Source organism: Pantherophis guttatus, chromosome 5 (genome assembly GCF_059756535.1).
Source record: "Pantherophis guttatus breed Tessera chromosome 5, ASM5975653v1, whole genome shotgun sequence".
In the NCBI taxonomy this organism is placed as follows: domain Eukaryota; kingdom Metazoa; phylum Chordata; class Lepidosauria; order Squamata; family Colubridae; genus Pantherophis; species Pantherophis guttatus.
This window is the reverse complement of record NC_142067.1, coordinates 61,396,697-61,685,054: the sequence shown is the minus strand read 5'-3', so window position 1 is coordinate 61,685,054 and position 288,358 is coordinate 61,396,697. Positions and strand designations below refer to the sequence as shown.

Here is a 288,358-nt window from a genome sequence, read left to right as displayed (position 1 = left end):
CATATGTACTATAGTATGTATGCTTGAGTTAATTTACTGATAACAGCTACTATTATCACATCCTAAATCATGATATCTCCATCCCTAACTTTTGCAAAGTGTAATTTTAGTAACAGTAATTTATATTTAAATATTAATTTGAAATGATTTGTAAGCTTTTTTGAAAACCAAAGAATCACGATCTTTGAACTCCTTTTAACCTTCATATGTGTCATGGCAGCCATGTTAGACAAGTATTTTCCCATAGCAGACATTTTGTGAGAATCCTGACAACATGCTGTTAAAAATTCAAATACAGCCACTGACCCCCAAATGTTAGAGATCCCTGGGTTAGGTTGAGACAGATGTGGCAAAGACCATACCACGTGCTTTACGATTGAATGGAAATTTAGAACAAAGGCTCTCCATTCTAAATCCAGTTCCATATCTACTTCATCATCCTACTCAGGTTGTCTTAACTGCAGCTATATCTTAAGAGATCACATCAAGAAGCCAGAAACCCTGAGGTGCCAAGTGTAGGAACCTATACCTCAAGGTCAGTTTCTGGAAATTAACCGTTTAGTGTCATGGGGTTAAACAAATAGCTGGTAAAGAAATAAATCTGTCAAATGAATTGTATTTTGCAGAGGTCCTGAGAAACAGACAGGTCTGCTATTTGTACTGAAAAGAATGACTTACAGATTTGCTCACATTAAAACTCTATAACATTTCAGGATGTTTGTGAAAGAAATAAGAACCCAGGAGCATCAAAGAAGAGAAAGTTGTTTAGTGTAAAAACACAGTGTCCCTTTGTTCAACCAAATGACTTAGGGGGCTTGCTATTCAACCTACTCACAAGTTGAAAGAAACATTAACAAGAAATCTTAATTATATTATTCCCAGACAGACAAATTTGTCCTCATAGTACTTCATATTTAAGCTTTTTTTTTTTTTACATAAATCTAGCTGTACAATTCTTTCAAGAAACCAGCCTAAATGATGTGGGGCAAAAAAAAAGTATACTTGGATGAACCAGACCCAAATCAGATAAACATGCCTGAGAATCAAGGAGGATTTATAAAAGAATTGCTAAAGACTTTTAGTGTAGTAAATTACAAGCAGAAGTAGCTGAACATGGATCATGCTCGACCCTGGCAGTGTATGAATACTGCAACACCATCGAAAGTAAACACAAATATTGATGCAGAGAAAAGAGTTTTGCAAAGGTATTCTTCAACCAGATTGCTTGCACTATCAAATTTATAACTCTATTCGACGGAAAGAACACATTCAAGATCTCGGAATATTAAGTTCCATTTTAGAAATGTAGGTCAACTACCTTCTAGTCTTAGTTTTGTTTCCTCTAAACTAAAATTCTAAGAGTCGTTGGAAATCAATAGAATCACAAATACTTTAAATAGCCTGAAGGCCAGGTGGATATATGAGGAGATGTCTAGAGCACCACTGGCGGAAGACAAGGGATGAATTCGATCAAACACGGGTAAGAGCTGCTATTAAGACAGAATTGCAGAAACATCTGGTAAAAAGAAAGGAGGAGGCTTATGCTTATATATCAACTACAGCTGGTCTCAGGATATAACTATAATATATAAATTCTGTGACAAAAACTTAGAGTCTTTACTTATCAACTGTAAACCATTTTATTCTCCACATGAATTCTCCTCATTTCTACTAATTGCTGTGTATATCCCGCCACAAGCCTGTGTAAACAAGGCATTACGAACTCTAGCTGACCAAATTATGGAGGCTGAAGCCAAATACCCCGATTCACTGGCCATTATTTTGGGAGATCTAAACAAGGCAAACTTAAGGAAAGAGCTACCAAAATACTTTCAGCATGTCAATTGTCCCACTAGAGGCAAGAATACTTTAGTCCATTGCTACCCAACACTAAAAGATGCTTATTGGTCTTTACCATGAGCAGCTGTGGGACACTCTGATCATTGCATGATTCATCTTGTACCTGCTTACAGGCAAAGACTTAAAAGCACAAAACTGACAATTAAATCAGTGAAGACTTGGACTGAGGAGGCAAAGTTAAAGCTACAGGCTTGCTTTGACTGCACTGATTGGAATATTTTTGAAGATACCTCTGCAGATCTGGATGAACTCACAGATACTGTAACATCATATTCAGCTTCTATGAAGACCTATGTGTACCGACAGGAACCTGCAAATATACAGTAACAACAAACCTTGGTTCACAGCTAAACTTAAGCAGCTAGAATAGAATAGAATTTTTATTGGCCAAGTGTGAGTGGACACACAAGGAATTTGTCTTGGTACATATGCTCTCAGTGTACATAAAAGAAAAGATATGTTCATTAAGAATAATAAGGTACAACACTTAATGATAGTCATAGGGTACAAATAAGCAATCCGGAAACAATATCAATATAAATTGTAAGGATACAAGCAACAAAATTACAGTCATATAGTCATAAGTGGAAGGAGATGGGTGGTGGGAACGATGAGAAGATTAATAGTAGTACAGATTTAGTAAATAGTTTGACAGTGTTGAGGGAATTATTTGTTTAGCAGAGTGATGGCATTCAAGAAAAAACTGTTCTTGTGTCTAGTTGTTCTGGTGTGCAGTGCTCTATAGCGTCATTTTGAGGGTAGGAGTTGAAACAGTTTATGTCCAGGATGTGAGGGTTCTGTAAATATTTTCACAGCCCTCTTTTTGACTTGTGCAGTATACAGGTCCTCAATGGAAGGCAGGTTGGTAGCGATTGTTTTTTCTGCAGTTCTAATTATGTGTCTGTCTTGTTGGGTTGCAGAGCCAAACCAGACAGTTATAGAGGTGTAGATGACAGACTCAATAATTCCTCTGTAGGGACTTCCGGGTTTGTCTGCCACCGGCGAAGACGGTCGTTTTTGAAGGACCGCCAGCCCCGCCGCCTGTAGAGCCGCTCCGAGTGAGGGGAGCGGCTTGAAAACTCCTAAATCCTGAGGATTCGAGGAGAAGAGTGAAGCAAGAGGCAGGTCGACCCCCTGTGAACCCCCAGAAGTCTGCTACTGGGGAGGAAACGGGCACGGCTCCCTTTCAACTTGCGGAGACTCCGGACGGCGTGGGACAACTCTGCTTGTCAGAGCAAGACGGCTGCAGCAAACATTTAAATTGATGGAAAAATAACTTTGCTATAAAACAACCTCAACCCCTAAACCAAGAAACTGCAAGTAACTCTTTGTTTTTGAACTTCTGATTTGGGAAAAGGCTAGAGTGAGCGGAAACGGCTTGGAAAAAATGGCGCCGTTCCAGCGTTAACGAGCTGAAAGGGAGAGTGATCTTGCAAAGTTATTTCAATAAGCTACATTGTAGCACTGCTTGTAGCAAGTGAACAGAGAAGAGTGGAAGAAAAAATTCCTTTTAAAATAAACCTGAGCTTGCTTCAGCTTACTCAATTTCTAATTTGATTAAATCTGGGGGACTTTTTCAAAGGACTTTGTGGAGGTGCAAAGGAAAAAAGACTTCCTTTTTTCAGAAAAGTTAATTTACGTGGCAGAATGGCTTCAAAGAAACAGGAAGGAAAGGCTGCAGGGGAGGGATCTCCCACTCATAAACTGGAACAGCAGCCCCCTCCCAGCCAGCAGGGTGAGGGAAAGGACTTTGATGTTCAAAGTTTGAAGGACTTTATTACCCAGGCTCTGGATGATAAATTTCAAAAATCACAACAGGAAATGAAGAAAGAAATTAATGAATTTAAAGAGGCAATGAAAGAGAATTATGACAAGGTGTCTGACAAATTGACAAATGTGGTTTCTGATTTGGCAGAAACCATTAGCAAAGTGGATTCCAAACTGGAAGAATTTAAATCAGAAGTTAATGTTAAAATGAAGGATACTGATTCTAAAATTGTTGATGTGGATAATAAAGTGCAGAGAGTTGAAAATGAAATTACAATGATACAGTTTTGATCCATGGAATTCGCTATTAGGCTTCGAGGAATAAAAGAGAATGATAGGCAAGATTTGAGACAGATTTGTTCTGATGCCTTGGCTGTATTGTTAAAAATTGATCCAGCAGATGTGGTCTATAAAATAGATAAAATTTATAGAATAAATTCATGGGTGGCTAGACAAAGAAAATTACCCAGAGATGTGGTGATATATTTTACTGATAGAAGAATAAGAAATGATATTTTGCAAAGATCCTTTCTTTCCTCTGTGCAAGTGGAGGGAGCTCAAATTGGAGTCTACAAGGAATTACCACCTAAGATGTTAAAAGATCGAAAAGAATATAGGTTTCTAGTGAATGAATTGCAAAAGCAAGAAATACCATTCCGGTGGGATGCCCCAACTGGTATAATTCTGAAATATAATGGAGAAGGACACCGATTGAATACTTTTCAGAAGGCGGAATATTTTTACTATAATATTCTTAAAGAAAGATCATCATCCCCACGTACATCTACAATGTTGGAGATAAAAAGTGATAAGGAAAAGCAATTTCAGCATGAGAGGGAACAACAGTCCAAGCAGACGGAATTAGTGGAAATGCAGGGAGCTGTAGGAGGAGGAGGCCTTATGGAGGAATCCCTGCTAGAATCTTCACCAATTTTGTCAACAAGAGATGCTGCTTTGGATCTAGCTCGGATGCCTGAAGTTAAGGACCAGCGTATAACTCGTGCAGTCTCCAAGCAAATAAAAGAAAAACAACAACAAGAAAGTCAACATAAAGGGGGAGCTAAAAGCACCACACAAAGTGAAGCTATGGGGGGAGCAAGGCCGAAGACCTCAGAAGAAGCGAGGCAAGGCAGCTCATCGCTTCAGAAAGGTCAAGATGACAATTAGGCTCTTATCTTGGAATGTTAACGGATTAAACTCACCACAAAAAAGGAAGAAGTTATTTACGTATCTGAGACAATTTAATAATGATATAATTTGTCTACAAGAAACTCATATTCGAACTCAAGATCACAAATACCTGATAAACTCTAAATTAGGAACACATTTTATAGCTTCAAACTCGGAAAAAAAGAATGGTGTGGTTATTTATGTAAATAAAAGATTGTCTGCTAAAATTATAGAAGCAGATGAAGGTGGTAGGTTTATTGCAATTGAACTGCATACAGCAAATGGCCAAATTCTTCTGATTGGAATTTATGCTCCGAACCAACAACAGGATCATTTTTATAAGACTTTACATAATAAAATATTGCAATGGGATTATAGATCTATTTTAATAATGGGAGATTGGAATGGAGTAATTGATTCTAAACTAGATAAAAAGAGTTTGGCGAAAGTAAGGATCAGACTACCACAGACTTTTTTTGATATGAAAGAAGATTTGGAATTAAAAGATATCTGGAGAATTTATAACCCAAAAGAATTGGACTATACTTTTTTCTCTGATAGACATAGATCTTTTTCCAGGATTGACTTTATCTTGTTATCAGATGATTTACTTGTTAAAACAAAAAGAACAAAGATATTTCCAAGAACTTTAACTGATCATAGTTCTGTATGGATAGAAATTGAGATGGGAAAAACTGAGAGAAGGTCATGGAGATTAAATGAAAATTTGTTTAGATATGAAAAAAATATAACAGAACTTAAAAAACAGATGAAAGAATTTTTTGAGATGAACTTGAATAAGGGCACCCCAATTGAAATCGTATGGGATGCGAGTAAAGCATATATGAGAGGGGTACTCATTTATATGAACTCTAAACACAAACAGAATCGACAAAAGAAAAGACTCGAATTGGAAGTAGAAATAAAGAATAAGGAACAGCTACTCATTAAAAACCCAACAGATGAAAGAATATCTGGTGCTATAAAACTTTTGAAAGATCAATTTCAAATGCTCTTGGCGGAGCAAGCTGCAACAAACTTACAATATGCGAAGCATAATACGTTTTGTAATGCTAATAAACCGGGAAGATGGTTGGCCTACACCTTAAGGAAGAAGCAGAGTATACGAACTATTGAGAGTATTGATATTGGAGGGAAAGAAATTTCTCAACAAAAATTGATTAAAGAAGTCTTTGTAGACTACTACACTAAATTATATGCTAAAGATGATATACAGAATGGACTTATAGAAAAATATCTAGAAGAGAAAAGAGTCTCAAAAATTACTAGTCAACAAAAAGAAAGAATGAACTACCCTATAACAGTTGAGGAAATAATCGCAGCAATTAAACAATTGAAAACAGCTAAAGCTCCTGGAACAGATGGATTGACTGCAGTGTATTATAAAACCTTACAAGCAGAAATGGTGGAACAACTTAGAGACTTATTTTGCAATATACAACAAGGGGGTAAAATACCCCCATCATGGAAATCAGCATATATTACTTTGATACCAAAAGAACAAGTAGGTCCTAAAAAACCGGAAAATTATAGACCAATATCTCTTTTAAATAATGACTATAAAATTTATGCAAAAGTATTAGCCAACAGATTGATGCCAGTAATTCAAGAGGTGATTCATGATGATCAAGCAGGATTTATCGAGGGCAGATATATGAAGGACAATGTAAGGCAAGTAATAAATTTATTGGAATATCTTGAGAAGAATAAACAGATCCCTGCAGTGCTGGTCTTTTTGGATGCAGAGAAGGCCTTTGATAGAGTGGATTGGAATTTTCTATTAAAGACTTTGAAAAAGATGGACTTTGGGGATCAATTTATACAGGCGATTTCGGCAATTTACCAAGAGCAAAAGGCACAGATTATTATTAATGGAAGTTTGACAACAGAGTTTAAAATTGAAAAAGGAACAAGACAGGGATGCCCGTTGTCCCCATTCTTATTTATTTTAACACTAGAAGTCTTGCTAAATACAATACGGGACTCTAATATCTTGAAAGGTATAAAGATTAGGCAAGAGGATTACAGAATAAAGGCATTTGCAGATGATCTGGTTGTTACCCTATCACAACCAATGGAATCAATAATCTTGATGAAGGACATTATACAAGATTATGGTAAAGTTTCAGGTTTCAGATTGAATCCAAAAAAGACTAAAATGATAGTTAAAAACATGACACAAGATCGCAAACATGAGCTTGAAAGGAGGGCAGGTTTTGAGACTGTACCTAAGGTAAAATATCTAGGAGTTCAGGTTGCAGAATCAAACATGAAATTGTTTCAAAATAACTATGAGGTGTTGTGGCGAGAGGTGCAGAAAGATATGGAGACTTGGAAAAAACTGCAGCTGTCTCTACTTGGAAGAATAGCAGCAGTTAAGATGAATATTTTGCCAAGATTTCTTTTTTTGTTTCAAATGATTCCGGTGCTTAAAAGTGATAAACAATTGAAAGTTTGGCAATCTGGAGTGAATAAGTTTGTCTGGAACGAGAAGAAGCCGAGAGTGAAATTGAAAATTATGCAAGATGTTCCAGAAAGAGGAGGTCTTAAACTTCCAAACCTACAGCTATATTATGATGCAGCAGCTTTAACCTTAACAAGTGAATGGTTTGGAAGTAAAAAGGCTGGAATATTGAATGCAGAAAGTTTTGATCTTGAATTTGGATGGCACGCTTACTTATTTTATGATGACAAAGTTGATAAAGTATTTAAAAGTCATATACTTAGAGACTCTTTGATGAGAGTTTGGAAGAAGCACCGACTCAAATGGGATTATAAAATACCGCTATGGCTGGATCTTGGTCATACTTTGTGGAATACAAATATAATGTCACTCGGGGGGTTTTTATACAAAGAGGTTCTTTTTACAGATGCGGGCAGATGGCAGCTGAAGACTTTGCAGACACTATTGGACGAAGGGATTAATTTAACTTGGTTACAATATAATCAATTACAATCGAGATGGAAAGAGGACCAAAAAACTGGTATTATGTTGCATGAGGAAGAATTGGTTAGACATATAAGAGAGAAAGGTCCAATGCATATCAAAAGGCTTTATAATGTTTTGCTAGAAAGGGACTCAGAATCTGAATTAGTTAAAGACTGTATGATTAAGTGGGCACAAAACTTTGAAGAACCAGTGATGTTGGAAACATGGGAAAAAATTTGGGTTCAGAATGTTAAATTTACACAGTCGCAGAATTTGAGGGAAAATTTTTACAAAATGTTTTATAGATGGCATCTAGACCCTAAGAAACTGTCGTGTATGTACCCTAATGTTCAGCCAAAATGTTGGAGGTGTGATTGTACAGATGCTACATATTATCATATTTGGTGGACCTGTAAGAAAGTTAAGGCTTTTTGGATAAAAATTTGGTGGGTCATGCAGAATGTTTTGAAGAAAAAAATTCAATTTTCTCCACAATTGTTTCTATTGGGTATAGCTAAGGGTTTTACAGTGGACGAAACAAAGTTGATTTTGTATATGATTACAGCAGCGAGATTGTTGATAGGTAAATATTGGAAAAATGAAGCTTTGCCTACCGTTCAAGAATGGATTTTGAAGATGGCCAGTTTCGCTGAGATGGCGAAGATTTCAGCATATTTAAAAGACCGCTCACAAGAGACTATGAATGTGAATGGAAAAAATGGATAGATTATGTGCAGAACAAATATCAAACTAGGAAGTATCAAATAGCTTTTTACTGATAGTATTATATTATATTAAGATAGAAATATTTGAACTATGTGAAGATGAAAAATGATATGGGGGTTGGGGGGGTTAAAGCTGACCGTGTGGTTTTCGGCATGAGGGACAGAGGCCTGCAGAAGAAGTTCCTGAGCCAAAAAAAGCTCGTGCTCAAGGATGTGGTGGAGGAAGCTACAGCAGCCGAAATTTCGGAGAAAGCAGCAGCCGCAGTGATCCGGGCCAAAGGAATCCATAAGATTCACAGAGCTGCCCAATCATCATCCGAGGGTTCCACAGCTGGATCGGAATCCGAGGAAGAGTTGGCCATGCACAAGGTCTCCAGGCCTCCCAAGTGAGACACTGCTCGGAGAAGCGATCGGGGAGAGTGCTGCGCCAGCTGCAGAGGGGACCATGCCAGAGCCAGCTGCAAATGGAGAGACGCAACCTGCAGGCGTTGTAACAGAAGGGGGCACATCGCGGAGGCATGCAGAGCCGAGGAACCAGCCCCAGAGCCCTCCAGCCACCGCCCTCGCGAAAACCGGGAGGACAACGCGAGGGCATCCAAACGGTCCTCCTACCAATCCAGACGGGGCAAGAGCAATGGAAACTGGAGGAGAGCAGTACACCAAACTACAATACACCTCTCCGACGACGACAACACCACCACCAAGTGCCACGTGACTGTGCTGCTGGAAGGAACCCCATGCTCCATGGAAGTAGATTCTGGCTCCATCTACTCAATCATGGACTGGAAAAACTTAAAGCGCATCAACCCAGACGTCCGCAAGAAGGACCTGAAACCCCTGCGCTCCAGGCTGGTGGACTTCGGAGGGAACCACATTGGAGTCCTGGGAAGAGGCTCACTCCACGTGTCTTACCGAGAATTCCAAGGTGACCTCCCCATCACCATCATCGAGCACAGCCGCCCAACCCTGCTAGGCATGGAGTGGTTCAAGCCACTAGGGCTTGGAATAGTAGGGGTTAACCAAATTCGTCAGGACGAATTCGACACCCTCCTCGAAGAGTTCAAGGAAGTCTTCGACGGTAAACTGGGGAAATTTGTGGGGAAGCCCATTTCCTTTAATCTTGACAAGACAATTACCCCCATTAGGCTTAAGCCCCGCAGAGTTCCGTTTGCCCTGAGGCCCAAAGTAGATGCTCAGCTAGATAAGCTGATAGCCCAGGGTGTGTTGGAACCGATCGATCATGCAGCATGGGAGACGCCCATTGTGACCCCCATGAAGCATGATGGATCTGTGTGCATCTGCGCCGACTATAAATGTTTGATCAATAAGGCCCTTTCGCAGAGCGTATACCCAGTTCCAGTGGTGCAACACCTGCTGCATTCACTTGGGAGTGGGACAACATTTGCAAAACTGGACCTGGCCCAGGCTTACCAGCAATTGCCAGTGGATGAAAAAACTGCGGAGGCACAAACTATTGTCACCCATAGGGGCGCATTTAAGTGCAACCGCCTCCAATTTGGAGTCAGCGCAGCCCCAGGCATTTTTCAATCGATGATGGAGCGCCTTCTCCAAGGCATTCCAGGGGTGGTGCCATATTTTGATGATGTGTTGATCTCCGGGCATTCTAAAACCCAGCTGCTTGAGCGACTTAAACAAGTTTTGCAGTGCTTCAAGGAAAAGGGTTTGAGAGTTAGGAGGGACAAATGCATCATTGGGGTCCAGGAGGTCGAGTTCCTGGGCTATCTCATAGATGGCACCGGCATCCACCCCACCAAACCTAAAGTCAGGGCAATCCACGAAGCTCCAGCCCCCAAAAACAAAGCCGAGCTTCAAGCATTTTTGGGATTGCTAAATTTTTATGCGGTGTTCCTTAAACAAAAGGCAACAGCCGCTGAGCCACTCCATCGATTGCTGGGGAAAGCGGTTCCATGGAGATGGGGGACAGAAGAGGAAACCGCCTTCAAGACCATCAAGGGGCTCCTATCATCCGACAGCGTGCTGATCCAGTACCATGAGACGCTTCCCCTGCTGCTGACCTGCAACGCCTCACCATATGGGATTGGCGCAGTCCTCAGCCACCAGCTTCCCAACGGATCAGAGGCACCCATCGCCTACTTCTCTAAAACGATGCCCAGCACCGAAAGGAATTACAGCCAGCTGGACAAGGAAGCCTTGGCCATTGTGGCTGGAGTCAAGCGCTTCCATGAGTACCTATATGGCCGGAACTTCACGGTCATCACAGACCATAAGCCACTATTGGGACTGTTAGCGGGTGACAAGCCCACACCCGGTTACATGTCGCCCAGGATGACACGCTGGGCCATCTTCCTTGCCGGGTTCTCGTACAGACTCATTCACAAGCCCGGCAAAACCATCGGGAACACAGATGCCCTGAGCAGGTGCCCATCCAAGGAGCCAGTAGAAGACCCCACACCCACCATAAGCCTCCTCCACATCGACGCCGACAGAGACTGCCCAGTGACATCAGCAGATGTGGCCACCCATACCCAGAGGGACCCCATACTCAGGCAAGTGAGATCCTGGGTCCTGCGAGGCTGGCCAGCAGAGAAACCGGCAGAAAAGTTCAGCCCTTTCGCACGGAAGCAGCAGGAGCTGTCCACCATGAAAGGCTGTATCCTATGGGGAGACCGGGTGCTGATTCCCAGCACCTTACAGAAGAAGACGCTCGAAACGCTCCACAACGGACACCCTGGCATCATAAGAATGAAAGGACTGGCACGGAGTTATGTCTGGTGGCCATCCCTGGACAAGGACATTGAAGCGTGGGTCGCCAGATGTGACCCGTGCCAAGAGGTACATCCCGCCCCCGCCCAAGCCCCAGTGTCAGAGTGGGAGACGCCCAGCAGCCCATGGGCACGGATCCACATTGACTTTGCGGGTCCAATGCAGGGGCACTACCTCTTAATTGTCGTGGACGCCTTCTCCAAGTGGCTAGAGGTCATCCCCATGGCATCTACGACTTCCGAAGCCACCATCAGGGCACTCAGGCGCCTATTCACCACACACGGGCTGCCAGATGTCCTAGTCTCAGACAATGGCCCACAACTAACGTCCAAGGCCATGGAAGAGTTCCTGGCGGGACAGGGCATCCGCCACGCCCTCACCGCATTCTACAGGCCAACCAGAAATGGTCAAGCGGAACGCATGGTGAGACTCACCAAGGAGACGCTCACCAAGATGGGTCCGGGCGACTGGCAAGAGAGGATCGACAACTTCCTCCTAACACAGCACATCACCCCGCATGCCACCACCAGGAAGACCCCAGCTGAGCTACTGATGGGCAGACGCCTGAGGTCACCCCTGGACCGGCTGCACCCCCAGTACAACCCCGAGGTGACAGCAACGGCCAGCCGGCCGCTCCGCGCCTTTGCCATAGGAGACCCGGTGTTTGCGCTGAACTTCAATGGCGCTCCGAAGTGGCTAAAGGGGAGAATAGAGAGCACAACCAGCCCGAAGTCCTACCGAGTCGAGCTGGAAGATGGACAGGTCTGTAGACGTCACATCGACCAGCTCCGGAAAAGGTGGAGGGGATCGGAAGGAAACCAGCCTAACGAGGTAGGCCTACAACACCCCGACGAGGTAGGCCTACAACACCCCGATGAGGTAGGCCTGCAACACCCCAACGAGGTAGGCCTGTGACACCCCAGCGAGGTAGGCCTGCGACACCCCGACGAGGTGGGCCTACCTCACCCAGGCGAAGCAGACCACCGACACCCCGACGAGGCCAGCCAAGCACATTACCATGCACTAACCCAGCGGCGATCCAGAGCGGTAGACCGGGACCTGCAGCATGAGGGATGGCAACACCAACCCGGCGAGGTGGGCACCCGTCACCCCAGGGAGAGGGACCGCCACAACAGCCAAGGGGTAGACCGTAACCTACCCAGGGAAGAAGAACCGCACCCCCCCCAGCAAGGGCAACCAACGACAACCCTGCCAGGGAGACCTCCACTCCAGGCAAGTAGACCGGGGACAACCAAAGGAGGGAGGCGCACAACACGCAACCCAAGCTGGCCAGCGACCGACCGGCGAGGGAGACCCCAACCAGCATCCAGGCCGGGTCGACCAACACCAACCCTGCAAGGTCGGCCAGCACCACTCCAGCAGGGGAGGCGCGCACCACCCAGACCAGGTTGAACTGCACCACCCCGGCAAGGTCGGCCAGCACCAACCCTGCGAAGCCGACTGGCACCAACCCAGCCGCGGAGACGAACACCACCCCAGCGAGGTTGACCACACCAGACAGCGACAGCGACGGGAGCCACAGAAGCCCAAGGAAACACCAACGGATTTACCGGGTTTCGGACGGCACCCACCGGACAGCAGCGATGTCCAGCTGCGAGGTTCCAGAGATTCCGGGCGAGGGAAGGACCGGCGACTCCAGCACGAACTTCCAGATGTTGCGGCCGGAGGTGCTGGGATGGATCCCGCACACTCGACGGCCGGGGCCCCGGCCACCCCCACCAGGGAGCCGGGAGAGACAGGAGCTTCGCCTGCACAGGCCGGCGGCGAAGCTCAGACTGAACTGCGCAGGTCATCTCGGGCAAGCAGGCATCCCGCCTACTTGCGTGACTTCGTAACGTACATTAACTGTGATGGACATTTTTCGGACTAAGGGGGGAGGAGTATTATGTCCTTATATGGGCACCTGCCAGGGATTGGCTAATCCTCTGGCGGGGAATTCAAACAACTGTCATTGGGCGGCTGAGCCTGCCGGAGCGTATAAAAAGAGCCCCGGCAGCCCAGCCGCTCGTCTTTTTCTTGTGCTTTAATAAAGTACTGAATTGGACCAGAGCTGGTTGCGTCTTGCTTCCCTGCACCGATCTAACACTTTCAATACCATCAACCATGGTATTCTCCTGGAGCACCTTCAGGAGATGGGAGAGAGAGGCCTTGTGCTATCCTGGTTGACTTCCTTTCTCTGTGGCCATTCTCAGTCAGTGTTGATAGGAGGGGAGAGATCCAGTCCTCGCCCACTGCTTTGCGGAGTTCTGCAGGTCTTGGTACTCTCTCCACTCCTGTTCAACATTTATATGAAGCCTCTGGGTGAGAGCATCCATCACCATGGACTGAGGTATCATCAATATGCTGATGATACTCAGCTGTATGTCTCGGCCCATGGTGAGTTAAGTGATGCCATGTTCTCCCTCTTGCAGTGCCTGGGGGCTGTTAGTGGCTGGAGGGGGAGCAACGAGTTGAAACTAAACCCTGGCAAAACTGAGTGGATCTGGGTTTGGGGTTCGTTGGCTCAGGGAGAATTGCCATCTTTGTTCTTGGATGGGGTGGCACTACCCTAAACAGATCCTGTGCATAATCTGGGGGTTCTCCTCGATCACGTCTCCTGCTCAAAGAGCAGGTGGCAATCGTGGCCAGAAGGGCCTTTGCGCAACTACAGATTGTGTGCCACTTACACCCTTTCCTGGACCAACAGTTCCTACTCAAAGTCACTCATGCCCTAGTCAATTCCCGTCTTGACTATTGCAATGTGCTCTACATCGGGCTGCCCTTGAAGAGCATCTGGAAGCTCCAGTTGGTGCAAAATGCAGTGGCCCACATGGTTTTTTGCAGACCCCAGTGTGCACATGTATCACCTCTCCTGTGGGAGCTGCATTAGCTGCCAATTTGCTTCCAGGTGCAATTCAAGATGCTGGTTGTCACCTTTAAAGCCCTTCATGGCTTGGGACCAGGTTATCTGAGGGACCATCTCTTGCCAGTCACATCTGCCTGACTCATCAGAGTGGGGAGGCAGGGAATGCTGCAGATCCCATCCCCGAGGGAGATACACCTGGTGGGACCCAGAAGAAGGGCTTTCTCCATGGTGGCTCCCTCTCTCTGGAACATCATTCCCTCAGAGATTAGAATGGTCCCCGCTCTAATACTGTTCCGGAAGGTGCTGAAGACCTGGTTCTGCCAGTGGACCTGGGGAACGCAGAGCAAAACAGAACCCATTAAATGGCTTGTGTGATCTGCTGTTGCTGGGGCGGAGGGTGATTTTATTATATTATACTATATTAATTTATTTGATTCTTTTTATTAGTTTTATTGTTTTAAATCTGGTTTTATATGCTGTAAGCTGCCTTGAGTCGCCATGTGCGAATAGGTGGCAATATAAATTCAATAAATAAAATAAATAAATAAATAAATAATATATTCATCAGTTCCTTTTTGAACAACTATAGATGTAGATGAACAGTGCTATAGCTCAAGATGCAAGCTGCTTTAACAGAACAGTCATACATTTTACTGGGCTGAGGGTATACAGCAAAGAGTCTATCACTCCTAGAGCTTTACTAGTACTCTTAAATCAGGATAGGAATTACTAGCCCTTCTTTTATTTATTTTCATCAGTTTCAGGAGGATATTTTATTTTTCCAATCATGGAAATAAATGATAGGAAAAATATCGTGTCAAATTCAGACTGATAAAGGCTAGATCAGGGGTCTGCAACCTTAAACACTCAAGGAGCCATTTGGACCCGTTTCCCACAAAAAACAAAACACCGGAAGCCACAAAACCTGGGTAGGCATGGCTATCTTTTAAAAAAAATTTTTTTTTAATTTTTTAGACAAACAAACATTTAATAAATCAGTCATTCCTTCCATGTGACATCTCAGTGTTGTCTCCAAAGAATCTTCTTCTTGTTTCTTCTGTCTTCATTCTTGCCAAGTCCATTACAACAATTCATCACTAACACAATAATCTAATTGTAACACTTTTTGTACATAACTATTAATTTACTTATTTGTATCTCTTTTCTAACCAATGGTAAAATTGATTCCATATCTTAAAGTATTCTGAATCTTCTCTTTCTTTAATCATCAAAGTCAATCTATTCATTTCTGCACAATCTAAAGTTTTTCTAATTACTTCTCCTTCCAAAGGTATTTTCTCTGCTTTCCAATTTTGTGCATAAACAATTGTTGCAGCTGTTATTACATGTATAATCAAATAAATATTTTCTTTACTCATTTTTTCTGGGAGGATACCCAGTAGGAACAGCTATGGTTTTAAATCAATATGTTGCTGTATCATTTCTTCCAGCCATATCTTAATTTTATTCCAGTAGTTTTTAGCTTCTGAACTTGTCCACCACATATGGTAATATGAACCTGGTAACTGGTGACATTTCCAACATTTGGCTGATTTATCTTTAAATATTTTTGCCAGTTTCTCAGGGAGCATATGCCATCTATGAAACATTTTATATTGATTTTTCTTATATGCAGTGGATATTGTTAATGTATAATTCCTTTCCCATAGCTGTTGCCATTCCAAAATTCTTTGCCCAGGCTATCGTTGTTTCCTTTACTTGCTCCTCCTCCAGTTCAATGCCAAGTAAGAAATTATAGAGGATTTTTTTATTAATTTATCCTCTGTTCCTGTGAGTATCCTATCCAGCTCTGTCTTTTCTAAATAAAAACCATATAATTTAGCATCTTTTTCATATCTTGTTTGTATCTGCATGTACATATACCAATCCGTCTCAATCCCCTGTTCTTCCAGTTCTTGTTTCCCTTTCAATTCCCCCTTATCTGTTGTGGGGATGATTGCTTTCTCAGTGGCTGGCAAACCACGCTGAAGAATGCAACGTCAGCATAATGGTCCTATCTCAGGAAGTGTGAGACATGAGATTTGGCACGTAGGCAGATCACATTGTTTGCAGCAGGAAAGCATGAGCTGTCCACATGGATATCATGAGCTTTGTTTAGCCAATTGGGATAAGTGAATCTTTATCAATGAATCAGCTTCTGCCACAAAGACTGTGAGTAACAATAAAAGGGAGCTCCCAGAAGCTGTTCAGGGTGCCTTCCCATTAACTTTCTTCCTGCCTATGCGTTTTTTCTTTTTTTTTTTTTATTGCAAAAGTTTTACAATTACATTTTCACCCCTTTTCCCCCCCCACCTCCCCCCACAGACTTCCCAACCTCCCTAACCCTCCCTAACCCTCCCCTCCCCCCAGACTTCCCTATAATATACTCATACTCATAAAAAACCCTTAATATAACACTTATATATAAACTTGAACCCCTCCCTCCCCTGTATAATTTTTCTCTTTACCTCATTACATTAAAATATTTCCAATACATTATTTTCAAATAAAAGCTATTTGATACTTTCTAGTTTGATATTTGTTCTGTACATATTCTATCCACCTTTTCCATTCCCATTCATAAGTCTCTTGTGAACAATCTTTTAAATATGCTGAAATCTTCGCCATCTCTGCAAAACTGGCCATCTTCAAAGTCCATTCCTCGATAGTGGGCAAAGCTTCATTCTTCCAATATTTACCTATCAACAATCTTGCTGCTGTTATCATATACAATATCAATTTTGTTTCACCCAATGTAAAACCCTTAACTATACCCAATAAAAACAATTGTGGAGAGAATTGAATTTTTTTCTTCAAAACATTCTGCATGACCCACCAAATTTTTATCCAAAAAGCCTTAACTTTCCTACAGGTCCACCAAACATGATAATACGTGGCATCCAAACATTCACATCTCCAACATTTTGGCTGAACATTAGGGTACATACATGACAACTTTTTGGGATCTAAATGCCATCTATAAAACATTTTATAGAAATTTTCCCTCAGGTTCTGCGACTGTGTAAATTTAACATTCTGAACCCAAATTTTTTCCCATGTTTCCAACATCACTGGTTCTTCAAAGTTTTGTGCCCACTTAATCATACAATCTTTAACTAATTCAGTTTCTGAGTCCCTTTCTAGCAAAACATTATAAAGCCTCTTGATATGCATTGGACCTTTCTCTCTTATATGTCTAACCAATTCTTCCTCGTGCATCATAATACCAGTTTTTTGGTCCTCTTTCCATCTCAATTGTAATTGATTATATTGTAACCAAGTTAAATTAATCCCTTCGTCCAACAGTGTCTGCAATGTCTTCAGCTGCCATCTGCCCGCATCTGTAAAAAGAACCTCTTTGTATAAAAACCCCCCGAGTGACATTATATTTGTATTCCACAAAGTATGACCAAGATCCAGCCATAGCGGTATTTTATAATCCCATTTGAGTCGGTGCTTCTTCCAAACTCTCATCAAAGAGTCTCTAAGTATATGACTTTTAAATACTTTATCAACTTTGTCATCATAAAATAAGTAAGCATGCCATCCAAATTCAAGATCAAAACTTTCTACATTCAATATTCCAGCCTTTTTACTTCCAAACCAATCACTTGTTAAAGTTAAAGCTGCTGCATCATAATATAACTGTAGGTTTGGAAGTTTAAGACCTCCTCTTTCTGGAACATCTTGCATAATTTTCAATTTCACTCTCGGCTTTTTCTCGTTCCAGACAAACTTATTGAGTCCAGTTTGCCAGACTTTCAATTGTTTATCACTTTTAAGCACCGGAATCATTTGAAACAAAAAAAGAAATCTTGGCAAAATGTTCATTTTAACTGCTGCTATTCTTCCAAGTAGAGACAGCTGCAGTTTTTTCCACATCTCCATGTCTTTCTGCACCTCTCGCCACAACACCTCATAGTTATTTTGAAACAATTTCATGTTTGATTCTGCAACCTGAACTCCTAGATATTTTACCTTAGGTACAGTCTCAAAACCTGCCCTCCTTTCAAGCTCATGTTTACGATCTTGTGTCATGTTTTTAGCTATCATTTTAGTCTTTTTTGGATTCAGTCTAAAACCTGAAACTTTACCATAGTCTTGTATAATGTCCTTCATCAAGATTATTGATTCCATTGGTTGTGATAGGGTAACAACCAGATCATCTGCAAATGCCTTTATTCTGTAATCCTCTTGCCTAATCTTTATACCTTTCAAGATATTAGAGTCCCGTATTGTATTTAGCAAGACTTCTAGTGTTAAAATAAATAAAAGTGGGGACAACGGACATCCCTGTCTTGTTCCTTTTTCAATTTTAAACTCTGTTGTCAGACTTCCATTAATAATGATCTGTGCCTTTTGCTCTTGATAAATTGCTGAAATCGCCTGTATAAATTGATCCCCAAAGTCCATCTTTTTTAAAATCTTTAGTAGAAAATTCCAATCCACTCTATCAAAGGCCTTCTCTGCGTCCAAAAAGACCAGCACTGCAGGAATCTGTTTATTCTTCTCAAGATATTCCAATAAATCTATTACTTGCCTTACATTGTCCTTCATGTATCTACCCTCAATAAATCCCGCTTGATCATCATGAATCACCTTTTGAATTACTGGCATCAGCCTGTTGGCTAGTACTTTCGCAAAGATTTTATAATCTGTATTCAAAAGAGATATTGGTCTATAGTTCTCTGGTTTTTTAGGACCGATTTGTTCTTTTGGTATCAAAGATATGTAAACTGTTGTCCATGATGGGGGTATTTTACCCCCTTGCTGAATATTGCAAAATAAATCTCTAAGTTGTTCCACCATTTCAGCTTGCAAAGTTTTGTAATACACTGCGGTCAAACCATCCGTGCCAGGAGCTTTGGCTGTTTTTAACTGTTTAATTGCTACTATTATCTCCTCCTCTGTTATAGGATAATTCATTCTTTCCTTTTGTTGATCAGTAATTTTTGTAACTCTTTTATCGTTTAAATATTTTTCTATAAGTCCATTCTGCACCTCCTCTATCTTTTAGTTCCATATCTTCTTTCATGTCAAAAAAGGTCTGTGGTAATCTGATCCTAGACTTTGCCAAACTCTTTTTATCTAATTTAGAGTCGATTACTCCATTCCAGTCTCCCATAATTAAAATAGATCTGTAATCCCATTGCAATATTTTAGTATGTAACATCTTATAGAAATGGTCCTGTTGTTGATTGGGAGCATAAATTCCAATCAAAAGAATTTGGCCATTTGCTGTAAGCAATTCAATTGCTACAAACCTACCATCTTCATCTGCTTCTATAACTTTAGCTGTTAACTTTTTATTTACATAAATAACCACACCATTCTTTTTTTGCAAAGTTGAAGATATAAAATGTGTTCCTAGTTTGGAATTTATCAAATATTTTTGATCTTGAGTTGTGATATGCGTTTCTTGTAAACAAATTATATCATTATTAAATTGTTTCAAATATGTAAATAATTTCTTCCTTTTCTGTGCTGAATTCAACCCATTAACATTCCAAGATAAACACTTAAACATCATCTCCCTCTTTCTGGAGCAAAGAGCAAAATAATTGAAGGTCATCCAAAAGCTTCGATCTCGCTCCCCCCATGGCTCCAATCTCTTGTGCAGTACTCTTAACTGCCTCCTTGTCTTGTCTTTCCTGTTGTTGTTGTTGCTTTTGTTTAAGTAACTTAGATTGAGCTCGAGTTATATGTTGATCCTTAACTTCAATCATCCGAACCGGGTCCAAGATTGGAGAAGATTCCAGCAAGGGCTCATCCAGAAAACCTCCTTCTGCACCTTGCACTTCCTCTAATTCCTGCTTAGACTGTTCTTGCAATTCTCGTTGAGGTTGCTTCTCTTCACTCTCTTTAATCTCCAAAACTATAGTTGTACGTGGAGATGGTGTTCTTTCCTTAAGAATAGTAGTATAGAAGTGCTGTGCCTTCTCCACAGTATTCAAACGGTATCTTTCTCCCTTGTATCTGAAAATTGTGCCAACTGGTGCGTCCCACCGGAAAGGTATCTGTAAATTTTGCAATTCCTTCACAAGAAAGCCAAATTCTTTTCTAGCTTTCAGCATTTTAGGAGGCAATTCTTTATAAATTCCAATTCGTGAGCCCCCCACTTGTACAGAAGTGTAAAAGGATTTTTGCAGGATATTGTTTCTTATTTCTCTATCTGTAAAATATATGACCACATCTCTAGGTAATTGTCTTTGTCTGGCCACCCAGGAATTGACTCTGTAAATTTTGTCTATTTTGTGAAAAACCACATCAGGATTAAGTTGTAGAATCTTGGCCAGGGCCTCAGAACAAACTTGTCTCAAATCCTGTCTTTCCTCCTCTCGAATTCCTCGAAGCCGTATCGCAAACTCCATTGCCCTGAATTGTATCATGACAATCTCGTTTTCAACTCTGCATTTTATTGTCAACATCAGCAATTTTATAATCATTGTCTTTCATCTTAACATTAACTTCTGATTTAAGTTCTTCAACTTTAAAATCAACTTTCCCAATAAATTCTGCCAGGCCAGATGCCACTTCTGATATTTTTTTGGTCACCTTGTTTTGGTTCTGTTTCACCATATCTTTAACTTCATTAATTTCCTGCATAAATTCCTGATGTGATTTTTGAAGTTTATCATCTATCTCCTGTTGAGATTTTTGAAATTTATCATCCAAAGTTTTAGAAATAAATTCTTTTAAATCTCCCACATCAAATTCTTTTTTCTGAGTCTGTAGCTGTTGAGCAGGGGGAAGCTGCGTTTCATGTTTGTGTGTGGGGGATCCCCCCCCTGTTGCCTTCCCTTCCTGCTTCTTTGAAGCCATCCTGCCACGTGATCTAGTTTTTCTAAAGAAGGAAGTTCCTTTTCCTTTCCCTCCTGCACAAAGACTTCTAAAAAAGTCCCCCAGATTTGATCAAATAAAGGTTGAAGTAAAACAAAGTCAAGTATTGAAAAGGGAGAAATTTTCCACTTGTTTCTCTTATTACAAACAAGGCAACTTTGTAGCAACTTGGAAACTTTGTAACAAAGCAAGATAACTTCACCAATCCACACTCGCTGGCTCGTTAACTCTAAGGCTGAGCGCCATGTTTTTTCAAAGCACTTTCACTCATTCGCATTTTTCTCAGATTAGAAAGTCAACAAAGCGCTAATACTTGCGTTTCCAAGTTTCAGGATTCAGGTAGTTTCGCTGTTTATTAAGGCTGGTTCTTTTCGCTTTGAGTTTCCTGCAGCCAGCTTGTTCTGCAAAAGCAGAATCGTCCCACGTCGCCCGGAGTTTCAGCAGGTTGGGAGGGAGCCACGCCTGTTCTCTCCCCAGAAACTTCCCTGGGGGGTTACAGGGGCTCGACCTGTGCCCTGTGATCTCTACTTCATCAATCCTGTGGATTTTGAAGTTTTCGAGCCGCTTCTTCGTCGCGAAGCGGCTCTACAGGCGGCGGGGCTGGCGGAGCTTCAAAAGGCACCGCCGTCGCCGAAGACAGGGAAACCAGAAGTTCTATGCGTTTTTTCTTCATCACAACAACAATCTGTTAATAAGTCCTTGTATCTAACAATATTTCCAAAATTAAAAACATTTTGGTGTATTAAAGCTTCCATTGTTGATAACCATATTGGTATTTTCACATAATAGTTATCTCTAACCTTCTCCCATACCAATAACAGTGCATTCCTCATATAGTGTCTATGAAAGTATGTATGTATCTTATTTCTACCATACCATAAGAATGCATGCCATCCTAGTTGTAAATCATGGCCTTCCAGTGTTAATAGTCTTATATTTCTTAATTCAACCCATTCCTTCATCCAAAACAATGCTGCTGCCTGGTAATATAATTCCCAATTTGGCAGTCCAAATCCACCACATAATCTCATATCTTTTTTTTTATTAAAAAGTTTTTATTTTACAATCACACATACATACAATATATAATCAATCAATCAGTGTATCATCTGAATACATCTTTTTTCCTGATATTATCATTTCATTTGTTGTAACATTTTCCCCACATTTATCAACAATTTTATCCCAATCCAACCCTCCCCCCCTCCCCACCCACCCCCGACTTCCCAGAGCAAAAACAGGGTATAACATTTAACAAGCAAAAGCTAAAATATACTAACCTACTACAAAGTTTAAAACTCCCTCACACTCTTTAACTCCTCTTTTGCAAATTCATCAACCTCCCTTTTATAAATTCTCAAAATCAGTTAGATTAAATTCTTTCTTCCTGAATATAAAAGCCTTTTTCTTGGTATGTAATCCAATAACTTTAACAATATTACAAGCATTAACAAGCATTGATAAATTTCATTTTCATCCCTCAAACACCTTTCTTTTTCAACATTTCTCCCTAATAAGATTCTAAATTAAACATTTATCCTCTTTATTCCTTCATAAACCAATTATCAATTTCTAACTATTCAGCATTAAAAATTCTAAATTAAACATTTTAAAACTTTAAACATTTTATCACCTATACCTTTTGAAATAATATAATCTTATATTAAACATTTTTAAAAACCTCTTAATACATCAATAAGACCTTCTTAGTTCATTCCTCAAAATATAAATTTCAAAACCTTCAGGAAACTATCCCTTAAATTTTTAATTAACCATTTCTTTATTTTTTCCAGTCCTTCTTCCTCAATCAACATTGCTCCCTAATAAAGTTCTAAATTAGACATTTATCCTCTTTAATCCTTCATAAAATTAAACATTTTAAAACTTTAAACATTTTATCTCATATACCTTCTTAAAATAATATAATCTTATATTAAACATTTTTAAAAACCTCTTAATACATCAATAAGACCTTCTTAGTTCATTCCTCAAAATATAAATTTCAAACCCTTCAGAAAGGTGTCCCTCAAATTTTTAATTATCCATTTAAATACCTTGATAACTCTTAAAAAGCTATCATTTTTACCTCGATAACTCTTAAGAAGCTATCATTTTTATATCCACAACCAATTGTAATAACACACTTCCTTTATATTTGTTAGATCAGGCGCAGGAAATGAAGACGTGATCAGCTCGATACATTTAGTAACTTTATTAGCTACAGTAACAAGACTGGCTGTGCGCTGCCGGAGCTCTCCTTATATTCGCTCCAGCAGACGCACCGCCCCTAGACAGCTATTCAAACTTCCCGCCCGATGGCTGGCAGCCAATCCGGGCGGGTGTCCTTATAAGGACATAACACTCCTCCCCTCCTAGTTAGAAAACAGTCACTCAAAGTTAATAAATGTCATGTAATCGCGCAGGTACGTAGGACGCCTCGGCACCCTAGTTGACCTGCGCAGTCTCACTTCTTCATCGACGCTGACCTGGACGGATGGGGCTCCTGTGCCTCCTGGTTCTCTCCCCGGAACCGGACTCGGTTCGGCTGGCGAGTGTGCGGGGTCACTCCCAGCACCTCCGGCCGAACCGTGGACCTTGGACTGCTGGTTCTGATGGTCTTCCTCCTGGCCTGTGCATCAGTGGTCTCAGTGTGGCCGCTCGGTGCTGACCCGGGAAGAGCGTCTGAGTCTCAGTAAGTCCCTGGTTGTCACTTGCTCCTCCCCGGTCTCCCGGGCTCTGTGGTTCAGCTGCGGTTCGGTTTCTTGTTGTCGGGGGGGTGTCTCGGATCGGTGCCCTCGGGTCCAGTCTCTCGGCGGTGGGTGGTGCTGACCTTGGTCGTGGGGTCCGACCTCGCAGGGGTGGTGCAGGCCTCCTTGGTCGGGATGGCAGAGGCCTTCCTTGCCAGGCTGGCGTTGGCCTACCCTGTTGGGTCGGCGGTGGTCATCCTGGTCGGGTTGTTGTGGGGCTACCTCCGCGGGGCGGTGGAGGTCTCTCCTGCTGGGGTGGCGCTGTCCTCCCTGGTCTGGGTGTTGTAGGCTTTCCCTTCACCCTAGTCTCTGGTCTACCGCAGGTCGGTGGCTGGGGTCTTCTGGGCTGGGGTGTTGTTGCTGGGCTGCCCTCTGTGCTGGGTGGAGGTCCCCCTCGCCGGGGTGTTGTGTGCCATCCTCACCCATGAGCTGTGGTGTGCCCACCTCGGGCAGTCCCCGGTCTACTGCGGTCCTTGGCTGGCAGTCCTCCTTGCTCTGGGCCCGTCTGCTGCCCCAGCCGGGTGGCCAGGGTTCGCCCTGGTTGAGAAGTCCCTGGTCTACTTCTCTGGCATCCTGCTGTCCTGGTCGGTCGGGTCTTTGCTTCCCCACCTTGCCGGAGTGTTGTTGGCCTGCCTTGCTGGGGTCTGGTGGGCCAGCCTCGCTGGGGTGTTGTTGGCCAGCCTCGCCGGGGTGTCGTAGGCATGCCTCGCCGGGGTGTTGTAGGCCTACCTCTCCGGAGTGTTGTAGGCCTACCTCGTTGGGGTGTTGTAGGCCTACCTCGTCGGGGTGTTGTAGGCCTACCTCGTCGGGGTGTTGCAAGGCTACCTCGTTGGGCTGGTTTTGTCCTACTTCCCTCCACCTTTTCCGGAGCTGGTCGATGTGACGTCTACAGACCTGTCCATCTTCCAGCTCCACTGTGTAGGACTTCGGGCTGGTTGAGCTTTCTATCTTCCCCTTCAGCCATTTTGGAGAGCCGTGGAAATTCAGTGCGAAAACCGGATCTCCTATGCTGAAGACGCGAAGCAGGCGGCTGGCCGTTGTGGTCACTTCTGGGCTGTATTGAGGGTGCAGCCGGTCCAGTGGTGACTTCAGCCTTCTGCCCATCAACATCTCAGCTGGGCTCTTGTGGGTGGTGGCATGCGGCGTGATGTGCTGGGTGAGGAGGAAGTTGTCAATTCTTTCCTGCCAGTCGCCCGTGCCCATTTTGGTGAGTGCCTCCTTAGTGAGTCTCACCATCCGTTCAGCCTGTCCGTTCCCAGCTGGCCTGTAAGGGGCGGACAGGGCATGGCGGATGCCCAGTCCGGCCAGGAATGCCTCCATGGCCAGGGACGTGAGTTGGGGCCCATTGTCGGAGACCAGCACATCCGGCAGCCCATGGGTGGCAAAAAGGCGGCGTAGAGCCCGGATCGTCGCTTCAGTTGTGGTAGATGCCATGGGTACCACCTCGAGCCACTTGGAGAAGGCATCGACGACGATGAGTAGGTGGCACCCCTGCATCGAACCCACGAAGTCGATGTGGATCCTCGATCAGGGGTTGCTGGGGGTCTCCCACTTCGCTGTTTCGGCTTGGGGCGGCGCTGGGCGTACTTCTTGGCACGGGTCACATCTGGAGACCCATTCTTCAATGTTTCTGTCCAGTGATGGCCACCAGACGTAACTCCGTGCCAGGGCTTTCATGCGGACGATGCCGGGGTGCCCATTATGCAAAGTCTCTAGCGCTCTTCTTTGCAGAGTGCTGGGAATCAGCACCCTGTCTCCCCATAGCAAACAGCCTCTCATAGTGGACAGCTCCTTTTGCTTCCTGATGAAGGAGCTGAATTTCTCCTCTGCCTTCTCCATCGGCCACCCTCTGAGGATCCAGGATCTCACTTGGCGGAGTGTGGGGTCCTTTTGAATGTGGACGGCCACATCTGCAGATGAGACTGGGCAGCTGTCGTCGTTGTCGATGTGGAAGAGGTCGAGCGTGGGGGCTGGGTCTTCCACCGGATCCTTTGATGGGCATCTGCTCAGCGCGTCGGCGTTTCCTATGGATGTGCCTGGCTGGTGCACGAGCCTGTAGGAATAGCCAGCTAGGAAGATGGCCCATCTTGTCATCCATGGGGACATGAAGGTCGGGGTTGGTTGGTCGCCTGCGAGGAGTCCCAGGAGTGGCTTGTGATCGGTCACTATGGTGAAGCTCCTCCCGTAGACATACTCGTGGAACCGTCTGACTCCTGCGACGATGGCCAGAGCCTCTTTGTCCAGCTGGCTGTAGTTGCGTTCCGCACTGGACATTGTCTTGGAAAAGTAGGCTATTGGGGCTTCTGAGCCATTAGGGAGTTTGTGGCTGAGGACTGCCCCCACCCCATATGGTGATGCGTCGCAGGTGAGCTTGATTGGGAGCATCTCGTTGTATTGTATGAGGACGCTTTTGGATGTTAAGAGTCCTTTGACGGCCCGGAATGCTACTTCCTCCTCTTGGTCCCACTTCCAGGAAGCCGCTTTCCCCAGCAGGCGGTGGAGTGGCTCAGCAACTGTGGCTTTCTGTTTGAGGAACATGGCATAGAAGTTAAGCAATCCAAGGAATGCCTGAAGCTCCGTTTTGTTTTTTGGGCTGGGAGCTTCATGGATAGCTTTAACTTTTGATTTGGTGGGGTGGATGCCAGTGCTATCTATGAGATAGCCCAGGAACTCGACCTCCTGGACTCCTAAGATGCATTTATCTCTCCTGACTCTCAAGCCCTTGGCCTTGAAGCGCTGCAGGACGAGCCTGAGACTTTCAAGGAGTTGTGCTTTGGAATCTCCAGAGATTAGTACATCGTCAAAGTATGGCACCACCCCTGGAACGCCTTGGAGAAGGCGTTCCATCATTGATTGGAAGATTCCGGGGGCAACGCTGACTCCAAATTGAAGACGGTTGCATTTGAATGCCCCCCTGTGGGTGACTATTGTTTGGGCCTCCGCCGTTTTTTCGTCGATTGGCAGCTGCTGGTAAGCCTGGGCCAGGTCCAGTTTGGCAAAAATTGAGCCAGTCCCCAGAGAATGCAGCAGATGTTGCACCACTGGGACTGGGTATGTGCTCTGTGCCAACGCCTTATTGATTGTACACTTATAGTCGGTGCAGATGCGCACAGATCCATCATGCTTCATTGGGGTCACAATGGGGGTTTCCCATGAAGCATGATCGATAGGTTTCAGAACGCCCTGGGCGATCAGCTTATCTAGCTGCTCGTCTACTTTTGGCCACAAGGCAAACGGAACCCGGCAGGGCTTCAGCCTAATTGGGGTGATTCCCTTGTCCAAATTAAAGGAGATTGGCCTCCCCACAAATTTCCCCAGCTTACCATCGAAGACTTCTTTGAACTCTTCGATGAGGTTGTCGAGTTCGTCCCTCTGGATTTGATGGATGCCTCCGATCGATAACCCTAGCGGCTTGAACCACTCCGCTCCTAGCAGGTTCGGTCAGCTGTGTTCCACGACTGTGATGGGAAGCTTGACTTGGAAGTCCTTGAAGGTGATGTGGAGAGTGGTTCTGCCCAGGACTCCGATGGGGTTTCCGCTGAAATCCACGAGCCTCGACCTCAGGGGTTTTAGCTGGTTCTTTTCACAGGATGGCTTCAGGTGCTTCAGATGTTGCCAGTCCATAATGGAGTAGATGGAACCTGAATCTACTTCCATTGTGCACGGTGATCCCTCTGCCAACAGTGTCACGTTGAGTTTGGTGGCACCATCGTCGCTTGTGTGGGCGATTGTGGTCTGGTGCACTGCTCTGCTGTGGGAATATTCATCGTGCCCGTGCCTGGACTGGTTCGAGGACCGTTTGGATGTCCTCTGGGTTTCTCTGTGGTTTTTGCGGAATCTTGGCCTGGGTGGTTCCGGGGCTGGATCTGCTGCTCTGCATGCTTCGGCTATGTGTCCCCTCTTCAGGCAGCAGCGGCAGGTCGCGTCCCTCCATCTGCAGTTTGCCCTGGGGTGGTCACCTTTGCAACTGCCGCATCGTTCCTCCCGGTCACCATGTTGAGGATTCTCCCACCTGGGGGGGGTGGGAAACCTTGTGGACGGCCATTTCCTCCTCGGATTCCGATGGCGTGGCAGAGTCATCTGAGGAGTTGGGGCCTGACTTGTGGATCTTGTGGACCCCTCTGGCCTTCACCATCGCGGCGGCCGCTTTCTCGGATGTCTCGGCGGCTGTGGCTTCTTCGAGGACTTCCTTGAGCGGAATTCTCTTGCAGCTCAGGAACTTCTTCTGGAGCCCCACATCTCGCATCCCAAAGACGATCCGGTCCCAGATGGCATTATCCACGTTGTCGAATTCACAATTGGCAGCGATGTGTCGAAGCGCCGCCACAAATTCTTTGATGGATTCACCTTCCCATTAATTTCTTTGCTGGAAGGTGAATCTGTCGGCAATCGGGGTGCCTGTGGGTGCGTAGTGTTCCTGCAGGACTTCCTGCAGGTCACTCCAGGACATCTCTTCAATGTCCCTGGGTGCCACGAGGTCGATGGCCATCTCCAGGACGTCGGAACCGCAGTGGGCCAGGAACAGGGCTCTCTTGCGTTCATCGTCGAGGTTCTGGTAGCCGTTCCCTCGGAGGAATTGCCGGAACCTGACCATGTACGACCTCCATTTCTCTCTTGCGGGGTCGAATGGGTTCAGCAAAGCGATCGGTGCTTGTGGGGTTGCCATTCTGTGCAGTGCTGCGGTTGTGTGAATTCAGCTCAGTTAGGCGATCGTGCCACAAGTCTCGCTCAGGTTCTCTTCTCTAGTCCTTCATCGCCAGTGTTAGATCAGGCGCAGGAAATGAAGACGTGATCAGCTCGATACATTTAGTAACTTTATTAGCTACAGTAACAAGACTGGCTGTGCGCTGCCGGAGCTCTCCTTATATTCGCTCCGGCAGACACACCGCCCCTAGACAGCTATTCAAACTTCCCGCCTGATGGCTGGCAGCCAATCCGGGTGGGTGTCCTTATAAGGACATAACAATATTATTATCTTAGAATAAACTTTAAAAATACAAATTTAATTAAGCTTCTCAACCTATTGCCAAAATCCTCCCCAAAAAAAGATTAATCTTCGGTTCTTCCCTTCTTTCTGTATTTTTCCAGTCCTTTTTCTTTGATAATTCTTTCTTCTTCAGCATTGCTTCTCCTCCTGCTTTTATTTTTGAGAATTTTAAAATTTGGATCTGAGGTTGATGTCTCTTTAAAAGTTTTTGTCTTCTTAAAGTTATTTCATTTAATTTGAAACCCCCATAAATCTCTCTCAAGTCCTCCTGATTAAACTCTTCCAGATTCCTTTGCTTTCCCCTCTTGGTCTGGAAAGCATCCTTTTTATCCAAAGTCACATTAAACTGAATTTCTGCCCCATCTTCTTCCAACAGCTCACTACTGTCTAACAAGCCTTGAAATGATACTATATTCTCCTTTGTCTCCATGTTTTGAGTCAAAACAGTTTCCTCTTCCTGAGACCTTTCATCAAAAAAACCTTTAAGACTTTCCAGTAAAGCAGTGGTTTGTGACTCAAAAATTTCATGTATTATGGCTCTTATTTGTGTATTTGCTAGTGTGTGTAATAATAGTCCTTCAGCACTTTCAAAAGTGCCAGCCATTTTTTTTTTCAAAGTCCAATTATTTTTAAATTTGTTCAGCTATCAGGTCAATAAATCCAATAAATTTCCACACAATTTAGAAGTATAGAATAGTTAAGATCAATACCATAGTCTTTTTCATTTCACTAGCACTTTAAATCTTTTTCTTGCCACGTTTACAATGTTGCAGCTTTAACGATCACTTTCATTTGTAACTTTTGTTTTAAACGCCCTTAAGCGCCATCTTTTTCCCTTTTTCTTTTAAATGGAGTTAAAGTTTAATACTTGCATTTCCTGTTCTCCTGATTTGCTCTGCCAGCATCCAGATTCGAATTTTCTCATAATCCTTAAAATTGCGCTGCTGGTGTGGTCGCGACCCCTTGTTCTGCTTAAAGCAGAATCGTCCTGGATCCGGAGCACTGAAGGGCTTTCAGGGAGCTCTCACCCTGCAAACCCCAGGCTTAAAAAAAAATGCCTGGGAATAATATTGTTTTGTTCTCTTAATATTATATGCTAATTTTTCTTGTTCTATTATGTTTAATTTATGACGAATATTCATCCAATTTTTTTTTATTATTTCATTGTCAGGGTTTTGTTGCGCCTCTTTCTCTGCCTTTGCCAGTTCTTCTAGCAATGTTCTTTGAGCTTCTCTCCTCTCTTTATTTCTATATGCTCCGTATGATATCATTAGGCCTCTTAAATAGGCCTTCATCGTATCCCAGATTATTCCCCGGTCCATTAATTCTTTTTCATTTTCTTCAAAAAAGATTGCTAACTCTCCCCTGACTTTGTCAATATTTTTTTTGTCTCTCAAAAATTGTGTATTCATTCTCCATCTTGTATTCTTTCTCTTATATCTGCTTTTCCATCTGATTTCCAATGGACTGTGGTCTGCCCAAGTATTGGGTAAGATTTCTGCTGATACAATGTCCATACCCAAGTTCCTCCTTCCTATTCTAGACCATGATTTATTGGGGTTAGAATAAAATGTGTATTGTCTTTTATTGGGGCGTAGAGTTCGCCAAATATCTACAAGGTTTAGTTCATCCACCAAGTCGAAGAAGGTTTTTGGTAAATTTTTCCTTTTTTTTCTTTTGACCTCTGGGTCTTTTGTGATCTTTGTTCGCGTCAACCACTCCGTTGAAATCCCCAATGATGCAAATATTATTGTTATCTAATCCTCTTATTATTTCTCGTGTTTTGTTGAAAAACTCTTTCAGATTTTTATTTGGTGCATAAATCGCTGCTATTAATATTGCCAAATTGCCCCTCTCAATTTCAACAATTAGTAATCTATCTTTGGGGTCTGCATATTTCAGTTCTGTCTTTATTTCTTTTTTGATATATAATGCCACCCCTCTCTTTTTCTTCATGGCTAAGGAGGTATAGAGATTCCCTAATTTTTTATATTCTAAATATTTTTTGTGTTCTTGTTTAATGTGTACCTCCTGAAGACAGACTATGTCTGCATTTTGTGTGACTAATTTGTTAAAGAAGGTTTTTCTTTTTTTATGATCATTAAGTCCATTTACATTAATCGATAGGATTTTCCAATCATCCATCCTTTTTGCCTTGTGTTAATTTACTTAAATTTGAGGTTGGTGTTTGCTCGGACTGCTCTTTGAGGTCTTTGTTTCTTCCCTGCTTCTCTACTTTCTTTCTCTTCCTTTTCTTTCTCCTCTGAGCTCTCTTTCCCCGTCGGGACCTCTTCTTGGGATCTTCTTTGGGTGAGTTCTTCTTCTGTGATCACAGCTTCCAATTCCTCTTTGCTACTTTGTTCGTCTTCTGACCCTCTCAATTGGTCAAGGAATTCTTGAGCCTCCACCAAACTGTTTATTTTAATTCTCCTCCCTAAGGAAGAAGAAAAACAGGAAATAGCACGTGAATTCTTTGCGTCTTTATATAAAGAAGAAGATATACCCAAAGAGAAAGTAAAACAATATTTATTGGAAGAGGGAATGCCACAGATCGGAGAGGAGGAAAAAGAGATGTTGAACAAAGAGATCACATTAACAGAGTTAAAGATTGCAATTGCCAAATTGAAAAAGAATAAATCTCCGGGCCCGGACGGATTCCCAGGGGAATTATACAAAAATTTAGAATTAGAAGACATTTTACTCCCAAGAATGCTCCAAATTTTTAATGAGGCCTTAATGAAAAATAAAATACCAGAATCTTGGAGAGAGGCCTATATTACACTCTTACCAAAAGAAGGATCGGATACCAAATTGATACAGAATTATAGGCCCATTTCCCTTCTCAATATTGATTATAAAATATACATGAACATATTAGCGGAAAGACTAAAAAGAATCCTCAATAAGATAATACATAGCGATCAGAATGGATTCCTCCCAGGGAGGCAAATTAGGAATAATACAAGGACGATTCTGAATGTGATAGAATATTACGAGGAACACCCAGAAAAAGAGGTGGCATTAGTATTTTTAGATGCACAGAAGGCCTTCGACAATTTGAACTGGGAGTTTATAAAGCAACAACTGAATATAATGGGATTTGGACAAAATTTTACAAATACAATAACGTGGAGCCACTGGAAGTCCACGTAATCTCATAACTTGAAGCATTTTTATGCTTATTCTTACTTTTTTCCTTGCCGTATAAATTTTATAATTATCTTGTTAAGATATTGAAAATAAGTCTTTTTTTTTTTTTTGTGGAAGAAAGTGGAAGAAATGAAGCAGTCCAATGAGAACTTGGAAAATAAAATGGGAGAGGTCCAGAATAAGATGGATTGCTTTGAGAATAAGAGGCCTCAAAGAAAATAAGCAAGAGAATTTGAGAGAGATCTTTTCAGAAGCATTTGCACAGATAATGGGAGATCAAAAAGCAAATCTTGAATGGCAAATTGACAAAATTTACTGTGTCAATTCATGGGTTGCCAGACAGAAACATCTACCAAGAGACATTGTAGTCTATTTTACAACAAGGGGAATACGCAATGAAATCCTACAAGTCACTTTTAAAAATAAACTTCAAGTGCAGGGGCAGGAGGTCTTAATACTGAAAGAAATCCCCCCCAAAATGTTAAGAGCCAGAAGGGATTATGGCTTTCTGGTGGAAGAATTGAGAAACCGTCAGATACAGTACAAATGGGAGATTCCAGCTGGACTAGTGGTGAACTATTCAGGAGAAAGATATCGTCTTAACTCAGTGTGGAAGGCACACCAATGTACTAAAGGCTGGATGCCCACAGTCCCCAGAAGCTAGAAGGAAGACAGAAGCAGAAGGGACAAGAAAGGGAGAGAAGGAAGAATTGTTGGCACAGGCCCAAAGGGGAGCTTTGATTACTCAAGAAGATTTAATACAACTTTCGAATACTGCTCAAGCTTTGGAGGTATTCGAAAAAATAGAAGAACCTAAGGATCAAAGACAGACCCGAGCGGCAGCCAAGCATCAAGAAGAATTAAGAGTGCAGCAACTCCAGATGATCCAAGAAACTACAAAAACAGAAGCAGTGGGAGGAGCAAGGCCAAAAAGCAAACTGCATAGAGATTTCCAGCAGATGCTCCAAAAGCTTCAGGGGGCCAAAAATGGTAACTAGATTTCTGACTTGGAATGTTAATGGCCTAAATTCACCACAAAAGAGGAGAAAAATATTTCATTATTTGAAACAGTTTAAAAATGATGTAATCTGTCTACAAGAGACTCATATTAGAACAAAAGATCAAAAATACTTAATAAATGCAAGGTTAGGTACACATTTTGTCGCATCTGCTCCCGAGAAGAAGAATGGTATAGTTATATACCTAAAAAAAGACTTAATTGCTAAATTAATTGAAGCAGATGATCAAGGAAGATTCATAGCAATTGAACTTTTAATAAAAGGAGAAAAAATACTTTTAATTGGAGTATATGCAGCGAACCAACAACAGGAAAAATTTTATAAGCTTTTATATTCTAAGTTACTACAATGGGATTATAAATCATGCATTTTATTGGGCAATTGGAATGGAGTTTTGGACACTAAGAAAGATAAGAAGGGGCTCTTGCAAAATATCTCAACGCGTGCCAGATTGCCAAAATCGTTTTTTGAGATGATGGATGATATGGAGTTGAGAGATATCTGGTGAGATATCTTTGAAGAAAAAGACTTTACCTTTTTTTCTGATAAACATCAATCTTTTTCTAGGATTGATTTTATATTAATTACTAATGATCTTTTTTCTAGGGTGAAAAAGACGAAGATCTGCCCAAGAGTTTTAACGGATCATAGTCCAGTTTGGATGGAATTAGAGTATGGATTGGGAATTAAGAGGTCTTGGAGGTTAAATGAAAATCTGTTTAGATATGAGGAAAATGTAAAAGAATGTAAAAAATTTATGAAAGAATTTTTCATTATAAATATGCATAAGGGTACATCTATGGAAATGGTTTGGGATGCAAGTAAAGCATATATGAGAGGTATCTTGATATATTTGAATAATAAACATAGACGTAAATGGGGGGGGGAAAGGAAGGATTTAGAAGAGGAAATTTTTAAAAAAGAACAAGCTTTTTCACTTCCGGTTGGCACCACCGTTGTCGTTAGACGGTCTCTTCAAGACCGCCAGCCCCGCCACCCGTAAAGAGCCACCTCTACAGCTGAGAGGCGGCTTGAAAAACTCCATGATCTTGAAGAAGCGGGAGGAGAGCCGGCGAGACAAGGTAGAACCCCCTGCGAAGTCCCCAGACTGTCCTTTTTGCTTCTGGGGAGGAAGCAGGGTGTGGCTCCCTATCCAGCTCGCCAAGGCTCCGGACTCTGGGGACAACTCTGCATCCAGCAGAGCCAGACAACGCGACCAACGTAACTAGCGAAAGCCAAAAGAATTACTAAAAAATAAACAGGGTGGAATCTGGACTTGAAATTCAAACTGCAAGTATTTTTTATTAGCCCTGTGAATGAGTTTAAGAATTGAGAAAGTAAAAGTTTGCTAAAATGGTGTCCGGCTTCAGCGATAGGGAAAGCTGAAAGCGAAAGTGGATTTGCCTGAGTGTTTAATACGCTACAAAGTAACTAAAAGTAACAGCGCTGGCTAGAAGAAAGGGGAAAAGTTTTTTTTAAAAGTGATTTTTCTGTTCCTTCTCCCCTGAGATTTGACTAAAGCTGGGGAAATCTCTGAAAGGATTCTGTGGTGAAAAGGGAGGGAGGACTTCCTTCTTAGAAAGATTTAGTCTCCGTGGCAGAATGGCTTCAAAGCAGACAAAGCCAACCAAAGCTGCAGGGGGGGGTTCCCCCCTCACAAGCCACAAGAGCAGCCTTTAAGTTTGCAGACCCAGAGCCAAGCACAGGAGACTGGTTTTAAAGATTTGAAGGAATTTATTGCTGCGGCTCTGATGAATCAAAATGATGTTTTAGACCAGAAATTTGAAAAATCTCAACAGGAAATTAAGGAGGCGGTTCAAGAAAAATATGATAAGATGAAGTGTGACATACTGACAGTTGTGACTGGCTTGCCAGAAGCAGTTGTCCAGATTGATAAAAAAAGTGGAAGAAGTAGAATCTAAAATGAAGGAAGCTGATTATAAAATTTCTAATGTTGATAATAAAATGCAAAGGATTGAAAATGAAGTGACAATGATGCAATTTAGATTCATGGAGTTTGCTGTAAGACTGAGAGGAATAAAAGAGAACAATAGAGAGGATTTGAGAAGGGTTTGTGCTGATGCCCTGGCTGTGATGCTAAAGTTGGACCCTGAGGAGATTTTGTGCAAGATTGACAAGGTCTATAGAGTGAACTCTTGGGTGGCAAGGCAAAGGCAACTGCCTAGAGATGTGGTGATCTACTTTACAGATAGAAGAATAAGAAATGATATCTTACAAAAGTCTTTTGTTTCTACTATTCAAGTGGATGGAAGGGAGATTGGGATCTACAAAGAGCTGCCACCTAAGATGCTAAGAGATAGAAAGGATTTTGGATTTTTGGTGACTGAATTAAAGAAACAACAAATTCCATTTAGATGGGATGCTCCAGTTGGAATAATATTGAGGCATCAAGGAGAGAGATATCGATTAAATACTGTTGAAAAAGCAGAAGAATTTTATTTCAATGTTTTTAAAAATGGTGCAGCATCTCCATGCACATCCTCAGTGTTAGGTATAGTGGAGGGTGAGAAAGAGAAGCAATTTGAACAAGAGCTTGAAAAGCAGCGGAAACAGATGGAGGCGGAGGCAATGGAAACTCAAGGAGCAACAGAGGGATTTTTAGATGAACCGTTGCTGGATCTTCCTTTAGAGGCTATAGGTGGACCACCTAAAAATACAAGAGAAGTGGCAGCGGATCTCGATCTGATGTTGCACAATGCTAAGCACCAGCGTATAACTCAAGCAGCTTATAAACAAATTCTAGAGAAACAACAACAACAGAGATCTAAGCCACCACAAGATAAGCAAGGAGTCAATGGTAAAGCACAAAAATCCGAAGCTATGGGAGGAGCTAAGACGAAGACTACTAGTCTGGAACAGAAACTTCAGCAAATGCTCTTAACACTTCAGGAGACTACAAATGATAATTAAGTTTTTATCTTGGAATGTGAATGGACTGAATTCACCACAGAAAAGAAGGAAGATATTTCATTATCTGAGACAATTTAATAATGATGTTATTTGCTTACAGGAAACTCATATTAGAACACAAGATCAAAACTATTTGATAAATCCTAGATTAGGAGCACAGTTTATAGCCTCAAATTCAGAGAAAAAGAATGGTGTAGTGATTTATATAAATAAAAGATTGCCAGCAAAAATTTTAGAAGCAGATGACTGTGGAAGATATATAGCAATTGAACTCTCTACAGACAATGCTCCAATTTTGGTGATTGGAATTTATGCTCCTAATCAGCAACAAGAAATTTTTTATAAAATATTGTATTCTAAAATATTACAGTGGGACTTCAGATCTATTTTATTTATGGGAGATTGGAATGGAGTAATAGATCCCAAAAAAGATAAAAAGAGTTTGGCAAAGTCATGTGTTAAATTACCACAGATCTTTTTTGATATGAAAGAAGATTTGGAATTGAAAGATATATGGAGAATGCATAACCCAAAAGAATTGGACTTTACTTTTTTTTCAGATAGACATAGATCCTTCTCTAGGATTGATTTTATTCTACTTACGGCTGACTTACTTTTAAAAACAAAGAAAACAAAGATATTTCCGAGGACATTAACTGACCATAGCCCGGTATGGATAGAAATAGAAATGGGAAAGAATGAGAGAAGATTGTGGAGAGTAAATGAAAACTTGTTTAGATATGAAAAGAATGTAAATGAACTTAAAAAACAAATTAAGGAATTTTTTGAAATGAACTTGAATAAGGGTACCCCTATTGAAATTGTTTGGGATGCGAGTAAGGCGTATATGTGGGGAGTACTGATCTATATGAACTCTAAACATAAATCAAATAAACAAAGAAAAAGATTAGAATTGGAAGGAGAGATAAAGAAAAAAGAACAGATGCTTATAAAAAATCCAACAGATGAAAAATTACAAGGAATTATAAAACTTTTGAAAGACCAATTTCAAATGCTTACAGCAGAACAAGCAGCAACTAATTTACAATTTGCGAAACATAATACATTTTGCAACGCTAATAAGCCGGGCAGGTGGTTAGCTTACACACTGAGGAAACAACAGAGTACTCGGACTATTGGTAGTATTGAGCATGGAGGGAAGGAAGTTTTTCAACAAAGACTAATTAAAGAAGCCTTCTTGGATTATTATACCAAATTATATGCCAAAAATGATATACAGAATGAACTTATAAATAAATATCTAGATGAAAGGAGAGTTATGAAAATTTCTAGTGATCAAAAGGAAAGAACGAGTTTACCAATAACAGCTGAGGAGATTATTGCTGCTATTAAACAACTGAAAACAGCTAAAGCTCCAGGAACGGATGGTTTAACTGCAGTGTATTATAAAACTTTACAAGTAGAAATGATTGAACATCTTAAAGATTTATTTTGTAGCATACAACAAGGGGGGTAAAATACCCCCTTCATGGAAAGCAGCTTTTGTTTCTCTGATACCGAAAGAGGAAACAGGTTCTACAAAACCGGAAAATTTTAGACCAATATCTCTCCTGAATACGGATTATAAAATCTTTGCAAAAGTATTAGCCAACAGATTAATGCCAGTTATTCAAGAGATGATTCATCATGATCAAGCAGGATTTATAGAAGGTAGATACATGAAGGACAATGTGAGGCAAATTATAGACTTATTGGAATATCTTGAGAAGAATAAACAGACCTCTGCAGTGCTGGTGTTTTGGGATGCGGAGAAGGCCTTTGATCGAGTGAACTGGAATTTTCTATTAAAGACTTTAAGAAAGATGGACTTTGAGGAGCAGTTTGTGTGGGCGGTTTCAGCAATTTATCAAGAGCAAATGGCACAAATTATTATTAATGGAAGCTTAACCACAAACTTCAGTATAGAAAAAGGCACAAGACAAGGTTGTCCGTTATCCCCGTTGTTGTTTATTCTAACTCTAGAAGTCTTGTTGAATACAATACGGGATTCGAGTACTTTGAATGGAATAGTTATAAGGCAAGAGGACTACAGAACAAGGGCATTTGCAGATGATTTGGTTGTTACCCTAACACGGCCGATGGAATCAATAATTCAGATGAAAGATATTATAGAAGAATATGGTATGGTATCAGGATTTAGACTGAATCAGAAAAAAACCAAGATGATAGTTAAAAACATGACAGTTGATCAAAAGAAAGAACTTGAAAGGAAGGCAGGCTTTGAAATAGTATCAAAGGTGAGATATCTAGGAGTTCAAGTTGCAGATTCAAATATAAAACTGTTCCAAAATAATTATGAGGTGTTGTGGCGAAAGGTACAAAAGGATATGGACACTTGGAAAAAACTGCAGCTGTTTTTACTTGGAAGAATAGCAGCAGTTAAAATGAATGTTCTACCTAGATTTTTATTTTTGTTTCAAATGATTCCAGTGCTTAAAAGTGATAAACAGTTGATGGAATGGCAAAAAGGAGTGAATAAGTTTGTTTGGAATGAGAAAAAGCCAAGAGTGAAATTGAAAATTATGCAAGATGTTCGTGAAAGGGGTGGTCTTAAACTTCCAAACCTATGATTGTACTATGAAGCAGCAGCGTTGACACAAGCAAGTGATTGGTTTGGAAGGACAAAGACTGGAATATTGAATATAGAGAGTTATGATCTTGAATTTGGTTGGCATGCATATTTATTTTACGAAAATAAAGTGGATAAAGTATTCAACAGCCATATGCTTAGAAACTCCTTGATGAGAGTATGGAAGAAGCACCGGTTCAAATGGGATTATAAAATACCGTTGTGGTTGGATCTTGGTCATATCATATGGAATATAAATATAAAGTCACTCGGGGGGGGGTTATACAAAGAAGCACTTTTTAATGATGGGGGCAGATGGCAACTAAAGACATTGAATATACTGTTGGAAGAAGGGATTAATTTAACTTGGTTACAGTATAATCAACTTCAACTGAGATGGAGAGAAGATCAAAAAACTGGTTTAATGTTGCATGAAGAAGAATTGGTTAGACAGATAAGAGAAAGGCCCAATGCATATCAAGAGGGTTTATAATGTTTTGTTAGAAAGAGACTCAGAAAATGAACTGGTTAAAGATTGTATGATAAAATGGGTGCAAAATTTTGCAGAACCAGTTATGATGGAAACGTGGGAAAAAATATGGGTTCAGAATGTTAAATTTATGCAGTCACAGAACTTGAGGGAAAATTTTTATAAAATGTTTTATAGGTGGCATTTAGATCCTAAGAAATTGTCGTGCATGTATCCTAATGTTCAACCAAAATGTTGGAGATGTGATTGTTTGGATGCTACATATTATCATATATGGTGGACTTGTAAGAAAGTGAAGGCTTTCTGGATAAAAATTTGGTGGGTTATGCAAAATGTTCTGAAGAAAAAACTCCAATTTTCTCCTCAATTGTTTTTATTGGGTATAGTTAAGGGTTTTTCAATGGCTGAAACAAAATTGATATTGTACATGGTGACAGCAGCTAGGTTATTGATTGGTCAATATTGGAAAAGGGATGTTTTGCCTACTATTGAAGAATGGACTTTGAAGGTGGCCAGTTTTTCAGAAATGGTGAAGATATCAGCATACTTAAAAGACCAGACTCAAGAGACTTATGCATGGGAGTGGAAGAAATGGATAGATTATGTGCAGAATAAATATCAAACTAGGAAGTATCAGATAGCTTTTAGTTGAATGTTGTGTAGAAATGTATAGTATATAGGGGGTAGAATAGTTCAATGTTATGTAGAAATGTATAGTACACAGGGGGGAGATTAGAGGGGCGGTAAAGTATGTTATAATATGATGTGGATTTGGATTTCACCTTGGGGAAGTCATGGGAGGAGGGGAGGGTTAGGGAAGGTTAGGGAAGGAAAGGGGGGGAAATGGGAAAATTTGTATTTGTAAAACTTTTTCAATAAAAAAAAAAGAACAAGCTTTGATATTGAATCCAGCAGACAAGAAAATAAAAGAGGCAATTAACTTATTGCGAGGGCAATTTAATATGTTAATGGCAGACCAGGTCGCAACTAATTTTCAATATGCTAAACATAATACTTTTTGAATGCTAATAAACCAGGGAGATGGTTAGCATATCTGTTAAGGAAAAAACAAAGGTCACGGACCATAGAGAAAATAGAATATGAAGGTAAAGAGGTTTATCAGCAAAATATGATTAAAAAAGCATTTTTAGAATTTTATACGAGGTTGTATGCTAGTGATAAAATTCAAAGTATAGATATAGATAAATACTTACAGAAAGAGAATATTCCTATAATTACAAAAGAGCAAAGGGAGGGTTTAAATCAACCAATAACTTCCGAGGTTATTATGTTTGCAATTAAGCAGTTGAAAGTGGGTAAAGCCCCTGGGACGGATGGCTTGACAGCTGCTTATTATAAATACTTGCAGTTAGAAATGGCGGGACCACTCAAAGAGTTATTTACTAACATACAATCTGGAGGAGATGTACCCCCATCCTGGAGGACAGCTTTTATTTCTCTGATTCCAAAGGAGGAGCAAGACCATACCCAGCCAAAGAATTATAGGCCTATATCACTTTTAAATACAGATTACAAGATTTTTGCTAAAATACTAGCAAATAGGTTAATGATAGTCATGCAACAAATGATTCATAATGATCAAACTGGTTTTATAAATGGTAGACAAATGAAGAGTAATGTAAGGCAAGTTGTTAACCTATTAGAGTATTTGGGGAAGAACAACCAAATCCCTGCAGTGCTAATATTTCTTGATGCGGAGAAAGCATTTGATCGATTGAATTGGCATTTCTTATTGAAAATAATAGAAAAGATGCAGTTTGGAGAATATTTTACACAATCTATTAAGGCAATATATCAGAAACAAATAGCACAAATAATAATTAATGGTAGTTTACAGTATAGTAATTTACAGTTTACATACAGGCAGTATGACTACAGATTACGAGCATTCGCAGACGACTTGGTTGTTATTTTAACCCAACCATTACAGTCAGTTGTAGGTTTAATGGATATAATTAAGCAATATGGACAAGTATCTGGATTTAAAATAAATGCAGGGAAAACGAAGATAATAACTAAAAACATGACTACAAATCAAAAGATGAATTAGAAAGACTAACAGGATTTGAAATAGTTAAAAAAGTTAAGTATTTAGAGGTTTATATTATGACATCAAATGCGAAATTATTTAAGCATAATTATGATCCGTTGTGGCAAAAAATACACAGAGAGATGGAAAATTGGAAAAAATTACAATTATCTTTGTTAGGAAGAATAGCAGCAGTAAAAATGAATGTTTTGCCTAAGTTTTTGTTTCTTTTTCAAATGATACCAATACTTTAAAAAGATGAAAATTTGAAGATATGGCAGAAGGGTATTAATAATTTTGTCTGGGCAGGGAAGAGACTGAGAATAAAACAAAAAATAATGCAGGATATACGTGAAAGAGGAGGTCTCAAAATGCCCAATTTAAGATTATATTATGAGGCAGCTGCCCTATCAGCAATTAGTGACTGAATGAATTCAACAGAAGAAAGAATATTGAATATTGAGGGATATGATTTGGTTTACGGTTGGCATGCCTACTTATTATATGATAAGAAAGTGGACAAGACTTTTAAAAGTCATATATTAAGAAATGCTTTACTGCGTGTCTGGAAAAAGTATCAGTATAAATTAAATGTTAAGTTACCAATGTGGGCAATACCTAGACATGTGATAGAGAATGTAAGTGTAGAGCAAAAACAAGATGTGATTACTTATAAAGAGCTTCTTAATAAGGAAGGAGGTATACTACAACTAAAATCTTTGAACCAATTAAGAGAAGAAAGGATCATTCAAACATGGTTTCAGTATGGACAGCTGCAAGAAGAGAAGATCAGAAAATTGGTATCTCGCAAAATGAGGAGAATTTGGTAAAACAAATTAGAAACCAAAGTCAAATGCACATAAAAAGGTTGTATAATGCATTGGTAGAAATAGATTCAGAAACAGAGCTAGTTAAGGATTGTATGATAAAATGGGCACAAAATATCGAAGAACAATAATGATGGAAACGTGGGAAAAAAATGGGTTAGAAATGTAAAGTTTACGCAAGCCCAAAACTTAAGAGAGAACTTTTATAAAATGTTTTATAGGTGGCATCTAGATGCTAAAAAGCTAGCCTGTATGTATCCAAGTTTGCAACCTAAGTGTTGGAGATGTTGAATGTGATGATGCTATGTATTATCATATATGGTGGACATGTCAAAAGATTAAGGCATTTTGGATAAAAATATGGTGGATTATTCAAAACATTCTCAAAAAGAAGATAAAATTTACTCCACAGTTCTTTTTGTTAGGTATAATCACAGATTGTATGGTCATAGAGACTAAATTGATTTTAAATTTAATAACAGCAGCCAGACTTTTGGTGGTGCAGTATTGGAAGAAGGAAGACTTACCTACTATTGAAGAATGGACATTAAAAGTAGTGAATGTAGGACTTCCAGTTGGCACCGCAGGCTTCGTGGACGGTCTTCTTAGACCACCAGCCCTGTGTCTTCGTAAAAGCCGCTTTGACAGCGTAAATCAGCTGTCTGGCGGCTGAAAAACCTCCCCTTCAGGAAAAGAAGGAGAGGAGAGCCGGTGGGCGAGAGTAGAGCTCCCCGAAAGTCCTCTGGAATATTTCCAGAGGCTTGGAGGGTGAGAGCTCCCCAGTCAGCCCGCCAAGAAGCTCCGAAGCTGGGACGACTCTGTGAAAGCAGAGCAATAAGCCGCAATCCGATCCTGCTGTCAAAAGTGAGTCTGATTGATTACAAGCGCAGGCAGAGCGGAAACAGGAGAACAAGCCTTAAAAGTACAGAGCTTAACTCCGGAGTTACTTTGTTTCAAACTGAATTTCATTGAGCTGGAGGCTGAAGATGGCGTCTTTGTTATGGTCTTGAAAGTGAAAGCCAGAAACAAAAGTGCTTATTGAGAACTTTGCGCTGGGAGAGTGGATTAGCTGCTTATTAACTGCTGGGAAGTGAGAGCTTGTGGAGAAAAAAACTATCTTGCCTGATAAATTAGAGACTATAAATTACAACATTTTAAAGTTGTTTAAGGGACTTTGTGGCTTTGGGAAAAAAAAGAGAAAAAAATATCTTTTTAAAAGGGGGAAAAATGGCTTCTAAACAAGTGAAACCAGGAGTTGTTAAAGGAGGGGGAGGTTCTCCAGTTGTGTCAGTGGTGACACAGAAAGCACAACTTCCGGCTGATTCACAGAGTCAGGAGGCTGTTCTTAATGATTTTAAAGAATTTATGAAAGAAGCAATGAATAATCAAGCAACAGCAATGAAAGAAGGTATGAATAATCGAGCCACAGCAATGAATAGTTTAACAGTACTTGTGGAAGGGAAATTAAAGAAAGTTGAGGAGGATATAAGATCAATTAAAGAAGTGGTTGCAGAAAAACATGATGAAATAAGAGATGATATTGTTTATGCTATATCAGGATTGTCAAAACTTGTTATCCAGCTTGATGGGAAAGTGGAAGAAATTAATGAAGCCAATTTAAATTTGGAAAGCAAAATGGGAGATGTAATGACCAAAACAGAGAAGGTGGATGATGAACTGGTAATGTTACAATACAGATCCATGGAATTTGCTTTGAGATTGAGAAGACTGAAAGAAAACAGCAAAGAAAATTTAAAAGATATTTGTGCTGATGCTATTGCAGAGATAATTAAAGAAAGACCAGAAGATGTGGCAAGCCAAATTGATAAAATTTACAGGGTTAACTCCTGGCTGGCAAGACAAAGGCAGCTGCCAAGAGATGTGGTGATTTATTTTACAACCAGGAGGATCAGAAATGATATTTTACAAGCTTCCTACAAGAATAAAGTTCAGGTGGCTGGGCAAGAGGTGGTGGTTTTGAAAGAGATTCCTCCAAAGATGCTGAGAAGTAGAAAAGACTTTGGCTTTTTGGTAAATGAGCTGAGAAATCAACAAGTGGCATACAGATGGGACGTTCCAACTGGTCTAATAGTGACTTATAATGGAGAAAGATACCGGTTAAATACAGTTTGGAAGGCAAAAGATTTTTATGTAAATGTTTTAAAGGCTGGATACCCATCCTCACCCGGGGGGGTGGGGTAGGAAGAAAATGGAGATGATACAACAAGGAAAAGATGGAAAGCAGATACAAACTTATGCGGAGGTTGAGCTGGAGGAATCATCATGGAAGAAGATTTGGATCTTGGGGGTTTACCCCCAACTTTGGAACCACCTAAGAAGGGAGAGCCGAAAGCACAATGACTGACCCGATCAACTTATAAACTTCAAGAACAACAATCAAAAAGGCAACAATCTCAAGATTTATCTCAAGAAGTTCAAAAAACAGAAGCAGTGGGAGGGGGCTAGGCCAAAGAGTAAGGTGGAGGAGGAGCTTCAGTTGATGCTCATACGGCTTCGAAAGGCTAAAGATGGCAACTAAATTCTTATCTTGGAATATCAATGGCCTAAATTCACCACAAAAAAGAAAGAAAGTATTTCACTACTTGAAACAATTTAACAATGATGTTATTTGTCTGCAAGAAACACATATTAGATTATTAGACCAAAAATATTTGATAAATTCAAGATTAGGTACACATTTTGTGGCATCAGCGCCAGAGAAGAAAAATGGGCTAGTCATATATGTAAGGAAAGGATTATCAGCTAATTTAATTGAGGCAGATAATCAAGGAAGATATATTGCAATTGAATTATTAACACAGACTGGAAAAATGCTTTTAATTGGAATATATGCCCCTAATCAGCAACAAGTTTTATAAATTTTTACATACTAAAATAATACAATGGGATTATAAATCTTTTATATTAATGGGTGACTGGAATGGAGTAACAGACACACAGAAAGATAAAAAAAAGTTTATCAAAGATCTCAACACATGCAAAATTACCTAAATCATTTTGTTGATATGATGGAAGATATAGAACTGAGAGATACTTTTTTTTCTGATAGACATCAATCCTTCTCCAGGATTGATTTTATACTAACCACAAATGATTTTATTTCCAGGGTGAAGACGAAGATATGTCCAAGAACTTTAACTGATCACAGTCCGGTTTGGGTGGAATTAGAACAGGAGAGGGGAGAAAGGAGGTCTTGGAGGTTAAATGAAAATTTATTTAGATATGAAGAAAATGTGAAAGAGCTTAAAAAACAAATGAAAGAATTTTTTGTTATTAATATGAATAAGGGTACTTCTATGGAAATGGTCTGGGATGCTAGTAAGGCTTATATGAGGGGTATGTTAATATATATGAATAATAAATATAGACTAAAACAACAAAAGAAGCGGAAAGATATAGAGGAAGAAATAAAAAAGAACAACTACTTATATTTAATCCAGGAGACAAGAAAGTAAAAGAAACAATAAATATACTACGAGGGCAATTTAATATGTTAATGGCTGATCAGGTGGCAACTAGCTTACAATATGCTAAACATAATACATTTTGTAATGCCAATAAACCAGGTAGGTGGTTGGCCTACATGTTGAGGAAAAAACAGAAATCACGAGTCAGATTGGTAAGATAGAATTTAGAGGTAAGCAAGTTTACCAACAGAATATGATCAAAAAGGCTTTTTTAGAATTTGATACAAAGTTATATGCTAGTGACTCAATACAAGGTATAGATATAGATAGATACTTAAAGGAAGGGAATATTCCTGAATTAACGTTGGAACAGAGGGAAGGATTGAATCAACCAATAACTTCTGAGGAGATTATTGATGCAATTAAGCAATTAAAAATAGGGAAAGCTCCGTGAACAGAATTTTTTCTCTCTGTGTGTGTGTCTCTATGTCTGTGTGTATTTCTTGCTCGCTCTTGCTCCCTGTCTCTGTGTCTCTTCTCACTCTCAGGAAGCCCTGAGTGCTCTCCTCGGGGCTCTTCACTCCCCCTTTTTCTTTCTTCCTTTTGAAAATCTGGGCTGGCTGAGGAACGAGCATGAAGCACAGCAGAGGCTTCCCTTCAGGTGACCCTCCTCCTCCTCCTCTCATGACCCCCTGGCTGGCTGTGGCGGGGCCAGGAGTTGCACACAAGAAGAGGAGGGGGGAGGGACAGGAGGAGGGAAGCCTCTGCTATACTTCATTCCTCAGCCAGCCCAGATTTCCAAAAGGAAGAAAGAAAAAGGGTAGCAAAGAGCCCCAAGGAGAGCACACAGGGCTTTCCGAGAGTGAGAAGAGACAGAGACAGGGAGCGAGAGAGAGCGACACACACACACACACACACACACACACACACACACACACACAAAGAGAGAGACAGACAGACATAGATAGAGACACAGAGAGAGATACAGAGAGACTGGCTGGTGGGTGAGTGTCTTTGGCAAGGGCCCTCCAGCTTTCTCTGAGCCTGACCCCCAGGCTGGGCGTGCGAGGTTCGGCAGAGCCAGCCCCCTTTTCCTGCTGCCCTGAGCTTCTTAAAGCAGCAGCTGGGCGCTGTGGGCCTGTCCCTCTTTCCATCATGCCATCCTCCCGGATCCCATTCCTACCCCACCAGCCCTTGTGTTAGCAAGCCAGGTTGGGGCAGTGTCTCGGGGTGGAGAGCAGGTTGTGCATCTCCCCAAGCAACCAAGGCACACCCAGCACCAACTAGGGCAGGAAGAAGCTCCAGCAAGAGTGAGGCACCAGAGAATCAGCCCCGGCCAGTTCTCTATCCCACCGCCGTCGCCCTTACCTTCTCAGGCCAGGCAAGGAGTGACTGGGAGGGGAGGGCGAGGGGAGGGGCCAGCCAGTGATGAGACAGGGAGCCACAGCAAAGGGCCCAAAGAGCCACATGTGGCTCTAGAGCTGCGGGTTGCCGACACCCAGGCTAGGTGACTGAATGCTAAGCAAATAAGTGTCCATTTTGGATTCTATCACAATAAAAATTGTCCAGTGATATATTAACCCATGGGGCTTTTGACAGACACATTTGGGATCCCCAAAGTTCCATCCTCAAGACCCCAAAGATCCATTTCCTTGAATAGTGACTTCCCCGGCTCTGCTGCCCCCCTGAAAGTCCATTTTGTTCAACAATAAACTTACCCCAGGTAAACCAGCAAGGACATGCCTAGTTTCCCCTGATTTGGTCAGCAAATCAGATCTGTGGGATTTTCTGCCTTGAAGCCCTAAACCTCTATCAAAATCTTTGTTTTATTTTTATTTCAGTGATCATTGCAATACAGTCTGATTCTTCTCCTTAGTGTTGAGCTCATTCTTCAGACTGAATCCACAACTGGAATTTTGAAGGCACAATCACCAACAACGTCTACAAAAAGAAAAGTGGAATAAATCCAGCAAATCCAATGTGGATACACAGCAGAGCTCTTCAAAATGCTGAAATGCTGATATACTTGGATATGCATGCATGCTCAAATAATAGGAGCCCACCAAAAAATAAGTGCAAGTACTGTATAAGATGGGGGACACCTGGGCTGGTACTAGTGAAAGAGATTTGGGAATTTGTCAATCACTTATTAAACATGAGTCAGCAGAGTGATGCAGCTATTAAAAAGGCAGATGCTATTTTGGATGCATTAGCACAATATAGAGTCCACATCACACAAGTAATTCCTCTACACTTCTCTGCTCCCACTCAGAACCCACTTATATATACTGTCTCCAATTCTGGGCATCACAGAGCAAAAGAATAGTAACAGATTGGTATATTTACCAGAAGGAACTTGGAAATCAAGCCCTATAGAGTAGCTAACAATAAAGGAATTGGGAATAGTAAGCCTACAGAATATACCACTGAGGTGTCAGGGTTCCAAGTAATAGATCCATTGCAAGCAAAAACTCCAAGACAAGTGAATTTCTTAAAGAATAGCTTTATTGGAAATATCAAATTGGCACATATCTGGTGAAAACCAACTCTGAGAGTCCTCTTGGTTTTCACCTAATTAAAAGTAAACATTTTTCCCTCAAACCCAAACAATCAGTCGCATGGCCCAATCATGGCAGCGTCCACAGGTCTGGTGACATCACTCCTCCTTCCTCCAGCCAGATGTGAGAACATCCTTGATTCCCAGGGGAAAGTATTTTATTTTGATTACATAGCCCCAGCTATCTCTAATCCCCCATCCATCCCTTGCTCCAGTGTGGCAACACTGAAACTCCAAGATGGCCAGGTCAGCTTCAGGGCTGACAGGCTGCCCCTGCTCTCAACTGAAGAGGATTTCCTGCAAGATAAAACATACAGAGGAAATTAGTCAAGGCTTACCTCAACCCCCTCTTCCTCCCACTGGACGCCTCTTAGGCTTCTGAGGGAATTTATCATGAAACTGTTTAATCAACCTGTCTGTCTTTACATCGCAGCTCTTGACCAGGTGGCTTCAGAAAGTGGGTATCCCTTCCAATGTACAAGGTACTGCAATTGGCCCCTATGCAGCCATGAATCCAAAATCTTTTTCACCTCATAATGCATCACCCCCTGCACAACTGGCTTTGGAGCTGCCCAATCTACCAGCATGATCAGGAAGCCTACTGCCGGCTTTAACAAGCTACTGTGAAAGACCAACTGCACTTTCCCTAGCAGGCAAGGGAGTCTAAGCTGCACTGTGATGGGATTAATTATCTTCTCTATTGAGAAAGGGCCTATGAACTTTGGTCCTAGCTTCTTACAGGGGAGTTTTAGCTTAAGGTACTTTGTTGAGCGGTAGATCTTACTCCCAACCTGAATTGGTTCTTGGGGTCTATGGCATTTGTCCGCTTGCATTTTACAGGTTTTTGCTGCTTCCTGCAGAGTGCACTTGGTATTTTCCCACCCTTCCCTCAAAGACTCCACCCATTCTTTTAAGGATACTGATGAGGGCAGGGGTGAAATGCTACCGGATTGGACTGGATTGGCTGATCCGGTAGCGATGATGGCTGGTAGTTCAGAGAACCGGTAGCAATGGCAGCTGGAGGCTCTGCCCACCCACCCAGAAGTTATTACTTCCTGGAAGTGGCACAACAGGCAGAAGTGACATGCCCAGAAAGAGACTCCAGCCTTGACCTGGAGTTGCCGCCCACTCGCCGCTCGCTCGCCCTTCGCCTTGGGTCAGAGGCCAGGGCCCAGGGATGTGCCATTCACCAAAGCCCCAGAGCCACCACCTGCTCGCCGCCTATCTCAACCAGGTCGGGGAATGCACCATTCCCTGACTCCGGCCTTGCTGCAGAACCATTACCTGCTCGCCTTTTACCATGCGGTGTATCCTACTGCTCATCTTTCTCCCACGGCTGGCTGTCAGGGAAGGCAAGCACCCGAAAGTTACCGGAGTCACTCAGTCTCCTTCTTGAATGTGCCATCACCATCACCGCTCTGGTCCATGCACCGGCTGCACAAGCGCACACCATTTATTTAATTCACTCATCAGTGGCAGATTGGGTGTGTGCTTGCACAGCCGGCACGTGGACCAGGGCGGCAATGGTGGTGGCACATTCAAGAAGGAGAGTGAGCGACTCCAGTAACTTTCAGGCGCTTGCCTTCCCTGACAGCCAGCCACAGGAGAAAGGTAAGGACACGCCGCTTGGCGATGAGAGAGCGGGCAGCAGCTCTGGGGCAAGGCTGGTATCGGGGAACGGTGCATTCCCTGACCTGGTTGAGGCCGCCTGCCAGGGCCCCAGGGAATGGTGCATCCCTGGGCCCTGGGCCCCGACCCAAAGTGAAGAGAGAGCGGGTGGCGAGTGGGTTGCAGAATAGAAATTTAAAAAGTTTTCCTACCGGGTTCTGTGGGCGTGGCTTGATGGGAGAGGGTCTTGTGACTGAGTGGGCATGGCTGTGAGTGACATTGAGTTGGCCATGCCCACTCAGTCACAGGACACCCCCCCCCACCAAGCCACAGGCACAGAACTGATAGGGAAAAATTTTAGATTTCACCCCTGGATGAGGGAGGTTCCCTAGGGAACTCTGGCATGGGGAGAAACTCCATGCCACTAGTGACCTGAAAAGGGGTTAGACCAGTAGTGCTATGCACAGCATTATTGTACGCCACTTCAGCAAACAGCGGCAGCTCTGCCCAATTGGACTGCTGATAGTTGACATAACACCTTAAATACTGCTCCACCATAACATTCACTCGTTCCATGGCCCCATTGGTACTTGGATGAAAAACTGAACTAAGCCCTTGTGAGGACACAATGGACCTAATAAATTCCCTCCAGAACTTTGTGGTGAATAGGACCCACCTGTCAGAAATAATTCTATGTGGAACGCCATGCAACCTGTAAATTTGCTTAATGAATAGCTTAGCTAGTTTTCTCACTGAGGGGAGCCCAGAGCAGGCGGTGAAGTGGGCTTGTTTGGAAAGGAGGTCTATCATGGTCCAGATGACCATATTTCCACTGCTTTCAGGAAGCTCAATGATAAAATCCATAGCGATCTCCTCCCAGGGTCGGGACAGGTCTGCCACTTGCTGCAGTAGCTCAGGAGGTCTCCCTTGTCTTTTTTTCATGGCTGCACACATTGCACAGCTTTTGACATAATCCTCAACATTTTTCTTCATCTTGGGCCACCAAAACTGCCTTCTGGCTAAATGCAAGGTCTTTAAGTAACCAAAATGTCCTACCTGCTTGGAGTCATGGTTCTGTTGGAGAACTTGAAGTCACAGGCTGGTAGGCACATACAGCTTTCAGGCAGGTTGGGAGGGGGGAATTAAGGTGTGAATCACCTCTTCATGTTTGCTGTCGTATTGTGGCTTGCATGACAGGGCATCTGCCAAATGATCCCTCCCCCCACCCCCAAGGATGTACTTCAACTCAAAGTTGAACCACCCAGTGGACTTATTTGGGGGAAAACCTTCGCAGGGTTTTGAGTGCTTCTAGGTTTTTGTTGTTGGTCCACACTTCAAACGGGACCTGGCTGCCCTCAAGCAAGTGCCTCCAGGTCAATCATTGGCATCCTTCAGTCTCAAGAGACTATGGACTCTGGAAAGAGGTCCTATAACAGCATCTAGTGTGACTAAAAAGGCCAATTCGAGATTGGAAATCCCTTCCACACTGAGGGCAGATACATTCTGTCCCCTGCCCAGCCCCAGATTTTGCTGGTTCCGGGACTGCCTCTTTGCCTCAGCCTGCCAAACAAGTGTCTCTTCGATTTGGAGAAGGCCATGTTGCGTCTTTAGCCTCCAAGCTGAACAATTGTAGGTAAAGGTTTCCCAGTTGTTAATGTCCATTCCCAGGGCCTTTAGGTCCCTCTTGCAGATATCCTTATATCGCAGCTGTGGTCTCCCTCTGAGGTGCTTTCCGTGCACTAATTCTCCATACAGGAGATCTTTCAGAATCCGACCATCAGCCATTCTCACGACATGCCCCAGCCAGGCTGTTTCACTGTTTCACTGTTTCAATAGTGTATACATGCTAGAAATTCCAGCACGTTCCAAGACTGCACTATTTGGAACTTTGTCCTGCCAGGTGATGCCAGGAATTTGTCAGAGACAGCGCATATGAAAGGTGTTCAACTTTCTCTCCTGCTATGCATAAAGGGTCCATGACTCACTGCAGTGTGCTCAGGACGCAGGCTCTATAGACCTGGACCTTTGTATGTTCCGTCAGCTTCTTATTAAGCCATACTCTCTGTAAGTCTGGAAAATGTGGTGGCCGCTTTACCAATACGTTTATTCAGCTCAGTATCTAAAGAGAGAGTGTCAGAAATAGTTGATCTGAGGTACACAAAGTCATGGATGACCTCCAGTTCTTGTGCAGAGATTGTAATACAGGGAGGTGAATCCACGTCCTGACCCATGACTTGTGTTTTTTTCAGGCTGATTGTTAGTCCAAAGTCTTGGCAGGCCTTGCTAAAACTGTCCATAAGTTGTTGAAGGTCTTCAGCAGAGTGAGCAGTGACGGCAGCATCATCAGCAAAGAGGAAATCCCGTAAGCATTTCAGCTGGACTTTAGACTTTGCTCTCAATCTGGAGAGATTAAAGAGTTTTCCATCTGATCTGGTCTGGAAGTAAATACCCTCTGTTGCAGTTCCAAAAGCATGTTTCAGCATGACAGCAAAAAACATCCTGAAACATGACAGCAAAAGATTTCTTCTGTGTTGAACCTAAAGCCTGCTTGATACCATCATACATCCCCTTGATGTTGCCTGTGTCAGATGCTATCTGGATCCAAGAGCAAAGCTGCAGCCAATAATCGTTAGCACATCTCCTGGCAGTCTGTTGGACTTTGCTACAAGCAGCTCACAGAACCTGTAGGTTACGCTCACTGGAACAGGCTTTATATGCAGTTAGAATTCTCCTTTTTTCCTTGATCGCTGGGGTCAACTCCTCCGAATGGGCTTCAAACCAATCTACTGTCTTTCTGATCTCCTTACCAAATAATGACAAGGCGGTATTATAAACAGCATTCTTGAAATATTCCCATCATTCAGATGCATTTACTTCAGCCGGGCCTGGGTGAGTTTCCTTGAGTGCTTGTGCAAATTCCTCTACTTTGCCCTGATTGTGGGTCTTGATGTCAAATCGTGGTCTTCCTTCCTTCTTCGAGTGATGCAATCTCTTTGTTTGCAGCTTTATTCTGCTGCACACCAAGGAGTAGTCTGTATTGCAATTAGCACCCTGAGAGTTGCATGTGATTGTAATATTGGGAGGTTGGAGCGCCTGGTAAGAATCAAGTCGAGCTGGTGCCAATGCTTCGATCTTGGATGACTCCAAGAGACTCTGTGTTGAGGCTTTGTTTTAAAGTATGTATTGCTAACGCTGTAACTGTTTTACCTTTTTCCCTTTTTCTTTTCTGTTTTGTTTGAAAAGGCCTTCGGGCTATTCAATAAACTATACAATACAATATTGCTAACGCAAAGACCATAGTTGTTCTGTTCCCCCCACCTCACATAGGCAGACACATGAGCAAAAGACGTCTATCAGAAATTTATTTTTACAAGCCGACCTGAATCCTTTGGCAGATAAAAGTTCTGGCAGCTACTTTCTGAATGCCTGCAAAGTTTCTTATCACCTCTAGAAACAGGAATCAGTGTACCTGTAGTCCGTTGCTGGGGCAACCAAGAGTTCACAAGGCACAAAAGAGTAGTTAGAAGTCATTCACAAAGTCCAAGCCTTAATTCCGAAAGATATCCCATCTGAAGCTCACGATATGCAGTTTTTGTCCATCACAGAGCCTGCAGAGCAACCCCACCCACTTTTATCCCCTGTGGGGCATGGCTCAGTGACTCAGCAATCTCTGGCCCTTCCACACCTCTTCCTTTGCTGCGCATGCCTCTCCCTCCGACGCTGCCTGGGATCAATCCAAGATTGATCTTCATCACTCCCTATTAGTGGGTGCTCTGACATGCCTTCCTCCTGGCCTTCAGCTGGAACCTGAGGCATTGCCAGAAAGGAGGGTCCTGGAAAGGGAGGCATTGTCAGTTCCTCCCCATCACTTTCAGAGTCATCTTCCTCTGTGAGGACAGGCTCGGGAGCCGGATCACAACAATAGTAGCAGCAAAACTCCAGCAGTCGTTGGCCATTTTCATTCATCTTCCCGATGCCGAACTGACCTAAACAAGTGGGCCAAGAACTATAATCAGCTCCAACTCTGGCATTAAAATCACCAAGGATAAACAGTGGTTCTTTCTCAGGGATTTTCTTGATAGCAGCAGCCAGATCATCATAGAATTTGTCTTTGGATTCTACTGAAGATGATAATGTCGGAGTATGTGCGCCCTGCTGATGAGTGGAGCTGCAAGGACAGAATTCTTTCACTTCCTGCAACAGGTGGAGTAATGGATCCTAGTAGGATGTTTCTGACTGCGAAGCCAACCCCATATTCCCTAGACTCATTTGATGGTTTTCCCTGCCAGAAGAACGAGAAGTTTTTCTCCTTAATAGATCCCGAGTCTAACAGTCTTGTCTCTTGAAGGGCAATGATGTCCATCTGCAGTCTGCTCAACTCCATGTCAATGGCAGTGGTCTTATGTACGTCATCTATCTCTTGTAAATCATCAGAAAGACTGGGGGTCATTGTCCGAACATTCCAGGTGCCCAATTTTAGGGCTAAAGTTTTCTTATGTTTGTTGGTGCAGTTATTGATCTGCTTGTCAGCTTTGACCCTAAACCCCACGCACCCTGTGAAGTTAACAGACCGTGGTGGGGCAGCATCTTACTGGCTGGGGGCTGCCCATCTTAAGGCGTGCGGTAGCTACCCAATGAGATACAATGACCTCTCCCACCGACGAAAGTGGCCCCTGGTGTCACGCTCTATGCCAATCAAGCAAAGACTTATAACTGGAAACTGCCACTTCCCATGTTCTTTCAATGCTGTATGCAAAGCTGGAGTGTCCTCTTCAGAGCACGAGACCTGGGTAGATTAATATGGAGGATAGACTGTTACCCAAGCAGCAGATGCTACCTCTCCACATCGCTGAAATAGTCCAATGGAACGGCAAAGCTGATACAATTAGTTCCAGCTGCATTGCAGGAGTTACCAGAATGTGATTGTACACAGTCATGAACTGCTTCCGGGACTCCAACTCTGGATTTTTCCTCTAGGTTGATTCCTGAAGCCTTTTCCAGGAGTAGATATAGCCACAAGGCAGTGGAGGTTTGTAATCAGAGTTTCCCTTCTCCTAGAAGATGGTTCTGCCATTTTATCTGCCGTTGGAGCATAAAGTCCTCTTCCGCCTTCAAAACAGTTGACCATCTTCTCCTGTAACCCTGGAAAGGGGCCCTTACGAGGTGCTACCAGCTGGGCCAGCTGGGCCAAGATGTTTTTTTTTTAGAGAGGTATTACTCCTCTAGCACTCCTCCTCAATCCAGGACTCCTGCTCCAGGTTTTTCCTTGAGGTTGACTCCTGAGACTTTCCCAAAGATGGGTATGACCCCAAGGCAGTGGAGATTTGAGATCGGAGTTTTCCTTCTCCTACATGAGTTGCCTTCCAAGGCTAACAGAAACCATCTAACCAGTTTTTCCCACACACACAGCTAACAAGACTTCCCACTTACACTCAATCAAACAGCTACTCTCCCCTCCCCCTAGAAACAAGCAGATTCATTCATGAGGTGAACTGGAGCACCTTCCTCCCTGCAGTCACATGATTTGCTCACTCAAACAGACACTCCTCTTCCCCTTAAAACAAACAGATTTACCCATGAGGAGAGCTGGAGGACTTTCCTTCCTGCAGTCACATGATTCACTCACTCAAAAAGACACTCCCTTTCTTCCTAAAAACAAGCAGATTTACCCATGAGGAGAGCTGGAGAACTTTCCTCCCTGCAGTCACATGAATCACTCCAGGTCAATAAGACCCATTAAACCATGTAGGCTTCCTTCTCCCACACCGACCCCCTCCTTTCGGTCTCAGTCAGTTTTTTTGAGGTGTAGGCACACAGCTGTAAGTCACTGTTGGCATTTTTTGAAGGACTGCCACAAAGGCCACATCGCTGGCGTTCGCTTGGACAATGAAGGGCTGTTCTGGATCAGGGTGCCTCAGGATTGGCTCCCTGGCAAACAGGGCTTTTAGTGTTTCAAACACATGCTAAGGAGTTGGCTGGGCCATGGTTGTTGACCTCCACCCATTTTAAAGAGTTCCATGATGGCCAGGGCAATCTCTGCAAAGGATGGGATGAATTGCCAGTAGAAGTTGGTGAATCCTAGGAAGCTCTGCAGCTGCTTTCTGGTGCATAGGGGCTGTCAGTCTAGGACCACTTTCACTTTGATGGGTCCATCTCCACCCCCTCATTTGACATTCAGTAGCCCAGGTAGTCTAGGCTGGTCTCGTGAAACTCACATTTTGACAGCTTCGCGTATAGTTTAGCTGCGAACATTTTTTTTCACAACCTGGCATACCAGCTTCATGTGCTCCGCTAGAGTCTCAGTGAAGATGAGAATGTCGTTCAGGTATACTAGAACCACCTTATACAGGTAATCATGCAGCACCTCATTTATTATCTGCATGAAGACCGCAGGGGCTCCCTGTATCCCGAAGGGCATCACTTTGAATTGGAAGCTGCCCAGCAGGCAGTTGAAGGCAGTTCTCCACTCACCACCCTCTCTTTTTTAAAAAAGTTTTTTATTTTTATTTTTTATCAACATATTCAAATGTACAGTCTTTTGTCCATCATTAATCATTATTCATTCATCTTATTCTTTAATTTCCATTTGCTAATTAGTTGTCCGGGTCTGCTCTTCTACCATCTCCTTCCTTTATTTTAATGCAACCTTTCCTTTTCTCCGTTCTCTCTCCTCTTCTGTTTCTTTCTACTTTCCTCATTCCTCCTCTTCTTCTCTTTTCTACTTCCTCTCCTCTTTCCCCCTCCTCTCTTCTTCCTCCTTTTTTTACCCTCTCTCCTTCTCTTTCCCCCTTCTTTCTTCCCCTCCTTTTCCCATTCTTCTTTTCTTCTCTTCTCACTCCCAACTCTCCTCCTTCCCTCTCTTTACTCCTCTCCCCTTTTCCACTCCCTTGTTGTTTCCTTTTTCAATTGGTATTCGAGCAGCCCCGATTTCTATTCATATACATCTTCATTTCAAATTCCTTTTTTACTTTATAATTATATCTCTTCTTACATTCCTGTACATTATTAATCAATCCATGTGTCATCTGGGTGTAACATTTTTGTGTCCTCATTAAGTTTAAGTTTATTAAAATTTATATGCCGCCCTTCTCCTGAAGGACTCGGGGCAGCTCACAGCAATAAAATCACAATAAAAACAACAATAATAAATATGATTAAAATTAACAATTAAAATTCAGTTTAAAACCCACAATTAATTAAAACTCCCAGAACCGACTCAGCCAGTTTGCTTAACATTCTTCATAATTTATCATCATTTCTTAATACATACATTTGTCTTTCCTCTTTCATTTAATTTTAATATACTACAACTTAATCATCCCAAAGTTCTTATCTTTACCATGTTTATTGTCTATACTCATTTTCTATCCATTGATAAAGTTTTCCCCACATGTTATAATACTCCGACTCTCCTTTCCCTTTAATTGCCAATGTCAACCTATTCATTTCTGCCCATTCCAATATTTTCTTAATTACCTCTTCCTTTGTAGGAATTTTATCTGCTTTCCAATTTTGTGCAAATACAATTCTCGCCGCCGTTATTACATGTATTATCAAATATGTGTGTTCTTTACTATACTTCTCTGAAAGAATACCCAACAGGAACAATTCTGGTTTTAAGTCAATATGTTGCTGTGTCATTTTCTCTAGCCATATTCTAATCTTTGCCCAATAGTTTCTCGCTTCTGGACATGTCCACCACATATGATAATATGATCCTGGCATCTGATGACATTTCCAACATTTAGCTGATTTATCTTTAAACATTTTTGCCAATCTTTCTGGTGACATGTGCCATCTATAAAACATTTTATATAGGTTCTCTTTATATGCTGTGGCCATTGTTAATTTATAATTTCTTCCCCATAATTGCTGCCATTTATCTAACTCAATCGTATATCCAAAAAATTTTGCCCGTGCTATCATTGTTTCTTTGACTTGTTCTTCTTCTAACTTCACTTCAAGTAAATAACTATACAATTTCCTAATATTTTTTTCCTCAGTTCCTGTGAGTATCTCATCCAATACTGTCATTTCCAAGAAAAAACATATAGTTTTACATCTTTTTCATATCTCGATTGTATTTGCAGCTGAATATACCACTCCATTTCAATCCCTTGTTCATCTAATTCTTGTTTCGTTTTCAATTCTCCTGTTGCTGATAAGATGTCTTTATATCTTATAATATTTCTCATATTAATAAGATTTGGATGTACAAATGCTTCCATTGTTGAAAGCCATGTTGGTATTTTCAAATAATGTTTCTGTCTAATTTTTTCCCATTCTAGTAATAATGCATTTCTTACATAGTGCCTTTGAAACTAGCTATGCATCTTGTTCTTCTCATACCATAAAAAAGTGTGCCAACCTAGTTGTAGATCATGCCCCTCTAAAGTTAAAAGTTAGTTTTCCCATTCTAGTAATAATGCATTTCTTACATAGTGCCTTTGAAACTAGCTATGCATCTTGTTCTTCCCATACCATAAAAAAGTGTGCCAACCTAGTTGTAGATCATGCCCCTCTAAAGTCCTCCTGGACTCACGGCTGTCTTTAGAAGAGCACTTGACGGCCGTGACCAGGAGGATTTTTCATCAGGTTCACCTGATTCACCAGTTGCGTCCCTTTCTAGATCGGGACTCGTTACGCACAGTCACTCATGCCCTCGTCACCTCTCGTCTGGACTATTGTAATGCTCTCTACATGGGGCTCCCCTTGAGGTGCACCCGGAGGCTCCAACTGGCGCAGAGTGCGGCCGCGCGGGTGGTTATGGGAGCAACATGGAGCTCCCATGTAACACCTCTCCTGCGCGAGCTGCACTGGCTCCCGGTGGTCTTCCGGGTGCACTTCAAGGTTCTGGTTACCACCTTTAAAGTGCTCCATGGCTTAGGACCTGGTTACTTACGGGACCGCCTACTACTATCAACAGCCTCCCATTGACCAGTACGCTCCCACAGAGAGGGGCTCCTCCAGGTGCCGTCGGCCAAACAATATCGGCTGTCGGCCCCTAGGGGGAGAGCCTTCTCTGTGGGGGCACCGACGATCTGGAATGAGCTCCCCCCAGAGATACGGAGGATTCCGGATCTGCGCACCTTCTGCCGCGAGTTGAAGACGCTTTTATTTCATCAAGCTGGCCTCGCCTAAATCTTCTCCCTTTTAAATGTAAATTTTAAATTTTTAATGTATTTTAAAATTATGGTTATTTTAAATTATGGATATTAATTCAGCCAAATTTATTTAATTCATTTTATTCGATTTTAAATTTTGTATATCTATGTGTTTTGTTTCATGGCTGTGTACCGCCCTGAGTCCTTCGGGAGTAGGGCGGTATAGAAATTCAATAAAATAAATAAATAAATAAATAAATAAATAAATAAATAAATAAATAAATAAATAATAGTCTTGTATTTCTCAACACAATCCATTCTTTTATCCAAGATAATGCTGCTACTTGATAATATAGTTCCCAGTTTGGTAATCCAAATCCTCCTCTTCATCTTGCATCTTGTAACATTTTCATATTAATTCTTGCTTTTTTCCCCTGCCATATAAATTTCAATATCATTTTTTTCAAATTTTTGAAATATTTCTTTTCCAATTTCATTGGTATTGTCTGAAATAATAACAGCAGTCTAGGTAATATGTTCATCTTAATTACTGCTATTCTTCCCATTAATGAAAGTTGCATTTTTCCCCATTTTCCCGAATCTGTTTCGTTTGGCCTTTCAACTTATAATAATTATCTTCTTTGATCGTTGCACATTTTGCTGTTAATGGTATTCCCAAATATCTTACTTTTTTAGTAATCTGAATGTCTAATTTCTCCATTAATTCTCTTTTCTGTTTCTCTGTGATGTTTTTCACCAATATCTTTGTTTTATCTTTATTAATTTTCTATCCTGCCACTTCTCCATATTCCTCTATTTGTTCTATAAGTTTGGGTCCTACTTCTAACGGCTCCTCTAGAAAAAACACTAAATCATCAGCAAATGCTTGTAATTTATATTCTTCTTTTTTAATTTTTGTCCCTTTTATCTCCTCATTTTGTCTTATATTTCTATTTACTGTATTTTCCGGCATATAAGACGACTTTTTAACACATGAAAATCTTCTCAAAAGTCAGGGGTCATCTTATACGCTGGGTGTCGTTCCAGGCAGACCAGGAAGACCAGCCCGAAAGGCTCTGACGAGCCTTAAATGGCTCTGGCGATCCAAGCTCTGATGATCTGCTAATCAGGCAACTCAGCTGGGATCGCCAGAGCCATGGAGAAGGAAAAAACTTTTCTCCTTTCACATGACTCTGGTGATCCAAGCTCTGATGATCTGCGAATCAGGCAACTCAGCTGGGATCGCCAGAGCCATGGAGAAGGAAAAAACTTTTCTCCTTTCACATGGCTCTGGCGATCTAAGTTCTGACAATCTGCTAATCAGGCAACTCAGCTGGGATCGCCAGAGCCATGGAGAAGGAAAAAAGTTTTCCCCCTCCAGCTTGCTTACCTTAGCTGCTAGTCGCAACGTTTGCCTTGCTTCACTTGCCTGAATCCATTCCATCAGCAAGCAACTCCCTGCCTGCAATCAAGCAGGCAAGGAGTTGTGGACTTCAACTCCCAGAATTCCTCAGCCAGCAAAACAAAGCTGGCTGAAGAATTCTGGGAGTTGAAGTCTACAAGTCTTAAAGTTGCCAAGGTTGGAGACCCCTGTTCTATTGGGTAAGTTTTTTTCCCCTTTGGGATCTTTAAAACAAATAAGTTAATTGGGTTTTTTTTTTAGTTGTTCATTTTTAGACCTAGCCATTTAAAGTTTAGAAAGTTTTAAATTTAGCTTTCATATAAAAATAAAAATAAAATAAAATAATATCTGTGCAGCTTTCTGAGATTTATTTATTTATTTATTTATTTATTTATTTATTTATTTATTTATTTATTTATTTTTAAATTTATATACCGCCCTTCTCCCTGAGGACTCAGGGCGGTGTACAGCCAGAATTAAAAAACATGGAATACAAATATTAAAAAGCAATTAAAATATATATAAATTTGGCCCAAAATTAAAAATACAAACCAATTAAAACATTTAAAATTTCTTCTTAAGCCAGCCCGGCTTGCTGGAAAAAGTGAGTTTTAAGGGCACGGCGGAAGGCACTAAGGTCTTGGATTCTCCTTATCTCTGGGGGCAACTGATTCCACAGGGATCTACATTGATTGGCTGATGGCACCCTGAGGAGGCCCTCTCTGTGGGAGCGCACAGGACGATGGGAGGTCGTCGGTAGCAGCAGGCGGTCTCGAAGATAGCTAGGCCCGATGCCATGGAGCGCTTTAAAGGTGATAACCAACACCTTGAAGCGCACCCGGAAGACCACTGGGAACCAGTGCAGCTCACGCAGGAGCAGTGTTACATGGGAGTGCCATGCTGCTCCTGTCATTACCCGCGCTGCTGCATTCTGGACCAGTTGGAGCTTCTGGGTGCTCTTCAAAAGGAGCCCCATGTAGAGAGCGTTGCAGTAGTCAAGGCGAGAGGTGGCAAGGGCATGAGTGACTGTGCACAGGGAATCCCGATCAAGAAAGGGCCGCAACTGGCGAATCAGGCGAACCTGACAAAAGGTCCCCCTCGTTACAGCTGTCAGATGTTCCTCCAAGGACAGCTGCATATCCGGGAGGACTCCCAGCTTGCGAGCCCCTTCTGTGGGGGCCAAAGACTCGCCCCCCAATAGTCAGTGATGGAGTCAACTGACTATATCGGGATGCCAGGAGCCACAGCCACTCAGTCTTGGAAGGGTTGAGCTTGAGCCTGTTCCTCCCCATCCAGATCCGCACAGCCTCCAGGCACCTGGACATCACTTCAAGAGCATCGTTGGGGTGGGCTGGGGTGGAGATGTACAGCTGGGTGTCATCAGCGTACTGGTGGTATCTCACCCCGAAGCCACGGATGATCTCACCCAGCGGCTTCACATAAATGTTGAACAGAAGGGGCGAGAGGACCGATCCCTGCGGCACTCCACAGATGAGAGGCCTCGAGGTCGACCTCTGCCCCCCTGCCAACACAAACTGCGACCGGTTGGAGAGAAAGGAGGAGAACCACCGCAACACGGTGCCTCCCACCCCCAACTCTTCCAGCCGGTGCAGCATGATACCATGGTCAATGGTATCAAAAGCCGCTGAGAGATCTAACAGGACCAGAACAGAGGAGCAACCCCTGTCCCGAGCCCTCCAGAGATCATCAACCAACGCGACCAATGCCGTTTCCATGCTGTGCCCAGACCTGAAACCCGACTGGAACGGATCTAGATAAGATGTTTCCTCCAGGAATTGTGGGAACTGTCGCGCGACCACACTCTCCACAACCTTCGCCATGAAGCGAAGGTTGGAGACAGGATGGTAGTTGGCCAATATTGCCGGATCCAGGGATGGCTTCTTGAGGAGAGGCCTCACCACCGCCTCTTTCAAGGCAGCAGGGAAGTGGCCCTCACTCAGCGAAGCGTTGATAACACCCTGGAGCCAGCCTCGTGTAACCTCCCGGGAAGCCAGTACCAACCAGGAGGGACACGGGTCCAGTAAACATGTGGCCGCACTAAATTTCCCCAAAATCCTGTCCACATCATCGGGAGTCACAGCATCAAACTCCTCCCAGATAACATTCTCAAGACTATTCCTCGTCACCCTGCCCTGATCTACCCAGTCAGAGTCCAAGTCCCCCCGGATCTGAGCGATTTTGTCATACAGGTATTGTCCAAAATCCTCCGCCCTGCCTTCCAAGGGATCCTCCCGCACTCCCGGATGGAGCAGGGAGCGGGTCACCCTAAACAGGGCGGCTGGACGATTCCCTGATGATGCAATAGAGGCGGAAAAGTAATTAAACTTTGCCGTCTTTATCACCACTAGGTAGGCCTTAATATGCGACCTTACCAGTGTTTGATCAGATTCAGTGAGACTGGCCCTCCAACCGCTCTCCAGGCGTCTTTTCCGGCGCTTCATTTCCCTCAGCTCCTCAGTGAACCAAGGAGCCACTTGGGATCGGCACCGGGTCAGAGGCCGCAAAGGCACGACTCGGTCCAAGGCCCACCAGCTTCCCGATCCCAGGCGGCTACCAGGTCCTCAGCCAAGTCATGTGCTAGATCCTCAGGAAATGGCCCAAGCTCCATCTGGAACCTCTCAGGATCCATCAGGCGCCTGGGGCAGATCCATCTAATTGGATCCACCTCCCTGCGGCAGGGGGCAGCGGTTCGAAGATCCAGGCGAAGGAGTGAGTGGTCTGTTCATGACAAGGGTTCCATATCTATATCTCCAATAACAAGACCACTCAACCACTGGCCAGAGACAAAAATCAGGTCCAGAGTGTGACCTCCCCTGTGAGTAGGGCCATGAACTAACTGGGTCAGGTCCATGGCCATCATGGAAGCCATGAACTCCCGAGCCACCTCAGACATTTCACCAATGGATGGCAAGTTGAAATCACCCATGACTAAAAGCCTGGGTGTATCTACTGCCACCGTGGCTATCACGTCGAGTAGCTCAGGTAGGGCTGTTGCCATGCAGCAGGGAGCCAGGTACGTAAGCAACAAGCTCATCTGAATCCCATGACCCCACCTCACAAGGAGGGACTCACATCCAGCTATCTGAGGCACAGTGGTCTCCCTCGGACCCAGATCCTCGTTAATAATAACCGCCACCCCCCCACCCCTCTGCTGGGCCCTCGGTTGATGGAATCCTCTGAAGCCTGGTGGGCACATTTCGACCAGAGGGACGCCACCCTCCGGGCCCAACCTGGTCTCCATAATACCCGCCAGGTCTGCTCCTCCCTCTTGTATAAGATCGTGAATGAGGGGAGCGTTATTTACCATGGATCTGGTGTTGCACAGCATCAGCCGAAGGCCCAGATCCTGAGTATCTAAGCCACCTAGTGTCCGAGCGGAGCCTTGGGGACCGGGGCAAGCAATTGCTCTCAGACAGCAAATGGGAGCCCCCAACACATGATATGGTCCCCTGCTCCCGCCATATCTGCCCCTCCCATTCACCGTGCTGATGGAAAATTCCTCCTCCGAATGGTCCTCCAGCCCCTCCCCAATCCCTCGACCTGCACCCTCCAAACCGTCCCCCTGTGCCGGGCTCGGTTCTGACCCTAGTGGGTTCGTCCCCCCAAACCCCTTGGTCTTCCTCCCAGTTCCCCTTAAAAAATCATTATTCCCACCCCTTAAAAATTTCATTAAAAATTTACATAGAAAACCCCTCAACCCCCTCTCCACTGCATTTAGTGTGTTTTTGTAGTGTTTCACTCTAACTACACAAACACACAAAATCTCACAAAACTGTATGTTGAATTTTGTGTGTGTAAAGTGTGAAAGTTGGGTTTTGGGGCTTTTTGTGGCTGTGTGAGGTTCCTGCTTGTTGCAGGGGCCATTTTGGGTCTAGCACAGCTGCTTTTACATTGTGGGTGAGCCAGTTGTGTTGTGTTGTGTTGTGTGTGTGTAAAGTGTGAAAGTTGTTTTTTTGGGCTTTTTGTGGCTGTGTGAGGTTCCTGCTTGTTTCAGGGGCCATTTTGGGTCTAGCACAGCTGCTTTTACATTGTGGGTGAGCCAGTTGATGTTTTTTAATTTTTATTTGGTGTGCATTGGAAGAGGGATAGTCTTATATGGCGAGTATAGCCCAAACCCTATATTTTAACAGGAAAAGTCGGGGGTCGTCTTATACGCCCAGTCGTCTTATACGCCGGAAAATATGGTAACATCTCTAACATCAGCACAAATAACAATGGTGATAGAGGACATCCTTGCCTTGTTCCTTTCATAATATTTACTTTCTCTGTCATATCTCCATTTATTATTATTTTTACAAATTGTTTGTTATAGATTGTCTCAATCATCTTTATAAATCTCCCCCAAAAGTCCATAATCTGTAATTGTTTTGTCATAAATTTCCAATTCACATTATCAAAAGCTTTTTGCACATCTAAAAACATTAATGCCATTTGTTTTTCTGGGTGTGCTTCATAGTATTCTAAAATATTCAGAATCATTCTCATGTTATCTCTAATTTGTCTTTTTGGTAGAAAGCCATTTTGATCTACATGTACAAAATCATTTAACAACCTCTTCAGTCTATTCACCATTATTGATGGAAATATTTTATAATCCGCATTTAACAAAGAGATCGGTCAATAGTTTTTAGTTTGTTGTAAATCTGCATCCTTCTTCGGTATAAGAGTAATATACACCTCCATCCACAAGTCAGGTATTTTTGCATTTACTAAAAGATCATTAAACACTTCCTGCATCATATTACTAAGTACATCCTGGAAAGTTTTATACAATTCTGCTGGTAATCCATCTGGACCTGGTGTTTTGCCATTCTTCTGTCTTTTGATGCTTTCTATCACTTCCATCATCGTTATTCTTCCCTTTAGAGCTTCTTTATATTCTTCTGGTATTTTTGGTTTAGACTTTTCTAAATATTGTATAATCTTCTCTTCTGATACTGTCTCTTGTTCATAAAGTCTCTTATAATATTTCTGTACCACTTTTTTTTCCTCATTTTGGTAACATATCTGTCCTCCCTCATCTATTAGTTGATTAATTAGTTTTTTCTCCTTCCTCTTTCTCATTTTATATTCCAGCCATTTACCTGTCTTATTAGCATTTTCAAAAAAGTTTTGTTTAGACATCTTTATTTGATAATCCAAGTCTTCTTTTTCAATTGTTCATTTCATGTTTTTTCAAATCCATTTGGTTTTTAGTCCTCTTCTTTGCGTACTTTTTTGTAATTCCATCTCCAGTTCTTTGTATTCTTCTTCCAAATTTTACTGTGTTTGTCTTTTCTTTTTATTTCTTTTTCCCAAATAGGTCATTGCCAACCCTCAAATATATGCTTTAACTGTGTCCCACACATTTTGCAATGAGGTGTCTTCCTTTCTGTTTTCCTTAAAAAAGAAAGCTAATTCTTTCTCTACAGATTGTTGAAACTCTTTTTCATTTAATATTGTTTGATTCAATGTCCATCTTAATCTCTTTCTTTGTCCCTTCCATATAATTATAATCGGATTATGGTCCGCCCAAATACTTGTTTCAATGCTTATATCTTGTACATTCGCTAATAAATCAGTTGACATCCACATCATATTTATTCTGGACCATGACTTGTGCCTATTTGAATAAAAAGTATACTGCTTTTCTTTCAAATGTCTTTCTCTCCAAACATCTTTAATGTCTATTTCATCTACCATTGTGAGAAAGGACTTTGGAAGCATTTTTCTAGGTTTCTTATTAACTTTGTCATCTTATAGTCCCAATCTACTTCCCTTATTGTGTTAGAGTCTCCCATTATGCAAATATTGTCAAATTCAAATTCTATTATTTTCCTGTGCAATTTTCCATAGAATTCTTCTTGTTGATCATTTGGTGCATATATCACCACCAACAATATTTGTTTATAGTTCATTGTTACTTCCACCACTAAAATCCTCCCGTCTTCATCAGCATATATTTGTTTAGGTTCTAGTCTCTTTTTAATGTATAATACTACACCTCTTTTACTTTGATGTGTCAATGTGGTAAACAAATCGCCCAATTTTGGATACTCCAATAATTTTTTGTATCGCTTTTTAATATGAACTTCTTGTAGGCATACAATGTCCATTTTTAATTTTCCCAATTTATTAAAAGTTCTTTTCCTTTTTATTACCGAATTCAAACCATTGATATTTATTGATATTGCTTTGGTTTCTTCTTCCATATTTTACTTGTTACTAGTTTTTGTTGATCTTGTCATTCTTATTTCTCTTTGATCCTTGGACTCTTTTGACCTTGCCCCCTCTCTTATTGCCTTTTCTTCTTGTTCTTTTGTCATCTCTCTTTTTTGATCTTCTTTTTCTTTCACCGCTTCATCTTGAACTTTAGTTTCTTTTTCCTCTCTCAATCTTTGTTCTTCTTGGGGGCCCAAATATTGGTCATAAAATAATTCTGCTTTCTCTATCGAGTCCAGTCTATGTCTTTGCGCTTGCCAATAAACCATATGCCTTCTGGTATTAACCATCTGAAATTTACTCCTTTTTGGATTAAGAGTTTTGTCAGAAATTGATATTCTCTCCTCGGATCTCATGCTCTTCTGGGTATCTTCAGCACCACAATCTCTTTGTCTTTATATTTTATTGGAGTATTTCTTGCTACCTGTAATATTTTTGTTTTTATTATTTTCCTGGTAAATCTTACATGCACCTCTCTTGGCAGTTTATTTCTCATTGCATATCAAGTATGCACTCTGTATATCTCGTCAATCCCATTTAATATCTTTTCCTTGGATTCCTCCACCACTTCCGCCAGTATTTCCGCCATCACTTCTGCCATTGTCAGGACAGCCTCCTTTCATTACCCAAGAAAGAAAAACCCCAACTCCATTTTCATAGAGAACAGTATCTTTTACTGAGTATGAACTGAATGCAGTCAAAAAAAAGCAAGGTCTGAAGCAATGGCGCAAAAATTACATATAGAAAGTATCCCCCACCATCTGTCCAGCGTTCATCATCCAATCCACAATTTCCCCAGGGGAAATTGTCTGGTGCCATCCTTCTGCTAAGCCACGACAGTTGAGCTATTCGCTGGAGCCGTTATCAACTTCAAAGAAGACGCTGAAGCAAAGTTTTCCCTTTCTTCTTCTCCAGCTCTCTTCCCACCCCCCAAGAATCCCAATAGCTCCCCCCTCCCCCCGTTTCATGGCAGCCGAGCAATAAGCAATGAAAGAGCGGAGGCTGACATTCGGCCCTCCTGAAGAAGAGACATTAGTCCTACAAGAAAGCAAAATGACATAAAACACATGATCACAGAAATAAAGTATAACATTAAGAAAATATTAGGATTTATCAGGATATTTGGAATGAAATATTTGCAATTTCCCTGGAGCTCGAACATCCTGTTTATTTACCCATTCAGCCTTAGATAATGGAAAATGTTTCCAGCCCACCAAATATTGCACCTTACCCCAATGTTTCCTACAATCCAATATCTCTTTAACCTTGAAATGCTGTTCCCCTTCAATTAGTATGGGGACAGGAGGAAGTTCTTGGTCTGGACATAAAGGGGACATGAAACACCGGATGGATCCGTCACAAATTTTTTGGGAACTCCAATTGTACTGTGATGGGGTTGATGATTCGAACAATTGGAAAAGGACCCACGTACTTGGGTCCAGGTTTTTTCGACTTTTGGGCAGTTTGCAAATACTTGGTGGAAAGGAAAACCATATCTCCAACTTTATAACTTCTGCACTGAGCTCTTTTCTTGTCGGCCTGTGCTTTATGAGCCAGATGGGCTTCATCCAGAGCCTTGCGGGTAACAGACCAAGTGTTACATAACTGTTCAATCCACTCAATCAAAGAGGGAATCTGTGGGTTTCCCTGAGGCAACTCTGGAATGGGTACGAAATCTTAGCCAGAGGCCACTTTGAAAGGGGTGAACCCCGTTGTTAAGGATATTGTTGTTGTGTTACCAACCAGGAGAGTGTAGAGCACAGAGAAACGTTGCTGAGAGCAATAAATAAGAGATGTGCAAACTGGTTTATCAAAAGTTTATTTTATAGTGAAAAAACAATCTCATAGTCTTTAAATCAATCCAAGTCTTTGCCAGTTAAATCAGTCCAGTGATACAAAAATTTTCTTACCACACAAACAGTAGTTGGTTAGAATAACAAACTCACTCTGGTTCACAAACCACGATGGTAGCAGATCCATCCAACGATGATAGCACAATGATAGCAACTCCTCACACAATGGTAGCTTATCATCAACTGAATACATTACAGTACCTTTCTTAAATACATTCACAACTAATTACAGCATGATTCAGCATTACAATGAATCAGCAGGAAAACTTTAAAGTCACACAATACATATTCATATTAAAGTCACAGAACACATATATTGCCTGGACAACTTGTTAGGCTCAAACCATATCCTAACATTCTCCCCTTTGGACAGGTCAATATATACAGTTTAGATTCTTAATCCATAGCTTTCACAACACACTTTATGTTTGATAGCACCTTGCGCTTTGGTAAAATTATCAGCAATATTGTCTTCCGACATACAATATTCCAACTTAACCATGTTGCTTTGGATACACTGCCGAACATTCAGATACCGAATGTCAGTATACTTAGATCTAGTTTTAACTGCTAAATTTGTTGCCATTTTTATAGCAGCTTGGTTGTCCTCATGTATTACAATTGGATAATCCATCTTTAAACCAATATCCATCATTAGTTGTTTGTAATAAATCAGATCAGTACAAACTAGTGACAAACATGAGAATTCGGCCTCCATAGTAGATAGACTAATATGTTTTTGACGAATTGATTTCCAGCCAATCAAACAATTGTCTAACATGATAGCTATACCCGATGTGGATTTTCTGGTGGTCAAATCAGTAGCAAAACTGGCATCATCATATGCGCTCAATACTAAATCATTGTTATGTTCTAGATACAATGCATAATGCATTGTCATTTTCAGATATCTTAATATACGCTTTGCGGCCTGCCAATGCCTATCAGTTGGCTCTGCATTATATCTCTCTAATTGGTTTACTCCAAATGAAATATCAGGTCTCGACCAATTGCTTATATAAGATAGACTACCTATAAGAGACTGGTAAATCTCCTTACTAAATTTAGGACTTTGGATTTCTCCTTGTTGAAAATCCTGTGCCATAGGCATTTTAGCTGGCTTACATAGCTCCATGCCATAACGTTTCAACATTTGGCTTATTTTGCTAGATTGAGATATTTTATAACCTCTAGCTGTTTGATTGATATCTAGACCCAAATAATGCCTAATATTTCCTAAATTTCTGATCTTAAATTTGGTTTGTAACTGTTTAACAATAGCTATGGCTTTCTTGTCAGTTTTAGTTATTATGGCTATATCATCTGTAAACAATAACAAAAATGATATAACCCATTATTATTTTCTCTTTTAAAGAGACACTTATCTGCTACACCTTCATGAAAACCAATCTTATTTAGCTCTTTAACTATACACTGGTTCCACTCAAACCCTGATTGTCTCAAACCATAAAGGCTTTTATTTAACTTCCAACAATCAGTGTGGTTTTGTGTTTCAACTCCTAAAGGCTTCCTCATATAGATGGTGTGTCTTAATGGAGCATGCAAGTATGCTGTCTCTACATCTATATGGTTAATACTATATTTATACTTAGCTGACCACACTAGCATTGTTCTTAAAGTACTAGCACGTAAACTAGGAGCAAAAACCTCATCGAAATCTTTTTCGGTCTGAGAAAAACCTTGAGCTACAAGGCGAGCTTTATGGGTTACTGTCCCATCTATGCTTTTCTTAATTTTGTACACCCATCTACAACCTATTAATTTTTCACCAGGTGGCAATTTCACAGTTTCGTAAACACCTAACTTAGTTAAAGAATTAATTTCCTTACTCATTGCCTCCTTCCAAGCATTCTGCTCCTTTTCAGGATAAAGCTTGATATCCTCATAACTTGAAGGTTCTATGTTAACCTGGCAAACTATGGTTGCTTTATATCAATCAGGTGGATGCCTTTCCCTAGTAGATCTCCTAGGTAATACAGGACTTACTGCAGATGGTTCATCTGACTCCTCCCCTAAAACTACCTCCTCTAAACCTACTTCCTGTTCTACATCATCTAAATCCTCAGGAATATCATCAGGAATATGATGCTCTATACTAACAGTATTATTATCATGTCTATAATCTGCACGCTCTAGTTCATCCCATCCTTAGTGCTCTAGAAATTTAGCACTTGCACTACAGTAAACACTAGTAGTTCCCTGTGCCCAAAATCTAAAAGACCTATGATTTGATTCATAGCCAACGAAAAACATTTTTCTGGCTCTCTGTTGATCCTTTCTCCTTAAACTAGATGGAATATGTACCCAAGCTGGGGCTCCAAATGTGTGTAAGTAACTAAGATTTGGTTTCCTCCCATGCCATAAGGTGAATGGTATTTTACCCATAGAGGAATGAACCATGTTGTTTAACACATGGTTAGCACACATAACAACCTCACCCCATAAATTTTCAGGCAAACCAGAATCTGCCAACATAGTTCTAGTCATGGCTTGTAATGTTTGACCTCTTCTCTCGATATACGAATTGTGTTCTGGTCTGTACGGAGCAGACCGTTTATGCTGGATCCCTGCATCCTGCAAAAACTTTTCCAACCTTTGGTTGGTAAATTCTGTACCATTATCAGTCACTAAGCATTTAACCTTAAATTTCTGTTTCCTTTCCACAAAATGCAGCCAGTTGTTAATATGCTGGAATGTTTCACTTTTTGTTTTCATAAGATAACAGAATCCGTATCTTGAATAATGATCTACTATGCTCAGAATATAGCAGGCACCTCCTATGCTGGGTTTTTTGGGTCCAATTAGGTCTACAAACACTACCTCTAATGGCTTTTTGGTTTTAAAACCATTAATACGGTTTGCTGGTGTTACCCTACTTTTTTGCTGACTACAGGCATTGCAATTCAGATATTTATTACATGCTTGTAGTTTTAACCCTTCAGATAACTGAACTGTTTTCTTTAACGTCCTGAAATTTAAATGCCCAAGTCTCCGGTGTAACAGATGAATACATTCATCCTGTGGTTTAACATTCTTATAAACAGACTTAGACTTAGCCACCAATACTGGGTTATCCCTTAAAATAAATAAATCATTTTCTAAACTTGCAGTAAACAGCCATCTTTCTCAATAAAACACTTATCATTTTTAAATGTTACTGTAAACCCAAATTGCAATAATGATTTAACAGATAATAAATTGAATTTTAACCCAGGAATATATAACATAGGCAATGGTTCATTACTAAATGACCAACAAGCAACACCCTCTCCAGCCACCTTAACCTTCCAGCCATTTGCTAGTTTAACATGTTAGTTACTCTTCTCCATTTTAACAAAAAAAAATCTATTTCTAGAAATAGATTGAGAAGCACCACTGTCAACAACCCAACAATCTTGGTTAACATCAGTAGTTGAACTGGATATAGCTAAATTACAACCCTTCTTGGGTCTAGTATTGTCCCTAACAGACATTATCTTATTCTTACAATACTTAGCTATATGCCCTTTAGCCCCACAAGCAAAACAACGTTTTACAAAATAGGCAGTTGAATACATTTTTTCTTCTTTTGGTTGATGCACTCTCAACTGATCCCTTTCTTGTCTTCTTTTGGATTCTTCCAATAACCTACTGGTTATACCAGCCAATGTCAGTTCATCTCTGGACAAAACCTCTAACAAAGAAACATAGTCGTCATAACTATCGTCCAAAGAAGAAAAAATTATATAAACTTGTTGTAGTTCTGAGAAAACAAGTTCCTTTTCATGCAGCTCCTGGAAAATTCTGGTCATGGATTCCATATAAGCCATCATATCTCCACCTTTAAGAAGATGTTGTTTAAATAATCTCCGTGTGAGATAAATATGAGCACCCACAAAGTCACAAACATATAGTCTCTTCAACTTGGTCCAACACCTAGCAGCAGACTCTTCGCCACGAATATGGACAAGCTGCTGGTCACCCAGTGTTAGTCCAATAATGCAAAGAGCTCATTCATTGTCTCTGTTAAACTTGGCTAAATTCTTCGCATCTTCCTCATTAGCAGGATCCCATGCTGTTACATCCGGTGGATTATTAACTATGTCCCACAGTCCTTCTCTATGCAAAAGTAGATTACATTTTGTAGACCAGGATACATAGTTTGTTCCATCCAGCCGGGTTATCATGGAAAAATTTGCTGCTTGTTCGAGTGCCATCTTCACTTGGATTGTATATCACAAACACAGTTTGTACTAACCACATTAACTCTCAGTTTAACTCTTAACAATCCTAGTTAGTTCTGGTTGGCTCTGGGCCCATAACCAATGTTAAGGATATTGTTGTTGTGTTACCAACCAGCAGAGTGTAGAGCACAGAGAAATGTTGCTGAGAGCAATGAATAAGAGATGTGCAAACTGGTTTATCAAAAGTTTACTTTATAGTGAAAAAACAATCTCATAGTCTTTAAATCAATCCAAGTCTTTGCCAGTTAAATCAGTCCAGTGATACAAAAATCTTCTTACCACACAAACAGTAGTTGGTTAGAATAACAAACTCACTCTGGTTCACAAACCACGATGGTAGCAGATCCATCCAACGATGATAGCACAATGATAGCAACTCCTCACACAATGGTAGCTTATCATCAACTGAATACATTACAGTACCTTTCTTAAATACATTCACAACTAATTACAGCATGACTCAGCATTACAATGAATCAGCAGGAAAGCTTTAAAGTCACACAATACATATTCATATTAAAGTCACAGAACACATATATTGCCTGGACAACTTGTTAGGCTCAAACCATATCCTAACACCCATGCTGCTATGTATGGAGTTATTATAGGCTACCTCTGCAAAGGGTAGCAAATCTGCCCAGTTATCTTGTTGATAATTTATATAACATCTAAGATATTGTTCCAACATGGAATTGGTTCTCTCACAAGCCCCATTAGTCTGAGAGTGATGGGCAGAGCTTAACCCTTGGGCAGAGCCTAACAACCCAAGGAACTCTTTCCAAAATTGGGAGGTAAACTGAACTCCTCTATCCAAAATTATCCGCTTTGGAGCTCCATGTAACCTGTATACATGTTGGACAGTTTTAATTTAATTTAATTTATCGCATTTCTATGCCACCCAACTCCCAAGGGACTCTGGGCAGCTTACAGCAAAAATAATGCGAACATAGAAAAATTATTTAAAAACATTATAAAAACATTTTAAAAATATTAAAAGCCCATGCACACCATTCATGGCCGGATCTCGCAATATTGCAACAGCGAGATCAACGGCCCCAGGCCTGCCGGAAAAGCCAGGTCTTCACCACTTTCCGGAAGGCCAATAGGGTGGGGGTAGTCCGGATCTCAGGAGGTAACTGGTTCCAGAGAGCTGGGGCAGCCACAGAGAAGGCCCTTCCCTCATGGGCCCACCAGCTGGCATTGTTTAGCTGACAGGACCCGGAGGAGACCAACTCTGTGGGATCCTACCGGTCATTGGGAGCTATGTGGTAGAAGGCAGTCTCGAAGATAGCCTGGCCCTGAGCGCTTTGCGAGCGTTTTAGCAGAAGGGATCTTGGGACATGGGATAAAATGCACTTGTTTAGAGAACAAATCAGTAACCACCCAAATAACAGTATCCCCCCCTCACTTTCGGGTAATTCAACAATAAAATCCATGGAAATTTCCTTCCGGGGGCTCCAGGCCTGGCAACACTCTGGAGCAGCCCAGGTGGTTTTCCAGGAGGTCTCTTGGCCAAAGCACACATGGGACAACTGGCTACATAGGCTTCTATGTCCTTCTTTAGTGCAGGCCACCAGAACTGTCGTTTAACTAAATGTAATGTCTTCACAAATCCAAAATGTCCAGCAACTTTGGCATCATGAGTGTGCTGTAGTACTGTCACTCTTAGACTGGCAGGAACATACAGCTTAGCTCCCACCAAGCAAGACCTTCTCGATGTGTACACTCATTAGAATGGGCCAAAAACCACTCATCGTTTTTTAGAGCTTCTTTTAGCTGGTTAGTCAAGTTGCCCACTAAGGTTTGGTCTGCTTTTGCCTGGGCTCTAGTAATTACTGGTGCCGCCAGTTGTTTTGAGGGAATAATCAGTCAAATCACCTCCTCTCTAATGCTATTGTATTGTGGCAGTCTTGACAGAGCATCTGCCATGAAGTTCTTTCCTCCAGGAAGATATAGCAGGGAGAAATTAAATTGTTTGAAATGTTGAGTCCAACGGGCTTGTTTTGGGGACAGTTTTTGTGGCGTTTTCAACGCTTCTAGATTTTTGTGGTCAGTCCACTCCTCAAATGGGTGCTTAGCTCCTTCAAGGAAATGTCTCCATGTTAGCAGTGCCCAATGAACAGCAAAAGCCTCCTCCTCCCATATGGTCCATCTCCTCTAGGTCTCTGACAGTTTACGAGAGGTATAAGCACAGGGTTGCAGCTTTCCCTCTGCATTCACTTGAAGTAGCACTGCACCGATGGCTACATCGCTGGCGTCCACCTGTACTACAAACGGGGCTTCCATGTCAGAATGTTTAAGGACCGGTTCAGCAGCAAACATCCATTTTAGTTTCTCAAAAGCCGCCTGACAGTCCATAGTCCATTCAAGAGGCCGGGAGGGTTTTGGTCTCTCTTCTCCTTTTGTTTTCAGAAGGTTTGTAATTGGTAAGGCAATTTTAGTGAACGAGGGGATGAACTGTCTGTAGAAGTTAGCAAATCCCAGGAAGCTCTGTAGTTGTTTGCGGGTGTGTGGTGGGGCCCACTCTAACACTGCCCGGACCTTTTCTGGGTCCATTTCTATTCCCTCATGTGAGATGCGGTATCCCAGATAGTCAATTTTAGTTTGGTGGAATTCGCATTTTGATAGTTTGGCATACAGTTCAGCAGCCCTAAGTTTTTTCAAGACAGTTCTCACCAACTTTATGTGTTGGTCCATGGATAAGGTCCATAGATAAGAATGTCATCCAAGTAGACCAGTACCCCCTTGTATAGGTGTTCATGCAGCACCTCATTAATTAGTTGCATGAACACTGCAGGGGTTCCTTGCAGACCGAAAGGGAGCACTCTGAACTGGAAACATCCTAGCGGGCAGTTAAAAGGTATTTTCCATTCATCCCCTTTCTTAATCCAAACTCTATAATAGGCCTCCCGTAAGTCCAGTTTTGTAAAAATTTTTCCCCTTGCCTAGGTGGACTAACATGTCCTTCATGAGCGGCAGGGGATAGACATTTTCTATGCAAATGGTGTTAAGGTTTTTGTAGTCAACCACCAAGTGAAAGGACTCATCCTTCTTCTCCCAGAAAAGTACTGGTGGTGCCACCCGCAGTCTAGCTGGTTGGATAAAACCGCGCTTTAAGTTCTTGTCAATAAAGTCCCATAGTTCCCTCAGCTCCCGGAGGGTCATGGGGTAGATTTTTGGCTTAGGGAGTTTTACCCCCAGGAGGATTTCAATGGCACAGTCAGTTGGCCGGTGGGGGGGGCAGCACGTCTGACACCTTTTTGCTGAACACCTCCCGAAGGTCCCAGTACTCTTTTGGGATCTTTTCCTCCCCCACAATGTGGTCTGTTGCCATAGCTGCACTTTCTACTCCGCCCACAAAAAGGGGTTCCTCCCCTTCCTTCCCTGGGTGCTTCAAGCAGATGCGCAAAACTCCCATTTTCCAGTTTATGGGGTTCCATTTACGGAGCCAAGGCAGCCCAAGTAGGATGGGCTGTTCCATATCCGGGGTCACGATAAAGCTAAGAGTCTCTAGGTGATCCCCCATTTTCATCTAGATTGGCTTGGTTACAAAATAGGCTGGGCCCTCTCCAGCCACCGATCCGTCTAGCTGACAGAATGTGATGGGCCTTTTCATGGCTTTTAGTCTTAGGCCCATCTGTTCTACCACCTCTGGGCTGATGACACACCTGGTGCATCCCGAATCTAGGAGGGCTGGCATCTGGCCATGGGCCCCTGTGGCAAGTACCTTTAGTTCTACTGGGATGGTCAGGGCCCCCCTTTCTAGCTTACCAGGCAGTCGTCGTCGGAATCGGTTTCGGTTTTGCTGTCATCTGCGATGGTCAGAGTTCCCAACTCACTCTGTTTCAGGGGAGCGAACACAACTTCTTCCTTCAGGGCGGTTTCATGGACTTTTGCAGGTGGTTTATCTGATCTCTTTCCTCCGGTAGTGGTGGCCTTGGACGCTGGCTTGGAGAAACACTCAGCGGCTCGGTGCCCCTCCTTTCCACATTTGAAACACGCGGAGGATCTTGGCTTGGGCCCTGCCTTGCTTGCTGTGGCCTTAGGCGCCCCCTTGTGGATCAAGGAGGGTAGTTGATCCCATGTGTGCCCCCCACAGAGATGGCTTCGGTCCAGGTCAATCTTCACGTCTGCTGCCAGCACGTACCAGCTCTGCATGTTATCAGCCCCCCCCCCCCCCGCGCGAACAGCAATCTTTGTAGACATCCTCATTCAGCCCATCTTTATAATTCTCTAGCAAAGCCACTTCTGACCACCCTCTCATGTAGGGTGCCAATTCGCGGAACTCTTGGGTGTATTCCGCCACCGACCTCTGCCTCTGGTGAATGCCCTTCATTCTGATTCTCGCTCTTCGCTCAGCTAATGGGTCCTCAAACCGTGTTCTGAGGACTGTCATGAATTGATCATAATTTCTCAGCAAGGGGGGAGTTTTCATTATGAAGTCCCACCATCCATTCAGCTCCTACTCCCTCTAGGGCATTGGTAATGCACCTCACACGAGCAGCCTCTGAGAGGAAATCCTCCCCCCAGTCCTGCATATGGTTCCAGACTTGGGTCAGGAAAAAGCCCAATTTCTTCGGGTCTTCTCCAAATTTTTCTGATATTGGGGAAAAATTTGGCTTTCTTCGCCTCTGGGATGGTGCCTGCCCTGCCGGGGGCGCCTGGGCTGCTGCAGCAACTACTTGAGTTCCAGAGGCTTGAGCTGTTCCTTCCCCAGCTTGCTCTCACTCTCTCCCACAAGCAGCTGCCTCTGTTTCATCCCTGGGACGTTCACACACACCCTCTCAGCAGAGTATGCATACCTTTCCCGGCTTTTACAGCTCTCTTCTGCTTCCCTCAAAAGTTTCAGGGCCTGAGTGACCAGGAAATTTTCTTTCTGCTCCTGCATCCAGGCAGATTCTCCCCTTTGGGGTCTGGTGCTTGTTAAGCCATGGGGGGGTTTCTCCAGCTCTGGCAGCCTTCCCACCCCCATCGACCATCTGGCTCTCTCCGAATCTTCTTCCAGCCATAAATTAGCCATTCAGTCCACTGCCTCTCTGCCCGGTTGGGATGACAAAGCTGCTGAGCTGGCAGCTCCCATCTGTCCAGCGTCCATCACCCAATCCACAATTTCTCCAGGGGTCATGTGGGTGCCACGTCTGGTGGTGCCATCCTCCTGCTAAGCCACGACCATTAACCTTGAGCCGTTATCAACTTCAAAGAAGATGCTGAAGCAAAGTTTTCCCCTTCTTCTTCTCCAGCTCTCTTCCCCCCCTCAAGAATCCCATTAGCTCCCCCCTCCCCCCATTTCATGGCAGCCGAGCAATAAGCAATGAAAGAGTGGAGGCTGACAGCCACATTCTCTCCCTTCTCTTCTTCTGTGTTTTGAAATCTTAAATAGTACTCTGCTCTGTCCATTTCGAGAGAAATATTTTTTTTCCTGGTTTTTGTCAGCCATTGTGAGTCTGTCATCCATTTCCTCCACTTTTGTTCCTGTTAAATCTGCCTTTTCCTCCACTTTCTGTATTCTTTCTTCATTCTTTCCCATCATTGCCTTCACTTCTTTAAGTTCTCCTTTTACTTTCTCCATTCTTTCTTTGAAGTCTTCATGAAAAACCTGTATCATATTTTTTAGTTCCAATTGCATGGCCATGGTATCCAGTGTCCTCTGCACTGCAGGGCTTGAAGCTGGTGTTGTGGAAGGTAACTGCATTGTTGTCTTCTTCATCTTGTCTTGTCTATTATAATCCACTGAACTTATAATCCAAATAAAATTTAAATTTATAATCCAAATACCTAATCCACCCCGTTGAATGGATTAGTTAAAAATAGAAATCAAAAAGCTCCATCACACCCAGAAACACATAGCAAAAGGTAAAAATAAAATTAAAAAAAGAAGAAATGAAGAAGCAAAAAAACCCAAAAATTTCTGATTCTTCAGGTTCTTCTTACCTTAATCCAATTTTTTATTTATCATCAAAATTCAAACACTCAAGAAACCAACCAGCCAAAAAAAAAAAAGGAGAAAAAAAGACATGGAAAGGAAAAAAGATACAAAACTCAATCCAGTCAATGAAAATAGTTCAAGAAAAAAAAAAGAAAAAAGAAAAATCACTGTAAATGGTGAAATCCTAAACCAAAAAAGAGGAGTATAAAAGGAAAAAAAATAAAATAAAAAGAAGCAAAAGAGCACAGTCACAAGAAAAAGAAAAAAGAAAAAGATTTCCAAACAGGGCTGTTTATATTGCCTCAGTTGTCTTCTTTTAGTTTCTGTTTCAAAATTTTCACAAGGCACACTATTTCAACTTCTATTAAGGCTATCTATCTCAATGTGTAGTTCTTGCCAGACACAGCTGTTTCTTATCAGTCCAAGCCTACAATCTCAAGGCCAGTCCTCTCAATCAGTTTATTTAAAATAAAGTCTTTTTATTTGTGTCTCTAGATGGCGCTGCAAACCACTTTCACTCAGAAGAAAAGGGGGAAAAAAGGGGAAAAAATAGGAAAAGTTTTATAACTAGTTCTTTCAATAATTTCCACTCAGTCTCATTAATTTTGCATAGATCCACAAATTCAAAATTTACAAGTATTCAATCAGGCTGCCTGTTCTTATTTTCTTGCCCCCAAAGTAATTTTGTTACTTCATTCAATTCATTTCTTCCACTTGGGTCAATCCACTTTCTTCGCCGCTAAACAGCTGAGGGTAGAGAGCTGACACACACCCCGCTCTCCCCTCTTCTCTTTGTCCCCTTCACTTTCCTTCAAGTTGTTTCCCGGGGTTTATGCAAAGAAAACTTCAAATCAGAAAACAAAAAGAGAAGTCGGATTTCTCACCCAGATGAATCCACATCCATTGCCTCTCCGGTCCCGCTGTGACCTCCCCAGCTTTGTTGTGGCTCATTCAATGGCCGCTTTCTAGATCATCTGGTTGAAGGGCTGCTTCTGACTAACCAGGGAATTGCAATTTTCCTGCGTTAGCCAGTCTGTGCCCTTCTTGCTCACCGTCCCTCCAAGAAAGTTTTCGGTCAATAAAGACCCCAAACAACTTTGATATCAATGTTTTCTTGGGAACATCCAAGAAAAGCGTTGTGCCGCTGGGTGCTGGCCACACCTCCTCTCCACTCACCACCCTTTCTTATTTGCACCAAGTAGTATGCCTCTTGTAGGTCTAGCTTGGTAAACACTTTCCCCTTGGCTAGGTGGGCTAGCATGTTTTCCACACACACAGCATTAATACCTCTAGTCAATGCATAATCTCATCGACCCATCTTTCTTCTCTTTAAAAAGGATGGGGGCAGCTACCCAGGATTTGGCAGGTTGGATGAACCCTCAGACTAAGTTGGTGTCGATGTACTCAGTCATTTCCCTTGGGGTCATAGAATACATCTTAGGCTTGAGTAGTTTAGCCCCTGGGACAAACTCTATGGCACAGTCAGTAGGTCGGTGAGGTGGCAGTGCATTGCATTCTTCTTCACTAAATGCTTCTGCTAGGTCCCAATATTACCTGGGAACCTGGGGGCTGCCCGGGAGCACTTCTGCAGTGGTGGCTGGTTTTTCACCATTTTGTGGCTTGACTTTTTTTTTTTTTTTTTTTGATTTATATGCCGCCCTTCTCCGGAGACTCAGGGCGGCTTACAGTGCGTTAAGCAATAGCCTTCATACTTTTGTATATTTATACAAAGTCAGCTTATTGCCCCCACAAACTGGGTCCTCATTTAACCTACCTTAGAAAGGATGGAAGGCTGAGTCAACCTTGAGCCTTGGAGAGATTCGAACCAGCAGTAAATTGCAGGCAGCTGTGTTAATAACAGGGTGCTTTAAACCACTGTAGTACCAAGGCTCTTTTTCTTCCCCCACAGGGTCAGGAAGGGGGGCCTAATCACAGCTTTACTTTCCAGTAACTGTCTTCCCAGGTGATGGTGGGACACCACTTGTCCAGCTAGGCCAGACCCAGGATGATTGCTTCAGGCATTTTTGGCCCCACCACAAATCATATAATTTCTCAGTGGTGGCCCATTTCTAAGCGTACAGGCTCAGTGATCAAAATGACCACTGTCCCCCCAATTAGTGTCCCATCAACTTGTTCAAAGTGTGTGGAGATGGCCAGGGGCTCTGTCTGGATGCCTAGCTTTCGGCAGAGAGGGAGGCTGATCAGGCACCAGGTACCGAGGTGACCTGGTGCCTTATTTATTTATTTATTTGTTAGATTTATATGTCGCCTTTCTCCGGAGACTCAGGGCAGCTTACAATGCATTAAGCAATAGCCTTCATACTTTTGTATATACCTGCTTAGTAGGGCTTTTGGCCCCTTCTAAGCGGTGTTCTTGAGCCGAGGTGGCGCAATAGTTAGGGTGCAGTACTGCAGCTACTTCAGTTGACTGCTAGTTCAGCACATCAGCGGATCAAATCTCACCGATTCAAGGTTGACTCAGCCTTCCATCCTTCTGAGGTGGGTAAAATGAGGACCCAGATTGTTGGAGGCAATATGCTATTTAGTATACTGTCTTTGGTGTAAGCCGCCCAGAGTCCTCAGAGAGTGGGCGGCATAGAAATATGAATAATAATAATAATAATAATAATAATAATAATAATAATAATAATAATAATAATAATAATAAATCTTGTGTCTATGATGGCCTCTACTTCCCCTTGGGCTCCTGTATTTGGCACCACCAGTCTTGACTTTATGGCAGATGGGTTTATTCACCATCGGGTCTTCCTTGCTGCCGTCATTGCTGTCATCAGCTGTCAGTGGTGATGCCTCTCAGGCCAGAGTTCCCTCCTCTCTTTGCAGTGGGGGGAGACCTCCATGGCTTGGTGGGTTATCTTACTTCCTTCTGTGGATTTCCATGGCTTTTGGGGTTTTGCCAGTCCAGGAGTTTTTGGCTGTGGCATGGGTGCTGGCACCAGGCATTCTGATGCATGATGGCCTTGCTGCCCATACCAAAAGCACTTGATCAGTGCCATCGAGGTCCACTGGGTGGCTCTTTCACTCATCAGGGGCGCAGATTGCTGATTGAATTGCCTCCTTGGCTTCTTTTCCTATGTCTCTTTGCAGTGCGAATATTGTGACTTAGGCTCAAGTAGTTATTATCAGACACAATCAGTCCTAAACAAACATATTTTATTAGAACAGCTGAGAATTACTTCATTCTCATCTTAGTCCAATTTAATTCCAAAACAAGTCCTTCAGAAAAAGTACTTCAGCCTTATCACAAACCTTTGTCTTCTTTGGCACCCTGCCAAAGGCTTCTCTTGGCAAAGCCCCATGGACACTGACAAGAAACAAATGTAGCAACGTTGCTTTCCTACAAAGAGCCCAAGAGCCGTTGCTGCTCTTTTAAGCCTTTTGGGAGGGGCCAATCATCTCCTGGCCTTACTCTCGAGTTGTCCTTTTTGCTTTAGTTGCTCTTGCCTTCTGGTAGCTCTTCGCATGCACGCACTAGGAACAGGCTTCTCCTGTTCCTCTGCCTCTCTGCTGTCCGCCTCTGGAGGCTACAGAGTCCACGCATTGCTCCCAGATGACCCTGGCCCCATCTCTGCCTCCGACGCAGACCCGTCATCTGGGCCTTCCCCTGACTCCAGGACTGGCCCATTGTCCTCCCCAGTCTCCTCACTGTCTGACTCCACTGCCAGCTCTGCAGACTGCTGGTGAACCACAACAGCGAGTAGATCTTGACAGTGGTGGGTTTCACTTACCTTTGCTATCAGTTTGCGTGCGCGCCACATCTGCACATGTGCAGAAGCTTCTGTGCATGTGCATAGCGTATTTGATGACATCCGGATGGGTGGGTGGAGCCTCCCACTGCCACTACTGGTTTTCCCGAACCAGGGTGAACTGGTAGCAACCCACCACTGAATCTTGAGGTCCATGGCCATGGCCATCTGGTACCAGTCATGGATGCGGTCGGGGACTCCCTGGAAAACACAGGCATTGCACAGCTCCTGGTCCAGGCCCTCCTTGAAGTAGTGGACCAGGAGGTGTTCCGGCCAGTACTGCAATTTTCCAGCAAGCCTCCAAAACTCCCCAACATACTCTTTACAGGTGACTCCTTTGCCTAATTGCTTTCATCTCCACCTCCACTTTCTGGCCCTGAACCAAGTCTTCGAACCTCATCCTTAACTGCTGCAGGAATTCATCAATGTTCTCGAGTTCTGGGGTGCCCTCATCATGGAGTTGGGTCACCCACTCTGCTGCTTCACCCTCTAGGTTGTCTGTGATGGCCAAGATCATTTCTCAGTCAGTGAAATAGTCATCTCCATAGTAGTCAATGTGGGTCCAGATCTGATTCAAGTTGAAGGCCAGCTTGGTGGACTCCCATCAAAAGTGGCCCTGAAGCAGGGTAGGGCTGCCGGCCATGTGGGTGACGGAGGTGACTAGGGGGCGTGGGGACAAGAGCAGGCATCCACTGGAGTTGGACTCAGCCTTGACCTGGGTAGTATGTCTATGTGGGCAGCATCTGCCCTGCTGGCAGCATCTGGTGTTGTCCCACCAGGCTGGCAGGTCTCCGATGCTTGGGAGGGTTCCTCTGTGGACCTGGGCTTGACTGGGCCAATGGAGGCGGTGGAGGGCTGGCTGGCCGAGCTGTCAAAGAAGTAGCTCAGGCCCCTGGGGAGACTCGGTTGCGTGCTAGACTGTGCTAGTGGGAGCAGCACTGGGGCTGCTTCTTGTGTAGATTGGTCCCTCTAGGCAAAAAACATAAAGGTTGGCTGGCCAAGGAGCACCATCACTTGGCTGGATGTTTGAAGCTGCCCAGCGCTGCCGAGGCTTAGTTGGCCAACCTTTCCTGGCAGCCCCTCCAGGGTCTGGCTGTGGGTCATGGTCTGATACTTCCACTCCCCCAACTCGCTGAGGTCCAGGGGTCCCATTGACCTCCACTCGAGAATCACATTCCCCTCTTCTCTCATTGAAGTGACCGTGCATTTTCTCGCTGACTCCTGGAATGCAGACCGGTAGCCAGTGTCCTCCTCTGCCCTGTAAAGCTCCTGGGTGGCCAACCACTTGGTGTGAGTTTTGGGCCAGGTGCCCTGTTGGCACTTGGCCTCCGCCACTGCTGTTGCCGCCCATTGGGGTGAGGGGTGCTGTAGGCTTTCAGTAATTCCTCTACAAGCTCCAGCAGCGGTGGCCATCTTCTTCTCTATCTTCCCTGAGTCTTCCCACTGCCCGGTAGATCGGATAAGCAGCCAGGGCTTAGAAGCCCGGAGAGTGGCTCCAGATGCAATGGATCATTTCCTTATAATTTAGTAAATAGTTGGTTTAATAGCAAGCAAAAACTCCAAGGCAGGTGAACTCCTCAAAGAATAGCTTTATTGGAAATGTCAAATTGGCACATATCTGGTGAAAATCAACTCTGAGAGGCCCCTTGGTTTTCACCTAATTAAAAGTAAACATTTTCCCCTCAAACCCAGTCAGTCAGTCACATGGCCCAATTATGGCAGTGTCCGCAGGTCTGGTGACATTACTCCTCCTTCCTCCTGCCAGGTGTGAGAAGTCCTTGGTTCCCTGGGGAAAGTATTTTATTTTGACTACACAACCCCAGCTATCTCTAACCCTCCCTCCCTATCTCTCATTCCAGTGTGGCAACACTGAAGCTCCAAGACAGCTCTGGTCAAGTATCTTCAGGGTTGACATGAGGAGAGATACAATAGAATTCTTCAAATATCTGAAGGGTTGTTCTATAGAAGGGAAGGAGGGAAGGGGGAAGAGTTATTTTCTACTACCCAGAGGGCAGGAACTGAACAATGAAGCAAGTTTAGATTAGATGTCTGGAGGAACTTCCCATCTGCATGAGATATCAATCATGCTGCCACAAAAGTGGTAAATTCTTCTATGAAGGTCTTCAAATGAAGGCTGGATGGTTATCTGTCAGATCCTAAAATGGATCCTGGACCGAGGAAAGGGTTTGACTAGATTTTTTGTTGTTTTTTAATACACTTCTGTCTGTCATGGTCAAGAGAGTGATTTAAATGCATCCATGAAAATATACTAAAAGGTTTGCCATTCAGATAGGAAAGAAGAAGAAAAACACAAACAGATATCTAAACTATCTCTCATATCCTACTAAAGCAGAAAGGAGGAAGGGGAAGGCAGAGAAAGACAGATAGACAGACACAGACATATATGCCAGGTAATCCAATCCCACAACCGATATAGTTCTAGTTCCTAAATTCAGAGAAACAATATGGGTAACATAATGTAAAGAAGGACCAATCTATAATGAGGTGAATGGTCATCTTTAATATTTTGGGTTTTGGTTGGTATATTGCTATGACTTTATATCTTTCTTTTTCAACATTAAACACACCACCAGCAAAGGATGAGAGAATATTGATGAATAAGCCTATTTCCCTTCAGCTAGACCAGACAAACTGCAGAATATTGTGTATAAATTGCCCAGACTTGATAAATGTTGAAACTTTTAGAAAATACAAAATAAGCATGATTTTTATTATATGTTTTTATGAGGTTTTGTAGCCAAAAGGATCAAACTGCAATTATGTATCTTGTGAAAGGAATTGAAACTTGAATTTAAAGCTTTGCCTCCTGCCAACACCAAAAACAGTTGTTTTAAAATTTTGATTTTAGATTTCAAGAGTGACCTTATTTTAAAGTTAAATTGGTAATTTGTGGAAAAGCTTGGTCTTCAGAGGAAGTGCCATCTTTTAGCATTTTCCCAATGCTGTGAACACCAAGTTGGGGAAGGCTACATTATTAAATTTCTATCTCATTTAGGGGACACTGATCTTTTCTGTCAAGAACTCAAAATAATAACACAAGCACTTATTTCTCCTCATTCTTTAAAATCATGGAAAATCATATCTTCATTTGTTCATATTTGTTTTAAAAGCAAGAGAAAGTCCAATATGAATCTTGTCTATGACTAGCCATACTTTTTTTAACCAATTTCCTACTTGGTTACCTTGCACTTTTCCTATGTGGATATGTAAGAAAGTACTGTTGAAAATCAACATACATTGTTGTACTCTGTCCATTCCTTACTTATTTAACTGTAGGACTTTACATCTATTCAAATTAATTCCCAGTTAGGAAGGTACTGTATAAGATTTTTGGAAAGCTATAGCTAATCAGGCAATTGGCATGTTTAAAATATTCTATACATTTTAATTGTAGTTATTGATTTTATTTTTTAAATTCACTGTATTTATTAACACAATAAAGAGAGAATAGAGCTTCTAAGGCTGATGTAATGTAATGAGCAGTATTACTTGGGGCATTTCCTAAGGCTAGGGAGATCTTATTTGTTTAATAAGTACTAATAAATATGCAAATCAGCATCCATGCCGCACCTCAATTCTGTCACAATTAATGAGTTGCAAATTAATGTGACAACAAAAAGAAATTCTATTTAGCAACAGAACTACAGTGTTTTATATAAAAGGCAAGGATGTTGGGGGTTCCAATCATAAGAAATACTTGAATGTTGTGTACTTCCTTCCTTCCTCATCACCAGGGACTGAGTTCAACAAGAAGGCACCTTTAGCTTACTGTTGCCATTCAGCAGTCTATGAAGATAATCCTATCTAATATTTCCTTAATTGCTGGTCTGTGTTACAGGAAAAAAATACTCTTGGCCATTCTATTTTATTGCAGCTACCAATCTTCACAATTGCCTGAAGTAACACTTTGATTTCATTCAGATTAATCTTGATCCCAATGTACTCTCCTACTCTCCTACTTCAAACCTAAAGTGAATTGTTGCTTGCAAGGCCTATATATTTTTTTTTTTAAAAAAGTTTTTTTTATTTTTTAAAACATAAACATAAAACACATCTTTTCCAAAATGAAGCATTGATCCAGTCACAAATTAATACAAATCATTAACAAATCTTATTTTCCAATTAACACAACTTAATATTTTACTCAGTTATTTCCCAAAATTCTATCAATTTAACTATGCCATTGTCCCCAAAAACCTGTTATTTAAATCTTAAATCCTAACCAAATATCATTCCATTTTTCTCTTTCTTTTTGCTTAGATGGATATATTTTAACAATATAAATCATTACAGTTATTGTAAACATTTAAAAAATATTTTAACTATTGCTCCCAATATAGTCATCTTCATTACTTTATTATTAATCCTAACACAATCATTTCATTTTTACTATCCCCAACATAAACATAATTTCCAGCATAATCATTTTATTTTTACTGTTGAACCCAACATCTTAGTTACTGTTATTAAACCCGATTTATTCATTTCATTTTTACTGTTAATCTAAACATACTTCTCCTTATTTTGGCTGTCCTACCCAGCATAATAATTTTTATTTTTTGGCTGTTAATCCCAGCATAGTCATTTTATTTTTACTGTTAAACCCAGCATCATTATCTTTATGATTATCTTTATCTTTATAATAATCATTATCTTTATGATTATCTTTATCTTTATGATTATCTTTATCTTTATGATTATGATCATAATCATTTCATTTTTACTGTTACTCCCAGCAAAATCCTCTTTGTTTTGCTGTCCTACCCAGCATAATTATTTTTGGGTTTTTTGGCTGTTAAACACAGCATAGTCATTTTTGTTTTTTGGCTATTAAACACAGTATAATCATTTTTATTTTTTGCCTGTTAAACACAGCATAATCATAGTTAATGTTACTATTAATCCCAGCATGGTCCTCATTTGATTGTTTCCATCCATCTATACATTGTTTATTTCAGTTAATCAAATTTGTCATTATCCCTTTTTTTTTTTGACAGTTTAACATTGAGACATGGTTCTTACTTAAAACATACCTTTGTATATATTTATAAATCTCTTTTCACAAGATTAATTTCTCTTATGTTCTAATTTCCATTAATATTTCAATTTTATATATCTATGTCACATTTTTCTCATATTCTTATTCATCCATATTTGTCTATAAAAACCTCCTTTTTATTATTACTATCCACCTATACATTATTTCATTTTTAAACAGATTGTTTTAATCTTCCAGCCGTGTATTCCTTATTTCTTCATTTTCTCACCTGCTAGCAAATATTTCCTTCATTTTCAAAGTCTTCAAATTTTGTCCTCCATATGTCATATTAAATCTTTTTCTTATTTTTATTCTGGATATAATGCAGTAAGTTCCCTTCTCTTGAGCTTGCTCTAGATCCTTCTTTTATTCCTGTGCCAGTTTTTTAAATTATTATTGTTTCAATTATAGGAGTTCCATTATAATTTCCTTTTCTTTTCACCAAAATCAAACTGCCTGCAGACAAGAAGAAAAACCTCCTCCACAAAATCCCAAGGCTATTATCTGTAAAGTTCAGAATTTTCCATAACAAAGATGAATTGCAATGTTCCTTTTTAAGCCAGAAGGTGTCCCTCTACAATCCACATTTTCCATTAGTCATGCACGTATCCATTTTGTTTCAGTTATATAACAGTCCAATTTAATTACTCTTCTTCCTTTGATTTTAAGAATATCAAATCTTCTTTTTTAAGATCCAGTTCAAATTTTAAAATATCCAGTCTTTTCACCATGTCTCGATATTTAATCCCATTAGTTCTGTTCAAGAGTTAGTTGTTTATCGGGTCTTTGTCTCTTTAAAGTTACATTTTAACCTTTCTATAGCCCTTTTGTTGTTCAGCCGCTGTTTTAAAGCTAGGGGTCTTATAGTTAAAAATATTGCTCTAAGCATTGTTACAAGCCTGGGTTGGTTGTCACTCACCCGGCTTCAAAAAGCTCTGTTTCACTCCACTTTCCTCCTGCACATCTCTTAGCCTGGTTGTCCCAGCTTCGTGGCAGCCGCCATGGCTGCCGCCCCCGCCACCGACTCACAGAGGGTTCCCTCTGACCTCCAAGGAACTTGCCTGTTCCTCTTGGTCATCCGAGGTACCCCTCCTTCTTCCCCATCCCTGCAGGATGATTCCGGTCCGAAGACCCATTGGCGGCGGTTCGGCATCCGGGGTTTTCACGGCGCTCATCAGAGCCCGCTATTTCCCCGACTGTCTCACCGCAATGCCAAACCGGAAGTCTCAAGGCCTATATAAAATTAATCCTCTTGTGAAAATATGCCTGAGTGTTGAGTTAGATGATCATTTTGCAGACTGATTTCTATAATCTCTCTTTCTGAACTGATTTTGGGCTACAATATATGGATTAGAAATAAAACATACATAGTACTGAAAGACAAGAAAAAGGTAAAGCAAATCTAAGACTTTTTTATTTCAGCAAGCCGGGCTGGGTTAAAAATCTTTTAATTGGGGAATTTTATGGGTAAGGGGTTTTAAATTGGGGAAGCCAATGATAAATTTAATTTCGTTTTAAAGTATTTTAATATTTGTATTGTGTGTTTTTAATTTTGGCTGTTCACCGCCCTGAGTCCTTCGGGAGAGGGGGCGGTATAAAAATTTTAAAAATAAATAAATAAAATAAATAAATGTTGCTGCCTAATGATGTATCCAGTTTTTGCATCTCATGCTTGGTATACTAATATAGACAATGGTGAAGCATTTAAAGGTCAAAGAAAAGTTACAATACTTAAAAGATTTTTAATTTAGAAGGGGAGGGGGGAAAGTAAGGGCAGATGGAGTAGAGATTAAAAGCACAACATAAAATGAGGCTCCAGTACCACTAGCAAGAATAGCTTTTGAAGGCAAATTTCACTGACAGTGCCAGATAATCTAAACAGCTTCAATGCTACCTCTATCTGTAATACTAGCTGCTGAAGAATAAAACTTGGGAAGAATTTTGCGTTCAAGGTTGACTCAGCTTTCCATCCTTCCGAGGTCAGTAAAATGAGGACCCAGGTTATTGGGGGCAATATGCTGACTCTGTAAACTGCTTAGAGCAGGCTGTGAAGCACTGTGAAGCGGTATATAAGCCTAAGTGCTATTGCTATTGCTATTGTGGGCTGCGGGGCCAGCAGGTGAGCCTGGCTGGTGAGCGGGCCATAGAGGCATCAGAGGCGCTGATGGCAGGTGCGGTGCTGTTGCTGGGGCTCTATGTGATGCTCTACTACAATTTCGTAGTGGCCACACAGTGCTGGAACATAGTAAGCCTGCGGGGCAAGACAATGCTCATCACAGGTCAACTGTGTACCATCCCCCGTGCGCTCCAGGGGGAGCATCCAGCCAGGCTCGGCTGGGGTCGAATCAGCAGGGGCTGGCCCCTCGCCATCTCCAGGGCAGCCCCATGAGCCAGAACTAACCACATTGCAGGCCGTATCTAGCTCTGGGGCCTTGAGTTTGACATGTCTGCTCTATAGCATTGTTTAGCATGTTAATTGAAAAGCACCCCTTGAGTTTACTGCAACTTACTCTGTAGACCACAGGTTTATAATTTCTGTTTTACATAGGGTTTTGTAGGTTAAACTGCTGCAAAAAGTGTTTTAAGCAATGAATAAACCAAAAATAAAAGATCTATTATTTCATTAGCGATGGTTATATACACTTTGGATGTGCTTTTATAGTAAATACCAATCTCTGGAATACATCTGCGTCTTACATCATCAGAAAAAGTGACTTTCGCATTTCGTATTTTAAAAGTGTCAGCATTCTTTTCAATAAAGTTATCCCATTCAGCCTATTCTCTGTATCTTATCTCAGCTTTCAACATCTTCATAAAGTTGTAACCTGGGCACTGCAGTGTAACTTGAATAAAAATTGTAGTAGTGGGTTTCAATTTCGGTCGCCACTGGTTCACTCGTGGGCACACATCCATTTACACACACACACACCACTTCTGCCCATGCATAGAAGCTTCTATGCATGCGCACAGACGTCCAGGCGGGTGGGCGGAGCCTCCTGCTGCCGCTACCAGTTCGCACGATCTGGTAGCGGTGCCAGCCACCACTGAATTGTAGGACATATTCAACAGAGGATCTGAAACTGATGTGTAAATATATTTAAACCATAATTTAGCATCTTTGTGTGACTTTTTTCTAGATGATTTTCCAAGCAATTCATCTATAAAGTTATTTTTGAAAAAGATGAAAATTATGCTTTACCCATTATAGTGCTTTACCCATTATAGTGTTTTTATAGAGGGGGACCTTATCTATGTACCCTTCTCATCTCCAGTAAGCAGCAGAAGACGAAGAATACACAGTACAGCCAGTGAAGAAATGCATAGCTCCTGAGGAAGGGTTACCTGACTTCATTCAACAGCTTAGAGCAATGATGATTAACCATTTTGATGCCAAGTGCCCAAAGTGCACCCACGCGTAAATGTATGTGTGTGTGCCCGAACCCCCAAAATGCAATGTGAACGCCTCCCACGCATGCCCCCCGGCTTCCCCCGCGTATGCGTCCCACCCCCCCGCCTTGTTTTGGCTTCCAGTTTGGTGCAGGAGGCTTTCCAGGCCCAAAATGGGGCACGCACAAACCCCCAAAATGCAATGTGAGCACCCCCCATGCATGCACCTCCTGCACATGTGCACCACCCCCGCATGTGCACATGCATCCCCGTATGCACCCTGCCCCCTGCGCATGCACCCCACCCCGCATGTGCATGTGCAACCCCGCATGCGCCCCACCCCCTGTGCATGAGCGGCAGAGACCCAAAGAACAGCTGTCTGGCAGGAAGCGCATGCGCAGTGCAGTTACGCATGCCATATGTTAGCCATCACGGGCTTAGAGCCACCACAGAGAATTCTCCATAGAGCAACTGAATCCTTATATCCACCAACCGAATTGTCCAGATTTATCTTCTTTCTGCTGAATAATGTTGACATTATTCTGTTGACACAAGCAGTTTTCTCTAACAAATTCTATCACCAGCCATTCATGCTGAATATTAAATGGGAGATAGGAAAATAGAAACTCCTAAAAATATTTCCACAATGTTTAAAAAATTTCTTGTCTATTAAACCTGGTAAACAAATCTAACATTTAACACAATAAAATGTTTGTAACACTGCTGCTTGTGTCCAACACATCATAAATAATTAATTAATATTGGAGTTAACATAATGACAAACCCATACATCAACCATGAAGATAGAAAATTACAAAATGTGTTTGGTACAAAAATCATTCTTTAAAAAAAATCTGCAATGTCATATGTATGTATGCAAAGGTTAGAATTTGTTACAATTTCATGATACATATTTTGTCATTTCCAATCCCCTCCTCCCATCCCATCTGCAGACATCTACAGCCAAATCTTGTCCTATGGTATAAAGGAGTACCCACAATTTGGGGGTGGGGGTGTAGTTTTGAATGAAGAGGGATTAGTATATGACTGAAAAATGACTGAAAATTTTCCTTTCTTTCCGGGTAAGGAGTCCACACAATTCTACTCATGGGGAAAAAGAGATACCATTTGGGTTCTCAGTTCACTCAAAGGTCATACCAAAAACGTTATTTCAGCACTGCTTTTTCAACAGTTTTATTGCCTTTGGCATCTTTTTTTGTAAAATATAAATACAAAGGCAGAAGAATTTACGTACAAAGTTCAAACACAAATCTCAAACATAAACACACAATTCAGAAAAAAGATTTAGCTTCTGTACAGTTTTAAACAACTTCAACATAGGTTAGTTTTCAGTATTTTACAGAAAAATAGTTCAAAGTTTTCTTTTAAATAAAGAGCATCAAATGTTTAAACACACACATATAAAATGTGTGTGTGTGTGTGTGTGTATCTATACATATATATTATAAACAATCCAGTTTGCCATGTGAAAACTAAATTTCACATCTTTAAATTAAGATATAAAAGTTCACACAATTAGTAGATATGTAGTTTTAATTTATATTACAGTCTACTGAATTGTATTCAATAGTGTGTACCTGATCAAAGCAGGAATTTTTGTAAACAAAAACAAAAATATAATGAAGTGCCTCCCCCAATAAACTTTCCCAAACTAACAATATTGATCATATCACCTATAATAGGCATTTTTATGTAACCAATGCTTTGTTTGAAGCAAAGCCATTTAGTTCCATGTAAAAACAAATCTATACCAAAGTTCGTCTGCACTTGGAACGTGCACACACATTTTACCAATTTTATAATTTCTAGAAACAGAGTGGTCTCTTTAAAAAAAAAATCTTCCAAAAGTCCACCCATCTGATATGTTTGTGTGTGGCATATATGTATTAGAGGAAAGCTCTTTTATTTAACAGTATCCTTTTCTTGATAGAAATAACTGCAGTAACACATATACATAAAGAAATATATTACACAGAACTGTACATTAAGAAGCTGGGAGATTCACCAATTAATATCAATTTCTTCATCTGGATGCAACCATTCAAGTGAGGCTCCAAGCAAAGATTGTAATTCATTAGAAAATTCTACCAAGTCCAACAGTTCCTTGCCTTCTGGGTTGAAAGCTTCAAGATCCTTTTGGCAAGCAAACAGCTGACTCAAAGATACCTGTTTGAAAAATTCTGCTTCTATAACACTGACAACTTCCAAACTTGGGAAACTGCAGCGAAATATCCTGGGTGACATTTTCAGCCTCTTGGCTACATCAGAGAGCAAAAACCAGTTCCGTGGTCTAGAGACAAAAGTAAAATATTGGCAAGATGCTGAGAGGTTTCAATCAACCTGATTCTGCTAGTAATAATTTTATATACATTTATATTTAAGGCAAAGAGATTTTAAAAATAGGTGAGTCTCTGTACTCTTCTGTACTCTTCCTGCTCCCTCCTCCAGTAAACTCATGGATGAAATCTAGCTTTAAACAAGCAAACATCTGTTCACACAATGGAGCAGTATTTTTTCTCTCTCCCCTCCATCCTTCCACATGCCCTGCTCTCACACGAATCTTGGTCTGGATTCATAAACTTCACCAAGCCACAAGTTTTTCCCTGTGAATATGTCTGCAATATCAGCATATATTCAGATAAATAGATTTACACTGAATATGAACAACTCTTGTTTTAAAGAAGCCAATCTATGGGGAGTTTTTATGTTCAAAAGACATAGGATATGAAACCTATTTCTAACAGAATGAATAACAAAAAGTTCACTGCATTCAGTGAGACAAAAAGATGATCTTGAATGTGTCAATAATAACTCAGATATTTGTACATTAACATACACTGGGAAAACAATTTATCTTCCCCTCCAGTATAAACAATAATAGTGCTTACCCTTGAGAAAGAGACACTTGGATGTTATAACATGGCAAGAGAGACACATCTGAGAATTCAAACTCAAAGATATCACTAAATCCATCTTCATTTTCATCATTTGGGCCAGGTGGATTAGACAGAATGTCAAATCCTGATTCGCCTTTTGGCTCTATTTAAACAAACAAAAAAATAATTGAAGATCCTTTGTCAAACAGTGGCTTTTTCCTCCTTTCATTCCCTGTTTTTAATTTGCTCTCCCTTCTGTGAATTCTGCCCCCTCCCCATACATATACATGCACACATTTGAAATAGTAGAACCCTGCCCCCCACCCCCACCCCAAAACATGTCTTCTTACCACACAGAGAGCTGCCATAGAAGTCCCAGGACAAGCCAGGGTCATCAAGATCACGACCTTGGAGATCAGTTAAATATTCTAGAGAGATACAACAATATAACATTGAAAAACGCCCCAAAAGTTGGGAAGTTTCCAATCTATCATAGCATGACAAAATATAATCTATACAGGTTTTATACTTATCTGAAAGCATACAGTATTAACATAAAGTATCAATCAGAATACAGCAGAACTCTAAGTGAAGTACCGTATTTTTTGGAGTATAAGATGCTCAAGTATAAGACGCACATTAGTTTTTGCAGAGGAAAACAAGAAAAAAAAATTCTGTCTCTGCCTACCAGCATCCATTGGTATTGATCTGACTAGCGTCCTTGCAGCGTTGGCCTCCACGCGTCCTTTTGGCGCATGGAGGCCAAAAACGGCTGGCGGGTTGGGGCTGGCGGGTGGGTGGGGCTTCGGCAAAATTTGCTGTATAAGACGCAGAGACATTTCCACCCACTTTTAGGGGGAGGAAGTGCATCTTATACTCTGAAAAATACAGTAATATCAGGTATCTTATTTCTTTTCAAATAGAATTATTCTACTTTCATTTACTTTTCAACAACCTCCAAATCCTACTTTTAGTATTCAGTTTTGTGTGCTTCAAATTGATTGTGGAGATATGAGCTATAAAATTTAGGCTACAATTGCTAAAGATACATTTGTTTCACATGATCAGGACAAGATCTTCAACACCTTCATCACTAGATCTTTTTTTGATGCCGTGAACTTTGAAAGCACAATTGACAATGCAAACCTGAACTTAGTTGATGATGAATGGGAATGTACGAGGATACACATGAGCTGTAAGGTAAACACTCAAGAGTTGTTTGACAGTTAGATGGGCAGCATGATAGATAGATAGATAGATAGATAGATAGATAGATAGATAGATAGATAGATAGATAGATAGATAGATAGATAGATAGGTAGGTAGGTAGGTAGGTAGGTAGGCAGGCAGGCAGGCAGGCAGGCAGGCAGGCAGGCAGGCAGGCAGGCAGGCAGGCAGGCAGGCAGGCAGGCAGGCAGGCAGGCAGGCATAATATTTTATGACATAAAAGTTATCATAAAAATTTCTGCCATAATATGTTATAAAACATTTTCTGTTTTAACTATGAGAACTCCCCCAGCTCAAGTATGTACACTGTTAATGCTATTTTTGCTGTTTTAGTATTTCTTGCTTTGTTCATTTTAATTGTTAATTGCATTAATACTCAAATAAGACTATTTTGTTTGGGAGAAAATAGTTTTAGTATTTCCAATTGCAAAACAGATAAATGGAAACGTATGAAAAAAGAGGAAAGCAGTATACTAATTGAAAAAATGTCACTGACTGTACATTTCATACTGGTTATTCATACGTCTCTCCCCACATTCCTAAATTTGGATGACATCATAATATTGACCACTGTTGAGGGCCACAGATGAAGAGATCTATGAGCTACCTGCAAGACTAAGTTACTAGCATTTTAACTAACAATATTAATGCTGTGAAAAAATACACAGTATTTAAATACTGTATTAAATAGTGTGTATTTCTGTTGTAAATTAAGCAACAAAATATCTGAAACCACAATCCTTACTTTTACTGTTATCTGAAAAGTAATTTATGTTTTGTAGAATATCAAATTGCAAATGGACAAGCATTGGCACAATCAAAAGTATACACACCTGTTAGAAAAGTCTCCATTAGTTCACTGTGTGTCATTTTCACAATTGTTCTACCTGAGTATGTAGCAAGCGTAGGGTCAGCGCCATAAGAAAGGAGCAATCGGACAATTTCTAGGTGATCATTTTCCACTGCATCATGGATAGGCCTTAGGAAGAGAAGAAAGAAACTTTTGTTTTAAATCCGTACAAGGTAATAAGTTATGTTCTGTCTCCATTTAAAGCAAGATGTATGAGCATTATTAGTACATGATGAGGAAGAGGACTACTGCACAAAGTGCTTTTCTCACATTTTAGAATATATTATAAATTTCAGGAACTGAAACTAATATACTCTATTAAACAGCAAGCTCCTTGGAAAAAGTTATGTTTAAATAGACATCACTTTGAACAACAATCAAATCCCATAGTATTGGCATATTAGTATCAAAGGTTTTATGTATGTGTAAACAATATATTGAGCATTCACATCATAGTTTTGCTTTGTAAAATTTAAGTCCTCAAAAACCCAAACAAATAGCTGCCTTAATATTTTCCAATTTTATACAAACTTAATTTCATTCAAAATGTATAACTATTAACAACCTCTAGCTTATGAATCAAGAAAAAAGTAAAAACTATATAGATGAAATTAACAATTATTGGTTGAAACCCTTAGAAATAAATGTAAAATGATGTTATCAAGTTTTACTGAATAATTTATTAAAATATGTCTGAATGACTAAAGATATCACACACGTTTATGACTGTGGATAAAAAAAACAGATCTTCACTCAATTGAATTATAGAAGACAATGAAGCTAGAAGCAAATATTTTTTGGGTAGAATTATTTTAATTTGCTTTATCTGAATCAGAATTCTAATATTAAAGTCAAAAGGCATAATAATTCCAAATTCTAATATTGTTAGAAATCTCTACAAAATAAAATGTGCACACAGGGCCTAACTAAGACCTGATATTAACCAAAGCCAAAAATAAAACGGCATCTGTTTCAATTTCATGTATGAAAGCTACCTGGACTAGCAACTAAATCTTTCTTCAGCACTGATGCCTACAGGTTGTCCTTCACTTAAAGACAGTATTTGAGACCAGAATTTCCATTGTAAAACAATAAGATTGTAAAGTATGATGTCACAAGACCACATCACTTAAAGATGGCAATCTTGGCAATCCCTGTTGCCATTAAGGAAAAAGTGCAGGTCATTAAGTGAAGACTTATGGCTGTGAAAGGGTTGGTGCAGTGCCACACACATGCAAGTACCATAGGTTGAATAGATGTTGTGATGCTGAGAAAGTGCAAGCAGGCTAAGAAAGGGATGCTGCAACCTAAGCCCACATTATGCAGTCCACGATCTGCAGAGGTCCCTTGGGAGAAAAAGAGGTGGTAGTAACTTGCAATCTTCCCTGCTTGCGGTATTGACCTTTGTTGGTGGGAAGCCAGCAGGGAAGGTGACTGTGACCATGGGATAATGTGAGCCAGTTGCCAAGCACCCAGATCACAATCCTATGTAATGGTTAGAACGTCAAGGACTGGTCATAAGTAGTACTTGTTCAGCACCTGTTGAGAAGCATCCAGCCTGGCAGGGAGGAAGAACCAAGCGCAGAGGTAGTCTAAAGTCACTGTGCATTTGCAAAAGGGCTTAGGCCAACCCACCCCCAATTTGAAGCCTTGTCTAATTGTTCCCATGGGTAGGCTGCCAGACCAGAGAGATTCCCATTTTATAGGCAGAACATAATAAAGTGGTTAGCTTGAATTCTGCACATGTGGGTCTGTTTGTTCACACCTGAGAGCACCATCACAATTTCAAATGGTTGATGAACAAATGGTCCTTATGGTCATTGATCAAGGACTACCTGTATTGCACTTGAAAATAAAAGCTAACTTTTATAAGATCTGCTCTGGGGGACCCATCTTTCCTCTTTTTTTTCTAATACCATTTTGTTATTTCCTACTAACTAATTATAGAACTGATCTAATGCAAATAAATACTGGGGTTGGTCTGCCCATTGGGTAAATATAACACTTATTCTAGAGGGACAATGCAGTGTACCCACCCCATGTGACTGATTGACTCACTGGGGTTTCACAGGGAGCTTGGTGTAGTTCCTGAAGTTATATACATTGTTTAGCTGAGAATATAGTCTCTGCTTGGAATGAGCAAGTGTTGGCGGCCTTGCCTCAGGTCATTCCTATACAAATCCTGGAGAGTCCCCTAGTTTTCAAAGATACAGAAGTAAATAAAATGACATGATTAAGGTACAGTCTTGTCCAGTTATCTGGTTTGAGTTCTATGTGGTCATTTCCAAAGAAGTGCCACCTGTGTGTTAAATTTATACCTTTCCTGGATGATTAGTATCTCCAGGGAAGTAACACATGGCTGTATTCAAGTGATGAAAAATGCCTCTCAGCAAGAGGAGATACTTCTACCTGCATTGAAGGAGGAAACAGCCATCCCCTCAAGAGGCGATCGCTGCACCCAGGTGCATTGGACAACTATATTTCTGCTATGTGGGGTGCCAGAGGGTTCAACTCTTTTTCTACTCATGTTAAACAACTAAATGAAACTGATGGGTGAAGTTATCCATTGGCAAGGAATCCCAAAGGAGCTTTTTTCAGGAGGCAACTGGATTTTCTTGCTTTTTCATTGAAGAAGTTTCTTCAAAGAAAAAAAAACACCCTTCGAATGGTGTGGGAGTTTGAATGGATTTTCCAGAAGAACTGCGGATTGCAGGAGCCATTTGTGCTTCAATTTGGAGTGCAGACAGCGTGGACTCATCCCCAGTAGCCTGCACCTGTCTTCAACAGAAAAGGGACACAGGGCAGAAAACATTCTGCAGCCAAGAAGACTCCACACCCATTTGCACTACTCAGGTGACCCTGAGGACACAGATAAACCTCCAGGTGGCCTCAACGACTGTCTAAAAGAATACAAATTACCAGCTGTCTGCAAGGAATGTAAATCCTTCCATTCCCCACCATTCAGTGAGCTGAAGAAGCTTCTTGGATGAAAAGCAAAACATCTTCAAAGAAAAAACAAGAAAGTCCAGTTGCCTCCTGAAAAAAAGCACCTTTGGGACAACCATGAGCTGGATAACTGAGACTCTCCATAGACTATTGGCAAAGAATGTAATTTCATCATGCTACTAAATTGTATAGCACTGCCTAGGGCCATCCAAGAGATGCTATTAAAATGCTTTCCCACTGCCTGAGAGCTGTGTGTCTGGATGGGGAAAAACTTCAATGCAACCCTGACAAGACTGAATGGCTGTGGATTTCAGTACCATCCATATGTGGTTATTTTCCATCATAAACTCTTCATGGAATTATATTCCCCCAGGAAGAGTTGGTGGGCAATAGGAGAAGGGGGGTTCTCCTGGACTAACAGCTCTTGCTCAAGGACCAGGTGGCAGCTATATTTAGAAGGACTGTTTTACAAATATATCTTGTGTGCCAGTTGTGCCTATTTCTGATTGGAAGACATTGTTCAGAGTTACTAATGCATTTCTTGATTGGACTACTGCAATGAGCTTAAGATAGGAACTATACTTGAAAAGCATTTGCAAACTTCAGTTAGTCCAAAATGCAGCACTATGTGCACTACCGGCCACACCACAGTATGCCACATAACACCACAGCTACTTCAACTATACTGATTTCCAGTTAGCTTCTGAGTGTATTTTAAGGTGTTGGTTCTCACTTTAAAGATCTACATGGCATGGAGCCAGGCTACATGTGGGACTGTATGTTTTATTGTATATTTATAGTGTCTGTTGAATGCCCAGAATTCATTAAAAGGATAACAGCCTTAAAATTTGATAAAAACATAGATGGCCTCAGGGAAAAAACATATTTTGAAATTGAGATTTTTTTTCCAGATATTTTGAATTAAAATTAACATACTAACTAAACACAAAATCATAGGATTTTCACCCACATGTACATTTCACACTGGAATTTTAAGTTTAATATATTCATAAAATTGGACATTAACAGGTATATGCTATCATCAACTGTACAACTTTTAATAAAGGCCCACTAATGACTCTTTCTACTTCCTATTTTTGAAGATTGCTTGGAAGAGTAAAAATATCATTTATTGATAAGAGAAGAAAAATATAGGGGAAAGATTTGCATAAGTGACTTATGAAGCATGGCTGCTCACTGTATTAATCACCTACATACTGTGTTTCCCCGAAAATAAGATCCTGTCTTATATTTTTTTTGAACACTGAAATAAGCGCTTGGCCTTATTGCCATGCACTCAAAAGCCCGATTAGGCTTATTATCAGGGGATGTCTTATTTTGGGAGAAACAGGGTATTTTCTGAACCAATGTTCTCAACCTTGGCAATTTGAAGAATGGTTGGGGGATTCTGGGAATTGAAGTCCACATGTCTTCAAATTGCCAAGATTGAGAAGCTCTGTTCTATACTGTAGACAAATGTAATAATGTAGGAAATTAGGCAGCTAACTGTAATAGTTTCAGAAACATTTATCTCCATATAACACAGCAATTTTTGCATCTTCTTTATATACACATTCTACTGTATATAAACACACATTCCCACATATCATACATGCATAATTAATCCACAAAGTGAGAGAGATGTATATACTGAAGAAAATGTTGCTAATTATTCAAATTGGTAACCAGTAAAATAGGGCTAAGGCAGAAAGAGAGCCAAGGACAGTAAACTTTGATACAGCTTATTGTTGAGAAAGAATTGTAGAATGGACTATGAGATAGGGAGGGACCCTTGAGATAAGGTGGCCCCATAGGCTGAGAGAGGGAAGGCAGGAATTGGGAAGGAGTTGAGTTGTGGGAGAGAGACATCACAAGCACTTATCATCAGGGTGGTGATGGATAAATTAAGATGGAATTGTGAAAATGGGCTACTCATAAGAAAGTGTTGATCATTTGAGATTGATCTGTCTTCCAGTTCTCAGTATTCATCTCTAATATTAGGTCACCAGAACCTCAGTGGTGCTGGCTGTTGCCATTAAATGCCAGACCAGTATATAAGAAGGTACTTTCACTCATGATTTGATTATGGATGAGTCAGTTAATCTGGCACACATTACTAAAACCTGAGTATGCCAAAAAGTGATATTTCTTTCTCCCAAATATGCCCAATTGTGGTTCAAGTTTGGCACCAGTCACAGCTCCAAAGCAGAGGTAATGGGGGCAGTTGTTGGCCAGGAAGCCTTAACCTCTCTGACAATAACCGGATATAAATCCCTGTAGCTGAAGTTGTAGTCTAAGAAGCAGATGAGTTTTTGCTGCTTTGCTGACTTCCCAGCTGCACAGCTAATCCCTGCCAGAGCTGCTCAATTCAGTCATGGACCTGGCAATGGAGTACCCCATGCTCCAATTCTGGGAACCCCGCCCTCTTTTGCACAAAGGTGGCACAGAAGTTCATAACCAACATGCTAACAATAGACCTGATTCAGATTATTGAGGACCTAATTCATGCAGGTGGTCAAATATATCTATTTTTTGTCTTTAGGCAGTTCCAAACATGATCTGAAGATGGAGGACATTCTTGTTATTCCTTTGTCATGGTGAGCTTAGTCTCTGATTGCTTTTTGGCTTGCTGGTACTGCCCTCCCACTCATCTCCCATACACTGGGAGGTTGAAACTATTACATCACTCTGTCTCTGAAGCCTCTCAGAGGAAGGTTGGGTGTTATTTTTTTTTTACTGAGAATCTATTGGACAGTTTGACTGAGGCCCTTGTTTCTACTGGAATAAGCATTTTATGGGACTCTTGGATTGGACAGTCTTTCAATCTCAGAAAGCTCAGTGAAATTAAATGGCAGAGGAGATACCTAGGGTGTCATTGATGGAAGATATACAGTGAATTTGATCCAACATAATTAAGAGTCCATTTCAGGGATTACATTGTGGCAATAAGAGCAGCAAAATGTAAATATTTTTCAGTTCTTACCAATCTTATCTACAGATTGCCAACCCATCACCCATTTTAAAACAACCTCTTTCCTGCTGGGGAAGGATGGACCACAGCAATACATAAAAGGCCATTGTGAGGAATATCCTAGGCATCTGACAGATAAATTCACTCATATCTTTTTAAACTGGACCCTTGATTAGACAGGTCTAATCAAATAACTGAGGCACAGTCTTGTTCAGTTATATGGGAAAATTTCATGCTGTAACTCCTGAAAAAATGCCCAGGGTCCTTGGAACTATTAATCTTGTACTGGTTACCAATGGACTTCTGGGTAGAAGATGTTTGCTGTTTACAAATCCTTACATGGTAATGCAAGAGGTAGTTATTTAATGGACCATCTTTCTCCCTTGTTTCTGCCTGCCCCTAAGATCAAATACAAACAGCAAACTCTGGATCCCATTAAATAATGTCATCTAATGGGACTCAGAGGGTGTGCCACTGCTGTTGCAGTGCCTGCCCTCTAGTCCCCAGAGATTTAAATGGCCCAGCCTGCTTTCCTTTAAGAATGCCTTGAATATGACTTTTCCCCCAAACTGTGGGCTACAAGTGGGACATAGATTCTCTACATGTGGGGTTTTATTGATTGCTTGTGTGTGTTTTGTTCTACTGGAATAACAAACATTTCCCTCTCTTCTGCCTGTTGTTTTATACCTTTTGGTATTAATTCTATTAGTTGCCTGGTCCCTTAGAATTGGGATGTCTTGGAAATCTTACTTGTAAACAAATTTAATATTGTTATCAATGTTGAAAGGAATAGAGGAAAAACAAGGCATTTAGCCATTTCGGTTATGCCTCTTCCAATAAAAGACTCATAGAACAAATCTGTACAACTCCAGTTGTATATGCCCAAATCCCAGTCTTTAAACAAAAACATACATTTCCCTGATTTAGTTTTGAATACATCAGTACTACAAGGTACATACACCAGCTCTACATAAACATAGAAAAAATGCTGAAAAACTCTGCTGTGAGAGCTATCCTTAAGATTATGGAACCTGATAGTTTTAATCTCTTCTTGGCTCCCTGCCTGCAGAAATCACATCACTTTTGAAAGTGGCTGTCCCTTCTAGGCAGCACCTTCACTCATCCTAAAGCCTACAAAACTGCATTCTCTCTCAGCTGCTGAGGGCATCCAGTTTATTCTATAGTACTCATTGCCCAATCTCTTTTGCAAACACTATACTAAACTCAAGAGATCAAGAAAAGACATGGTGCATACTCAGATGCTTCCCAACTTACTGTTGTCTTCATAAACTGTGCAAATGTTATTTAAATCAGGTATCCAGTATTGTGCCCTTGGCTTAATTCATTTTCATTTTCAATGAATGAGCTAATTAACAGATAAGATAGTTTAAATGACTCAAGTGATTTTTTTCTTGCAATATATTAGATGAAACCCAGTCACAAGAAATGCATGCCAGCTAATAATTTTTCTTACAAACATTAGCTGTTAATGTCATGAAACAGAATACAGCAGAGTAAAACTCTAAAAGTATATTTCAGCATACTCCTGTCTTAAATAGAAATGTTGAACAAGTGAAGTAACAAGCAATAACATTCAACCAAAAAAACAACAGAATACAGAGAAGTCACATAACAAAAAGTGGGTAAAAAAAATTAATGAGGCAGAAAAGTATAATTCTAGTTTCCCATTTCAGTTTTAGCCATCTCCCCATTCTCTAAAATTACCAGAAACACACGGTAACTAAAATCCTATAGTGCGAGCACAAGAAAACAGAGAAATGTATTTCTACTAGCAATTTAATTAATAAAGTATGCTAAGTGGAGAAAATACTGAAGAAATGTCACAAAATACAATGTAGGCCCAATGCTGGAGTTGCAAATCAAGTTTTATATCCCTAATTCTGTTTTGATTATAGATGACAAATAATCCATAAGATTATCTGAAATACTCAATAATTCCTTCCTTGTCTTACCCTCTAGAATTGCCTTTCTCAGTTTATAGAAACAGAAGCATATCATTAAGGTGAGGGTTGTCTAGTGCATACTGTTAATTATTTTTTTTTACTTAAGTATCATATCTGGGTTACAAACTACAAGTCTGAACAATTGATTGAGGTTTTTAATAGTAAGAGCAGTCTATAATGCAGGAAGATTTCTTGAAGATTTTCAGATAATTGATAGGCATTTGTTGAAGATGCACGAGCTCTGGATTCCTTTCCTCAATCATGAAATGGGTAAGAGATTGACAAATTCTCTACCAGAAATATAATTCTGTACCTTTAATCAAAGATACAAAAGGGGCAGGAAAAATTCCTGCAGTAACTAACCAGAAAAAAATTCAATCACTCTACTTTGCTTACTCCTTGTTCAGAAGGAGCTGAATGTTTTCGTCTTATGAATGTTTAGTCTGTAAAATGAAACTATGTATCTTAACTGAAAATATAAATTTGTACAATACTTATTTTTATGTGGAAATTGCAGAGGTAGAGAAAATGTAGAAAAGGAAAACAAAAATAAGCAGTAGGCCAAAGCAAATTCCCTTCTTTGAAAGTTTGGGTTTATTAGCTTAGAAAAAAGCAATTAAAGAAGGACTTCATAGAGGTGTATATAAAATTATATGCAGTATATGTTTCTTTTAATACTAGAGTCCAGTGCCAATGAGGAAATAGTGAAGCACTACTTCATTAAGCTGATGCTTGAAATGTAGAATTTAGTGCTTAAAATTAAATGATTTGTTACTTGGATGGCTTTTGAAGATTAGATAAATTCATGGAGAATATGGGTAGGACTTAATACCAAATTTTATGACTATATATATGTGCATGTATATATACATTCTCTCTCTCTCTCTCTCTCTGTGTGTGTGTGTGTGTATGTGTGCGTGCGTGCGTGCGTGCGTTATATAAGCCTGAGATGCTATTCTGACTGTGTCCATAAAAAAAGAAAGATCGGGTGAGAATGCTAAAATATTTTAGAAACAGTAGTTAAGCCGGGAGTTGTTAACGTTATTGCCAAAATTATTTTGTCTTAAGTGCATTTAATATTAAATTTGCCAAAATAGAGTTCAGACATATTGCTTTCCATCGATCATGATAACTCTATTTGCAGCCTATTTCCAGGATCTTAATCTGTATCTTCTACTGTGGCAACATCTATGGATTCTGTGTTCAATCTATCCTGTGTCCAAACAGTGTTTTGTTTTGTTATGTTTTCTTTAGTTTTGTTTGTTACATTTCTATGCTGTCCATCTCACTGGTTCAGTTATTCTGGGCAGCTTACAATATAAATAAACAATGCAAACGTGCTTTCAAAAGTTAAAATTGGAAAAATTGAATAGAGAAATTAAAAAGTTAAAAACCAAGATGATGGGAGACCCAATAGTGAGAATCTTCTCTACCCCATCAGCCACCTCCAGCATAGTAGACACCTGTCAGGGCCCCAGGCCAAACAGTAGAGCTATATTTTTAGGCTCTTCCAGAGGCCAGGAGTGTGTGGCATACCTTACCTACAAGAGGAGAATATTCCAGAGAGTGGGGGCTACAGCAGAAAAGGCTCTTTTCTTGGATTCCATCAGCTGAAATTATTTGGCCAACAGAATCCGAAAGTATTTCTGAATGAGTGAGGTGAATTCCCATTAGGATGAGATGGTTCGTCAGATACCCTAGACCCATGCCATAAAGGGATTTAAAGGTAATAGCCAACATCTTGAATTGGACCCAGAAACAAATTGGTAGCCAGTGTAGCTCACGTGACAGTGATATCATATGTGCCACCTGAGGGGCCTCCATAACTGTCCGTGCTGATATATTTTGTCCCAGTTATAACTTCCAAATACACTTCAAGGGTAGCTTTGAATATGGAATATGTCTGTACACCTGTGTGAATATGTGGTGTATAAATAATATTACGGATTTGACTGATCTAGTTTGGGGACAAAGGTAGCACAACAAACAGTGAAAAATAGCAGAATCATACAGAAAGGGTACAATCTGTTTTTAATCCACTGGCTGCTGGCTGTACATTACAAAGGGCAGATGAAGGTAAACTACAATAGAATCTGCCACTTATTACAAGATGAACTTCAGTGTCTGACCATACAAATAATCCCCATAGATTTAACAGTAACATCCTTAGTAAAAGAAATTAATGATAGGAATGTTGCACATTATGAATTCAAGGAATGAAAAAAAAGGTACAATGAATGAAGAAAATTTACTTTTTGAGCCATGATTTTGTGTTTATACCACATGCTACAAAAATTTCTATGGCTTACTGAGTAAAGTGATCTTATTAAAATAAAGGTCTGACTGCTTGGTTTTTAAAAATCTCTCAATGTGGAAGTATGTGTACCTTTTCTCATTATTTTCTTTCTTTACTTAGCTAATGGAAGAAACAAATATTCAAAATGTCTCTACAGAATCAATGAGGTGACAAAGTCTGCTCAGAAGTTTTTAAAAAGGGTTGGTTTTTTCCTGAAATCTTTGCAAGTTCTATTCAAATGCCAATGGCTTTCAGACATGCTAATTCAGAGCTGAGTTACCAGATAAGGTGATAAGTGATAAAACATTCAAACAGAAGAACTCAAAGAATATATCCATCATCATTATAGAACTTTTAAAAAATAAACACAACTAAATTGCTTTAGAAAAGATGAACTTTGCATAACAAAATATGAAGTTTAATGAATAGTAATGTAAAAGGAATGATCTAAAAATTTAAAAAATCTTGTGTGAGAAAGCATGTTTACTGCCTGTTTCCTTATGATTAGTAAAAATTTGAATTTTACGGTTGTCTAAACTTTGTATTTTTATTAGTATTTAAAGGAGTCATATGAGACAGTTTGATGCAGTGGTTGAGGCCTCAGGCTAGAAAGCTGGAGATAGTGAATTCTAATCCCACCTTAGCTGTCTGACTTTGTGACATTCATTCTTTCTCTCAACATAGGAAGCATGCAATGGCAAATCACTTCTGAATCTAGCCATGAAAAACTGCAGAAGCTTGTCCAGGCAGTTACTAGCAGTCAACACAGACTTGAAGAAACAACAAAAAAAATCAAAGGATTTTTTGCTGTTGATGATATAGTCTTGCAGCCAAAATGTACCAAGTAGTGACACCATGTTGTCATATCAACTTTTGAATAGTATACAAGGACCAAAGCAATTACTGTATACAATATAAACCTTTTGGGAGAAATATGCCATTTCTCTAAACAAGATTACAAGTTAGATGTAACAGTAATCCCACTATATATTAATACAATACTGAAGCACAGAAGTTTTAGATTTAGCTTAACTAGAATTGCTAACCTAGTTCCATCCTGAGCACTGCAGTTGACGTCTGCTCCATATTCTAGGAGATGTCGCACAATGCTCAGCCAACCTCTGGCACAGGCCTCATGTAGGGCACAATAACCAGCATTGTCACGATGATTTGCATCACAGACTTTGTTTTCCAAACAATATAGAACCACTTCCTGAAAAAAAAAAGAAAACAGAGCAAATTGTTTGTTGTTGTGAAAATATGCATATCATTTACTTTTAACATTCTGGGAATACTTCTCTGATTGGACTATTAGCGAGTTACAAAAGAAAGAAAGAAGCTACTACATAGTTCTCATCTCAGATAAAGTCAAATGATTGAAAAAGAAAGCCAGGGATTAGCCCAGAAGGAAGACTGAGATATCTCAAACAAAACTGGGGCTCAAGATATTTAACAATTTCAAGAGTTACCATACAAATAAATGTAGAAGAATAGTGGGGTAGATTAATTTACAAGGAAAAATTGTTTTTCACTCTAACAGAAGAAACAATGTGGATGCAGGGTTTTTTTATATAGTGAATTTTTTTCTGGGGCAAAAATCTCTTCAGACTTTTAAGAGTATATTTAGTTTCACTTCTATTTATGCAAACCTCTTCCACTGCATCATATCTTAATTAATGACATGCAAAATTTTCTGAATTTCAGTTTTGTGCCACATATCAAGGCAGGGAACCATCATTTTGGGGGTTTTCCCCCTTGCTTCTACTGTATTCCCAGGACTAAAGATATACCAAGATGCATCACCATTCCTCTGTGCCTGCTAGATCCAAATAGAAATCCACTGTGAAATAACATGTAAACCAGTGGTGGGATTCAAATAATTTAACAACCGGTTCTCTGCCCTAATGATTTCTTCCAACAACCAGTTCACCAAACTGCTCAGAAAGTTAACAACCGGTTCTCCCGAAGTTGTGCGAACAGGCTGAATCCCACCACTGATGTAAACCACTCTATCTATTGGGATTTCCCTTAATATTTTATTATTGACTTGAGAGATTTCATGGAGATAAAGATCACTTGTCAATTAAGATCAATGAATGGAAAATCTTTATCCTGTATTTTGAAAGAAAGAATTTGCACAACAATCAATTAGTTGCAAGGTTTCATTTGGTTACAATTCTTGCCAAGTATGGAAATTTCAGACCATGAGTATCACCTAGCTCAGGGCTGTCAAACCCGTGCCCATGGGCCAGATGCGTCACGTGCTGGCCACGCCCAGTTTAGCGAAGGGGGGGAAGTCTGTGACGCTGCCATGACAACGCAAGTTTGACTCCCCTGACCTAGCTCACAGGTCAGAACACCTGTAGTACATCCTCCTCAATTTGGCTATAATGGTTTAAAAATCTCTAGTGGAAGACTGGTGTGATGCCATCAAATTTGTTAAGATCACTGCTAACTTCAACATTTCCTCTAATTTCTGAAGATATTATTGTGGCATAAGGTGTTATATATGACAATAGCTAATTGTGTACTGATCTAAAATAGAATTGGAATATCTCTCCCTAAATCTACTCCAACAACCTTTCACAAACTGGTTCACTACTATTGCTTTGCCTACAATCTCCATCATTCCCAATAACTGATCACACTATGGAGGCATAGAGGACTAAACAAATGGTAGAACTTAAGACGCAGAAGGCTACCACACATTTTTCAAGGTTTCAGGAAAGCGTTTACAATTTTTCTGAGATAATTTAGATGACAGTCCTAAAATTTGGTATCTTATGCATAAAGTATACATTATGATAACACTTAGAATTAGTTGGCATTAATCCATGAACAGTATGGTATTTGCCTATATTAGTAAATAAATGTAATAATAAATAAGTATGTGTAAGAGAGAAATTTGTCAGATTTTTCTCTCGTTTAAACTCATTCATTTAATCTGCACAACAGTTCCTGAAAGACAGCACCCATTCTGCATACAGCTTCTCACCACTGAACTGGTCAAGTTCCCAGTGGATTTTATCCAAAGTCATTCACCACAAAACATAGCAATATAGAGTTTTATTATTCATTAATTAAATACACTATTTAATTATGATTTATTTAATTCATAGAGATTTCAGCCTTGTGTATTGAATTTCAAAAATGTGATTTATTTATTTATTTATTTTATTAAATTTCAATACCGCCCTTCTCCCGAAGGACTCAGGGCGGTGAACAGCCACAAGATAAAACACATAAATACAAAAATTTAAAATAAAATAAAAACAAATTAAATAATTTGGCTGAACAAATTTAAAATACCCTAAAATTTAAAAACAAATTAAAATTTACATTTAAAAGGGGGAGAAGATTTAGGCTAGGCCAGCTTGATGAAATAAAAAAGTCTTAAGCGCGCGACTGAAGGTGTGCAGATCCGGGATCCTCTGTATCTCCGGGGGGAGCTCGTTCCAGATCATAAGTGCCCCCACAGAGAAGGGTCTCTCCCTAGGGGCCGCCAGTCAACATTGTTTGGCCGACGGCACCCAGAGGAGCCCCTCTCTATGGGAGCGTACTGGCCGGTGGGAGGCTATTTGTGGTAGCAGGCGGTCCCGTAGATAACCAGGTCCTAAGCCATGGAGCGCTTTAAAGGTGATAACCAGAACCTTGAAGCGCACTCGGAAGACCACTGGGAGCCAGTGCAGCTCGCGCAGGAGAGGTGTTACATGGGAACTCCACGTCGCTCCCATAACCACCCGCGCGGCCGCACTCTGTGCCAGTTGGAGCCTCCGAGTGCACCTCAAGGGGAGCCCCATGTAGAGAGCATTACAATAGTCCAGACGAGAGGTGACGAGGGCATGAGTGACTATGTGTAGAGAGTCCCGATTTAGAAAGGGACGCAACTGGCGGATCAGGCGAACCTGATGAAAAATCCTCCCGGTCATGGCCGTCAAGTGCTCTTCTAAAGGCAGCCATGAATCCAGGAGGACGCCCAAGTTGCGAGCCCTTTCCGTGGGGGCCAATGATTCACCCCCAATAGTCAGCGATGGCACCAGCTGACTCTATCAGGACATCGGAAACCACAGCCACTCGGTCTTGGATGGGTTGAGCCTGAGCCTGTTTCTCCCCATCCAGATCCGTATGGCCTCCAGGCACCGGGACATCACTTCAAGGGCATCGTTGGGGTGGTCCGGGGTGAAGATTTACAGCTGGGTGTCGTCAGAGTACTGGTGGTACTTCACCCCGAAACCACGGATGATCTCACCCAGGGCTTTACATAAATGTTGAACAAAAGGGGCGAGAGGACCGATCCCTGCGGCACCCCACATATGAGGGGCCTCGGGGTCGACCTCTGCCCCCCTGTCAACACAGATTGCTACCGGTCAGAGAGAAAGGAGGAGAACCACTGTAGTATGCTGCCTCCCACCCTCAACTCTTCCAACCGGTGCAGCATGATACCATGGTCGATGGTATCAAAAGCCGCTGAGAGATCTAACAGGACCAGGACAGAGGAGTACCCCTGTCCCGAGCCCTCCAGAGATCATCAACCAACGCAACCAATGCCGTTTCCATGCTGTACCCAGGCCTGAAACCCGACTGGAATGGATCCAGATACGACGTTTCATCCAGGTACTGGGGAAGCTGTCGCGCAACCACACTCTCAACAACCTTCGCCACAAAGCGAAGGTTGGAGACTGGACGATAATTAGCCAATACTGCCAGGTCCAGGGAGGGCTTCTTGAGAAGAGGCCTCACCACCGCCTCCTTCAAGGCAGCAGGGAAGGCACCCTCACCCAATGAAGCATTTATAATCCCCTGGAGCCAGCCTCGCGTCACCTCCCAGGAAGCCAGCACTAACCAGGAGGGACACGGGTCCAACAAACATGTGGTCGCGTTCAATCTACCCAGAATCCTGTCCACGTCATCTGGGGTCACAGGATCAAACTCATCCCAGATAACATTCTCAAGACCTGCCTTCATCACCCTCGCTGATTGATAGCACATAACTAGTTTGAATATGAAAATAGGAGCCCTGAACAAAATGCCAAAAGCTTGCTTAGAAATTACAATTATTATACCTTTCTGACCTATTTATATTTTCATCAGAATTGTCATAATCCAAAAGCTATAAAATACTTCTTATCATAGAGAGTACATGCCTGTGTCAAAATCAGTAAGAAACATAAATAATTATTTCCTAATATATGTTTTTATGTTAATAAACACTCATTCTGATAGTGGCCATACAGAGGTCATTCTAGAATGAGCTAAAAGGAGCACAACAAATGTAGTATTTAGCATTTAATAAGTTAGGTTTATGTTTTTAAAAATATGCATTTTTCTTCATTTTCAAAACATGTAATACAAACAAAAATGTATTTAAAATAGTGATTCAACGATTAGAAAGTGAAATAAGAAAAAGATCAACAGACACACAAGCAGTTCCACTAGATAGTCTCCACTGACGTTTTAAGTAGACTATTTCCATGTCCATATTCCTAAATATGGCTCTGCACAGTATTCTGTGTACAGCCTCAGCTCAAGCCAGCAAAGAAAATCACTAAAAGAATAAACATAACTAAAGTCTCTTTACAATATAACAGCCAGACTTGTCACAGTGATTTACATCACAGACCTTGTCTTCCACACAAAACAGAATCACTTCCTGGAGAAAGATGGAAAGGGTGGGGAAGGGAAAAAACCCTGTTTGTTACTATGGAGACACCTTTAAAATTGGTTTTTCACTTAAAGAAAATAGGTGGGGAGGGGGAATTTTTCACTCTGGAAATTCTCCTTTACAGTGAGGCAGTGATAGGAAAGAAAAGTTCTAAAAGGGAGGTTCCAAAAACAGTATCCAGAAAGGTAAGACACCTATAGGAAAATGCAAAGCTTTTGCTGCCAGTTTCCTGGTGGTGCACAAACTCTGCAGATCAAACATTACAACATATTCCAGAAGGTAAATCCAATTCTTGGGGGAGACCACAAAAGACATCTCCAATTTTGTTTCTACAAGCCTATCCATTACCTTTACCTAAATACTTACAATTCACTGTCTTTGCTAGCATGTTCCTGTAGTGTACAGCAGGGAATGCTGAAAAAACACATTTACATGAATATTTCTTTAATTAAAAAGTGCTCAACTTATTATAACATACAATTTTTCAAAGTCCCTTAACTTATTCCTTGTCAAATTATACTCAAGAGATGAAGAAAATGAGAATCTGAAAAATTGGTTGTATTCTTTCTGATTGATTCATTATCAAGAGTTTTATTGTTAAGCATTTCCATGTAACGTTGTGAAAGGCCACTCAAAAGGCTGCATCTGTTTCCCTATGACTATCATTAAGTGTTGTACCTTATGATTCTTGATGAATGTATCTTTTCTTTTATGTACACTGAGAGCGTATGCACCAAGAAAAATTCCTTGTGTGTCCAATCACACTTGGCCAATAAAGTATTCTATTCTATCTGCAAACTAAGATGATATGAGGTTCAACTCCAGGTTTGACAGCAGCTCAGTTTACACAGAAAGAGGCATGTATGTTTTCCATAGTGTATCCAGTGGTCTCTTTTCTGCAGAATAGAGCTCTAGTCATGGAAAGATAAACATTGACATTAAGCAACAGTCAAATTACCTCAATCTTTTTGGTTTTTTAAAAAAATATTGTCCTTTATTGCCACAAGCTTGTTGGTTGTTGATATACATGGAGGAAGAGAAGAAGTGCAAACTGAGACAGATACAGCAGATCCAAATGTATTATCACCTAGCCACCGCCTTCAAATTGCTCTCCCTCTTCCTTCAAACTGTGCATTCAAGTACATCTGCTTCAAAGAGAATTTTAATTTGATATTTGTTACTGTTTATTCACTAAAGACCTTCAGCACTGTCCTTTATTTTCACTTAAACCTCACAGAATATATTTTGAATTAATTAAGCCACCTAGATTTTAGGAAATCAGGCAAGATTTTCACTTGCAGCAGTTTTGTACTGCAGTAATCAACAGAAGTTCAAATAGTTATTCGTTTAATATGGCATCACATGCATGAATAAGGAGATATTAAATTCTTATTGTTGCATTATGGTGTTAAAAGGAAACAGAAGTTCAGAATTAGCTTTTCCAATAGCTGGCAATCTCAATGTTCTATTAGACCAGGAAGACCTGTAACAATTGATCCCATCTTTTTCCTTTTGCTGCAATCACATGCTGTCTTCAATCAAATATCTATACCTCTGAGTGCAGGGGGAATATAAATTTTTTAAAAACCCATACAACTTTGTATTCACTTGTTGACCTTTGCCACCCTTGGCACAAAAAAAAAACCCAACAACCAAGGGTTCAAAAACAAGTACCAGAGCAGGTTTGAGAAAATGGATTTTGCAATGTCCCTTCATTAACATCACATTGATAAACAGTGGATACAAAAATAAACAAACAATTAAAGACTAAGACCTCCCTCTTCTTTTTTTGCCTTCTCATGATATCTCATACATTCTTGCAAGCAAAAGCACTGTCATTTTGAGAGTCCATGGGGGATTTCTTTGTGAAAGGGACTCTTACACTCCCTAGGTCTACGCTGCTAACTTATTTTTTCTTTGCCCATTACCCAGTTTACTCCACTCCTTTCCCATTTCCCACTCAACCCTTATCCCAAGTAGGGAGAAAAGAATTTCCTCCTTTTTTTGTTGGGAGCTAGGCACAATTAGATGAATTACCAGCTGAGGATATACTGTAAGTGAGGAATTATATTCATGGGTCTTACCAAAACAGGCATCATACTCCCAATATGAAAATTTCCTCATTTTTAGTGATTGTCTAGATTACTTCATAAGCAATAGGATCCCAGACTGATACTCTTGTCTGGATTTAAAAGCATTTGCAATACTATATACTTGCTGGCTGGTCTATCACTTTGATGTAAACAACCAGAGCTGGTTTCCCATGACTAACCTCAATGCTAATAGAACAAAAAAGATGAAGGATGGCATTCTTAACTATCTTTCAATTCCAAGTCTTTTTCCACAGTTCCTGAAATTAACCTTTATCAGTTTGGTAGCCAGTCAATTAGGTAGATCATTGAGTTTTCTTGAACTGCTTACCAGTCCTGCTTGATTTAACGTAGACAAATTTATAAAATTTAGATATTCAGCAGGGGTGAAATCCAGCAGGTTCTGACAGGTTCTGGAGAACTGGTAGCAGAAATTTTGAGCAATTCAGAGAACCAGTAGAAGAAATTTTCAGAAGTTCGGAGAACCAGCAAATACCACCTCTGGCTGGTCCCAGAATGGGGTGGGAATGGAGATTTTGCAGTATCCTTCCCCTGGAGTGGGGTGGGAATGGAGATTTTGCCGTATCCTTCCTCTGCCAAGCTCACCAAGCCACATCACACCACACCCACCAAGCCACGCCAACAGAACCGGTAGGAAAAAAATTTGGATTTCACCACTGATATTCAGGGTATATTGCCTTATTAGGATAAAGTTAAACCATTACCAAGATTGCAGTCTGTGCTAGTATGTGTTTGAATGCAACAGGGGTTTATATTTCTCTCCCTCTTTTTCAGATTTCCCCTTTTCTCTTTTTGATAAAATGAAGTATACAATAACATTTAATTATACCTAAGAAAAATGACTAAGTGGCTGTCCAACCTAATAAATCTAAAGCCAGAAACATATTTTTCATGCAACCTCTGGATTGATAAGGTGTCAGACCACCTTGCCACATAGGAAGCTGGATATTTTGTGTGTCACAAAATATTTGGATCTAGGTTTGCTACATTACCTAGCCTCTCAATGTAGGCTTTCATAACAAACCTCTCCTCAATCTCTTTCAGCAAGAGAAAGTCATTTTTAAAAATTAAAATCCTAGGTATGAAATAAGATTCACCTATTAAGGAACATATTAGGTTTCTTGCTTCTGATTAAGATGTATATAACCTCTTTTCTGTTCTTTGCCTTTTTTTGGCTGCATCAGAGCTTCAGTTGAAACATTTAATAAATAAGCTGTATCAGAACTTTGTCCAACTTGACATTTAACATATATCGTTTTTACAAAACATGACCAATGTCTTAAAATGTAGAACATTTACACACAAAGAGACAAACACACTTCAGATATTGTATTTTCACGTTCTGAGTGGAATCCATAGTCCATTGCAATGTGTATCTCCTAATACTAACTGGCTCCAAGGACTCTATATTTGTCCAAAGTGTGAAATGACTCCCAAAATGTATTTATATACAGTGTACCAATAACGTAATGTTTAAAGCAATCTTAAAATGCAGCATGCTTAGACTGTGAAAATAAGGCAAATCACTAATCCTTTATAAATGCAGCAAAGATATTCAGATCTCTTAACTCTATCCTTACTTTATACAAGATTCCAATCTTGCAAAGTACACCATACTCTGAATTCTTACTGGCAATGACAGGCACCTAATTCAAATTGCAGGTTATTAAATTATATGGATTTATATGGTTTTTCTCCTAAACCCACTCACAAAATGCATTAATCGCATGCTTGAATGAAAAACCAAATCAGAGGGTCTCAAGTTATTGAGAGGGAATACAGATTCTTAAACATATGAGCAATTAGAATCATATGTGACACCAAACATCTTCTATATTCTAATTCAAAATAGTGATCTTCAGAAACAATGCTTGCCTCATATCCCAGTCGTGCTGCCCTTTGCAGAAGTGTTTCTCCAGCATTCTTATTGACAATAAGTCTTCGAGCTTCTGGGGGCATGGGACGACTTGGGGCAATCTCCTGAGGTGTACTTGCAATCTGCAGCTGTGAGGGCTGAAAAAAGGCAATAATGAGGAGTCTGCTGCTGCTGCAGGCAATCATACAGTTTGCACCTAAGTGATTTGAGTGGTGAAGAATCTAATCTGAAGGAGCCTCTAGTTGATTTCAGATTCTTATTAACTTTAACCTGTCAAAATCTTCACTGAATTCCGTACCTCATTCCATCAATCCTCAATAATTTATTGAAAATCTTTCCTTTTTTAAAAAAGTGAATGGTAGTGCCATCTTCTCAATTACGGTAAAAAGTTCTTAAAAGTTCTACATCAATGTACAAGATTTCCATGAAATCATGTAATTTGTCCTAGGAGAAAGCTGAATGAACCCCAAGTTAATGCAAAAAGGAGATGTTTAAGAATTTAATCTGGGTGATTTTATCAATCTGATAGTAATGGCAACTGAGTCATGATAAAAAGATACCTTCTCCTCAATGCTTTCAATATCTGTTATGTCATCTCCAGTCAAGGATGACCTTGTTCTCCTCTCCTGCAGTGCCAAATGTTTTGTTTTACACTGACGTTTCCCTGGCGGCTTCTCACACTCGCTGTGTTTCTGCAACAGGGATGCAGCCTGAAAATCCTCTTCTTCATCCAAGCACAGCCCATCTGTCTTCCAGTTTTCTTTAATTTTCTGCTGCTTGGCAGCCAACCTTGAAGTCAAAGTATAGCTTGGCTGAGTTTGCCTTTTGCTGTTTATATTGGTGGAGATATTCTTCATATGTGAGGACACTGGGAACAGAGGGATACCTACATGGAAGGAAAGGCATTGCACACTGTACAGCATGTTGAATGGGAAGATAAATACATATCGAACATTCAGTACAAGTCCTTGCATTGTTTAAAAGTACTAATCTTTATATATGTATTACATTACTATTTTTAAACAAATACACATTTTAACTGTAACTGTTAAAACAAATATTATATAGAATGAATTGTTGTAACTTCTAAGCAATGTTTTCTAATCTGATTTAGATAAAGGACAATAAGCAATCCCACAATTTAGATACCACATCACAGAAATGATGACAAATTAGTACTACGCCAGTCTACCTTTTCAAGTTACTGCTTTGGATACGAACAGGAGAAGATATTTCCTTACCTGTAACTTCATGATGCTAAAATGGGAATATATTGCTCTTTTAGGTATAGAACTGGTGAACCTTTTCACTTTGAGAGTTTGTTTTTAACAGAGCAATATGTAAACAGATGCAGATGATTTCCAAAAGCAGAAATGGCATTTAAATATCCAATTCTCATTCTTGCCTTTGAAAATTATCCCTTTGCATATGAAGATGACAGCATTTTGAAATGGTTTCATGGATCCAGATAGTTAGCCATGTATCTATGTAAAATTACTATAAATAAATAGCTTACTTTTTCTGCCTAAACAATAGAAAGCACCTAACCTTTTCTGAGAACATCAGGGTTTTTTGTAGGTATACTATATGTACTTAATCTAACTGGAATCAAAATACAGTGTCCCATTGATAACTTCTCAAGAAAAAATTCCACAGTTCTATGTTTCACGATATTCTGCTATCGATGCCTGAAAACCTGATTGCCTGATACATGAGAAAAATGTGACAACAAGCAAATATGTCCCATAGCCATATTTTCAATATAAAACAATTCATTACTGCTAGTAATCCCTGAACTAAATGAATGACTAAAGGTTTCTTTTAGAAATATTCATATGCATATTTCAAAGGCCTGCAACATTTTTAAGACACTGGCCAAATCTAGAATTTTGAAAGTGGCACCACACAATGATTACCATGACTCAGACATGCAAGTTCTGCAAAGAAATATAATGTGGAGAAGAGCTGGGGTCTTGTCTTAGACCCAAAAGTAAACCCCATTCTGATGAATCCAGGTTTTGTTCCACCAGAAACTCTCTTTACAAAAATGAAAAACAGGTAAACCTAAAAAAGCAAACAATTTTCCCAGGAACCCTATTAAAACATAATGGTCTGAGCCGCTAAAGCACATTGCTTACAACCTACAATTTTCTTCAAATACAATCAATTGTTCTTTTTCACACCTGGAACATACCGTATTTTTCAGACTATAAGACGCACCTAAGTTTACAGGAGGAAAACAATAAAAAATAGTTTTTGGCCTCTGTGCGTCGTGTTTTCTCACTCCCTGACCTCCAGAAGCACTCTGCAGTGCTCCGCATGGCCCTTTTGACCAAAAACGACTCTGTTTCTGGCAAAAATGGGCCATGCAGTGCACTGCATAGTGCTGCTGGGGGCCTGGGAGGGAGAAAACATGACACGCAGAGGGCTTGGGAGCCCAAAAATAGGCCTGTTTTTGGCAAAAATGAGCCAATTTTTGGTGAAAATGGGCTGTGCGGAGCACTACAGAGTGTTTCTGGGGGCCCAGGAGGGTGAAAATGTAACACACAAAGGACTTGGGAGCCCAAAACCGGGCCCTTTTGTGAAAATGGGCTGTGCGGAGCACTGCAGAATGCTTCTGGAGGGAGGAGAGGGTGAAAACGTGACACACGGAGGATTCGGGAGGCCAAAAACGCCCGTATTCGGTCTATAAGATGCACCTAAATTTTCACCCACTTTTAGGGAGGGAAAAGGTGCATCTTATACTCCGAAAAATATGGTCATCTGTGCACTCCAATAGTTCATTTTTCTCAAAAGATTTTTTTTACATACAACCAATAATCTTCTACAGCCCATTCCATTCTAACCATAGTTTTGCCTTCTCTTATAATTCATCCTATCTTTCTTACCTTTTCTATCTGTTCTTCCACTACCCTCTACCCACCATCTCTATTTGAAGCATCATGGAGTCCATGTCTTCATTTTTTTTACCCCTGCAAAACCATCATAATGCATCATGTGTCCGTGGGACACAGCAAACAGCAGCATTTACGTAAATCCTCCTCTTTTCAGATAGGTCATGACTTTGGTCGCTAAACAACCAGTCATAAACCAAGGACTACCTGTACTGGGAAATTATTTGCTTTCCATGTGTTCATTTTCCATATGTTTAATTTGAATGGAGAAACACTGACATGACAGGAAAACTCACAGTAACTTGAAATAGCAGAACTGAACCTCCTCAGTACCCTACAAAATAGGCCTACGGTTTTACTGACTTTCACAAGATATAGCCTGATGTTAAAACTTAGGAACATAAAGCAAATCAGCCTTCTCAACACATACACTGTTCCGAAAAGCAAAGATCTAACTTCACTGGAGGGGGGAAAGCATTATGTTCAATGCCCTGATTCACTGAAACAGGCAAGAAGAGTATAACACAAACTGCTTATCTCCTAGCAAGAACAGGATTCTTTTACTTCTTAGCTAGATAGAAAACACATTTTCACAAATAGCATTCATAAAAACAGACTCATGTTTTGAAGGTATAACAGAAGAACCTTGTTGAGTTCACCCTCTGTACAGCCTCTGTACAGGTTGCATTTAACATCTGGGTAGGGATGATAGCTGAAAAAAGTTATGCAAAATAGGCAGGAATGTGTTAAGGGCCTGGTGGCTCAGCAGACTAAAAGCATTGTGATTAACACCAGCTGTCTGCAATTACTGTAAGTTCGAATCTCACCAGGCTCAAGGTTGACTCAGCCTTCCATCCTTTCTAAGGTAGGTAAATTGAGGACCCAGTCTGTGGGGGCAATAAGCTGACTTTGTATAAATATACAAAAGTATGAAGGTTATTGCTTAACGCATTGTAAGCCACCCTGAGTCTCCGGAGAAGGGCGGCATATAAATCAAATTTTTAAAAAAAGTGCTCAGCAAGGCCAGGATTAGAGTCCTTTCAGATTATTAAATTATGTCACAAATGTAACTACGGATTACACTATAGTTTTCTCTGTTGTCCTTCTCAAATACCTAGCAATAATGTGATAAGGAAATATTGCTTTCCTCTACATTAAGGTACTTAATCCAATTTATTTTTATGATATCGGTCTAGCTCTACTGAGCCTCACTTCAGGCTATCTTAGGCTACCAACTATAGAGTGATAGTTGGTAGTTTAAGGTAATCTGAAGGGAGGCTCAGAAAGTGCCAACTTTCAAATGGAGTCAAGCAGTCTAACTCATTCAGGGCCACTAGGTAAGCTCATGAATAAACCCCAAGGAAAATTCTTTGACTGCAGCAGCATAGTTTCCCGAGTGGTTGTGCTGATAGGAACTTGGTATAGTGAGCCAGGTATAACATTTCTTTGGACCCTTATGATAGAAAGCTTCCCAAGGAAAGGGATCTATTTCAGCCCAAGGATATAATACCAGTGATCAAGCATTTCAGTGGTATATTATTGTTGTTACTTACAGTATTTAAATTATTACCTTTTTATCTAAACTGCTTTGGAGCACCTTATATTTCTGGAAAATGAAGTTCACAAGTAAACTAACTGACTAAATAGGAAAGAAAAGAAAGATGTGGTAAAGAACCTTACCAGTACAAATTAGACACAAAGAACAAGAGATTCAGGACATCATTTGTCACTTCTTCTAACATAAATCAGATAAAAGCTGATATCTTTCTATCTCCCAGCTCCCTGAACATGAAGATTTAGCTCAGAAGTTCAAAACCTAATGGAGCAGCCTATTCCCATGAGTGATCAAAAATTCAGAACATTTTATACTTGGCTTAATTTTAGCCCATTTGATATAGTCATATTTTATAAAATCAACCAACAGAAGAAAATATATGTTGAATTGTGGAGTCCTTGGTTGTTTTTCTTGCGGACATTTCATTACCCAACTAGGTAACATCATCATCATTAGCTCAGAGCACTAAGAACTCCACAATAAAATCAAGCATTTTCAAATGAGCATTATCATCCTTCAAATCATTATATAAAAATTGTTCAGGATTGTTTCTACACAAACATAAACATCTAGGATATTGGTTTTAAAATAATTAATACTATATCACACTTTACAAATTTGGCAAAATAAGCACAATTTAATTTACTATGCGAAAGATTTAATTCTTAAATCTTTCACATAGTAACAACTGATATTATAATACACAATGAAATATATTACATTAAATATATTATTATATTATATTATATTATATTATATTATATTATATTATATTATATTATATTATATTATATTATATTATATTATAATCATATTCTATCCCACAAAAATCATTACTGATAACTTCTTAGCACTGGTGGCAGCATGCGTCACTAAATAATGCTAGATTTCCCTAGTAATCTCTGCATACCTGGTTCATTGTCACTTGTTTTGAGGGACTCTTCAGACCAACTTCTATTGCTTTTGACCTCTGACCTTTTCTTGGTGTGCCTTTCTTCTGTGCAGTCTTTGACCTTTGCAGTGGCCTCTGGCTGAACAGCCTCAGCTAAATCTTTCCTGCTTTGCCGGCCCAACTTGCCGGGTGGGGATCTCTCTGGTGATACCTGCTGCTCCCATAGTTCCCTAAGATGCTGCAGGTGACGCTGCTTTTTTGGATGAAGCCCTGTTAATTCAATGCACACCTTCAGGTTGGTCACCTCATTACAATTGGGCTCTTCTAAGTGGTTAGAGGAATTGTTTGTCATTTCCCTCTCAGGCCAGTCATCTAATGGAAAAATAACTAAAAATTAATCAAAAGGCCCTGAACTTGAAACAAAAGCTATAGTTCACTTGTGGGGCAGATTCTTTCAGCTTCACCATTATACTTGCATTTTAAACATTTAGCTCAGGAAGGGGTTGCATGCATACAGCCCTTTGCATTGTCCAATGATTACATTGTCCAATGACTAGTTTTTAACCTTTCAAATTTCCAAATATCATTCAGGGAGAATTTTGGATTGGCAGAATCAAGGCCATAAAGGGGCATGTAATTCATTTCACAAACCATGCCTTAAAACAGACTAACAGGGGTTGATTACCTTTAGAGGTCTTCTTCTTTTTTGCTTTTGATGCAAATTCTTCTTCCAGTTCTTCTACAAAGTTTTCTTTAGGGGTTCCATCATTCTGCATGTTCTCATCAGAATGTTTACGTTTTCGGTCCAGATGTGGGCACGGAAGCTGGCTTCTATCTTCTAAATATTGGTCATTTGTCTTTTCGTACACAGTAAATCTCTCCAAACAAATATCTGCAGGAGAACTTTTGTCCTCAGGAATTTCAGAACTCTGATCATGGATATTGTCTGTGTCATGAAAATAGCCTTTAAATAAAGCCACATTATTAATTTGGTTAGTTTATTGTGCAAGAATGCATTTGATCTCTTCAAAGAAAATCTAGTCTAGTGACTATCTCCCACCCTCCCTCTCTCTCATCTAAAACACGAATCTTTTTCAGGCTGAATATTAAGAGACCTGTACAAAAACCAATAGGAAAACCAAGTTTATAAAAACTTTACTAACACTTCACGAAACTATTATTTCACAAGGAAAAGAAGTGGCTACAACAATATTGTCTGCCTGTAATAAAAATGCAGTCTGAAAAAATGTAATTTATAAAATAGATCCATAATCTGACGTTCCAGGCAGCATGCAAAGATTTTGAGTAAAGTCCTCCAAACCTTAGATATGGCTCTTAACCCTTGCTACCAAATTGAAATCTATAATGCAATACTGGAGGAGGAAATTATTAAATACACAACTGGCAAGATAATATACAACTGGCAAGTTATTCATTATATTTTATATGAAATAAATTCATATGCAAATAAAATCAACTGTAGTTTTGCTCTAACCCAGTGGTGAAATGTAAAATTTGTTACTACTGGTTCTGTGTGCATGGCTTGGTGGTGGTGGGGGGGGGGGTTAATGTGACTGGGTGGGTGTAGTGAAGTTTGTTTGTTTTTTTTACTTTTAAAAGCATTTTTTCTACAACCACTTCGGCCGAAGAGGTTGCAGAAAAAAATGCTTTTAAAAGCCTCTGACAATCAGGCAACTCAGCTGGGATCATCAGAGGCTTTTAAAAGCACTTTTTTCGAAGAGGTTGTAGAAAAATTTTAAAAGCCTCTGACATACCCAGCTGAGCTGCGCGATCATCAGAGGCTTTTTTTAAAATTTTTATTTTATTTTTTCGGCCAAAGAGGTTGTAGAAAAAATGCTTTTATAAGTAAAAAAACAGCCTCTGATGATTGCGCAGCTCAGCTAGGCATGGGGGGTGGGGAGGCAGAGATTTTTGCTACTGGTTCTCCAAACCACCCACCGCCATCGCTACCAGATTGGGCGATCAGGTTCGAACCGGGAGCATTTCACCTGTGCTCTAACCCCAGTCAGTATTTTTTCAGTGCAGTCCCCATCCCATCCCATCCTTCAAATATACAACATAGTCCTTGGGTTGAAAAAAGCTCAGCATCCTTTTTCTTAAGTGTAATCTAGATCAGGAATGGAGATGGTCTGTGGACAGAATGTGACCTAGCAGTCTCTTCTGTTATGCACTAACTCTTCCCACTACTCCCATACTATGCAGCTCTTTTCCCACTGAGAGGGTTAGGAAATTGCATACCTTGTTTTCTTTTATTTAATATCTAGCCATTAGTTTACCAATGAAGAGAGCAAGGCAAGGAGACTGGAGAAAGGTATTTTGACTTTAGCTCTATATTTTGTCAGTCTACAATTCTCTGAATTATGGTAATATTCATACAACTGTATTCATTGAGTAACTAAAATATTTTAAAAGTGCAATACAATTCCATGTGTACTTCAGCACCTCTATGTCATTACTATCTTTCTTCCAGAATTTTTCCAGTCCTTCTCTCTCAGCCCAACCAACATCATAGTGTTGTTATAGGAAAAACAGGAGGCAGGAATATTAGAAATGTTTGCCACCTTGATTTATATATAAATAAAACAGGATAAAAATCTAATAATAGTAACAACTTTTATTATTTTACTCAACTATGGCAGACATACAAGGCCATGAAAATTAGTTTGATATTTTGTATCCTTAACATTGCCCTAAACCTTAAATGCAATACTATATACAATATAGCAAAATTCACTTTGCCATATCAGATATTTCATATTGCAGAAATGGATCTAAACAAACCAAATTCTATATGAGAAAAATACAAAGATGAACCTTGAAACTACAATTTTATTTCCCCCTTTCCTCTCTTCATCTAGGGAAGAAAAATTAGGCACTTCTCTTAGGTTCATATTTCTTTTTTACATTTTGTGATTCCAGGTGTGATTTTTTTAAAAAAAATACTCTCTTTTTCTATTTCTGCCTCCTGTCTTGTTTGTTCCATCTCCCACATTCTTCCTTTAATTTATCTCATCCATCTTATTATTAACTTAACTTGTTCCTCTTTTTGTAACATGCCTTATTTTTTTCAGCATCCCACTAAAATGGTTGTTTGCAAAGCAGACTTGTCAAGTATAATCCTAAACTCAAAGTTGACTCAGCCTTCCGAGGTCAGTAAAATGAGGACCCAGATTGGTGGGGGCAATATGCTTGCTGACTCTGTAAACCACTTCGAGAGGGCTGTAAAGCATTGTGAAGCAGTTTATAAGTGTAAAGGCTATTACTATTTACTCTAAAGCAGGCATGTCCAACCCATGGCCCATAGGCCGCATGTGGCCTTGCGCTGCTAGTAATGTGGCCCTACAAGGTAATAGAAAATATAAAAAATAAAAGGAGTTTATTATTTATATACATTAACTATATCATATATTTCATCTGCAGCCTAAGACAATTCCCCTTCACTCAATGCAGCCCAAGCAAACCAAAAGGTTGGATAATCACGCTCTGAAGTGTATGGTCTGTGGCAAATGTTTTAAGACTGTAATCTTTCAGAAATTTAGAAACTTCAGGAGAGAGGCTATTTTAGAAAAGGTAAGTTTTAAACTGAGTAGTTTTACAGCAGCAACTCATACTTGTTATTGGGATACTGGGAACAAGAAGTTTTATGTACATCACCTATAAAGCTTTTAAACAAAAACTTATGGCATACGGTCTGAGAAATAAATATGTATTTTAAGATAAAGCTATTTTTTGTTTTTTATTTCCAAGTCATAATAACGGCAGTAAGAAATAGCCCCAAGATAATGTCTGCAAATCTTTGCAACTTCTTTTTCTATGAAACAAATGGTATAGTTAGCACTTTAACTCCTTCTTAACTCTTATTTGATCTCTGTACAGATGTATCATTTAAAAGACTGTATTTTAAGGTTTTACCATTTAGAAAAATGATGTTCCATTCCTATCAATTCATGGTAACCTTTGCATACAACCCCAAAACATGGAAACTGACAAGACCTATATGTGCATTTTTACTCAGTCCAAGATGCTTAATGTTCACTTTTATTCCAAGACATTATATACATATCCCTCAATAATTTGGTACTTTTTATCCTATATAGCATTCAAAATAAGATTTGGTATCAAGGAATAAGTGGAAATGGGTGTGTGATTGTTTATTTTGATCATTTTTACTTTCTGGGTAATTTTAAGGTTTCAGGTCATAGGATCAGTCTGAACATATATTTGATAACTACATTTTCCAGAAACAAAGCCGTTAAGTTCCAGAAGAAAATACGTAATACAGTAAAATTAACTGGATAACCCCATTCCACCATGTTTCTTCATGCATGCATTGCTTCTTAGAATTATTTCCAAATATTCCTTGACCAAATACACATTTCAGTCAACTGATATGGATTATATGTATCTTAAACTTATGCCATGATTGCCTTTTATTCAAAGAGAAACAATATCCTTATTGTTTGAACTTTGCTACGTTTGATAGGGGCTAGTTCTTCACTCAATCCTGTCACTTGTAATGGCCTGCTCAAATGCATGAGAGGGGGAAAAAGTAGCTGCTTTTCTTTTAATTTACAAATACCTTTGTGTTTTCTACACTCACAGAAAACTTAGCTGAAACCGAAGGCAGCCATGACAAGAGACGCAGACAGAAAAGAACTAGAAACATAGCAGCTTCTGGAACAGCAAAATCTTTTCAAAGAAGAAATTCACTGACATTACCCAGACAGAGGTCTCTTTATGTTATATTAACAGTGCTTCAAAATATTTTTTTTAATTGGTAGGGGAGTATATGAATCATAAGCAACATATCAAAAAGTTAAGGAAATAAACTGTAATTGTATTTCCTATCAGTTCAGATATTCAACTGTACCAAATAAAAAAGTTATATATATACTAACTTCCCCAACTGTTCAAATTAGAACATCTCCCTTTTCAGCAGATAAATTAGTTCTCCACACATCTCCTAAAACTAATGTATGCTTACATCTGCTTTTGTCATTTGGCCCAGCAATGACATCTTCCGAAGGGACAGAGTTAGGCTTTTTCTCATTATTTCCTTTCAAGTTTTCCCACTCTGCTTGGTTGAATCGGCAGATCTCTGAGTCTTTGGTTGCTACATGGCCTTCTCTCTCTTTCATCTCCAACTCTGAGAAGCGCATCATTGCACGCTAGAAAGAGAAACAATATGAAAAAAGACTCACAATAAGAGCTACTTTATTTACCTTACCTTAAATGAAAGTACATTCAAATGAAAGTACATTCAAATGAAAGTACATTCAAAATGAAATATGTAATGCATAAAAATTGAGATGCATACAATTATTTGAGCTATGTATAATTACAAAATTTTAAAATCTCAGTATACTAATGATACTGTATTTATACATATACATATAGAGAGATGCTATGGAGGTGTTTGTGTATAATATAGGCAAGCAAACACACATTTTGAGAAATATAACAAGCAAAAAAGAAAAAAAGAACAATGAGTAAAGACGATCATGGCCCACAACTTCCCTTTGTGTGTTTTGAAATGAAATTTTAACTCAAACTTTTAAGAGTCTAATAATAAAAATTTGAAGAACTGACCTCACAGTAAGCAGCAGGTAGACATAAAATACTGTCCTCTTGTAATCCTTCCATCTATGTAATTAAAATGGGCACTCAATGGATCATTTGGATAATTTCATCCATTTTTATAAGCATCAACCAATTCTTTTCTTAACAATGCAAACAATTTGGCTTAACTCATCTTGTCATAAATTGTAAACTTAACCTACAATATTTGCTATTATTCAACATTAAATTCATTACAGCTTTTATTCTTCTATGCTGTTTTTGCGTAGTAAAGAAGTTGCATTAATTTACTAAAACGCAGCTCCTTTATCAAATGCCACATTTAGAATATCAATTAGAACCTTTGCCATTATTGTACAATGCTGGCCAAACAAGCTAGCAAGCTATAAAAAACTACCTATGCAAATAAGAAACACACATTTTTCAGTTCTTCATTATTATATACTTCTTGAGATTAAATTACTTATTATTTACATTTGATTTGTATCTATTAATGTTTAACTTCCTCTCATCTCATAGCAGTACCCTCATATATGCAAATTTATCATTAATTTTGTCAACAGACTTAAATTTGTAATATATACATACATTCTCCCAACCCGCAAAACATCAATTTTCATTCTCAACTGCAATTTTATAAAGCAAATATTGTTTTTGGTAAGTTATCCCCAGAGACTCACCTGCAAGGCCCGTTGTTCTCGACTCAGTTGACTAGAATCTGCATACAGTTCAGTTGTAACACACTTGAATCGGTCACCTACATAACCAGCAGAGTTTGCTATTCTCTTTGCCAGCTTAGATGGCTTAGGTTTCAAGAGTTTGCCATCATTAGATTCCATACCCTCAATCCCATCTTTGGCATATGTCTGATTGATTTCAACACTTGACTGTGCATTTCCCATACAAAGCTGTTTGGCATCATCTGGCATTTTACAAAAAGACATAGCCAAGTCATCATTCCCATGAGCAGTCTCCAGGAACACAGAAGGGGGAATAGTCAATCTCTCTCTATTATAGCTTGCTGAGAAATCATCTTTCCTTAAGTTGAAGATTGATGGGTGTGGATTCTGAACTTGCTTAAAGTTGTACACTTCATGGAAATTATTTCTCCCACATTCTTCTCTCATTACAATAAAATCTCTATGCTGAAAGGCTTCTTCCACCTTGTGCTTTGTAGGGTCATTTGTTTGATTACTATTTTCAATAGGAAAATTCGGATTTGTCAGACCAGTTTTACCTTTTGCATCTTGCTCATCTCTCAATTCTGCAAACATAAGTTTATCACTTTTGGTACTATTTTTATTATGACTTGAACTTTGGTGTGATTTCACATTTCTCTCTGTGGGTATTTCAAAGTGTAACTTTGTGCTGGTTTCTAGCATCTCTGGCAATCTGTTTCTTAGAGCAGGGTCTTCATAATGGAGCCTCTCATGTGATCTAGATCTCCTTTCTGATTTATCATCTTTTAGCTCAAGAGCTGCATGGGATAACAACATTGGATGCACCATTCCCATACCCAGTGCATCTTGATATGTCACAAAGTCACCACTGCTAGTTGGTAAACTGTATGGAATAGTAGGTTTAGGAGCCAAATGCCCAGAGAAAAGACTGCCACTAGGTAACAAAACCGGATGAGGATACACAGGTCCTTTTCCATGTAGAGACAAAGGACCTAATGCTAAACCATCTGGAATTGGATATGGGAGATAGCTTCTTGGATAGGGCAGTGGTGGAGATCGGAATGCGTCATTTGAAGAAAAAAATATGGAACCTGGAGCAAGAGTGTTTTCATTTGCTTTGAACATAGGTTCTTGGTTATTGCATTTAGCTGCCTTATTACTATGCTTTGATGGTGGTGATGATGACAGTGACAATGACGATGATAATGATAATGATACTGAAGGTTGTCCTATATGCTGTATGACAGATGCAGTGGTTTCTACAGAAATGTTAGTTTTGGGACAATCTACATTAGCATTTGGAGCTGGAGAAGCAGATGCTGGGCGACCTTCAGTTGACAAAGATCCTGAAGTATTATTAATTACTGTTTCCATGCCTCCCATCCTAGGGCAAGAAGAACTTCGTTGTTGAGGTGTTACCCAGCCAGGGTTTTTGTTTTTCAACAGAATGTTTTTGCCACCATTCTCTTCATTAGAAGCTGGACCAGGAACCACCCAGGAGGAAGGTGCAGTGCTAATTATCTCAGGTCTGTAGATATTTCCAGGAGAAATAGTTTCTTTTGGAAGATCACCTCCAGGTAAAACCAATCCTCCTCCAGGCCTGCTATGAACTAACACAGTTGGTACCATTTTCTTAACATTATCAGACTTGGTTATTTCTGCATCAACAACTTTTGATGACAAATCCAGGGGTTTGTCAATGATATCTTTGGTAATAGTTTGCTGCTTTTCTAATAACGGAGGGGACCTGCTATCTTTCCGGTCATGGCCTGTTTTCCTTGCATGCACTGCAGGTTGCTGAGAAATTTCATTTGGATCATGTGTTTTGGGAGCTTTCCCATTTGAGACTCTGGAAGAAAATTCACTGCTTACATTCATGTATGGCTTGGGGAGGGCAATTGAAGAAGGAGAAGTTGAAATTCTGGAAAAGTGTTTATGGAACTCTGAGTAAGTATCTCCAACCTGTGTTGGGAGATGCATTCTAGGTGATGGCCTTGGAGAATGTGACAGCAAAATAGAAGGATCAGTTGGCATATTATTAGCAGCTGGTTTACCAGAGGGAACTCTGGGTGGTTTACTATTCTGAATATGTGGATAGGTATGAGAATCTATGGGATTTGCTGGACTCACTCCCATCTTCCAAGATAAGCCTTTATCTGGACAGTGTCCCAAAGGGGGAATTGCAGGGGATGCTGATGTAGCCGAAATCCTCATCGGTGAAGCTAATGATGATGGAATGTGGGGAGCAACATAGTGAGAAGGTGGCAAGTATAAAAAACGTTCACCATTTGTACATACAGGCGAATAAGTCACATGCTGTGGCAAGCTAAAATTGGACTGCTGAGGTAGCAAAGCCTTATACATATTCAATGAATACTTATTTGGTGAGTCAAGAAAAGGATAAATAGCACCCTCCATATAAGGATTTACCCAGGGTAGCCTTAGGTAACTAGCACCATTGACGCTGAGAGGACTTTGTTTATCACTTGAGCTTCTGTCCAAGCCTAAGGTCTCCCCAGTTGGAACAGAACTCTTTTGTATTCCAGGTGGTGTTTTGTAAAGAGCACTGAAGCCATTTGGGTTCTTTCCAGCTCCATTTTCAATTGCTTCAGTGGGATTAGACTTGAACTGTATCTCTGAGTTCCTTTCAGGACCAAATCCAAGGCCAGCAATAGCACTTGTAGCATCCCGGGTCTTGTCTGAGCCAAGTCCACATAAATTGGAATAGACAATACTACTGGGGACTCTAAGTCCTTCCCGCATAAGTCCAGAACGATCCATAGTCAGAGCTGCAAGGCTGTCAATGTGATGCACAGCCGTTGTATCCACCTTTGAAAAATAAAAAATGATGTTATTTTGGCATCTAATGAAAATGATAATCAAGACTACAGTTGGTATTTTTAATCAATGGAAACAATAGGCTTTCTATCATTAAAACAATATACATTAATAAATGTAAAGAAATTTAACCATTTAAAAATTGTAAAATGTTTCACACAGGAGTGAAAGAAGTCTGTCTTTTGTCAACTAAGTTTGATTTTTTTTTTAAAATTCAGAATAACTTGACAGGCATCTAGATCCTTTACTACTTAGCAAACATCTATGTAGATACTACCTTTAAACAATAATCTCTCAAACTTTTTCCTACTGAAATGACACATTCATAAAAAGAAATAGATTTCAATAGTCCTATCTTTATTATCTATGGTCCGTTTTAGGGGGATCATTATAGAACAAGTGTCAATGCACTGGTATAAATATCAATGTATCTAAAGTAACAAATGAGAAAAAATATCCAAATAATACTTTTAAAAATTCTCCTTACCAATTAGAATAGATTCCAACTGTATACAAATACTTAACAAAAAGTCCCATGAACTCAATAGGATTTACCCTAAGTAAATAAGTATAAAGTAGCATACAATTGTAACTTCAAAGCCTACTGATTCCTAATAGGATGTAACCTGTTATCTGTGGAGATTCTCAGTCATCCAGGTCATAGTTGTGTCAAAGGTGCTTCTTCAAAAGACTGGACTGTTGTTGTTTTTCCTTGAGGAAGAGGAAGCTAGCACTTTCAAGACACTTAGACTATAGTAAGAGTTCATATCCAAACTTGTACAATTATCAATCACAGAATTCCTAAGTGTGGGATGGGTAATTGTAGTATTATTTGGAACTACTGAACTCCTTAGGAACTAGGTATATCATAGAATAAGAGGCCTTAGGATTCATTCTAAACAAAATATAGCATGGGAAAATTTTACCATGAAGCCTTATTCATGCCACAAAAAAGAGAGATCTTAATGTCTAAATACCACATCTGAACAGTAGTGAACTAAATGTTTCATCACCTCCAACTGCACTTAATTATTTGTAAATGAAACAATATATAACAGGTTAACAACAATTGTATCTTTAATCTGTATTATCTGTTTCTTACCACACTGTGGTTCAGGTGATTTTCTTCTCTTAATTCCAGCCTGCTTTTCAAGACATCTCCATCATTTACAGGGATTTTCCTGTTTTAAAGGAATTTTTAAAAACAGGTTTAGAAATAAAATTATGAAATCTATATCCTGATATGACTACTTTTAACTTTCTTTTTTCCTTTCTTTTATTTGATTTGTATACCACCCTACTCCCGAAGGACTCAGGGCGGTGAACAGCCAACAATAAAATACATACATACAAAATTTAAAAAACAGAAATAAAATCAAATTAAATAGTTTGGCCCAGACAAAGATTAAAACCCCAGACAAAGATTAAAACCCCAATCAATTTAAAACAAATTTAAACTTTGAAGATTAAAAGATATTAGAAATATTAAAATATTAAAATTGTTAAAAAGAGGAAGAAAGTTAGGCCAGGCCCGCCTGGTGAAATAAAAAGGTCTTTAGAGCGCGGCGGAAGGTGCGCAGATCCAGGATCCTCCGTATCTCCGGGGGGAGCTCGTTCCAGATAGTAGGTGCCCCCACAGAGAAGGGTCTCCCCCTGGGGGCCGCCAGTCAACGTTGTTTGGCCGACGGCACCCGGAGGAGCCCCTCTCTATGAGAGTGTACCGGCCGGTGGGAGACTATTAGTGGTAGTAGGCGGTCCTGCAAGTACCCAGGTCCTGAGCCATGGAGCGCTTTAAAGGTGGTAACCAAAACCTTGAAGCACACCTGGAAGACCACCGGGAGCCAGTGCAGCTCGCGCAGGAGGGGTGTTACATGGGAACTCCACGTCGCTTCCATTACCACCTGCGCGGCCGCACTCTGCGCCAGTTGGAGCCTCCGGATGCTCCTCAAGGGGAGCCCCATGTAGAGAGCATTACAATAGTCCAGGCGGGAGGTGACGAGGGCATGAGTGACCGTGCGTAAGGAGTCCCGATTTAGAAAGGGACGCAACTGGCGAATCAGGCGAACCTGATGAAAAATCCTCCCGGTGGTCAAGTGGTCAAGTGCTCTTCTAAAGACAGCCGTGAATCCAGGAGGATGCCCAAGTTGCGCGCCCTCTCCGTGGGGGCCAATGATTCGCCCCCAATAGTCAGTGATGGCACCAACTGACTATATCGGGACGCCGGAAACCACAGCCACTCAGTCTTGGATAGGTTGAACCTGAGCCTATTTCTCCCCATCCAGATCTGCACGGCCTCCAGGCACCGGGACATCACTTCAAGGGTATTGTTGGGGTGGTCTGGGGTGGAGATGTACAGCTGGGTGTCATCAGCATACTGGTGGTACTTCACCCCGAAACCACAGATGATCTCGCCCAGCGGCTTCACATAAATGTTGAACAGGAGGGGCGAGAGGACCGACCCTTGCAGCACCCCACATATGAGGGGCCTCGGGGTCGACTTCTGCCCCCCTGTCAACACAGACTGTGACCAGTCAGAGAGAAACGAGGAGAACCACTGCCACAGTGCCTCCTACCCCTAACTCTTCCAACCAGTGCAGCATGATACCATGGTCGATGGTATCAAAAGCTGCTGAGAGATCTAACAGGACCAGGACAGAGGAGCACCCCCTGTCCCTAGCCCTCCAGAGATCATCTACCAACACGACCAATGCCGTTTCCGTGCTGTACCCGGGCCTGAAGCCCGACTGGAACGGATCCAAATACGTCGTTTCATCCAGGTGCTGGGGGAGCTGTTGTGCAACCACACTCTCAACCACCTTCGCCACAAAACGAAGGTTGGAGATCGGACGATAGTTTACCAACATTGCCGGGTCCAGGGAAGGCTTCTTGAGGAGAGGCCTCACCACCGCCTCTTTCAAGGCAGTGGGAAAGTCACCCTCACCCAACGAAGCATTTATAATCCCCTGGAGCCAGCCTTGTGTCACTTCCCAGGAAGCCAGCACTAACCAAGAAGGACACGGGTCCAATAAACAAGTGGTCACGTTCAGTCTGCCCAGAATCCTGTCCACGTCCTCAAGGGTCACAGGATCAAACTCATCCCAGATAACATTCTCAAGACCTGCCCCAGTCCCTCCCCCTGAGACTACCCAGTCGGAGTCCAGATCTTCCCGAATCTGAGTGATTTTGTCATACAGATACTGGACAAAATCCTTGGCTCTACCCTCCAAGGGGTCCTCCCGCGCTTCCTGGTGGAGCAGGGAGTGGGTCACCCTAAAGAGGGCGGCCAGGCGGTTATCTGATGATGCAATAAGAGCAGCAAAATAACTACATTTCGCTACTTTTATCGCCACTAGGTAATTCCTAATATGGGATATTACTAGTGTCCGGTCAGATTCAGAAAGACTGGCCCTCCATCTACTGTCTAGGCATCTTTTCCAGCGCTTGAACTCCCTCAGCTCCTCGGAGAACCAAGGAGCCAATTGAGATCGGCGCCGGGTCAGAGGCCGCAAAGGCACAACCCGATCCAGAGCTCCAGTGGCCACCCTATCCCAGGCGGCCACTAGGTCTCCAGTTGAGGCGTGTGCCAGAGCCTCAGGAAATGGCCCAAGCTCCATCTGGAACCTATCAGGTTCCATCAGGTGCCTGGGGCGGAACCATCTTACCGGTTCCGCCTTCCTGCGGCGGGGTGCAGCGGTTCGAAGGTCGAGACGAAGGAGAGAGTGATCTGACCATGACAAGGGCTCGGTGACTATATCCCCTATCTCAAGATCACTCAACCACTGTCCAGAGACAAAAACCAGATCTAGCGTGTTTCCCACCATGTGGGTAGGGCCATGAATTAACTGGGTCAGGTCCATAGCTGTCATGGAAGCCATGAACTCCCGAGCCACCTCAGACGTCTCACCCACAGACAGCAGGTTGAAATCCCCCATGACCATAAGCCTGGGGGTGTCAACCGCCACCGCGGCGATGATGTTGAATAGCTGGGGCAGGGCTGTTGCCACGTGGCAGGGAGCCAGGTATGTGATCAGCAAATCCATCTGAAACCCATGACCCCATTTCACAAGGAGGGATTCACAGCCGGCCGTCTGTGGAACAGTGGCCTCTCTCGGTCTCAGACCTTCTTTAATAATAACCGCTACCCCCCCCCCGCCCTTCCCCTGTGACCTCGGCTGATGGAATGCTTGGAAACCTGGTGGGCACATTTCAATGAGGGGAACCCCCCTCCTGGCCCAACCAGGTCTCCGTAATACCTGCCAGGTCCGCACCCCCCTCCTGAACAAGATCACAAATGAATAATGTACAGTTTCCTATTCAACTGTACATTAATATGCATTTGTGAATATTATAGATACACAGTATTCCGGATTGTAGGCAAAAGAGTGGAGTGGAGTATAAAGGAGCATGAGAATAACATCTATAGGCATTCATTCAGTTTCAAAAGTTTTTTTCTATAAAATGAAGTGTAGTGTTTCTTTAGAGACATACAATAATAGCAGTAGCACTTAGATTTATATACTGCTTCATAGTGCTTTTATAGCCCTCTCTAAGCAGTTTACAGAGTCAGCATATTGCCCCCAACAATCTGGGTCCTCATTTTACCGACCTCGGAAGGATAGAAGGCTGAGTCAACCTTGAGCCGGTGAGATTTTAACTGCCGAACTGCAGCTAGCAGTCAGCTGAAGTAGCCTGCAGTACTGCACTCTAACCACTGCGCAACCTCGGCTCTATAACCTTCCTAGTTAACATTCCAGATTGGTTTATCTTTTTTTTAAAATGAAGTAAAAAATTATCACACCCTCCTAATATCATACAAAAAAATGACTGTTTAGTGACAAAGAGGAAGCCACACATCTGTGCCTCGGCAGTGCTGCGACCCAGGGACTTGTTATTATAGAAAATGCCAATAAAAAAGCTCCTTGGTGCCAACTTTCAAATCCCAGGGACACAATTGCTGACATATAGCAGAAGGAAAGTTTCATCATTACCCAGAAGAGACAATTCTAATCTATGATATTTAAAGTGACACAATCAATATATAAGATAAAGCAGCACCCATATTTTTTATAGTTTTGATCAAATAGTGTAGCAAAACACAGCTGGCCAAACACTTTAATAATTTTTTATATGTATCCTTTTACTAGTGCCTTGATAACATAATGCCAAAAGTCCTCATCTGCCATGTTTTGTCATTTATTTTTCTTTCTTTCTTTCTTTCTTTCTTTCTTTCTTTCTCTTTCTTTCTTTTTTCTTTCTTTCTTTCCGTATCACTTTAAACTAAAAAGAAAAATGCTATATATCTTCAGCAAGGTTAGCAGTCTATAGGCTTTAGCATAACCTCTAGGAGAGACATCAGGTAATAATTGTTTGTCATGTCACTTCAGAGCGTTAATAAAGTGGGTTTCAGAAAGAAAAAAAAGTGGGGTGTCAAAAAGAGAATCAGTTACTATGTACACTTCCAATCAGAAAACCATTGAGGAAATACGCTCAACAAAACAATGTTGTAATATTGAATACAAATCATTTTATCAAGTTTCCCATAAAACTTACTCTGAAAACTTTTATTTGTAAAATGGGCAGATGAATGCAATGTTCTCTACTATGGTAATAGAAAATCTCCAGTAATAATGGTATAGTTTAAGATTTCTGATACATAAATATTTACCTTTCTTCATTAATTCCACACATGCGGACCCTCTCACTGCTCATCCAGCTATGAACATTGCCATACAGGGGAGTTGCAGAAAGCATGACGTCGTCACTTAGAAGAGACTCTTTCTTCACAAGTGTTTACAATCTATTTAAAAATAAGAACATATGGAATTGAGAAAACTGGCCTAGAAGGAAATGCAAATATCACAGCAGAATCACCAAACTTTTTTGATAATTAATTCTGAATGCAGGATTGGAAGATAATAAAAGTGCATAGTTTACACACACACACTAAAACCACACTGAAGAAATGTATAGATCAGATAAGATAGGTATTTTCATACACTTTCTGAGAATTAAGATTTATTCCATACTGTTGACAAATCTAACACTTTTAAGAGTTTCATTCAAATTTAGAAAACTAAAATCATTCTATTTTTATGAACAAAATATACCTGGCTTGTACTTTAGGAGAGAGACAACCATTTAATATTCCAGCAAAGTATACCTATATATATCTATTTCATTCTTCTACAATATTACTTTGAAAACATAATGGAATTAGGCTCTAGAACGAATAAGCCATCAAAGCAGGGGTGAAATGCTCCCGGTTTGGACCGGATCGCCCAATCCGGTAGCGATGGAGGCAGATGGTTCAGAGAACCGGTAGCAAAAATTCCTGCACTTCCCCCCCCCCCGCCCCCATGCCCAGCTGAGTTGCGCGATCATCAGAGGCTTTTTTTTATTATTTTTAAAAGCATTTTTTCCACAACCTCTTCAGCTGAAAAAATGCTTTTAAAAGTTAAAAAAAAAGCCTCTGATGATCATGCTGCTCAGCTGGGATTGTCAGAGGCTTTTAAAAGCATTTTTTTACAATCTCTTCGGCTGAAGAGGTTGTAGAAAAAATGGTTTTAAAAGTAAAAAAAAAAAATAGTTGGCCACGTCCATCCAGTCATATTACACACACACACACACCAAGCCACACCCACAGAACCGGTAGTAACAAATTTTAGATTTCACCACTGCATGAAAGAAAATCCAACTAACACTAATTAGTTGTATCATTTATTGTATGTATTCCTGACTCAGCTAACTAAAGATGTCAGAAATTGTAGTACAACATAAGTGACAGATCAATCCACTACACTGCCAAGCAGTAAAACCATAAAATATATTAAACAAACAGTTCCAGCAGAAATCTATTATCTATCTATCTAATATGCTGCTTCAATCACTAGAATAGACAATTAATATGTTAGCATTTAAAATAGCAGAACAAAAATAATAAAAGGAAACTAGAACCAAGAAAATAATACTTTAACACGTTGGAAAAAGGATAAACCAAAGTCAACTACAACTATAACATCAATACACAATTAGGGAACAGATCACTCACTCTATTCCAAGGCCTTCAGAAAGAGCCAGGTTTTCAGAATTTTATGAAATCACAGTAGGGTTAGGGCTATGGAGATTTTGGGAGAACAATGTTCCACAAGATAGGTATATTTACAGAGAAGGTACATCTCCTATAATGCTGGGACCTGGAACATGCCACTTTACTAAATCTTCGTGGTTAGGGAAAAACAACAGGAGAAAGATGCACTATAGGTAAGCAGGTCTAAAACACAACCAACACCTTCAATTGCACTAGGAAAACCAGGATGCCTAGTTCAGTTCACAAAGCAAACATGCTGAATGGACAAAACAGAAGTTCCCATAACTACTCATACGATTGTATTCTGTACCAGTTGTCACTTTCAGTAATTTTCAAGGGTAAAGGATAAAGTGCACTTCAATAGTCCAAATTTGAGGTGACTATGAAAAGGACTTCCTATCTAGGAAAGAATGTAATTAGTGCATAAAATGGATTTTTGGAAAAGTGTTCATGGCTGCAACTGCCACTTAGTCCACTGAACATAAATTGAGGGTCCATGAGAATTCCCAAATTTTACCTGGAAGAACTAAATTTCTGTAACTGGAAAGCTCTTGAAACCAAAGCCATTCAATCCCATTCCACCCTTTATAAACTCCAGACACTTTATAGATCTCCCCAACACTAACTGCTTGGCGAGGGATCAAAGTGTAAAGTTGCATATCATCCACATACCAATGATGGTTGATCACTTGCTGATGGATGGATGTCATCTAACACTGTTATATAGCTGTTGAATAGAAGCAGGAAAAGTATTAAGCCCTTTGGAACCACATACAGCAAAGGTTTCAAACTAGGTGTTTCCTCACCTACTAACACTGATTAGAACCAGTGCAAAGGAAGAGAAGAACGATCACAACCTCATTTCCATTCCTTGGAGATTGTCCATAACAATACTATGATTGAAGGTTTTAAATGCCACTGACAGATCAGACTAGGGAAGTTGCACTATTTCTATTTCAATCTTGACAGAGACATTCCACAAGGGCAATCAGTGCCCTGTCAGTATTATATTCAGCCATACAAAAAAAAAAAAAAGCCTTATTGAAAAAGGTCCAGATTATCTTTGATAGGTCTTGATAAACAGAAGAAACAAGTGACCAATACATAGCAATGCTAAGATTCTGAAGGACTCTGTCCACTTCCTTGAGACTCACAGGTTGAAATTCCTCTCCAGATAATAGAGCAGAGCTCCTGTTCAGTCAGTTTCCCATGGTTGAACATGTCCAACCAGAGTCCATTGAATGAATTCAAGTGTCAGATGCCTAGCAGATTCCTCACAACAACTCTTCTAATGTTCATCATGGCTCTCCAGCCACATACAAGTTAACAGATTTTTAAAAGAGGGCACTGGATGGCATTCTGCAAATATGATAGGAGTGGGAAAATAATTACATTTTGCTGCCCTTATCACCACCATGTTGGTCATAATATAAACTCATGCAAATGCTTAGACTCATTCTTCTTATTTCTCCAGCTCTATGTATCTTTTCTGACTCTTCATTTATTGACACTCCTCCAAAACCCAAGGGGTCTAACAGAATCACAACAGAAGTCATTCAGATGCAATCCTATCTAAAGCCATTTCAGAAAACAACTAAGACATCAGATTAACTTCCCGCCCAAAGATTCAGAAAACTCCCCAGGCACTATCTGGAAATCAATGATATAAGGGAACAACTGATTTAATAGGCCCATTTTTTATACAGTGGGAAGCAGGACTAAAAATCTCCAAAGGAATCAGAAAGTAGTTTTAATATGACAAACGATAGGTATTAATGTTCTTTATCCTCAGATTCCTTCATATTTGCCCCAATACAGGGACTATATCTAATATTTGACATGTATGTTGCTTACCTTGTCTTAAATGGGTTAGGCTTGGATAGCTCTTTACAGGATATAAAAGTTACTAATCTTATTAATATAATTCTTTTTCATATATTTTAAGTCTCAGTCATATAAAGGGTCACATAAGAAAGCATAAAGAAAACAGTGCAACAAATCACTCAGCAGAATTCATAAAAGTCCAGAACCCCACTGAAATCAACAGAGTTCTTATTGTTTGTTGTCTCTCATGCACTTTGTAGCAAATTTCTGGGAATCTTGAAATCCAAACAGAATCAAGAGTTCTGTACTTCAAAGCCCAATACATTTCGTATCAACACAGCATTGAAAGGAGCCATTTAGACCTTTCAAAACTCTGCTCAATGCAAGAATCCAAACTAAAGAATCCCTGCAGATGGCTGTCCAGATTCTGGTTGAATATACCAGAAGCAGAGTTCACATCTCCAATGACAGTTGGCGCAGCTAAGCACTTTTCCTGCCGCAAAGCTTTTCCCAATATTCAGCCAAAATCTACTTTTCTGTAACTTCTGTGTGCCACCCTGCAGTCATATTTTCTAAAATCTGAAACAGCGCCCCACCCCCAAACTTTTGGGCACCAGGGACCGGTTTCCTAGAGAGAATTTTTTTCTACAGACCAAATGGGGCGTGATTTTGCATTCTGCCTGTATCCCATGGGTAGGGCTTTGCTTGTTTGTGTAGCCCAGTTTCTGGCATGCTGCAACCTGTTGCCAATCCATGGACCGGGTGTTGGGGACTCCTGATCTAAAATACTCAATTGCCCTCAGCTCTCTTTGTAAGATTTAACTTCTAGTCCCTTCAGCATCTTTCTCTTCTCAGAACCAGTTTCTGATTCTTTGTGTGACACCTAGAACTGGGCCCAGTGCCATGCCCAGAATTGGATGCAATATGTAACATGGTGTCCAACTAATGCAAAACTATTTCCTGTGATTTGGAAGCTACAATTTTATCAATGTAATGTAAACCTGCATTTGTCTTCTTAGTAAATATGTCACACCACTAACTCATATTTACTTTGCAATCAGGTACAATTCCAAGATCTCAGCTCCCCATATATAATTCAAGACAGATGGCAACACCTAGCTGGCTGAACTCAGAAAAATTAAGCAGAATTGAACCAGGTTATTATCTGGATGGCAGATCACCAGAAATTTCCAGGAATATAAACTAGACTAACATTTAAAAAGAATATTCCTGGAATAGGTTAACATAGAAAACTAGTTCCATACTATTACCAACAAGCCAATACAAATTTGTCTGTAACAAAGAGCCAAGATGAACTAAGAGAGACAATACCATTTATTATTAAAGCTTGATGTCCTCCTTCCTAACCTGAGCATTTTATTTCTATCTGATTGAAATATTTCACATATATCTTGATTAAATCTCTTTCTGTACTTTTTAGCCCATTTCTTTAACCCATTAAGATGATTTTTTTTCTGTCTCCAACAGCATTAGCTATCCTATACAATTCAGTGTCATCTACAAATCTGAAATCCTCAAGCATTTCATTAAGAAAAATGTTGAAGAAAACCAGGGTCAAAACTGAACTTTATGATACCTAACTTGATACCTCCCTTCAACTTGTTAAGGAAACACTTTTTGAGTGCCATTTTTAAATTAACTGTTGATCCACCCAACAGACTTGCCAACCAGCTCATAATTTAACATGCTTGCCAATCAGAACGTTATGGGCTTCTCTGTGAAATCACTAAATGTATATGGAGATTCTCAGTCATCCAGGTCATAGTTGTCCCAAAGATGCTTTTTCAAGAGGTAATTGGACTTTCTGAAGAAGTTTCTTGGATGAAAAGTGAAACGTCTTCAAAGAAAAACCAGAAAGTCCAGTTGCTTCTTGAAAAAGCACCTTTGAGTTCTCTGTGAAATGTTTTATTGAAGTCAAGATATATTCAATTTGTAGCAGTCAGATAATCTACAAAGGAACTTACCCACTCAAAAACAAAAAAAGTCATTAAACTGAGTCTAAAGAGATGCCCTGGTATGGAAGCAGAGTGAGAGTGAATCTTTGAACATTTATCTCAGGCAGAAATCCTATTCATCACTAAAAAAATAACAAACAGCATGTCTGTTTCTATTTTAAAGGAAGTTTCTAAGATCCCAATCTCCAAGAAAAAGATGAAGGGGATATGGACTATGAAAGTTGGACTGTTGTAAATAAACAGGAGGCTCTAATTTTAAAATGGTAACATTTTAATTTTCTTGGAGTAAGAATTTGCATCTCAGCCCAGAAAGGTGTTAAAAATACTTAGTAAACTCCTCACTCTTGATTTGATTAAGTAACCAAACTCTAGTGGCTTTTACTATTGGAGTTGCTGTTGCTGTTGCTGAGCTGCTGCTGCTTTGAGTGCTTTCAGTAATTCAATGACGCCTGTTCACTCCAGGGAAAGAAATCATTAGTGGGCTCACTGGAGAAGCATTAGTAGTCCAAAAGGATCAGCGCTGTGTGCAATAGGGAAGGAAGGTGAAAAGCAACCAGATTTTTGTGTCCAGAAACAGAACAACTTTGCTTGCCTTTATTCCTTCCAGAACAAGCTTTCTCCACCAGCATTAAATTCTACTTTGCTGCATGAGTGAAGTGTCAGGACAAGCTGCCTTTTATTAACCCGATTATCCCAATGCATGATTTATTCCAGTGCCAGATTTTAATTGTTCTTTGGAGGCTCAGTCGATTATTTTGATTGAGGTTCAGCCTACATCCTGCTGTTAGATGCTGGGTTAATGGGAAAGGATTTTAACACACAGGATACTCCCTTCAGGTTTTCCTCTCATCAGAAAAGAATGAAAAATGCAGGCAAACACCAATATGAGTTAGTGATGTCTTATATTACATACCAAGTATGCAATCCTATATATGCAGTAGAAAGGCCATGGCATTGAGCCCTTATTGGATTAATTGGAGATAAAATATTTTAGGTATAAGAATAGCACTTAAGACTTCAGTGTTTTACAGCGCTCTCTGGGTCCTCATTTTACCAATCCCGGAAGGATAGAAAGCTGAGTCAAACCTTGAGCCGGTGAGGATCGAACCCCTGGCAGTCAGCAGAATTAGCCTGCAATATTGCACTCTTAACCACTGTGCCACCATGGCTCATAGGCATGGTGCTGCACAGCAACAAATACTGAAAAGACATGTTCCTTGTGTCCAGTTATTAGTTTAGATGGAACAGTCACAGAATCCAACACACAGAACAAATTGATTTTAATAAAATGGCATGCTTCCCTAATACCTTCCAGAGTAACTAGCTCCCAAATCACTAGAACAGGAAACCAATAATACCTTTCCTTTTCCTCCTTCCCCTCCCCTTCCCAACCCCTTCCACTATTACCACAGTGGCTAGAAGAAATTATTGTGCTATACCATTCAAAAGGAGTTATTCCGCTGGAAAGATGGGCTTGCTGAACAGATTTACTGTTTTCCAGATGTACAGTACTTTTTGTTTTCAAACAGGGCAGCTACTGCCTGGAGAGAGTGATTTAGAGTTTTACATACAGTTAGTAGTCACCCAGTGTACTGCCTCATCTATAAGGAATGGACACAAAATCCAAATAGAGAAAGTTGTGTGACAGGAGGGAAGGGCACCACTCACTCCCCTTTCTGAAAATAAAACATGGCAGAGAGCCTACTTATTGAGCTTTTGATATTTTTGCTAGTAATGCATTGTTGCATTAGCTGCATGCCTGCCTGGTTAAGATGTTCATATTTTGGAATAACAATAACAAAAATCACTCTAAGAATGAAATCCCCAAGTATGCTGTTTTGGAAGTTCCAATGAATGGGAGCACTCACTTCTAAGAACCCTTAATTTTAGAAACTCATGAAAACTCTTAAATCAACTGTACAATAATCAGTGTAGGTATGACAGTCTACCTGCCATGACACTGCAATAATCTTAAGAATCGTAAGAAAACACTGAGAAAAAGAAAACTATTTTGTTATCTACTGCAAGACAAGCATCTCTCTGCTATTCCACTCTACAAAACTGCCTCAAGCGGAGGTGTTTGCAGAGAGAGGCCGTGCATGAGGCTTGCACAGCCAGCTCTTTGAGCACCACAGCTGCATGCCAGTGAGTGAAATGAAGCCACTGAATTAGGAGTGAACATTTTTCAGGATCAGAGGTTGTTCTGGGTGTGTGCGGTGGCTGAGCCAGTTCTTGAGGATTGTGCAAAATAAAACCAAGCACTATGATCAGTGTGTATTCCTTTTGGGAGGTGGGTGGGATGACAAGTTTGCTAGTTCTTGCTCGTTTTCAGGGTCATGCTTTGCAGTTGGATATGTACATACGTTATTTATAATCACCACCGCCCTGATGAACTTTTTGTGAACTGTTTAAAAGTGGAGGTCTGTTGAACAAACAGCGGCGCCACTGCCAGCCATAATTTCATTGCAACAAGCAACAGACTTTAACTCTTCAGAATCCCGTCATTGAGCCTTTCCTTGTAGGATGGAGAAGGGGGGGGCAAGAGGAGGGAGTAAATGCTGCTTGTGTCCTTGATCTATGACTGTTTGTTAAAGAACTTTTTTCTAAATAAAGCAGTCCATTACTCACTACAACAGGAACATTTAGAATTAGTGACTAATGCAGGTTTTATACTTGGAAACCCTAGTGAAATCACTTACTTGCTGACATTCAATCTCCAATTACACTAACTTAAACCTAAATAAATAACCTTTCTCACCATTTCTCAGAAACAAATCCAATCAAATTCCGTGAAACTGATCCTTAGTCACTAGTAGATAAGAGCAGTCTTTTTAAGAACTGAGTTGACCTTAGATAGTAAGGAGCCTCGAGAGTGATGTCAAGAGATGGACCTATACTAATAAAAGTTGAAAATGTAGGTAAGAAATGTTTAGGCTACAGATCAGCCCTGTTTATTTTGTATAACTAAGTTTTCAGGGAAGTTAGTTGGGTAGCATTTTCGTTTCCTGTTTCAAAATAAATTTATTTAAAAGTAATGTTTAAAAGTAATGCATGTGGTTAAATATTAGAAACTCTTGGCCTACTTGGCTCAACCTTAAATTTAGGCAGTTTCTACTGGTTTTTAAGACCCACTTGTCAGCCAAACCTTCTAAGAATTATAGAACTCAAACACATTTGAAGAATTCAATCAGAAATGGGTTAAATTTGTCCCAATTACAGTATTGTGTGTATGTTCATGTGTGTTTTTGGGTGAACACACCCTCAAAGACAGTATGATTCCTGGCAACTGCCTGGCCAAGCCCCTGCAGTTTTCTAGAGCTCAGTTGTAATGGTAATTAAGGCATCAGGCTAGAAACCAGGATTCTGGTTTAATCCTGCCCTGGTCAGATGTCAATTGGGTTACTCTCTGCCAGTCACTCTCTCTCAACCCCAAAACACAGGCAAGGGCAAACCACTTCTGAAAAATCTTGCCAAGAAAATTGCAGGAACTAATCCAGGTATCTCCAGGAATCCAAACCTGACTCAAGATTATTTATTCTTCCACAGCAGTTCTCTTTGGTGGCATGGTAATATAGATCAGTGAATTGGAAAAAGAAATGGAGGAAAAGACGGGAGGGGGGGGAGCCCTGTCCTAGAGTATAGACCGTTTTGCTCACTCAATTACAGAAAACTTTAAAACGTGCTCACCACTTTCCTATATTTAATGGCGTGGAAAGCACCCGACTGCTTAGCTGCAACTCGCGCATGCTGGGCTGCGCTACTTCAGTTGCCCGGTAATGCTGAAGGAACAGCAGTAACAGGTTCAGGTTCATTCCGCGCCAGGAGAAGCCAAGAGCTGCCGCCGTCGCGGAAAGAAAGGAACCGCGCCGCACCACAAGAGCTGTCCGCGCTGGCTCGCCCAATCCTTTGCTGAGCGACGATGTGACCCAAAAGGCAAAAGTCAGGCTCTAACCGCCACGAAGGCTACGGAATTTCCTTCCCAGAGGTATCTCCCTGACAGAGCTAGAACGCCGATTTGCAGGAGGGGATTTCGCTGCGAAGGGAGTGGCGTGCAATAAATGCATAAATAGCGCGTGCAAGCTGCAACCTGCTTCTCGATTCTCTCCCAGCCGAATCTCCCTTCCCCCTCCAGTCAACAGCACTCAGGTTACAGGGCAGACAGGGGAGGGGGGAGGAATCCCGGCGCTTGGCCTCTCTGGCTGAACACCCAGTTCTCCGGGCACCATTGGCCGCCGAAACTCCGCGCAGTTGTGAGGCAGACAAACGCTTACACGCAGAGCCTGACTTGGCCGTTTGATCTTCAACTCTTCCCCTCCCCCCTCCCCTTTCTTTCTTCAAAAGGGAAACATTTGCATCTCCCTCGCAACGACAGCAGACTTTTGGCAGCTTCTGACGCCAGCGGCTGCGGGCGCAGAAGCAAAGTTTTGCTAGCACGCTCCTGCCTTCACAAACTAGAAAAACCTGATGCCCGCGGCCAAGGGAAGCGGCGGCGGCGGCGCTTTGCTCTCGCCTCCTAGGAAGGAGGGGAGGGGTCAGGGAAAGCCATTCAGCATGTCAAGCCTCTCTCGTCTCCCTCTCCCAATCGCCTACGCTTTCCCGCGATTCTCCTGGAGAGGATGCCTTTATTGCTAGCGAGTGTACTGCAAAGGTGAAAGCAAAATAATCCACAAGGAAGTCCCATGGGGGTTCGGGCAGCCCTAGCGAGTCAGGAAGGAGAGAGAATGCACCGAGCACACGAGTTCCCTTTTGGCGCCTTTACTTTCCACCTCCAGCTCCTCTTGGCAGCCCGCCAGTTTCCACTGCATAAACCACAGCCGCCGTCAGCTGAACTGCAGGCGGCTCTAGTGAGCTACAGCTATAGTTAGTGTCGGCGAGTAATAGCGGGAGCCGAGCGAAACGCGTAAGACCTTCCCCAAAAAAGAAAGAGCTTTGACCGGCACACGCCTCGTAGCACCTCTTTCAGTTTTCTCCGAAGCAAGCCGAGAGAAGGATCGCCTGTAAAATAGTGACTGATCTCCGAATGCGAAGAATCAAGTGAGTTATAGAAGACGCCAATCTCCGTGATACTTTTGAACTCTTAGTCGAAACCGTTTATTCTTACATGCACCGGTCATTAACTTTTAGGAGGGACTAGATAAGCACATCCCAAAAAAATTTCTAATGGCCTTTTCTCAATCAAACTATAGTAATCTTACGAAATAAATTAGACTGGGAAATGGTGAAATCGCGAGTTCATACGTTGCGCTAACTTATTACACGAGTTGTTGAACAGACGTTATATTTCATTTTTCCTCCAGAGGCACAAAGTGCGTAGATGCTTCACTCTCCTGTTTTTCCTTCAAGAACAAGGTAAAACGATATAACGGCTGGCCCCAAAACATCCAGTCAACTTGCAATTCAATCAGGGCCCTAGTCCGATTCCATAATTACTGTGCCACACCGGCTTATACTATATGAAGCCCACCAGTTAACCTATGTATAGGTAAAACCGATCTATACCTTAGAGCAAACAGATTCTGATCGAATATGGATACTTATAAGTTAAAGTGTTTTCTTACAAGTAAGCATTGCAGTTTAAGTTCTTCCGTAGTGTGTTAATCCTTAATGTATACAGAAGAACCTACTCGAATGTAGGCATTTTAGTTCTTTTGCTAGCAATTACTGAATGTTTAATAAATGCGGTTGCATACATTTGAACGCACAGTTGTTAACGGAGGCGAAAGAAGAATATAATAAACACATCGATGTTTGCGAGGCGGCGAGATGGGAAACGGCGAAGTGACTGCCGCACGAATGGGGCGGCAGGAAAAACTGACCTTTAGGAGAGATGTGTGGCATTTCGTCTGAACATAAAACAGTGCGCCTGCAAGTTCTTACGAAGTAAAAATACGTATCGAAGCTCTGCAGAAAGCTGCTTAGTTTGGCAAAATAGCACGCCCGGTCAAATGTCGGGGGAGGGGAGCGGGAGGAGTATTACACTTCCTCTTCTCTGCGCTCTCTTTCGGTTCCCTCGAGGCTCCTAAGACTGTCACGTACAGAGAAGCGATCCGGACTTTCCAGTAACCACAATGCTGTTCGTCGGGGCGACTCTGCATTGACGGGACAGACGCCGCTATTAAGCAAGCGATTCAAGTCCTGACACAGATTAGAGTAGAGGAAGGAGGGAGTGTCGCTCTTAAAGCTTTGGGCACAGAAAAAGCTTGACTTAGGAGCTGGAGCGTAACTCCTTGCAAATCGAGGAGCGCTGTGTTGGTGTGGCAAGAAGCAGCAGCAGTGTTAGAAAAATGTGGCATCCGCGGGCAGGGGATTTTCCTGCTGTCTCAGTAGACTCGGGGAGTCCCTGCTTTGAAAGAACCCGAGCCTTCGCTTTGTTTCCCCGAGAGTGGGGGCACAATCGGCAGCTCATCAATTCTACTTTCTCATTACCGCCATCCAATCCTCTCTGTGGTTGCCTCTATTACACACAGAGCTTTAGACCGCATCCGCAGCACCAGCGTCTCGCTTCGTTTTTTCCATTTTCGTATTTCCATAAATCGTGAAAAAAGCGGTATGATTTCTGCCTTTTGACGCCATTTGCCAGCAAAACTTGTGAATAAGTGATGCGGAGAGAAAGGGAGGGAGGGGAGGCCGTCAATAAGGAAAAGGTAAAATGGCTGGTGAGCCTTCAAATAACCTTGCTGCCCGTCTTTCTCACCTCATTTCTGCCAGAGGCTTATACAATGGAGAAACAGCGCCCTCCCCAAATGTCAGCCTGCGCAGTACATTTCCTCCACAGTACTAAATGCATGTGTGAAGGGAGACTGTCAGGGCAGGCAGGCATGAAGTTACCATTGCAGGGGGCTGCCTCCTTGGAAAGGGTGCTCGGTCACAAGCTCAGGAACTAGATTTAGAGCCTTAACGCTATCACAAAAGATGGCCCTTTAAAACCGCTGCTTGAAGAGTGAGTACGGCACGGCGATGTCATCTCTTGCTCTACACCTCCTTCTCCCTATATGCGGAGGGTAAGAGTACAGAAGCAACCCCCATTTTAGTTTTAAGGTAGAATTCCCAGAGCTCAAATAAAATAACTTTTCCCCATTACCACTGAAACGTTCTGTGGAAAGAATCAGATCCCAACACCCGTTCCTGGAGCGGAGCAAAGGAAGCAAGAGAGCATACGCATGCTTGCTCTTTCTGGGCAACCTCAGAGCTACGGACCAGCGATGGAAGACGCTCACTTCCGTCTGGATAAGAACAATCCTCGGCCTTTCCCTTAGCTCCCACCTGCATTTAAACACCCTGTTAGATCTTTTTGTCTTGGTCTCCCGGACCAGGCGCGCCATTTTAGACAAATGCAGGATCAGCGGCGAAGTTGCTGCTGCTTTCAAAAACAAGCAGGCAGCGACAGTGTCTGAGTAGTGGCAAAAGATGAGGAACAGTAGCGGAGATCGCGCTAGCGCAGGGAGCGATGCATCCACCGAGCCAATCTGCTTGGCACGAATAGACCCGTCAGGTAGTTAAGCAAACATTTCTCTTTTTGGGTCGGCCAAACCAGAGCTTAGGGAAAACGCGGAAGAAGCCGTGCTGGCTTCCGCTGCCGGCTACAGCCACAACCCCATTAACCTTTTGAAGGCCTCTTAGGCCCAGACGGAAGCAAAGCGTTCATTTTGCCAGAGTCGGCCTGAGGCGGATTGCCCCCGCTCCAACGCTCTTTTGGTTTCTCTATTCCTGGAAGGCCAAAAAATCCGTGGTGGATGCTGGACTCCATAACATACAGACCACTGTGACCTAAGAACCAGGTATTGGGGAAGAGGGATTCGATGTGCATATTTATAGTTTGGTAAGAATGTTCCGGGGTTGTTTTTTTTTTAACTTAATTCACAGGCGTAATAATGAAGTTTGGTTTAAGAAGGAAGAACCCACATCCGCAAACGTAGGGCAGTGACTTGTATACATCTGTGCTGTATAAATAGACCCACGGCCTAGGAGCACTGAAAACAGGCTCGATTGAGCCATACCCTGGCTTCTGTAAGCACCAAGTCTAATGTTCACCCCCAAGATCGTACACGGTGATTCCTTTTCCCATTTAGCATCGCAGCCTCATGATTCACGAGTTCCTTGTCGTTTTTCTGGATCCATGGCTGCCTCAATTCGCATTACACAGTGCTGGACCGATAGCCGAGCTGTACGTCCCTGGAGGGCAGGGGCGCCTCCCGTGTTCACCGGAGAAGCCAGCAGATATTGAATCACGGGCGAGTTGATTTTGCTTAATTGTGGCTGACAGTACCTGTGGTTTCCTCATTTACGGAGTAACAGCATTGAGGGGCCTGATTGATTGGGAGCGCAGCACCTCCCACTCCCTTTTCCCCGGCAGACACACACTCAGCCGCCACCTCCGAGAGAACTCTGCATGAAGGCGAATCCCTCGGGAGGGGAAAAGAAGCCGCTTCTCATTATTCAGCAAATGGCCGGCGCGCCAGCAGCGAGAGATTCAGCTTGGTTGGTTCGCTGTCGAATGCTCTGCTGAGCTTAACTAGCCTTAAATCCTCTTGCTTCCCCCTCAGGCCCGTCTGCCTGCCTTTGCCTGCGTCGTCGGCCCCACCGCCTCCACGTTCCCTCCCGCCACCAGATTGGTCCGGGAGTTAAGCACTCGCAAAACCGAGGCGGGAGGGGGAGGCAACGCGGAATGATCGTCACTTCTGGAAAAGCACTTAAACTGAAGGCCCCTTGCTCCTAATGGGGAAGCCCAGTTTTATATCTATCTATCTATCTATCTATCTATCTATCTATCTACCTACCTACCTACCTACCTACCTACCTACCTACCTACCTACCTACCATGAGATAGACAGATGAAACGTTTATATAGAGAGCCACGCCAACCCCTTTCGTGACGCCTAAGCAGATACGCGCCCGATCCAACACACGAATTCTCCGTATTGAAACTACCTGCATCATGGCGGGGGGGGGGGTGTTGTAGATGAATCTATGCTCATTTGGCTCCCCCCTCCCCCCATTGGAACACTCCATTATTTATTTTAAAATTCTTACTATTTGTGTATTTAAATCAAGGAGCGCATCAGCCTTAAATATCAGTAAGGGAACCACATAATAACCTGCAAGCCACTGGATAGGGAATCTTTCCTGGTTAATACGAAATCTGTAGTTTCTATCTTAAATGACCTCATCAAATGAGAGAATTTTCTCTCATCTCCACGCTTGTCTTCCCAAGACGACAAACTGTGTCATGAACTCTTAAATGGTCTAAGACTCTAAGTAGACATAAACCTAATTGGGGTGAGGGGGGCTACTCATAGCCTTAAACAAGAGGGGGGGTCTCTTCTGTGACTTAGGTCAGAGCTGAAGGTCACTTAGGTTGGGACACAGGCTAAAGCACTCTTCCAATCCCTTGGATTGCATGGGAAATCTGGTAATGGAACTCAGTGAGCCCAAACACAACCACCACCCACAAGGATGCAAGTCAGCAGGATAGAACTCCAGCCTCCTGTCTTACAATGGGCCCCCACTTTCATAGTTAGTGTGCTGCCCCTTGCTAAAGCAGCCTCAATAGCAGACCTGGACAGTCTGCCTTTTTTATAAACAAGAAGGGGCCTGGAGCAAAGCTCAGACTTCGCAAGTGAAGCTCTATGGTGCAGCATAAGGCTTTTTCTCTCAGTGTGTTAAAGTCAGTCCTCAGCAGCCCCAAGAGTCTTAGCAGAACCATCTTTGCCATCTTGAAGTCAGCCTCACATGGGGGGTGGAGTGGATGAAATTGGGCAGGGTAGCAACGTTGCAGATGGGCAGCTATGAATTTTTTGTTGCTGCTTAGAGCCTTAACTACTGGCTCTTGATCCTTTGGACTAGGACTCGATAGCGCCAAGGTTAAAACGCCCAGAACAGCTCTGAGCAGATGTGAGCAAGTTGGCAGACACGCAAATGAGGTTTGCCTCCAAGCACAATAACAAGTGACTAATACATTGCATATCACTGAAAGAAAATTGTTTTCCTCTAATTTGCATTAGCTCTTTTCCCCTTAACATGCTGGGTGACTTTAACAGAATTGTGGAAACACAGACAAGATTTGCCAACATTTTGGTGAGCCAGTTATGTTTATCATACACCTTTGCTCCAAGACAAAAGTAGTGTCACAATACTCCTAGAAAAAATGGCAGGCCTCATGTTAAAATCCAATTTATTGTTCTGAACTGCTGGAGGGATCTTCTACCAAAAACACTTTTTGCAAGGAAGCTGGAGACTGACAAATATGCTGTATGAGAGTTATAAATTCTATGTACAAACGTGAGTCACCCTTAAACGAATCAGCTCTTGCCCAATAAAAGATTCAGATTGTAAGCCAAATGAATTTTGTTTGAAAAGACTGATTCTATAAGCCAAAATAAAATGCTGCTATTCATAGGATTGCTCTTTTTGGTCCTAAGTGTGCTTTTCAGAAGTAAGTTTCCTTGAGTTCAGTGGAGCTTATTTCCTGCAAAGGCACTATTAGGTCTGCAGCCCCAAAGCCTGTTCCATTAATTTCAAGCTCTTTAAGAGCAATTAACTCAGCTAAAAACAGGTTTCCTGTTAATTCAAATCTCCATCATTTTTGCATTTCCTACATCTGTAATTCAAATGCAGAACCACCTAGGGAAGCCAGAATAGAGGTTCAGTGAAATATGAGTTTCCTTTTTATCACATTCAGTTACTTGTGACATTATGGCCCCTACAAGTCATTGTCATATATACAAAGGTAGCATAGTTTATTTATTTAAATATTGTTATAAAGTCTCTCATCTATATAAAAGAGATTTCAGTATCATGAACATCACAAAAAATTATTTCCTCTCCCCATATCATGGTTTCAGACTTAAGAGAAACAAGGCAAGTAGATGCATGTGCACTAGGCTTCCAAAGTATGGTCCCAAGTAATACATATTGGAAGAGTTCTTGCATTTTAATGCTGGAAGAAATAGTACTCCCTCTTCAAGCACCAAGGCAAGAAGTGCCCCATACTGTCTAAAGATATGCCTGTCACTTGTAGTGACATCTCTTCCAGTTGAGATAATTGCATAACCTATGAATTTGTTATAGGAGCATAGTTTTGGATGGTATGATCTAAAACTTCTACAATATGCCAAGACACCTACTTCTAATCTAATTCAACCGTATTGGGCACAAACATCATACTATGATATCATACTACTATGACGACATAAACAAATTCAACTTTATTCAGTATTTCACCTCCAGTGAAAAAGAACCCACGAGGGAATCTTTACCTACTGCCAAATATCTGACTGTTAAAAGTTGCTCCCAACATTTAGTCAAAATTTGCTTCCCTAAAACATCCTTGTTTATTCAATTTTATCCTCTGGAACACAGGAAAACAACTAGTATTTGTTTAACAAGTGTTTAAAGAGTACTGGACATCAAGTCTCCTTATTCAGGCTAACCAAACACAACTTTTTCAACCACTCTTTGACTTGAATACCATCACCACCGTATCCAGTCTGCTCTCAACCCGATTCAGTTTTACTGCCTCCATAAAAATATTATGCCCACAACTAAATATATGTTGTTAAACATAGCAGGTTTTTTTCACTACATATAAGCAAGGAATAGATTTGCATTGCAGAAAGATTCCCAAATGGGATCTACCGGTAATTAATTCCAATTATGAAAAAGAATGAAACTACTCCAATTTGCTCAGCTGCCATTGGACCAAAGCTAAGAGCTTTTTGTTCATGTGCAATCAAAGGGTCATTCTAGACAACAAACTCTAACCTTACTGAGCCAAAGCAAAGTGTAGCTTGGAATAAAACAAAATGGAATACTTTTACATTTTTCTTAAGTATATACTTATGTGAAATATAGTATTGATTCTGAAAAGAATATATGTAATGATTCTTCTTCTTGTGCCATATCCGTCATCAGAAAGACATTATAAAATTATATTGTTGGGCATTAAATTGTATATTAGTCAAATTCTTTTTCACATTTATGCTTCTATCATTCACATCATTGTCATCCTTACAAAATCATTTCTCAAATATAGGTTTTACTTTATATTTTATCAAAACAGAAAGAAGTGAGGTTCATTGGCATGGCCAGATTCTAAGGCCCTATTTTAAAATAAAAAGTCTTTGGGTCAATCTGGACTCCTGATGGGATTGTGACCAAATGTGAGTGGTATTCCTGGAAAAAGAAAGAACTGACATGCAATTGCCTTCTTCCAGAATGATTTGGGACTTCTCAGTCTTACTCCAACACTGGAACTCCCTGCTAATCTCTCATCCAGATAGTAGCCAGGCCCAGTCCTATTTAGCTTCCAAGTCCAGGAAAAGAAAGCCAGGTGTAATCGTAAGGGATGTATGTGGTAAATGGTTTGCTAGTTTTCACATGGTTCCAAGGCTATTAGTTCCAGAGTAAAATGCAAGCTGTGAGTTAATTTTCTTTTGCTGCTTCAGTCTTGCTCTAAAAATAATAATTAGGTTCTCAGTTCATCCAGGCAGGACCAAGTCTGTGCTTTAATTTGAAGTACCATGCAAACTGATCCTCTGCATATTTACTTTACTGAATTTAGCACAACATTCTCCCTTGTAAACATGGTTAGGATTGAGTCTGGTTTATAACAAATTATCAGCAGCATTTTTTTCTTAATAAAATGGTTGAAAATAATTATGAAATGAATGTATTGTAAAAGTTTGGAGGAAACTAGCAAATCTTACTGGGAACAAGTGATAAATCAAAATCTCTACTATTTTTACCTCAACAATTTTTTGCAAAAATAAAAATAAGTTAAGTTGGAGAAAATCATGTGAACTTTAAAAAATGAGGTCTTGCCCCTTGTATATTTATATTAATAAAAAGGAATAATTGTACACCAAAGTGTTTTTAGTAGCACATAATGAATGCTATTGTGAAACTGGTTCTGTTGTAGCATAAAAAAGTAAGAATAGCAACCTGTTGTTTCAGAATTAATTTATTTTATTTGATAACTTTATAATTTAATATTTAAAAACCATGCAAGCTAATTAATTTGATAAATACTGCAAAAAATGTTCTAACATTATACACTCATCTATTTCTGTTTGGAATTCTTATACTGTACATATCAAAACATGCAAATATATTATGCATTAATTTCTTCTCCTTTCCTCCATTTTTGTAAGGCTTAATTTTCTTCCATGACAGTTAGGCAATTCTGATTCAGTCAGAGGAAGTTTCATTCCACTATGAACAAAAGTGATGCTTACATGTGGACTTCCTAATCATCCTCCACAACCAGACTCAATGCTTGAGAATGATTAGAGCCCAATTTATTCAATGTGGTGTTCATATCATTGCCTTAGACCAGGGGTGTAAAACTCTCATAGTCACAGCAGTGTCACGTGATGTATCACAAATTTTTCCCCTTCACTAAAGGGGAAAAGTGGGCATGGCCAGCGGGTGACACATCCAGACCACAGGCTGTGAGTTTGACAACCCTGCCTTAGATCCAAGCCTCTTGGTTGAGTTTTGCTTTGTGAAAGCTCTTGGTGTTCTACTTTTAAGTAAAGACCATTTATATTTAATTTGGAGCTGGCTTATAACAGGCTTTTGGCCTGGAATAAAAAACACTTAATCCTGAAATAATATAGAAATTTACTTTTAGCTGGTTTTTATACTTTAATTTCTCTGTTAATATACTCATTTAAGCAGAGTCAGATGAGAATTTTTTTTAATGTTCTTTGCTGTTATTTATATGGGATATTTCATTTGATATGACAATTAATTCCCTGATACATGAATTATATTAAGAGAGCTAGTTGCTCTGGCATCTGCTGCTAAATAAACTGGTGATCCAGGATTTCCAGTACTGATTCCTACTTGTAGGGGCTAGAACAGGAGGGAAAACTTTTATCTTCTCCAGATAATTTGCAGAAAAAATGTCCATCTAACTACCTCTTGAATGAAGGGGCAGGCAGACATTTACACTTTTTCTGATCGAATGTATTTAATGGAGATGTGAAAAACAGTATACAAAGTATTTTGTATAAAAGCTTGTGGATCTCGATGGCTGTGGATTGCAACTTCCATGTTTCCTATTGGCTAGGGCACTGAAGTTGAGCAATTTTTGGAACAGATCCCTAATCCATAACTTTCACCATAGACTTTGCATATGGGAGCAACCCTTTAAGAGATATTTGCCTCCTCAGCTATGGTATATTTTAAGATGGGTAATATTTCCCTGGCATTTTTAATCTCTGGCATCCACCAAGGACCAGAAGCCCTTATTTTCTCAAGATTTCCTTTTAATATTTTCAGATTGTTGTTTTGTTGTCTTATATATTATATGTAAAGAATCATGTAATCTCATGTATGCTTTAGGCTTTATATATTATTGAAGTGTCACTAGTCAGTTTTAGAAATCTTAAAAGCTGAAACTGAATTACATAAAAAACAATTTTTATTAATTGGATATAATTTTATTATGAATTATTTTTAAAGTGAAAAAATAGAAGTAGATTCTAATTCTTCAAGTATTTGTCCTGGTTATACAGGATAAAGAATAATCTCAAAGGGCTAGTTAAGGTGTTTTTTGATTCTGGTCAGGAACTAGCCCACATTCTTCACTCCCCAATGGGCAAGAGCAACTTTCAACTGGGGTTACTGTGCTTAATGATAATAACCTCCCAAGCAGCAAAATTCCACTAGTTGCCCTTTAATGTCTTATGTTCAATTGTAACATCAAATAGTTCCAGCATTACAGTCAAAGAATATAGGAGTCACAAAACCTCTCAGTGGAATCTGTTTACACATTAAATGATGAGATAAACTAGGATGTGTATGCATGTGTGAATCAATCTTCAGTTAAACTAAAACATGTTAATGTATAGCTCTTTGTAAAACTAAGTAATATGCAGGTGTCAGATAACTTGCAGAAGAATTTTAAAATAATATACCTATCCCCTTTTATACAATGTAAGAAGACATTTCCCAATAATTTAAATCTTCTGTCCTAAAACACAGGTAACTGGGGAATAAAGTTCACGGAATTTCTGTGCATTTTCTTCTCAATCTATTCTGCAAGTTTCTAACTCAAAGAATGGAGGAGAGATGGTTTTCTTCTCTCCCCACTCCCCGATAAAAAGAAAACAACCCATCCAACCAAGACTTCCAAGGAACCTTTCAAATCTGTTGAGCCTGCCCTAAAGAAGCAGGAAGAGGACGCCGCCTTTGTCGGGTGTGCTCTCTGCAAGAACCGGAACGAAGCTGTCGTCCCCTGCCACCACCCCCCATTTAGCTTCCTCTCTCCCTCCTCCCCCTCGCCATAGTGAGAGCTTTGTGTAAAAACCGAAGAGGCGCTGGCTGCTCGCTCTCCCAACAGCTGTCACATTATTTGCACTAGCTGTAAACAGCCTTCGCGCCCCCCTTCTTTCGCCCGCCTCCCCATACCACATAGTTAAATCCAGACTAACAATCCCCAGTTAGAGATCAAGCCAACAACAGCAGCATTGTGTCTGCCTCGGTCGCTTTAGCATCTCTCTTGCAGCTGGTTTACTCAAAACAAGGAGCCCCCTTTCTTCGCTTCTCATCCTGGAAGCCAGAGAGCTGTTTGTGTCAGCTGATCCATCATTCCATGAACCTTCCCTGTCAATCTAGGAGCGGTTTTTTTAAAAATTAAAAAGCTTTCCTTCCACGCAGAGGGAGGCCGTCCGCCCACTCGCTCCGCCCGCGCTAGGACCTTTCCTCCCGGAAAAGCCCGGGCAGGTCCGCCATCCAGTGAGCCCCCCTGACGCCCAGCTGTGTTAGCTTCGCCTCTCCTGGGTTCAGTCTCAGCCAGACATGCTGACAAGGTCGTGCTCTGACCTCGAGGCCCCCAAAAGCTCCAGGCCTCTTGTTCCGGAGGAGACGTTTCACCGCTAGTGACGGTTGCGAGCGGCGCGCTGGGCGGAGGAGAGAAACAAGGAATGAGAGCTGGGCTGCGCAGCCACTTCCCGCTTGGCCGTTGCTACTGGTCCTCAAGGCCCCCTCCGTTTACCCAGGCGATAAGACAGAGCTGAGACTCCCAAGGGGCTTCAAGAAAGCTGCCAGAACGATAAGGGCTTTTACAGCTGACGGGCCCGCGTCCTTGCTGCGCCTGAAGGAGGGATGAGGAAATCTTCGCCAAGGCCTCCCACTGTGGAGATCAGACGCCAATTCGGCGATCTTCCAGCTCAAATCGTTTGCCGGACTGCGCATAAAACCGATTCGCCAGAGCTGAGAAAAGGAGCTGCCGTCTATGGCCAAATTCCTTTTCGAAAGAATTTTCCGTTCTCTTCAGACAGAGGGAACTGTTGATGTCACAGCACTACACTCGAAGGTGGTGGGCTGGAGTTAGCAAGTTGCAGAAATCCTGCCTTGTTTCATAAACTACTTATGGCCTAGCATGGAAGAGCGAGCATAGCCTGAATACGGAGCAAGGGAAAGAGTCGTTGGCCCATATAATTCTGCCTGAAACAAGGTAGCTCCACCTTGCTAAACAAAGGGGCTGGTTTAATGAGCCTTAGTGGCCTTGGTTGTGCTGGCTGGGAATTCATCCCAACACATTTAGATGCTATCTTGTTGCCAAGTTTGACTAAGTGTAGTTCCTCTACATTCTTAAGTGTGAAATCTCATGCAGTAAATCTCTTTACTTGAAAGAGTTCACTGGAGTCTTTTCTCCACTAAATCTAAGCTATCCCCAAGTCCCAGGCCCATGATTACTACTGCTAGCTATATACTAATATACCAACTGATATACCTAGTTCAGTGGTCGGCAACCTTAAAAACTCAAAGAGCCACAAAGGTCTTAACCGGAAGCCCCCGTTCAATTCTGGAGCCAGTCGGAAGTCCAGTTCCCCCATCATAGAGTCTCCTCCTAGCACGCCGTCCTTTTTCCTCTGGTGACCAGAAGTCCAGTTCCCCCACCATAGAGTCTCCTCCTAGCACGGCGTCCTTTTTCCTCTGCTGACCAGAAGTCTGGTTCCGCCACCATAGAGTCTCCTCCTAACATGGCGTCCTGTTTCCTCTGCTGACTGGAAGTCCAGTTCCTCCACCATAGAGTCTCCTCCTAGCCCAGCATCCTTTTTCCTCTATCTGTCCTAACCGAAAGCCCTATCAATTGTGGAGCTGACCAGCAACAAGGAGCCGCAGCAGAGGGATGAAAGAGCCACATGCAGCTCCAGAGCCATGGGTTGCTGACCCCTGACCTAGTTCAACAATAGTAACCATAAGATCTAAGTCTTCTCATGGACCACCATTTAAGTATGGACTAGCTCAGTGTGCTGCAGTTCCAAGAAAAACCAATATAGTCTTTGATTACATCAACAGAGGGATAGTATCAAGCTCAGAGTAGTGATAGCAGTGCTCTATACTGCACTTCTGGGGCCAAGCTTGGAATACTGTATCCAGTTCTGGTCGCCACAATACAAAAAAGATGCTGAGTCAGTGGAAAGTGCAGAGAAGATCAACAAAGATAATAATAGGCCTGTAGACTAAACTATATAATGATGAATAGTTAAGGTAACTAGATGCATCTAGGCTAAGATTAGAGGTGACAATAGCTCCCTTCCAGTACTTGAGAGGTAATCATAGAGATGAGGAGGCTGACTTATTCTCCAAAGTAGCAGAGTTGGAACGGACCTTGGAGGTCATCTAGTCTAATCCCCTGCTCACGCAGGAGACTTATGCTAGGGATTTAAACTGCCGAATTGCCAACCTTTCTGATTGACAAGCTCAGCATCTTAGCCACTGAGCCACCTAGCCAGGCTTAAGTACCTGGAGGCAGAACAAGAAGTATGAGGTAGAAACTTGTTAAAGAGAGATTCTATCTGAAACTAAGGAGAAATTTCCTGAAGGTGAGAGCAATTAATGAATGGAACAGATTGCCTCCCAGAATTGTGGGTGCTCCATTGTTGGAGATTTTCAAGAAAAGATTGGACAATCATTTGTCTGGGGTGGTATAAGGACTCCTTCCTTGGGCAGGACCTCAAGCTCTATGATTCTATGATTACTCAGGGATTATAACAACAGAAGACATAATAAGATTTCTTATATCCATGGAAGATGGCTTTGGTGGCCTGGATCAAACCAGGAGCATTCCATCTCACAAGGATGATCTAAGTAGGATTGACTTTAACTGTAAAATTTATTCCCACTCCTCCTCCTTTTGGGACATGGAAAAATAAAATTCATTTGCCACACATGGGAAGCACAGAAAGGAGCACTAGATAGATGCCTTTGGACACAAGTATCAGTTCAGCTAAGCCTGCCTTTTTGTATGCAGAACTGCTCCATGCAACATTTGCAAATTCAGTGAAAGTAGTCCTTTTCACTAGACCATTTTTAAAACCTGCCTTTAAGTTGACTGTAATACATCTGGACTAGAAGGGAAGCCAGGTGGTAGAACTATGAAGCCAAGTCTCAAAGAGTGTCTATTAGGAGGCACCAACAGCTACAAAACTTAATTTATGGCCCTAAATCCACATTGTGTGACTTCGGTGTGCAAATTTAATTATTTATAAGAAGGGGATTAATTTTTGTGCTTTTGCATTGGTAGATCCAGCTCCAGAAGAATATACCTAAACTATAAGTAGCCCTTCTATTACACTAGTATTTTGTTCATATTCATGTGTTCTTTAAAAAGCCTATCAGTAATGTGGTTAAAAGGGAAGCCACACATGAAAAAAAAAAAATTGAAAGTAAATCTTATACATGAATAAGGTTGTACTGAGCTACATGTACGTAAAATGATTGCTAAGTTAAATACTACTGTGTAATATAGGATTGCAATCAAAGAGTACCTTAGGAACAAATAGCTTGGTCCTGTTCATCAATCTTCCTCAACCTGGTGCCCCTTTCAAACTAAAGTGTACTCTAACTGCCATTATCCCCGTTGCTGGTTATGAGAATGGATGCCCTACATATCTATAGTACATTCGGTTGAATAAGACTCTAGTTATTTCCATGTAACTGGAATAGCAGAAAGGACAGAATGTTACTATATTTATCTAGACGTTAGATTTATTTTTGAGTAGCTATGCACAGGCAATTGATGTGCCCACAATGTCACATTTATCAATACCTGTAAAAACTTAGGGGACGTTTAAAGCAAGCAAAAATTCTGCTAAATATTCTATTGTCAGCAATGTCTCACTTCCCAAGGGGCCAAACTGGTGTGTTCAAGAGAACTTACTTCCAGGTAAATACACACAAAATAATCACATGGCTAGCCATTTGAAACAGTAGCATTGGATGACTTGAAGCAAGCATCTCTAATCCAATTAACAAGAAAGATAAAATACTTCCTAATTCCCACCTGTAGACTTTCTAACTAACTAGCTGGATTTATCTCAACTTTCTAGCCAAATTCCCCAGTAAAAGAGTCCAGATATTCAAGCAGTTGAGCCTCCTCTGGTCAGTCATAACTATTGTCTCAACCAAGCTGGCAAATATCTCTACCATGGAAGTTCTGTGTACATGAGTACTAAAAAAACCAACTCTTGCTAACTAAGTCAGCAAAGGCCACAACATATTCTTTTAAGATGGAATAGCAATTCATGCTTTGCAAATCTCTTTCAGCACAAAGGATTTAGAGGAAGGTAAAGGGAGGGAAGGGAAGGAAGGAGGGACACAGACAGACAGACAGAGAGAGCACTCTTGTATTTCTGGACTGTTGTTCCCCTGGGAACCAAGAACCAAGTATAGCTTCAATCAAATGCTGACTTTTTCCTTCTGGAAACCTGAGCTCACCAGTTTCTACCTGCCTCCATGAGTCTCCCCCCCCCCCACACACACACAACTTTGTTATCAACAATATGTATATAAAAAGGTATAATATTGCTTGATTAGAAAAGAAGAACCAAATCTGTTTCGGGATATATTCTTGCTAAAAAAATTTTTAAAAAAACAACCACCTTGAAAAAGCTGCACTAGGCAGTTTCTCAAGGTTCTTGCTTCTCAGAATGACTAAAGCAGTATTTCAAAGCAAACACAGCTACTTCATAATTTGTTCATTTGCAAAGAAGCTGTCTCAAGGCAATCCCCAGCTATGCTTCCTTGATACGAAGCCTCTTTGAGTTCAGTACTTTTCAACTGTGTTCCAATCAGATATTCCTAGGTTGGGGATACTCAACATTTTATAGCATCTGGAATCAGAAATGCATAGGATCTATGAGAAATACGTACAATTTGCTCCACTCAGATCAATCCCCCATCATTAGAGTAACTGAATGAATTGGTCATCTGCTTTTGCCCCACAATACAAGTGGCACAGGTCCAAACATGATTCAATTCTATATAGCACTCAAAGCAAAGCTAGCAAGATTGACCAAGTATCATCCTGCTCCAAAGCAATGTTTTGTTCCTTTAAGAATGTGTCCGCTGTGTCTCCAGAAATGATTAGGAAGGAGCTGGCAGGAAGGAGTGCAGGTTCCTGGGTAAGACCAAGCGGAACCCACAGCCACACAATGCACTGGGCGAAGAAGCAACCTTATAACTCCACTCAGTCTTTTGTTTTACTGCTTTAATGTGTTTCCAAATTTAACAATCCCTGGTTCAACAGAATTTCAGCCTTGGGCTCACTGAAAACACTAAGGAAACTGAGATTTGAAAAACAAAGCTTTGCCAGTTACTTAAGCACTTTTAAGCTCCTACCTTTAGTTTTTCATTGCAACTATAGATTCTGAATTTCAGGGGAGCTTAATCACCCAATTGTGACTTTCAAATTAGCCATTTACTCTTAATGTTTCAAATTCTTATTTTTAAAAATATATTTCACTGAAAACTTGTATATTTTTGAAACACACTGTCTCCCTCTTTCTCTACCAAACACATTTCATTACATTTTTTTTGTACTATTTTCCCTTCCAGCTTTCTAAACATGAGATAGTCTGGTTTGAAAGTAAGTCCTGAGTTTATTGAGGTATTTCCAAGTATGGACACAGACAATTGTAGACAAGCTTCTAATGTAAATTACAAAAAAAGAAAAAACTAGAGTAAATTGTACTTAGTTTGATTTACAAGGTTATCAACTCATCTTTACATTTGCACAAGGCACTTGTGGTTAACTAAATGTAAGCTGGTTTTCTGGCAACACTGAGTTAACACATGTCAGCCAAGCTGATACACAGCACATTACCCTACAGTGTAATGTAGTTTGTGATCCAGTGTTACCGTGCAAATACAGCCACTATTCCTGCCAAAGATTAGAAAGAATTTCAAACATCTAAGGAAATGTCAGTTTATTAAACAGCAGTATCAGGGAAAGAAAGATGAAAATGTATTTTTTAAAATAATTTGTCCTAATCAGGAATATAAAACTAACAATTCAACTCCAAATCAAAATGCATATAAGACAAGCAAGAACAGTTACTCAGAAGCAAATGTCTAAAAACATAAAAGTAATCCAGCATATACGGGTGCACGGGGTGCACTACATGTGTTGCAAATCAGGGGCGGGGGAGTGCAATTCAATGTATTTTTACTGGGAAGTCTTCCTGAAGTAAATGAGTTGTCTTCAGTTCACTGACTTAGAACTTTATATAGCAAAAATGCAAAAGAAGAAATTAGGATAAATATTATGGAGTATATGATCTAATCTACACATTGTGCTCAATCATGGTTTGCTTATCTCTGATGTGTTTGATCAAGAATTAACATAGCATTGTATTGGCTTATCATTTGCAAAACCAAATGGGCTCATAAAAAATGATAAGCCAAAATTGAACTCCATTGTGGTTTAGCATATTATATGAACCTAGCCTAAATAAATTCACCATGGAAGATATTTAATAAATGTCCATCTGGATTTTGGACAGAAGAGAGAGAGGTAAATTACTGAGATGTTATCACACTAAGCATTATTTTAGTTTTATTTTGTGTTGGTTTTTAATGTTATTATTTGTGTCATTTTATAGCTATACAATTTCATGTTTATACTTATATTAAAATGGACCATCTTTGATGAAGAAGTGTAACCAAAAGAGTTTACATTAAAATGAAATGCTTCAGCTGCTTTAGCAAGTTCATCCCATTCCACAAGCTCTTATGTGGATCTAGGTGTATTTCTTACCAGAAACTGGAAAGAGATTTCTAATCTAATACAATTGTAAAGGATTATGCAATCCAAAGAATATAACTTTGTTATTAACTTCATAAAGGACCTTGTTACAATAATTATAAAAATGCATTCATTGCATTGACCCTGATCCCTTGAAATTGTATTAAATTAGAAATCTCTTCCAAATTTTTGGTAAGATGCTATACCAACTTAGGACAGTCAGACAAGACTTGCTGAAGAAAATGTATTGTTGGTGACAGGCTGGCATAATTTGTGCAATCAGAAGTCCTATCCTGTCAAGCATTTCTTTTAACATTTATTAAGTGAATAAAAATAATCAGGTATAAAGATTATATGCTATTTGACGAACTTACACACCAATGACTCTCTAAATAAACTTAACAATCATCAGATAAAAATATAACTATTTTGTAGGATTAATAGTTGGTGAAATCTTACCTAGGATTAAACAGATGAAAATAGTATGAGATGGGGCTATTTAAAATATTCATACTTTATATGAAGCCCAGGATAAATAATGCTGTAACCATCTACCCTAGCTATCACGCTATAGTTAAATTCTAATAATCAGTGAAGACAACCTGAGGAACCTGTCTAATGTGCATGAATAAGGAATTTTGTTTGCCATTTTGTTAAATATGAATCAATAACCTTTACAAATAAATGCAAAACACTTAGAATAAAAATCATAATTGCATATAATGAAGTCAATCTGACAATCAACCAGAAAAGAGATATTAGCATTATAGCAGACAATTCAGTGATAAAGCTAAGTCAGCCAGTGTGCAAAATAACTTTGACTTCATGTATGCAATTTGTGATTTCGCTTTATTTGGAAAATGATATACAAGTATGATCACGTCAGGATATGGGTACTATCTAAACTGGCTAACACAATGTGTACATGTGGAACAATACCATTCTATGGAGCTTCACTCCTGGTGTTACCAATTGATCCACTTTCCTACCATTCATATGTACAGCATCATTCTCACAAGAAGCCTCCATTAATACAGTTGTATTTACAGAAGTCTCAATTGCATAGGATTTTAATTGTGTGAAAACCATTACTCTGAAATGTGTAAAGTTTTTTGCCATATATCATAAGACATGTAGTTAATGTGTGGAAGCAACTTGTTTAAATTGCTTTTTAAAAGATTCTACTAAACACCAGATGCTTGAGAAGCTGGAAGCACTAAAAATCTCTTTCTATATTTTTTTCAGGGCAACAATCTGTTGATTTCCAGAAAAAAGAACATTGTATGAAATTTGAGTCCCGAGTCTCCACATCAGGAATTAAGCTATAATCTTGATACAAGTAGTGTATATAATATCTCATTTTTGTACTGATGTAGAATGTTCAAATTCTAATTGTCTCCAGATTTTTTGTTCTTGCAATGTGAAGAAAAACACTACAGATAGTCTTCAACTTACAACAGTTCATTTAGTGGCAGTTCAAAGGCACTGAAAAAAATGACTTATGGCCATTTTTCACACTTACAACCATTGTAGCATCTCCATGGTCACATAATCAATATTCAGATGCTAGGCAACTGACTCATATTTATGACTGCTGCAGTGGCCTGGGGCCATGTGATCACCTTTTGTGATATGCTGACAAGCAAAGTCAATGGGGAAGCCAGATTTACTTAACAACCATGTTACTAATTTAACAACTGCAGTAATTCACTTAACTGTGGCAAGAAAGATTGTAAAATGAGACAAAATTAACTTAACAACTGTCTCATCTAGCAAGAGAAATTTTGGGCTCAATTATGGTCGTAAGTCAAGGACTACCTGTAGTTCCATAAATCTATATCATATACTTTCAATAACTTCAGTGTTACCTATTCAGATTATTATAAGTGATGTTTTTAAAAAAAACACATTTCTTAGAATGAGGCTGTTCTTCCTAACAGTCTCCTAGAATTTTAATTGAATTTACTTCTAAGGAAGCAAACATTAGGTTGCAGGTACAGCTTATTTCCAGAAAAGCATGTTTCTCTCTAGACCAGTGATGGTGAACCTTTTAGGCATTGAGTGGCCAAACTGCATGCATGCCCAAACTGAAAGATGTGCATGAATGCGCACATGCATGACCATGCGCATGTACAGACATGCACCAAGATGCACGCATGCGCAGCAGAGACCCAAAGACCAGCTAGCCAGCAGGAGGTGGGGAATCCCAACACCAGCAGCGTGGCAAGATGTTAGATCTTTTTCTTTCGTGAGCTTGTTTTGTCGTTTGCACGGAAACAGAAGCTCATGAAAGAAACGCCATAGAGATCTGACCTGGAGTCACGTGTGCCAGTAGAGAGGGCTCTGCATGCCACCTCCGGCACACGTGCCATAGGTTCGCCATTACAGCTCTAGACTATCTCATTACAGGAGGTACTCGACTTACAGATGTATATGAATATGTCTATTATGGTTCTAAATAATGGTTATTAAGGGAGGCACCCATGTGATTGCTTAATGATCACAATCTATGCTTTCCCCATTGTGGTTAAAAGACATTGCAGGTCATTAAGCAGAGCACGGAGTGTCTCTGGGTGAGGAAGGCCTTGGGAGCCCTGGGGCAGAAAATCTAAGGAAAAGGTAAGTGACCAAGCCATGATGGGTGATAGGGAGGAGGGTATGGAACCCAGCAGGGTGGAAAGCAGACCCAAGGCCTGGAGGGACCCAGTGGAGCAGGAGCAGGGTTGGGAGAGGGGGGGGCACTGCTGTGTCCCTGCAGTCAGTCATAATGGTGGGAAGCAGGGGTGATATTCACTTACCTTCGCTACCGGTTCACAAATGTGAGTGTGTGTGCCTCCTCCACGCATGCACAGAGGGTCAAAAATGGGACATGATGACGTCCGAGCGGGTGGATGGAGCCTCCTGCTGCCGGTACTACCAGATCGCGCAATCTGGATAGAGCTGGCTGAATTTCACCATTGGTGGGCAGATTGCCAAATGTTCAGATTTTGTTTTGTGATTACAGGGATGCTACAGCAGGAGTAACTTTGGACAGGGGTTGTAAGTCATTTTCCTCAACACCATTATAATTAACAATGGTCATTGATGAACTGTCGTAAGTCAAGAACTACCTATATACAATATATTTAATAAAACAGTGTAGTCTAATGCAGCAGTCCCCCACCTTTCCAGCTTGGCATCCTGGAGGGGAGGGAGACAGGATGTTTTGTGTGAGTGGCAGGCGTGCACAAGCGCATGCAGCTCCATGTACACAAACAGTGGGTGCACGTACATGCTCACACAAATGGAGCTGTGTGCATGAGTATTGAGTGTCTGCCACTTGTGCAAGTGGAGCTATGCATGCACACACATGCTAACCTACCAGTTGTGCGGTCCAGTTCTGAACAGTGGACCATGGCCCAGGGGTTGGGGACATCTTGTTTAATGAAAAGCACAACTTTTTTTTCACTTTCAAGAACTTCTAAAAACTATATCTGAATCTCTTCAATTGCAATTTTATTTCTCTGTGAGAAATTGATTTTATTCATAATCACTGGAGCTGTGCCCTAGTTAAACATCTGTTTCTTTTGAAATAAATGTAGATAGGTACTGCTTTGCTGAAATGCTGCAGTCTGATGGTTTCTTATTGGTGCAGTTAAACCCACAGTATAACTACAGGTATAACTGCACCAGTGAAATATATATATAAAACCAGTAAACCAGTCTTACACACACATATATAACTTTAGCTAACACAGAATCTTTGTGATAGCTATATAACTTCAAAATAACAAAATATTTTCAAATGACAAGGTTATAACTACAAAAATCATGGTACTGGTACTAAATCAACATATTAGACTTGAACAGAAGCTTCTAACTTTATTTCGAAGAAATGTGTTTTATGATCTAGTGCTGCATGTAAAATGCTAGCCCCTTCTCTATCTTTGATGGAGAAGAGATTCTGTACCATCCTGGAAAACATTTACTCAAAAGCCAGTCATTTTGTATTCACTCATGTTTGTTCAAACAGTTCTGCATAGGATGATAGCCTTAGCTGGGCAATTAGACACAAAGGGCGCAATCCTGGGCACAGTTTGTTGAGAGGAAATATCATTATAGCATAGGAGCTAATTTTCATAATATGTTTCAGTAGAAACATTTGCAAGCAGAGGCTTCTAATACAGAGAGTGGACTCTCTTGCAGGAGATTACTTTGCATGACTTTTAAACAGGTGCAAGAAACAGGTTAGGAGAAAATGAGTTTCTTTCTCTGAATTTTTCTGGCCACTATTAAATTAGATAAATTTAAAATGTGCAGAAGGTTTTCTTCTGAGGAAATGTGGTATGGTGCAAAACCATAACCCTCCCCAAATGGTCTTCTAACTTTACTCAGTTCTCTGTACTAGTTTCCAGGACTGCTGATGCTGCCAGAATCTGTGTTTTTCTTTTTTTTAATTCCCTTATTAAATTAAAGCCCAGCATTTATCTTCTGGAAACCAGAACATTTTAGCATTTCTTTTCAATTAATACAGAGTCACACACACTGGACAGTGATTATGGAATCACTATAGATTTCTAGTCTTTGTAGAGCTGTGCAAGATAATGTTCAAGGCAATGGGAGAGTCACCCACCACCTCCAAGTTTTATAGTTCTGAAAACTGAAGACCAGCAGATTGAGCTAACGAGTCTTTTAACATTTGTACCTCAACATTAAATCTAGTTTAATTTAGCTTGCAGTATTTAATTTTAGCAGATTTCCCTCTTTTTGGCATGCAAATCAATATGGCAATTACTATCTAAAAGCTTACCAAGCCCCAGGTCAATGTAAATTGATCATTGTCCATCTTCTACAAAATAATATCAGGAGCTTGTGGTGCACAGTAAAATTATGCTCAAAGCTGTCTTGCATATCACAAAATTATATTTCATGCTGTTGAAGGATCATCTTCTTTGCAACCTTTTCCTAGCACATTGCATCACATTGGATATAATGGACAAAACATTATGTATTTATTTTGGTATACTGTAAGCATACAGATCAAGAAATAAAATATTCAATACTTTATACATTTAAGGCAAAAAATGTTCTATATAAGTTTCTCTGTGATTATAATTTTATAATTTTTTTTAAAGGAAGGAAAGTTAAACAAAATGCTTTGGGTACCAAGCTAATACATGCAGGGGAGGGGACTTCTTCAAGACAATGTAATTTTTAGAGTGCGGAGTGAATGCCATCTACAAACTGGTGGCCTCTTTTCTTTCTGCTGGTAAATCAGCTCATCCATTAAGACAGGCACTGAACATGCCAGAGGAACCCGTGTGAAACATTTATTAACTTCTGCCTAGAAAGATCCCTTCCATAGCTTGCTAAAGGTTCAGGACTAAGGCCTTGTTTGGTGGAAGGACAGGAGGATTAAATTAAGTCAGCACTGAGGAAATCCCCCCCCCCATCTGCAAATGAGGCCTCTGCTCCATACTCCAAGATAGAGAGGATCCTTGCATCCGATCCCCCCAGCCAGCCATTGATACAGCAAAAGGATGTTAATCAGGCTCTCAGGAAGGAATCTGCTTGATCTATTTTAAGTGGTTAGATTGCTGAAGCGGGTGGGTTGGGAAGAAAAATGCCCATTCTTTTTTCCTTTCCCTATGCACATCAAGTACTGAAGGTGAATGTGTGCACTGCTATTGTGTAGCCTGTCTGGAAAGAAAGACAGAAAGTGAAGTGGCTTAGGCTGGAGATACATAGCTGCCGTATAAATTAAATTAGAGTAGCAGTTCCTGCAGGATTGCTGTGCATAAAACTAATCCAGAAAATCCCCACAACCTAGCATCTAAAATAAAGAAATTAATGACCAACTAGGTCCCATCTTCCTTAGGAACAGTGTAGGTGGTCTTGGGCAAACTGCTTAACACAATCAATTCTCACAGAATTTTTTAAAATGTTCCTGAAATCAGCTCTTAACAAAGAGGGTCCTTTTTTGAGTGCATAACCCTATAGGGCACACTCACACTGGATTTATACATTGGACTAAATTGGAGTATTTGCTCAGACTGAAGAAGCTACTTAGATAACCAGCTAAATGTTTTGAATCAATAAGAGATGTTTGAACCAACAAGAAGTCCAGTTGCCATGGCTCAACTTTCAGACAACTCTACCTGGATAACTGAGAATCTTCATCAACATATTGGACTAAAATTAATCATGCCATGCTTTCAGAAATAAACACAATTGACTGCCATTCCATAATTTTAAGATACAACACCCAGTCGGATACTAAAAGCAGCTTGCATAAGTGAATCCCTAGAAACAATCCACAAGTCATCTGTAAGTAAGCTTCATTAAACTCAGTGATATTATGATCATGTTTACACAGTATGTTAAGCTATAAAATAGTAGCTTGGTGTGTTATAGCAACTCAGTTACTGGATTTGTAAACCATGGTTTATGACTAGCATTGCAACCAACCCAGCCAGTTGTAATTTATTCAATAAACCAAGGTTAAGCATGGCTTAGCAGCAGTATGAGCTCAATCTATAGGCTCAAATTATAAAGCCCAGAGTGCCTCCCCCCAAAAAATCAGCTGAAATGTGTGTTAATGTCCTATCAATTTTGCCACTGTTGCAATGTAAAGGAAGGAACTCCATCAAAGGAATAAGTTTATGGTCTTTCCTTCCTTTTATACCAGTTAATAAACCTGAGTACAACTTAAAAGCTTAGAAACCCTGGCCAGAACAGAAAGAATCAATGAATGTTTGGTTAGATGACATAATGCACCACTTGTGTGTGTGTGGGGGGGGGAGTTCCTGTGTTTTTTACTTCATACCCACACCCTTTTACTTCAGCATTGAGGTGTGCGCTTTAGGACTGATAAGCAATCTTACAAGACAAATTCATTTATTTGTCACCTTCATACTCCACCCTTCCTCTAAGCTCAGGCAGAGCATAACACTGTTCTAATTTGTGCTCTTTGCAGACAACTTTCCTGAAGTAGGTTAGAACACCCTTTTCCAAACTACTTGTGCTGGACTGAGAGATTAATTCTCTGTGAGAATAATTCAACCAGAAATTCTGAAAGAGGAGAATCAACTATCTTGTTCAACATATATTTGTAGAAGAATTTGTTCTGTTTGATTTTAATGACTGACACAAAAACATAGAAATTGATAGGTACTATCTCTCAAATAATAGTATTAAAATGGTTTTTGTCCACATTTTCTGAAATAGATAATCCCTTCAAAAATTATGAGTTCTAATTCTTCCATAGACATGAAGGGCCAGTCATACTCTGCCAACCTAAGGGATGATGTTGTGAGGAAAATAGGAAGAGGAAGAAGTATTATGTTTGCTACTTTGAGTTATTCATAAAAAATTAATAAAGGTGCAATTAAAAATCTTTTAAAAATCACCCCTGCATCATAATGGTCAGGGTTTCTTTTCAACCCTTCTGCTTTGGAATAGGAAGAGGGAATAGGGCCTAGGAAGCCTGCAGTAATGTCAACAGTGCAGGGGTGAAATCCAGCAGGTTCTAAGAGGTTCTGGAGAACCGATAGCGGAAATTTTGAGTAGTTCAGAGAACCAACAAATACCACCTCTGGCTGGCCCCAGAATGGGGTGGGAATGGAAATTTTGCAATAGCCTTCCCCCAGCAGGGGAGAGAATGGAGATTTTGCAGTATCCTTCCCCTGGAGTGGGGTGAGAATGGAATGCAATATCCTTCCCCTGCCATGCCCACCAAGCCCACAGAACCGGTAGGGAAAAATTTTGGATTTCACCCCTGCAACAGTGGGTTTTACATCAGAAGCAGAAAGGAATGGGGGCAGGGAAGAGCTATTTTAAGCACAATAAAGTCACTGAATGCTGGTAGTTAGCAAGAGTCTGCTTAAGTGGCCACATTTCTCTAGAGTCAAAGGCATGTCAAGCGCTATACAAATGCAAAGAACCATGATTGAAGGAAAGGGACCAATCGAACAGCCCGAAGTAGCAGGGAGCTAACAGAACACAACTTCCAGATGCTCCCAACTCTTGAAATCGGTGGTACTCATGGCAGTCGTTGCCATTTAACTTTGGATGGCTGCCCCCCAAATGCTAGTATTTTATTCCCGCGCCTCAGAGCTAGAAGAATCTTCCTTGACGTCTCTGCATCGACACCCATTAATTTCCATAAGGGCGCTTAACCTCGGCTTCAGTGCGAGTTTGGGGAATGAAGACACAGGCCTGAGGTTCCATTAATTGATCGGATTCTTTCTCGTGCACCCGCCACTCCCGCCTTTCTCATAGGTGTATATATTTAGCTAGCAGACACCCAGAGGATTTTGAAAAGACTCCCGAGTTCCCTCCTCCCACCTCCCTGCAGCAAACACGTTCAAGAACTGTTTGCAGCAGGGGAGCAACCGAGACTCTCATCTGTTTGGTTGATTACAGCCGTAAAACAGAAGACGTGTAATTTCAGTTCTCGCTCCAGATCTTGGGCTTGATTTCCAGGGCCCACTTATTCGGGGGAGGGGGAAGAGGCGCTGTAAGCTTTATTTGTCCTCGTCCCTATTAGCTATGCAGCCAATCTATCATTTCCGGCGGTGCTTCCATCTAATTACCGATGTATTTAGATGTGACGTGCAAAGAACTGCCGAGCTGCCTGCTTGGCTCTGCGTGGACTCCTCATCGGGAACCTTTCCAGAGAGGGCTGGAGCGCCGGGAGTCTGAGCTCCAGACAAAGAGAGAGAAAAAAAAGCTGATCCGCGCTGCAGGGCAAATCCAAAGCAAATCAGCTTTCCCTGGGGCTGAGAAAGGGTCTGCGACCCGAGGCAGGGCGGGGGGGGGGGACAGTTCATCGGAAAGGATGAGCGTTTGTATTCCTCCGAGAGTGGCTTGGCGTTCCTCGTTCTCCCTTCCTCGATCTCAGAAAATAAAGCATAAATCGAGGCGTGCTCGCAAAGTCAGAACCTCTGTTTACCCTCTGAGTCTGCAGGCAAGTATAAAGCGCCTCAAGGCAGCGGAGGGTGAGTTTATGCCTGGGTTGGTCCGTTTGTATGAAACAAATATAAAGAAGCCAGCCAACCCAGCAGCAGTGTGAAACAAAGTCAGTCCTGACCGACGCGTTTCCCTACTTTCCAAACCCCACCCACCACCGCCGTTGAAGAAGGAAACTGGATTCTGCTCCGAAGGTTGTTTGCCGAGAGATCTTTGCCCGGAGAGCTATCTGGCTGAGCTTTGTCCTTTTATGTCAGACACGCGCGCGCGCGCACGCACACGCATACATACACACAGACACACTCTCCATCCTGGGGAAAAGTGATCTGTCGTTCTCCAGTTTGATGCTCCCTCCTCCACGTCTGGCTTGTCTAGTGCTCCTTGGTATTTGTCTGGCTCGGTACCACCAGGACATGGGGTTAAGCGAGCTCAGCGGAGTTCCCAAACAAGAGGAAACTTTTGGGAACGGAAGGCTCTGGCACTCGCCTTGAAAAGGAGGTGGGAAAATGATATTCACGAGGCATTTAGATAACAAGGGTGGGCAACTTAAGAGTTCACTCTGATCTGCCCTAAAAAAGCACATGATCATAGCCACTGACTAACCTGGTCTATTCCTTTAACGCACAAAAATCGAGTTAAGGCCTTGACCCGTGAAGGGTTAACACCACCATTCTCAATAATAATAACGTGCTGACCTTTTCCTCTTGGTCTCCCCCACACTCCCTTTTCAGGCTCCGGTTCTTTCGCTCGGAAGGAGCCTGAACGGCTGTCTAGACCGATCTATCATAGGCGGCCGAAACAATACCGGGGAAAAGCCTCTCTTTTTTCCCTCTCAATTGTTCTACCCCACCTTCGAGAAAGGGAGAAGGATAAAGAAATTGTCTGCCCTACTAGCCCCAAAGACTATTCAAAATGCTTAGAAAATGTCCACCTTCGTGCCAGACAAATGGGATATTGCCTGCTATTTTTAACAGTCGCCAGAGATGTACCACTCCTTTCTGTTCCTATTCTGTAACCGAACGAAGGTTGGGCTCATTCAAATATAATAAATCAAATGAGTGGAGTGGGGGTAAGAATGGATTAGAATCTAGGCCTTCCAGGCATTCCCAAATTTAAGGGGCTTAGCCCACAGATTCAGTTTCTTGGGATCACCATCCCTATTTCGAAACAAGGTAGTTTGCACGATGTGAACTAGATGGCAAATTCTGCCATGGGTGGGGAACATACAGTGGCTTGCACCACTCTTTGTCAAGGATACTATGGAGAAACGCACAACTACTAATTCTGATAACTCTCCTGAGTTTAAGACAGCTCGAGAGTGAGTGGGGGAGGGAAAAGATTAACCCTCTTCTTTACAGCCCTCCTAAAATCAAGTAAGGGGTTTGTTCCCTTGTTCGCAGGAAAACAAACCGACCACCATCCACGGAAACACATACATGACTTGTAAAAGTGGGTTGAAGGAGAGACCTAAGAATAAGCATAATTCTCCTGGTTCTCTAGAGCAGTTCCACTGCTTTGCTATAATAAGGGAAATGGTTTGAAAATTGTTATCCCTATCTTGAGGGCATCGCACCAACAGGACAAGCCTGTTGGTGCGACTATAGTATTTCCAAAACAAAGTTGATATAGACAGCGAGCGAACAAATAGTGGTTAGAAATGGGACTTAACAGCATGAAAATAGGCGCATGAGGGAAAGAAGGACCCATTTGCCAAGGATGAATGCCTAATGCAGCTGGTTTTGACCTGTAGGCTCTTTCCCCAATGCCCCAGAGAGAGGCTGTAAGGGCGTTTGGCGTCTTATCACGTAAGGGGGGGGGGAATGAAATCCCGCTTATCTTGGTCGGCAGATAGACTTCGAGGGGCCCAGCTCAGGGATCCCTTTGCCCTGGGCCTCCTTCACAAGGAGCCTCGAGCAGGCAAAAGTTCAGAAAACCTTGACAAAGCTGGACTCGGCACAGGTCGTCCTTCCGTCAGCGTCCTTTTCAGAGAAAGGAAACACAAAGCCACAGGCTTCCTCGGAACAGACGGAAACCCCAGAGGGAGGATCGTTAGAATAATGCGGAAACAGGCTCCTGGGCGATCGCCATTAAAATAAAACGCAAATTTTGCCAAAATCCTTCTGCGCGGGTAAGACACTCCTCTCGACCCAGCCCTCTTTCCGGAGCCGCCGACGTACCTCGCTCTTGTGAGTTTGAGATATAGCCAGCATGCCAGCACGGAAGGTAAGCGAAGCGTCACAAGCGAAAGATCGCCCCCGAAGCAGCTGGGCGAGACAAAAAGGAGCTACGTGCCTCAGACACGGTGCTCTGGCATCCCTGGAGTCGATGGGGAAGCGGGGAGCGGGCACCTTTCTCTGCCCCGGGGACTACCAGACAACTTTTTAAGCTACCCGTAGCTATATGGAAGATGCGACGGACCCGCGAGATTACCAACTGTTATATTGGGCCCCACGCTCTTCACACACATTCTTGGAACCGGAATACTATCACTGGAATATCCCCTGCCCACCCCGCCAAATCGAGTCTCCAGTGGCCTCAAAAACCACCGGTGAAAAAACCAGTCACTGCCCCCACAGGCTTTCTCAAAGAGTCCCTAGGAAAACAAGCAGACCCACTGAGATACAGAAGTCTTTTTCCTCAGCCACACGTCACTATTCAGTTCCCGGCACTCATCTTTTTTAGTCCGCTGCTCAGCGATCCATAAGGACGAACCAAAGAGCCTTTCCAGCAATACTTCCCGGGGCCCTGAGCTTCCTCGATCGAGCTCTGAGCGTTTTTCCCTTCCACCCACTTTCCCCTTTCCCCCTGGGAGCCGAAAAGTGGCGGCTGCCAGAGGTGGGGCTTTTACAGGCCTTTCCAAATCGGAGAGATAAAAGAGAATGAGACGCCGTAAGCTCTCCCTCCCTGCCCCCACTTTCCTGCTGGAGCAGACAGACCGCGAGCGGCAGCTTTTCTTTTCTCGTCTCTCCATCGCCCCCCCCCCCCACACACACACTGCTTCACAGCCCAACTGCTACCAAACTTCTAGCCAGCCCGCACGACACAATCGTCCCCGGAGTACCCCACCCGCAATTCTCAGCCAGGGAACATCTAGGCTGCGACCGCTGGATTTGCTAATCTCTCTGTCTTCTCTATTCCGCTTTCCTCCTGGGATTCCGGATTCTTTTAAGTTGAAATAAATTCTGGCAACAATCCCAGCCCTAGAAAGGCAGGCTTCAAGCAAGGCGCGCGCTGTCTTTTTATTTCTTTCTTTCTCATGCGCACCTTCACACGCATCCCAGCCACACCTGGTGTGGAAGGAAAAGAACGCCTAGCCTCGCTCTTACTTTAGCACAAGCCGAGAAGTCTAAGCGAGGAGACAGACAGATTCTTCGGACGAGTCAGGCTTGGGGTCCCTCAGGTGGCTGGCCCGCCGCGGCGCTTCCGCGAAACGCGAGGAGCATTTGATGCGAAGATCACTGACCTTAGTCTCCGCTCCAGAGACGCTGCCGGGGACACCGAGTCCAGCGCTGCCGTCGCCTGTCCCTTTTCGAGTGAGCCGCGTCCGTTTTCTAGGTGAGCGAGAAAAGTTTGACGACCTCGGAAGCGAGAGGCCGGAGTTGCCCCAGAGACTGACAAACTGACCCCGGCTCAACTAGCCAGAGGCAGGTGGGGCCGAGTGGGCGGAGAGAGGCCGAATGCCAGCGTTTCCCTCGGCTGAGTTCAACAGCCCGCCGGGCTCCCTCCGATTGCTCTTCGGCTCCGCTTTAGTAACGCCATGTTGCTGCTGTGGCTTCTCGGGACTGATCTTGGCGGCGCCTACAGGCTCCTTTCCCCCTCCCTTCGGAGAGCCCGTGTCCTGGCGGCGGCTGTGAGTGTGCGTGTGTGTGGTTGGGTTGGCTCTGGGGATTTAATCCACCGGGAAAGCCGTTCTTCCTCACCTTGCCGCTGGGAGAGCGGGCTCCGTCTGCTGCACGGTCCCCCCCCCCGCACGGCCTCCTCCTCCTCCCCGCCCCCTTCTCTCTCTCCTCCCCCCGCGGGTGTAGCACTCAGGGAGCCGCTTCCAGCAGAAGCAGAGGCAATGCCGCCGCCGTGTTCTCCCAGCGAATCTCTCTCCCCTCACTCACGAGTGCCTCGCTTTTTTCTTGTTCCAAGGCTCTTCGCTTTCTCCTCTTAATTGATTCCTCCTCCACTTTCCCTCCCACCGTTCTGTTTCCTGGCTTTTCGTTGTTTCTCTCTTGGCTGATCTGGTCTCAACAAGCCCCCCTTTCCACACGCCCTGCCTGCTTCTTCGCCTGAGGGCGTCCTGAGGAGACTCCGCTCCCCTTTTGACCAAGAGAGGTTGAAAAGGAAAGTCTCCCGCCCCCTTCCAGACTCCCTGCTCGGCTCGGCTCGCTACCCAGAAGGCCAGTGGAGAGCTGCAATTACCATAAAGCTCCTCTCCCTCCGCTTAGCCAAGCTGTCAAAGCCCCAGCAGCAGGCGCAGCCAGACACCAGCGCTAGACCGCCGCGCTCGCCGCCCGGGCTGCTTTGCCTTTTCGCCCCAGCAGTGCAAGCCGCTTTTTGCCTCAGGATGCGTCCCCCGCCTTCTCACAGCACCTTTCTGTGCCGCTCGCAGCTGTCCCTCGGCCTTCATGACGGCGAGGAAAAAGTGCCCATGCCGCGGAAGTCATCCTTGTTCTCCTTGTTAAGGGAGAACCATTCCCCCCCCCACTCCAGGTGAGACCATTCTCTGGCCGCCACGTTTTTCCTTCTGCTCTCACATCCCCGAGAGCCCCAGAAGGACTGTTTCTTTGTCTCCCCCTCCCCTCCCACGCGCTCTATTGTCACGCACAGTGTACCCCTTTCCCATATGCCCCCCTTGCACTTTCCATCTTCTTTGACCAGCGCGCTCCCCTCCCCCCACGGAAATGCCTCTCAGGGCCTCCTTTTTTTAAGAGTACGGCGTGTGCTCTGCCTTCCTTCCAACCTATACTTAAGTCTCCCTCAAACGAACCGTTTTCCATTATCTCGCTTCTCCAGAAGCATACAAACCGTCGTTCTCCTCGAGCGTCTCCCTCCTCCCGTGTTTTGTTAATCGGCTCTGCACCCACAGCTCTTCATTTGGCTCGTCTTCCCTATTCGCTATTTTTGTCCCATCGTGGGATGCTCTGCCTTTCCGCCCCCGCCCCGTTGCCCCGAGCCTTTCTGTTGTAATGAGAAACATTCGTTTTTCAGCAGCTACTTTCCGGAATAACAAACGGCTTCCCTTCGTTTGATTTCTGAAAGGCAATGCTCTGTAGTCAGAGACCGTAGTCTCTGAAATTTTCAAACACGTTTCTATGTGACTTGGAAATCGCGGGGAGCACTTCGCAGGCCGGCTTCCCTCAGATCGCTGGGACGCTGGTCCTTTGGCGTATCGGCTGCGAGAGTGGTATTTTTGACTTAGTAGGTCAGCTGGTGGATGTCGGGTTTGCGACGCCCATCTTGACTGATACTCGCTTATTCGGTTCTTCCGCTCGCGACTAGTGGTTCTTTACTGCATTCAGCGGTGGCTGGAATTCACAAGACGCAATCTACAGGAAATAACTGTACCTCAAGAAGTGGGGGGTGCGCGCGCATTCCATGGCAATTTATCACAGGAGTAGGGTAGTACCGGTCCCCATTACAGAGATTTATCTATCGTGTCAACCAACCAGTGCTTGGCCGATACGTTAGCAGTGAAGACAGGCTTCATTTCATTACAGGCTTTATGTCGCGACAACTATGGCTGGATGATGAGATACATCTCTAGTGAAAAAAGGCACAAGTAGGAATTGTTAAGTATGTCAGCAGTCTATATGTATATGCTTTGGAACAAGCCGCACTGAGCATGATGGGTCTGGCTTTGTAAGAAACTTGAGCAGTAATTGTGCAGTCGTCTCTGATTCTTACTTCCGATCCTTGCTCGAAAAACTTCCAACTGTGTAAAAGAACTGTAGATCTAAACATGCTTTTCAGGAAGTCTGTTATATTCCGTTGGGACCTGCTTCTAATTGAACAGGTCTTGTTAATGACCATGAAAAGTAGCAAGTTCGGAAAGGGACCATAAAGCAGCCCGGTGAAAATGAATGAAATTTTATTATCATCCACTGGAGTGGTAATTATATCCCCACCCCCTTTCACCCCAGTCTTTAAAAGCGGGTATAAGCTGTTTACATCAAGACCAAAAAAAAAATAGAGAAAAGAAGATCCAATACACAGAACTCCAGAAAAACTATGATCTGCCTGTTTGTCATCAAGAAGTCCAGGAATCTGTGGGGGAAAAGAAAGCACGTTTAAACCTGAATCCTAGCTACATTTTCCTAGTCTAATATGTGGCTTACTCAATATGCCAGAACACTTCTGAAGTTCCCTTTTCTAATCATGCACATCTCTTATGTTTAAAGGGAAATAAATAGGAGTTCCTTTGAACAACTTTCTGGTCTGAAAACATTTTATATAGTTCCTGCTTTTGGCTTGCATCTTTATACGTAGAAAAGAAGAAAGAGGTGGGCCTACCTCTTTTTTTTCCTCTCAAAGTAGGAGGGAAAATTACCTACATTTGAAACCTGAAACCTTGGGTGTACACACAAGCTCTTCAGCTTTCTAAACAGCTGATAGAAACAACAAAAAGACACCGATTTCCTAAGCAGTCGAATAAATGCTCTTAAGGGGGAAGGGAACAAGTTTTAAATGAAATGTCTCTCCTGCATTGGAAATGCTTTGGAAAGATTTTCCTCAGAAGGGCCTGAAAGGAGAACTTAAATCCGTTTGGGGCGGATTCAGTCTTGTTTTCTGTTCATGAGTTTATAGGTCTGAAGACATTGCACTTATTCCACCTCCTCCCATAAGTAACACAAGGACTCAACCTATTATACTGTAATTCTGTTTATAAAACATACATTTTATAACTAATGTAGACATTAAAATTTATTGGCTGAACCCACGAGATAGAGACAGCTGAAAACTGAGGGTTGAACTAAGTAGAAGTAAGATGTTTTACTTCACCTTCCTTTTCGGAGTTACCAGTCTTAACTGGTAAAGTTAATTATTTCCTTATTTAAACCCTTCAAGTGCTGTTTTTTCCCCCAAACTTTCTGAAGCATATTTTATCACTCATTATCTAGTGTTAAGGCTGTAGCCTTAAAAGAACTTGAGTTGTCAGAGGACTATGATCCGACCCTCTTAAAGATAAACTCCCCGGCAATCCTGGGGAGACGTGCCACGCTCCTGGCTGAACCCAGATTGCCTGATTCCAATTACGCCCTTGCTTAACCGGGTTCTCTGGGGCTGCCTATGGAAGCTGCATTCTTCCATCATTCCCTCATGGCACAGAGGCCCTTGCAGCTACGTTCTTAGTGGAAACCTCGACTAGTTGGTTTTCTGCCCCTCCTTTGCGTGCGTTGGGCTTTTCCCCTCCCCTCATTTTTTCTTCAGGATTTCCTGAGACTGCAAATCTCGGCATCCCCAACGGCCCAACCACGGCATTGGTGTTTCGCTCCCTGTCTCCTTCCCCGTGGTGTTTGGTGAGCGGAATTCCCGCCGAGGGACATGCCGACGAAGGAACTGAAATCGCCATCGCCAGACCCCTCTCGCCTGTCCTCGGGGAGCTGACTTAGAGGTCAGGCCGCTGTGCTGCACTCGGGAAAGAAAAACTCGAGAGCGAGCTGGAGACAGCGGCGCTCCAGATGGTGTTTATCGAAAGCTAACGAGAACTTCACGCCCAGTCCTGGGTACGTGTCCTGCCTATCTCATGAATTAGTCTTGAAGACGCTGCTGCTGTTAATGGCTGGCCAAAAGGGGAATGGGATCTCGGTGCTCCTGGCTGCTTCCGCCTGGCTTCCCCTAGCTGCTCTGGCCAGGCAACGGATTCACTGAGCTCCTATTTCTTAACTCCACGTGGTTGTTCGCTCCCCTTTTTCCGGCTAACAATGCCTTCTGCCCAGAAAAGCAGGAGGTTGGTCTTTAGCAAGGCACATTATCAATCAAAAAGGCCTTGCGAGCTGGAGGCCCGGGGTCTGATCAACCTCCGCCCTCGATTCAGTCCTTTTCTCCTTCCTAAGGGTGTCGCTCAGATTAAATTCATTAGGGCTTTGCTCAGATACGAATGCGGGGGGGGGCACCTACAAATAACGCAGTTCTGAGCTCTGAATGGCCCTCCTTGAGTGTGCCTTAAATCAAGCTGCTGCTATCGCTTCCTGGGAGCCTGGTTTAATGCGAATGTAGAAATCTGAATAGCAAAATAAGACCACCTTGGCTTGGCCTTATACAGCAGATATGATCAGTCTTGCACGCCTGATTTCACCATCAGGAAAATAAAAGACGTTGGAATTGCTGTTTATTTAACACACACACACACACCAAACCCTGGCTACAATAGATAGAATTTCTTATGTAGTAATCTAGAATTCCATTTATTTTCCCAACCACTGTCTCTTGATTTCTTATGATATGCCTTTGCTGCACAAAAGTAACCAAATTTTGTGTTAGCATTTTGTATTACAACTATAACACAGGGACATCTACCCAATGCAGAACCATATTTTAGCAGATATTGTGTTTTATTTTAGAAAGTCAAATGCTTGTACTGTAATTCTAAATGAAGTGACTTGGAAGCAGCTTCCTGGTTAATTAATGATAGTTACTTCTGAGTAGACCCAATTAAGAATACTGTAGAAGGGATTAAAAACTCACTGGTTGCAATTCTACTGGATAATCAGTTGGCATCTACACTGGTATATACACAAAGCACTCATATAGTCACTAGACAAGAAAAAAAACTTGTTTTAGACATGTAATACACACATATACATAAACACACTCTGCCAACAAGTGAGAGAGAACTCACAAGCCTTTCTATCTCTGAAACCTTAACACTGGAAAAACAAAAATAATTGAGCCAGCCTGTCAAAGAAAAAAGTTCTGGTTTGGTGAATATGTGATCATGTCTATATAATTTATAGAATTTACCAGTGTAGTTCTGCTCAACCTTCTATTTTTTGACTTGGGTGGGGAGGGTAAGCTTAGAGAAAGCAAACTTTTTCTTTGCTGCTTCTCCTTCTTTCCTTCCAGTGAAGGACATGGAAATCACTGAGTATTGTGCCTGTAAAAGAACCAGTGTGGTGTAGTGGTTAAGGCACCAGACTAGAAACTGAGAGACTGAATTCTAGTTCCATCTTAGAGACAAAACCAGCCAAGTGATCTTGGCCCAGTCACTTTCTCAACCCCAGGAAGAAGACAATGGCAAATCACTTCCAAAGTCTTCCCAAGGAAACTCTGGGAACCTGTTACTTCTTTGCATCACATAAAGGTGCCTCCCATTCTTCTGCTCCATGGTTTACTTTTTCGAAAGTAGTAATTATCTCCAACCAAGAAAAAAACATCGATTTCAGTGGAAAATATGTTAGTGAACAATAGTGGTCTACTCTATCTAGATGGGAGTACGGTACTATAGTCTTCCCTCATATTATTCTTCCTATCTCTGGTCCAGTTGTATAAACAGCAGATGAGGTATAGCACTCTCCTGACAATGCCACTTCAGACCATATTTGACAGAAAGCCTCTTCCCATTTCAAACTAACAACCCCAAACAAAATAAACAATTAAATGCTGAAGAGATTGCAAAAAGCAGCCCTCATTACATAGTTATTGTTAGGATACATGGGACTCCACCTGTAGTATAAAGTGATATTATTCTGACATAAGTATGTTAATAGTAAACCTATTAAATAAAATAGAAAAAAGAAAAGAAAAAAGATCATCTGCCACTGGTGATGTATTATGTTCTTTAAATTAATTTAATATAATGTTTTCTCAGCACAATTATAAACCAGCTTATAATACATAATAAATGAATAACTGGAAATTGATTTTTTTTTAAAGATATGTGGTTCAAAAATGTGAAAAATAAAAATAGTGTATACTTGAAAAATCAACACTACTTATTTTAAAAGACAGGTAAGGAAACTTTGACCCACCAAGTTCTGGATATATAAGGCTGGAAGATTTAATCAATTACATCTGAAATGATGGAAAAGACGCAGGTTCCTTATTTCTTCTTCAGAGAAAACATACTTTGAATGGGAGCCTGGTTGCATATTCAAGACAAGGTTTGGGGCAGAAGTCAGGAATTTATCCAGTGACTGCATAGGAGCGGAACATTGAGTGAAATTAAGGAAATGATCCTAATGTAATGCATCCTAATGTAGTGAAAAGTGTTTACTACTATTTTGGACCATTTAAAATCATCTATCTAAACTATATGCAGCATACAAATGTTTTCAGAATGCCAATTTGAAAACCAATAATGAAATTAGTTTGATTAACTGAAAAGACCATCATTCAGAAGGAATATTTATTATGTTAAGCACCTATATCAAATTTTGCCAGAACTATTGCAATTGAACCCTGGCCACTAATGGCTGTTTATAATCCAGCCATTTTGACTGCATGTTAGGCCAGGAAATCCTGGGAGAGTTTCCAAGAAGGCCCTTTGCCATAGAGCAGAAGGTTGAGCTGCCTGTCATTTCTGGGGTACAGCAGGAAAAGGGAAGCCAGGGACATGCTTGATGGTGTGAAAGGGGAATCTAGCCTCTTGTTCTGACAAACAATCACAAAGCATTGGTAACAAGCTCTGGAAAGGCTATGCTCTGCAACCTTGTTCAGTTCTCTTAGCTCTCAGAAGAGATGGCTGTTTGTAAGGGAGAACTGTTGAGGCAAGCCAGCAAGAGAGGACAGGTTTAGTTTCCACTGACCAACCCAAATAATAGATGTCCCACCTCTACTAGAAACAAGTTGGTGAGGCAGAATGTCTTAGAAAAGCATCAACCTTAGGACAATATGTAAAGCTATGTTTATACAAATGTGTATCTGTTATAACCCATTTACGCTACCCAGTAGTCAGTTAGGAAATAATACTTCCCAAATTCTTTGAAACTGTGTTTCAACATTGAAACATAACATTCTCAAGAATGGTTTTTCTGAATAAACGTGTCCAATAATTTTCATCATTTTTTCTTTCTGGTCCTTCTCCCATCCAATTAATCCAATTTAGCAAAGCTAGATTCAGGATCCAAACATTTTCTGGGTTATTTAGGGTTACTTAGCTACATGTCTGAATAAAGACAGGAATGGTTTACAGAAAAGTAAATTGGGCTCATTCAGTCTTGAAATTTTAGATGGGAATTCAGTTATTTTTTGCATTAGTGATTTATAGCATCTAGTCATACAGCTATTGCTGGGCCAAAATAACAGTAATGTGGAGTCTTGATATCATTTCAACAGTCATATGGACAGACTTTATATCATTTCATGTCATATTATGATATACCTGCCTTGTGGCTCCAGTATTTATTATGGATAACTGGCTAAATTAAAATTACCATTCATCTGTCTAGTTCCTTCCCCAAATATCAAAACTATTGGAGCACTTTAGCCCAAAGACTTTCAAATGGCACTTGATTGGGGAAAGGAGAGTAGTAACCTGGTTAAGGCTCAAGCATTCTCATCAAGGCATTTTAACCCAAGCAAGCTTGAGTGCCTTTTAGCTATAAATCCCATCCAATCCCATCCAAGCCTGCAAAAATACAGATAACCTGAGGGGCAGAAATAATAGATTCCCCTTCTTGCACTCTGAGGATAATGGTGTCACTAGACTTCAGATTGCAAATAAGGGACATAGGTTCTCTTTTGGTCATCTGAAAAAGTGCCCCCCTCCTATTCAGCATCCAAGGTGGTACAGTCCAAGTACAGGCTGGTCACTGAATTTTACACAGAGAGCCCTGGTTAACAGCCATTGGGCAGTTTCTCTGCTGAACTTCACTATAATGCTGGAAAGGAGAAAAACCCACAATCTTCCAGCCAACATAGCTTCGGCTTTAGTGATTGGATACAAGTGGTGAGTCATTTTCTGCCTCTTTCTATTCCAAATGAACCAGCAATCCTCTCTTCCCCACGGTTGGGGCTTTGGAATCATTATAATGGCCTCTCAGAGCCACCATGGGTTCCTCCCTATTGAAAACCAGAACCACGTAAGAGGCCATGCCAGAAGCCCACTTTGAGGTAGAGCACACACTGCTGGAAAATTCTTGTGGCCCAATAACTAGTATGAGGCAGCTATTTTTCCATTCAGGCTGAAGAGCATTCACAGCAGAGCAGAGGAAATGACAATGCAAATTCTTAGAGCTGGGCTGGAGAAATGGTGTGAACTGGGGAAAGACTTGAGTCTTAAAGCATGTATTTTTCACCAAAAAGGGGAAAAGACAAAATTTCTTTGATGACTGAGAGGCATCCAGCAAGGGATTCCCTGGTTTCTTGAAGGTACACAGATTACAAGCAAGAGCTTCTGGCAAAGCACAAAACCCGTCACTGAAAACTTTCTAACACTAGGAATGCCCTATAATGCCAATACTTCAAAAAACAAAACAGGAAAAAGACTGAAATGGGTTTAGCATTTAAACAGAAAACCTTGTTTGTAGGCCTGAAAAATGAAAATGTCCAGAGTGCTGCCTGGTTGCATGTTTTTCTAAGTAAAACCAAAGAGGGTTTGGTTCTGAGATTTTAATTCTATGTCAGTCTGGAAACAGGCTGCCTCAATATGCAAATAGTTAAACTGGGAATCTCATTGAACTCCAATGGATAAGTCTAGGTGCATACATGGCTAAACTCAGTTTTTATCTGATCTAATTGGAACTATAAATTTAACAGATCAGTTTGCAAACATTCTTGTTTTTCAAGAAAGCATTGGTCTCAAAAATGCAGGAGAGATTGTTTAAATCTGCTCACTTCTTTTTGCCTGGGCTTATGCCACCCAAGCCAAATGGTACCCATTTCCTTTCTGCCCAGTCTATTACAGGCTTCAATTGTTCACCTTAGACAGTAATGAAATTACAAGGATTTGTTAGTCCAGGCTCCTGATCTCTGCAATACAGAGAAGCATATTAGCCTCTTTCCTACTGCAGCAGCTGCAAGAAAGTGGGGAAGGGTAGCTGTCTTATTGGCTTATTTATACGTTCATTTGTGGCTTCACTGGAACTAGGCAGGTAATTCTGTTATCAGGACAACTTGCAAAGGAAAAATGTCCAAAAGAAACACAAACTAAAGCACTAGGAGTCCTCTTTGTTTTCCTTCTTCTTTACTGGGGTAGCTGGGGTTTGATACTTGTTTGCTTACATTTTAAGCAGAGAAGAGAGAAGAAAACCCAAGCTTGTGACAAAGCAAGAGGAATAACTGCAGCAAAACTCAGAGGTCCACCCCAGGTGCTTTTCAACTTGACTAACTTGCTAGATGAGACTAAATTATTTTGAAGGAAAGCCCCCTTGGGTTCTAATTCTATACTCTGGTGGTTGCAACTATGAGCAGGGACCAAGATGTACACATAAATGTATAATCCTTGCTTGCTTTAAAAGATAGAAGTAATTATAGGGTAGGTTTCCCCAACCTAGTGCCCTGTAAACAGCAACTCCCAGTATTCATAACTTCCGCAAGCAATATTCTATTCTATTGGCTGTGAATTATAGGCACTACAGTCCAAATTTCCTAGAAGATATCTGATAGGGTAGCAAGGTAACCTAACTTTTATAAATTCTGTCAGTTTTAAGTGCCAGAGGATGAAGATAAATTGGTTTTATGCAGGTTTATTTATTTTAAAACTGCAAAATTGCAATACAGATAAATCACTTGCCTATGTGTAACCATCATGGATTAAATAGATGTTTGTTTGATCACCTATTGGAGAAAATGCTTCTCAATGATATCATTTCAATTCATCAGTTTTCAGAGTTGACACAGTGGTTCCAGATATACTGCAACTCTCTCAGGCAGACTAAGAACTATACCCCACCATCCTATGCAGGAAAAATCAGCTCACAGTCTGTATTTGCAGGTGTACTCATAGATAAGTTAAATACAGTTAGTTCAACTTGCTGAGTTTGCAGAACGTTCTTAAACATCAAGTGAAGTGCATGCTAGCTAAATGTGTTTTGACTATTTTGTGGTTCATTGTGTCATGTAAGCATGGCCACCAAAGGTTGTGTCAGATATGGCATTCCTTAATTCAAAATGTTCGAGTTTCTAAATTTTATATAATCACATTCATTTCCTTTGACATTCTATAAGTTACAAGTATGAGAGGCAAGTAAAAACACAGCATCTCCAGGTAAATATATTTATATAGCGGTAGAAGCATTTCTGGATTACAGCCCATTGCAACAATGCCTTTACTAGGAACCATGTCTCCTTCATGAAATGGAGTTAAAAACTTCAATCTTGCACAATAACTGAAATTCTGAACCCAGCACATTTGCAAGTAAGACAACTGAGAAATACACCCTTCCAAAAACCTTTAGATGAAACTAGATTCATCTAATGTATAGAAAACCAAATAACAGAGAGAGGTCAGAAATGGAATACCTTTCTCAGCCAGACAGAGGCACATTGACACTGAAGAAAAACTTGATATATTAAATGTGACCTATGTCCAAATAAATGTATCTTAAATTCATACTTAAGCATCTGGACAGAGTGGTTTCAGTGTGCTTGCCTAGGCTGGCCACTGCAGCATTGGACAGAGCCACAATGACATTGGTATCATTGTAATATTTCATTGATGGTATTCCATTGGTAAGTCCATGGAATATACTACTAAGTCAGATCTATTGGCCAGACTGTAGCTTGCCTAGAAATACATCTTAAAAGCATTTATCAGTATGCAAGTTATTTTTTTAATCCCATGTTGGAGGTGCTGACACAGCAGTTTACAGCAACAGAGAAGCAAAAAGTTGTCAAACTTCTGCCTGAAGTTTTGAAAAGGCTCACAGGAGAAGACTTCAGGCACACTGGCATTCATCCCCCAAAGGCACCGCAGATACATTTACAGTCCTGGATTTCAAGGCCACAAACTGGAAGATATTCAGCTTTCTTGGCCCTGGGAGGCTTTCTCTTAGTACTAACTGGGGGATTTCCCACCAGCCTGGGGATCTAGCTAGGCCTTCTCAGAAGCCGCCCGTCGCAGCTCTTTCCTAGGGTCAGCAACTGCAGGTGACAAGAAAAGAAAGCCCTTACAAGCATCATCATGGCCCGTGATGAGTCATCCCAAGAGTTCCCCTTAGTCAAAGAAAACTTGGCAATCCCCCAAAGCCGGAACTGTTAGGGGGGGTTGCGCCTCGTTGTTTCCCTTTGCTTATTTGATCCCTTCAGAAGTTGGAAAGGCATGAGAGATGTTCTAGATGCGGGACAGAAGAGTGTGTGTTTCTGAGACTGCCGCCACTGTGTATGTCAGGCTTCGGTCCTCTTTCAAAGGATCGGAAAAGGTTTTCATCTTGACAGCAAGATTAGCAGCTAACGAAGTTCGGCGGCTGCAGCCCACACGTCTTCGATTGCCTGCGTTTATCCTTCCATAAAAGCCGATTCCTTTATTAGAAACAGGAGATGACTCTCCTACCTCCCCTCAGACTCCCAACAGACTAAGCGCAGCCCGGCACCTCCCCCAGCATAACGCACATCAAATCCCCTCTGACAAGTCTCTGCCAAACATTCCCGACGCCGATGGCTGCCTCTCTTCCAAGGGGGCCATCCAGCAGCGCACGCAGCACACAAAGAGTCTTCGCCAATCTCCTTTCCCTAGGGCAGGTAGCTAAAACGCGCACACACCCTTTTATTACGAGGGCAGTCAATGTCTCTCCAGAAAACCCTTTTTCTGAGGAGCAGCAAGCATCAATCTGCAATCTATTAATCCTTTTCCCATAGGGGCAGCCAACAATCAGCAGAAAATCCAACCTTCCCTGGGGCCACTGCTTTTAACATTCCCTCCCCAAAGCACGAAATGCTCTTGCCTTCCTCCATCCCTTTGCATAGGTGTTGCCATTCTTTGCATTTCTAAGACCACAGTGCACACACGCACACACCTCCCCAGAAGGCAACTAACACCTCCATCATCTTAAGCAATTCCCCCACCAGCAGCACCTTCCCTTTTCCTTAGAGAAAAGTCGCTTTTCTTTATTAGAAACAGAAGGCACGCCTCCCCGGAATGAAACCTCCCCCTCCCCGCAAAGACGCTTGGATTAAAAACAAAAACAAAACAAAACAAAACAAAAAACCCTCAGGCTCATCCACCCCCGCTTCAGATTTCCCATCCCTAATGACAGGCAGCCCTCCCCTTCTCAGACGCAAACAGCCCACCCTTCCCTCTCCCTCACATCCCTCTTTACCAAGCGGAGCCAACCACCCATCAAATCCCCGTTCCCCCAGCCCTGCTCCCGCTCCCTTCTCACTCCCGCATCAGCAAGTCCGAGAGACGGCAGTGCGGTTGCTCCTGTGTGGTAGCCAGCTACCAGACTGAGCGAGCGGAGACTAGGATCGGCTTCCCCGGGCGTCGCTGCGGAGAGAACCAACTGTTTGGAGACCAGCGGGCTCCCTGCCTGTGTTTCGCGCGCTGTCGAGCACGCCAGGCTCAAAGGAGCTTCTCGGTGCCAAGAAAGGGCAGAGCTGTGCAGCGCGAAGCGCCGTTTAGCAACAGCTTAGAACGGGCAGGCAGTTGACCCTGCCAAGCACAATGAAAAGCATCCTTCCTCCTTTAAACGGTGCTTGGATAAAGCTACCGGGAAGAGCAGGGGTGGGGGAGAGAAAATAAGATAAAATCTTCCGAGGCAAGCTGTGATACCACCCATGACTTAGCTACGATCTGTGTGGTGAGGAAAGCGAGCGGCTCTTTGCAGAACGAACCGCCGTTGTCGAGTCTTCCTTGGCACAGGCCCCAGAGCAAGAGATGCAGTAAAATCTGCCCGGAGGGTGGAAAGAGGGCCGCGAGTCGGCAACCTCTGCCAATCCTGCGAGCCCAAGATGGGGGATGAGCGGAAAGTGAGAAGGAAAAGCCACAAGAATAAAACACCCGGTCGCCAACCCCAACTCAGCCGGGCTTTAGCGGTGCACTGCGGGCAGCTGGATTCCCTCAGGCATAGAAAGGTGACGCAAAAGGGGCGCGAAGAGCCCTCCCTCTCGGGCGGGAAGTTGCCACTTGGCTACTCTTGGCATCTCCGGGCCTGAACCCCAAGGTTTCTTCCGCTAGAGAATGAGAGAACCCAAAGGAGCCAAATGGCGGCCTTGGCGAGGGAGCAGGAGCTATGGACTAGGGCGGGGGTGGGGGTGGGGTGGAGAGAGAGAAGGAAAACCAGTGTGCGCCACATGCCGCCTCTCTGTTACTGCGTACGAAAGCAAAGTACGTAGTCCTAGGCTTGACACGGCCTTTCTTCTTTGCAACAACGCTGAATTCGCCAAGTTAAGGGCCAGCGCACGAGAAAAGAAGCCCTGAAATCGGTTTGGTTGTTGCCCCACACCAGCGACTAGGGCTGGTGCGGGAAGTGGTGGAGGGGAGTGTTTGTCTGCCCTGCTCTGTACACTGCAGGGCTATGAGCCTAAAAGGCTACTCAAAGGTACTCTTTCAGCGGCTTAGAAGAAAGCCAGCGAACGAGCGATAAGCTGGAGCGCGGCGGCGGCGCCTGGACTACGAGGCAGTCAGTCTCTGGGACTGTGACACGAAAAGATGGCGCTGCCTCACTTCCCCTCCCCCTTCCCCTCCAGCAGCCTCCTTCGCTCACGGCTTCCTCTTCCTCCCCAGCAGCTTCGCCAGGCCCGTTTCAAGGCTCCCCCTTATGCAGCCGGACACCATTATTAGCTCGGTGGGTCTCTGCCTTTTCTCCTTCATCCCGCTCCGCCTGTCACTCCTCCCCCCACCTCCGTTGACTGGTTAACTTTCCTGTTTTCTTTTTTCTTTCCTTTTATTTTCCTGTTAGACAGCTTGTGGTGGGGGAGGGGAATGGGTGAACGAACCAGAAGGGCGGAATGAAAAGTTCCCTCGCGGCTGTCCTCTCCGCTCCCCACCCTCAATTTCCTCCCTCCGCCCCCGGAGCCACCAGGGCGGGAAGGCCAAGGAGCTTGGAGGGGCGGAGAAGCTGCACCGACTCCCGGGGAGAAGGAAGGAAGCCGCGCCAGAGAGTTTGACTGAATTTCTGCCACCGACAAACCAATCGCTCCGATCTATTTGGACTTCCATTTTCCCGGTGCAAACAAACAAACAAAAAAATAGACCTATGATCCACTGTCCTTTTAATTTAGTTATCGATCCTTCCTGTCATCTACTTAGAAATCGGCAGACCCACACGCCTCTTTCCCATTAGAGTTCCATTTACACTTCGGATTGCGACTTTTTTGTCCCTTCGGTCAAGGCCGACCTGAACTCACGTCCTCCCGAAAAGGGAAGAGAGCGAGGACTCAGTCAGATCGGCTTGCCTGACTGTGTTTCGGGTCTCTTTCCCTTCTTTCTCGGCACTGCTCCTCTCGTTCCTCCCCACATTCTGGTTCTTTGATGTCGTTTTTACTTCCTCCCCGCCCAGCACCTTTACTGATGGATGGAGGGGGCTGGGCTGGAAGGAAGGGAAAGTTTCTGTGCGACTGGCAAAGCTACAGATGTCACAGTAGTCAGAGAAGTTTAACTGCCTGGAAATTCGGTCACAAAAGAGCCAGCAGCTCTTTGAGTCAGTTCCAAATTACCTACCCCCTCCCGTGCGGTGCTAGAAATCCCCCGCCCCGGTGTACACAACGCAGAGAGTTGTTGGTCCTAAGTGCTAAGAAGTTGGAGGGATTTGTTTTGGGGGTGAAGTCTGCAAATGACTTTCAGCGCTGCGGTTGCCTGTTTTAGAAGCTGTTAATTGAATGTCGTGACAAGCGATGCTGCTTGGGCAGAGACGCGAGAAAGCCTCTCTGGTTGTTTACTAGCCCTTCAGAACGCAAAGGAGCCATAGCTACGGTGCGCCGATTTCTCCTGTCTTGGTTCCTTCACATCCCATAGTTGAAGCACAAAAATACCTTAAATTGCTAGTAACATTGAAGTACGGAGTTGTCTGTTTGCGTGTGCGTGTTTGTACGAATGTGGGTGTATAAATTACAATATTGCTATCACTCAGTCTCGCCTGCAAGGTCTTTGTTGCAATCTGCTTTAAAGTAGTGGATATCTCCCTTTAGGGACGGGAAAATGAGCGACTTTCTCTAGAACCAGATCATAAATAAAAATGGCAGTAATTTTCAGTGTTTACACACACTGATGTGATTGAAAACAACCAATTTACAAGTATAGATTTCTACAAAAAAAATTGCTAAGAAAGGTACCTGCATTGCAATGTGGTTTCTTCCTCCACTCCCACTCTTCCCCAGCAAGTAAAGATCCATGTTCTTGCTTGTTGTCCATTTCCTTATTGTTGCTGCTGGTCTAATAGTTGGTTAAATGGAGGCTCGGTTGTGGTCTTATGAAAGGGAAGTGTCCCACCAGGTTGTATGTGACTGGTCAGGTCAAAAAAAGTCTGACCTCTGATCTGCTGCACTCTGGAGGCCCATGAGTGACGTTGCTGGCTTGCCTGTTAACATTTTGCAATGGCACTAGCCTTTTATTTTTGTTAAAAAATAGCTGGGAAAACTCAGAAGCTCTCTAGTTGTCCATTTTAAGATCATTGACTTGTGCTGCCAGGGAACTCTGTGCACAGAGCTGCTCTTTCATCTCCAGATACACAACAAGAACTACCACCCAGGCAGCATTTGCTAATCTCAAAACTGTGGTCTAAGCAAAAATTATTTCATAAAACCTCTCGAACTCTGTATCCTGTGCTGGTTTTGGAACACTTGAAGTCTAAAGGTTGGTAATGTAATATTGGAACAGAGAAAATGAAAAAGTGAAGTGTAGGACTCAGAATGATCTATTTCTGCCATTTTAGATTCTTTTTTCAACCTCATTCCCTTGAGAAATGCTAGTTTACAGATTCCATCATCCACAGTCAACATATGGAGGTTCTCAAAAACCAATCCAGAGAAAATCCAATGGTCTCTTCCCCTCCAGGGCACCAGTGGGGAAGCTTTGTATCCTTCATTGCTTTTGCTTTTCAAATGGACTCTGAGTGGCAAATTTCACTGTATATGGTGATTTTCCACAATGGAAGCACCTTTCAATACCTGTTATCTAGCCCCGGATTGAATATTAACAAACCTCCATCTCCTGCTGTCTGCCCAGAAGTTTTGCCTTTTAGGCTTTTGTCTGCTTTCCTGAAGGCCATCAGGCACCAGGCACTTTCTTCTTTAAAGGCAGTGAGGTTAATCGGATCACTGTAGGGACTGACAGAGTAGCAGACTACTAACCCATTTTGATTTTCTTTAAAAAAAAAATGGGTGTAGGGGTCCAGAGGCCACAGCACCTAAAGGATGACCACATAGGCCAATGTTTTGCCTGATGATGCTAATTTCTTTTTCTAAGGGGCTTGCTTTGACTTCCTCCTCAGAAAGGATGTCTGTCATGTCCTAATTGAGCCTACTTGCTGACACTCTTGCAGCTTAAAACACCTTGATAGGTAAGCAGGGCTAAATGGAATTGCCAGCCAAGCAAGATTATGAATTGGCTTGATCCTCTGCTTTATTAGTTGCACATAATGACTGACATTCATCATGATAGAAACACTGGGCTGGCAAAGACATATTTGGAGAAAGCTCTATGGAATCTTCTAAGCAGGAATAAGAAATAGAATAAACCCTTTTCCTGCATATTCATGATCTGTCACAGTATTTTAGTTTTATTGGACTGTACAGAAATGGGTACCACCAAATAAATGTCCTTTTTTAACCAATTAATTTAATAAAATAGGGGGGATGGTTCGTAGAATCAAGATCCCTTTGAGGCAGTACTGAAAAATGCCAGCACGTGTTTTCAATATCAGGGCTGAGATCTGGTGTGTGTGAGCTAAACAGATGTTTTTCTTCTCCTTCTGAGAGCTGGAAATAGTGTGATAAAGCTTAGCTCATGGCTTCCCCTCCTCCATGCCACAGCCTTGTATCAGTTTAAGAAGGTTTTCAGGTTTTACTGTTATAGTCCTGCAAACCTGATTGACCGGAGGTCATAAAAGGACAGAACAAATGAAGGTGGGGTGAGCTCTTAAATAAAACAACCATCCAGTCTTTTAAAGAAAAGTGTTTTTCAATTGTTGCTTTTTTCCTTTACGCAAGTCTACCTACCTGTCCAAACTTGGCTGGAACTATCCAGCAACACTTTGGGGTCAGAGGGCTTGATTCTTAAGAGCCCTCAGCAGCTACGGTACATATTAAAAGCACACCCTACTTTGTTCCTTCTCTCCATTGTACTAGTGAGCAGAATCCTGACCGTTTTTGAATTTTTATGTTCTTTTTTGGCTGACATGTATGGCAAGCAATTCCAAACAGTCCGCAATTTGAGGGAACAATGGATTAATCTAAAAGATCGTGGCTGAGCATGGACCCCTGCCAATCTCGCGGAGGCCTCCCAACTTCTTCTGGTGAAAACGAGAGCCTCCAGCCAGCTCTGCCTGGTAAACAGGGAGCGCATTTGTGCAGGCGCGCCGACTAAACAGTGCCTGGCAAACAGACCACCGGCTTGGCTGTGGCTGTGAGCAGAAACCTTCCACTTCTCAGCACTTAGCAACCGAGCCAAGCGTTGTTCCCGGAGCCAGGCAGGCAGGCTCGATTTGATTTACATTCTTGTTAGGACGCAAAGCTTTCGCTTGGCAGTTCAAGGGCAGGACAGGAACCGTGCAAGCAGAGTCTTGTGAACGGAAATCTCTCATTTACAAGGTTCTGCTCCGTCACCGAAAGCCACCCTCGAGCACATTTGTTCCGCACGCAGCTCCCTTTTATCTTCTTCACTCGCTCCTTCTTCCCACGGCTCGAAAGGCGGCGAGGACTGGGGGAGGGAGCCGGTGGGGAGCTACAAGCAAATGCTACAGAAGCAAGTGAGCTCGGCTTGGCCTCCCGCTTAGGCCCAGGGCAGGCAGAATGTAAATAGGAAAACGAGCTTCGGCTCCACGCGTAGACGAGAGTCTTCAAGGCCAGACAAACAGAACTCAAGCACGTGATCAGGCTACCCTGCAAGTCTGTGAAGGCAGCGAAAGGGGGAAGAATCTCCTCCCCCGTCACTTTATGGGCTCGGAGCAAGGAGACGCTTGGATAAATTCTGATAGAAGGCCAAGAGCCAGGTTAGCCTAATGCGGCCCCCCAAAAGTACACGTTAATTTTTAACAACTTCCCCTCCCCTCCGATTCTCTAATCTAGCTGCTAACCTGCCTTGAAGAAGCCTGAGATTGTTAGGAATAAGAAACGGAGAGAGAAACTGGGGAAGGGGGCAGATGGGGAGCAGGGAACACAGAGAGGCCATACTTTATGGTAACATTTTTTTCTTCTCTCTCGCAGGACTGTTAAAAACTTCTCAGTATCTCACCTGGTGGATATCCTTAATTTGAAATGGTAAAATTCAGATCCTGAATCAGCTATTGGGAGAGAGACATACTGAAATAAATGTAATCAGGTACAATAGATAAGTAAATAGAGATCAACGTTCTGCATTTATGTCCTGTGGAAAGTTATACAGAAGGATGTTGTAAGGATAATCTGAAATTTAATGGACACTTTTGCTTCAATCCTCCTTGAAAAAAATACACTGAATTACAAAATCAAGATATTACAAAATAGTCAGTTTGTGTGGTCTATTTGCCTTGATTGTTAGCTTGGAATTACATATCAGAATATTTTTCAAAAGAACAAATATCTACACTTTGTAGAAATAATTACCACATAGTTATTCAATAGTAAATACAATGATTCCTTAATTACTTGAATAGTGTACAGCTTTCACATGAGATTTTCTCAGATTCCCCTCACAAGTATGTATCAAGGCTGTGATGTTCACTTTGGAAGAAAGGTGCTACTCCCTCTTCTACACCCAAAATAAATGTTCTTCATTTATATTTATCATCTGCATTCACATGCTATGTTAAGCCATATCTTGGTTTCTTTCTTGGTTTACCATCTTGTCTAAATCCATTGAAAACCTTACTTAATGCTAAGTGAATTGTGTGAATCTAGCTAGTTGTGGCTCCTTTAATTTACTTTGATTAAAGAAACTATGGTTTATTATGATATGTGAACCATTCATTTTCCACTATTTTTTTCCTTATCACATGCTTGGGGAAGTGATTTTCTAGCTAACTTTATAACTTCAGTTGATTTGCTAAAAATTAAATGTGAACTGAGTTTCCAGGATTTTAATTATTGTGCTAGAAATTTTGTTGTTTCTAAATTTTAGGAAGCAGATATTCCCATTTCAGGCAATTCACCATTATTTAAGAAGTAACACAGAGGTGGCTTACCTGTCAGCTAAAGCTCTTTTTGCAACTATTTTGAAAGTTGGTATGAACATATGTAATATGTTTATTAAAAGACAAAAGGTCCAAAGTTCTAGCTCCTAAGCTCTTGAAAATACTATTTTTGTCAAAGAGTTTGATATTGCTTTGACATTTTTCATAATTATTACTTTGTGATATTATGGCCATTTCCTCAGCCAGCAAAAAGCTATTTTATGTAGAATAATGTTCTTGTATGATATAGGGAAAGGGAAGCTATTTTAAGATTATTCATAGAACTATTTAATTTAATATCAGCTTTGGAGTAGAGATATAGTGGTGAAGGACTCTCAGTACTGTGTGCATGTGCCATTTAGCCCAATTAACAAGATGTTTCATGCAATTGCTTTAGCTTGGAATGAAAGCAGTTCAAGTAATATGGGTTCTATTTGGTGTATCTTCCTGTCACATAATAAGAGTACAACATAATTCACAATAAATGCTGAAGAGGAAAACAATTCTAGCATTCTACTAATATTTCTAGCATTTTCTCTCAAATGGCTAGTTGCATAACTTAGCAATGTTGCCTTCTTGTACCTTGTTGTTGAATCTTCCTTCCATTTTTAATAAATCAATAAATATCAAAATTTTGTTTTAATTCAGAAATCAGGCAAATTTGGTGACTTTTTGTTACATAAATCTCAGGCTTTATACCCATCCACCAATAACTTACATAGTTTCTGTAGGAACTCATTAACACTCTGAAATCAACATTGTCTTATCTCCAAAATCTGTATAACCAAAATTTTGTATATTTTTTTTCACCAATCAGAAGTTTTATAATACTATGGATAAGAGTTAGAAACAGTGGTGAAATGTAAAATTTGTTACTACGGGTTCTATGGGCATGGTTTAGTGGGGGGTAATGTGATTGGGTGGGCGTGGCCAACTTTTTTTTTAACTTTTAAAAGCATTTTTTCTACAACCTCTTCAGCCAAAGAGGTTGTAAAAAATGCTTTTAAAAGGCTCTGACAATCCCAGCTGAGCAGCATGATCATCAGAGGCTTTTTTTTTTACTTTTAAAAGCATTTGTAGAAAAATGCTTGGGCATGGGGGGGGCAGGGATTTTTGCTACCGGTTCTCCGAACCACCCACCGCCATTGCTACCGGATCAGGCGATCCGGTCCAAACCGGGAGCATTTCACCCCTAGTTAGAAATATTTCAAATCAGAGTTATATATTACAATATTCACAAAAAATTGCCAAAGTTTGTATTGGTTGTATCAAGGTATTCTATAAAGCTCATGTTTTGCAGCTCTCTCAGAAGAAGGTAATAAAATGCTCATTTGGTCCCTCGAGGTGTGCCTATTTTTTGGTGAATGGGTATATAATCTAAGAAATTTGGAACATAGCGATACAAAATGGTATAGGTAGTCCTTGACTTATGGCTACAATTGAGCCCAAAATTTCTATTGCTAAGCAAGACAGTTGTTAAGAGAATTTTGCCCCATTTTACAACCTTTCTTGCTACAGCTGTTAAGTGAATCACTACAGTCCTTAAGTTGGTAACACGGTTGTTAACGAAGCTGGATTCCCCATTGACCTTGCTTGTCAGGTTGCAAAAAGTGATCACATAACTCCGTGACACTGCAACCATCAGAAATATTGCCAAGCACCTGAATTTTGATCACATGGCCATGGGGATGCTGCAATGGTCATAAGTGTGAAAAACAGTCATGTCAGTTTTTTTCAGTTCTGTTGTAACTTTGAATGGTCACTGAATGAATGGTTGTAAGTTGAGGACTACCTATACATCATTTTGCCTTGGTTTTTGAAGAAAAAACCAATCATGTTGATTTTGGAATGCTCAGAGATTTACCTTAAAAGGTAGATCACTGTCAGTTTCCTTCTTTCAAGAAGAATCGCTAGGTCATTTTTTAAAAAAGTAATCATCTGCTGCATGTTGTTCAATGACAATTAATCTAGCTAAAACACTAAAAAGAATGTTTCAAATGCCCTTATTTCTTAGCAAATGTGCACACCAATTTTCTACGGTTAGCATGGTTAGACACTACTATGGCATGGTAACATGAAGAACAAAATTAGATCTCCACCCAGTTCATTAGTGAACCTTGAATCAATTAGTCTTTTTCAACCTAGTCCATCTCACAAAGTAGAAACTGAAAGAAGAAAATTATTAAAATACTTACAGAGATGTTCTCTACCAAATACATTGTATGTAGATATGTAATATGACCTCTTTTCTCAAACTGTTTTAGCAATCTTGGTGGACTTTTGTAAACCAAGTGAACTATATCATAAACTGTCAGGAGTTTGGAGAGGATAATTGTTAATCATAATATACTTGGCACGAAGCAACTATTGGAGGGGGTGGAGGAGACGGACCTGTTTCAATTCCTCTTAGATAGTGCTGATTACTACCTAGTTCTCAAAGCTATTGTTTTGGAATAGTCTTATTGAAATGGAAAATCCCCAGAGTCAGCAATTTGCAGATTTCCCCCCCTCAACACTTTTTGGTAACAAAAAGGTATATGTTTGGGGTATGTGCCTTTGATCTGAAACATGTTGTTCTTGTTCAAAATCCTGTTTATAGCTTAACCTTCCATTGCATTGTTAACAAAAGCAGCTGCTCCTTCAGGAAAAGCAGTGTGTCTCCTTAAGATACCAAAGGTTTAGTCTTCTAGCATATTCTTCATTTATAGACAAAGCCATTCACTCCCTAATGACCAGATTTTTTACCATCAGACCGTGAGTGCTCCAGAGTTGGAAACAGCTAGCTAAGCAAGTCTATTTTTAATGTGTGCTATTTTTGTAGCTACCGGTACCACATCCCAAATTTCCTCTCTGGCCTCTGAAGAAGCATGTCAGTAAGTATATATCCTTATCACAGAATTTGATATTAGGGAAAAGAATCAGATCCTTAATGGAATTGGGGTTTTAATGCTTCAACATCTTACATCTTATGATTTCCACTATAATATTTTGTTTCTCAAGTCATTCATCCCCAAGTTTTATGAATGTAAATGTTGTAAAGAACTTTTTTTAAAAAGTCACTGTCCCCCTTTAAATCAGGTCTTCACCTTGCAGCAAAGATGGTTTAGGGCCAAATTTTTGCTTTCAGCCTCTTCCATCTGTTTCCAAAAGATAAATGATATTGCTTTATACTTCTGAATAACTCACTGATAGATGTAAAGTGGTCTATTAAAGCTACTGGTAATTTACCTTGATCTATAAGCAATTTTCTGGTTTCACTTTTTAATATATAAAGTTTTATGTATGATGCATGCATGCTGTTTTAGGAAATAAAACATATTATAAGAACCATTGAAACAAATGCATGTGCTAAAACAGAAAAAGTATGGCTTTGCCAGTGCTCTTTTTGTAGCTGCCAAAGCTCCTCAGATTGGGGAAAGAATTTAATCCCTTTTCATTGTGGGGGAGGAGGGAGTTGTGAATTTTAAGTTCAGAAGGAAATGCTAAGCCTTTCAAATGAACTTAAAATTTATTTGATGGAACTTGTACTATTGGAGTGCAGTCCTCAACATGTATGCAAACCCTTGGTGAAAGTCAATAAAAGTTGTATTTGTTAATTTTGCTAGAGGTTCTGGAAGCTGTTGCTGATGCATATGGACTTGATCAGAAATTATGCTGTCTACTGATTTACTCAAAAATCTTGCATTCCAACTTTTCTTAATCAAGTGTCCTGATAGTATTGAGAACACACAGAATCCCTGGCTAGCATAGATAAGGGCACTAATATGAACATGATCTATTATATTTCAATGTGTTAAGGGGTTTGGTGATGTAGAAGTGAAGTCCATAACACTGAATCACTGGTTTGATGTATAATCAAAGAAAAGTGTAACATTATTGAGAGGCTAGGCCCTTTGAAGTGATATATATTTAGGGAATAAGGTTAAAACAGAAATCTAAAAGAAGAAAAATTAGGAATGAAAACAGAAAATGAAGAGAGGATTCAAGGATGACTAGAAAGGGGCAACAGTTTGGTAATATACAAAATATATAAGATAGGGGAAGGAGTTAAAGGAAAATTTTCCCAATGGAATTTTACAGACCTCTAGTAACTGACACCTTCCAGATATGTTGTATTATTACTCCAATAATTCCCAATGATTATTGTTGGAAATTATTGCATTATAATCCCGCACATGTGAAGGATGACAGCTCCATTACAACATTGCTTTGTTAGGATTTTTATATGAATACAGTAGTTGATTTCGAAGAAAATCTGAATTTTAATTTTATTTCCCATCTCACCAAAGGCAACTCTGAGTCGCATACAAACACAGTTCCTCTATGCCTCTCTTCCCATCATCGGCCAATGCATTGATTTGTTATAATTGTTTGATTTGCTATAAATTGGAGTGTAACTGTAATTAAGAGGAAAGGAAATTTTGTCAGTTTGGATTAATTCTACTCTCTGCAGGAATTTTAGATATTTACACAATTAAAAAGACTCTTGTCAGAAAGGGATTTGTTTGTTTGTTTATTTGTTTCACTGACTCCAAACCATTGTCAGCATAGTGCAATAAATCATACACTATATTATGAATGCTATAACAGTTTACATAATATACTAAGCCAGGGCTTCTCAAAGTGTGGGACATTATGGGCAACATAGAAGAGGGTCTTTCTCTTCTTTTTTTATGGTGCCCTATGTTAGGATATCGTTTGAGCCTAACTAGTTGTGCAGGCAATATATGTGTACTGTAACTTTAATCTGTAAATGTATTATGTTACTTTAAAGGTATTCATTGTAATGCTGAGTCATGCTGTAATTAGGTAATCACTGGTTGTGAGAGTATTTAAGCAAGGTATTGTAACGTATTCAGTTTGATGATGAAACTGATATGATATGCTACCAGAGTATGATATGCTACCATAGTGAGGAGTTGCTATCTGCTAATCATCGTTTGATAGAATCTGCTACCATTGTGGTTTGTGAACCAGAGTGAGTTTGTTATTCTAACCAACTAATGTTTGTTTGGTAAGAAGATATCTGTAACTACTGGACTGATTTAACTGGCAAAGACTTGGAATTTGTTTAAAGACTATGAGACTGTTTTTCTACTATAAAGTAAGCTTTTTATAAACCAGTTTGCATAACTCTTATTCATTGCTCTCAGCAACGTTTCCTTGTGCATACACTCTGCTGGTTGGTAACACAACAACAATATCCTTAACACCCTAGATATGATAGTCTTTGAATCATTGCTTTTATTCATTGAGAAGTCACATAAATTCATTTCTCATTTAGTGGGTCATGGTATCCATCAAACCTGAGTATTGCTACACTAAGCCCAAACTAAACAACCGCAAAGATGAACATATCATAAAATTTTGTGAATTGTGCTAGACTGAAGATTTTGTTACAAAAACAAACTAATTTGTATGGTTGCAGCTTTAGAAGGGTTCAAATTAATTAATAGCTAATTGTTTTGATTCAAATGGTTTGTATACTGAGTTATGTTTTCTTGCATATGCTTTGATTAATATAGTAGAAAGCTGTCAGATAAAAATTTATACAGGCAGCCAAGTTATTTATCCATTATCTGGTTTCAAAAGTGGTCCTGATACAGTTGTGAGGTATCCCTGTTATTGTTACTTTCAGATCTATTGGGTCTAATTTATTTTGTCCAGGAAGCTGGACAGGTAATCCTATTTAGCTACTCTCTTGTTTAACAACTGTTCACAGTTACAACAGTAATGAAAAGTAACTGTGTGACCAGTCCTCTCACTTAGGACCTTGTAGGTCTGAATAGCAAAGAAAAACTGAATTAAGATGGTAAGCATGGTTGCAGTTTCACTTAGCAACCATTTTGCTTTAAAGACCTAGTTGTGGGTTCCAAATGTGATTGCTAAATGAGGACTTATAAGACTTACTGTTCCATGCCCCTAAAAGCTATTATACAATATGTGCAATTTATCCATAATTTTTTTTAAAAGTCACAGGGTGCTAGTTTCGGCAAAGTAGCTGAAGTTAAAATGTATCAGGTTTATACTTTGTAGTACAAACATGAGTATCATCAAAATAGATCTTTGGGGATTGGGATAGGTGGAAAGGTACAGTTTGCTAAATTGAAGAAAATAAGTAGATTATTAAAGATAAAGGACCACCAAAATAAAATATTTTTTACACAATTCATAGTTAAATTAGGATATTTTCTTCCATGAGGTGTAATGTTAGCTCCAGAATAGATAATTTTATAAGGAGATCAAATATATTTATGGCAGATATTGCCACTTATATATTAACCTCAAATGGGAGTCATTCACTTCCATTTCTGAGAAGCAGGAGCAAGAATTTGTAATATTAAAAATTTAAAAAATATAATTTTTAAAATAGTTTCTATATACAGTAATAATTTTGCATTTTGTTTTTCCTCATGTGCTTAGTGGTCTGAAAACCTTGTAACAGAAACATGGAACATGTGGATGAGGTAGGTTAAAATATTTGAAAGTAGATTTGAGGAAGGATGGATAACATTCATTGTCTTGGTAGGCTGCGTCTCCTATTACTGCGTATCTCCTACTTTAGCTTTTTCTAATCTGATGCCTTCTAGATGCTTTGGGATTATAATTCTGATAATTTCTAGCCAACTGCTGGTTTATCATTCTGGGAATTTTAATCCCAAAACATCTTAAAGATACCAAGTTGGAGAAGTCTGTCTTACATTAAGCTGTTTCTCATCTCAGGGCCAGAATAAGAACTAGAAACAGTTAGTAGCATTTATTAGAAGGGAAAAAATGATTTACAAACCTAATGTTCTTTCCCCTCCCATTTAGATTATCAGAAACATCTGCACTGCACTGTAGTCCTCCCCCAGTCATATAAGAGTTATGGTGCTTTGTTAATAAAATTATCATAGGTGCTAGAAAAGCAGTTTAAATAAAATAATGAATACTCATTCATAGATATCTTCTACTTCCTCAAAATTTGAGATCCTTTAAATATTTTAGAATGTATTTTTAAGTTGAATGTGGAATATTATATCTTGTGTGTTCATTTTTCTGACTAGATGTATATAAGAATTTTAGAACAAATTAATATGCTTATATAAGTTAGATTTGGTTTCTTCAACTTTAAAATTCAAGTCCCATCCATATTACCACATTATGAAAATATTTCCTCCAGAAATGGTTTTATGATGTCTCATGAATTGCCACAAAACAGACAAAAAGCAAATTAACTTTTACTGAAATTTATTCAAGTAGTTTACACAATAGGATACTTTTTCTTTAATTTCTGTTACGATGAAAACTCCCCAAATTCTCAGATAGCATCCAGATTCTATCTGGAAGGGGCCAGGTTTGAAAAGTTTGATAGATTGCCCTAATTTAGTAATCTATTTCATGATCTATACATTCAGTAATCTACTAAGTACTGTAGTAATGGGCAACTACATTATGTATTAAATAATATGAGCTGAATGGGGGATATGATTTACAAACCAGTAAAATGAATATTATAATGGCTGGTATTCATATACTAATTTTTTTGTGAGTCAGGCTATTAGCCATCAACCAAGTGCCACCTGAGACCTTATTGTCTAGATTTATTCAATCTGAAATTGGCCAATTTTATATTGGGTTGATTTTTTGCCAATTTATGAAATCGGAAAAGTACTTTCAGGAAGATGTCCATATCATCAGAATTTCTCAGTATGTATTGGCTAACCTCTGCTGCAAAACAATGTACAAGTTATCATTGCTTAGCTGCATTTTACATAATCTTTGAAGTAATATTATCATTAGATTATCCTATACCAAATTTTCCTATTTTAAAATGTACTGTTAAGGATTTAGCACTGCACCGTTGTCTTCATAAGAATCCTATATTTGTGAGAGTTGTTTTGTACCTAATTAAAATAATATATGAAAGCTCACAGTGTACCTACTAGTGACATGTGTAACAATTGAGAGTTGAGAGAAAAAATTGAGTGTTGAATCTTATTTTTTAGAAAGGAATATGTTGTTTAGATACAGAATGAAAAAACAAACACATCACTCCATTTCCATGGCTTGAAAATATAAAGATCACAGTTTAGTTCAATAGTGGTGCCTCTCTGCCAATTAAAGAGTTTTCTGTTCTCAGTATATTCATAATAAAATAAATGCTGGGTCTGGATGTCCCAAAGCTCTATTCCATTCTCTTACAACCTCATGTCAGTATTGTGAGCTTTGTGAGCTTTATGTGTGTGTGTACTCTAGGTAAATGGAAAGAACCCACAGCCATCTTTTTAGCTTGTTGACATATAAGTCAAAAGCAAAGTCCCTGAGTTGAGTTGAAATTCTGGTGACATATCTATGTAGTTTTCTTAGCAGCAATGTGAAAGGCATTTCTGTCATGTTTTTTCAACTTCCTAATTTAGCTTACAGTCTTGTAATCTCCTTGTAGTCTCCCCATTCATGTACTAACTCAATCAGATTCTCCTTATCTTTTGGGATAAGCAAAACTCAGTTGGGTGCTACTATCAAATTGTGATATACTTCTACAAGGTATTACTTTGGAAGCAGGAGCTGCTGTTACACCTTACTTCTTCTCAAGACCTTGTCAAAATTCTTCAGATTCCATAATATCAATATCAAAATAAGCATATGTATTTAAATATATCTACCTACCTATCTACCTATCTACCTACCTATCTACCTACCTACCTATCTATTGATTGAAGTTTGTCATTTTTTATTAATATTTATCTCAACTAGGGCATGCTGAAACAAATCAGCTCAGTGTGCCCAGCAATAGCTCACTTGCATCTGTTAGGATCCCTGTCCTAATTTTTATTTTTCATTCTACTCTTTTCATCATAAAAAAAGAATCTCGCAAGTTGAAAAACAAAGTTCTGGCCATTAATATTATAATTTAGGTATGGGACTGCTTCTAAATAACAGCCCCCCATAAACATTCTTAGCCAATAAAAGTTATAGGAACACCACACTTTGTTTGAAAATGTACACATTTTACATGGAAAAAGCAAAAGAAAGCTGGACAATAAGCATCATGGGAGGCCAGAAGGAGTGGGGAAGAAAATAAATGACTGATAAGTGGTTTTTTTTAGGATTGGCCATGTCCATCATGGCAGCTGGTTTGATGACTACCCTGTCCTTACTCCATGAACACTTCTGTGAGGGCACCCACAACATGTGTAAAAATTCTATAATTATTCCCACCAGCCAGAAAAAAAATCTTGAGTTGGAAGTTACATATAGGAATATGTGTCTATATCAAAAAAGCTTTTCAGCCAGTCTAGTAGGCCCCCTATGAGCTATGTATAGCTCTCCCAATCATTTTCATAGAGATCAAACAGAATTTTCTTTTAGTGAAACAGAAACTAATAAATAGTAGTAACTAACTGTTGATGAATTTAATCATCTCCAACTGTCCACTTCTTTCAACTCTATTTCATTTGTTTCTTAGCATATAAATATATCCTCCATCCTAGTCGGGTGGGTTCTACTTACCTTTACTACTGGTTTGCAGCAGGGCCACGCACAAGCGCAGAAGCATTTTGATGACTTTGGGGTAGGTGGGCGGAGCGTCCCACCGCTTTTATTATTGGTTCTATGGAACCAGTGCAAACTGGGGGCAACCCACCACTGATCCTAGTATATGCTTATAGATATCCAGATGTGCATTTGCATCTGTATTGGCTGTGCAGGTAGAAACTGTCTGCAAGTCTCTATATTATCTGCCTTACCCTCTCCAACATATCAATATCCTTTTGGAACTGGAATGACCAGAATTGTAAACAGTATTTCAGAAGTGATCTCACCAGTACCAAGCAGATAGAAACAATAACTTCACATGTCTTTGACACAGCACTTCTTTTAATGCAGCCCAGAACTGCACTCATCTTCTAGCAGCTGTCCCACACTTTTCATGTCAGCTTGTTGTCAAATACCATACCCAAGTCCTTGCCAAATGTAGTTATGAATCCATCTTCTATGCATGTCCTACATTTTTTCCTCTAAATGTAGTATTTAATATTTCTTCCTATTAAAAAATGTTTTGTTCTTCCCAACCCATTCTCCCAATCTATCAAGATTAGATTGCAATCTCATTCTGACCTCCTTGGTAGTAGACAGATATCCTAATATGTCCCATCATCCAGATCATTAATAAGCAATTTTTATTTCATTTATTTTTCACATTTTTGAATCACCCATCTCCCTCAGAGAGGGACTTTGGGTGGTGTATAATAAAATGTTATAAAATATATAAAAACAATATTTAAAAATAAAAAATTTAAAAATCATGGAACATATCAGAATTGCTAGAATTGCTTTTCTTGATAGATTAAAACGTCCAACACTAGTTGCTGCAAAGTTAGTTTATCAAGTTCTGTAGAATTGGGAATAATGCACATTAAATACTGCAATTATAAAGAATTAGTTTCATATCACCTTTTTTGCCACAATATGCTATAGAACAGAAAATTAAGTACTTATGTATATTCAGCAATAGTTGGCAGAATACTGCAATAATAAAGGGACCTCATATTTTACAAATAAATATACTGTTACGATAATAGTTTATAATAATTAGAATCAAAATTTAAAAAATCCAACTTCTAAACCCATCAACCTGTCATTTGTGCATGTACAAGGTCCAAATGTATTCAGACATATCTAAAAGAAATAAACAGTTTATAAATGTTTAGTATTTATCCCAACTTCCATGACATTTAAAAGAAAAAAAATCTGTTTCAACAGCAGTGAAAGGAGTGATATGCTGACAAATTTCCACAAGGGTTTTATTAAAATTATCTAATTTTTGCTCCCATTTCAACAGCATATCTACACTGAGCAGTTAAACTATTAAACTCTTTCATGGTTACAACTTCAAAAGTTTTTGTTTATAAAGTGATAAGTATTTGTTTATGTTGTTCTCTGCAATTTCAATCAGGATAGATCTGTATGTGAGCTTAGATGAATAAATCTTCATCTAGAATTTTGCAGTAGCTCCTGTCATGATTGGATAGATAAGATTATCTCAACATTTGTCTCAAGAGAAGAGAGGAAAAATGGAATCACTGAGAAATAGCACTATGTTTCTTCCCAGCAGATAAGTGATTTCTAGTAGTTGAGTTCAATAGGAGAACTCATATACAATTGTTAACCTATGTTCAAATTATAAGATTCCATTTAGAACGCTATATGGGAAATGAAACTGATCTCTTAGCCAGGTGAACTTATTGGTAAATACTAGTCTTATTTCCACTGAGGATAATTAAATGAGCTAACTATTGAATAGGCATCAAATTACGCAGTTCTATTTTCCAAAATATGTACCGAAGAATGATTTTAATGTTTATATGTTTGTAGAGGACAAAAGACCCTGCTGAAATGATACGAACCTTGGGTGCACTTCTCACTCCCTTCTCTATTCACATTATTTTCTATCCCCGTGTTCAACGTTTGGGCCATTTTTCATATTCTTTTTCATTATAATTGCTGACTGATTTCCCCAACACAGTTACTATTTTGCTTTGTAGAAAATAAGAATTTTGTTTTTAATCTTCATTCAAAATGATAGTCTACCATATATACATCTATTTATTTAATTAATGTATATTGTTGCCCATTTGACATACATGACTCTGACATTTCCAAGAGCCAGAAGAATAGGAAAGGAAAAGAAGCACCAATGTAACAGCTACATGGATTAATTACACAATTAATATAATTTTATCAGTTTCATCCCCCAAATGTTTTATATTTACAAACTGGATAATATATGCCATAATGAAAACAACCATTCTTATTTACTTCATTTTAAATTTTGCCAAGGTAACTTACTGATGGAATATTAATTTTTGATGCAATCAATTCATTATATGCTCTTCTGCTTTGTTTTATTTTATTTTATTTTATTAAAAAAGCAGGCGGTACCTGTGGGTTTTTGAAACTGTTGATGCAATCCAATGTTGTAGGCATTTTCTCCCTCCTTAGATATGTAGAATGGAATCATCAAAGCACAAAAGTCGCATATATTCCCTTTAATATCTTTCCAATTTTCATCTTTAAAAATGGAATTTGAAGAAATCTTTGTAACAGTAGCAGAGCAAATTATATAACTTTTTGACAGGGAACCACATAACCCCCGAGAGACAATTTGGTGTAGTAGTTAAGGCTTAGAAACCAGGAGACCATGGGTTCTAATCAGTGGTGAAATGCTACTGGTTCGCACCGGTTCACCTGAAAAAAAAAGCTACCGGTTCCTCCGAACCGGTATTTCTGATGATCAGCTGTGCTGCGTGATTTAAAATCACTAGAAAGCAGAAAATCCTGCTTTCTAGTGAATCTAAATCGGACGGCACAGCTGTTCCCCCCTGGCTGTTCTACTTACTTTCCCAAGCTTCCTTTTTCTGTGTGCAGCCGCAGAGCATATTTGCTGTGCCGTGCATGCATGGGTTTGGTGCGTACTGTCCATGCGCATGTGCAGCATACATTTGGCACGTACTGCGCATGTGCACATGCACAGTGTGCGTTTGGCATTTACTGTTCATGCAAGCGCAGCATGCATTGGCATGCACTATGCATGTGCACACACAGTGTGCATTTGGCATGCACTGTGCATGCGCGGGCAGTGAACTGGTGGCAAACCGGAGAAGATTTCACCACTGGTTCTAATCCCACCTTAGGCACAAAGTCAGCAGAGATCTTGGACCCATCATTCTTTCTCTCTTAGCCCTAGGAAGGAATCAAGGGCAAGCCACTTCCGAAAATCTTGCCATGTATACTTCTGGCACATGTCCAGGTAATCACTAGTAATCAATATTGACTCCAAGGCATACATGCAGTATACACAAAATCGCCATTAGTCTATTTGTAATAGCCAATTTTCAGCTGATGCAAAAAAGTTTTTTGCTTTAGACAATTACTAATCTGTGATATTTTTGGGACATTCCAATTTGCTTGTAATTTGCAAACAACCACAACCCAGTTGTTCCTTAAAGCAAGTTTTTTTTTAATTTAATCTTAATCAGTCTAAGCTATAATGGGACAACTCCATTGTACCTGTCTAGAGAGTAGCACTTTTTCACTAATGACCAAAATTAAATGCTTTGCTTCTATCTTCCCTTCTTTGGAAATGTTGTTATAGTTGTTATGATCCACCAAGTCAGCCCTGACTTTACCTATCTTAGTTTAATTCTTGGACCAAAATGTAGCTACATTTAAGGAAAAGGCTTTCAAATGATCTAAGAATTATATCAATCTTTAAATAATTCTGGTCTAAAAGAAACATATATTGGTCCTCAAAATGTTTTTGGGGAAACTAGGATTGTGATTAACACATTATTTGGGGGAAGTTATTTGCAACTCTTCTTTTGGTTTAGGATAAAACGGATAACTTTTCAGGCCCAAAAAAGAACTGCAACACCAGCTTTCACAATGATCAAGTTTTTTGGCAGATTAGGGGCACAATCACTAGAAAGGAAAGTTAGAGCCTCTTTCCCATGGCAATCCCTCTCAATATGCTAGGTTCCCCATGCATTGGGCTCTGCCTACCTGACTCTGCAGATTTCAAAAATAGCCAAATAGGATCAAATCTGGTTAGTTCTCTGGTAGAAAACCATCAGGGCTGTACACCAAAATAGGAAGTTTTTAAAAAAGCATCCAGGAAGAAAGCAGCGACAAGCTGTTTCTCTAGAGTTGTCAAGAAATATATAGATATGTCCATGTAAACATCAGAAGTCAAGTTTGAGAAAATCTTGCTAACTGGTAGATGTCATAATGTCAGTTGAATTGGAAACACTGGGTGAAAAGAGATAAAAAACACAAATTCACACACAATATCAAGTAAATCTAGTATTAGTGCAAAACTCGTTTTTTCATTTATCATTTGATAGTTCTTTGGGCAATAGGGAGAGTAGTCAAACATTACAAGCTGACATGAAGTTTACAGTAATTTTTGTAGGGTTATTCAGGCTGTGATCCATAGTGCTACTTTAGGAATGCCAAAGTGTGCATATGTAGATGAGATGCCAATCTCCCTATTTTCTAATTGCAGATATAGACACACCATAACATTAGACAGACTGCTTTTGAAATGCTAGTCTATTTCAAAAGTAGCTAGCATTTCATATAGGGCCAATAGGTGGTTCTGGTTTCATGGTTAACTTCTCAGGTATCGTAGTTTGCTATTTTAGTTGTGATCCACTTATAACAGAGTGTCTGTTGCACACTGTTTCTTTTATGGATCATTGAAATACTGATTATAAACAGTACTATATAAACATGGTTAGGAAGCATATTAACTAACATTTGGAATTGTTAGTAATGTCCTTTGTATTAGAGATGTGCTGCAGCTGGTGGAATAGCTCATGGAACTGATTTTTTTCTGCATGTTGAACAATGTCATACTGAAGAATATTTGTTATAAGCTCTTTATTTTCTTTATGAAAATATCTGTTGGAATTACGTTTTATATTACTGGCTGATGTTGCCAGAGGCAGATGTATAAATCAGGCAATGGAATACCTGATAACTTTTGTTGTTGTTAAGATTCCTCAGTTCTCAGGTAAAATGTGATTGCATACTCATAATTATTATTTAGTATTTATTTTGCAAAATTCTGTGTGAATCCTAAACAGATTTCACAATTGCCATTTATGAAACAAAGAATTCATCTGAGATATTTTTATTAACATTCTTATATTGCAGTCGAAACATAAGTGTTCGATGTGTATATCAAGTTCAGTATAATTTTCTTCTCTGTAAATTTGTTTTCACTTTAGGGAAAGATGTGAGGCAGATTTATTATTCACATTGATTGTCAGCTTCCAGAAAGATGGCCTTTCTTGTAAGTACAGTACAGGTAAATAAGTAAAGCAATGACAATCAGTGCTTAAAGATTGTTTCAAACTCATTTCCCCATTCTACACTCTTTCCGTTGATGAAATTTCAGGCAGACAAAGCACTAGTCAGCCAGCACCGAAAAGCATTCTCAGTGTGAAATGCCCATTTCATTAGAGTACATGGTAGGATAAACCCCTAAGAAGTACTGAGTCAAGAAACATTCCAATGAGAAGGGTCAAGATTGGCAGGTGTTTTTTGCAAATATTAAAAATTGTAAGTTCATAAAAGATATTGTTTTATTTTTTATCAAACTAATGAAGGTTGTTTAATCTGGCTCTAGTTAAGCATACATATCTACACTTCGTGTGGTACATCTTGCTGATTTTTCAAAGATCTTTCCGATTAAAAATTTCTCAGCCTGCTGTAGATGGTCTATAAATCTCATGAGTACTTCTATTTATACAGATGAATACTGAAGGACAAACAGAAAAGAATGTTAATGCTAAGAGGTTGCTTGCTTAGGTACTAGACAATAGGCTCATAAAATCATCCAATCTGGATCCACTCCTCAAAAATCTGAAGCAACTGCAGCTACATGAAGACTAAGAAGACTTGTTAGGCTTGTCCCAAGGTCTTGTGGATCTCAAGGGAAGCAGGAATGATTTATATAGCCCTACTGGTAAAGTATTATAGATGGTTTTTTGACATTAGATTGCCACACATTCCATTAGAGAGAAGTTCCCTGAGGATGGGCTCCAGCACAAGTTTGAAAGCTTGAAAGACTAAACTTTTAATCCTGTTGACTGACACAGATTGGATCCTGCAACATTATCCTTGGACATGTATATTTGCCTTCATTGGATTGCCATTATGTTGGTAAGAGTTTGCATAGATTTAAAATTGGGCAGTTATCTTACTTTTTTACAAAAGGGAATTCACACACAATCATTACTATATGACCAAAATAGGTATTATATGACTTGAGTTTTCACACTACACACTACACATATTCTAATCAGCAAATGAACCAGGCAAAGTTCTGTTCCACTGGCAGTACACAAGCACACTACTATGATCAAGGGCTGCTATATCTCTAGCCCTGCTTGGTGCTCTCATGAATCCTTGTACCACAATGGCAATGCAGTGAAGTACTCCAAATTCTGCTACTGGTTTGCTGTGTGCATGCATGCGCAGTGTGCACCAAATGGGCATTTTGTGTGCATATGTGCAGTGCACACCAAACACACACTTCACATGCATACACACCACAGCTGCTACTGCGCAAAACTGAAAAAGGAGGCTTAAGAAGCCTTTTCTAAGGTAAGAAGAACAGCAAGGGGGGAACAACTGTGCCGCGTGATTTAGATTCACTAGAAAGCAGGATTTCCTGCTTTCTAGTGAATATAAATCGTGCGGCACAGCTGATCCTCAGAAATACCGGTTTGCCCAAATCAGTAGCTTTTATTATTACTGGTTTGCCTGAACTGATCCGAACCGGTAGCATTTCACCCCTGTGGCAATGGTTCTAGCAGCACTGGGCATTGCTTAGGAACTGTAGCCAGTCAGTGTTGGAAGGCATGTCCAACACTGTCAAATCTTAGCAGTGAATTTTAAAATGGAATACCTTACATTAGTATTTTGCAGCCTTAGGCACTTTAAGATGTGTGAACATAGACTCCCAAAATTCTGTAGGTCAAAGTCCACACATCTTAAAGTCGCCAAGGCTGAGAAATATTGCCTTATGTTGTAAACTGCTTTATATTTCTATTCTTTTTCCTTGAACTGAGAGCATTTAGACACTATCCCTAATTTGATTGGGCTCCAGTGTTCGGCCCACAGAGGTTAGGAAGAATATTTTATAATTAATCCAATACATTTTTTGAGGAAAAAAATGTTTTTGATACTGATTGGGCTTTTATATTTGTATATCATAAATACTCTGCTGTCAATAAAGCTTCCGTATCAGCCAGCAATTTGTTTAAATGGAAGAGTTTCTCAAAGTAGTTCAGTCATTCTAAATAAGAATTTCTCTGTCTGGGCTGTAAATATCTGGATGACCATCAGGTGGCTGAAGAGGCAGCCGGAAGGGTCTAATTCTTTCTGGAAGGTTTGCAGTAGAGCCAGGGTAGCCCTAATTAAGTGATGATGACAGTTTACTCTTTCATACACACACATGCACACATTCAATTTAACTCTAAGAGAAACACAATTGATTGTGTGCTTTAGCTTTAGTTAACTTTGTTTTGGATATTGCTTTACTATAAAACTTAGGTTTAGTAAACTGCTCTATACAAAATATAAAATTTCAGCATCTTGCCAGAATGGTTTTGGTTACCACCTTTAAAGCGCTCCATGGCTTAGGACCCGGGTACTTGCGGGACCGCCTACTACCACCAATAGCCTCCCACCGGCCGGTACGCTCCCATAGAGAGGGGCTCCTCCGGGTGCCGTCAGCCAAACAATGCCGACTGGCGGCCCCCAGGGGGAGAGCCTTCTCTGTGGGGGCACCTACTATCTGGAACGAGCTCCCCCCAGAGATACGGAGGATCCCGGATCTGCGCACCTTCCGCCGCGCCTTAAAGACCTTACTATTTCACCAGGCCGGCCTGGCCTAATTTTCCCCCTCTTTTATAAAAGATTTTTAAAATTTTAAATTTTAAATTTTAAATTTTTTTTAGTATTTATATATTCAATTTTAAATTGGTTTTAAAAGTTTGGGGTTTTAAATTTGTCGGGGCCAAAATTATTTAATTTGATTTTATTCTATTTTTTAAATTTTGTATTGTATGTGTTTTTATTGTTTGGCTGTGCACCGCCCTGAGTCCTTCGGGAGTAGGGCGGTATAGAAATCTAATAAATAAATAAATAAATAAATAAATGACCAAAGGTGTATACTTGAGTTGGGAAAATTCCAGAAATGCCAAACATGCCTTTGTGTATGGCAAGGGGCACACAAGGTATATTTGCTTATACACCTTAACACAATTTTTTAAAATTTGTTTTGTATTTTCATTTTTAATTTGTCCCTTTCTCAGTTGCATCTCCAGACATCTGAGAATCTAGGAATCAGTTTACCAACACTTAGGACCAAAAAAAATCCTTTTAAAGGGGTCAGTGTGCATGCCTGTGTCACTAATGAAAAAAATTAAGACCAGCAGGAGTCTGGTAGCACCTTTTCAGGCTACCAAAAGCTTTCAAAAGCTTATGCCTTAAAAATGTGTTAGTCTGAAAAGGTGCTACCAGACTCCTGTTGATTTTTGGTTACCATAGACTAACCACGGTTCTCCTCCTACAGTGTCCAGTTCTACTTAAGAGGCCTTGACAAACTCAAGTGACTTTCCCAGTAAGCTTCCTTGTATTGCACACCTGTTACTATCTAGCTGAAAGAGTGTTCTTCCATTTCAGACACATTCCTAAGTCTAACAATTTTAATGCTGTGTGCTGTAGCAATTTTAAGACAACTTGTATAGCAAGCATATTTCTACTTGCGATCAGATCCTATGTATATTTATTTAGTTGCAGATAGACTTTTAACACATATATTTATTCAGAAGTAAAACCCTATATATTGCTTTAGAAATTATTTCTAGGTAGAATTGCATCCTCAGGCTTATTACATTGCTAGATGAGGATTTAGATGTGAATTACCTACTGGGCTGAGCAGAGCAATATTTCTTGTTTTGTTCTTTTTGAAGCTACGCATACAGAAACAAACTTCAGAGGGAAATGAAATGAAATCCTATTTCTAGATTGCACTCAGCCTTAACTTTAATTTAAGCTTAATAAAGCCTCCCCCTCTTTACATATTGATTCATAGGTTCATTCCCAAATACGATTACATAGTCAACTCTAGCCCCAAGTTCCTAACCCCCCCCTCCCAATCTTGGCTCCTTTAAGCAAAGGCTGTTCGGTTCTCTGTCATCTCTCTCCTGGTAATTGGCAGCAACATCTGACAAGGGATCAGCCGTTGCTTGCAATCTGTTCAGTGACATGACACACCTGGTCTGCGCATCCTCTCTCTCTCCCACTCCAGCTATTTATGCCGCGCCGGCACCAGACGCGTCCGCGGCTCACAAGAGCAATAACTTTGGGCGCAACAAGGGCATTGCGAATCATTTGTCTCTTCGCCAGCACGGTCTGTTCCCTACTGCTGAGGATGACACGAGGCTTTTCTCGGCATAGTAAAGCAATGTCCAAAACAAGGAAAACAGGGCCGCTTCGGGGGGCGCCCTCCGCCGACGCCTTTTCTCATCAGTACAGAAAGGGCTGTGTTGTGTATAAATACTGCTGTTGTCGTTGCTTGGGCAGCTCACCGCTATAAATCCGCTTCCCCTCTACCATGCAAGGCCTTTTCCCACTCTCCGCTTGCTGCTCCTTTCCCCAAGGTCTCGGAGCTTGGCGAAAATCCTCCTCCCACTCAGCATGCGGAGCTGACTGTTGGGGCGCCGGGAGGAAGCGAGCTTGGGCTATTAATAGTTGATAGTCCTCCTCGGGGCTTGGAGAGGAGGAATCCGCCAGTTTGAGTACCCAGCGGCACAGCCGAGCGAACGGGGGCAAAATCCAGCTAGACCAACCAGAGCAAAAGGCGACCTTCTAGCCTCCAATTAGACTAGGATTTCAGGGAGCTACGATGCGTTTCCAAAAAGAAAAACCTTAGCAGGGAGGAAATCGAACAAATATTTAAACATTCGAACTGGAAGTATTTGGCAAATGGTAGTATCTGGCAGTCCACAAGGAGTGATTTATCGCAAAAGCTAAAGCGGGTAGGCACGGAGAGAGGGAGGGAGAGAGAATGAGAATCAGTCTAGCTATCTCTTGGAATAAGACTATGACAAACCAGGATTGTTGCCAAGAAAACAACTTGAACGTATGTGGCTTGTATCCAAGGTCAGTTAGAGGAACTTGCCAATGTGTGGTAGCATCCAATCTGGGTCGGTCACCGGAACCGACCCAGGTTAATCTTCCGAACTTTCAGAGTCGTGCTGAAGCCTATGCTCGGAGAACTTCTATCAGAATCTCTCTAGCCCAGACTCTGCTAGAGAGAAGTTTCCTGAGGATGGGCTCCAGCAGGAGTCCGAAAGCTCGGAAGATTAAACCTCTGGTGCTAGTGACCGACCCAGACTGGATCCTGCAACGTTATCCTGAGACAGGTATATTTGCCTTCATTCGTTGTCAATGTGTAAACATCAGAGATCGAACTTGATCCGAACCTGTTTTTATTAAGGAACCATAGCTAGTATAGTAACATAGCTAAAAGGGGCGGATGGGGTTTCAGAATCTCTTCTAAAGTTGCCCACGGAGCACCTTGAACTCTCTGAATGCGAGAGAGGTAAATGTTGCTGTATCTTCAAATGGATAGAAGCCTGGTTTATTTAAGAGGCACTGTCTCTATTTCCTCTGTGGTCCCAAACGATCTAAGCGCAGATCAATGCAGAGAAGCGAGTCCCGGGATCGAGAGTTCCCTTTGGACTGCAGCTAGACACTGACTGTTTAGTCTGATTGACAAATAATAATCTTAAATCTGCTTTCAGGGGGATCTTCCTTCTTTTAAGGAGCGTAGAAGGAAGGCATTTAGCCTCCGAGTTTCAGCTCTGTAAAAAAAACAGACCTCGGAAGGATTTTAATAAAGAAATTGGGCCTGGCTACATCAGACAGAAAGTGCGATTCAGTAAAAGGAAAACACTTTAGCAAGCGAGATATAATTAGCATGAGTTGTGCTGTCTTTCTCTTCCTCTTCTCGAGAGGTTTCAAAAACCGTTTCAAAAAATGACTCTGAAGGAAATGGAGGAGGGACGTCATAGGACGGATGGGGTGAGGTGAGAAGCAGGGGGATTAATTACAACTACCACCTGGAACCATGCCGGTAGGAATTTCTCGAGATTCTTAAAGTCCAGCCAGACTACATCCCATGGAAGAAAATGAGAGCATGTAAGGAAGCTGCTCCCTCTCCTTTTTTCAAAAAACATTAAGTAAATTGAACTACTTGTACATATAAACACTTTGAGGGCACTTTTCCTTGCAAATGTCTGTGCCATCCTCATATTGCTTCTTTTGTAAAGAGCCCCTAGCACGCACACACTTCCCTAACTTTGCTTCTTTACCTTTCTGAAAGACACCTTCACATAATGCACTCCCAGCTCATAAAGTTATTTCTACCTTCTTCAGAGAAGCCCACTTTGTAGAGTGAGTTGGGCAGCATATAAATTTAAACAAACAAATCTATTTGCATGGTATCTGGAGCTGCTACAGCCACTCTGTGATGCAGCAGAGGATGGGATCTGCCCAAGTCAAATTGACTGCTTTTAGCTAGCAGCAGACAGGCTTCATGAGTGAGAAAATAGGACTCTTTGAACTCTTATTTACTCTGCTCTTTCAGATGTCCTCTTTAGTCAGCACTGTCCATCTTCTACCATGCCAGCAAGAGATTTCTCTCCCCCTCCCCAGATCCTCCCCCCCCCCAATTTGGCACTCAGTTGTTATTCTTAATGGTGGCACTGACTGAAGCCAGAGGAGTTTTCTATTACAGTCATTTCAGTCCCACATTAAGGAACCCCACAGATCCCCTTGCATGGTTTTATTAATATCTGTGTTGGCAGCTGGATAGTTGAGTGAGCAAATGGACTGGTTGTAATGGACCTCTACTGCTTTAGCCAGCACTGTCACCAATATGATTTGCCAACATACCACACATGACACATCCACAGCTATGTTGGTGTGTCCCATGCAAGACATTGCTGGCTGAAGGGGACCTGTCCATCTTTTTCCACCACCCTTCAATTAATCAGGCATTGGAGATGCAGGGGGTAAGGATTTCCTGGTAAAGCAGCAATGGAAAACCCCCATCCACACTGGACCTGCCATATTACTAAGCCCATTACTCCAGCTGTTAAAACTCACCTCCCCAAGCCAACCCACATTAGGGAAACCAGATGGATGGATTTGTTGTTGTTGACTAAAAAATCATCAGTGGCTGCACCTTTACTTATTCTACAGTAAACTAGTTAGCCTTCTTCATTCCTTGCTCATTTTAGTGCAAATCTACTTAGTGTAAATTATGATTGGAGCCCCAAGCATGTTACAGTGGTTTAGGTTGGGAATGAAAACATGGTAGCACAAAACTTTTAAGACTGAACAATCCCTAGACTTAAAGACAGAAAACTCACAGTCCTGGCTTTGGGATTTTTATTTTATTTTTGACAACTGGACCTATTATATGTATATTGACATAACACTTGGCTAGACTTTGAAAAGATTGCAGGTTGTGGAAACCTAGCTTATGTAACAATCCTGTTATAAGAATGCAGAACATTGGGTAAACTGAAGGAATCTAGTAGCACTTATTCCAAGTAACACATTTTATTGAAAGACCAAAGCTATCATGAGCTCTTAGTCAGAAAACATGCTATCAAAGTCCTCCTGATTTTTTTTTTTTTTTTTTTTTTTTTGCCATCATAGATGAACATGGCTTTCCTCCAACATTGGGTAAAATTGAATAAACCGTGTTCAAGTTAATAAAACTAAGTATAGCCAACTACCATGTGCACAGTTATATTTTTTCAAGGGTTATCACCCCTGAGACAACATAAGGTCCTAGGGATAGGGCTCCATCACTGAATTCTATCCAAGTGCTAATTTATTCCTCCCTGTTGTTTTTCTGGGGTTCTTCTCCAGATTCCCAGTGACTTTGGTATGGTCAGGATTGCTCTTAACCAAAGTATTTAAACCTGGGGAGGGAAGTTGTTGGCTAAGTCTGTGGCTTCAATGGAGTGCCCAGCTCAAGGAGCCTTAAAGGAGCAGCCGCTCCCCTTTGATGTAAGGTGCTGCCTGGAAGTGACAAAAGCCAAGCTCTCTTCTCTGCTAGGCCTCCTTTCAAAGGAAAATGCTTAATTGTTCAGGTTCCTCCTCTGGGGAGAGAGCTGCAGGGAATTCCACACAAAGTGGCCACCAGCCTGAGCAAGGCAAGATCAAAGCATTTATTTTGATTATCTCCTGGCTATTTTTGGCAAGAACTTTCCTCCTTCCTCACTCCTTATGTTTTGCCTGCAGAACTGACTGTAAGGGTTTATCTTTGTTCTCCACTGGATGTTTACCTTGCTCTTAGAATCACATATTTTTTGCTGGGACCACCAGTCCTGACTGCACTGGCTTGATTTGGAGTTAATCCTGGAAAAGGAAGGGGACCGGGAAGGGGAGGGGAGAGTTGCACTAATTTAGTTAACTCTTTAAAGATCAGGTGTGTGTGTGTGTGTGTGTGTGTGTCACACGAGCTTCTTTTTCTATATTTGATCATTTCAATTTCTTCTGATCTTACAGTTAGGCAGCCTTTCCGTTGGCCCAGGTTCACATCAGCAAGCTTAAGCATAATTCTTTCACATATTTTTCTATGTTTTATGATCTAGCATTGTAGCTAAAGCCCAAAACAGAACAATCTGTATTTTAAAGCCATATATAAATCATGTCTCGCTATTAGTAGTTGCTGCTGATATATCCTGACTAAATACTTCTAGATTCAAGTTTGTAATTTCACCTTCATTAATAAGCATACAATTAATGCATGCAGTGATAATACCCCTTATTTTAACCCTATAATCAATATGTAAAATGTATCCATATTCAGACTTTGTGGGATGGTGGCATGGTGAAAATGCAGAGTTCTGTGCTTTTTTTTTTAATCTCAAAAATAATTCTTATTGAAATCTAGAAGATGCTTGCTCTGCCAGCAAGCTAGTTTAAATTGGCTGATAATTTAATGGTAAATCTGGGTTATTACCTAACAGAAAGATGCAGATACAGCCATTAGTGGTTTAGGGAAGTTCATGCCTACTAAATTGCTTACTGTCCCCAAATTTTGTACCCAAACTTCTGCAATAAATTACTCACTGGCAGTTTTACAATGCCAAATAATCTGTGACACCACCGCCTCAACATTTTATAGTGTCTGTGGACACTGAAGAATTGGTTTTCACATCCTGTTATTGGAGCAGAACCTACTAAATTTAATGAGACTTACTTCCATGTAGGCATGCCTAGGATGAGTTCAAGCTATCAGTTTAAATGAATTTAGTGGAGGAAAATCAATGTGTGTGTGTGTGTGTGTGTGGAATCTTTGACCTAGCCAACCAAGCAGAGGAAGGTGAATATGGTCTTTCATAGGATCAAATCCCAGGAAGGAGTGCCCCATCTCCATTCCTGATGGATTTGGCTCACATTCTCCAGAAGGCTGGATGTTCCTCCAAATTTGAAACAGCTGCTGGCCTTGCCATGGTCTGCCTGCTAAAATATGCCGATCTCCTTTTAATCTGTTTCATATTCACAAATTAAGCACTTAGCTTAAGTAATAAATCATTAGCAGTTTACAAGACTAGCTTGAGACATACCAGTGCAGGGAAGTATGGGGTGGGAAATCAATCCCCTAAAAGCACAATAAATGTGACTGCACAGCAGCACTCAGCCAAACAGTGCCTGCATTTTTTCTGTCTGGGTAGACACCTCATGGTTGTCCAAAGCGACTTTCAGACTTCCTGGGGATGAAGACTTAGTCTCTTGGGCCTTCCACTGCAAGTGAAAGAAAGAGGCAGCTTCTGCTCTCCTGGGCACATGTTCCATCTGAGCAGAGAGTAGTTACTAAAATTTGACACACAGAGGGGAAAAAAGGGGTTTTTTTTTTCTTTCCAAAATCTCCCTCTTCTTCCTGTGGGTGTTTTGCCCATACCTAGGTCAAGGTTTAACTCAATGAGTGACAGATAAGTTGCAGTTTAGAGATTAATAGCCAATGAGAGGTCCTTGGTGCTCTCTGAACTTGCTTGTTTTTTGTTTTTGTTTTGTTTTGTTTTTTGAGATGTTTGATTACCCAAACTAGGTAACATCATCAGTGCTAGTGATGATGCAGCCCTGCACAGTAAACAATCCTCCACAAAAACCAGGAGGCATCATTTGATTCTTACAAACAAAGTAAAGGTTTTACTTTCTGGTTTTAAAAAGATGAAGTTCTAAAGCTCTTAAAGTGGCTACTGCATAAGGTATATTGTAATATTATATCATAATATAGTAGGTATATTACAATATTAATATGTATATTAGGAGCCTTGGTGGCGCAGCGGACTAAAGTGCTGTTAAGTAGCATTTAGCTGCCCGCTGCCTGCAATTACTACAAGTTCAAATCTCACCAGGCTCAAGGTTGACTCAGCCTTCCATCCTTCCGAGGTAGGTAAAATGAGGACCCAGATTGTGCGGGCAATAAGCTGACTTTGTATAAAAAGAACACCACTGGGGGCGGGGGGGGGGCGAAAGTCCTACTAAGCAGGTATATACAAAAATAGTATGAAGGCTATTGCTTAACACATTGTAAGTTGCCCTGAGTCTCCGGAGAAGGGCGGCATATAAATCGAATCAATCAATCAATCAATCAATCAATCAATCTATATATATATATATATATTTTGCAGAATGGTGATAGAAGGGAAATGAACTGAAGTCTCACACTGGCCTGCTTGAAATGGATTACTGACCTGACCAAACTAGCATTTCAAAACTTTAGCAATTGAACAACTCAGTCCTCAGCTAAACGTGCTATTGAGCTAAAACTATGTTGCCAGTTCCCCATTTCCTTCAGAATATTGTTCAGTTCTGAAATGAAAGTTCTAGTAACTCATTGAATCCACTGAATCAGGGGTCTCCAACTCCTAGTCTGTGGACTAGCACCTGTCTGCGGTCCGTGGCATGCCAGAAACTGGGCCACACAAACAAGTGAAGCCCCATCTGTGAGATGTAGGCAGCATACAAAACCATGCCCCCTCTGGTTTGTGGAAAAACTTCTTTCCACTGAACTGGTCCCTGGTGCCCCAAAAGTTGGGGGACATTGCACTAAGTAATGGGTAAAGTAAGTAAAGTACATGGGTTTTAATCCATGCTTTACATGTCCAGAACCTGTGATATTCTAGAGTAGAGAATCTCTGAATCCAGATCTGCTCTAATGCGCAGGCAGCTCTGAAGCAAAACTATAAGCAACACTTATGCAAAGGGCTAAACTTAAACCATGGCTTGTAAACTACAGTGGATAAACCAAAACCAAATCAATCACATTATGGCCATTTCCTCACTAATGAATTATAGCATCATATAACATTATACAGCCATCATTATGGCAATAAAAAAATCTCTCTTCCATAAAGTTATCTTATAGCAGTGATGGTTGGATGATGTTATAAATCTTTAGTGAGGAAATGGTTTTAAGAGTTGTAGGAAACAGACATCTTAAGTCAAAGCATGGTTAACTTGCATGGGTTTCATTTATGTGACAGATTAGGCAAAATGACAAGGTTCTTTTCTACATATTCAGCCTGGGGTTGAAAAGTATCACTCATTGGAATAACTAATCTTCTGGCCTCACTTCCCAAAGAGGCAATGATCCCAGATTCTAAAGAAGGCAATTTCCTTAAAATATTCCACTACTCTTCTTCTGCATGCCTCTCAAAAACTAGGCTCCCTTGAGCTCCTCCAAGTTCCCTTAACAGGAAAAGCCTGGGGCAAGGATGTTTTTTTCCAGGAGCCTCCTGATTGGGTAATCTTTTTTTTTCAATTTTTTTTTAAACAAATAAAAAAAACAAATAAAAAAAACCATCTTCAATGCAAATACAAACAGTGTGTCAGTTGGTTACAAGTCTTTTGTGCATCTTCACTCTATTCATATATATCCATATATTATTATCTTCATTAATTATATATTTAACTAAGGCTGTTTCTTCCCTCATTTCATAAAAAATAGTCTAGGACCGTGATGGCGAACCTATGGCACGCGTGCCACAGGTGGTACACGGAGCCATATTAGTGGGCACGGCAGCTCAGCTCTGGGGCGCATGCGCGCACCGGCCAGCTGATTTTCGGGCCTTCTGGGCCCACCAGAAGTAGGGAAACAGGCTGTTTCCTGCCTTTGGAGGGTTGGGGGAGGTGGGGAAGGCCCATTTTTCTTTCTTACCTGGCTCCAGATCCTCTCTGTGTATCTGGGAATGGCGAAAACAGCCTTTCCCACTCCCTTGGAGGCCCTACGGAGGCTGAAAGGGCCCATTTCCTCACTCCCGGTGGGACAGGAAGTGATGTTTTTTCCTGTCCCCAGCCTCCAGAGACTCCTAAAGAGGTTCTGGAAGCTGGGGACAGCAAAAAATGTCACTTCCTGTCCCACTGGGAGTTGGGAAATGGACCCTTTCAGCCTCCGTAGGGCCTCCAAGGGAATGGGAAAGGCTGTTTTCGCCGTTCCCAGATACACAGAGAGGATCTGGAACCAGGTAAGAAAGAAAAACGGGCCTACCAGGCCATCCTGTGCCAGGAGCGGGGGTGAGGGGTGAGGGGGTTGTGCACACAAGCGCATGGGCACGTGTGCGCGTGACCCTCCCCCGCCCCCCCCTCTCCTGGCACACGATGGCAAAAAGGTTAGCCATCACTGGTCTAGGATATGAGTTAATTTATATTATGCCATACATTCTCCTAAATCATTCCAATAATAGTACATCTTTATATTGTATTTTATATGATTTTACATTTCTTACCTTAAAAAAATCTCAATCATATTTCATTTCCATGTCTTTTTATCTAACCATTGGTAAAATAGATCCCATATCTTGTAATATTGTTTATCTTCTTATTCTCTAATTTCAAATGTCATTTACTCATTTCTGCACATTCCATTATTTTCTTAATAACTTTGTCTTGCATTGGTATTTTCTCATTTTTCTAATTTTTGGCAAACACAATTCTAGCTGCTGTTAATATATTCACAATCAAATATCTCAATTCTCTATTATATGTTTCAGGTACAATCCCCAATAAAAAAATCTCTGGTTTAAAGTCTGTGTTTTTGTGTCATTTTTTCCACCCATGTGTGGATTTTAGTCCAGTATCTTTTAGCTTCTGCACACATCCACCACATATGGTAATATGAGCCCGGTATCTGATGACATTTCAAACATTTTTCCGATTTATTCTTGAACATTCTAGCAATTCTCGTCAGAGGTAAGTGCCACCTGTAAAATATCTTATACAAATTTTCTTTATATGCAGTTGACATTGTCATTTTCTAATTTTGCGACCACAAAAAAAGAATTTTTTGCCATTTCTCTTAAGTCAATTCCATGTCCAAAATTTTTCCCCCAAGCAATCATTGTTTCTTTAACTTCTTCATCCTCCAATTTAACCTCTAATAGGTATCCATACAATTTGTTAATTTTGTTTTCATCAGTACCTGTTAAGATTTTATCTAAACTAGTCAAATTATTATAAAAATCTTCTGTCTGATAGTCTTTATCATGTCTAGACTGTATTTGCACATAAGAAAACCAATTCATCTTTATACCTTGTACTTCTAATTCTTGCAAATATTTCATTCAGTAATTCACTATATCTAATAATCTGTTCCTTTCTAAATGTTATTGAATGTGAGAATGCTTCAATAGTTGATAACCAGACGGGAATTTTTAAATAATGTTGTTTTTTTACCTTCTCCCAGTTTAATAGCAGAGCCTCTCATATGAAATGTCTTCTAAAAAACCCCTGTGTTTTTGTTTTCTTGTACCATAAAAAGGCATGCCAACCGAGTAACAAATCATGCCCTTCTAAAATCAATAATCTGGCATTTCTTAGTGTTATCCATTCCTTAACCCTCATCAAACTTGTTGCTTGATAATATAGTTCCCAATTAGGCAAGGCAAAACTTCCTCGTATTCTGGCATCTTGCAACAACTTTAGTTTTATCTTCACTTTCTTACCCTGCCAAATATATTTCAGCACTATTTTATTCAAATCTTCAAAATAATCTTTCCCCAATCTGATTGGAATTGTCTGGAACAAGTATAGGATTCTAGGTAGAATATTCATCTTAATCGTTGATATTCTCCCTATCAGTGATAGTTGTAGATTTCCCCACTTTGCCAAGTCAGTCTCTATCTGTTACTTAAGTTTATTATAGTTATTCTTTTTGAGTGCACTGCATCTTGCTGTCAGATGTATCCCCAAGTATTTAACTTTATTTGTGACCTGCATCTTCGATGTTTCCGCCAATTCTTCTTTTTGTTTTATTAACATATTTTTTGTCAAGATCTTTGTTTTGTCTTTATTTATTTTCAAACCAGCAACTTTTCCATATTCTCCATATTTTATCTATTAATTTAGTTATTGATTCTAGTGGATGTTCAAGAATAAAAACCAGGTAGTCAACAAATGCTTGCAATTTGTATTCTTCCTTTTGAATCTTCATTCCCTTTATATCTGTATCTTCTCTAATATTTCTGTTTAGCACTTCTAATGTTAATACAAACAATAAAGGTGGCAGTGGACAACCTTGTCTCGTACCTTTTTTTATTTCAATAGACTCTGTTAATTCTCCATTTATTATTACTTTTGCTGTTTGCTTATAGTATATGGCTTCTATGGCTTGAATAAATTTTCTACCAAAGCCCATCTATTCCAGCTGTAGTAACATAAATTGCCACATTTCACATTATCAAAGGCTTTCTGAGCATCTAAAAATATCAAAGCCATTGCCTCATAATATTGCAATGTATCCAGAATTATTCTCATATTGTCTTTAATCTGTCTTTTTGGCAGAAACCCATTTTGGTCAGAATGTATGAAATTATTTAAATATCTTTTAAGTCTTTCTGCCAATATAGTCTGCATTTAGCAGGGAAATAGGCCTATAATTCTTAATTTGTTGTGGGTCAGTATCCTCCTTTGGGACAAGTGTAATATATGCTTCTGACCATGATTTGGGTAATTTCTTCTTGGACATGACTTCATTCATCACTTCTAACAATGGGAGATTCAGCGATTCCTGTAAGGTCTTGTATTATTCTGCTGATAACCCATACGGGCCTGGTGCCTTCCCATTCTTTTGTTTTTTAAGTGCTTCAGTCAATTCCATCATCGTTATATTTCCTTCTAACATCGCTTCAGTATCTTTAGAAATCTGGGGTAGTTGCGCCTTTTGCAAGTATTGTATAACACTTTCCTCCTCTATGTTCTCTTGTTCATATAGTTTTCTATAATAGTCTTGTATAATTTTTTTCTTCTCTTTATTTCCATATCTAATCTGTCCTTGGTCATTCATTAGTTGTATTATTTTTCATGATTCTCTCTCTTTTTCCAGTTTATATGCTAACAATCTACCTGGTTTATTTGCATCTTCAAAATAGTTCTGTTTGGCACTTCTAATTTTTTTGTGCTAAGACCTCTTTTTCTATTAATCCCATTTTGTGTTTAGTTGTATCCATTTTTATTTTAATATCCTTTTTTGTGGAGATTTCTGGAATTCTTTTTCAAGATTCTTATATTTATCCTCTAATGTTTTATAAGCTTGTCTTTTCTTAATATTTCTTTTCCTTGTATAGTCTATAATCAGGCCTCTAGCATAGGCTTTCATTGTATCCCAAAGGTTTTGCATTGATATTTCTTCTTTTCTATTTTCTTTAAAGAAAAAGGCCAATTCTTTCTCCATTTTCTGTACAAAATCCTTTTCTTTTAATATTGTATTATTTAAAGTCCATCTGGATCTTCTCCTTTGTCCTTTCCATTTCATAGTCATTGGTTTATGATCTGTCCAGGTATTTGCTTCTATGTTAATTTCTTCTATATTAAAAGTCAATTCCCTTGTCATCCATATCGTATCTATTCTGGACCATGATGAATGTCTATTTGAATAAAAAGTCTATTGTCTATTTTTTACATTTCTTTCTCTCCATATATCCTTTAAATTTATTTCCTATCATTTTAAAAAAAGATTTTGGAAGTGTTTTTCTACTTTGCTTTATCATCTTCTGCGTGTTGTAGTCTAATTTCTCATCTACTATTCCACTGAAGTCTCCTATCAAGCAAATGTTATCATAGTCCAATTCAATTATTTTCATATGTAATTTTCTATAGAAATCTTCTCGCTTATCATTAGGTGCATATATTGCTATTAAAAGTATTTTCATATTATTGTCTATTATTTCCACCATCAAAATTCTTCCATCTTCATTTGTATAAATTTGCTCTGCTGGGATTGTGTCTTTAATGTATAAAACAATTCTTCTTTTCTTACATTGTGGCAATGAAGTAAATGTTTTCCCTAAGTTTGGCTGCACCAATATTTGTTCATTCTGCTTTTTAATACACATTTCTTGTAAACAAATTATATCAAACTTTAATTTCTCTAGTTTCATAAACTGATTGGTTAATCTTTGACCAGATAAAAAGACTACCAGGCATGTAACAGTAATTAAGAAAAAAGCAAAAGCAAACAAGCACCCAAGTACCATTCACAACCAAATCCATGCACTTGCTCATCAGATATATTTTTCACCTTCCTTTGGCACATTTTGGGTACATATCCTTAGAATCAAAGTATGGTATGGTCACTATAAGAACCAATCTGGTATACAGCAGTGGCCAAAATTGTGGAAACCTTTTGAGAAAAGTGTATTTTTGAGGTTTGATGGCTAATAACACCACTTTTTTGGGGAGTAGTACCATAAAATTATATATCAATGGAAAGATAATTTAATTAAGAATGTAATGCAACCAAGTTTGTTCAATTATCTCTATTCTATGAAAAGCTATAGCCAAATAACCAGAAAAAGGAAGGACAACTTGCTTAGGTTGATATCAGGTAGCTTTCCTTCATCTGATTGTAGCCAATGAGCATGAGTGTTTAGAGAGCCAATCAGGTGTCATCTTGTTTTGGCAATGAGCCAATCAGATCACAGTAGGATTCAGTTATTGATGTTATGTATTGAAGCTGAGAGGAGGACAGTTGTCAGTGTGTTATGTGATCGCTAACAAGTTGGTTGGGGGTTTTTGTGTTCTTTCATTTAGTGAGCTTGTAAAATGTAATAAAATTAAAGTAATGGTGCAAAGAGTTGACTGGTCACCCAGAAAGCAATATAAAATAGTATTATTAAGTGAACAAGGCTATAGTTATAAAGAAAGAAGAAAAAATGGTGGAAACATGTCCAAAGGTGGCATTTCTAAGTTTTTGAAGAGGTATAAGGAGACTCAGTCACTACAAAACCACACTGGTAAAGGCAGGAAAAGGTGCACAACAGCAAGTTATGATAGAAGAATTAAGAGACTGTGCCTACATGACAGAAGAAAATCATCTGGGTGTATACAAGATGAAATGGCGCAATGCAATGTGAAGTTGAATGCAAGGACTGTTCGGCGCAGACTGCAGGAATTTGGCCTAAAATCTAGAATTCCACAAAAAAAACCACTCTTATCCCTCAAACAAAGGTTGAAAAGACTAAACTGGGCTAAAACCCATATTACCTGGACAGCGCAACAATGGGACAGTGTTATTTGGAATGATGAGGACAAGATCTCCCTGTTTGGTAGTGATGGCATAAAATATGTAAGGAGAAGAATCAGAGAAGATTTGTATCCTGATTGCATCACATGTACCGTGAAATACCCAGTCAGTATTATGATCTGGGGTTGTATGACATCAAAAGGTGTGGGCAGAATTTGTGTGATTAATGGGAATATAAATGGCCAAAAATACATAAATGAAATACTTGAGCCCAAACTGAAGCCTTCTGCACATGATCTTTTTTCCAAGACAATGAAGCATTTATATTTCAACAGGATACAGCTCCATGTCATGTTGCTGCTGTGTGCAAAAAGTGGTTTCAAGATAATCATATTCCACTGTTGGAATGGCCTGGGAATAGCCCAGACCTTAACCCAATTGAAAATCTATGGAACTGACCAGGGGTGGTATTCACTTACCTTCGCTACTGGTTTGCAAATGTGAGCGCGCGCCTTCTGCGCATGCGCAGAGCATCAAAAACAGGACATGATGATGTCTGGGTGGGTGGGCGGAGCCTCCTGCAGCCACCACTACCGGTTTGCCCAAACCAGATAGAACCGGCTGAATATCACCACTGGAGCCGACTAAAGAAACTTGTTAGTCAGAAGCGACCCAGGAATAAAACCCAGTTAATAGAAGCAATCATTTGATCTTGGTTTCACAGCTGCAGAACTAAAAGAATTGGTTCACTCCATGGGAAGACATTGTAAGACTGTAATTCCTGCTAAAGGTTATCCAACTAAGTATTAACTGACATGGTGACAATTTTTATATATATCATTTTTTCTATGGTGATACTTTTTGTATATCTCATTTTTTTCTATGTGTTTCACTTTTCTTCTTTATAACTGCTATTCTAATAGAAAATCCTTCATAAAAGTTATTGCATTACGTTCTTGGTTAAATTATCTTTCCATTGATATATAATTTTATGGTACTACTCCAAAAAAAGTGGTGATATTAGCCATCAAATCTCAAAAATACACTTTTCCCAAAAGGTTTCCACAATTTTGGCCACTACTGTAGTGTTTGAGGCTCAGAATAGAAACCAGCAAACTATGAATTCTACCCTCATCTTAGCATAAATTCATCTGGGTGTCCTTGGGCTAGTAACTTCTCTTAGCCCTAAGAAGGAAGGAATGGCAAGACACTTCTGAAAAATCTTGCCAAGTAAACTGTAGGGACTGGTCCAGGCAGTCTTTGAGAATCAGACATGATTAACAGAAGAAAAGAAAGAAAGATCCCTACATCTTATCCCAAACTAGGTGTGTATAGGGTTTTAGTCTGTACTAGTTTGTGAGACTGTCTTGAAACAAGAAGATTGGCTTTGAATATTGTTATTATTAAATTTATACACCACCCAACTCCCAGCATCTCTGGAGGGTTCCATTCTGATCAGAGCTTCCCAATAGTTTTGAACAGATCTATTTGGAAATGGTCCCAAGTTCACTAGGATTTGCTTTCAGGTAGGGCTGCCTATCTGACTTAATATATATATATTTATATGGAAAGGATTACATCCTTAATTTCCAGACTTTTCCTTGCTATCGGAAGTTCTATGGGAGAATGTGAGCATACTATTTGCTGTCCCAATGCCAGAGACCTATCTTGCCTCTTGTGTGTGTTCTGAGTTACTGTAGAATCAAATTGTCCTATTTGAGATTGCACCAATAATTAGATTCAAGGTAATTTGTTTCCTCCTGCTATCCCCTTTCAGCACATCACAATCCAGTAGGGAAAAGAATTGTCTAATTAGGACACTGAAAGAAGAATGAGGTGGGTTTCAGTTCAGAATGCTGCAGGGGTTCTCAAAGTTGTCTATGGATTCTTCCTCCTACCCTAATTTGGGACTCTCCAAACTAAAATATAGTAACATGACATAAACAAATTTATGGGAAAACCCTAAAATAGACATAGCCTCAGAGTACAGAAAGGCAGACATTTCTATAACTATAATTAGCTCAGTCCTATAGGACAGGAGACTTGATAAGGATTGCCTGCTGGATAACCATTTAACTTCATGAAGAGAGAAGAAAGTGATTGAAACTGACAAATACAGAGAAACTGGCAAAAAGGATAAGCAATACAGACTTAATTCAACATCCCCCCTTATTTTCTTGCCATTGCAATGAGAAAAAATGTAGTTGCTGCAAGTACCTATTTGACAAGAAAGAGCGACCCAAACAATGGAAAATATTTTTTATAGAAGTTGAAGTCTACAAGGGGGGAAATCTTAGGGATTTGATTGTGTGGTCAGTTAGGGGAAACTAGGCAGGTCCCTGCTGGTGTACTTGGGATAGGTTCTATTGTTGGGCAAAACAGCCTTTCAGGAAGGCAGCAGAGCTGGGGAAGATGGAATGCTGGGGTCAGGAGCTGATGGAAGATGGAACATTTATATTGCAGTTCCCTTCTAAAGGCTGTCCTTGGGCTGTACTGAGAGCTGATGGGGTGGCTTCTATTCCTTAGTTAGATGGCCTTGCAGGGGGCTTTGTCTGGATCAGATAGGGTCAATCTATTTCTGGTGGGATTAGGCAAAGAGATGAACTAGGTCTGACCCTGGTTACATCAAAAGGATGGGGAGGAAAAGGGTGCAACCTCCATTTTGTTTGCTAGGCTTATTTTCCCCAATACAGGGTGGAATTGGTTGGGTTGTTTAATAATACATAATTTCAGCCTCCTATGCTGAACATGCTCTGTTAGCTGATTTCAAGCTCTGAAAAGGAATTTTGTTTACATTTTGTTTGACACTAAATCCAGCTGTTTAGGAAGAGGACCATAGAATGGCAGCAGGTAGGTCAAGTGGGCCTGGAGGAAAGGAATAGGTTTGCACAGCCAGGAATGGCAAAGAAGTGTCACTTTGATCCCACCCGCTATTAGTCATCATCTCTGATGCAATGAATGGTGAAGCATAAGTTATTTTACCCACATTGCAACTATCATTGGCTGCTGTTTGCTTATAGAATAAACAATACTTCAACACTTGCACAGCTAAAGATAACTTAAGCTTCTCTGACTCTTTGGGCTGAAGTCATCATAAAAATAGTGTCATGGGGACACAGCAAAGGAGGTTTGCAGGGCACGTTTATATTGAAATTAAGTGTAAATGGGAACATCCTTTAAGTCTAAAGGCTGCCAGGTGCAAAACAAAATTTGCTTCTTCCTTGAGCAGCAGAAATTAGCATTTCTTTCAGTCTTTGGGGGTGGAGATGAACTAAGTCTCAGGAAATCTGTCAAAGAAGCTTGCTACTTCAGAAGAAGGGACAAGTCAATCAATGGGTGAATTTTCAAACTTATTTCTCAGAATGATCTAGGGACAATGTGTGGTTAAACCTGGCTTGGGAATGAACTATCGGTAGCAGTAAAGTTACCTGAAGAACCAGCTATTTTCCACAGTTAAACTAACTATAGTAAATGTGATAATAAATACTCTTAACTTATTTCAGCCCAGTTGGTGGGTCTTTGCAACTTAAATCCCTAAGAGATTGCTTTCATCTAACTGTCTGACATCACTTGGGTAAGGAGATTCCACCATATGACTCCACCTAAGCTGAGAGAGTGTGGAAGGCTGGTCATGACAGGAAAGCTGCCCACTGGAGACCTTCAGGAAACAGCTGTTCTCTCCTGTGAGACACACAGTTTACAGACTTGCACCTTCAAGAAGGCGATCAATTTTCATTGGCACTGCGCAGAGCTCCGGATTTCAGCTGCACTTAAATCCGGGAGATTGGTGAGTATTCCTGGCCAGTGTATCTTCACTGCCTGGGGTCATTTCAAAGGTCGCCAGCAATCGAATCGCGGGTAGGGCCTGCTGCATCCCCCCCCACCCCCACCCCCACCCCCGGTTAAGACTGCAACTTGACGCCCACCTGCTTGGAAGTAAATCCGCTCTGCTTTTTTCCCCTGCCGACAAGCCCAAAGTTGCACTGTCAAACTCTTTTCTTGTCTTACCCCGATGTCTACAGGTTTAATGCCAGCCCTTTCAAAAGCCTTTCAATCTATTGTACACTATAGCAAGGAGCAAGGGTAGGTATCATTTACTTGCTGTGTGGGATTCTGTTATAAGGCGCTCGAGAACAGGAGCGGCTGAACTCATTTCCCCCAGGCTATTGAGAACGGCAAAGATCGGGGTTTGTGTCTTTAGGGCTTCAAGGCTTCGCAAGAAGTCAAGCTTTAAATATCGAGGTGGACAAAATCAGTCCAGTCTCTGAGATCTGCACTGAACCTAAAAATGCAACCGCGGCAATCCTGCTCTAGGCGGTGGAGGCGGAGAGGAAAGCAGAGAAATCGGAGGGGAGGGGATTTGACCCAGGTGCCGAGCAACTGCTGAGCACAGTAGAAGAGCAACACCGACCTGGGAGCCTCCGCCCGCGTGCAGTGGAAGATGATGGCAGCGATCAGCAGCTTTTCGGAAGCTCCAATGTCTGCCCCAAGCAGATTGTGGAAGAATCCCACGCTACTAAAGTAAGACTCTCTGTTACGTGGTGAGGCGGACTAGAGTACAGCGCCTACACACCCGCGCCCTACTTCCTCCCTTTCTGTCTCAGCACCACCTGATTTTCCACTTGCAGGACTGGCGTTCAGCCAGATATGTCAGCCAGGGCTAAAATCTGAAACACAGATAGTAGCCTCAAGCAATTTCCTGCTTCCACCTCTTCGCCTTTTCCCTTTATCCTTCCTCTCTGTCTCCCCCTCCTCCCATTTATCAAATAAGTTAATTTAGGGTTTGGCGCGGTGATTTGTCCGCATTCCTAAAAGAAAAGAAAACGCAGATCGCTGGAGAGTTGCCTTAGAAATCTGATATTGTTACAGGGAGAATGGGAAGAGCAGCTTCAGATAGCTGCAAGGGCACAAGCTCCAAATGCTGCTGTTCACATCCGGAGTGCTGGCATGGCAAAGTGCTTTTCTGCCATCTGACACGAAGAAGCGAAACATGAGCTGCTAAATAGTCTCTGAATACACAAGCACAACCCTTGACTCTGTGTTTTGACAAGGCCCTCTACATAGTCTGATTTTCGGCCACATATTCCAGGGAAGCTTTTATGTTCCCAAACAATTTTCTTTTTTTCTTTGAATCCAAGCTGCCCTAATGCCTAGTGGACAGCACATCAGCTCAGCATCGGGGAAGTGCTCTGAGGCTTAAGTCATTCTTAGCTGTACTAGTGTTTTTAAAAAGGGGGCTATGGTCCCTCTTTTTCTGGCAACATGCTAGGTCAGCTCCAAGGAATGTGAGATTTGTTAGCCTTTGTCACCCATTACCTTGAAAGGAAGTCAAGAGGCAGAATTTTCTGCCAGCTGAAGTTGATAGCACCACCTCAGCAACGGGAAAAGACCCGAAGCCTAATAGATTTTACAGGCTGCCCTTGGCGGTGTCCGAATAAGTGGAAAACACGACTTAAAGGCGCGTTAACCCGGCTCTTTCATGGAGTGGGATGAGATGAAAGCAGTGTCACAAGGACCACGAGAATCCAAATATTGCCTGGGCTCAAGGGACAGGCGCAAGGGATAGGGAACGGGTGGTGGTGAATGGAGCCGGGCCGGAACGTTCCGTCTCCGAGAGAGCACCGCGGGAATGCTGTTAGGTTTAATTAAACGGAGCGCTCTGACGGAGCTTGTCGTTCAGCCTCGTTTGAGGCTCCTGTGACCCAGCTGTCTTTCCCTCCCCCCGTTTGTGGGGGAAGAGTGGAAAGGAATGCATCTGGAGGAGTGGGAAGCAGAGAAGGCAACAGCACCGGAGCAATCAAAAAGCCTGGCGTGTACGTGGATAAACGGCGAAACAAGAATGCCTCAGCACTTTCTCCTCTGCTTTCCTGCCTCTTGTTCATTTACAGCGCTAGGCGAGCTAATTCCTCCGCTGAGGGCCTCAATCAGGCATTTATTTGACACACATGATGCATGAACGGTTAAGCGCTATTCTCAGCAGAAGGGGAGCAGCCAGTCGTTTCGTGCCGGAGAATCACCAGCCTACAGCTCGCTAAAAGCGGATGCTTTGCTACCCGGGCAACTGCAAGGCGTGTGAGGGAGGTTCAACTTTTCTCAGCCGAGTCTCCGGTGCAACCAAGGACGAGGTGATAAACCTCCCGGCTGGAATCCAACCCTTCCCCCCTTCCCTAGAAGCTGCCAGATCGCTCCCTCTCCCCCCCTCCGCCCGGGTTTTCTTTCCTTCCTTCTCCTCCTCAACCCCCGCCGCCACTGTTGTTTCCTCGTTCGCTCTCTGCCTGCCTCACCGCTCGCTTGCTCGCTCCCTCCCCTCCCCTCCCCTCCCCTCTTTGTGTTTCCCTGCCGCACCGCCTCCGCTGGTGGCCGCGGAATGAAACTGACAACAGGCGAAGCGCGACAGTAGCTCTGTCTTTGCGGTGATTCTCAACACCGCCGGCCGCGTTCGCCCCAGTGCCCAACTGGCCAAGCCGGGAGGCGCTGCGCCGGCGGGGGAGGCTAAAGCCAGGCAGCCGAGAAGCGCCGCCACCCTCGGGCGGAAGAGGGGCAGCCAACATGGAGGGCAGGGAAATGAAAGCACTGAGCAAGCTCAGTCTCCTCTCGGCAGAGCACAGCGCCCGATTCAAAGCGAGCAAACTTGGAAAGCGGTTTCTGTTAAGTCAACACACATTAAATGCTTCTATGGTTAAGTAAACAAGGTGGCTTAGGATCACCAGGCAGCAGGTGTGCTTTTTAAGGAGCTATGCTGTTTAAAGTGTTTTAGGGTTAACAAAGTTTCAATCATTGACTTCTTCGTGAAAGATCGGTAGAGTTTCTTTGGCAGCGAGGCATGGGGGTTACTTGCCGCTGCTTTGTCCTAATTTAGAGATCTTTTTTGACTTCAGCCCTGTTATTTTCTGGAGGAATCCCGTCCAAGTTTTAAAACAAGCTGGACCCTTCTTAGCATTTGAACTTAAGACAACTTCAGCCAGGTGCTGCCACCTGCTGAGGTGTTTCTGGGAAGAAAGCAACTAAAATGTCAGATTGTAGATTACGATCTGTCTGCCGAAGGAACCACATTACTGAAGTCTGGACTCTTTAAATGGTCCATTTCATTATTTTCTTGTTTCTAGCCTTATCCAGGGAACGGTTCTTTTTCTCTTTCCCAGCTTAATACTATCAAATTATGCTGTTGGAATTAGAGACCCATTTCTATTTGACAGCTTTAATACCCATGGCTGAACAAACTGGGATGTGGGGGAAGGAGGAATTGCTGCACCCAACTCAACTTCATGTAAATTTTCCTCAAACATTCCTCAACATTCAAAACGAGTCTTAGAAAAATACAAGACAGGTTGCAAATGTAAAGTGTAAGGCACAAGCTCTCAAAATAGGACATTTGCAGATCTATTAGTGGATTTCATAATAGGTTTTTGGCAGCCCAAAGTCTTCATTATGGCCATCTGATCTGCATAATCAATCCAAGGAAAGGATACCCGCAGCCTACATATTAAGGACTTTATTCAATCTAGCTGAACAGAATGGTAGACAGGACAAAGAAAAGGATTCTTGGAAGGCAGGAAAATATTAAGCAAGGGCTATGGGATGAATAAGGAGGACTGGAAGAGGTGGATGAGAACCTGAACCAAAACAGCTGTGAAGGAAAACTAGTTTGTCAAATGGTTGATTGTCTGGCTCAAATTAGGGTCAAAATGGCAATAAGTCAGAAATTAGATCCATTCAGATACCTGCACAGAAATGACTGAGCCCATGTCCCATTCAGGTTTCCAGGAATTTTCTGGGCTACTAGTCTACCATTTTCTATATCTCCTATTGGTACTCAGAGGACAATCTTATGCTACTCTTTTAAAATCTATTTTCACTAGTTTTTGTCCAATCTGTATAGTGTGTGCATTTGGAACATCTGTTTTGCACTGATAAAGACAAGCATAAATTTATTATGATGAAATAAAACCATGGCTTATAATATCTGGAAAACTTAAGTACATAGAGCTACTCTCAAAACTCTATACCTACATTTGGCAATCCAATATCCCATATTGAAAATGTTATATACAGTTAGACAAATTGGAATTTTCTTTCACTGAATGTTCAGTGAAACTTGTTTTTTTGCCCAACTTGTTTTTTTACAGCGTTGTGAGACAGGAATATTAGATATCTTTGCTGCCATGAGGTGTGTGTGTGTGTGTGAGAGAGAGAGAGAGAGAGAGAGAGAAAGAGAGAGAGAGAGAGAGAGAGAGAGAGAGAGGAGAGAGAGAGAGAGTGAGAGAGAGAGAGAGAGAATCAAGCTGTGCAGAAGCAATTATTTAGGCTTTAGAGGGTAAATACATTGCTAAAACAGAATTCTGATGATTAATATTTCAAGCATGAAAAATAAATTTCCTTATAGAGAAAGCAATGCACAGATTTTTGCATATACAAATATATTTTTCTGTGCGACCTTTCACCAAAGTTCTCTAGATGGACCCCAAATAGAAATTAAATCATAATACCAAAACAATAATAATGCACATTATAAAACATTTTACAGGCTAAATTCTCATAGCAAATTTAAGTACTTATATGTACTAATTTCATAACACAGATAGTCCTTGTTTAACAACCACAACTAGAGCCAGCAAGCCCATCACTAAGACCATGGTCACCAAATGGAAAATCGTGTAACCACAATGGGCTTTCAATCTCACTTGTCCTTTGGTTATTAAGCAAAACTTCACATGACCATGATTTAATTCTACCTGCTTTGTTAATTTCTATTTGTCACAAATGCAAGTCAGTTGTGAATCAGACAAATTGTGATTATGTAACCATAGGACTTTGTAATGGTCATAAATGTGAGAATTGGTCACAAAGTTAGGGTTTTTTTTACACTGTTGTAACTTCAAACAGTTGCTAAACAAAGAAGTCAGTAAGTGAAAACCATTGGTATAAGGAACCCTTAATAATTAAGTACCTAATATTTGACATTTTATTGAACAGATCAGCTGAAACTGAACATTTTCTAAACAATGTAATTAACAGTTATTCCACTGTTGTTATGACTTCCTTCTAAAAAATTTAACCAAAATTTCTCCTGACAGATATAATGAAAAAGTAAGTCTGTAGTCCTCTGCCATCTTCTTTGGAGAAAGCTCTATAGAACCAATATGACATATATTTAGTATCCGTATATAGGTAGTCCTTGACTTATGATCACAATTGAGCCCCAAATTTCTGTTGTTAAGTGAGACATTTGTTAAGTGAGTTACTGCACTTAAGTAGTGCACAATTGCCACAATTGTTTCTTGCCACAATTGTTAAGTGAATTACTGTAGTTGTGATAAGTTAGTAACTTGGTTGTTAAGTGAATCTGGTTTCCCCATTGACTTTGCTTGTCAGTGGTTGCAAAAGTTGATCACATGACCCTGGGACATAGCAATATGAACCAGTTGCCAAGCAACTGAATTTTGATCACATGATCATGGGGATGCTGCAAAGATTGTAACTGTGAAAAACGGTCATAAATTACTTTTTTCAATGCCATTGTAACTTTCAATGATCACTAAATGAACTGTTGTAAGTCAAGGACTGCCTATACACATTATCATATAAAAAAGTTATTAAATATATAAATATACTAGCTGAAGCTGAACCCTGAGAGGTTTCAAAGTCTAGTTCTATCCAACTTTGAATGTATTTGTATTTTGTATTTCTTTTAACATATTCTTGCATTATTCTAAGATTTTGATTATCATTGCAGTGATTTAAACCAATCCAGAGACATGAATGTGCTTTTACTCAAGCCAATTTATAGTTGCAGAAATCAATGACATACAACCAATTAAAATTCAAGCATACTATCCCTATAGATATGAGGACTATGCAGTAAATTGTTCTTCAAATACAGGAGTGAAATTTCTTCTATTTATTTTGAAAGTTAGGGTCAAGGGAGAAGGTCAGATGAAAGTGGCAGAAAGAAAACATAACAGAATCTGACATGCAACATGTTAAGCAAATAGGATTTCCAATTTCCTTCAAAATCACCAGAGAATCTAATAAACTCCCTCCCTCACTAAGAGAGAAAACCTGACCTTAGACTACAGAACTTTGGGGGAGGGAATGTTATAAGATGGGGGGGGCAGAGAGAGAGAGAGAGAGAGAGAGAGACAGAGAGAGATATAGAGAGACAGACAGAGAGAGACAGAGATCTGGTTACTGCACATCAAAAACTCTATCCAAAACAAGGGCTTTCTGTGGCACCTGAGATTTCTATCTCCAATGAATATTTTGTCTTAATGGCAAGCGTGAGGTATCCAACAACGTAAGACCTTCCTTGGCAATATGAAAAATCCAGGCTATGCTTTTCCAGTTCAGCAAGAACTAGGCCTTAGAATTTTGCTGGAGTAGATAGAATGATACCAGCTCCGATCCAAGTAGGGGGACTCAAAAAGGGCATAGCTGGCAAACTGCAGAGCATAGCAGCTGTTAGTGCGGCCTTGAGTCTTCCATCTGCACGTCCAGATTCTTGGTGCTTTTTTTAAAAAGCCTCTAAAACTTTGTAAAGCTGGGAAGCCCCAGAACAAGGGGAATCGTCTGTTCCATCTTCCCGACAGGCAGCTCATACAAAGCGCAGCCCCCTACCCCCTTCCCATCAATTTCCTAATTAGCAACGCCTTTTTGTGTAGCAAGCCGTTTCATATTAATGTGGCATTATGCCTTGCTGGAACGAGATGCCGGAGAGGCTGCTCAGGGCGTCAGGGAAAGCTCAGGGCACGCTTCCTGAACAGGCGTTCCTCAGGGGATCTGTGCGCAGGCGCGATATGTCCCGGGCAAACAGGCAGCCGAGAAGCAGAAGATGAATTCTGTAGTCTCTCCGAACTTCCACTCGCGAAGACCTGACTTAAGTTACGCCTGGCCATGCTCTCTCCATGCCTTCTTGTACAACTCCTCTGTTTCAAACATTTTACTTATTTTTATTTCATGTTTCCAGACCGCCCATCTCCCTCAAGGAGAGACCTTTAAAATCGATTGAGAACCGTAGTCCCAACCACACAGCCGCTGGTTTAAATCAGAGGCTTGACTGCGATTCGCAGGCAATCAACTTTTCCATTCCGAATCCATTCGCTCTCCAAATGTCGTGCTGCATTTTCTTAGTTCAGTTGCCAAAGGCTGTCAAACGCACGGCGCTCTGCCTTTATATTAACATTTCAATGCGTAGGCAACTATTTACATTCTCGGCTTTTACAGCTATGCCTTGCATGTAACAGCCAGCAAGCATGCGGTCCGTGCGTCTCATCATGAGAGCGAAAGAGAGAAACAAAGAGAGAGAGAGGAAAGAAAGAAAGAAAGAAAGAAAGAAAGAAAGAAAGAAAGAAAGAAAGAAAGAAAGAAAGAAAGAGTCTTATTCCCGAGACGCCAATTCATGGACACCCACGACCCCTCCATCACCTATCATTTCCTAGAGGTCTCTCCCCAGCAGTGATGGCGCCTCTGGTTCATTGTTATTCTTTAATGGTCCTATGGCTTACCGAAAGATATTATGCCAGAATACAATTGATGCAACAGCCCAGTGGAAGTGGCTGCCATTTTGCACCTATTTAAATCCAAGCTTGAGCACTTTTGGGTGAGAAGGTAACATAATTATGATTTATGTGGCAATGCTTTTAGGATAGGGGAGAGATTAAAAATCAGCAGCAGAGGATCCTCCTCAGACCTTGCTTTTTCTGCTTCTCTACAGTCCCCTTCTCTACAAGCTCCGCTCACATTTCTCTCTGGGTGAGAGAAAAGGGATTGCCACAGAGAGAACTGGGGTCTTCTCAAAAGATACAAATAATGCCCCAAGACCAGTTGCTGGAGGAGCAGCAGAAAGAGGAACTGTGAGGCAGGGGAGAGGAAGGAAAAACGTTCTGGGTGTTTCACCTTCCCTCAGCTGAACGCCAAGGTCAAATATAGTCTCCTGAGAAAGAGAAGAACTTCCTGACTGGCTAAGGGAGATTCTGGCTAAATGACCTGAGCTTTAGGAGGAGTGCAACACAAAGTAACCTCTACATAACAAAAGCCGCGTTTTATCTGGACATATCAACCTTCTGCTGCCTCTTGGATTACAATACTATCATGTGGTTTTGCTAGCCCAGGCCATTTGGAACCCAAGGCCACTTCCTGTGGATTAGCATTTTACTTAAGCAGGAGAACTAAAGTACAGGCCACCCCCCCCCCCATCTCATCAGTCCATACAAGAGAACTTCTCACGGCATACTTATGTCCATTCCTTGTGCTCTGCTCATATCTGGAGTAAATTTGATATAGAGGCACATACACACCTTCTCTGTTCCCCTGAGGGGGGAACAATTCCCATTCAATCACTCCATTAAGTGCTTTCTCTTTCCAATGTGCCCACTATAAGGGGGGGGGGTGGGGGAGTGGGGAGGGAGGGCTTTTTCCTAATGAACTAACTAGAGACATTTCCAAGCTTCTTCTTACCACCTTGTGGCTGCTGCTCTGCTGCAACTCAGTGACCCAAGTGTTAAATCCTCCAATATCTGCCTCAATACATCCAGTCAAAGGCCAAGACCTTTGACTTTTGGCCTCCAAGCTCGCTTGCCCTGAGCTCTCAGCATAACAGGAGGCACTCAGGGCCAGCCACAGTTGCCCCAGGTGATCCCAAAAGGTGATTAGTGCAATCCATGGGTTCTTGGTGGAAAGACCTAAACTCATAAGTCAGTTGCTATAAATGGTAGTTCTGAAAATATCGCATACATACAATCAGACGGTGAATAGGATACAGAAAGACTTGGGGGAAAGCACAATTTCATGAAACACATTGAAGAATTTGGCCCAATGAAATATGTCTTGATGAACCTTGAACTGTACTATAATTCCATATGTATTATTTGTGCTGAACAGTATAAGAGTTATAAGCCTAAGAGACATAAGCCATTATGTCTCCTTGCACTTGTGCTATTTTATAGTTAAACTTGAATTGTAAATAAAGTCTATCAAAAAGATATGACCTGATCTTGTTTAATTAGCAATATTCTTAATATTCTTACCACCAGAATTAAATAAGATCAGCTCTATTGTCACAATCAAACTTCACAAATAAATTCTATACACTTGGGTTTTCCATTAACTTAAACTGGTTAATATGTACAAAGCATGCAGGTCCACTTTAGATGAAATGATACATAATTTTATCATTTGAGAAAAAACATTCCATCCAAAAACTAATCGGCCCTTCTGCTCCCCAAAAATAAAGTAAGTAATGTAGAAATAAGCCCCAGATATCTGAAGAAAATCAACAACAAACCAGGACACTTTGAATCTAAATGATCCACTGGCAACTTTAGACCCCTTCTAGTGGTCTGATTAACTACAGAATCCTTGTGTCTTACTATACAATAAGGTGATTGGAACCAAAATATTCCCATCGCAATCAAAATCTTGGAAAAAAGACCCATGGATTTCAAGGACTGAATGATCGAACCACTCCAGATGGGTGCATTTCCTCTTAGGCTGTTGGGTGGTTTATGCTGTTAGAGGCATTCCCATCAGATAGGCCAGCTTAAGTGATTTCAAGAGCCCTCTTTTTCCAGGCAGGGCCCATTGTGTTTAAGACAGTGGCTTGCAGATCTCAGCCTCTGATTCTGCAAAAGCCCAATTTACAAGCCTCCCTTAGTCCCGTTGGGCTGCAATTTCTTTGTCACAAACTATAAAGAATGGTACTTCTCTTTGCCAGAGTCCCACAGAAGGGAGTTGTATAGGCTGAATGTAAGCATTGTTTGTGAGGGGAAACCTTGGGCTTCTGTATGGGAGAATACAACAAGCCTTCTCTTTTAAAAAGCCAGAGTAGAGAAAAAAAGGTTTCATAGGAGAGCAGAGCAGAACTGGTGCAAAGAGGGTTTCTTAAGAGAGCAGAGAAGGCGAGCTGAAGAGATGGGGTTGGAAGGGGGGCTCCCCTGGCTAATCAGTGGTCAGAAAAGAAAAGGGCAATCAGCATGGTGAGACCAGGCCAAGAGAAGGCAACCTGGGCAGGCAAAGTGCAGAACTTTTGAGGAAGGCCTCTGACTTCAAAGAGACACCAACAAATAGGTTGCTATAGTCAATGCAATCACTGGACTGGTCCTGCCAGAGGAGTGAGGTTTTTGAGATCCTGCATCCACTCTCCTTCAACAAATTATATAGTGGAGAGGTAGCATTTAATATCTGCAGATACCTCATCTAATATTACAGAACTGCTGGGGGGATTCTTAAGAGGACACTAAATAAAATCTGTGAGTACATGAAATGCAACATAGCTTTGCTGCAGCACCACTGTTGCTGTTATCATTGTCCTTTCCATCAAAATGTCTTTGTCACTCTAGATACCAAGCACAAACAGGCAAATGGCAACTTCATTTATGGGAAATATGTCACAATAGTGATGACAATAATATGACACCCAATTGGGTATACTTTCTCAGTTTTTCAGCTCTGATTATGACTTCTGTTTCAGAAACAAACTGCTACTTTCAGGGATCTTCAGTGGGTGCTACATAAGGATATTTGGGCCCTGGCTGACTGAAACATCTTTGCAGTAGAATGATTGTGCTTAAACAGCAATCTTACCCCCTAATGCCATTCTTCTTTTGTAAAGCAGTTTATGCAAACAACCAGCCACTTCAGGGCAAAGGAATAAGAGCTCCTGGCTGGCAGCTTCCCTGCTGGAAAAACAATTATTCTAAATTCAAAACTAGTTGTAGAGATTGTTTATGCTGGCATTTTCCTACATGCAGGAAACAGGGCTCTGCAGCAGGAAAAAGAAGGCATGATTCTACTCTGGACTGGCCCATAATCTTTGCTTAGCTCTTAATCTAAGACTTGATAAATATTGTTTCATGGTCATTGGTGAAATGAAAAGTTCTGTTTAACATTGGGTGATAAACTGGGGAAATGGTTCATCATTTTGAAAAAGGTAGCAATATCAATTTGAAATTAATTTCTTTTTAAAGGAAAAGTGCCACTTTATTGGAAATTAAATGTCTTTTTATGGGGTGGGTGCATGCCATTGTGTGATTCAGAACAAGCACGTGATTATGAGTTTTCTTTTACCCACTCAGTGCAGATCTGCTAGCTAGGAGGAACTCATATCTCATTGATTTCCATGGACCTTAGTTCAGAAAAATCAGCCCAACGTTGCTGCATTCAAATTATTCCATATAACTTGCATTCCATATAATATTGTACCAGATATGCAACCTGGTATTATCAATCCTGGTAATCCATTCAACTGTTGAGATACCACTTTTCAGTGTACTGGCTTGGAAATGGGGGCGGGGGGGGGGTTCCTGGGTACAACTATGTTCTGAACTTCAGCTTCCAATCACTGTTGGTTGAAAGCAAAGTTGCAGCTAATCTTTTATGGGGGGGGAGATTATATTTTAAAATTAGCTGCGACTCTAGGTCCAGCTGATAGGAACAATTACGGTCCTTCTTGCTCTACCCGTGCTCATCTGAAAACCTCTATTTTGGCTGATAAACGCAAGCTTTGACTCTCCTTTCCTCTCCCTGAGCAGGTCTCACCTTCCCTCAATGCAGGGAGAGGGAGGCACTGACGCTCCCACTTCCTCCCTCCGCCATTCCTTCGGAGGGGCCGACGCACAAAGGGTAGCTTGAAAGGAAGCTGGAGGAGCTCCGATTAGTTCGCAGCCGCAGCAGGGTCTTTGGAACGTGCTGGGACATCTGCATGCTGCGCTGGCGGAGCAGGTTGCCCAAGACGCAGCCCAACCGAGAGACCGAGATCCGCTTGTGGTGAAGGCGGCGGTGTGTGCACAAGGCCCTTGGGACTTGAGTTCGGCCTCCTCTGATCCGGAGCCTCTTTACTACCTCCCTCTCCCTGCCTGCAGCCAAAAGAAACAGGCTGTTACCTCTGCAAATGCGGACCACGTGCGTGAACTATTCTTTGGGAGGCCAAGGGCTGGCGGGGGTGTACATGATAGGACCCAGTAATCAACCCTGTAACTCAGCTGGGTGAGTTGAGACCAGTTATGTGGGACACGGATGCCTATCCTAGGGAGTAGTCGAAGGTGTTCACCAACCGACTAGGAATGAAGAAACTCAACCCTTAATACCAGGCTGCGTGCAAAAAGGCCTGCCTGATCAGGTTTAGCTGCTTTGGAGAATTATCTTGCTATCTATTGACATCTCAGGTTTTGTCTAGATGTGGAAAAGGGGTGGGCTTCATGGATAAGGCTGCAATCCTACCCAAGACAAGACTTCTCTATTTATATTGTGTGACACCAATTTAAGAACCATTTCCCTTTGCTCCCCATATTTATTTCAAGAGTAAAGGATAGGTCAAGTATAAATTTGTGATAAATGTCGACAGTACTGTGCATTCTGTTGGGAAAGATTCACAGGCCAGTTGGATCGAAATAATAGATTTATGCTGATTATCTCAAGGCTTGGGGCTCAATATCAGGGTTTCCCACAAAAACCACATTCAAATATTTTGCTTTGGAATGGATGAGACAGTTCGGGTTTTATCCGAAATAGTACAGCCCTATGCACATCTAGTAAAAAATACCGCCCCCCACAATCCAGAGGGCTTTGATTACCGTTAAGCGTGCATATGTTTTCGTCCATCAAACTGATCCCAGTTCAATCGTCTTAGTGTTACAAAACACGCCCTAAATTCACTCTTTTGGAAAATATGTTATTCTATAATCAAAGCCATAATCACAAGCAGCCAGTTACCAAGCCAGGGTAGATTGCTTCAATTTAAGATTTTGGATTTCACTTCACTTGTGAAGGAGGTAGAGGGTAAACCGACCCATTTTACTCGGTTTGGGATTTCCCCTTTTTCCTGTTTTTTATTTATGTATTACTACTATTAAACAGAGAGGACGTGATTGTGAGGCAGAAAGCCTTCATTACCATCACCGCCGTCTTCTCTTCCTTGGAATGAGAAGGTGGGGCAAAGAAGGCGAAGGTCTGCAGATCACCAGGATTATCCTTGCCATCGATCGCATGTACAGATGTGAGAGTTCGGGGCTCACAGCTAAGCGGCGCTTCGTAGCTGCTCTCCACCCCCCGCACCCCCACGTTCCGGCTTGTCTTGCCGGCTTCTTCCATCTCCGCTTTGTTCTCCTCCCCTTTCTCTCCCTTTAAATAGATTTCAAGGCGCTGCCTGCCCGAGAGCAGCTGTTGAGCTCTCCAGAGGAAAAGCTTCCCTGTCAACAGTCCTCACTTCTCCGATTTCTAAACAGAAAATAATCCTTAGAGAATTGAACCTGCAGGGAGGAGTTAACCCCAGAGAGCTGGGAAACCGCCTATCATGCTTGCCCGGCACCCTCTCCTAGCCAAGAGGAATGGTGGAAGATCCCCCGGTTCCCCCTATTCAACAGCCCTCAGGTTTGACATCAGCAGCCTAAGAGGACGGCCTGGACTGAGGGGAGAAAGCTGGTGGCTGAGCTAGCTGGCGGATTGGCGACGCTCGGCAGCCCAGGGGTTAACCTTCCCTGCTTCGATCCGCCTGCTTCTGAAAGACTCACGCCTCCTCTGCATCCACTAACCTGCTCCAAGAGGGTCCAGTACGCCCAGCACCGCTCCCGCCACCGCCATTCATTCCAAAGAGCTTTTCGAAGAGCGGAGGCTCAGGGCAACTGCCAGCGCCTGCGCAGTCCTGTGGGGTCGATCGCACTCGTGCTGAAGTCCAAGAACTTCTCTCCGTCTTCCAAGCCCAAGTCCCAAGGATGTCCGCAGGATTGGTTGCCAAACAAGGCGCGGGTGCCTCCAAGCAGGATTTGGAAAAGGCACCCTTGAGAATTGATAATCGAAACATTCATTTTTGGAGGGAGTGCTGCTCTTTCGCACATTCCACGTAATTTCCATACATACGCCATCAGCTTCACCACAAACGGGAGGCTGAAATCTGATAGTGGTGGGGGGTCCTTGGGGAGAGGGTTACCTAAGTGGAACTTAGAAAATATTCAAACTTCTCTGTTTTCATAGTATGTGGAACCAATTCTTAGTATGTGGTAGCAATTCAGCCTGGGGAACTCCGGAAACTTATATTTGAATTGGCACAGTAGTAAGAAGAGCAGCGGTCGTTTGAATCCGTGCTGCCTTCATAAGACAGCAAAGACTGAGGAAGCAGGGATCTTCCTCGTAACGTGGCCCTAGAGAGTCCTGCTTAACTTCTTGCCTACAAGATAAATTATTCTGATCCATTGGGATTTTAGCTAGTAAACTGTTCTGCTCTCATTGTCTGTCTGTCTGTCTGTCGGTGGGTGGGTGGGTGGGTATTTTAAGAGGGTGATTTGCTGATGAATTCCTGCCTCTCTCACAACATAGAGACACTTCCTCTTAGACTCAACTATTGCTTCATGAAGTATGCCCAATCACATCAATAAAGTTTCCGGGTCTAAGATGTAAAACTCCGGACCACGAACGACTACTGGGTCGCCGCAAAGAAACTGAAATTTATCTCTGCCAATGTCCAGATCTCTATAAGACAGATCAAGTAGGTCTACCCAGAACGGATGGGATAGAGGAGAAGAAAATGTACACACTTATACTATCCTTCAGATTGAGTAGGAAAAAACTAGCTATTTTTAAGAAGGCTGGATCAGATATTATTTAAAGCACAGGCTAAAAATAAGGGAGGGCCAGTATTCTATGACTAAAATGAAAAAAAGGGATTGCCATGGTATTCAGTTTGTTTATACCGGAAGAAAGGAAAGGGCCATTTTTTGAATTCACATCTTGTGCTGAGCCATAATTTGTTCAATTTCGGATTCTTGACCAAAACCCAATTGTTTCTCGGGGATGAGTCATAATCCCTGTTTTTCATTCCACAGAAACTGATCTGTTTCTGAACCACATTCATACAAACCAGTGCACGGTGGCTTAACCTGATACGCGAACGCAATGGCTAATCTTCCTTCCAATGTGTTGGGAGCATCTGGCGAAAGGGATCCCTGCCAGGGAGCCTTCGATCACAATAAACATTGCGCTGGGTCTTGGATATGTATGGACTGTTTATTTTCCAGGCTGACTAGAAACGTGCCATTGGCAAGACTGGGTTTTCTGTCTAGCAGGCAACAGAGGTGCCAGGCTGCCAATCCCTAATCTTGCTCATTTTTCAGTGACACCAGCGAGGACGGTAAAATCGTACCAGGGATCTGGGAGAACGAGGTGGTAGTGGGAATTTCCACAGCGTCAGCAGCAGACGCCCCCAGCGAAGGGCGCCGAGAGTTTCCTGATGCTCTGCCTGTAGAAATCCAGCATTGGGGCCTGGGCGGCGTTGGCAAGTCGACCGAACCGGGGCTAATGTCAAAGGTTTTCTTCTAGGAAGGCATTGGAGTCACGTTGGAATCGACGGTACCGGAATTCACTTTTGAAGCTCGGGCTCCCGAGACTGGCGATGACGGAAACAGAAAGCGACACATACGGGAGCTTCCGCAGATCCCGACCTCTGGCAGACCCAAAGGCAACTTTCTCTTGAGTAGGGGATTGAACGCGGTGCCCGTCTCTGTCCTAGACGTGCTAACTCTCCCGAGAAAGAACTACAACAGAAAAACAGCTTTCTCTATAGCCTTCTTTTTAGGGTTGTGCGGGCAGGCGTCGCTGGTGGAAGCAGTCCATCAGCAACCAGTCCAACCTGCCAGCGATAATGTGCGATCAACACCAAATCACCCCCGCCAGGCACGATCCATCATCCCCTGCGAAACGAGGGGGCTCGGAGCTGAGGCGCTTCTGCATTGCTCGGGAAGGGAGGAGCGGAAAGCAGCAGCAGCAGCAACAGCAAAGCACGCACCAGTAGGAAAGCTGCAGCAGTGCCCCTCAGCTGCCTGCTTTGGCTGAGATCCCGAGCTGGCGAGCTAGCTAGGGTTCTGGGTCCCAGCCAAGCCTGGGACGCACAGCGAGAGTCAACCATGTTCTTGTGGTCTTGTCTGCTGCTTCCATAAATACAGTGCCAGGCCCACGACCGGCCCGCCTAGGGAGCGAACTGGCGAACGTATAGGAGCTGCCCATGTTGGAGCCTGGCCCCTGGCCTGGATATAGGGGAAACCAACCCTAGTTGCTAATCATCTCTACTCATAAGTTAGGCCGATTTTAATTCTGATCTATTCCATTCCCTTGAATATGCCTAACCAAGTTCCTTTTGAGCGCTGGGAATTATTCCCTCGCAAACTGTACTTCGGCATGCGTTCCTCTTTCCAGATTGTAGCTGGAGCTTTGGCTGAAGCAAAAGCCTCGCTGAACTCCGCGGGATTGGCTTTCTTTGGAGTAAAAGAGGAATAGGCCGGGCTCTGGGAGGATTTCCTTCGTCACCCCCGCACACACACGGGTGGCAAAATCCTCAAACCGTAAATGTCATTAAGTTGCTCCCTCATGCTCGTATAACGTTTAATGCCCTTGAACGAGGAGCCAGAATAGTAAGTGGATTGCTCCCTTCAGAAAAGGCAGACTTAGCTGGATCGCGTCTGCCACATCCGGGTCTAAATTCTGTGGAGTTTCACTGCACTTCAGGGCACTTCAGGGCGCGGCGGGGAGGAGGAAGCTTCTGGCATCTGGCCAAGACCTGCCTGCTTGACGAATAAGGGCCGCGTGAAGCCTGGGTTATCCTCCCGGGCAGACGCTCCCTCTCCAGCAACGCTCGAGTGCGCTGAAATGCGGAGCCGGGTAGGGCCCCTGCCACGTTCACCTCGCGCTCGGGTGCCTCAGGGCAACAAGAAGCGGGCTGCGGGCGCAAGAGCGGAGCCGCAGCGCGCTGGGCCGGGCTGAGCTGGCCTGGAGCGAGAAGAAGAAGGTCTCCTGTACAAGATCTTAAGGCCCACGCAGAGCCACCAGCTGTTCCCCTGGGGGGCGAGGCCGTCTTTTCTGCTGCTGCCTATTAGGTGCTGTAAATCCTTAAGCCCCAGTAGGAGCAAAGCGAGCGGGTTTTTTCTTAGGATCCTCGCTGTCGCCCAGCCTCCCTCGGACTCCTGCTGCCTTTCGCCCGGCAGAAGCGTGTTTCTCAGGCTCCCTCCCTCCCTTCTTTGTAGGGGATGCTGCAGGCAGAGCGCTCTAGCGGTCACAATCTGGACGTGGAGGGTGGGGAGAAGGGAGTGTTTCCAGGGAACGAGCGGATGTCCAAGTAAAAGGAAGGTGTCAGAAGACTGCCTGAGGGACACAAATGGCTTGTTTGGGTGAAAGTAAGAGTAGCTTTCCAGAAGGAGCCACCCCTTACAAAGTCATCTCCCGCCCCACCCCTGCAGCCCATATATTACGGTAAGAGCTCATCTCTTCTCGGGATCTCTACGAAGAAGTTTCTGCATTTTTTTTAAGGCAGTCTGTTCTCTGACCCATGACAAACTGAGTGGATGGCTGGAGGTGTGAATAGTGGTGGCTCTGGTTTGCTTCACTTCAGCCTACTCCCCCTCCTTTCTTGCTTAGGCAATCTCAGCTGTCCATCTCCTGCAAAATGCTCCCTGGTCTTGCTCATCCACTTTCCTAATTAGCACTTGGCGTTTATGATTTATTCAGCACAATTTCCATTTCCATGCTGGTTTTTCCCTGAAAACTGTTTCAGTAAAGTTGTTGTAAAAAGCACCTTTTTGTTTATTTGCTTAGTTTTTTTCCCCAGATTATGGGTCTACTCTGAGCAATAGCTTCTTTTCTTAGAAGACCTCTCCTCTTCCCAGTTTTATTTATTTGAGAAAGTGGAAGTAAACTGGCCTACCATCACCTCCACTTTGATCCTTCTTTTAAGGAATCTCATGTTGCTTTTTATTACTGTACCATCAATGAAGGAGACTTTCTAGGAGTAATGTTCTACAGCAATAGCAATAGCACTTAGACTTATAATAACTCTTCGCAGTGCTTTGCAGCCCTCTCTAAGCGGTTTCAGCATATTGCCCCCAACCATCTGGGTTCTCATTTTACCCACCTTGGAAGGCTGAGACTGAGTCAATCTTGAGCCTGGTGAGATTTGAACTGACAAGTAGCCTGCAGTACTTCACTCTAATGTGCACTCTAACCACTTAGCCACAGTGGCAGGAAATAAGACATTGAGGCAGGGGTAACAGTCTTAAAAGCAAAATACAGACCAAGTTGATGAGTAAAGAAGAGGGGACCAACCACACCTTTCCTCAATAGTAGAGCACTCTAGCCTCTGACCTGCTGGAAGAAGGAGCTAAGTGCATTCTGGGAATATGTAATCCCTGCTGTCCCAAAGAAAAGGCAAAAGGCCTTATATGAAGCCTTTCCCATGCTGCTAAAAGCAAAAACCAAAATCACTGAAACATCTATGTGAGCATCAGGAAATACCTATGGAATGAGACTAAGTGTTGGGAGACTGGGGTGCCTTTCACAAGCCAAATTATAAATCACCAAATCTGTAAATGAAATGTCTTCACAAGTCTTGATATGGTCTCTCATTTTTCATAGACAATTAATTTTTTGATCTTGTTAAGCTAGAATCACATGCATATATGAAATTATCCTTATATTCTAATAATTTGATTAGAATTATTTCTATTTCTCATTATCAGTAGAAGATAGAGAGATTGACTCATAATTGATACTGCATTGATTAAGTGAAAAGTAGAAGTAACTCTGAAGGAGAATGCAATCTAGTAGTACTTTTTCAGTGCCACACTAACTTTCCAAGACTAGTAATGTATATACCAGAGTTGCAAATTTTGCTTTTGGGGTTCCTTTAGTTCATGTTCCAGCCCTACTGAAAAGAAATTCAATTCTCAATATTTTCCTTTAAGAATTATGATCTGAATAAAGCTTACGTGTTGTATCAGTACTTCAACCAAGGAAGTGGGGTTGATTTCTTGAACATAAAGAAGTAAAGATTCTGGAACACTTGTGATTTCAGATTAACAGAGTTGAAAGGGACCTTCTAGGTCCAGGATGGCGAACCTATGGCACGCGTGCCACAGGTGACACGCAGAGCCCTTTCTGCCAGCACGCCAGCCGTCGCCCCAGCCCAGGTCCACCGCACATGCGCGCACCTCCCATCAGCCAGCTGGTCTTCCGGTCTCTGCTGCGCACGGAGGCAGAGCGTTCTGATCTCTGCAGGTTCTACCCTCTGCAGATGCCTCTGCAGGAAAGCAGGAGAAAGCTAACACGCGATGGGGGGAGAAACTGCAAAGATCTGAGGAGTACTGGAAGGCAGGAGGCACTCAATGGGGGAGGAACTTTGGAGATCGTGGAAGGCAGAAGAAAAGTAGGATTCGATGGGGGAGGAACTTTGGAGAACGTGGAAGGCAGAAGAAAAGTAGGATTCGATGGGGGAGGAACTTTGGAGATCGTGGAAGGCAGAAGAAAAGTAGGATTTGATGGAGGAAATTTGGAGATCGTGGAAGGCAGAAGAAAAGTAGGATTCGATGGGGGAGGAACTTTGGAGATTGTGGAAGGCAGGAGAAAAGTAGGATTCAATGGGGGAAGAACTTTGGAGATCGTGGAAGGCAGAAGAAAAGTAGGATTCAATGGGGGAAGAACTTTGGAGATCGTGGAAGGCAGAAGAAAAGTAGGATTTGATGGGGGAGGAACTTTGGAGATTGTGGAAGGCAGGAGAAAGCTATGATTCCATGGGGGAAGAACTTTGGAGATCATGGAAGGCAGGAGGCAGCTCTTTAGCACAGCTAAAGCACAGCTCTTTAGTCAGATCTCTCCCCCCTACATGTGCGGCTCTTTTAAACAGGGAAAGAAGACAGGCAAGAGAATGAACACGTGTAGCAGGAAGCTCTGGTGTTGCCCGATCATCAGCCAAGCTCATCAGAATTTCGGCTCTAGAGCCATCCCAAACCCCACAGCCCATGAGCGAGGCGGAAGAAGGGAAAAGCCTCTCTCTTTTCAGTTTCCCATCAGGCTGGCTCTGCCAAAGGTTGCCTCCCAATCTCGGAGCCAGTTCCCTCCTAAAGTTTCAAGGGCCACCACATGATTTCCATGAACTTGAGCTGAGCAGAATTGTGGGACAGAGCAAATGTGGCGGCTCCTGTTTTTCCCAGCTGTCAAGTGCTCATTTAGAGAAGAGGAGCTGGGGAAACAGGCAAGGCGTGGCGGCTGCGGTGGCAGGTAGGTGTCGGGGAAGCGCTGAGGGCAGCATATGCATCTTTGGGCCCCTTCCACCACCTGCTCGACCTGCAGCTCCCAGTGGGAAGGAGCCCAGGCAAGCCTCGCATTCAGAGCTTCCTCGGGGGCAGTCTCGGCCCGCCATCTTGGCAGCGCCATGTGCCAGGTGGGGAACAGCTGTCTCACCAGGGAATGGGCCGATACCTAGTGTACGCATGCATAAATGGGAGCGTCCATTGCATTATGGGTTCCGGCACACGGGAGCGCAACAGCACTCCCCCGCTCAGATTTTTGGCACGCAATGCCAAAAAGGTTCGCCATCACTGTTCTAGGTCATCTAGTCGAACCCCACCCAAGCAGGAGACCCTACACGAGTGGTTCTCAACCTTCCTAATGCCGTGACCCTTTAATACAGTTCCTCATGTTGTGGTGACCCCGAACTAGGGGTGGGTTCTAAATTTTTTTACTACCTGTTCTGTGGGTGTGGCTTATTTTGTGGGTGTGGCTTGGAGGTCATGTGACTGGGTGGGCATGGCTAGCTAGTCATGTGACCGGGTGGCCATGGCTATGTGTATAGGGACTACTCAGAGGGCTGAAAAAAGTCATTTCTGACAGGTCCTCGCACTTTTGACTGGTCCTCACACTTATGACCATCCTCACATTTATGCCCGTGCAGCATTCTTAACAACCGTGTCACTCATTTCACAACTGCTTCTCTTCACCATGGTGACAAGATAGGGCAAAAACGTAAAATGTGAGGACAGTTGTAAGTTTGAGGACTGGTCAAAAGTGTGAGCACCAGTCAAAAATAACTTTTTCAGCCCTCTGAGTAGTCCATATGCATAAAAGGATACAGCAATAGAGAGGGATGAAGGAAGGGAAGGGAAATTAGAGTAGGAGTGAGGGTAAGAGAGGGAGGAAAAGAGGAGGAGAAGGAGAAAGGAAGAAGAAGTAGGGAGGAGAAGAGGGGGGGGGGAAGAGAAAGTAAGAAGGAAAAAAAAGAGAGAGGTGGTAGGTTTGAGGAGAAAGATTGCTGTACAATAAGAAAGATGAAAGGGAAGAAAACCAACCCCAAACAAATATGAAGATATTAAGATAAAGAATGAATTGTTAAACTTTAAAGAATAAAAGAGAACAAATATGAATAAATAGCAACAATTAGAAACACACATACAAACATACAATGTATTTTCTTTGAACAGAGTATTTGACCGGTTCACAAATTTAAACAGTGTTTAGTCATTTCAATTAAATTTACAATTTCTGTATTTCCTTTTTGCCATATTTATTCCTCATCTATTTTTTTAAAAAAAACCAATATTACCCTTCATCCTCATCTCTAATCTTAATCAAATTCAATTTTTCCCTTCTATTCTATATTATACCCCTTCGCATTGTCATCTATTTTTATATCCATCCTCACATTGGTTAATTATGTAATTATGTAATAGTTGTTTAATACAAATTCAATATTTTAATATAAATCAATTAGTTATATAACTATCTTTTTTGTATATTAATCAATATGAACATGAATATTCCAATTATTTCCATGCAATCCAATTTCTTACAAATCAATTAATTATATTTACCAATAATAAACCAAATAATTTCCCCATATTCCTCCAAACCACAACTTAACCATTTCTGCTTTCAACACAATATACAATTAATAGTATCTCAATTATTACAATTCCCTAGTTAAATAGAGCTTTTTTTCTTTTGTGTTTTAAAATCTTGAACCTCCTTTTTTGCCCTAAATTTCCCATTGTTTGCAGTTTTGCACCTACCTTTTTTTGGTGAGGAAAAAGAAAAAGAAATCTCTCTCTGCCTCATTTTGTCACGTTGCAGCAAAGACCCTGATTTACTTTCAGTTTCGTTTTTTCAGCATAGCTAGGTGGAAAAAAATCTGCTCGAGATTTTTTTGCAGCTGCAACAGAGCCCTCTGCAAAACAGCTGAGAGCAAATCAGCTGAGAGTCGAGGCTGATCTAATCAATTTGTGCTAATTAACCTATCCTGAAGCTGTTTTTTTCTATTTTTGCAGGCACCGGTGTACTCATTTGTTTTCTTTTAACACTGATCAGCTGTAGGATGGCCCTTTGAAGCCTCCCAGCAAGAATTTAAACAGTTTTTTTCCCTCTAGCCATCAGCTGGGACTCAGGAGGCAGCAATAGATTGGGAGTGGGCGGGGTAAGCAAACGGCCGGCGATCCAACAGAGGCAGAGAGTGAGGGTGAGTGAAGGCGTTGGGGGGGGCGAGAGAGGGCTTTGGCAACCCCTGTGAAATGGCCGTTTGACCCCCAAAGGGGTCGCGACCCCCAGGTTGAGAATCGCTGCCCTACACCATTGAAAAATGGCAGTCCAATCTCTTCTTGAAAGCTTCCAGTGATGAAGCTCCCACAACTTCTGAAGGCAAGCTGTTGCATTGGTTGATTGTTGGAGAAACTTTCTCCTTACTTCTAGGTTGAATCTCTCCTTGATCAGCTTCCATCCATTACTCCTTGTCTGACCTTGGAAAATAGCTTGACCCCCCTCCTTTCTGAGCCCCTCAAATACAGGATAATTGCTATCATGTCTCCACTGGTCCTTCTCCTCACTAGACTAGCCATACCAAGTACTTAACAAATTAACACAGTTGGAAGGGACCTTGTAGGTCCAAGCAGATGACCCAACACCAGTGTTGGTTAACCTTTTCAGCATCAAGTGCTGAAAGGGGAGCACAAGCGTGCACATGTGTACTGGCCAGCTGGTCTTCTGGTTTCTGGCACGCATGGGCATGCAAAGACTAGTTGGCCAGTGCGAATGCGCATGCCAGAAACCAGAAGAGCAGCTGGCTGGTGTAAATGCGCATGCTGGAAACCAGAAGAGCAGCTGCCCAGTGCGCCTGTGCACCGGGCAGCTGCTCTTCTGGTTTCCAGTGCTCCCACATGCATGAAGACCAGCTGGCCGGTGCACCGGAACCTGGAACAGCAACGGGCAACTGCTCGCATGTCCAGAGAGATGGCTTGGCGTGCCACTTCCAACAGACATGCCATAGGTTTGCCATCATGGCCCTACACCATTTCTGACAAATAGCAGCCCAATATCTTTTTGAAAGCCTCCAGTGATGAAGCTCCCACAACTTCCAGAGCAAGCTGTTCTGTTCTCACTGTCAGAAAATTTTTCCTTATTTCTAGGTTGAATCTCTCCTTGATCAGTTTCCATCCATTGTTCCTTGTCTGGCCTTTGGGTGCCTTGGAAAATAGCTTGACCCCCTCTTCTCTGTGACAGTCCCTCAAATATTGGAACACTACTATTATGTCACCTCTGGTTCCTTCTCTTACTAGACTAGCCATGCCCAGTTCCTGTAACCATTCTTCATATGTTTTAGCCTCCAGTCCCCCAACCATCTTTGTTGCTCTTCTCTGCACTATTTCTAGAGTCTCAACATCTTTTTTATAATGTGGTGACCAAACTGGATGCAGTATTCTAGGTGTGCTCTTACTAAAGCTTTATAGAGTAGTATTAGTACCTCACTTGATCTTGATTGTATCCCTTGGTTAATGAATTTAGGATTGCATTGGCTTTTTTGGCTATCGCTGCACACTGCTGGCTCATATTTAACTGGTTGTCCACTAAGACTCCCTCTCACAGTTCCTGCTAACTGGTTAAGCCTGGTTTCACCCTGTCTTTATGTGTACTTTGGGTTTTTCTTGTCTAAGTGTAAGACTTTACTTTTCTCTACATTGAATTTCATTTTGTTAGATAGGGCCCAGTGTTCAAGTCTGTCAAGATCCATCTGGATTTTGAGCCAATCGTCTAGGGCAGTGATGATTAACCTTTTCGGCACTAAGTGACAAAACTGGAGTGCGCCAGAGCGCTGGAACCCGGAAGAGAGCAGCTGACTGGTGCACATGTGCACGGCGGGCAGCTGCTCTTCAGGGTTCCATCATGTGCATGCACACCAGCCAGCTGCTCTCTTCTGAATTCCGGCACAGGCATGCATGCACCAGAACCCGGAAGAGAGCAGCTAGCCGGTGCACATGCATGCCGGCCAGCTGTCTAGCATGCATGCATGTGACAGTAGCCAGAAGAGCAGCTGGTGACGGCGCGCGTGCCCACAGAGAGGGCTCTGTGTGTCACCTCTGGTACATGTGCCATAGATTCGCCATCACAGATCTAGGGTATTAGCTATTCCTGCCAGTTTAGTATCATCCACAAATTTGGTAAGTTCCCTTTCTATTCCCTCATCTAAGTCTTTATGAAGATATTGAAGAGTACTGGATCTAAGATGGAACCTTGTGGTACCCCACTGCTTACTTCCCTCCATATAGACGTAGACCCATTAAGGACTACTCATTGAGTACGGTTTGTCAGCCAGTTATGAATCCATCTGGTGATGATGCTATCTGTCCTACTTTTGTCTAGCTTATCAAGAAGTAGGTTGTGGTCTACTTTGTTGAATGCCTTGCTGAAGTCTAAGTATATTATGTCCACAGAATTTCCTTCCACTGGTTTGGAATCACAATTGTTTATATTCTTGCCCAGATTTGCTTCTATTACTAATTATTTAGCTTCAGCTAAAGAAGCATAAATTCCCATACATACCATACTATTCAATTCATCATTTATACAGCATGTAATAGTCAGGTTAGTAATAATATAATACAAAGGACAACAGAATAGAATAGGCAAGAAAGTGGTCTATTTCTGGTATAAACACAAAACTAAGGTACATCATACCTCCTATATGATTGAATCTTCAGAAGAGGAAAACAGGCAGCAACTTGCAGAGCCATTTGTAAGCTAGTACAAAAAGTGGACCAAAAGCAGTTCCACTAATCTGGGGCCTCTGCTGAGGGATTGATCAAAATTCACCACTATAGTCACTAAACTGATCTGAATGGCAATGACAACAATTTGAATATCAAAGATGGAGAGGTGCAGATGTACTCATTTGTAATGGAAAGTATTTTTGTGAATGAAGACATATTTAAAAGTAGCTCAATATGTCTGGGTGATCATGAGTTAAATCATTTTAATGAGAAGTAACCAAGTAACCAACTACTTCTGTCCTGCTATCACAGCACTATTGAGAGTGTCCTGACATATGGCATTCTTGCATGGTATGGGAGCAGCTCTGCAGCAGATAAAAAAGCTCTACAGAGAATCATTAAAACTGCCCAGAATATCATCGGGCTCCAGCTACCAGCCCTGGATGACATTTTTGCATCTCACTGTTTGAGGAAGTTGCATAACATTCTCAGAGGCTCTTCCCATCCTGCTTACAATCTTTTTGGACTGTTGCCTTCTGGCAGAAGATACAGAACAACTAAAACTCTGACCACATGTTTTCTGAATAGTTTTTATCCCAGACCTATAATTGCACTCAACAATGAACTAAAGGGCCACCATCATTGAGCTGTTGGACAGCATTACTTGGTCTGTTGTGTGGATGTTTGGGTGGTTCAGGGGCGGGAAATTTGTGGTAGGTGGGGGAGTGTTTGGGGATTGTTATGTGTGTTGGGCCTGGTCTTTGGGTGTTAAGTGAATTTCATTGTATGGGTATACTGTGTATATATGTACAATGACAATAAAGTTAAACTTAAACTTAAGAGTATATTGGTATAAAATCCCTTCTTTACTTGGTTTGAAAATAGTCTCAGGCAATGAATCAGAAATTGATTTAGCTGAATTAATGTATGGATTAATAACTTTGGTATGGAGAAAATAAATATAGAAACAAAAAGGGAATCTTACTCTTTTACTTCCAGTCTTGTAGATAAGAACAAGGTCAACCCCAGTTCATCTTTGCTTAATCCCATCAAACCTAAATTGACCTTTCCTGCTCCAGATGAAGCTCAAGATCTAATTGCCCAGAAGCCTTCTTACTCTATAGTACTCTGAATAATAATAAACAGTTTTTAATCTGATATTCTGATTGTCCTAATGTTAAGCATTAGGTTCCTATGAAAAGCTATTGTTATTTGGCAAACTGAATAGGTCCAGATGGCTAGTTTCCCTTGTCAAAAAAGAGCTATGATGAACTAGTTTTGTAGAGAAACCAACAAAGAAATATCAAATGAAGAAATGAAGGGGAAAAGTCCACTTTGTTGACTAGAGTGGATGGTTAATTATATCTAGAGTTGAAGAAACAGAAACTGCTACTTATTTGGATGTGTATACTTGCTCCTCTACCCAGAATAGGTGTTAGGTGAGAATTTGTAATATGGCAGTATTACATTAATTTCCATATTCAGTTTGCAGATCATATGTATGCCAGGAGTTCATTACTGTATTGTTATAGATCAAGTACAGTTCAAAACTGCATCTTTAATCCACTTCCTGTTTGAGAGTGCTTCCTTCCTCCCCCTATTCTTTATCCAATTGTCAGCTCTATTCTCAATTTCATTCTTTAAGTTTTTTTGAGATTATTGAGATTGTTTTTTTTTCACAAAGATTTTATTTTAAAACAAAAATAAAACACAAAAACAACATCATTCCCAAATAATTACAGACAGTGTATCGATCGGTTAACATCCTTTTGTGCTCCCTCTTCTCTTCAAAATATCACTATACATCCAAAGCTTATTTTCATAAGAAATATTCTACTTAATTTATCTCAACATCCACATATTATATATTTATCTCCATGTCTTATTGTCCATCCATTGATAAAATAAATCCCATATCAAATAATATTGTTATCTTCCTGCTCTCTTATTTCAAATGTCAATTTACTCATTTCAGCACAGTCCATCATTTTCTTAATAATTTCTTCATCAGTAGGTGTCCTTTCTCCATTCCAATTTTTTGCAAATACAATTCTAGCTGCTGTTAAAAGGTTCACAATTAAATATTGCAATTCTTTATTATGTGTCTCTGGTAAGATCCCTAATAAAAATATCTCTGGTTTAAAATCAATATGTCTCTTAGTCATTTTTTCCAACCACGTGTGTATCTTAGTCCAATATCTCCTTGCTTCTACGCATGTCCACCACATGTGGTAATAGGATCCTGGAGTCTGATGACACTTCCAACACTTCTCTGATTTATTCTGGAACATTCTGGCTATTCTCGTCAGGGGTAAATGCCACCTGTAAAACATCTTATACAAATTATCCTTATAAGCTGTAGACATTGTCATTTGATAATTATGTGACCACAATTTTTGCCATTTCTCTAAATCAATATCGTAACCAAAATTTTCCCCCCATGCTATCATTGTTTCTTTAACTTGTTCTTCTTCCAGTTTTACTTCTAACAAATATCCATACAACTTTTTAATTATAATAATCAGAGCCCATTAAAATCTTATCTAAATTAGTCAAGACATTATAAAAACCTTCTTGTTTGAGATTTTCTCTATATCTAGAAAATATTTGCATATATGAAAACCAATCCATCTTATATCCCTGGTCTTCTAATTCCTGCTTTAATTTAAGTTCACCCTTTTCATCCAACAATTCACTATACCTAATAATTTGTTCCCTTTTGAGTATTACTGGATATGAAAAAGCTTCAGTTGTAGATATCCAGGTTGGAATCTTCAAATAATGGTATTTTTTGACTTTCTCCCAATTCAACCATAAAGCTTCACGTATCTGATGTCTTCTAAAATACCCTTGTATTTTTGTGCCTTTGTACCATAAAAAGGCATGCCACCCCATCAACAAATCCTGTCCCTCCAAATTCAATAGAGATTGTTGAGATTGTTGAACCAGTCAGTTGCAGAATGAGATGCTATATGAGAAAGTGGAAATGGGTCTTTTCCCATTCCCCTAAACTTTGAAACAGCTGAAAATTAGAAGGAAGCACTCTTGTTGATTTAAGAAATAAGAGGCTGGTAGAAATTTTATACTGCTGTCTTGTGCATGTTTAGTTGAAAGTAAAGGCAAGTGTATAAGTTTGTGCTGCCAAACTTGCAAGCATGCATATTTGAGATGAAATAGAAATGTGCAAATGAAGACCCTAAAGTATGGGAACAGCCCCACTGACTTGTTTATATTCTTGGGTTGTAAGAAGGGAAGAAGATCTGTTCTAAGGAAGATTAATTCTAACCATGATAGGGCTAGCTCTTTAAATGTGGGGGGACAGAGTTACCTCACACTGTCATTTTTTACTCTCCAGCACACTTGTACATTCATTCATTCATACCATTCCACCTTTCTTCCTTTCTTCCTTCATGTATTTATTATGATTTTTTAAATAGCCTCAGAGTGTGACAGCAATGAGCTGGACTTTCTGGGCTCTAAAGCTAAACAAGGTTAGGTTTGATTACTACTTGGATGAGATTTCACCAGGAAACTCCAGAGTTATAGGAGTTTGTCCTACCTACAGCATAAGTCACACATAATATATCAAGGAAAAAAATAGCAAACTACTTACATATTTTTGCCAAGAAAACCTGGTAGGCCAGTGACTGATCTGATGTTGAACTTGAAATTTATTGTCACCTTTTCCTAAGGCTGTGTTTCTCAATCTGGGAAATTTCCAGGTGTGTGGACTATCACTCACAGACTCCTTCTGCCATGTCATCTATTGCTGAGAATTCCCACTATGAGTGGGAATTGAAATCTAACATCAGAAGTAGCAAAGAATTGGAAACACTTTCTTAAGCAGGACTATCAGGTCTAGGCTGCAGAAATCCGCATGACCACGAAATGGCAGTAAAGAGTTAAGATGTTCATATGCCAGGTAATTGTATCCTGATTTTTTTCTGTCTAAATCTGATAGCCATACTAAGAACCAAAGTGGAAATGAAAGATCAATAGTTTATAAAACTATCCTATCACCTGAACTTATAAGTTTTCAGATCCAACTACAGATAATGTTAGTAATTGCTCTAAGTGAAATATTAAGTGCTCTAAATGAAATATTAAGTTTCATTAATTTCAGATAAAATTAAAGGCTTAATTCTTCAGTTAAAATAAGTGAACATTTAAAAAAGATAGCTGTTTGTTCAAAACAAGGTCTCACTGATTACTCAAGGTAATGTATTGAAAGTATTATGTTTCTAGAATCTGATAGATTGTATTGACATGGGTGTTGCAGATGACCTGGGAGTTTTTTGTGAGGCTAGCATTGACTGATGAGTAGAATTGATATTACACTGACCTCAAGAACGTCATGAAGCCTTTAGATTTCATATACTAAGAAGAGTATTTTTGTTTGCAAAGAAATCTGCCAAAACAATTAACAATTAGATGTGTTAATTTTAGTTTTGATTCTTGTGCTGCTTTCTAGAACTAGCAATGGATAGGTAGCTAGATCAATCTTGTCCAGGTTTGTGTGAAGAAAACAAGAATGATATTTAAAATGTTTCTACATGTTCAGGTTTCAAAAGCATGTGGCCGAGAACTGAAGAAGCTTCTTGATGAGAAGTGAAACATTTTAAAGGAAAAACAGAAATTACAGTTGCCTTTTTGAAAAATCATCTTTGGGACAACCATGACCTGGATGACTGAGAACCTCTATAATGTGGCGGAGCTTGTTTCCATTCCACTTTTAATAGTACCTGGGTTTCAGAAGCCTGGACATGCTTGCTCACAGTGCCTCATGGAACAGAGGAGGTCTTGTGGGAAAGACTCAGCGGGAAACCAGCTTGGTCCTTTAAACTTCTCTTCACTTTCCTGACACTATCGGGGGCACCTTTCTCCAACTTTACATAAAAGCCGGGAAAGAGAGAGGCCCATTCACTGCACCTTCCCTTCCCACTTCACGGAGCAGTTGTAAACTGTTCCGGGACAGCTCTAGTACTTGCAGATGTCAGGCTCTAGAGCACACATCCATCTCCTCGGCATTTCTCTCCTGTGCTGCTCCGTGCTTTAAGAAACAACCCGGAAATGGCTTGCGCTCATCTGAGACTCCTGGCAGGCCCTCTGGGCCAACCTTTTAGATGGGGGGGGGGGGCGCGCGCGTCTGTACTGTACTTGTTTTTATTTTCTAGCAATAAAAAGCTACCCGCTTCTCAAACTCTATTTGCCTCCGCCTTTCTCTTTCCTTCTCCTCCTTTTCAGCTTCTGAGAATTAAGGCAGAATTCGCTGGTCGGAGATTTATTTATTGAGCTTTCCCTTCGCGTCTACCTCAAGGTTGGTAGAGAAAAAAAGAGCTTATAGCTCTTCTGCGTCGACGGTAGCCTTATAGGAAGACCCTTCCACCCCCACCGCCCATTTATATTTAAAACACAGCCAAGAGCCCGGAGTGGAGGAGGGAGAACGCGAAAGCGCCGACTAAGATCTTTTGCTAGTATAAAAGAGAAAGAAAAGAACTGAGCACACGCACACCCTAGAACTTCAAATGATCTTCCAGAGAAACGCAATTACCTGCGGTAATTAGTATTGTGTAGATGGGGGTGGGTGGGTTGGAGGAGGAAGGAGACGGGCATAGAGAAAGACACAGGTGCTCTCTCGCTGCCGCCGCAGAAGCAGAAGGAGCCCTCCTGGCTCCGGAGGCAAAGCGAGGAACAGCCTGCTCGGGGCTGGAGGTCGTGAAGTCCGCCCCCCTTCCCACCCACCGCGGAGCTAGAAATCCCCCTCCGTGGCGCGCGTCCCAGCCGTTTCCAATATCTGCCTCCTCTTTCCCCTCCCCCATCGCCCTCCTTCCCGCCGTGCTGATCCAGCGAGCTTCCCTCTTCAGTTCGGCTTTTGTCAATCGCGGGAGCGAGGGAGCCGGCGAGGAACCCCCTCCCCCTCAGCCGCCCGAGAAACGGCCGCGGCCTGTTTATTCCCAGCTCCCGCACCAAAGCGCGTGCACCCTGGCGCGCGCCCTTTGCACGCTCCGAAACAAGGGCAGCAGCAGCTCCTCCGGAAGCGCCCGCTCCTTGCAGCCTTCCCGCCACCACACGCAGACACGCGCGCTCGAGGAGGCGAAATCTCTCGCCTCTTAGCCCGGAGGTCGGGATATTTAGGTTAATCGGACGGGCTGGTATTCGCGATCCCCTCCCGCCCCTAACGACAAGAGTCAGGATCGTGTTCAGAGAGCCTAGTCGACCGCAGCGCAAAAGTTAAATCGCTCCCAGAAGGAAAACGCGAGCGCGCAGCCATCCACCATTTCTTCCAAGGTTTCAAAGCCGAGGAAGGAGCCGGGCTTGCCGGCCGCCGAGACCTCACAAGCCGAGGGCAGGAAATGGGCTGGAGTCCGGACACTGAGAAAGAAAGGCGCGGGGGTGGGATTCAAAGGCCCATGACACTGCAGGGCCCGGCGGCCGAATTGCTCCTAAGAAGGGTCGGTGCCCACGACAGCCCGGCCAGCTTGTCCTTTCCTCTCCCCCGTCCCCGTCTCTGTCTCCCTCGAAAGAGGGAGCCATCTGGGGTTGGGTGGATTCTCATCTCATTACCGGGCATTAGGCGAGCCAGGCAAATATACAGCTATTAAAATTAATCGTCTCGCGCTGTCAACTGAACATAATGGAAATTATTTATAGGCTGCCGCCTACGTGGCATTCACCGTCAGAGAAGCATCGGGGTGGTCGATGGGGAGGCGGGCGAAGCGATGGGTGAAGAGAAATCGCGGAGGGTTCGATCTCCAAAACATTGGCGAAAGAGCCTGAAGGCAAGCAGCGGTGGCGGCGTGTCGAGAGAGGAAACGCATCTCTGCATCTCCCGCGGAACGGGTCCGGAATAGCAGGCGACTTGCTGGAGAGAAGTTGGCAGTAAAATTTCATTTGGAAGGAACAAAAAAGGAAGGCCTTTGCAAATCTGTTGCTAGATGTGGAAGGCAAATAGGCGTAACTAAATAAATGGTTCTCCAAAATATACCCAGTCATCTAATTTTTTTCTCTCTGAACGCCTTACCTTCAAATGACAGTGAGCTTGATCCCACACCCATAACAAGAGTCTGCTTTAAAATTCTTGTATTGATTGTGACATTTCAGAAAGTTCATTCCCAAGGAGATTAATAGATTTTGTTTCCAGGTAAATTATAGATAGCTTTATTTTGGAATATTCAGACAATTTGCAAGAAAATGAGCTTGGTGGTATTTCTCCATTCATCCTAGAGCTGCTTTGACTCTGGAGAATAAATAGCATATTTAAATGGCAATGGTCAGTTGTTTACAAAGAAAAAAAAATCAAGCCATTGGCAAACCTAAAATTTGTATTTCTGCATTTAAGGCTTGAATATTTGTAGATGTACTAACACATCAACACTTAACTGCTTCAGACTGAGGGGTGTTGAGATTTTTTTTTTTAAAGAATGTCCTCCCACTCTGGTTTTAGAAGACAGGGAAAGAAGCCAGATTGAAGTTGGGAGGAAGACAGCCTCATTCCTTAGCAAAAGATGACCTATTGCAATGGTTCAAATATATACATAATGTTAATTCACAAGATAAAGGGTCTGGCTAATCCTATGCAAGCACAACCTCTTGGTGTGGGAGAGGCAGGGGTGGCTCGCTGGGGGTGGGGGAGAATATGTCATAAGAAAGGAGGAAATGAAAGGGGCTTGGCCAGGCTTGGAAGGTCAACAGCTCTCTTTCCAGTCTAGTTGGGGGGGGCTGACTCACAGCACAGCAGGTAATTGACAGCCTCCACCTCAAATTGAAACATGTGTTAACAGCAAGGCCACATATCCTGGAAACTATCTGAGAGATCTTACTGCATTATTTGAAATCCTTCGAAAGAAGGTGTGATGAGGAGATATCCAGCACATTTCTCCAGGACAGGCTAATCAACTTCACAGCCCTTTAAGGAAAATAACAGGGAATCTTCCTGTCTTTTTCCAGACAGAGCTAGTCAATTTCATGAGCCTGTATTCTGTTGTGTCCCCAAGGCAAAGTCTCTGTCACTCTGGGCCCTCCTATTAATTATCCTTTCAGAGGCTGGCTTCAATGCTAAACATTCAACTGCAATATATTGATCACATTCTATACTCCTCTTTAGGCAAGCAAGAACATTTCATATGCAGCCTCTCAGGTTGTGTGAATCTTTCAATACCTGCTTCTATGTTTTGCATTTCTAATGCATTCCTTATGCACTAGGCTGAAAGGGAAGAAGCAGATTACATTATTCATTACCATATGAAGTTCACATCTGATCAACTGGGATTCTTGTACTTGGCATGAAAGCAAGTTTGGTCTAGTGGTTAAGCCACAAGGCTGGAAATCAGGAGACTGAGAATTCTAATCCTGCTTTAGGCATGAAAGCTGGCTGGGTGACTTTGGATAAGTTGTTCTCTCACACCTTAACCCACCTCACAGAGCTGATGTGAGGAAAAGGAGGGAGGAGTAATAGGTATAAAACATAAATAAACAAGGAATCTGTAGTTCAAGAAAGGATGGTTCTACCACCATAGCCCAGGAGGTGGCCATACTTTTTTTTATTTATAGATACCTAATAAGGATATATATGTATGTGTGTGTACCTCATTAGAAGAAATTGGCACAAATGTTTAAGGGAAACAACTACTCTTCTGTGATGAGGGTGTTATTGATTAAAGTCACAGTTCTGAACATACACATGAACTTTGGTGTGAATTATGCATATACACACAACTCTTATTTCACTCATTTGAGGAGTTGGATTTAATCTAATCTGCAGGCAAAACGTTGCTGGTAAAACTAGGCTAATATTTAACATTTTCTAGAGAGTTATTAATATTCAGGTTAGAAAAATGCTGTCCCCCCCCACCCTACTTTGAGTCCATCTATAACAAGCTTTATAATTCTTTTCTTTCAAAATTTGTAATATATATTTATGACTTCCAGATGCATTAGGTTTCAACTTCCATAATCCTCCAGCCAGAATGGCAAATGCAGATAACCAGAGTTTGGGCTAAGTTTTCTGGAGACAACAGCTGATGAAGCCTTATTCAAAACAGGGATGGGTAAACTGTGCCCTCCAGAACTTGTTGAATTCCAGCTTCTAGCAGTGTTAAACAGCATGACTAATTAAGATGATTTATGGAGACCATCAATCTTTGTGAACCACAGAATGTCCACCTTCATTTCTGCATTTTTTATTTTTGATTCTTGTTGGCTAATATCTGCATTTTATGAACAAAGACAAAGCAGCAGATAGAGGGAAGATCAGTCTGGAAGCTTTTCCAATGTCCCTTATCTCAGCAAAACTTTCCAAATATATCCACAAGAAATGGCAGCCACTATAAATTCACAAGAAAGATTTTTTTAAAAGAAAAAGATTAAATGTATTTTTATTTTCTGAGCTGGCAGATTACTATTTTATTTGATTGTTATGAAGTTACATATATTCTCTTCAATAATAGGTCAATTTTGCCATTCAGTAAAGGTTACCCAGCTTATTCAAGAGATTCAGGAAGTTAAACTTTATTTTATATAATCCTTGTAATGTGAAGGATGCTCTCTCATTTACATTGTATCTAAGACAGACACTGGGTAGTCCCATTGTTTTAAATGAGTGGGGAAAAAGAACATGATGAGAGATCAGTGGACACTGTTATACTCCAGAAGCAATGTGATCCTACACTCTTTATTATGCTTTACTTTGCAGCTGTGTATTTGTAGCCAGAGCATTGCATAAAAGTCCACTTAATCCAGAGTCACTAAAGAACGTTCTAAAAAAGGGGGAAAATAAGGAAGACTTTCCACTGTATTGAAGTGCTTCCTACTATTCCTTGAATCAGCACAAAACAATGCCAATATAACAGTTGCTGTTTCCATTGTTAAAATCTATGCTACCTCTAGTGCAGCAGTGTCAAACTCAAGGCCCGGGGGTGGGGGGAGGAGGGCGGATCTGGCCCATGAGGTGCTTAGATCTGGCCCGTGGGGCCACCCTGGAAACAGTGAAGGACTGGCCCATGGTGCCTCTGCCAGCAAAAATGGATGGCCCCCATGGGTGGCCCTCCTGAGCTCTGTTTTCACTGGCAGAGTGCTTGGGCCACCACAGGCACCCCTGACATGAGTGATGTTGAGCTGGTCACACACACCGTGCCCCCCCGCAACCTGATGCAGCCCTCAATGAAATCGAGTTTGACACCCCTGCTTTAATGTATCTGTCCCAAGATGAAGCCAAATGGTCTTGTCATAGATGGAGAATGTGGCAATGGTTATAAACAAGACAGTTGGTTTTCTTTTCTGGTTGTGTTGCCTTCTTCTTTCAGTCTATCACCACACAATGGGAAAACACCCACTAAGGAGGGCACTGCAGAAGGAATGGGGTAAGTCTGACTTTAAGGCTCTATCTGGAATTCCCTAAGTTGGTGAGCCTACTCCTCTTTCCACATGTCATTGGGTATCTCTCAAGTTAAAATCACATGATATTAAAAAGAAATGGTGTATGGGAACATACTAGGGGAAAAATAACCTCAGAGACAATTGAAGCAAAACCTTCTGTCATTATTCATTAGTTAGTGCCAGTGGAAGCAGTGAGGAAAGGCAGATCTGCCTGCATTTTAACCCTAGCCTCCAATTAAAGGTTCATTTGTGAATAGGATTGAGGTGGTTTAGCATCATTTCCTTTCCCACCCCCAGGGGTGAAATTCAGCAGGTTCTGACAGGTTCTGGAGAACCCATAGCAGAAATTTTGAATAGTTCAGAGAACCAGCAAATACCACCTTTGGCTGGCCTCATAGTGGGGTGGGAATGGAGATTTTGCAATAACCCCCAAGAGTGGGGAGGGAATGGAGATTTTGCAGTATCCTTCCCCTGCCACACCCACCAAGCCACACCATGCCACCAAGCCATGCCGACAGAACTGGTAGTTTAAAAAAGTTGAATTCCACCACTGCCCTCCCCCCCTTATACCCCATGAAATAAGTAAAGTTCATTTTGCTGTTCTCAACTTTGTTGAAAGCCTGGAGAGAAGTTTTCAGAATTGTAGGGGACCAGGGGAGGGGTGTGGTGAGGAGAAAGAAAAGAAACTCCAAAAATACAGAGCAAAACACACCTTTGATTACACCTACTACTAATAACCTACTCTGAAGTAACAGGTGTTGAAGCATAACAGGCTTCAGATACTTTAAGAAGAATAAGGGGGGAAATTCTACTTTCATACCTGTGTTGCTAATAATGACTTAAGGCTGCTTTGTTCAGGGGCTTGGGTGATGCTAAGGGTGATGTTCTGGGGTTAAGGCAAGAAAGATGACAGGGCTTTGGTGCAAATGAGGACAGGGCTTAAGGTAAAATCAAAAGGCTTAATATTGAAGGAGAATGTCTGTTCTGAGGCTGCTTTTCTGGAACAAAGATTGTGAAAAGACTGGCTCCCTGAGGGACAGAGCAGATTCCTTTTCAAGGATCTGACCAGCATATCTTATATTTTTCCATAACATTTCCTTTTGTGATTCACATTATTCCATTCTGGTAGGACAAGGAATTTGTTTTCATGTTACAAGTATCAGTATTTACATAAACACAACCTCTAATAATCCAACACAGTAGGAAATCAAAGGGTTTTCTGAATGGAAAACAGCACAAATGCAGTGGTAAGACTCCTCCAGCTGAGCTTGACTTTTGGTGACTACAGCCTCATAGTCTTGTAATTTTCTTGGCAACAATATAAAAGGGTATGTCATTGCCTTCTTCTGATGTGTGTGTGTATATGTATGTATGTATGTATATACCTCTGCAAGCACTTTCTTCAGACTTTCTAGTCTAGTCCATAGGTGATGTTCCTAGGGATCTCCTATTCAAGTATTCCCTATTTGATTCTGTTTAGTTTTTTAAAAATCAATCATAGGTGACTAGGTGCTAAATCTGAAGAAAAGAAAGGTAATAAAATTTAGCTTAACATATCTGCAGCCTCCAATAACTTAACTTGGAAGATCTGAACTTCTTCAAGTCCGGAAAGAATATTTTTCCCAAATAAATATGCTCCGAGTGCTGGTGTGTTATGGTCATGTGAGACCACTGACAACCTGGCATCCAGAGCAGCTCATCCCATTTAGCTCAAGAAAGCATGCTGGCTGATTTTAGCCAGAAAGCAAGTCTTACAGGCCACTTCCATTACTGCCACTTTCTTTGAGAGTCGGAACAAATCAGTTTGCCTGCGTGGGAAGCCTCCTTTCCTCTTATTTACTCGTCTGGCAGCCTTTCCAAAATGTGTAGGCAGCTGCTGCGCTGCCTGGATTCAGCTTCCTGCCTCCTGCTAGCTTTTATTGAATATAATTTGTTTGATCGATCGACTTCGTGGCCGGGTGAGAAGGGGAGAGGAACAGTGTCAGCCTTCGGCATTTGCAGGGAGCCCACTGAGAGACTGCTGCTGCTGACAGAACAAGGTCTGCCAGTGGCCTGGAGCTACTACCAGCATGTCAATGTAAGAAGGGTGAGGTAATCAGATTCCTGGTCTAGAGCAGGCATGACCAGAGGAAAGGGAGAAGCAACTATTATGGTAGCTAATCCCAAATTGGCCCAGATACTTCAGTGGAAGGCAGTTCTTTTGCTGCCCAGGTTTCCTGAGCCACTCATCCCAGTTCCTATAAATGTGGTGAATGAATGCATACTTTTATATTTGTCCACATGCTGAATGTGTCCTATCTGGTACATGCAGCAGGTGCTGGACTATGTTTCTCTTCTTACATTCATCAGGCTGCTAGCTAGATCCTGGTGAGTAATCTGAACGATGTAGCTTTTGCATTGGGCCTCAGGAGAACCAGCATTATTCTAGCAGAGGATGGGAAAATAGGCAGCAGAGATACTGGTGCCAGGAACAGATTGGAATGGATCACCCATTCCAATCTGAGGGGCAGAAAGTTGTTTGTGATGTTTGTTGCAGACTTTTAGGTAGGCATTAATCACATAGACAAAAAATGCCAGATTTCAAGCCAACTGGAAAGTTGCAATTTGTACCTCAAGGTTGTAAGACTAAGCTTGGATCAATAATATATACTAAAACACCACTTTCTTAACTTAATTCATAACATAACAAGCAATTGGATTCATATAACAAAATTAAACATATCGCATTTTATTTCATGATTTTAGGTGCCTCTTTATGAATTATGAGATAGGAAAATGCAAAAAGCCCTTCTTGAGAACAAGGGGGGAGGGGTTCTTCCATTCTATCAGGGCAGCCATTTAAAACAAACAGGCACTCTGACCCCTCCAGATTAATATGCGTCCCTGGCTCTCCTTCATGAAATGAAATGCACACATTAAGTCAGGAAGAATTCTTCAATTGGGGAGGGAGGTTTGCAGGTAATGTTTTTTTGTTGGGGACAAGCTGTCCAGTCACTGGGAAGATTGAGATTAAGGCTGAAAGCAGTTTTCCTAGAACCTTGAATCCCACAACTACCAATCATTTGTGGGCCTAATAAAAGAAATAACACCCTGGCAAAAGAGGTCCCGAAATGTTCTTATTCCAATTATCCTAGCCTAGAACGAAAGGCCACAGTCCTTCAATCAAATCACCCAATCACCACAGTTTTTCTGGAAGTCAGACATAGCTCATTTAATACTTAGGATAATTTAAAAGAATTCCGTCCTCATCCTTATTCTGTAAAGCACCTTTTAACTGGACATGAAATTTATCATCCGCTTCCGATGCAAATGGAAGAGTAAACACATTCCACAGAAATCAGTGCGAATCAGCAGAGTGCCCGTGCGCGTGTGTGCGCACCGGTTCTTCTAATTGTTAGGTGTGTAAAGGCTGGAAGGAGGGGGAGGGGAACCACAATCAAATATTTTTCTCTAAAAAATATTGACAAGAGTAATAGCCTCCTAGCGAAGACCTCGCGCCACGAGGTTCTGTGCACAAGAGATATTTTATTGCCGGGTAATTATTCCCGATTCCCCCTCCTAACGAAGGGCTGTAAGTGAAAACGCTGCCAGAATCTATTAAATGTCGCCAAGGCAGAATTGAAGTCAAACTGCTGCTGGGTTTACACGCCCCCTGTTGGAAAAGATCTTGTAATTAGGGAGAGCTCTCCCGCCAGAGGAGTCTGCAAATCAGGGCTGGGAGGCAGGGTGGGGGAGGGCTCGCGAGGAGAGCCGAAAAAACATTCGCCTTTCTTCCTTGATGCAAATAAGGTTGCATTGAAACGACTAACCGAGAGATCGTTATGCAACATACAGCAGATGCTGCCTTGCCTGGTGGAAAAAAAAAGCGCGGGGGTGCATATGAGAAAAAGAAAAAAGCCCCCCTCAAACTCCACTTCTTTTCAACACCTTTATTCACGAGCCTTCACTGACGTTAACAGCTATTAAAAGACAGGCAAGGCCCAGTTATTAACGTTGCACTACTGTGTTTGTTCTCCCAAATGAAAGCTACATTGTCTCCATGCCAGCCTTCCTATTCTTGGCCTGATTTTACACTTAGGAAATCTGAGCCCCACTTTCTTATTACTTATATGGATTATTGTGTGGTTTGACCCATGGGATATTAATTTAAAAGAAAGTAAAAATTGTAAAGGTGATGTAAGCTTCCAATTCTCATCAAAGTCTTCATCAGACAGAACTCAGTTGAGACTGGACTTCAATCCTAAGCAAATCTACTGTATTTGCTTGGAAATAAATCTTTTGGCACTGGTTCTTAAGGATTCGGGTGGATCAGATTGTATGATGCAGGTATGGAGCCATTCTTTGTCTATATGTAGTTATAAATTGTATTCAGTAGAACTTAACACTGGTCTACTATGTTTCAGATGTTCCTTATTTTGCCTATATATGAAGACCTTGCCCATTTCAGCTAGCAAAATCTGCTTATTATATTGCATCTTTGGTAATGCATCTTGCAGTGGAAACCACTCACTCTGACCCTGTGACAATCTGATTCCCAATGTTTTTTAATAGTAAGAATCAAAATTTTGAAAGACTTTGTCCTATCAGATTTTTTACACAGAAACCGTTAAAGCATTGCTGCATTCATTTATCAGAATCTCTTGGCTTGAGTAGATTGAAAAGGCTGCTTACTGCTCTTTTTAATGTTACAGTGATTCCAATATATCACACAGGACAGCACAATGTTTTATTACAGGTCAAATCTACTTACCTCATTAACAATCAGGTCCCTAAGGATTACTCTGAAACTCTGCCTTGCTGGTAATGTGTGGGTTTCTCATCCCCTTTCTGAACAACAGACTAGAAGTGGAAAGAGAAAGAGAAGACTATTAGTGTACTTTATTCAGATGTGTTGTAAGGAAAAGAAAATTATCTGGACCAAAAGCTGACTCAAAGGAAGTTGCCGTCTGATCAAATTCTTAAATAAATAGCATCCAGTTAAGTTGGATATTATCTGTTCTGTAAGTAAGATTCAGACACAACTAACAGTCAAAATTAACAATTATCCCATTTACATCTTTCAAGACATCTACCAGATAATCTTGAAGTCTGCCACATTTTATGTTTTTAAATAGTTTCTATCTCTAACTTTATGGCAAATAATATTTAATTTACTTTCAATCAACCCAGGAAGCATTTCATTATTTCTCAAACTGGAGAACTGAATGGTAGACTGGCATATGAATTAAATATTTTTTTTCTTTTTATTCACACTGAATTTTTTCAGGGTTCATACTGAAGTGGATAAACTAATGATGCTCCCCTAATTTTTTCTCAAAGTTTGATGAGATGATCCGAAACATAATGCTCTTTAAGTATTGCTTATAGAAAATCCTATTGCTAATGAATACCCACAGAAAAACAAAACAAAACACCAGCATGCCTAGTTAAGAAGATCACCAAATATGAAGAGCCCTGGAAAGCAAAACTCCAAATGTGAAATCTTCCTTTTCGGCCACCCAGTTCCATCAACACAATTGAAAAACAGACATAAGTAATCAGCGATATTATCTGTCTTGCCAAGAAATGTTTGTAGGTTGAAGTCAAGATGTTGTGCTGTACAGTGCACAAATACAAGCGCAAAGCCCACTGTGAAAGCAGGAAACACCTCACTCTTAATCGTCTGCTCCTTCAAGAGCAGCAGCAGTGAGGACATCCGGGTGCCTGTCACTTCAAACTTGTCTAAGTCTTTCGGTCAGAGGCTATCACTGCTGTTGTGTTGCTTGCAAATGGTGAACAACATTCACATTAGAGCTTATTCTTAGCAAAAAACAAAATCAAACTAGAAGGGTAGAAAGTGTGGCTTTCAAGTGCTAGATTTTCAGAGGAAGTCACCATTGTGAAAAACATTTCGCCTACCAGTGATAAATTGGTGGGTGGGCATGCTCAAGTTTGAAGCTTTTCCTGTTTATTGAGCACAGAAACCTGGTATCAACAACAATAAAGTTTGCAGAGGAAAGCCTCTTAACATTTGCCAGTTTGAAGGGATCCACTGACAAAGCACTCATGCAGCCAGAGTATTAATAACTAACCTGCATCCCGTCCAACTAAAACACAAGGCAGTTCGACACAATCCGCGGGAAAGGGAAGGACAGGGGTGGGCTGTCTTTCTCAAGCACACTCCTCCATCCTTTCTAACCCAGGATCGCTCATCAGGAACCAAAGCCTCAAGCTTTATTTCCACACTTTTCTCTTTAGAAAAAGCTCAGTCTGACGTAATGTGCCTGACTCCTTACTAGTTCTCCTCTCAGAGGTAGGCAACGCCGATTGCCTTAAGGGCATAGTCGGACTCATTCATTCAAAGACATTCTCTCTATTAGCGTATGGGAGATTAGCCGAGAGGTTGGCCGAGTCGGTCTCGATTTAACACTAGGGGCTTGGGAGCAGCCCAGCGATATCCGATTCCTACCCCCCGCCCTTGCTTTAAACGGAGAAGAATGGAAGTTTATGGGAAGCGGCTCTTTTATTGAATGTATATTACCGTCCCATCTACCGTCCTGTCAAACAAACTCTTTGGGGAGATTAGGTGCAATTTCCTCCTCCACCTCCTTTCATTTTTAAACTAACGTCTCCACTAGGAAATGCAAGCGGTCGTTTCGTCCTTTAAGTATTGCCTGCTAACTAGCCTGCAACTCAGGGCTAAGGGAGGACTTTCCGCCATGTGGTTTCCTATTACTATGTCTGGAAACTAGAAACTACCCGCATTTCCCACTTGACCGGGAGCTAGTAAGTTTCTGCCTAGCAGATTGTCAACAGCCCAGCCCGCCCCTTCCACTCCCCACCTCAGTGTGCCCTGTGGAGGTTCCTGACTGCCACTCGCTTTCGTGCACCAGAGAGGTGGAGTGTCGCGGCAGCAAATGGCGCCTCCGTCTTCTTCCTCACTCAGCCCCTAGCCCTAATCCTGCGCGCGATCACGCAAGCCGCTTGCAATCAACGAGCTCCCTAGCCAACTCCACCTCCAGCTGGAGAGGGAAGCGCCAGAGCGGGAACCCGTAATTGCTGGCGTTCAGCCACCGTGGGGTCCGACCACACACTGGCTCTTTCTTCTCGGCCAAGGCCTACAAATGGGAGCTTGGCGTTGTTAGTTCCGCTGGCTGGCAGCGCCAGGCAAATGGGGTGAGCGAGCGGTGGAAGGTAGGCCGGGCGGCCGGCTGGCCAACCGGCCACAGCGCACCCGAGAGGCGGCCGGGACAGAACACTCTGCTCCTCTATCTTTGAAGCAAATGTGACCAGCTGCTGCGCGTGTACGCGGTTAGGATTGCAAGAAGTTCAGTGCAGGCGGGGGTGGCTGGGTCAAACGGCAAGGAAAAGCGTCTTTGTGCGAAACCTCTTTCCGAGCTGCGGATAGAAAAAGCCGAGGCTTTTGTTTGCTCAGGCTGCCTCTCTCGGGCGCGCCGAAAACTGCATCGCGAGTCCCGGGAGATACTGCCTTTGGCTTCCTTCCTGCCTGCCACGCAAAGGCGGCTGTGTGCGCCAGAGAGATAATCCCCGGCCACTGTGCAGCTGTCACACATGCCAACTGTCCTTGTCAAGGGAGGACAGCCCCGCTCGCTCACTCGCTTTGCAAGGCAGCCTGCTTTTCTCAAAGCTGTCCCTTTAGCAAGCAAATCGCACAGCAGGTTTCCATGGAGGTAGAAAGGGGGAGTGGACGAGAATGGTCGTATGATGAAATTCCCTCCTGTCGCTTGTGTGGCTGCGCGCACACAAATCTCTTGTCATTTAGTAAATCTTCGCCAAAGTTGTGTAGGCTCACCGATTTATTCTCTGGCCCAAAAATCCAAGTTTAAACTGACTCAAAGGCTGGCATTTCCTCTGCTAGAACGACTTGAAAGAAAATCTTGGTGATCGCGAATTGTGCTGAACCGCACTCCAATGGTAAAGTCATTACTTTTCTGGCATCCTCTTATGTAAATGCTAATGATAGGGTGGCCTTACATTTGGCAATCAAGGAAAGCTTTCCTGTGTGTAGGTAGTGTACTTGTGCATGCACGTATGTATCTCTGTATGTGTTTGTGTTTGTGTAAGAGAGAGATGCACACACATATGTACATATCTTATAGAGATGCAAGGTTATATTGGTTTGCCAGGTGATGTCTAAATGCTAGTGTGAAGGTGCTTAGGGTAAACTTAACAGATAAACAGAGTTGGAAGGGAACTTGTAGGTCAGTGATGGCTAACCTTTTCTGGACTGAGTACCCAAAGTGCACATGCCCAAACCCCCCAAATGCAATGCGCGCATGGCCCCCCACATGCGCACCACCTCCGCATGTGTGTGCCCCTGCATGCACCCCACCCCCAATGCATGCATGCACCTCTGCATGTGCCCCACCCCATGCATGCGTGTGTGGCCCCCCCCATGTACACCCCGCCCCCTGTGCATGAACCGCAGAGACACAAAGACCAGCAGAGCTGAGCTGGGGTAACGAATCGTGTGCCTACAGAGAGGGCACTGTGTGCCACTTCTGGCATGTGTGCCATAGGTTTGCCATCACGGTTGTAGGTCATTTAGTCCAACCCTCCCCTCGTCCAAGCAGGAGACCCTACACCATTTCTGACAGATGGCAGTCCAGTCTCTTCCTGAAAGCCTCCAGTGATGAAGCTCCCACAACTTCGGAAGGCAAGCAGTTCCATTGGCTGATTGTTCTCACTGTCAGAAAATTCCTCCTTATTTCTAGGTCAAATGTCTCCTTAATCAGTTTCCATGCATTGTTCCTTGTCTGGCCTTCAGGTGCTTTGCAAGTCAGGTTGCCCCACTCCTCTCTGTGACAACCCCTCAAGTATTGAAACACTGCTATCATGTCTCCCCTAGTCCTTCTCTTCACTAGATTAGCTATGCCCAATTCCTGTAACCGTTCTTCATATGTTTTAGCCTCCAGTCCCCTAATCACTTTGTTACTCTTCTCTGCACTCTTTCTAGAGTCTCAACATCTTTTTTATAGTGTGGTGACCAAAACTGGATGCAGTATTTTAGGTGTGGCCTTAGTAAAGCTTCATAGAGTGGTATTAGTACCTCTCTTGATCTTGACTTCATTTTGTTAAATATGGTCGAGTGTCTCTGCCGTGCATGCGCCTGGGCAGGACATGTGCGAGGGGGTCATGCGCGCATGCAGGGGGAGCGGGGTGCATGTGGGGGTGTGCGTGCATGCCTGGGGGTGGGGGGGATGCAAGGGTGTGTGCGCATGTGGGGGGGGCATGTCCAGGGCCACGTGTGCATTGCATTTTGGGTGTTCGGGTGTGCTTTGGGCACTCGGTCCAGAAAGGTTAGCCGTCACTAATCTAGGGTATTGGCTATTCCTGCCAACTTAGTAACATCCACAAATTTGATAGGCTCCTCTTCTATTGCCTCATCTAAGTCATTTATGAAGATGTTGAAAAGTACTGGGCTTAAGATGGAACCTTGTAGTACCCCATTGCTTACTTCCCTCCAATAAGATTGGTTTGGCATGATCTGTTTTTAACAAACCCATGCTGACTTCTAGTTATTACTTTACTCATTTCTAGATGTTGGCAGATCTGGTTTTTTAAAATTATTATTATTATATTTTCCAGTATCTTCCCAGGTATTGATGTTAGGCTGATTGGTCTGTAGTTTCCTGGTCTGGTTTTTTTCCCTCTTTTTTGAAGATGGGACTCACATCAGCTCTTTTCCAGGCCACTGGTAGTTCTCCGGTGCTTCAGGATTTTTGAAAGATGTGCTACAGTGGTTCTGAGATGACATCTGCCAGCCCCTTTAGAACTCTGGGATGTAATCCATCAGGTTATTTGTATTCATCAAGATCAGACAGGTGTTCTCTTACCATTTTTTTTTTTTTGCTTATTTAACTTTTATTTCTAGTCTGTCTTTTACACTTATGCTTTTGGTAGGTTGGGCTATAGTTTCTTTTTGCTTGAAGACCGATACAAAGAATGAATTAAGCAGCTCTGCTTTCTCTCTGCTGCCTGTTACTTCTTTGCCGTCCTCTGTCTTTAATGGACCAACTGTTTCCTTGATTTTTTTTATTGTTATTTGTATGTTGGAAGAAACTTTTTTTTATTATCTCTTATTGCAAGTCTTTGTTCATTCTGAACCTTTGCTTTCCTGACCTCATCTTTGCAGATTCTGGCTATCAGCTGATATTCTGCCTTACTTATGTGTCCCTCTTTCCATTTTCTTTTTGTCTTTCAATTTGTCAGAGATCTTTGTGCAGCCATGTTGGTTTCTTCTTGGATTTCTTGTTTTTTCTTTTTCAGTGGTATTGTGCTGGACTGCACTTTTATTATCATATTTTTCAGAGTTTCCCAAGCTTCTTGAGTTGTTTTCCCCTTTAGGAGTTTCATCCAAGGAATCTTTCCCAAGTTCTCTCTGAGTTTGTTAATATCACCTCTTATAAAATTTAAGACTTTGGTATAATTATGTTCTATTGCTTGTGTTTGCATTATATTGAATTCTAGTATGACATGGTCACTCTCAGCCAAGGTTCCTGCAGTTTCAACTCCCTCCATCACTTCTTCTGTGTTCGTAAGAATTAAGTCCAGTGTGGCTGTCCCACTAGTTCCCTCCTCTACCTTTTGGACAATAAAGTTGTTAGCTAAGTTGGTCAGAAACCTATTCGATTTCTCACTTGTTGCAGAATTAGTCATCCAGTTAATGTCAGGATAATTAAAGTCTCCCATTACTATTGTGTGTTTCCTACATATATTTGTTAATAGGTTAGCAAAAAGTACATCTATTTTTTTCTGCTTGGTTGGGTGGCCTGTAGTATACACCTCTGACAATGTCATTCTTTTTTTTCTTTTATATTGATCCATATACATTCTAGGAGGTTTTTTCTTTGTTTTTTTGTTGCATACTCTAGCATACTGACCAAAATGTGACAAATTCTAATGCTAATCCTTCTTACAATTCACAGCCTAGTGTAGTGTAAATCAGCCTACACTTTCTCTGTTTCAACAATAGGGTTTATTTTTATTTTATCAATATGTGAAAACCGCATTTAACAAAAGCCATGATGGGCTAATGAGGTCAGTCTCTGTTGGATTATCTGAAGATGATCAGAGCATATGAAAAATTACGATTTGGCATGTGGGAGGAATAAATGTAAAAAGCATGGATTAGTGAATGAAATGAAATAAAGAAAAAGACTGTATAGGTCTATGAAACTAAATGGAAGATCCCAACCTAGTTGAAAATTACAGACCAATATCTTTATGTTGCGTCACCTGCAAAGTCATGGAATCAATCATTAACAAATCCATTATCCTTCACCTAGAGACAAACAACCTACTCTCCAGCAAACAATTTGATTTCAGAAAAAAATTATCCTGTAATCTACAACTACTACATTGCAAAAACATATGGACTGTACATCTCAATCAGGGCGAAGCAATAGATGCAATTTACATAGACTTCTGTAAAGCCTTTGATTCAGTGGTACATGACAAACTACTTCTAAAACTAAAATCTTATGGCATTTCTGGACTCCTGCATCAATGGATAGCTGTCTTCCTGTCAAACAGACAACAAGTGGTCAAAATAGGAAGTGCTCTATCAAATCCTGTACCTGTTTAACAGCAGTGTTCCCCAAGGCAGCATTTTAGGACCAACACTCTTTATACTTTACATAAATGTTTGCAATCATATTAAAAGCAACTGCATTCTCTTCACTGATGATGTAAAACTATTCAACACCACAGACAATGCTGCTATCCTTCAAAAAGACCTTGATTATGTGTCAGATTGGTCAAACAAGTGGCAACTTCAAATCTCAACCAACAAATGTTCTGTCTTACACATTGGCAAAAATATATATATGCTGTAATTCTACGCATGCGCAAGATGGCGGTGCTAGCTGAGATCGTGGCATGAGGATGGGCACCGACTTACCTTTTGGGACCCTTTGAGGGTCGCCTTGAAGACCTGGTGACCCTGGCCTGGTTGGGGGAACTTCCTGCCAATCAGGGGATGGTTTTCTGCTCCCCTTTGAACATTGTGGCGGGGAAAGAGAACGCAGCGTCGGCAAGGCTCGGAAGCTTGTAACAGCTGAGAGGCAGCAGGGCGGCGTTTCTCCCCTCCAGCTGGAGCTCGCCAGGAGTGGGAGTGGCAGCGGCGGCATTGCGCTGGGGGCACCTACCACGTGGACATTGCCCCAGGCCCTGGCTTGTTTGAGGTGCTGTCGGGGCTGTTGGGGCTGCTGGTTCCCTGGAAAAATCTCAGGGACGCTGCCAGGATTTCTGCATGACAGTGGGGGATGGCGACGACGGCGGCAACCGCAAAGACTTCCTGCTGGCTCTTGGCGGGGAGAGGAGCGCCCTATGGCCTTGATGAGGGACGCTAATGTGGCCTGAGGACCATCTTTTCAAGCCAGGATAGATGATGACTGGGTGTGTTATTGAGGGGGGGCCTCCGTTTGGGTGTCTTAGAGTGCCCTCGGGGCCTGGGGGGTTAAAGCGCAATCCCCCCTCTTTCCATCTCTCCCCCCTTGGAACACGCCCTTCTTGGACTTGCGTCCTCTTTTGTCTTCACCTCACTGACACAAATAGTTCGCTCATTCCATCTGAGCCCTTCCCCTACTTGTGTGGAGGACTAATATCATCTGAACAGGAGCTGGTATATGACTCCATCCCACCAGCTGAGGGGACTAGCCAAGAGCCTAACCATCGTGAGAGGGTGGCTTGGGTTCTAGGCCCCACGGGCTGAGCTGGGATGGCATTAGCTATTTTGCACTTTGCACTTTGTACCTGCTGGCAGGGGAATGTCCATCGGACTAACCGCCGTGAGAGGGCGGATTGGGGATTTATATCCTGGGTGCTGCATTGTTTCTGTTGTACCATCATTCGGCACCTGCACTTTACACCTTGCTGGCAGAGGGACGGACCATCGAATCCGCTGTGAGAGGGCGGATTTTGGACCTATATTATGGGTGCCGAGTGCTCACGTTGGACCATTACTTCCATCTCACCAGTAGAGGGGGCAGACCATCGGGCCAAGCCGCTGTGAGAGGGTGGTGGGACTTATCCCTCCCCCCCTTGGACTGTGTCGATCTGGAGATGGACTTGGCCTCTGTTGTGAGAGAACAGTAGACTGGGTCTTGAATCCTTTTGTGGCTCCCATCTTCTTATGTTCTCCCTCGGACTTTTCTGTATGGACCCTTTAGGAGATGGTCACCCCATCCCTGCGGCAAGATGTACTCAGGAGCGGAGCTTCTTGGCCTGCGAGATTCCCCCCTCTCGCAGGCTTGGCCCTCCACGTTACCTGGCGGGTATTACAAGACCTGGTTGGGCCAAGAGGGGGGGTCCCCCTTGTAGAAATGTGCCCACCAGGTTTCCGAGCATTTCATCAGCCGAGGGCCCAGGGCAGGAGTGGGGGGTGGTGGCAGTTGTCATTAAGGAAGGTCTTGATCCGAGGGAGACCACTGTACCACAGATAGCCGGAGGTGAATCTCTCCTGGTGAAGTGGGGCCATGGGATGCAGGTGGGCATGCTGATCATGTACCTGGCTCCCTGCCATGTGACAACGGCCCTGCCCGAACTTCTCAACATTATTGCCGGAGTGGCAGTTGATACCCCCAGACTGGTGGTCATGGGGGACTTCAACCTGCCGTCGGCCGGTGAGGCGTCTGAGGTGGCCCGGGAGTTCATGGCTTCCATGACGGCCTTGGACCTGACACAACTAATTCATGGCCCTACTCACATGGGAGGACACACTCTGGACTTGGTTTTTGTCTCTGGTCAGTGGTTGAATGGCCAGAATATAGGGGATATAGCTATTGAGCCCCTGTCATGGTCTGACCATTCTCTCCTGAGGCTGGACTTTCTGACTACTGCACCCCACCGCAGGGAGGTGGAACTGATTAGGCGGTTCCACCCCAGGCGCCTGATGGATCCGGAGTGATTCGAGAGGGAGCTTGGGCCATTTCCTGAGGCTTTGGCTCACGACTCGACTGAAGATCTGGTGGCCGCCTGGGATAGGATGGCTGCTGGGGCTTTGGATCATGTCGTGCCTTTGCGGCCTCTGACCTGGTGCCGCACCTGCCCAGCTCCTTGGTTCACTGAGGAGCTGAGGGGAATGAAGTGCCGGAAAAGACGCCTAGAGAGTGGTTGGAGGGCCAGTCATTCCGAATCCGATCGAACACTAATTAGGTCTCATATTAAGACCTATTTAGTGGCAATAAAAGCGGCAAAGTGTGATTACTTTTCCGCTCTTATTGCATCGACAGATAATCGCCCAGCCGCCTTGTTTAGAGTGACCCGCTCCCTCCTACATCAGGGAGCGCGGGAGGACCCCTTGCAAGGGCAGGCTGAGGATTTTGCACAGTATCTGCATGATAAAATCACTCAGATTCGGGAAGGCTTGGACTCTGACTGGGTAGATTCCGGCGGGGTGGCTGAGGCGGGTCTTGAGAATGTTATCTGGGATGAGTTCGATCCTGTGACTCCTGAGGATGTGGACAGGATTCTGGGGAGGTTAAACGCAACCACATGTTTACTGGACCCGTGTCCCTCCTGGCTGGTACTGGCTACCCGGGAGGTTATGCGAAGCTGGCTCCAGAGGATTATAAATGCTTCTTTGGGGGAGGGTTTCCTGCCGCCTGCCTTGAAAGAGGCGGTGGTGAGGCCCCTCCTTAAGAAGCCTTCTCTGGACCCGGCTGTTATGGCTAACTACCGTCCTGTTTCCAACCTTCGCTTTATTGCAAAGGTTGTTGAGAGTGTGGTTGCGCAACAGCTCCTGCAGTACCTGGATGAAACCGTCTATCTAGACCTGTGCCAGTCCAGCTTCAGGCCTGGGTACAGCACAGAAATGGCATTGGTCACATTGGTTGATGATCTCTGGAGGGCTCGGGACAGGGGTTGTTCTGGTCCTATTAGATCTCTCAGTGGCTTTTGATACCATCGACCATGGTATCATGCTGCACCGGCTGGAGGGATTGGGGGTGGGAGGCACCGTGTTGCGGTGGTTCTTCTCCTATCTCTCCAACCGGTTGCAGTCTGTGTTGGCAGGAGGGCAGAGGTCGACCTCGAGGCGCCTTGTTTGTGGGGTGCCACAAGGGTCGGTCCTCTCGCCACTCCTGTTCAACATTTATGTGAAGCCGCTGGGTGAGATCATCCATGGATTTGGGGTGCGATGCCATCTGTACGCTAATGACACTCAGCTGTACATCTCCACCCCAAACCACCCCAATCGATGCCCTTGAAGTGATGTCCCAGTGTCTGGAGACCGTGCGAGTCCGGATGGGGAGGAACAGGCTTCGACTCAACCCTTCCAAGACCGAGTGACTGTGGATGCCGGCATCCCGATATAGCCAGCTGGTGCCATCGCTGGCTATTGGGGACGAGTCATTGACCCCCACAGAGGGGGCTCGAAACTTGGGCGTCCTCCTGGACACACGGCTGTCTTTAGAAGAGCACATGATGGCTGTGGCCAGGGGGGCTTTTTATCAGGTTCGCCTGATACGCCAGTTGCGCCCCTTTCTGAGTCAGGATTCCTTATGCACAGTCACTCATGCTCTCGTCACTTCTCGCCTGGACTACGCCAACGCTCTCTACATGGGGCTCCCCTTGAGGAGCACCCGGAGGCTCCAACTGGTCCAGAATGCGGCCGTGCGGGGGATTACGGGAGCGACATGGCGCTCCCATATAACACCTCTCCTGCGCGAGCTGCACTGGCTCCCGGTGGTCTTCCGGGTGCGCTTCAAGGTATTGATTCTCACCTTTAAAGTGCTCCATGGCTTAGGGCCAGGGTATTTACGAGACCGTCTTCTGCTACTGATAACCTCCCACCGGCCAATATGCTCTCACAGAGAGGGCCTCCTCAGGGTGCCATCTGTCAAGCAATGTCGGCTGGCGGCCCCCAGGGGGAGAGCCTTCTCTGTGGGACACCCGCCCTCTGGAACGAGCTACCTCCCGGAGTACGGCTGATTCCGGATCTCCGCACTTTCCGTAAGGCCCTGAAGATGTTTTTATTTCAGCAAGCTGCAAAACCAGCAGGAGGCCAAGTGGCGCTCCCCACGTGCCTTGTGCTCTCCTTACCTAATGGTGATGGTCGCAGCAGGCAATTCCTTCCATGGAACAGCTGCCTTGTGGGTGCTGCTCCAGCCACCTCCTCCAGCAAGCGCGTCCACTTCCACAACAGAAGGCCAAGTGACACACCCCATGCGCCTCGCGTCTTGTGCTGGCTACCTTAAGGGTACTGTAGCAGCATCTATCCACAATTTTTTTACTGTTATTTTGTCCCAACCCAAGTGGCCCAATACAGTGTTAAAAGTTAACATTTCAGAAATGTTACCGTACCTGCAGAGGTCTCCTTGTACAACACTCTGCCGCAGCTTTGGAGCAAACCATTGCCTTCCCTGCACAGGATTGCAAGACTGGAGGCTCTGAAGCCATGGAGGGAGCATTTTTGGATGTGCGTCTGTGCAGGGCTCCTTTTTGAAAGGATGATTGGAAGGAAAATCTCCCCTCCCTACAGATCACTTTCTGAAAGAGTTTTCCTCACCCTGCCCACTTCCGATCTTTCTCCCTCTCCCACATCTCAAGCAAAATCAAACCGTGATGGGGTGATTTTCCTGTGACTACGGTGTTAAAAGTTAACATTTCAGAAACGTTACCTATCGAGGTCTCTTTCAATCTGCAGGTGGGGGGGGGGGTTCCTGCTGATCAGTTTTTTAGCCTTTATTATGTGCATATCACATGCTTGCAGTGCAGTTAAAAGGAGTGAGATTTCCTCCAAAATATCGATCATCAACGCCAAATCATTTAAGAAATATTTATTTTCCAGACGGGCAGCCATAGCAGAGTATTTTGCATTCACATGAAAATATTGATGTAGCACTGGATAAGCACACCACACAGCTATGGTTGCCTGTAAACTACAGGCAGCCCATCTTGGTCCAAAAACTCGACCAATCCTTATGATGTTAATTTCAAGTTTTTCAGATACTTTGTCAAGTTCAATTCGGTTCTTATTGGATTGCTGGAAAATGGAGCATATCTTATCAAAAATTTTAAAATGATTTACTTGCTTTATTTCCTTTATGGTGTCATCTAAACCAAGTTGGAGGCAATGGTTCAAGCAGTGCCATATGATGATATTTGAAAACTTTTGCTATTCTGGTGCTCACTCCAGATTTTCTCCCAAGCTTAACACTGGCACCATCAGAGTAAAACGCTATTAAATTTTTTTGTAGGTAGTCCCGGGTAAATTCAACCTTACGTAAACTTTCAAAAATTGCAGAACATATTGTCTCGGCATCTTGCTTCTTCAATTCAACAAGCTTGACAAAACTCAGCTCCTCTGAGTCCTCAACTTTTACGGAAACTATCAAAACTGGTTTGCAGGATACTGTTGAGGCTTCATCAATGATCAGACATATTTTCAGATTCTGTGCAATGATGCTGGTAAACATTTGGGTTTTAATTTCATTTGCAATGCACTCAACTATTTTCACACCGTTGGCCTTGAATGCAATCCTACTCCCAGATCTACTCCATTTTCAGTTTGTAATTTTATCAATTCCTCTATGCTTGAAATTGGTCTGCATGCTTTTGCCAGGCAGTTTTGAACATTTTAGAAATGGTGCCATATTGCCTTTCAGAAATCTTGTCCATTGCTTTTGTTATGGCTTCCTGCTCCACTTGTTTTATGTTGTCTCTACAAATGGTGTGTGATTTCAATATGAAATGGTCTCTCATTTTCTTCTTTATAGACGCCTGCTGCACTTCCTTGTTTTTCCCAGCTGCCTCAATCTTGAAAAGCTTCCACTCTTCGGACACATGAATACTGCTCTCTATTGCAAAGTCATGTTTCGCACAGTACTTACAACCTAGTTTCTTGTTTGAAACTTCCAACCCATCATACTTTTCTTCTGGAAGTTGCTGTACTGTTGCATGGTCCAGCAGTCTGGAAGAATGCTTCCAATTTCGGGTGCGGCAGGTGACTCTATACTTGATTTGCTGCTTTCTCCAGTTTCAAGTGATGGTGCTTGTGGTGCTGGGGATGGTTTTGGTTCCATTTCTGGTTGTTGTTCAAGTTTTGGTTTCTTAGCCAAGAAAACCATCAAAGACTGTTGCCTTTTCATCCTTCCAGTTAAAGGTGGCAGCTACTGCAAAAAGAAAAAAAAGGAGCTTTGTTAGCCGATGACACACAATGTAAAAGCACACAAAAAGTTCAAAAAGCTCAAAAACCAACTTTCACACTTTACACACTTACACAACACAACACAACACAACTGACTCACACACAATGTAAAAGCAGCTGCACTTGACCCAACAAGCAGGGACCTCACACAGCCACAAAAAGCTCAAAAACCAACTTTCACACTTTTTCCACACAAAATGCCACATACAGCTTTGTGAGATTCTATATGTTTGTGTAGTTAGAGTGAAACACTACAGAAACACACCAAATCTCAGAAAGCTGCACAAATATTTTATTTTATTTTATTATTTTATTTTATTTTATTTATATTTTTTAGATAAAAGCAGCTAAATTTAAAACTTCCTTAACTTTAAATGGATATGTCTAAAAAAAAATCTTTAAAAAACCCCAATTAACTATTTTTTTAAAGCTCCCCCCCCAAAAAAGAAAAACCCTGTTACTTTAACCAATTGAAGGCACAAGACAGATTCAGTTGCTCGCCAATGAGATTGATTGTAGGCCTGCAGATTCAGTTGCTAGTTGATGCAATTGATTGCAGGGATTGCAGCAGGCGAAGCAATGCACGCGTTGCTCCGGATTCGGTCCAAAGAGTGAAGGTAAGCAAGCTGGAGGCTAGGGGGAAGGTGGGTGGTTAGTTAGGTGACTTAGCCAGGCCAGACAGGCAAGCATGGGGACCCGGGGACCAGTGGGACAGCACGTGGCCCACAAACGATCCCCGGCGGCTGCACAAACTATGCAAGCCCAGGGATTGGGGTGGGGTTGCACACTAGGCCGCAACTGGAAATGCTTACCTTTTTGAGCAAGGGGCAGTTGGCGAGGCATCCGAGCAAGGCGAGGCGAGGTCTGAGTGAGGCAAAGTGAGGTCCGAGCGAGGCGAGGCAAGATCCAAGCGTGCAGGCATTGGTGAAATTCTGGGCGAAGTAGCTGGGCTGCATAGAAAGGGGAACTTATATAGGCCGAGTGGGTGGGCTGGAAGCGTTGAGTGGCAGGAAAACTGAGTGGTGGGAAAAGTGAGTAGTGGGGAAAGCGAGCGAGTCGGAAAGAAGTGGCAAGTGGGCTAGAGGGTGACCGGGCGATTGGGGGGGCATGGGCGGTGGGGGAGCAGGGATTTTTGCTACCGGTTCTCTGAACCACCTGCCACCATCGCTACCGGATCAGCCGAACTGGTCCAAACCAGCTGGCCAGGGGTTCCCAAGAGGAGAAGGAGGATATCACCTCTGCTCCTCCTCCTTCTCCTCTTGGGAACCCCTGGCCAGCTGTGGCAGGGCTGGGAATGTGCGCACAAGTGGGGAAACCCTCCTTGAGCGAGCGGGCTCAGCCAAAGCGCAGCAAAGGTGCATGTGGGGTGGGCGTCCGCTTGCTTGAGGAGGGTCTCCCTGCTTGTGCACACACTCCTGACCCCACCACAGCCGGCCAGGAGGTTGTGAGAGGAGAAGGAGGAAGAAGGTCACCTGAAGGGAAGCCTCTGCTGCAGTTCACCCTTATTCCTCAGCCAGCACAGATTTCCAAAGAGAAGAAAGAAAAGGAGTAGTGAAGAGCCCCAAGGAGAGCTTGCTGGGCTTTTCGAGAGAGTGAGAAGAGACACAGATACAGATAGATTGCATGTTAAAGGCCCAGCTTTCTCTGGTTCTCTGGTTGCAGATGATAACTAGCAATAGGGAGAGAGAGAGAACCAAGCCAGGAGATAGGCTGAGATCTCAACAGGCAATCAGCAGTGTTGTGATGCCTACTAGAATCCTTCCTTTTTTGCAATTGACAGTTAGTAATAGGGAACCAGAGAAAGCTGGGCCTTTAACACACAGTCAGGCTGCAGCTAGGATAATGAAGCAGGAGAAAAAACTGCTGCCCTCCAATCAGGACACAGAGTTGCAGGCTAACCAGCATACATCAGCAGCAGCGAACATAGAAAAGCGACAACTCCGATCTCGCAACATACCCACAGCTTCTAAACTGAAAGTAGGGGCCCGATGATGACAAATTAGAGAGCTTGTCGAAACGTTGCCAAAAAGAAAACTTTTAAAGTGTTGGTTAGGATTTTAGCCAGAGTCTCAAAAGACCTTACAAAGTGTTTTGTTGGGATTTTGGAGGATTTTAAGCTGGGATTTTAGCCAAGATTTTAAGTATTTTAATTAACAGACTTTTAATGACGTGGGAAAACACCCAAGATTTTAACTTTTTACATATATATATGTGTGTGTGTGTGTGTGTGTGTGTGTATACATACATACATACACACACACACACACACATACAGAGGGGGAGAGAGGGGAGAGAGGGGGGAAGATAAGGAGGAAGAGGGGGAGAGAGAGAGAGAGGAGGAGAGGGGGGAGATAGGGAGAGGAGGAGAGAGAGATACAGAGGGGGAGAGAGAGGGGAGAGAAAAAGATACGAAGAGAGGGGGAGAGGGGAAGATAGGGAGAGGGGAGAGATACAGTCAGGGGGGAGACATAGATACAGAGAGGGGGAGGGGAGAGAGACAGAGATACAGAGGGGGAGAGGGAGAGAGATAGGGAGAGGGAGAGAGCAGAAGAGAGACAGAGAGGGGAAGAGAGGGAGTGGGTGAGAGATACAATGAGAGAGGGGAAGAAGGGGAAAATAGGGAGGGGGGAGACAGATACAGGCAGAGAGAGGGAGAGAGAGACATAGATACAGAGGGGAAGAGTGGGGAGAGAGAGACATAGACACACAGAGAGAGAGAGAGGAGGAGAGATACAGAGAGGGGGAGAGAGGGAGAGAGACATACAGAGAGGGGGAGAGGGAGAGGGGGAGAGAGACAGAAATACAGAGGGGGAGAGGGGGAGAGGGGGAGAGGGGGAGAGAGATACAGAGAGAGAGGTGGGAGATATGGAGAGGGGGAGAGAGACATAGATACAGAGGGGGGAGAGAGAGAGAGAGAAAGAGGGTTTTCTGGTTCCCGGTTCTCTGCCCTAATGACCGGCTGGGTAGCCATGGCTAGGGGGGGGTCATGTGATTGGGTAGGAGTGAGTGATGTTGAGTTGGCCATACCCACCCAGGTTTTGTGGCTCCCTGTGTTTTTTTTTCTGTGGGAAACGGATCCAAATGGCTCTTTGAGTGTTTAAGGTTGCAGACCCCTGGTCAAGGTCATCTCCAGGTGGGCCCACGGTGGCCAGAGGGAGTGACTTCTACAACTTGCAAAATTGCTTCATTGGGGAATGTGACTGGTGACACACCTTGGGGGAGGAGGAAACAGGGTCAGAGCCAAGGCAGAAATTAAGTGAGGTCAGAGTTGGATTCACTTGGATCATGCTAACATGAAGCTCCTAATAAATAACTGGATTTCTTTTGAAGCTTGGCTTGAGGTTCATGATTTAATTAGGGCATTGGTCCGAACCATGACAGAAGGAATTTTAAAAACATGGAGAAATAGTGACAGAAGAGACAGTGACACAAAGCGAAGAAGAAAACAAAGAGAAAGAAGATACAGACCAAGAAGAAGAGGGGCCAACAAAAGAACAAAGACAAAAAAGAACTACTAGGAATCCAAACCCTAAATATAACTAAGCAAGATGGAGAAATGAAATGGGATCCTCTCAATGAATATAAGTGGACTAAATTCCCCTTTCAAAAGAAGAAAAATCTTTACACAATTACGAAAATTAGAACTAGAAATAATTTGTCTGCAAGAAACACACATAAAGAAACAACACTACAAACTCCTAGAATGCCCCAAAATTGGGAAACTATATTTTACGTCAGCACAACAACAAAAAAGAGGAATAGCCTTATGTATTAAAGAATCAATGGACTCTAAACAGGTTTATTCAGACGAACAAGGAAGAATTTAACCAAAAAAAAAACCATTGATAATAGCAGTATAAGCAAGAGAAAATTTACCAAGCATTACACAAGAAAATATTGGAAATGGAATACGGAATACCAAAATATTTGTCTCATAGGAGACTTTAATGCAATTGTGGATGAAAAACTAGATTATAAAAGTACTAAAATAGGGGAATAAAGAGATTACTTAAGACGTTTTTTAAAATGATAGAAGAAATCTGTATATAGGATGTCTGGAGAGGAATAAATTCACAAAAGATTCAGTACACATTCTATTCGAACAGACACAAATCATGGTCTAGAATCGATATGATATGGATGTCCCCTGAATTAAGAACCCATATCCTTGAGGTGGAGATAGAACCTAGTGTTTGGGCTGACCATAACCCAGTAAAATTGACCTGGAGAAGAGTAAAGAAGAATTTTAGGTGGACGCTGAACCAATCTAAAAGAGAAAGGATTTACAGAATTCACAGCAAAGAAAATAAAAGAGAAGGTACCTCACTTCAGAATGTATGGGATACAGCCAAACTATACTTCAGAAGATTAGCTATA

General features: G+C 41.6%; 1 protein-coding gene, 4 long non-coding RNA genes and 1 pseudogene across 18 annotated transcripts; 2 read left to right on the top strand and 4 right to left on the bottom strand.

Moving 5' to 3' along the window:
- Positions 1–91,449: 91,449 nt before the first annotated feature.
- Positions 91,450–176,733, bottom strand: BCOR (BCL6 corepressor). 13 transcript variants are annotated; one of them, XM_034423823.2, is made up of 16 exons: positions 176,417–176,732; positions 174,867–174,954; positions 135,194–135,325; positions 130,631–130,709; positions 126,691–129,519; positions 126,023–126,076; positions 125,418–125,601; positions 121,098–121,376; positions 120,431–120,784; positions 115,632–115,957; positions 115,071–115,208; positions 106,469–106,635; positions 95,229–95,374; positions 93,519–93,596; positions 93,181–93,331; positions 91,450–92,582 (listed from the first exon to the last, which is right to left on the bottom strand). In XM_034423823.2, the coding sequence occupies exons 3-16, from the start codon at positions 135,277–135,279 to the stop codon at positions 92,294–92,296; spliced, it is 5,160 nt and encodes a 1,719-aa protein (XP_034279714.1). In that variant the 5' UTR covers positions 135,280–135,325; positions 174,867–174,954; positions 176,417–176,732; the 3' UTR covers positions 91,450–92,293. The 13 variants fall into 13 exon arrangements, with proteins under 13 accessions (XP_034279714.1, XP_034279715.1, XP_087751343.1 ...); XM_034423824.3 differs by lacking the exon at positions 176,417–176,732 and adding an exon at positions 175,510–176,116; XM_087895217.1 differs by lacking the exon at positions 120,431–120,784 and having other exon boundaries at positions 176,417–176,733.
- Positions 176,734–177,462: 729 nt separating this feature from the next.
- On the bottom strand, positions 177,463–246,401 carry LOC148113409 (uncharacterized). 2 transcript variants are annotated; one of them, XR_015734490.1, is made up of 2 exons: positions 244,204–246,401; positions 177,463–177,655 (listed from the first exon to the last, which is right to left on the bottom strand). It is a non-coding gene; the product is annotated as an uncharacterized LOC148113409 (long non-coding RNA). The 2 variants fall into 2 exon arrangements; XR_015734489.1 differs by lacking the exon at positions 244,204–246,401 and adding an exon at positions 190,541–190,875.
- On the top strand, positions 192,433–199,697 carry LOC132712471 (uncharacterized). The gene is made up of 2 exons (XR_009623120.2): positions 192,433–193,416; positions 193,631–199,697. It is a non-coding gene; the product is annotated as an uncharacterized LOC132712471 (long non-coding RNA).
- A 10,723-nt stretch (positions 246,402–257,124) lies between the features above and the next one.
- LOC117669415 (uncharacterized) lies at positions 257,125–273,217 on the bottom strand. The gene is made up of 3 exons (XR_004592432.3): positions 272,652–273,217; positions 270,581–270,669; positions 257,125–257,778 (listed from the first exon to the last, which is right to left on the bottom strand). It is a non-coding gene; the product is annotated as an uncharacterized LOC117669415 (long non-coding RNA).
- On the top strand, positions 260,668–262,438 carry LOC117669416 (uncharacterized). The gene is made up of 2 exons (XR_004592433.2): positions 260,668–261,012; positions 262,108–262,438. It is a non-coding gene; the product is annotated as an uncharacterized LOC117669416 (long non-coding RNA).
- A 9,231-nt stretch (positions 273,218–282,448) lies between the features above and the next one.
- Positions 282,449–284,903, bottom strand: LOC148113408 (E3 SUMO-protein ligase KIAA1586 pseudogene; annotated as a pseudogene).
- Positions 284,904–288,358: the final 3,455 nt, after the last annotated feature.

Excerpts from the sequence above, each read along its gene's own strand:
- BCOR (XM_034423823.2), bottom strand. The coding sequence starts at position 135,279 with ATGCTTTCTGCAACTCCCCTGTATGGCAATGTTCATAGCTGGATGAGC. Across the intron at positions 95,375-106,468 it reads AGTGCTCAGGATGGAACTAG|GCCTATCCATGATGCAGTGG; the intron begins GTTAGCAATTCT and ends TCTCTTCCTAAG. Across the intron at positions 93,597-95,228 it reads AATGGAGACTTTTCTAACAG|AATATTTAACTGATCTCCAA; the intron begins GTGTGTATACTT and ends GTATCTCTCTAG.